The sequence below is a fragment of the Antedon mediterranea genome, chromosome 2 (genome assembly GCF_964355755.1).
Source record: "Antedon mediterranea chromosome 2, ecAntMedi1.1, whole genome shotgun sequence".
Classification (NCBI taxonomy): Eukaryota; Metazoa; Echinodermata; class Crinoidea; order Comatulida; family Antedonidae; genus Antedon; species Antedon mediterranea.
In genome coordinates this window covers 40294169-40582526 of record NC_092671.1, presented here as the reverse complement: position 1 = coordinate 40582526, position 288358 = coordinate 40294169, and the positions used below count along the sequence as shown (strand labels likewise).

Below are 288358 nucleotides of genomic sequence, written 5' to 3'. Positions count from 1 at the left end.
AATTTATCCAAATGGATAAACTATTGAAGGATGGCCATCCCCACAATAGTCGGTGTACAGAAGTGCCCGTTTACACTTCACAAGTTTCTCGAAATCCTGCGATTACTACTCGAAGGTTCAATCCCACCCAACACAAGGTGATGTACCAACATAACACAAGCCATACACATGGCAAACAAGTATGTTAAAAAAACATGATCATACAAAAGATACAGTATACAATAAAGGTAACAAATTAAACTATTGAGATTAAAATTAAAATCAAGTAAAATTGTCTTCTCTCAGACATAATTATATAAAAAAACAAGTTAAGTGTCAAGCAAAATTAATACAGTTTAAACAATCAAACATCTAAACAACCCACATGGAATGTTAGTGCAGGGGTTCCCCAGAGCCACTTAGAAATAAAGCCGTATCGGTCTGGCGGTTTAATTACACGTTTCGAACGTCGGAGACTTAAGGTTGGTTCTGAACGTGTTTCTCCTGAGGAGTTATCATCATCAGTATGATCCATGACGACTGCGACGGGAGTGATATCATGCTCAGTTGAAGGAGAAGTTTCTGACGGTTCCACAGATGCCTGGGCAGAAGCAGGGTTGATAGATGGTGTTTCTTATTGTTCTATGGATATTGTATTAGCAGATTCTGGTACTGCAGCTTCAGGGACGTAAGGTTGAGTAAGATCCACATCTTTCCAAATGGCTGGTTAAAACTCAAGAAAAGACTAATCAGCACTTATCGTAGTCTTTCTTGAGAGTGATCCCTTCCTGGCTGAACAGCAAATCCTGGTCACGGCACCAAATGTAACAGGTTCAGACTACTAGCGTCGTAGCTTTATCGCGTAGTATTTTCAGGAGCTGCAGCACTGGCACAAACACAATAAAATCATCCACAGAGACAGTTCTTGGTTTGGAAAAGTTAAATTCTTTTATTGAAGCTAGTAACCAGTCGGAAGGAGATAGAACAAAAACAGTGTTACTATTTAAGATAACATATCAGTGATCGATCGATCGTATCATTAACGACAGTATAGGCTACTATTGCGTTGTAGTGTCTAGTATAACAATCAACAATCAACTATATTAACTATAGTAAAACAATTCTAAAATTAAGAGAGATAAAAATATAGATGCTTACCTAGTAACCAGTCGGAAGGAGATGAAAACCTTCACTTTGGGCTAGGCACTAGTAAGTGTCATCCATTCCCAGTTGGGTACTATTACAATTTTTAACCGATGGTATATACATTTACCATAACGTTATTTCGTAGTTTACAGACTGTTTGTATTGTAACTTGAGTCATACACATGTAATTATCAATTTAAATTCGGTTATACAAAAAAAGAAACTATTAAAAATGCAAATCAATTAACAAAATCCCTTGTCCATTTATGAACTGACCCATACTGAAACATTATACACTAAATATTCATGACTATTTATAGCATGGTCACTTATCATTCCAGCTTTTACTTTAATGGGTCCCACAAGGTTTCTCAGATTCAAGTCAGATTCAGCAGATAAATCATTCAAGTATTTGGGTATAAGCATACCTGTTACCCTGATACATATATAAACAGATGACTATTTAGAAATAGATAGTGCCATGCATAACTGGAAAAACCCGATAACAATTTCATGGTGACAATCAGCAAAAAATATTGACAAAGATATTACTACATTTGAAAAATCAATCAAATATGCATTTAAAGAGCAATTGATAAAAAATACCTAGTAGGATAGAGAATGGATAATTGAAAAAACCTTAAATAATATAAATTATAACCATGAAAAACAACACATGCTTATTTAAGAAATAAATATATACTAAAAATCTATTAAAACGGGAAAAAAAGACAAAACAAAAAGGAAAAACATAATAAGACTCTTCGACGAAAACGATATTGAAGATTCTGGCTAAATCTCAGAAGAGAAAAAAACAATACATCAAATGAAATTTCATTAATGGAATGGCATCGATATTTTAGTAATTTATAAATTAGATGAAGTTATAAATAAAAGGATAATACCTGGGTATTGATGGTATGATCAGCAACATATTATTGAATGATGTCCTCCTAAATGAACATAAGAAATAGAAGTTAAGCTTCTCTTCAATTAATATTTGTCAGTTGAAATTTTCAATTTTCGTATTTTCGTATTTTCAATTTTCGTATTTTGGCAAAATTCTGGCGTATTTTGGCAGGGTACTCACCAACCTTAATGCAATAGACTGATTCAATGTGGACAGATGGATAACATTGTAGCAAGCCGAGTTTAGGAAAGGATATCGAACACTCGGCAATATATTTATTTTGAAAAAAATATCTTAAAAAAAAAAGCCTTTCAAAACAGCTCCTTTTCCTCGAATACTTCGATCGAACTGTGGCCATTTTAGAATCAGAAAATTGCCGGAAATTTTTTTTTTCATTTCATTTCATTTATTTCAATATCATTATCGCAGCCTTAGCTGAATTACAAAGATATTTACATTTGTTCAATATTAAAATTTGTATAAAAGTATAAAAACCAATGATAAAAAAATATAAAAAGGAGGCAATTTACACAAGAAATACAATACAGGAACATTCAAAAACTTTAGCTTAAAATATTAAAATAGAAAAAAAAAAACACCTAAAAGCATCAATAAGAATCGCAAAGCTGTACTGGGTGATATATACTGATTATTCATTTAGAAGCGAGATAAGGTATGGTATTGCACTTTTTCTATATCTTTCAACTCTGCATTTGGGTTGTTGATACTTTACACGTCTTAGTTTCATGTTACTTACATTCTTCACTGGAAACCATTTTCCAAAATGAATACTTTTTGAACAATTCAGAGCAAACAAAAAATCAATGTATGTTTTATTTTCTGTTATTAGTTTTAAACTTTAACGGAGTACTATACCAAGAAAAATAAATGCAAGTACTCTACATTAGTTTTCTAAACAGGACAAATATTTAAGGTTGTATACTGCACATTTATAGATGTATTTAAAGAGCAGAAACTATCGTACAATTTTACTCGCTACACTCTTTTAGTTTATTATCATTATTACCGACATTAAATAATAATTTATCTATTCATTTATGTTTTTAACTTTTGATAAAGAAGATGAACTGCAAGATTGTATGATTACTCTAGATAAGTACTACGACACCAAACAATTCAGAACAGCAAATAAAAACAAAAATAATTTGAATATCATCAAAAAGAATACAAACATGGGACAAAGAGAATATCTTATGAAGGGCCAAGAATATGCTAAAGGGGTCGTCAAACACGCGGCCAGCCTGTGGTTCTTTTTTGGTCAGCCTGTGGTCCGAGGGCGCTAGACATTTGGCCAGCCTGTGGTCCCGAGGGCGCTAGACATTTCGGTCACTCAGCCAGAGAGCCATAGAGACAGAGAGATGTAATAAGAACACTAGAGGGCGTACTCCAGACTGAAAAGTGATTCCAACAGGAGGCGATTTTTTTTTCCGTACGAGAGTTCCTCCATCGGTTCGTTTCGGACTCAATCGACTCTCTTCGGTATTCGGTAAAGTCAGCTCACTGATGCGTGACAACATAATACAATTTACATTTACAAACACCGCGAGCTAATACTTTCAAATGAATCTACACTAAATACTAATAGTTTACTAGATTTTAAAAAGGCCTTTGATACGGTAAACCATAACATACTATTAAGCAAATTGAGACTTTATGGTTTAAGTAAATATGTTTTAAAATGGTTCGAGAGCTATCTGTCTGAGCGAAAGCAATTCACAAATGTAAATATTAAATACATTGTCTGACTATACACACATTACATCCAATGTGGAGTGCCTCAGGGGTCAATCGTGGGCCCACTTGCTTTCCTCTTATATATAAATGACCTATCGAAAGTTGCAAACAAATGTAAAATAAGTATGTATGCTGACGATACTATAATTTATTGTTCTTCAAAAAATGAAAATGAAATATACCAAAGAATAAATGAAGAACTTATACAAATCTACCTTTTAAAATAATATTATTAAATTAATATTTATATTGTAAGGTAATGGAAATTTTACGTTAAAGGTGTACGTATTAATTATCCCCAATCTTGAAAAATAAAGATTTCAGACTTTTTTAATATAGGCAATTTTGGAGTTTTAATTAAGTTATAGGCCTACAATTGATATTATTGTTTATTATGTGTAGGCCTATATGTAATTTGGAAAATCATAAAAAATACATGCAAAGTAAAAAACATTCAATTACGGTACTGACACGACTGCAATAGTACAAATACATTTAATAAAACACATTTTCCAGGAAGCTTATAATTATATGTGATACTATCATCTTGTCATGAAGATCGGTTTTCTGTATTCCATATTCTTGATTTTATTTTTTTAATTATGGTTTCTGAAATAAAATTTTTTTTTAAATTGTTCATTTTAATTCGAAATTTCCACTGGCCAATATTAAACGCTTTATAAGCAAGCATGTGTTTCTATACATTACAACTTACAAGAATCATGTTACTAATACGTACTAGGCCTATGTATACAATTTTCAAATGTTACACTTAAACCTGAAGAAAATTGTAATTTTCTTGATAAAAACATCTGTTAGTGTTACTTCTGTACATATAATTTCTAACCTACTACTGTACTTCATTTTATTAAAATAAAAAATAGTACTGTAATGGAAATGTACTACATTGAATTTGAAGCACACGTACGTAGGGCTAGGCTAGCTAGGCCTTGCTTGTGACGACCAACAAAGTGCTCTGCTGTATGTGTGTTACTGTTTGTGAATCTGATGGTACATACATTGGTTTGTGGCTGCCTATACAGTATTATATTATTAAAATTCTAGGCCTCTATTATTATTATTACAATGACGTTCAGTACTACTATTAATATTTATTATTATATTTACAGTGAGTATAGTATTAGCCTCTAGTATGTACAGTATAAATCTGTCACTCGTGCAAAAAAGCTGCTCACGTTTTGTCTTGTGGTTGCTGTCACGCATCAGTGAGCATCGGTGGTGGCTTACCGAAGAGTCGATTGAGTCCGAAACGAACCGATGGAGGAACTCTCGTACGGAAAAAAAATCGCCAACAGGAGGGGGAACCAACAAGATGGCGGCCGTAAATGTGTCCAAAAACATTATTTAATTATTTAATATAAAAAATAATAATCTAATATAATACATTAAGACCCATAAATTACAACACATATTCTTGTCAAAGCACAGTGAATTTTTTATAAAATAAAAACAGCTGTAGAGGGCTCACTTTAGAAAAGCATGGAAAAGTTCTAGCGCCCTTGGGACCACAGAGCCATATATAGAGAGTTTCGACATTGAATGGATTAGAAGCCGTGTTTGTGTCCAACTATTCCTATGTAGCGTATGGAGTTGAGACTTTTGTTTTGAAAATGTATAACGTTCAAAAGGCTTTAATTATCGAATTTAATATCAAAACAATCAATTTGTTTAAAGGTAAAATAATAAAAAAATTATAAAGTTACTGCGAACATGATTTTAAACAACAAAAATAGCAATTTCGGAACGGCTCTGGTTGTGCGCTCCATGCACGCTCTACGCGTTTAGTTTGTACAGCGATTCTCTGTAGCAAAGAATATATTCTTTGTCTGTAGTAATGCATTGTTTTTACATTTTGTTGTTTAAAATCACACAAACATGGCCGGCGTGCACACCACGTGACTTTCTAAAATCCGTGAACGCAATGCCGTAACTCTCTCTATTATGGCTCTGGCTGGCCACAGAGCAATATATAGAGAGAGTTACGGCATTGAATGGATTAGAAGCCGTGTTTGTGTCCAACTATTCCTATGTAGCGTATGGAGTTGAGTCTTTTGTTTTTTCTACTTTTTGCGAAGCGAAAACTTCTCAACCAATCACAGAGCTGCTCGAGAAATGAGTTGTCAACAAATCGTCTGGCGGCCCGGCAAATTTCTCAAATTGTTCATACGACTTCGCGCTTTTTTTTTTATTACAGTATACTATCCGATCCGATTCAAGTGATAGGCCTATTTTTTGAGTCATATTAATATGGAGTGTAGCGAAATTCTCATGACAATTGAAGATGGTGCTGTGAAAGATCTAGAAGAGACAGAATTAGGCCTAGGCCAAATACTAATACCAAAGAACTTATAACACAAGAATCTCCTGTTCGTCCGAAGCGCGTAACAATTTCGAAAGGCATTGTGGGATAGAATAGAGCTATGGGTGGCGCCATTGTGAGCCATGGAGTAGGGCGCCCGCATCAAATTAGAAAGTCAAAATCATAAGAGGGGATCTGCTAATGCTCTAGAGGGGATAGAGTAATTGACTGAGGAGTAGGGCGCCCGCATCAAATTAGAAAGTCAAAATCATAGAGGGGATCTGCTAATACTCTAGGGGGGGGGGGGGGGTAGAGTAATTGACTTCCTAGTTTGGAGGGGGCGCTGCTCTATGCTGTGAAATGGCGTCGCCCAGTTTGACCTTTTTAACCCTATACTTCCGATACTGTTCTTACCTTTAGTAATTCTTACCTTTAGTAAAGTTAAGAGGCAATGAGTTTTTAAACTCGTAGGGAGCCTCTTCTCTCATATGTGTGTATGTGTGTGTATTTGTCAAGCTTGTTTTTGAATGAATTTACACTCTTGCTATTGACAACAGATTCGGGCAGCGAGTTCCACTTGTTAATTACTCTAGTGTCAAAAAAATTATTCCGTTTAGTTGAGTTCCATCTAGGTTTCTTTAATTTAAAAGTTGAGCCTCGAGTGATATTTGGACCAACTTCAGATGCTAATTTAAAAAAGGAGTGGCGATCTATATTTTCGTAACCATTCAAAAATTTAAAAACTTCGATGAGGTCTCCGCGTTCCCTTCTTTCCAGTAAAGTTGGTAAACCTAGCTGTATCCTGCGCTCTTCATAGGGCAAGTTTCTGAGTTCTGGTACAAGTTTTGTAGCTCGTTGTTGGATTTTCTCAAGTTTATTGATGTCTTGTTGTAGATATGGTGACCAGGCTTGAACTGCATACTCCATAACCGGACGCACAAGAGAAGTATAAAGCGACATGAACATCTGTTTATCCATATATGTAAAGGATTTCCGTATTCGGCCTACAATTGAATTGGCTTTGGCTGCAACTTTGGAAACTTGTGTCGACACTTTAAAGTCAGACGTTACATAGACTCCGAGGTCTTTCTCAGCAGAGGTTGTATCAAGAACTGTACCATCAATTGAATAAGTGTGTTTTGGATTTCGATTTCCAATGTGCATTACTTTACATTTAGATTTACTAAACTCCAGTAGCCACTTCTTACTCCACTGCTCAAGTTTACTCAAATCATTCTGCAGGGCATCTCGGTCGTTAACTGAATCAATCTTACGATAAATCTTAGCATCGTCTGCAAATAGTTTACCATCTGATTCAATATTATCAAGTAGATCGTTGATGTAGACTAAAAATAAAGCCGGACCAATAACTGTGCCTTGAGGCACGCCACTGAACACAGGTAACCAACTTGAAACCGAACCTTTGATTGAAACACATTGACGTCTATTTTCTAAAAATCCACTTATCCAACTTAGAATATTACCTTGAATGCCATAAGCTCGCAATTTAATTTTCAGCCTAATGTGCGGAACTGTGTCGAAGGCCTTACGGCAGTCCAAGTATATAACATCAACGGGATGTCTGTCGGCGAGAGCATTTTCTACATCGCGGAAAAATTCAAGCAATTGTGTTAAACAAGAACGATTAGTACGAAAACCATGTTGATGTTTGGTGAGTGTATTTTTAGTTTCGAGATGGATCATAATTGTGTTAGTTATGATTTTTTCTAAAATCTTGCAGATAACTGAAGTTAAACTAACAGGGCGGTAATTTAGAGGATCAGACTTGTTGCCATTTTTGAAAATTGGTGTAATGGTTGCGTCTTTCCAGGCAGCTGGTATTTCACCTGTTGCTAACGACTTTCTGAACAGTAATAACAGTGGAGGGGATATATGGTCACAACATTCAATCAACACTTTAGGGTGGATGCCATCAGGTCCAGGGGATGATGAATCACGAAGATTTTTAATATGCATTTTAACGTCATCAAGTGTAAAGTCCACATTGGTCAAAGAATGTCCATGAAAAACAGAAGCCATGTTTGGAATATTACGATTATCTTCTACTGTAAATACTTTTTGGAAGGCCTCGTTCATTAATTCACTTGCTTCCTGATTAGTGGAAGAAAAAGATCCATCCTGTTTTTTTAGTTTGGATACCCCTTCCTTAATTGAAGTTTGACTACGAACATAGCTATAAAATGCCCTCGGATTTCTCTTAGCATTTAGTGCGACATCCTTCTCGAAATTAGCTTTAGCCATTCTTACTGCCGAAGTAGCATCATTTCTGGCTTTACAGTAATATTTATGTCTTTTGTTAGACCTATGACGTCTGTAACGTTGCCATGCATCCTCCTTCATTTGAACTTTATTTAGTGCGAATTTTGTCATCCATTTCTGTTTACTTGGGCGGAGATTTGTGTTTACAATGTTTTTCGGAACACAATCAGAAATCAAAAAGTTAATCTTATTGTGAAAAATGTCCCACATTTCTTGGACAGATTTGGTTTCAAACAAGCTTTCCCAATCAACATCAGCGAGTTGGGCATTCATTGTAGTGAAATCACCTTTAAAAAAATTAAATTTAGTATATTCTTCTGCGCTTTGATCAACAAAACAATCTAATACAAAACGAAAAATTATAACGGCATGGTCGCTTTTCCCGACTGGAGCATCATAACGTAAAATATCAACATCAAGTTCATGTTTACTAAAAATTAAATCAAGTAATGAAGGCTCGTCGTCTCCTCTTACACGTGTAAATTGTGTCACATGTTGCGTCAAGAACGAGTCATTTACTACATCTAAAAGTTTCTGCTGTTCACTCAATTCGCCGCGTCTAGTAGAAAGAGTATCCCAGTCTATATCTTTAATATTGAAATCTCCGCAAATTAAAATCTGGTCAGTTTTGTATGAATTAAATTTCAACAGCGTATCCCTGATCCGCTGGTTGTATTCACCTCGAGAGCTAGGGCTACGGTAGACACAAGCGATAAGAGCAGATTTCTCTCCATATTTCAATAGACAAGTTATCACTTCTATATCAATCCAGACTTCGTCAATTACAATTTCAGAAACAATATCCTTGCGCACCAGGATTAGGACGCCACCACCTCCATCACTTGGAATTCTATCTCTTCTATAAACTAAATAAATATTAGTATCAAAATAAGTAATTGTATCGTGACTCTCTTCCAACTTTGTCTCAGTAACAAAAATAAGATGGGGGTTTTCTTTCACAACCAATGAACTGAAAAGGTTTCTTTTGTTCGATAAACCATCTAAATTTGTATACAGGCATGTAAGATTTTTTAATTCGCTTGGTTTGGTTTTTGCCGTTGGCCTGTCTGTGTTTGACCCTGGTGATTTTCGTCTACTTTGATTTCCTTCAGTAACCCGTTTCTTATTATCCATCGTTTTTCTTTTATCCCGCGACTTTCGAGCTCCCAGTTTTTTTGGTTCCTCATTTCTACGAGTTGTTTTCTAGCCTTTCTCTCCTTAAGGGTTCGATCAGGAAACATTAATACATTATGAAAGTCGGCAGATTTTTGTAATTTATTTCTTGCCTGACCAGACAACAAACTAAGCTTGGTAGCTTCATCAGTAAATACAACTTTAAGTAGTCTCGGTTTAGTAGAATTTGTATTTGGGTTATTATCATGAATCCGAAAAACTGTTTTAATATCAACGTTACCAACACAGGCAACCAAAGCCATCCGTTTAACCATTTCAATATCATCTGCTTTCTTTTCGTCTGATGTTAACTTATTTGATTCTTTAAGACCCTGGATAATGAGGTTCGGCTTCCTCGCTTGTTGAGCATCGATTTCAATTTTAAAATCGTTTAGTTTTTCGTCAACAGCGGAATTAAACTCCTCACTATCTTTAAAATCAGTCTTCTCTTCTAACTGACATACACGCCTCGTTACATCATTAAGGGATAAGTCGATGGATGCAAAGCGCTCTTCTAGTGTATTTAAAATGTGCGAGCCCCTGAACAACTTAGCAATTGAGCCTTCATTTCCTCTACAAGAAATGCAAATAAATGGGGGAGAATCTTCCTCACTGAAAGCGGTATACTGAGCTTTAGAAATCTTTTGGCATTTAATATGATACCATTTTTCACAGGCATCACAAGCAATACTGTTATCCTTTCCTTCAATCAACACCTTCCCACATGGTTGGTTTGCGTTACCTTCACATACAAAAATAGCCTTTCCAAAATTGTCAGCCTCTTCTAGGCCTAGGCCTATCCCACCATAGGCCCCTGCAACACCACCTTTTTCAGCAGAGCACTGCATCACTGATTCACTACTAAGCCCCCGCTGTTGAGGCCTAGCTTTCTCGGCAGTTTTTTTCGGAATATTTCTGTTTGCCATTGAAAGTAAAGTTATGAATATGTAGTGTGAGAGAAGTTAGCAACCCTAGAAAACCAAAATACCTCACTTTACCAGGTAAAACAAATGCAAATTCTTGACTTTTTAAAAGATCTCAGCCAGCATGATACACACACTACTACTACTACTAGGTAATCTGTGTTTTGAATGCAAATTGAAGAACAGGAGATTCTTGTGTTATAAGTTCTTTGCTAATACTAGGCCAAGGCTATTACGAGTGTGATGAGCAGCAGACTAGGCCTAGCCTAGACCTACCGGCACTGGAGCAACAGAAGTAGGCGTCGTAGTCGTCGGGACAGAACCCCAGCCACGGGTAGTAACAAAGTGCGAGGCAGCGAGGCACGCGAGGCAGGGAAGGCATGCGAGGCAAGTCAGAAATTTATGCGAGGCATCGTTTTACCATCATCAAAAAATGCGAGGCATCATTTTATCATTTCTCAAAATTGCAAGGCAGGAAATCACCGAAATTGAAGTAGCCTAGGCCCGCTAGGCTAGTTTCCTTTTGCACCTGCCTTGTATTTTAACCAACTTTATCCTGAATACCACAGCTTAGAATTAGTAGGCCTACTTTAATGAAGAAAAATCACATAAAAGTAACAATAAATCCATTAAATTGGTGATTTTACAGACGATGTTTTTCTCGCATTTCGCACACTCAATGTTCAATATTTTGGTTTCTATGGAACGCCAAAAGAGCAAAATTAATTAGAGGGCTAAAAACTCTGTGGAATCCATTTATATTTAACGCATTATTTGGTGAAAATCAAGTACAATTTCAATAGATTTTGTCACTGTCAGTAAGGAAAAATGTTACTGTTGATAATGTACACGGTTTCGTTAACCTTTTAAAGAATAAAATAGAAAAATTCATCATAATATCCTTAGTAGGATGTCCTAGGTCTAGACTAGGTAGTGTTGTTGATTTAGGATCGATTAGGCCTATTATTCTTTGAAAACAGAACAGTATCAGCAGTAACATATTACAACATTTTTATTGACAAATTAACAAATATATTGAAATAAAACGTGTTTTTCACCAATAAATGCATGAGAAATTGACGCATTCCACTGAGTTTTAGTCCTCTATTATCGTTGCTCTTTTGGCGCTCCATAGAAACAAAAATATTGAACATTGAGTAAGTGAAATTCGCGAACAGTGTGCGAGAAACACGCCTGTAAAATCATTAATTTAAGGAATTATTTGTTACTTTTTATGTGATTCTTTCATTAAAGTACTCATGAGGTATACTTCTAAGGTGTGGTATTCACACGATAAACTTAGTTATCAAATTTGGAGTAAAAATACAAGCGAAGGAAACTAGCGCCAGGTTTATTAGTACGTACATGGACAACAATAAATAAAAATCGTTCGTAATAATAATATACCTAGCTTACTAAAACAGGAATAGTGTATCATTATTAAATATTACACCAATTATTATTTTATCAAAATTGATTAAATTATTTTCTACATAGGCCTCTTATCTAGGTTAGGGCTAAGCATATTAGCTAAAGTTTAATTTTAGGCCTAGTATTACAATTGTCGGACGTAAGTCTTTTTTCACACGCGCTCCAGAATTCTGTCGCAATTTTTTTCTTTGCGGCATGTTATTGGATCGGCATATCAGTTACCTTTTATTCACCGCCAGTTATTGAACTTGTCCTGGCAATCGCTGTTCACCTTATTTGCGAGAGAGGTACGTGTTGTTCCTAGAGAATGGAATGTCAAAAATGTCTTTGGCACGCCGCTCAGAGAGAAGTCTGTGCGTTGCTGCTGAAACCACGTGCTATAGGAGGGGAATGCACCACAATCCTCTGAGCTGAGGGCTGAATCATTCCGCTACCTGCTAAATAGTAAAGAGGGATTTTCCATCTCTCGGGTCTACCGGATCTAGGCGCAGGGGTGTGACAAAATATTATTTTCACTCTGCTATGTTCGAGAGACATGACGTGAGTGAACACGCTCGAAATGCCAACAAACATTGCAGTCATTTGATGAGTGTGTCGCTATAACAATTATTGTTTATCGAAAGTTGAAGACTGTCGTTCAGATTTTTGAACCGTAGTTTGGGCACTTTTGTAAAAGTAAAATTTGACACGATATGACTTGAATGAAAAAACAATCGTTACATAAAAATAAACAACATGATGAGTGTATACACGAATCTATTTAGATACGCTTGTATCGATTGATTATTAGGCCTATAATATAGCATAATAGCACGTTAAGATATGCCTCGCACCTTTTTGAAATTGTAAACTATATGCCCGCATGCCTCGCACTTTTGGAAATGATAAAATGATGCCTCGCACAAATATTTGGCATGCCTCGCGTGCCTCGCACTTTGTCAACACTCCCCAGCCACAGGAGGCATGCAGTCCAACACCAGCAGAGGAGGAAAGCTTAGGCCTAAGCCTAGGTCTGTTTAACAAAGAACTCTTCATAGAAGAAGTCAGAAAACACAAATGTCTGTGGGATGTTAACTCTGAAAAGTATAAAAACCGTGCAATTAAAGTTAACGCCTGGAAAACAATAGGAGAAATTTTCAATAGAGAAGGTAAAAACAAACTCCATAAGAAGCCTACCTACCTGAGTGTTGACAAAGTGCGAGGCAGCGAGGCACGCGAGGCATGCCAAATATTTGTGCGAGGCATCATTTTATCATTTCCAAAAGTGCGAGGCATATAGTTTACAATTTCAAAAAGGTGCGAGGCATATCTTAACGTGCTATTATGCTATATTATAGGCCTAATAATCAATCGATACAAGCGTATCTAAATAGATTCGTGTATACACTCATCATGTTGTTTATTTTTATGTAACGATTGTTTTTTCATTCAAGTCATATCGTGTCAAATTTTACTTTTACAAAAGTGCCCAAACTACGGTTCAAAAATCTGAACGACAGTCTTCAACTTTCGATAAACAATAATTGTTATAGCGACACACTCATCAAATGACTGCAATGTTTGTTGGCATTTCGAGCGTGTTCACTCACATGTCTCTCGAACATAGCAGAGTGAAAATAATATTTTGTCACACCCCTGCGCCTAGATCCGGTAGACCCGAGAGATGGAAAATCCCTCTTTACTATTTAGCAGGTAGCGGAATGATTCAGCCCTCAGCTCAGAGGATTGTGGTGCATTCCCCTCCTATAGCACGTGGTTTCAGCAGCAACGCACAGACTTCTCTCTGAGCGGCGTGCCAAAGACATTTTTGTACGGTGGCCCACAACTGTTACGCACACTATAACACAGAATCACACAATTAAAGAAGGAATTACACAATTAAAGAAGGAATCACACTATTAAAGAAGAAATCGCACAATTAAAAAAGAAATCGCATATAAACAAAAGAAAGCATGAAAATACAAAACGAAATGCACAAATAAAGAAGAAACGCACAATTAAAGAAGAGCTAAGCACAATTAAAGAAGTCCGCAACAAATTCGAAAGCTCCTCGCACAATTAAAGAAGTCTGCAACAAATTTGAAAGCCCCTCGCACAATTAAAGAAGTCCGCAACAAATTCGAAAGCTCCTCGCACAATTAAAGAAGTCCGCAACAAATTCGAAAGTACCTCACACACAATTAAAGTACAGTAGTCCGTATGGAACGCCATTGCTGCCTCCGGCAGGAAACTTTAATTCTATTCGGCTCTTTTACCATTACGTTCGGCTCTTTTAGCATTCGGCGCATTTCTATTTGGCCCATTTACCATTACGTTCGGCTCTTTCAGCATTCGGCTCTTTTTTATTCGGCCCATTTACCATTACGTTCGGCTCTTTCAGCATTCGGCTCTTTTTAATTCGGCCCTTTTTTATTCGGCTCTTTCTGCATTACGTTCGGCTCTTTTTGATTTGGCCCTTTTTTATGCGGCGCAATTAAATTCTAACCTTTTACATGGGGTCAAATGGAAGAAAATCAACGGCTGGAAATGAGTCTATGAAAAGTTTACAAAACATATAGATGCAGCATGTAGAGTGTTTGGTTGGTTGAATTAAATGAATTTGAAGGCTATTTCAATATAACTAAATCATTTTATTGACATGATTAATGTGTTAGTTAGAGAACTTGCAATTGTCCCACCTTATTGACCATTTTGAGAGAGAAAAGGTTTGATTTATGGCCTAGGCTAGCTAGGCCTCGCCTAGTGTCAGCCAAACATTTAATAATAATAATTTACCCTTTCTCTCTCAAAATTTGTTAAAAGATGAATTAATTTAGGTTATTCAACACATCTTTAATCGGTTGGCTACTCATGGTTGGCGTCATGATGATGAAATGTTTGTAAACTTTTCATAGACTCATTTCCAGTCGTTGATTTTCTTCCATTTGACCCCATGTCAAAGGTTAGATTTTAATTGCGCCATATAAAAAAATGCCGATTTAAAAAGAGCCCAACGTAATGCAGAAAGAGCCGAATAAAAAAGGGCCGAATCAAAAAGAGCCGAACGTAATGTTAAATGGGCCGAATAAAAAAGAGCCGAATGCTGAAAGAGCCGAACGTAATGGTAAATTGGCCGAATAAAAAAGAGCCGAAAGCTGAAAGAGCCGAACGTAATGGTAAAAAATGGGCCAAATAGAAATGAGCTGAATGCTGAAAGAGCCGTACGTAATGGTAAAAAGGCCGAATAGAAATGCGCCGAATGGTAAAAGAGCCGAACGTAATGGTAAAAGAGCCGAATAGAATTAAAGTTTGCTGCTGCCGGAGGCAGCGATGGCGTTCCATATGGACTACTGTGCTCTAATTGTGCGAGGTACTTTCGAATTTGTTGCGGACTTCTTTAATTGTGCGAGGTACTTTGGAATTTGTTGCGGACTTCTTTAATTGTGCGAGGAGCTTTTGATTTTGTTGCGAACTTCTTTAATTGTGCGAGGAGCTTTCGAATTTGTGCGGACTTCTTTAATTGTGCTTAGCTCTTCTTTATTTGTGCATTTCTTTTTATATTTTCATGCTTTCTTTTGTTTATATGCGATTCCTTCTTTAATTGTGTGATTTCTTCTTTAATGGTGTGATTCCTTCTTTAATTGTGTGATTTCTTCTTTAATTGTGTGATTCCTTCTTTAATTGTGTGATTCCTTCTTTAATTGTGTGAATATGATTTATATAGTGTGCGTGACAGTTGTGGGCCACCGTATTTTTGACATTCCATTCTCTAAGAACAACACCTGTACCTCTCTCGCAAATAAGGTGAACAGCGATTGCCAGGACAAGTTCAATAACTGGCGGTGAATAAAAGGTAACTGATATGCCGATCCAATAACATGCCGCAAAGAAAAAAATTGCGACAGAATTCTGGAGCGCGTGTGAAAAAAGACTTACGTCCGACAATTGTAATACTAGGCCTAAAATTAAACTTTAGCTAATATGCTTAGCCCTAACCTAGATAAAGGCCTATGTAGAAAATAATTTAATCAATTTTGATAAAATAATAATTGGTGTAATATTTAATAATGATACACTATTCCTGTTTTAGTAAGCTAGGTATATTACGAACGATTTTTATTTATTGTTGTCCATGTACGTACTAATAAACCTGGCGCTAGTTTCCTTCGCTTGTATTTTTACTCCAAATTTGATAACTAACTTTATCGTGTGAATACCACACCTTAGAAGTATACCTCATGAGTACTTTAATGAAAGAATCACATAAAAAGTAACAAATAAATCCTTAAATTAATGATTTTACAGGCGTGTTTCTCGCACACTGTTCGCGAATTTCACTTATTCAATGTTCAATATTTTTGTTTCTATGGAGCGCCAAAAGAGCAACGATAATAGAGGACTAAAACTCAGTGGAATGCGTCAATTTCTCATGCATTTATTGGTGAAAAACACGTTTTATTTCAATATATTTGTTAATTTGTCAATAAAAATGTTGTAATATGTTACTGCTGATACTGTTCTGTTTTCAAAGAATAATAATCGATCCTAAATCAACATCACTACCTAGTCTAGACCTAGGACATCCTACTAAGGATATTATGATGAATTTTTCTATTTTATTCTTTAAAAGGTTAACGAAACCGTGTACATTATCAACAGTAACATTTTTCCTTACTGACAGTGACAAAATCTATTGAAATTGTACTTGATTTTCACCAAATAATGCGTTAAATATAAATGGATTCCACAGAGTTTTTAGCCCTCTAATTAATTTTGCTCTTTTGGCGTTCCATAGAAACCAAAATATTGAACATTGAGTGTGCGAAATGCGAGAAAAACAACGTCTGTAAAATCACCAATTTAATGGATTTATTGTTACTTTTATGTGATTTTTCTTCATTAAAGTATGCCTAATTCTAAGCTGTGGTATTCAGGATAAAGCCTTGGTTAAATTACAAGGCAGGTGCAAAAGGAAACTAGCCTAGCGGGCCTAGGCCTAGGCTACTTCAATTTCGGTGATTTCCTGCCTTGCAATTTTGAGAAATGATAAAATGATGCCTCGCATTTTTTGATGATGGTAAAACGATGCCTCGCATAAATTTCTGACTTGCCTCGCATGCCTTCCCTGCCTCGCGTGCCTCGCTGCCTCGCACTTTGTTACTACCCTACCTACCTAGGCCTAGAGCCGAATTACGATCATCTCGGTCGCGTTTCATTTCGGTCGCGTGTCAATTAAGGTCAATTTTCAACAATATCGATCGTGGTGTATGGCGCGTCAATTATGCATAAAGCATACGAAAATGGATGCTATTGTAGGATTGAGACTTAACTGTCCGATTTAACTCTCTTTCAGCACTCGGTACGTGTAGCAGTTCGAATTTATAAACCTGTTTGCATTTGTAACGATTTTTATCTATATTTTAAGGACACAACAAGTAGCTTACGAAGACGACTCCAATATGTTAATAATTATGAACGAGTAAATTGGGAATATTTGTTTGGTGTCGGTTAAAATCAGTGAGAGACTTTACTGAGCTTTTTTATACACTATATTGTACTGAAAGATATTATTACGATTATGTATGTAATGTAACATTTTTTTAAAGCATAATGCATTGACGTGTCGCATTATGTCTCGTGCTATTGAATTAGAATGAAACCATATTGTCTGTTGACAACGAGGACCAACAACGACCTTGAGGGGTATCACAACACAGAAATGATGGGCAATTATTACAAGAATCTTTAAACAATGCACTGCAGTGGAGTAAAGAATGGATGTTGGCTTTTAATAAAAGCAAATGCATGGTGATGCACTTTGGGCATTCAAATGTTCATTTTAAATACCAAATAGATGAAGTTGAACTGGAAACAGTTGAGAAAATAAAGGACCTAGGAGTACTAATTACTAATGACTGTAAACCAAGCCAACACTGCGCCAAAGTATCTCAGCGGGCCATGAACTGTTTAAGAAGCATCAGAAGGACTTTCGTATATATGGATAAGGATTGTTTTAACGTCATCTACAAGCATTATGTACGCCCACATCTCGAATTTTGTGTTCAAGTATGGAATCCGTATCTTCAAAAGGACATAAATGTAATTGAAAGAGTACAACGTCGTGCGACTAAATTAGTTCCATGTATCCGTTCATATTCATATGAAGATCGTTTAAAGTTTCTTGGCCTAACAACCTTGTATGACAGAAGAATTCGAGGTGACCTGATTGAAGCATATAAAATTGTTAAAGGTTTCGAGGGTGTAGCCAAGGATGACTTTTTCCAAATGAGAAGTAACATTAGCAGAATTACTCGAGGGCATCACCTGAGATTTTTCAAGCCTACTTTCCATAAAGGATTGAACTGTAGAAGACATACCTTCTCGCAACGAGTAATAAACCATTGGAACAGTTTACCAGCCGACGTTGTCAATTCTGAGACCGCTAATACCTTCAAGAATCGCATCGACACAATGTAGTTGATATGGGGTTTAAAAAGGCACATCGCCTAAACTTTCCCATTATAACTAAACTAAACTAAACTAAACTAAACAACAGGTGTCTCGAAAACAGAGACCCGAGACCCAGGGTCTCTGTTTTCGAGAAAACCTCGAAAACAGAGACCCCCACTAAAACGTCTCAATATTACGTAATATAGGGGGGGTCTCTGTTTTCGAGAAAAACTCGAAAACAGAGACCCCCACTAAAACGTCTCAATATTAAGTCAATATTACGTTATATAGGGGGTCTCTGTTTTCGAGAAAAACTCGAAAACAGAGACCCCCAATAAAACGTCTCATTATATTGGGGGTCTCTGTTTTTCGACATTTCCCGAGACCCCCTAATATAATCCCTGTTTATTAAGAGTGTTGCAAATACCCACCAAGCTTGGTCATAAATTATTAACACCCAACTTTTATCGCAAAAACCGTGAATTTATGTTTATTTATTTATCAATTTATTTATTTTTTTTAAATTCATTTCTTTTTTAAGGCTCGCCTTACACTTCGATCTTTAATTAGAGCTTACAGTGTACAGTACTGCATTGAGCGGCGTTCCATAGAAATCGCCGGAAGTTCGATTTACAGGAAGCGCGACCGAAATGAAACGCGACCGAGATGATCCGATACCCCTAGAGCCTACTAGGCTAGACTAGGTTAGACGGGACTAGGCCTACTACTTGCTAGGCTAGCTATGCTAGGCCTAGGCCCCTATATCTTAATATTAAATTAGTATGCCATGCCTAGGTAGGTCTAATCTACTAGCCTAGCTAGCTAGGCTACTCTATCTAGCAAGCCTACTGGCAGGCAGGCCTATTCGAACATTCCATTTTCAATTTTGGATAAATTACTCGCGTGTAGGGCTACAAAAATTAAAGTTAAAGTATTAATTCGGTATAATTTGTTATATTTTTTTAGTTGAATTCCTTCAGCGACAACTCAAAAACTTGAAAGACACACTACTAAAGAAGTGCCTAAACAAGAGAAATTCAATTATACGGTCTGGGGCAGCCGCTACGTCTTTACCGCAATGCAAGTATTTTGAACAGATGAGATTTCTGCATGAAAAAACAGCCAACAAGCCAATTGTCAAGCTACAAGTAGTGGTACTACTGCAAGGCATGCTTCTAATGAAGAGAATATTGATCCCTGTGTGTCGACGATACCACAAGTACCGATAAAACGGAAAAAGCAACATAACGAACTTGATTAAATGCTAATAAACCAACTGGAAACGACATCGGAAGCCATTAATTCTTTGATATCGGGTTCGAATCAACAGGAAGATGAAGTCGCTCTATATTTCAGGAGCCTTATCCCAATTGTTTCAGCATTTGACCGCCGAAGACAACGACTCGCTATGGTCAAAATAAGCCAATTGCTTTTTGATATAGAATTCGAGGAGTAAAACAGACATATTTAACATAAGCACTGTTAATATTTTACCATTTACTAATAACATTTAATGCGTCTTTGCAAATAATTATATACTGTAAACGAAAACTGTTATTTACATTTCAATTGAATCGGATCGGATAGTATACTGTAATTAAAACAAATAATTATTTGTTTAGTGTTATTTATATAGTGCAAATAAGTATTATACTGTATACGTCTACAAAAACCGTTATTTCCATTTTAATTAAATCGGATTGATGTAACAGTATTGATTTCCTTCATATTAAATATTTTCATTTACTTATTTTTAAATTTCGTTATACTGTAAACCGACTGTATTTCTTTAAGTTCGGTTAACTAATCCCCATTGCCATTGTACAGCGCCTTCATTGTAAAATTAATCTTTATAACCATTTCTGACGGCAGCAGCATCCTTGGAATAATTGTTCGAACCTATCCGACGTATCGATTGTAGACCACCGTGCAAATTAATATCGGTATCTTGCCTCCATTCACCTGGCGTTACCCCTGTTGGCCCATCATTGTCAACAAATTGTAATGGGCAATATTTATTACCATTTGATGCATTTTGTTTCATTAGGAAATTGTGAAGAACGACAATAGACTGCGTTATGAGCACAACCTTCCGTACTTTGGCAATAATTGGCCTCCTCAGAATGCGAAATCTGCTTGCAGCTATACCAAAGGTGTTTTCGATGACTCTTCGTGCTCTCGACAGCCTATAGTTAAACACTCGTTGATCAGTTTCTAAATGTGAAGAAGGATAGGGTTTCATCATATGCTTCTTTAATCCAAAAGCATCGTCTCCAACAAACACATAGGGCAATGTTTTGTCTGAATTTGGGAGCATCTCTCGAGCTGGAATGTTGAGCAAGTTATTCTCTATAGCATGTCCCAAATAACTACATCCATATACACTACCATCACTCTGACGTCCACTGTCTCCAATGTCTACTAAAGTAAATTTATAGTTCGCATCATGTGGTAACGGGAACTAGAGTGGGCGTTGAGGGCAGGTGGTTGAAACACGAGGTTGAGAAAGAAAGTAGACAATAAAGTGTTGATTCATAAGACTGTGTTTTCTTGCTCTTATTTAAATTGTGTGGATACTACAATTGGCGACGAGGATGAACTATAATATAGTGAGTAAACCACACCCATTTCTGGAATCTCCAGGCACGCCCGTTGTTCAGTGGAAAACATGGAAAATAATATTTCAAAATTACTTGTCGGCTGCTGACTTGGAGGGAGCGTCAGCGGGCCGCCGCAAAGCTATCCTGATAGCGTCGTTAGGTACTGAAGCTCAACGGATTTATTACACTGTTTTGAACAGTAGGGCTACTTCGGCTGCCATACCAGGTGCACAGCAGGCAGCAGATGATGATAATGATGAATTTACAAGAGCATTACAATTACTTGGTGACTATTTTGAACCTAAAATTAACGTGGTAGCGGAGAGGTACAAGTTTCGTAGCCGATCCCATGAACCAGGTGAGAACGTTCAAACGTTTGTTTTAGCTCTTAAACACTTAGCAAGTACGTGCCAGTTTGCTGGGTTGCATGACGACATGATCCGTGATCAGATTGTAGAAAAAACAAACTCTACAAGAGTACGTGAAAGATTATTAATGGAGAAAGACTTGACCTTGACCAAAGCTATTCAGATTGCAGAGAGGGTCGAAGCAGCTGAGAAGGAACGGAAAGCGATAGAGGGGATAGCGGTAAAGATTCCTGATGAACTCAATGCAGTACCAATGCCAGTGTGTGCACAAACACAGGTGAACAAAAGGAGCTACCGTAACAATGGTCCTAATGGGGAAGGAAAAAGACGATGTTTTCGATGCGGGTCACAACGCCACCTGGCAAATTCTGATGTATGCCGTCAGTGTTCCAGAGTAGGCCACTTTCAGCGCATGTGTCGGGAAGTTGGTAATGCAAATGTTATGCAGTGTTTCGATGGAGAAGCTAATGGTGAGTGCATGAGGAAGACAAATGTTTCAGTGACTTCGTGTGAATAATGTGAACCTACCTTTTGTTGTTGATACAGCGTCAGATGTATCCCTGTTAAGTATGAAACTGTTTCAAAGACATTTTGTGCAGGAAGCACTGTACCCAAGTGGAGTTAATTTGTTAACTTATACAAGACAAACAATTAAAATTGTTGGGGAATTTAATGCATTGGTTAAGTACAAGTCAAAAATGGCTACAGCAAAGTTTTTAGTAGTAGACCAAGGGTGTTCTATTTTGGGAAAAGATTTAATTCAAAGGCTAGCGTTAACAATTGATGGGTCAACTATGTCATGTTTGACAATGAAAGTTGAGAACTGTGAGGGTGAGGATACCAATATGGGTTGGGTAAAAAATAAGTTTCCCCATCTATTTGGTTCTGATCTGGGACACATTAAAGGTTTTGAGCATACAGTTAAGGTTAATTCCCAAGTGCCACCTGTGCAGCAAGCACTGAGAAGACTGCCTCTGGCAGTTCGGGACAAAGTTACTAATGAGTTGAATAGGTTGGAGAAGGAAGGAGTTATTGAAAGGGTTAAGGGGGCAACCGATTGGGTGTCTCCATTAGTAGTTGTTTGGAAGAAAAATGGTGGAATACGACTTTGTGTGGATTTGAGAAAAGTAAATGAATCCATAGTAATTGAAAAACACCCTTTACCAAAAATTGATGAATTATTAGATACCATGTCAGGTGCTAAATTGTTTAGCAAATTAGATTTGAAGTCTGCATATCACCAGTTAAATTTACATGAAAATAGTAGGGACCTTACAACGTTTGTATCCCACAAGGGTTTGTACAGATTTAAAAAGGTGTGCTTTGGGTTGGCTTCTGCTCCTACCGCATTTCAAAAATTAATGTCAATAATACTGCAAGGAATTCCCAATATTGGGTACTTTATTGATGATATTTTTGTTTTTGGCAAGACTAAATCAGACCATGATACAGCTCTAAGGGCAGTACTCAATAGGCTTCAAGAGTATGGAATGCGCCTCAATGACAAATGTGAGTTTGGAGTGACTAGCGTTAAAATTTTGGGCCATGTATTAGATTCAGAGGGGCTTCACCCAAACCCAGAATTAGTTAAAGCAATAAAATGCGCTCCGGTTCCAGAAAATAAAGAGCAGGTGAAATCCTTTCTGGGCTTAGCCGGATACTATTCCAAATTTATCAAGAATTATGCAACCCTTGTACAGCCACTAAGGGATATTCAATTAGGGGAGGAATTTGACTGGAGTGAAAGGGCCAGTGGGGCATTTGCATTGATTAAGCAGAGCATTGTGACATGTCCAGCCCTTGCCTTGTTTGACCCAGAAAGGGAAGTAATTGTGACGACAGATGGGTCGGGGTATGGAATAGGGGCGGTTCTCACCCAGCTAATCGAAGAAAAGGAAGTAACCATAGCTTTCACATCAAGAAAGTTAACATGTGCAGAAAGAAAATATTCCACAGGCAAACGTGAAGCCTTAGCATGTGTGTACTCAATTGAGAAATTTCATACGTACCTATGGGGTAGACATTTTATACTACGAACCGATCACAAAGCACTGACAACACTGTTAGCATCCAGTGGGAATGGCCACAGACCTATGCGTATAGCTAGATGGGGTGCAAGGCTGCTAAATTATAACTACACCGTTGAATACAAACCAGGCTCTGATAATGTTGTGGCAGATGGATTATCTCGTCTGCCATTGGAATATGAAGGGGGGTCCTCGGAACAGAACAATGACATTGCTGCGGTATGTTTAGTAGAGATAGAAGAAGAGTGTTGTATAACCCTAGGACAATTTAAGGCTGAGGTAGATAAAGATGAAACCCAACAGAAAGTGATTAAATACATAGAGTCTGGTTGGCCAGAAAGTAAAGATATGTTGGATAGCAACATACTGCCATATTATAAAGTACGGGAGGAATTAATAGTCAGGCCCGTAGCCAGGGGTTTTTTTTGGGGTTCGGGCGAATCCCCCCTTTTGCGCGAACCCCCCTTTTACCAGCGAACCCCCCTTGAAAAACAAAGGCCCCACTTCCAAAATCGTGCAATTAATTATCAATTATAGCAGATTTTTTGGTCATTTTACTTCTATTGACTATGTTTAAATCGATCGAATATACAGATTGTCCGATGTCAAAGTCACTGCTGAGCGTGAGATCGAGAGATTGTTGAGAGATGATGGTTATAAATATGAAAAAAGGACTGACCAATCGCGTGCTTCGGCCGGGCTTTTCGGAACGCACAAGACCACGTTCAGTTCAATCTTTTTGGGGATTTTTATTTTTTTCCTGGAAATATTTTTCATTAAACCAAAGAATTTCACTGTGTAAACTTGAATAAAAATGGTGCTGAGTTAAATTGGTACGTGTACGTAGGCCTACCGTATATTTCGGTGTATAAGACGCACTTTTGACACGCAAATTTGACCTCTAAATGTTACCCTAATTAATTTAATTACCTACTAATACTTAGATTAATTAAAAATAGTGTACTACTCTGCAATGTAGGCCTAGCTAGTTACTCACTCCTGTCTAACCACAGTGTGGTAACAAGTTTATTGAATTTTTAGTTAAGGTAAATTGTCATCCTCGACTGTATTAATTAATATTACAGTACGCATTAGATATTCTAGCCAGGCCTAGTAATACTCTCTGAACTCGCGGGTGTGTATTCTAGCAGCATGCAGCATCACAGCGCAACACTTTTATGGAAGAGTCCATTAATTACGGTGGTGTCACATTTTAATTACACAATAACTATTTCCCTTGATCACGGTGGTTTATTTTTATTACATCTCTATGTCAACAGTCACATAATTTTATAATCATGTAGGCAATAGTTCGTATGTCAAGCGATATCTAAAAGAGTGTGTTGTTATTGTGTTAAGTAGCTTCCCCTAATCTCATAGTGTATATGGCCAACAGTGCTGATCACAAGGAGCACATGGTTAGTGCTCTCCTCTCCTCATATTGCTGTAATGCATGCATGGAAATAGGAAAGATTTTCATATAGGCCTACCCATCATGATATTCCTGGTTCATTATCAGCCCAAAAAACTGAACATCATTTGGATTGATTTTATAATGGTCATACACACAATAAGAAGGTATATATTTAAATAATATGAAATTAAAGTTACTTAAATAGACATAGGCTAGCCCTACCCACACAGTGCATCGTAACTGAAACAATATGGGGATTTCCCTTTTTTCATTTAACGTTCAGTTGAAGTAGAGACTGTTACGATGTAATAAAGGCAATCAAACAAAATTATATCATTTGATTCTAATAAATATGTCTCAAATATCGTTGTTTTATTATTAAAATACTATTGTTTTGATTGTAAAATGTTTAAATTTCGGCCTAGAAATAAGTGCGTCTTATGCATCGACTACATAAAAAATACTAATATTTCAGTCTCCGTTATGGGTGCGTCTTATACACAGGTGCGACTTGTACACCGAAATATACGGTACTATTTGTTTTTTATGTTTATAGGATAAGAAATTATTTAAGGGCCTAATATAATATACTTTTTTGCAACAATAAAGCTGTATTTCATGATCAGTACTACTAACTTCCATAATACTGTACTATATAATTTATCTGCATAACTCAGATTTTAGTAGGTAAAAAATGTCTCTGTAAGCTTATTAAAACAACCGAAATTGCTCTGAGAGCCAAAGCTTCCAGGGGCCTTCGCCCCCTGGACCTCGACCGGGGGCCCTTGGCGGCCCCCTGGCCCCCAGCCTACAGTTGCTCGCTGCGCTCGCAAAATACTTGGTGTCAAGAAAACCCCCCCTCTGATGCATTCTGGCTTCGGGCCTGATAGTATTAGAAAATAGAGTTTACAGAGGTGATAGGGTGGTGGTACCAGACTCCCTAACAGTTCATTTAATTTACAAGGCACATGAGGCTCACCAAGGGATAATGAGAACTAAGAAAAGATTAAGGCAATTGTATTGGTGGCCAAGAATGGATACCCAGGTAGAAAATATAATTAAACATTGCATTGTGTGTATAGAACATGATAAAACGATAAAGATTTCAAAAGCTCCAATGACACCCATAGAATACCCATCAATGCCCTGGGAAAAGTTGGGACTAGATATAGTGGGTCCCTGCGACTTAGGCCTACTACCAAGCCAGTGCAGATTTGCCATTACTTTAATTGATTACCATTCTAAGTGGCCAGAGGTATGTTTTGTACCAAAAGTTACCACACAAGTCGTAATAGATTTTCTGTCGAGGGTATTTGCTCGGGAGGGCTACCCATTAGAATTGATAACTGATCATGGAGTTCAGTTTGTCAGTTACGAAATGAAACAATTTCTGAAACAAAGGGATATTAGGCATTTGCATTCTGCTATTTATCACCCACAGAGTAATGGGGCAGTAGAAAGATTTAACAAAGTGTTAAAACAAACAATACAAACTGCATTATTAGAAGGGAAAGAAGTTAAACAATATGTACAGTCATTTTTATTTGTATATAGAAACACTCCACACTCAACAACAGAGGTGGAGCCAGCACTGCTGTTACATGGACGAAAATTAAGAAACCAGTTAGATATAAAAGGATTGACACCGCCATCAGATGTGGTGGTTGATAAAACTAAACTTAAAGAACTAGTAAGGGTTAAACAAGAGAAACAAAAGAAATATTTTGATAATCATAACAGTGTAAAATTACCTGTTGTACAGGAAGGAATGCATGTAAAGGTAAAGAAAACTGGATATGTACATAAGGGTAGTAGTTCATTTATGGGGCCATTTCGAGTAGTTAAGAAGGTGGGAAATGCGACTTTTGTGTTGAGTAATAGAAAAACATATAATATTGAAAGGCTGGCTATTGTAAGCCCTGATTGTAAGAAATGGGCGACGCCATTGAATAAGGTATTGATAGATGATTTTGAAAATGAACAACCAGAACATGTAAATGTAGATAGATTCATACAAAGAGATGTAGACCAAGTTCCGTATAGAACTAGGTCAGGTAGAGTAGTAAGGAATCCTAGTAGGTACGTTGAAGAATGTAATTTGTTACAAGGGGGTGTTGCAGCGCCCATGTGGCGGCTCTATATTGCTCTGTGCATAACAACTTCGTATCTGTTTGCAGATGGTTTTTTTCATCAAATAAGTTTTACTGGATGCTGGAATAGCAAATTGAGCACCATATATTCACAAATTTCTTATGTGGAAATAATCGTATCTTGGAGTAAATCGCAGTTGTTTTCTTGTTGTTTCCTGAAGTTCAGCTAGGCCCTGCTTGTGCCTTTATTGTTTTAATTCAAACTCATCACTGCCCAAGAACAATGGTCTGCTAGCATCAGTGGGAAGCTAGCCCTGTACTTTTAATCTGACTGTGCATATTGTTATGTAAATGACCTTGTACACCTCATGCTTGAAGATCTGCTGTTGTCATGCTAATTAGCTATAGCTCTGAGTTTCTTCATGGTTTACAGGGCTGTGTAACCAACAACAATAACAGTTGTGAACTTCCTGAAGAATCTTGCTTAATTATACAATCTTTTAAGTTGAACTCCAGTAGCTGTAGTATCCACCTATTACCAAGGAGGCCAAAAAGAAAAACCAGGCGTGGTACAAGAGCTGGGCGTGACAAACACACTAAAAACAATCTATCATTTCCGGACTTATCATCAAACTCTCTCTTATCTAAAAACAATATTAAATTTTGCAGTATTAATACAAGATCCGTTCGGAACAAAACAACAGAATTTGTGGATTTCGTTATCGAACATAATCTGGATGTTGTTGCCCTTTCGGAAACGTGGCTTAAACCAGAAGACACATCAGTTATAGGAAATATTACACCCAACGGATACTCTCTCAAACATGCTCCCCGTGCTGGTACTAAAAGAGGTGGTGGAGTTGCACTTCTTTACAAGGAAAGCATAGCGGTTAAATGTTATGACACGGGATTATTACCAAAATCATTTGAACTGCTAAATGTGGAAATAGTCAGCAATGCATCCTCAGTTTTCCTCGTAGCAGTATATCGTCCTCAAAGCAAATCAACGGGTTGCAGTCTAAATGTTTTCACTGAAGAATTCTCAACTTTGGTTGATCAATATGTATTGAAGCCGGCTCCCATACTATTCGTTGGAGACTTTAACATCCATGTGGATATGCCAAATGATGCAGATGCAATTCATTTTCGGAATCTACTTGTAGCAAGCAGTCTTCAACAGCATGTGTCTACACCTACACACCGACATGGTCATACATTAGACTTGCTGATCACTCGTTCATCTGATCCTCCTGTTTTCTCAAACCTTAATGTCATTGATGGTATATCAGATCACTATGCCATCACATGTAATCTCCTTATCAAGAAGCCACCCGTAATCACTAAATCCATCGAAACTCGTCATTGGAATGCTATAAATTTTGAGACATTATGTAAAGATATCACACAGTCTGATCTCGGAACTTCACTCTCAAATCTTGATTTATCAAGTAAAGTACGACTATATGTCACCACTTTGAGTGAACTTCTTGACAAACACGCACCACCGAAAAAGAGAACAGTAAAGGTCCGACCAAACACTAGTTGGTATAACAGTGACATCTATGCTGAGAAAAGAACAAAGCGTAAGCTTGAAAAGAAATGGAGAATCTCTCATCTGGAAATAGATCGTCAGGCTTACATTGCACAGAAGAGGAATGTAAATTCCATGGTAAGAAAGGCAAAGGCCAACTACTACATTGGCTTGTGTGAAGAACATGCAGCAGATCAGAAAGGACTTTTTAAAATTGTTAACCAACTCCTTCATCATCGCCAGGTATCACCTATCCCAGATAGTCTTTCTGACTTCGATCTTGCGAACAGGTTCTGTCAGTTTTTCACAGACAAGATCAAGATCATCAGAGACGACTTCAAGATTGATGACATGTCATTTAATGAGCCTGTGACAGCTGTTCATCAGCATCTCACAACATTTACACCAGCATCTCAAGATGAGATCCGCAACATTCTGATGAAATCACCAACAAAATCATGCAGGTTAGATCCAGTTCCTACTTCTATACTGAAGAAGTGTATAGACGCAGTCGTTCCAATAATAACGGAAATCATTAACCATTCTCTTAATACCGGCATAGTGCCAGATGAACTGAAAATTGCTCACGTTCGTCCTTTAATAAAAAAGCAAAACTTGGATCATAACACGCTGAAAAATTACCGCCCGGTGTCGAATCTTTCTTTTCTTGGAAAGACTCTGGAGCGTGTAGTGACATCACGCATTACTCCATATCTTCAAAAGCATAATTTAAATGAGAATTACCAGTCGGCATATCGTGCATGTCATAGCACGGAGAGTTCCTTTTTAAAGGTACAGAATGATTTGTTACAAGGAATGAATGATGGGAAAATAACGCTATTGGTGTTGTTGGATTTGTCAGCAGCGTTTGATACAGTTGATCACCAAAGACTGATAACCCGTCTGAGAAATCGCATTGGCATAAATGGTGTTGCTCTTAACTGGTTCCAGTCATATCTTACAGGAAGACGTCAGCTAGTCTGTATCAATGATGCATTCTCAGATGAAGCTTGCCTGGAATATGGTGTACCACAGGGGTCAGTAATTGGGCCTGGCCAGTTTTCCATTTATACGCTTCCCCTTGGTGACATTATTCGCAAACACAGTCTACATTTCCATTTCTATGCAGATGATACACAGATTTATGTGTCAGTAAATCCAGTGCAAAGGGATGTTGCTGCAGCAATCAGTAAGATGGAAGCCTGTATAGAAGATGTTCGCAATTGGATGACAACAAATTACCTAAAGTTGAATGATGGAAAGACAGAGTTTATTATCGTCGGGTCTAAATGTAACATCTCCAAAATCAACATCACACATATCAGAATCGGAAACTCTAACATCGCTCCCTCATCGGTGGTCCGGAATCTGGGAATCATGCTGGATAGTAATCTCACTATGGAAGCACAAATAACAACTGTATCCAAAGCAGCATGCATATCGATTAGGAACCTTGGTCGTATTCGCGGTAATCTTAACAAGAAAACAGCTGAATTGATTGTACACTCATTTGTCACTTCTAAAATTGACATTGGTAATGCCTTGTTGTTTGGCATACCAAAATCTCAAATACAACGTTTGCAGCGCTTGCAAAATATGGCAGCTAGAATTGTAACTTATACAAAATCAAACGCTCACATAACTCCTGTCCTGATGGATTTGCATTGGTTGCCTGTTCAACAACGTATTAAGTACAAACTTGCGTTGTTTGTATTCAAGATCCTAAATGACAGTGCTCCTGCTTATTTATCTGACCTTGTGGATCGTTACGAATCATCCCGCAGAGGCCTACGATCATTGTCACAAAACCTTCTTCAAGAGCGTAGAGCGAAAAATCAGTGGGGTCAGAGATCTTTTTACGTTGCGGCCGCAAGTGTATGGAACAGCTTACCAGCAACAGTTAAATGCTCAACTAGTCTAAACAGTTTCAAGACCAACCTAAAGACGTCGCTATTCGCTGATGTTCTCGCACGTTGTTAATGCACAAAGCGCCATGAGCGCCACATGGGTGGAGGATACCGGCGCTATATAAGTTTTCATTTATTATTATTATTATTATTATTATTATTGTGGTAACGGGAACTAGAGTGGGCGTTGAGGGCAGGTGGTTGAAACACGAGGTTGAGAAAGAAAGTAGACAATAAAGTGTTGATTCATAAGACTGTGTTTTCTTGCTCTTATTTAAATTGTGTGGATACTACACATCACAAACCGCCATAAGTACAATACTAAAGGTTTTCTTGTAATTAAAATATGATGAGCCTGAATTATTAGGTGCTTGCATCACTACATGCTTCCCATCTATAGACCCAACACAGTTGGGAAAATTCCATGACTCGAAAAATTCATTAGAAATATCTTTCCACTCTTCCTCTGTTGATGGATGTTTGATGAAGCCTTTCTCTTTTAGGACTGTCCATATAGCACCACACGTCTCATCAATTATTCTTCCAACTATGGAACGCCGTTTACGCAACATTTCAATGATATGAATTTTATGATGCGATATGTGAATGAAATGCATCGATAGGAATGGAATGGCGCGATATATGAATGAAATGTTTTGAATTGAATGTTTTGAATAAATTGTTTTGAATGCAATGTTTTGAATGAAATGTTTTGAATTAAATGTTTTAAATGAAATGTTTTGAATGAAATGTTTGAATTGAATTGAAAAGTCAAACTATTGGTGGCGTATGTCATTCTCGCTCGCGATTTTTTTCTCAACCTCTTAGGCCTAAGCGTGGGTACCCTCATCTCCTTTCCACGCTGCCTTTACAGAGAATCCTAACAGACCTGGGTTCGGAAATATGTATTCCAATGTTTCAGGTCTGTTAGGATTCTTTGTAAAGGATCCATATTGATGACAGCGTGGAAAGGAGATGAGGGTACCCAGGCTTAGGCCTAAGAGGTTAAAACAAAATCGCGAGCGGGAATGACATACGCCGCCAATAGTTTGACTTTTCAATTCAATTCAAACATTTCATTCAAAACATTTCATTCAAAACATTTCGTTCAAAACATTTCATTCAAAAGATTTTATTCAAAACATTCAATTCAAAACATTTCATTCAAAACATTTCATTCAAAACATTTCATTCAAAACATTCAATTCAAAGCATTCAATTCAAAACATTTCATTCATACATCGCGACATTCAATTCATATCGATGCATTTCATTCACATATCGCGTCATAAAATTCATATCGTCAAAATGTTGCGTAAACGGCGTTCCATAGATAACACTAGTTGCAATATCACATGATACATATTGGTCTAAATCAATACCCAAATATTTAACTTGCTTAGTACTTTTGATTCTACGGCCCATTAATTCCACAGAAAACTCTTTAACTTTGTTAAGCTTCGCTCTGCTACCAAAGATAATACTTTCGGTTTTGCCAAAATGTAAAGATAAATTTGTTTTCAGTTAGCCAGTCCTGGCACTTAGCTAGGACATTACTTAATTTAAGAGCGATTTTGGTGGCATCGTGATGAGAATACAGAATCGTAGAATCATCAGCATATAGCAATAATTGAACATCAGAATCAATACAAGAAGCAATATCATTTAAATAACATAGAAAAAGAATAGGGCCCAAGATGCTACCTTGCGGTACACCATGAGTAACTATAAGAGGTTCAGAGCAGGTACCATTCACACTGACAACTTGTGTACGGTTAGCGAGATAAGATTGAAACCAGTCAGTACACTTGAAACCCATGCATTTTAGCTTGTTAATTAAAATCACATGATCGACGGTATCGGAAGCTTTTTGTAAGTCAAGAACCATTCCAGTAAGAAGGCCTTTGGAATTATTGTTTTTTAAACCGTCGATGAGATTTATGAGGTTGCTTTCAGTTGAATGGGCCTGCCGAAAACCGGATTGATAGGCATAAAGTATATTATTTTTGGAAAGATACCTTTCAACTTGTATAGCTACAGATTTTTCAAGAATCTTTGATACCGATACCGTAGGCAGAATACTAATCGGCCGATAATTGTCAACACTTGTTCTAGCATTTTTCTTAAATAGCGGGTAACTTTAGCTGTTTTTAGATCATGAGGAAAACAATTAGTTTTAAACGAAAGGTTAATGATATGAGCTATCGGTTCAGCCAAGATTATCGCACCGCCACGTAAAAATCTTGAGGGAATATTATCTAGACCGACGCTTTTGTTTACATTTAGGCTTTCGAGTTGATTTTTAACAAATTCTATAGCTCTAGCTTAAACATTTTACCTTTTAATTTTACATAGTATTTATGAAGATCGTTAGTGGACATGGTAAATACGCCTATGCATGTTGGGAGTTTTTTGACGAGTGTTGACGCAACATTCGTGAAAAACTAATTAAAACGAGAGGCAACGCCTTTTTGACAGAAAGTTTTTTTACCATTGTCATCAAGAACTATTTTAGTGTTTGTTTTACATTTCTTCTCGTATCCGAGCTGTTTGAGGGTTTTCCATAATTTTTTAGGGTTGTCTTTATTTTCATCAATCTTATTGAGAAAATAATTTGATTTAGCTTTTTTGATCAGCCGCTGAGCTTTGTTCCTAGAGGCTGTAATAAATTACCATTCCCTAACATATAGAGTAACATAGTATTTACATGAACATTCTAGAATAAGATGTTTTGATTTAATAAACCATGTATAATTAATAAGAACAATCAAGAACATTCCAGAAGTGCTATTAATAGAAACTGTAATCATGTAATAATGAGAAGTATAAAGAATGATCTAGAAGGATAGGAGCATCTTGTATATAAAGGGTTGTAAACTATTGTAAGGTTGTTGGATTAGAGGTTGGATTAGAGGTTGGATGTTATATCGTAAAGTCATTGTGAAGCTGTTGTTTAAAGTGCTTACTGGATTGTTAAAAGTTGAAGTTGATTGAAATTAAAGCTTTGTTTTTGAGTTATTTTACAACTTTGTCGATTTTGTGTGTATACTTTTATGTCACAAGGGAGTTCCTAAAGTGTTTTCAACTGCTCGGAAACATACGTGAGAGGAGTTCGTGACATAATTTGGTGGCAGCGGTTATTTCGATCTACTGTTCGACTTAACTGTGTATTTATCTACGGTTGTGGTAGCAGTTTGATCTACTGTATTTTGCCATAGATTGGTGGCTATTTTAGGATCAACTGTACTTTATTGATATTTTGTGAAAGCGGTACTTACGATACTGTGATATTTTACGGAAGCCGCGGTGCTACGTTTTGTTTAATCGTAAGTACACAAACATTGTTTTAAGAACAGTACATTTATTTAGAACAGTAGACTTGTGAACGTCTCGGTAACTACGATTAACTAGTAACAAGACCCTCATCCAGATTTAAAATATGGCTGATAAACAATCAACAACAAGATCCGGTAGAGAATACAGCGGCGGCGATGAATCTGATTCTGAGGTAGAATCGGTTCAGTCATTACAACCTGAACAACAGGCAGAAGAGTCTGTACCAACCAGTGGACATAACCCTACAGGGGCTGACTCATCTTCAAAAGATGTTTTGTTGTTGATGCAGCAACAAATGCAACAGCAGAATCTAATGATGCAGCAACAAATGCAACAACAGAATCTTATGATGCAGCAGATGATGGAACAACGCAAAGAAGATATGGAAAAACAAGAACGTTTACGTAGGGACGATATAGAGAAACAGCAAGCATTGGTAATGGCGTTAATGGAAAAACAAAAGGACAGTGAGGAGAAACGATTAAAAGATATAATGAGATTGAAGGAAGTTCAGATTGTAAAACTTTCTGATAGTGATGATATTGAAAATTATCTCACTACGTTTGAACGAATTGCTAACACCTATGAGTGGCGAAAAGAACACTGGGTAGTAAAACTGATACCACATTTGACAGGCAAAGCAAGAGCAGCCTATGCATCACTACCAGCGACAGAAAGTAACCAGTACGACATAGTGAAGAAAGCAATATTACAAAGGTATGACATAACTGAAGAGACATATAGACAAAGGTTTAGGTCAATTAAAAAGAAAAGTGAAGAAAGTTATAGAGAAATGTATGTTAGGTTGAAAGACTTATTTACTAAGTGGGCTAGGCCTGCTGATAAAAGCAAAGATGATTTAGCTGAAACTGTTATTTTAGAGCAATTGATAGATATTATGCCCACAGGGGTACAAATTTGGGTTCAAGAACATAAACCAGATTCTGGATTAAATGCTGCAGAATTAGCAGATAATTATTTTCAAGCTAGAAAAGGTATCGATTTTGAGAAAAAGTTTCAAAATAGAAAACACGAAAATAGAAACAACCAGGAGAAAACAGTGAGAGGCACTCCTGAAGTTGACAGTAAGGGTAATAATAACCGGGCCCCCCTGATAACTTTCATAAATCACAATCTGACGCTAGACAACCTCTCGTTTGTAGACGGTCCAAAAAAGTAGGCCACATAGAACGATTTTGTCGAAGTAAGGATGGCTTTTTGTCGACAAAGACAGATACTGTTTCAAAACCATGTACACCTTACATTTGTAGAGGCCTAGTTGAAGGATGTGAAATTTTGATAGACTCTGGATGTGATATGACACTTGTTCATTCTGATTTAGTAGCGGCTAAGAAAATTAATCTAAAATTAAGCTAAAATTACATGCAGGTGCGTCCATGACCATGTCCAAGCCTATCCCACTGCATTCGTCAATATTAAGGTTAATAACGAAGACCATAATTTGTTGGTTGGCGTTTGCAGCGATTTACCAAGAGATGTAATTCTTGGTAGGGACTTTCCTAAATTTGGAGACTTATTAGGGAAGGGGAATAAGAACCATGATAGGCATAGTTTTGTTGCCACTAGAGATCATGCTAGAAAAGAAAAACTAAGAGAGGAAAACCAATTAAATTCGGAAAAAGCTTCTGGGGTTATTTCACGTCAGTTAGATGATGTGGTTAATTTTCAAAAAGAATTTGGACATTTAGATGGCCAACTACTCAGTGACAACCCTCCCAAGGAAAAAGTTCATAAAACCAGAAGTGAGAAACGAAAAGTTAGGAAAGAGTTTGCAAAAACAAAGGAAGCTCAGGCTCAGTCTAGCCAAGATAGTGAATTAGACATTTTAGATATTGGCAGAGATAAAATTAAGGATTATCAGGTTAAGGATAGAACTTTAATTTCACTTCGAGAACGGATGTTAGTACAGAAAGATGATGAAACTATAAAGATAGTCTGTAAGGATGGAATTTTATTTAGGCAAGTTTTCACTAAACACCAGACAGAACCAATAGAGCAATTAGTAGTTCCATACCCTTGCCGTAATAGTGTATTGAAAGTCTCACATGATATTCCTTTGGCAGGTCATTTAGGTAGGAAAAAGACATTAGATAGGATAAAGCAGAGATTCTTTTGGCCTGGTATTAGAAAGGATGTGACCGAATATTGCAACACTTGTGAAAATTGTCAGAAAACTTCAAAGTATAAAACTAAATTGAAGGCCCCGATGATTCCTATGCCAATAATCAGTGAACCATTCCGCCGAATCGCTATGGACATTGTTGGTCCACTAGCACGGAGTAAGACAGGAAATAAATATGTCTTGGTTATATGTGATTATGCAACTCGATATCCGGAGGCTATCCCACTGAGAAGTATTGAAGCTCCAAAGATAGCGGATGAGTTGATTAAATTATTTTCCAGGGTAGGGGTACCAACAGAAATTTTAACCGATCAAGGCTCTAACTTTACCTCTAAGTTGTTGAGTCAAATTTATAAGTTACTTTCAATTCAGTGTTCTGATGTTGTCCAGTGCCTGGTAGCAATCAAGACTGATTAATTAGGAGGATTTGAGGTAAACTCAGAAAAGTCCATCCCAATTGAAAATCTGCAAAGATAATCATTCTACACATTTTCCACAGTGAATCAGATCCAGCTCAGGATAGCAATGTGGTAAACGGTCAGTTAACTACCCAGGGGCTGTGCTGTCAGTCGCGAGGTTGGAGTTACTTCACCCTTCTTCTCAGCGAGACAAAGAACAGTCTTAGGCTAATCAACAGGTTCATAGGGGACACAGCTTCGTGGATTTGCCCTGCGGCTGGCTAAGGTATAGCACATAGCCCTTGTCGGGTGAGGACACGGAAATCGTTATCCCTTTCCATGCATCGCTGCGTCTCCCCACAGGTAAATCCAATAACCTTTTTACCTTATACGAAATGAGAGTCCATCATCGGACGAGTGTAGGGCGGCTTTATTCAACCAAAAGAATTCCAAACTTGGGCTGGAAGAATTAGCTCCTAAAGTCGGTATCCCAGGCTGAACTGCCGTGACCATGCAACCATCCTGTGAATATACAAGTAATTTAATCCATTTGGGGCCCGGGTTTCTGTAATGGTCCTTAAACCTCCTGGGTCCCAAACAAAACCCTCACTCCCTATCTCGCCACTTGTGTGTCGAATCTGAGCAACTTCTAGAGTGACAATGCAGTGCTCGGATTCCTCCAAACAATACACTGCATTCAGGCTTAAACTTTTCTCCTGAGTGGCAAGAGAAGACAGTCCTGCATCCTTAATGGAGGCGGGATGGGCACACAATGCACCGAGTATGTTGACCAGATGACGGGGTCCTGCCGAAACAGGCACATCATTTCTGGGTACTGAACACACGTCAGCAGCGCTAACCGCACCCCCTTCCATCGGCTTGGTCTCCGTGGCTGTGGCAATGTTCCTGCCCTTCTTCAATGTGATGTACTGATTAGAAGTGTTGACCACACACAGGTGCGACTTCCGTAATCCCTGGTGTGTGGTAACTGGAATTGCCAACGAAGAATTCATCTCTGTACCTATAATGTAATCTGGTAATGGTAAATTGTTAGGTACGAGTTGACATCGGACATGCATTACTGAGTGTGGTGGTATCACTCTACGTTTAGCAACAAGGACACTGGCGATTCTCGGGGATTCGGATTCCCGATTTTCCCTCCCAGATACCGTGCTTGAGCCTATTGTTAATAGCAAACGTCCGCAGTCTATCATGGCCTTGTTTTTCACCATAAAATCCTGACCTAGTAACATTTCATCATGAATCGGTGCTACATAGAAGAATTCAGTGTAGACATCAGATCCCAATCTCAAGTTAACAGGTCCCACTTTGTAACCAGGCATTGATGTACCTCTACCTGCTAGAGTAAAGTTAAGCTCGGCTACAATAGGTGGTTTAGACAATAAACGTGAGTATACATTATCTGAGAGGTATTGTCCGTTCTGCAGCCGTGTCCACAACAGCTGTCACTTCGGTTTGATTCACGTAGACCGTGGTGTATAAGGCACGGTTGGATTGTACTCTGTTGATCATGATGGTTTTTTCAATCTCATCTGCTTTGGTCCCTGCCTCCACGGTTTGAGTTCGGTTTGTCGCACTCGGCTCCAACAGATCGTCGGTCGGAGTAGTGCCTACAAATGAACCTTTGCAACCTGGGAGTAGTGCCAGCGTGTTCTCTGAAAAAGTACTCATAGAAACACTATTATTATTATGGACATTATTATTATCATTGACATTATTCTTTTTATGTATTTCAGCCTTTGAGTCAGAGCCCATAGAAGATGACAGGTTGAGAAGCTGGGCTGTGTTCCCAACCTGCTCTAGTTTGACGTCTGCTTACCTTCTGACCCAAATTGACAAACCTGTTGACCGGGTTCCTGGCCCTCAACGCACACTCGGGGTGGCAATGCTGGGTCCTGTCTAACCGGTGTTGGTGTTGCCTTGGGTTGCCGTTGTAGTGTAGTTAGCAGAATATCAAATTTGGTTGTCAACTGGTTGATTTGGTTCGACAACTCACTTACTAGGCGAGTGCCCCTGTTATCCTGTTGAACTATTTTAGACTCGACGGCTCCATCAGTGGGATCTGGGTTTGGCTGTGAAGGTAACCGGTGATCCTTGGGATCAGGCTTCCTCGTTAGCCTAGGAACGGTAGGGTTTCGCTAGCTCGCCAGGCGAGTCCGACCCTTGCTAGGTTTACTTACCTTCCGAACCTCTACCTCTGCCCCACCATCAAAAGATTCCCCTCTATTCCTGGATGAGGCTGGGTGTTCCAGATGTTTAGGCATGGTGGTAAACCGGACATGCGGCTTCACTGGTTCCTGTTGTCTACTCCTCGTACGAAGGCAGAGTTCTCTCAGCCCAGTGTACTTCTCGTAAGCTGCCATTGCTTCAGTCAGGGTGGTACAGTTCTGGTGAAGCATATACTGCCCAGCGTCAGCGTCAAAACAACCCACACAGAATTTCACAACCGCCCTTTGACAGATCCAACCTTGCGGGAGATCGCTAAAGGCTTTTCTAGTCAGTGTGAGAACTCTGTCGCCCCAATCTTCTATAGATTCTCCTTCATGCTGTACAGCAGCTTCAAATTTCACTTCCAAGACCTCGGGTAACTCTTCGGCCTTAAAGCGTCCGTCAAAAGCTTGTACGATTTGTCTGAAAGAGATATCTACATTCATGTCAGTTAAATTAACAAAATACTCAGCAGCTATGCCGGTAACGCACCAACTGAAAGCATTGCGCATTCCCCTATTGCTGAGGTCATGCTCGTCAGCGTAATTGAGGAAGCGTTCCTTAAAGAGAACCCAATTATCCTTGCCATTAAATACTAGACTTTTGGGAATATCCTTGGGCCTGAAATGCTTCTGCCGCCTAAGGGTTCTACATTCAGTATTCCTCAAGAATTCCCTGAAGTCAGCTAAATACGCATCATGCTCACTTTCACTATCAGAGTCATCCTCCCAGGCCCAACCAACATGTCGTGTCTGAGGTTCACCTCTAGAGGCACGCCTTGTGGAGGGTTGAGATTTCCTATCCCTTAGTTCCCTATGATCATAACGAGGTTCATAAGAGACTGGAGTCTGTTGGGTGTTATAGGAGCTATAAAAATCTTTTCTTTCCCTATCATACATCGTGGGCCTATCTTGTGGTGCTTGGTATGTTGATGTGGCTTGGGTCTGATAATAGACTGGCGTACCACTGGTCTTATAATTAAAATGCGTCCCACAATTATCCTGCCAGGTAGATGTTTCTCGGGTATCCTGTTGGAAAGGTGTTACCCGGGTACCATGGTAGTAGGATATTGGAGTAGTGTCCTGACGTACAAGCGTTGTCCAGGTATCGTGATACGCAATTGGACTGTTGGCGCTTGATTTAGGAACCCTCCCAGAATTGCACGATAAAGTATCTACTGGTGAATCAGACAGTATATCAGAGACTCTTGTATCGTAATTCTGATTTGCCTCTGTCTTAGGATGTAGAGAAGAATATCTTGACTCTATTCCTAACCCAGAATGGTCGGGTGGATAAGCAACCTCAAGTGGTGTGCTGGTATCCCGGAGCTCACGGTAAATCGTTGAGTCTCCGTCTCTCCCTCCCCATCTCGGGTTTGGAGTGAAATCCAACCATTTCATAAACTTGCCTTTTCCTGAGCCTCTTATTATCTTCCCTATGTTATTCGGGGTGATGTTGCCGTAACCCTCCCTCCATTCTATAAGTTTTTGAGCACGTGAGGCACCTATGCCAGGCAAAAGGTTAAGATCTAACATGTCGCAAAAATTAATAGAAACGAATCGGGATTTTGGAGGCATGCTAAATTATCAAATTACTACTAAAACGTATAGAATTGAAGTAGACCCAACAATGCTATACCAATACAATATAAAATCGACTTGTATATAACTGAGGATTGTACTTCTTATATACTACCAGAGAAAAAAATATATATATAATATAATAAAAATAACAACAACTTTCTCTAAAAGGCAATAGTAAAGAAAAACGAGTTACACCTGCTTAATAGAAATCACAGTTGCTTAACGTGATATGCAAATGAAGTCAAAGAAACGTGCGAAGTCCGCCCACAAGTGTCTTAGGAATTCAGAAGATCACACAATGGAGGATACGCTCCGTGATTCAACTTCAGCAATGCAAAAATACAATTGAAATAATTTTATAATAATGACAATAAATGAAGCTCTTTTTGCTCTGTAATAAGTTTAACTTCTCAATGGGTACTACCTGATGAAGTTCCGTTACAAAAGCATTAACGTCTACCATCAATGGCGCCTATAGAGTCGATACAAATATCCTTGCACTTTATTAAATATCAACTAATCGCGGTGAACCCACACCGTGCGGAATTGTTAAAAGTAAAGCGGGAGATTTGATCCGTTATGTCGTCTTCACTAACAAACTAAGTAACTTGGCGTCCCGAATTCACGTTTTTGCTCGCAGCGCCAATGTTGTAAAACGGCCGAGAGTGCGAAGCTACTACAATTATTACACAAGGCGTACTAGCTTACCTTTTAGGCGGGACTGGTCTCTTGCCCCCTGGTGGCCCAGATGAAGTGCGATACACAGAGGAGTACGAACAGTCCACTCCGATGTGTGGCTGCTGGTAGTGATAAACACACAGGCCAGCCTAGGAGGACTAAACGTACCTTAATTCCGTTGCTGTGTATGTGTGTGGCTACCCAGTGAGCAATCCCTCAGTACTTAGCTAGGCTAGTAGGGTTGAGCTTGACCCCTTGTGGCTCGTACCTCGTAATAGTAGCAATGAGGCTTAAACTATACTATAGGCCTATAACCTATTCAATCACAGTGAATACCTGTTGTTCCACCAATATTACCGTAGAACTGGCTTATATACCGCTCAGTCTAGGCTGGGAAGCTTACACAGGAAACCCTGCTGGCTCATATAGGCTAGTGTATATCAAACACCAGGGAACGTGCGTAATGGCCGATACTGATACAGCATAGAAATAGGCTTAGGCCTAGTCACGATTTACGTCCGTTCCGTCTAATGTCATGCGTTCAAAGACCCTATCCCACTGAGAAGTATTGAAGCTCCAAAGATAGCGGATGAGTTGATTAAATTATTTTCCAGGGTAGGGGTACCAACAGAAATTTTAACCGATCAATTCAAGGCTCTAACTTTACCTCTAAGTTGTTGAGTCAAATTTATAAGTTACTTTCAATTAAGGGCTCCCTACCATCCACAAACCGATGGATTAGTGGAAAGATTTAATGGCACCCTCAAGGCTATGATTAGAAAATTTGTTCAGGATGATCCCCGAGAATGGGATAAATTGCTTCCGTACCTATTATTTGCTTATAGGGAGGTACCGCAGGAGTCAACTGGGTTCCCTCCATTTGAATTATTGTATGGTTGGAAGGTACAAGGTCCACTTGATATAATGAAAGAAATGTGGACAGGCACGGTGACAGGTCCTCAAAGTGTGGTTTCACACGTTGTTAAAATGAGAGATAGGTTAACTTCAATGAAAGATCTAGTCCAGGAAAACATTGAACTATCCCAAACAAGGCAAAAACAAAAATATGATCAGAAATCTGTTTGTAGAGAATTTAGTCCAGGTGATGAAGTCCTATTACTCTTACCATCTAGTAACAATGCATTAGAGGCCAAATGGCAAGGTCCTTACAAGGTTTTAAGGAAACTAGGTCCAGTAAACTATGAGGTGGAAACTAATGATAAACGGAAAAAGTCAAAAGTCTACCACATAAATCTTTTAAAACAATTTCATCGTAGAACTATTGAGGTTATGCTGGCTATAAATGATGTAACTGGACAAGACGAGGGTCAGGATAAGGACATTTCTTGGTCAAATATTTCTAGTTCCAATTTAACCTTAGATTCTGGTGAAGGATTAGATGAATCTCAGCTTTCAGATTTAGCGGAGGTGTTTTCTGAATTTGACTCAGTGTTACAGGATAAGCCAGGGAAAACTACTGTAATAAAGCATGATATTGAAATGAACCTAGGGGTACACCCAGTTAGATTAAGAGCTTATCCAATTCCTCAGGCTAAGTTAGGCAAAGTAAAAGAAGAGATAGAATCTATGTTGGAACTTGGGGTAATAGAAGAGTCTCACAGTCCCTGGTCCTCTCCTTATATCATGGTACCAAAGCCGGACGGTACAGCTCGCTTTTGCGTAAATTACAAAAAAGTGAATATCTTGAGCAAGTTTGATGCATATCCAATGCCTCGAATAGATGAAATAATAGGCAGGGTTGGTCCTGCTAAATTTATAACAAAGTTAGATTTATGTAAAGGTTACTGGCAGGTTCCATTAACTGAACGGTCAAAACCATATACTGCTTTTTCAACACCAATGGGTTTGTACCAATTTAAGTATTTACCATTTGGCTTGCATGGGGCTCCTGCAACGTTTCAAAGAATGATGGATCAACTGTTGCGCAAGAAAGAATCTTATGCAGCAGCTTATATGGATGATCTGGTAATATTTAGTCCAGACTGGGAAAGTCATATCCATCATCTTAGGGACATTTTTCGGACCCTCAAGCAAGCTAATCTGACAGTCAAACCTGCAAAATGTAGTTTCGCACATAGTAAAGTGCATTATTTAGGGTATGTAGTTGGAGAGGGAATGATACGTCCTCAAAAGACTAAGGTAGAAGCGGTAGTACAATGGGAAAAACCTAAAACTAAGAAGGATGTTAAATCTTTTCTTGGCCTGACAGGATACTACCGAAAGTTTATTCCTAATTATGCTGACATTGCAGCACCTCTAACTGATCTGACGGGGAAAAAACATCCAGATAAAATCAAATGGACGCCTGAGTGCGAAGATGCACTTGTAAAGTTAAAACAGGCATTATGTTCAGACCCTGTGTTACGAAACCCAGATTTTAATGCAGAGTTTATACTGCAAACAGATGCGTCAGATCGAGGGTTAGGTGCAGTACTTAGTCAACTAGGTCCTGATGGTACTGACCATCCAGTATTGTATCTTAGTCGTAAGATGTTCCCAAGGGAACAGAATTATGCAACTATAGAGAAAGAGTGTTTAGCTATAAAATGGGCTGTCGAAAGTCTGCGATATTATCTACTTGGCAGAAAATTTAAGATAGTTACTGACCATCAACCACTCAAATGGTTGGTTGAAATGAAAGAGACAAACAAAAGACTAACTAGATGGAGTCTTGATTTACAACCTTATTGCTTTACTGTTGTACATAGAAGGGGTATTTCTAATGGTAAAATGGGCTGTCGAAAGTCTGCGATATTATCTACTTGGCAGAAAATTTAACATAGTTACTGACCATCAACCACTCAAATGGTTGGTTGAAATGAAAGAGACAAACAAAAGACTAACTAGATGGAGTCTTGATTTACAACCTTATTGCTTTACTGTTGTACATAGAAGGGGTATTTCTAATGGTAATGCTGACGGATTGTCACGAAAACCATTAACTTAAAGCTAGGGTTACTTTACAAATAGACAAAATAGGTTTTAATGTTTATAAGTTACTTGTTTCTTACATTTTGTTTGTAATGAGAATTTGGTTTTCACGTAATGTAGTTTGAATTTATATTCAACAGGGTTTCTAGGTCGAAAATGTTATATTTTGCCACGTCCGTGTATACTTGCCCCTCAAAACTCCAAGAAAGAGTTTTGAGCTCAGAAAGAGGGGGGAGTGTAATAAATTACCATTCCCTAACATATAGAGTAACATATAGTATTTACATGAACATTCTAGAATAAGATGTTTTGATTTAATAAACCATGTATAATTAATAAGAACAATCAAGAACATTCCAGAAGTGCTATTAATAGAAACTGTAATCATGTAATAATGAGAAGTATAAAGAATGATCTAGAAGGATAGGAGCATCTTGTATATAAAGGGTTGTAAACTATTGTAAGGTTGTTGGATTAGAGGTTGGATTAGAGGTTGGATGTTATATCGTAAAGTCATTGTGAAGCTGTTGTTTAAAGTGCTTACTGGATTGTTAAAAGTTGAAGTTGATTGAAATTAAAGCTTTGTTTTTGAGTTATTTTACAACTTTGTGGATTTTGTGTGTATACTTTTATGTCACAAGGGAGTTCCTAAAGTATTTTCAACCGCTCGGAAACATACGTGAGAGGAGTTCGTGACAGAGGCACAATAAGATTTGTATATATCTAGATTAGATATATCTTTCTTGAATTTTTTTAAAAGTGTCTCTTACTTTGATTTCATTGGCAATTTCGGAGGTAAACCGGGTGCTATGTTTTGTTTGTCTAACTTTTTTTATTGGCGCTATTGAGTCGATAACCTTAATGATGATATCTTTAATAGTTAACCACGCGATATTTACATCGACATTATCAGTGACAACAGACCAATCGATATCGTTAAGTGTTTCAAGATAGTTATTTACATTATAGTTTTTTAAAGATCGTAATTTTGCGGAGTTGTGTTCATTTTTATGAACATGAGACTTAGGTTTCTAGTGCAATAAATAAGAAAATGGTCACTAAGCCAATGTTAATTACTCCAGATTGCTTCACATTTTTTTGTACATTAGTAACAATGTGGTCCAAACATGAGCTTTTTTCTTTTCCTATTCTAGTTATATCCTTAATAACATTACTAAAACCATTTCTTATAAGACAATCATTATATCTTTGCGATACTGGATTAATATTTAAAGTACATTATTATGTTAAAGTCACCAAGAATATAAATGTCACTACTCTCTTTGATTTTTGATACTCTAGTAACTATCGTTTGGATTCTCTCAGCTCTACTAGCTGGGGTTCAAATCTCTACGGATTTCTTTTTTTTAAAATAAATATAAAATGTTTTTTTTTATTTTGAAAGAGAGATATTTAGAGAGTTCAGTTAATTTAGGTTAGGCAGGGGCTGTTCCTGGATACTTATATTTTTTTTTCTTTTGTGAGGGGCAACCCACTTTTATTGCAATGATCAACAATATGATACAGGTTATATTATCTATCTATCTATCAATAAATATATATAAGTGATATTGTACAGTCTGATGTAAAAAGATTATAGAAAATATTTTGATATTGTGTTGAAATCTAAATATGATGAAACAAATATGTATACAGTGAAAATTTATATTACAGAGCTAAAACGATATAAAGATTGATACGGTATTCAGTATTAAAAATTGAGATTAGGTATAAAAATAAAAAAAATGGTATATTGCATAAGATTACATTCATAAAGACATTTTGAACATAATATTTCTTTCATTATTTACATGAATTATAAGAGCTATATTTCCTATACCATCCTGGCTAGTTGAGAATTCTCAAATATTTTATGTTTTTTTCTACCTTTCTGGAAAAAGATATAATCCAAATTGTATTAATACTACCAGTAGTAAACATTTAGAAACACTTGCATACCTTCACTAATTTTAGTTGTTTGTAGTTTAAGACAATCTTAGTGATATTTAAATGAAAACAATACGATAAAAACTATTGTGTCTGTATTTTACAAGACTATGACTTCCGTATAACGTGCATTGTGGGTACTTCAATTTTTATAGAAAAGCTAGGGAATCCTAATTTAGTAGGCAGCATATGGGGGCGGGGCAACCAAACTTACTTATCAAATCAAAGCACAGTAAAGCAAAGGATAAAATTAATGTACGATCCAGTTTAACACTGTTCTCAACTATAGTCATTTTAGTATACTTGAGCACAGTGATAAAGAATACGGTAGGATAAACTTAATAATATACAACAAATAACATTAATGTATGATCCCGTTTAACACTGTTCTCAACTATAGTCATTTTGGTATACTTGAGCACAGTGATAAAGAATAGGATAAACTTAATAATATACAACAAATAACATTAATGTATGATCCTGTTTAACACTGTTCTCAACTATAGTCATTTTGGTATACTTGAGCACAGTGATAAAGAATAGGATAAACTTAACAATATACAACAAATAACATTAATTAAATAGTTTATCCATCCTGTAATTGGCGGGTTACTCGCTGTTGGATGAGTATGAAATAAAATAAAAAATTAAAAAAATAAACAATAGGATAAACTTAACAATATACAACAAATAGCATTAATGTACGATCCCGTTTAACACTGTTCTCAACTATAGTCATTTTGGTATACTTGAGCACAGTGATAAAGAATAGGATAAACTTAATAATATACAACAAATAGCATTAATGTACGATCCCGTTTAACACTGTTCTCAACTATAGTCATTTTGGTATACTTGAGCACAGTGATAAAGAATAGGATAAACTTAATAATATACAACAAATAACATTAATGTACGATCCAGTTTAACACTGTTCTCGACTATAGTCATTTTGGTATACTTGAGCACAGTGATAAAGAATAGGATAAACTTAACAATATACAACAAATAACATTAATGTACGATCCAGTTTAACACTGTTCTCAACTATAGTCATTTTGGTATACTTGAGCACAGTGATAAAGAATAGGATAAACTTAACAATATACAACAAATAACATTAATGTACGATCCAGTTTAACACCGTTCTCAACTATAGTCATTTTGATATACTAGAGCACAGTGATAAAGAATAGGATAAACTTCGAATAAACAGCAAATAACATTAATGTACGATGCCGTTTAATACTGTTTTAAACTATAGTCATTTGAGTATAATTAATCACAGATAAAGAATAAGATCAACTTTAATACTATTTATTAAATAAAAAAAACTAATTCTATATTAACACATATTATTTACATATACTTTCACTGCTGATTTCTAGTATAAACAGAAACATATACATGGCTGCAGTCGCGTGCTCAAATTTGAGTTGGTGTTTACCGACCGACCGACATAGTGAGCTGTAGAGTCGCGTTTGCACGCTACTAAAAAGTTCACAAAAACCGTAGGACGGGCACAGGGGAGTTTGTTCGAAACTCCAAGCCCTCCCCTGGCTATGCGTTTAGATTTTTCATGCCTACTTTACAAACCAAGATTATTAGAATACTATTAGGAGGATCAAACACAATTCTTGTTGCCAGATTTCATTGACATTACAGGTATGAACTCTATTAATATACAGTACCGCTTAATACAATACTTGTTGAGGCCATATCCATCTATACATTTTAGTGTTATTCCACTTTTAAAAAGTCGATTTATATCAATACTCATCAACATACGATATAACGATAGAATTTATTGCAACTTGTCCATGTCGTATTCATCTACAAATAAAGTGTCTATTACCGTACTTTTAAAAATCTATTTATATCAATACCTATCAACGTATGTACGTGTGCATATTATATATACAAAAATATATACATCAACATAAATGTCATATCATCTACAGTCATTAGTGTTATTTCACTTTTAATATTAGTAAATTCAAAGGCAAAATACTGAAATAATAACAATGCTGTGGTCTCAATGGAAATACAAAAAAAGAAGCGAAAAAAGCTAAATCAAAACGATAAAGTAAAACAGCCAGAAAAGTTAGCAGAGTTTTCGGGCAACACTAGCCCTTCATCAGTGCAAGTGAGGGTACTTGTACAAGATATAGTGTTATTTAACGTTTAGTCGATTTATATCAATACACTCATCAACATATGTACGTGCAATTCACGTCTACAATCAATAGTGTTAATTCCACTTTTAAAAGTCGATTTATATCAATATACTCATCAACATATGTACGTGTGCACGTCATATTCATCTATAAATATTAGTGTTATTTCACTTTTAAAAGTCGATTTATCAAGTTACTCATCAATAAATGTACTTGTCCACGTCATATTCATTTACAAATCAGTGTTATTTCACTTTTCGAAGTCAATTATATCAATATAGGCCTACTCATCAACATATGTACGTGCAATTCACGTCATATTCATATATGATCAATAGTGTACAACTAATAGTGTTATTTCACTTTTAAAAGTCGATTTATATCAAAATACTCATCAATAAATGTACTTGTCCACGTCATATTCATCTACAATCAATAGTGTTATTTCACTTTTAAAAGTCGCTTTATATCAATATTACTCATCAACATTATGTACCGTACGTGTCCACGTCATTCATATTCATCTACAAATATTAGTGTTATTTCACTTTTAAAAGTCGATTTATATCAATATACGCATCAACATATATGTAAATCGTGTCCAAGTCATATTCATCTACAAATATTAGTGTTATTTCACTTTTCAAAGTAGATTTATATAAATATACTACTCATCAACATAATGTACGTGCAATTCACGTCATATTTATCTACAATCATTTGTGTTAATTCCACTTTTAAAAGTCAATTTATATCAATTACTTATGAACATATGTATGTGTCCGCGTCATTCATCTACAAATATTATAGTGTTATTATGTTTTTCATATTATCACTGTGCTCAAGTATATGAAAATGACTATAGTTGAGAACAGTGTTAAACAGAATCGTGTACATTAATGTTATTTGTTGTATATTGTTAAGTTTATCCTATTCTTTATCACTGTTCTCAAGTATACCAAAATGACTATAGTCGAGAACAGTGTTAAACGGGATCGTACATTAATGTTTTTTGTTGTATATTGTTAAGTTTATCCTATTCTTTATCACTATGCTCAAGTATACCAAAATGACTATAGTTGAGAACAGTGGTAAACTAGATCGTACATTAATGTTATTTGTTGTATATTATTAAGTTTGTCCTATTCTTTATCACTGCTCAAGTATACCAAAATGACTATAGTTGAGAACAGTGTTAAACTGGATCGTACATTAATGTTATTTGTTGTATATTGTTAAGTTTGTCCTATTCTTTATCACTGCTCAAGTATACCAAAATGACTATAGTTGAGAACAGTGTTAAACGGGATCGTACATTAATGTTTTTTGTTGTATATTGTTAAGTTTATCCTATTCTTTATAACTGTTCTCAAGTATACCAAAATGACTATAGTTGAGAACAGTGTTAAACTGGATCGTCGTACATTAATGTTTTTTTGTTGTATATTGTTAAGTTTATCCTATTCTTTATCACTGTTCTCAAGTATACCAAAATGACTATAGTCGAGAACAGTGTTAAACGGGATCGTACATTAATGTTTTTTGTTGTATATTGTTAAGTTTATCCTATTCTTTATCACTGCTCAAGTATACCAAAATGACTATAGTTGAGAACAGTGTTAAACGGGATCGTACATTAATGTTTTTTGTTGTATATTGTTAAGTTTATCCTATTCTTTATAACTGTTCTCAAGTATACCAAAATGACTATAGTTGAGAACAGTGTTAAACTGGATCGTACATTAATGTTTTTTTGTTGTATATTGTTAAGTTTATCCTATTCTTTATCACTGTGCTCAAGTATACCAAAATGACTATAGTTGAGAACAGTGTTAAACGGGATCGTACATTAATGTTATTTGTTGTATATTATTAAGTTTATCCTATTCTTTATCACTGTGCTCAAGTATACCAAAATGACTATAGTTGAGAACAGTGTTAAACGGGATCGTACATTGATGTTATTTGTTGTATATTGTTAAGTTTATCCTATTCTTTATCACTGTGCTCAAGTATACCAAAATGACTATATTTTATTTTATTTTATTTTATTTTATTCAATCAAAACCAACAGCGATAAATACCGCCACTAACAGGTTTGAAACATAAAACAATACAACATCAAAAACGCTTAACAATAAAATACAGATAAAATATATATATATATATATAAAACATAGATCGGCAAGCCATAAACAATTTCAATTAAAACAGGTTATGCAGGCTGTTCAAGAAGTGAACACATAATCGTCCTCTTAAAATAACCAAGTCTATCATTAAAAATATCGATATGATTGCTATTTAGATTATTAAATGTATAAGGTAGTCTATGAAAAAGTCCCCTCTTAGTACAGTCGACACGGCTGAAAGGAATATGCAATAAATGTCTATTTCGTGTACGACCAGGAACATTTCAACTAAATAGTGAAATTAATGAACAGTCATATTTAGAATTTAAAATATTATATAAAAAAACCATATCAGATATCGTTCGACGATTGCTGACAGAATCAATGGAAAAGGCAAAATTAACACAGTTATTAGACAGGAATCGAACAAACTTATAGTTGAGAACAGTGTTAAACTGGATCGTACATTAATGTTATTTGTTGTATATTGTTAAGTTTATCCTATTCTTTATCACTGTGCTCTAGTATACCAAAATGACTATAGTTGAGAACAGTGTTAAACGGGATCGTACATTGTTGTTGTATATTGTTAAGTTTATCCTATTCTTTATCACTGTGCTCAAGTATACCAAAATGACTATAGTTGAGAACAGTGTTAAATGGAATCGTACCTTAATGTTAGTTGTTGTATATTGTTAAGTTTATCCTATTCTTTATCAATGTGCTCAAGTATACCAAAATGACTATAGTTGAGAACAGTGTTAAACTACATCGTACATTAATGTTATTTGTTGTATATTGTTAAGTGTATTCTTTATTCTTATTAATTGTACTAAATTATTAAAAGAAACAGTAGTAAGCATAACATTTCCCCACTCCTACATTAGCATGGTAGGACATTTTAATGGTTGCAGGTGGCTCAACTTTATTACTGCAATGGGATGGACATGGTCCTACTACCACCTTACCATCCAATAGGATTGCAGTAAATTTCCTTTACTACCAATCATAATTAAATGACCCCTTAAGTTAAGAAGGAAATCAGCCTATCCCATTATACCGGTAGGCTTCGTCGTACAGGCGTACTGTGGTAATAGTTGAGAATTCTCAACTAGCCAATTTGGTATATTTTATATACCTGATTATAATGATAAAATAACAAACTAATAAATATTGCAAAACTAAACCCAAACCGAAGTATGAGGATACGCCCTCGTCACTAGCCAGGTTTATTTTTATAGTTCTAGTTTAAGTCCTGGCTAGCACTAGTTGACTATCTTTGCACTATCTTTGATAAAAAATAAATAAACAAGTGTATGACTGATTATTCTCTCCATAGTCACTTTCTATTGACTATGTTCTCTCTGATTCATTAAAAAATCTATAGCGCGCCACCAGTGATATGTGTACGTGTGCAACGAAGCATGGTCAAGTTTGACCTTTTATGGTACACACAGTGTCACACACGGAGGAGCCGCATCTCTCCACCAACAGCAACAATACACACACAAATCGAAAGCTGTTGTTTTTTTTTTTATTGATTTCAGCTATAGAAAAGGGTAAGGCATTTTGAAGATATATAAGTAAGACGTAATTTTTTAAATGTGTATGCAAATAGTAGACCAATTAAGGCTTAAGCTATCAGTCACAATGTGTGTGTGCTGTAACAATGAATACATATTAAGAAACACCTTACTACAGACTTACTAAATAAATAGCTGGCCTATATATATTTATAGAAGGCTTCTACAGTATACTACCGTATTTATATTACTAACTTCTATAAATAGATTGTTAACTTGACATTTTTTTTAAAGAAGGTAGTTTATTTTTCTTCTTTTAAAAAACAATTATGTGGCAGAATTGTAGATTGAAAATCTACACTATATTTAAGTAATATTGCTTTTATTTTAAAGAAACAATTGAAAATAAAATAATGTTGTTTTTTTTAAATTCAGTAAAGTGTAAATTGTTAAAAAGTCACAATTTTGGGCGCTAATGCAGTTTCGTACCCACCCCTTAAAATTACTCAAAATCACGAGTTGTCTACAACATTCTGCAATCATAAAATTGAAAAAATCGATAATTTTTTATTTAAAACTATTTTTAATCAATTAATACTGAGCACCCTTCGGAAATACATCGCCAGCTTAGCTTCGCGAAAATCATCGCTAGGCCTGCCGATAAAAGTACGGAGGCCTCACAGGACATTAACTCTATTAATAGAGTAAACAGTTTGGTTCTATAGAGGGCGTAGTTACTAACGTTTAAAGCACGCACCAAATAATTATAATTTTCATTATTTCCGACATGCGTTTCGTATTTTTAATAACGAAAAGAAAAACTATACAATTGCTGTATTCATCATTGTGGGTATCATCATAATTATGTTATGTTTTTAATTTGTTCTTTCATTTTACTAGTAGAATTTCACACAGAAAAGAAGATAAATATGGAACTGCTGACTCTTGAAGATATAAGTACTGACCAATTTTCCTCTGTTTTAGTTTATTTTACATTATGGTTTGTAGGTCAAATAAATAAATGAAATGAATAAAAAGAATTACAGTACTTCATTCCTGAGTTACATTGTTAATGTTAACACAATAATCAAGCTATGACGAATTAATTGTTTTAGTATTTGTTATCACTAGCTATACTAGAAACGCTAATGGTTTCCCTGTTTTAAGATTTTATAGAAGTATATTATTATTAATTAACATTTTTATTCACCTATGAAAGACCTCTTCAAAATACATGGAGATAGAAAATGCAACAAAAACAGAAAAATATAATTTATTGAAATGTAATGTACAGTAATACAATAATTATAATAAAAATGTTTTCCATCAATTACTAGAATTTATTTTACTTCTGCTGACACTGAATACATCATTTCATGTCTTTCATTTCTTCTTTTTTATCTTCTTTCCTGTTGTGTTTATTAATAAAATCAAATAAAACATTAAATAATGAAGCAACTATTCATTAATTTATTTCAACAATATTTTATGAGGGTGGTCCATCCAGCCGAAGCTGATCATTAGGGACCCTTACAAAAAATATAATTCGACAAGACAATAACACACAACATTCAAAATAAATAGAATTTCTAAAAATTAACAATATAATTAAACACAAAATATTTCTTTATGAAAAAAACTTAAAATCCGTTTCACAAGGAACATGTAAAAAATATTTTATTATCGCCATAATATGATCATAACAGCGTCCTCTATAGATCGATGCCCTATGAGGCTTCCGTACTTTCATCGGCAGGCCTAGCGATGATTTTCGCGAAGCTAAGCTGGCGATGGATTTCTGAAGGGTGCTCAATTATTAATTGATTAAAAATAGTTATAAATAAGATTATCGATATTTTACCATTTTATGCTTGCTGAATGCTGAAGACAACTCGTGAGTAGGCTAGATGAAGTATTGAAATCATTTTGAGTAATTTTAAGGGGTGGGTACGAAACTGCATTAGCGCCCAATTTTGAAATAGACAGTTTGAGTATGAACTAAAATGTATGTGTTATTAAAAACATTGTATTGTTATCAAAATTTCAGGATAAATCTTCGCCACCATGCCAGGTGCCACAGCGGCTGAGGCCGGTGAGGGTAAGGTTGCTTTATTATAATTGTCATGCCAGTTTTCCTATTGCACTTGCAAATTTATTAACGGTTGAACTTAATTCATAATTTTGAATGGTAAAATTGTTTTAGTAAGTACTTAAGATTCATTCTTATTTGAATAAAATCCAAAAGAATGTATAAATGTTTAAAAAAAAATAGAATTGATTTCTTGTAATTCTGATTAAATTTTCTATTATTTAATAGGTTTATAAAGTACATTAAATATAATGATTGCTGCAACATTTTTATATATAGGATGTTGCCAACATATTTGAAATGAATATGAATCATCTTCCTTTGACCTCGCGACCTTACGACAGCTGTGCGGAGGTTAATGTCTGGCTGAACCTAGCAGGTTACTTTATCAACTGAGACTATGTCTGTATCTAGTGTAGTGCAGTTTACAACATGTGTTTTTAATGTGTAGGAATAAAATTCACTAATTAATACCACTTTTATTAGTTTGAGATGAAAATATATTATTATTATTATGTGAACAATTCGTTGCTGTTTATTCGTTTTGTCTTGTAACCTTATGTTGAAACTGAAGAAAATCAAATCACATCTGTAAATAATCTATAATAATTATAGTATACGCATTATTGTTTTAAATATCAGCAATTAAAATACTGTATGCATATAAAATATTTGAAACAAACAATATACAATATATTACATATTTGTATTGCACACACTTTGTACTATATGATATTGGGAATGACTTCTCACTGGTTGCTGACAAATTTGTTTTGTTTACAATTGCTGATTTTCTATTGTTAAGTAATTATAATTTTTCATAACTCCGTCTATTGAACCCTATGTATGAAATCCATCTAACCATTGAATGATGTGGTTAGCGTTCTACAATTGATCGTCACGTTTTTACGCTTAAATACCCCTCAATTTGTTCAGCCATACAGATAATTGTGATGGAACAACTATCTGTGTTATTCTCTTATCTCTGCTAACTAATCAATATTTTTGTTAATATAAATTTATTTAACAATAATTTCAGTAGAATTATTTATGGCATTTTTTGGAATTTTAAACTAATTAGAGTTCTGCCCTCTATGGTGATGGATAGAAATTATATGTACAATTTTAGGTTGCTATCCTAATGTTTCTATCCTAGTGTTGCTATCCTAATGTTTCTATCCTAATGTTTCTATCCTAGTGTTGCTATCCTAATGTTTCTATCCTAATGTTTCTATCCTAATGTTTCTATCCTACAGTATGATCTAAGCCATAGAATATAAATCATGACATTAGATGGCTTCAATTTGAAACTTTCTTCCAAGTACCTTTATAATTATATAAATACACGACAATTGTCTTGGGTAAACAGTTTCTTTTTATGGATTAGAAAAAAAAAATAGAATAGTTAACAGATAGAAGCAGCAAAAACAACCCTAGAAATTGTCTGTGTAATGAGTTGGTGAATATAACTTACAAATAATACTTACATTGTTTTTAAACTAGGCCTAGTGTGTGTACTACTACAATATTTACAATACTACAAACCCACACTTTAATGCAGAGTTTGTGATTTTAAGGAACAACAATTAAACTTTCAGCCAATAAAAACATTGGTATTATTAGACAACAAGGTCAGCAGTTACACTAAGTCATCTGAGCATGTGCAATAGCACAAGTGCAATATTCATTCAATAGTTCAATCATGGAGGATGGTTCAATGGTGAATATTTAACAATACAATGATTGTTAGCATTTCAGTTTAACTACTTTATTAAATTCACCATTGCCTATTGTGTTAGGAAATAAAAAGTAGTTTTATTGAATAAACAATAATCAGGCTGGTTTTATAAGGACTGTTCCATTAGCTTCTTTGGGAGTTGAATAAATTAGCATTGCAATTTGTTATTATTTCTATTAATCATTTGTTTTGTTGTATTGTTAGTAATGTTACAGGATTATTTTTATGATTCTTACTTTAAAATGTTTTCTGAAAGCAAAAAAATCAATTTTATAAATAATAATAATTACAGTCTTTTATGAGTGAGCTTACCCATTCCTGTCTAATATGCGCTTAGTTTTCCAATTTGAAATCCATTGCATTGAAGCATTAGGAAACGACCGTATGGAAATTGTACTACTGCCAATGATTTATGTTGTCTCTCCTCAAGAATTTTAAGCATTGTAAGCAATTAACGAGTAGTTTGTGGATAAGGTATGGATTTTCTAAGACAATATTATTAATATCATTTAGCTTAGTTAGTAGCATATTTTGTTAGAGAGAATCAATAGTTCTTGCCTTTTTTTCACTGTATGTAGTATTACTGTTATAGTCATGTTGGGACAATGTCTTACAGTACATACATGGATTCATTTTCCTTCCCAAATTGGAGAATTTCTAAGATTGTATTTTTACTCATAAAAATAAATGTCACATATTAATATAAATTATAATACTGTCTATTCAATTCAATGCTAAATAGTGTTCTCATTTTTGAGTAACAGTTACAGTACGTTCTTAATTTAACTTCCATCATAAATTTTAAGCAGCTTTTGTGATCACACCATGTGTAGCCATTTTCTTTTGTGTTTTGTTATAATACCTGGTTCAATATCTCCCAGAGGGCCCAGTCATGATCAGTGGCTGTACTAGTACACCAGAGTAACCACCAACTCGTCTCGAAAGATGTAATAGGTTCACATGAGCTAGACTCGTATACTGGACATACGGTTTATCGTCCTTATCCTACAAGACTCGTTCTACCACCAGTATCAATTTAATTCACTATTTTCTAAGTTACATAAATATTCTTTATTTATCTCAGATTTTTAATTCACGATTATTCTCAATACATGGCTATTATTATCTTGAAGAAAATATATATTTTCCAGCTGTAACTGTAGATGATGTCTTCTTTTAACATGAAGCTGAAGAGGCTGGCTACATGCTCAATATAAATCAATAACCTAAATATTTTGTTGTTCTTATTGATAGGCGAGAAGGCTCTTAGCACAATAATGGATAATCTGGACAGTATGAAAGACACGGTTCAAGCGCAAAACACAGACTTACTGTTTCTTAGGACGATGATGGAGAGCAAAGATATACTTAATTTGGTTAAGGTAATTTAAGACCTTTAATTTCATACTAATCTAGTTAGTTTGAATGTAACATTGGTGATTACCGGTAATGGCAAGTAATACTATACAAACCTTGACGATAAAAACCATTTTTAATAAGAGAAAAAAAGGGGAAATTTAAATCAGAAGATTTGCTATAAAATAATTAAATTGATTATAATTAATATATAATATAATTAACAATGAAAGTCGCTATGTACTCACGTATACAAGTAGATCCTTTAATAAGAAAAATAAAAGATAAATTCAAATCAGAAGATTTGCTATAAAGTAAATTGTTGAATGCGCAGTACTAGTTTTTGTTAACAATTCTTGATATTTGTTGTACTGTTATTTTGTTTGTTTATTAAGACAAGCAATATGATATTTTAACAATGAAAGTTGCTGTGTACTGACATACAAGAGATCCTTGTAAAAGTAGTGATGACCTATGACCTTTGTCTTTCATACATGAATAGATTAATTTTTCATTTGATTTCTAATCAATGATTTCTCTTTCATTCTCTCAAGAGATAATTAAGAATTAGCTATTGATATAGTCATTTTGGCCTATTGTGCCTACACATCTATATATAAATTTACGTAAGGGCAAAATTCGGTAAATCTCGGTTTATTTCTAGAATTTCTACTCGATGGTATATAAAGTTGGTTCATACTTTCGGTACTGATTTTAACCATCTGATGTAACCCTGTTTACTAATTAAATTGAGTTAGGTAATTAGTTATTGACGATTAAAACGAATTTAGGTTCAACGATTTGCCCCAAATAGGGGTGTTTTCCGATCGTGGTATACACTGTCTAATGGATGTCCATCTTGAAAAATACCCGCCACAAAAATACGAGGAGGCTTCGCATTTTCCTATCTCCTCCTACGATAATTGTTTTTAATAGCTGAAAACTGGTTGAACAGCTAGAGTACAGCATCATAATGTTGAAGACAGGCCGATTTTCTTAAAAAAATACTATTTTGATAGATTTAATATACGATTATACAAATGTATTGATTTGCGATAAATGGAACATTCCAATCTCTGTTTCACAAGTGTCTATTCCCTCAGGCGTCGTAAAGGCAAGTACAGTACTGTATACTCGAAATTCGATCCATTTTTGTTTTCAATCTGTGCTGCAGAGGTTGGATATAATTTTTTTTTAAACGGATAATGAGCTAGCGTTTTCACTCGCCGTATATTATGTACAAATCTTTATTATTGCAGTTAAACCACCCACATCATCACCTTTCCCTCACTGGCATGAGTAGCGTTGTAAAACCAGTAGAGAATAGGCCTACGGTGCATCACATGCCCTAAACGCAGAACAACTTTGGTGGGTAGGGTAGGAACCAACTTAAGTATGAATTGGCTCTAAGAAACAATTGAAAACCATTAGGCCTACTAATTAAGTTGAGTTAGATAATTTAATATTTATTGACGATTAAATCGAATTTATGATTTTCCCCGAATAGAGGTGGTTTTCACAAATTGTTTTACATTATATTATAAACATATACACGTCGTAGTGATGTATCGTTACATGTGCTGTACTATTTCAATCGACTAGGACGGTGATAGTTTCAACAAAGTATTACATCGCAATGTTTTACTGTGTTTAGTGGTATATTATTTGTAAAACATGAAAGCAATTAATATTTCGTTACTAAATGGATAAAGAATATATTTTAACATTGTTCCTCTTTGCACCCATCCTCTTCCCCATCACTCAACCCTGTCTATTTATTCGTTCCTGTACACGACATGTAATATTATTGTCCTGCGGTACGTACATTTCAAATCGCCAGTTTTTTAACGCTGAAATTATTATGTATTCGAGAACCATCTGTGGGCATGACCTAGATGGTACGCGAGCGAAGCGAGCGTACCATCTAGTAATTATGAATTAACTATTATGATATAGCCATTTTGGCCTATTGTACTTATATCATTATGAATAAGCTATTAATAAATACTAATTATAAAATTGGCCTAAAAATGTTTTGTGTTAACATCTTTGTATTGAAATTGGTCAATAAATTGCTACAATTTCAAACTTTATCATATTTATTATACCTTAGAAAATTACTTTATTTTAGGTCTAAAAATCTTACGGTTTGAAGGAGACTATTTTGTCGATGATCAATTGAAAGTTAATAAAATGTTGGTATCATTAATACAATAAAGTCAAATTAAATTCTAAAATTAGAAAATCTTAATTTGTAGCATTGAAAGGATAAAAAAAACCAAACAATACAAACATAAATATATAACATTATCATACACAATATTAATACATAATAATGCAGCATTTAAGGAACTGCATCTATTTATATTCAGTGTGTTATTATTCTATGCTTGCTTGCTCTCACAATTTTCACAACTCATATTTTATTAAATTGATAATTATTCAGAATTTAAATTATGACAATTTGGGAATACTTCTTCTTCATTTATTGTATATTTGATCAACAAAAGCAGCTACAGTATATAGTTATGTTAATAACGAACTTTTATCACATTATTTTGCGTTTAAGAATCATGGACCTCAGTAGCCTCCCTGGTAGCATATGGTTGTAATGATGTGTTAGCTGATCTACTTTAAAAATTATAATCCATATTTTAAAAAAACAGTGCAATTCTTTAGTACTACTACTACTACCTTCATTGTCTATATCCACGAATCGTACCAGAATGCAATGCTCTACCTGACTAGACTAGATGTGCACTAACTCTGACTAATTTCAAGACCCAACTAGACGCACTGGACATTGACCGGACCGCTAAGCTTGGCCACATAAAAATGTAATTGCAACTAGCTAGGCCCATATTGGAGCGCTACCTATATTTGATAGCCTACAGTATATGATGGCGTTTGTACAGTACCGTAGCTACCAGATTCAGAATGTATAAATAATCATGATGTAGATATTTATAACTAAGTCACTGTTGCATGTATTAACCTAGCACACTGCTGCCTATATCATGTGTCTCATTCAAAATACCATTCATACTTAATACAAGATATCATTTCATAAATATCTTAGATTTATGTACTTTTATGACGTCAAGTCAAACAGTACTTGTACAAGCAGCTGTAATCATACTGATCAAGTCAAACAGTAATTGTACAAGCAGCTGATCAATTTTAATGCTTTTCTCTGCAACATAATTATCTTAATTTTTTGCCCTACTTTTTGTAACATCTTAAATTCTCAAAATATTTTCATACACATTTTTATTGGATTTTTTTTTTTGGTGAAAACTGATTTGAAACAGAATAGTAGTATACTTATTATAGAAGTATATGAAATTGTGTTGAATTTATTTATTCAGCAGTAGAAATACTGTGGACAACATTATTCCCAGCATTTCCTTCATACTAGTTTATAGAACATTGTGCACTATTGATCAGTCTTCAGCAAGGGGCCATGACCATGGGACTACAGTATCAAGGTGAAACTACACAGTCAGTTTCTTTTACTAATCTATACGTCCCCATAACTATCCAATCAAATTCCTTTTTATTTTAAACTATTGATCCAAATCATTTTCAGCTTTATTTTTAGTCAGAACATTTGGATTGAGACTATTATATGATGCTGTTAACTTGTTCTTTTTAAAAAACTTAAATTTAAAGATGTTGATTGTGATAGCATGTCAATATAATGCATTTGATGAGAAACTACAGGTTAGTTGTTTACTACTAGGGGTTTTTAGCCATTGCCATTTTTGTTCAATATCTAAAAATAGATTTTGAATTTGACATTTACTGACCTTCAGATGAGAATCAATGTTGCATAAAGTGTAATGAAATGTAAAAAAATGCAAAAAAACCTGAGCAGTCATGCATAGCAAATTTATATCATTTATATAAGTTTCTTCAAATTAATTAAAAAAGTTGTTTCATGTTTTTCTTTGTTTAGAAATTTTAATAATTTTTCAATACTGCTTTTTTCCATTCAGTATAATTTAATAATTTAAAATCAAATTTGATGGGTTTAGTAGTATATTATTATTAACACAGTATTTAAATGTTGTTTACTTATTATTATTATTATTACAAATACAACTATTTGACAAGGTGCAGCAACCTGAAGATTGCCATGAGTGCTAAGCACTATCAAATGGTATTATTATTATTACAAATACAACTATTTGACAAGGTGCAGTAACCTGAAGATTGCCATGAGTGCTAAGCACTATCAAAATAATGGTCTCTCTGTGTTCCACTCAAACAAACAATATGAATATATATAAAGCTATATCAAATTATGTTAATAAACCAAACAATAGATTAGAGCAAAATAAACAATAAAGACATTGATATCATTTTGCAATAAATACATTCTTTATTATACTGTAACAGTGTAATAAAATACTCAAAATCGATGTATAAATATTTTGTATTACAAAAAGCTCATCAGTATTGTGTAGTATGCTTGGTTAATGTGAATGAGATATTTTGTGATAATGTAAAAGCAATACTTTAGTTTGTATGGTGATAAATATAATATGTACAACAATTGTTTCTAACAGAAAATTCCAAATAATCAAGTTACTCTACAGTAATTAAGAAATTATGATTTAATGATTTAAATCTATTGTTTATCATGGTTATAACAAAAAGTGCCAAATAATCAAGTTATTAAGAAATTATGATGATTTATAGAAAGTACATTTTAGCAACACTTGATTAATCTATTGTTTGTCATGGTTGTAATGTAAACAACAGGCCTGATTATGATTTTCTCTAAGCATAATATTTATAATGACAATTATGAGATAATTATACAAAGCTCTCATTACCTTAAGAGCATTATTTACATCTTGATAATGTTATTAGTCATTGTTGCCATGGTAATATACTTTGTCTTTTTTGCCATTTTTGGATATTCTAGATTTTATATTATAATTGTAATTTTAATTGTATATTTTTAAAATGAATTATCTTATAAAAGGTTCACTAGAAATCAAACCTCTAAATGTCCACCATCTTTTTTGTACGTCTCTTCATTTATTTCATCCCTTTGATTTATTTAATTTAATTTTAACAGGCTCATGACAGGTTGGAAGATCTTGCGTTGACCCCGGTCCAAACAAAATCAAGAGAATTACTAGGAGAAGTGATGGAAGATATTGAACCCTTGATAGCTTCCAGCAACAACGCTGCAGAATTAGCTGGCATTCTCCAAGACCTTAATTTTCATGTAAGTAACCTGGGAGTGTTTACTTAATCCATTTACTCAATAAGTACAGACCAATTAAAAGAAGTTAAGCCTTTACTGTTAGTAATTGATGCACACTATTGTATAGTACATCCAATCATGCCAATCTCTTTTTCTTGACACACACAATAATGTTTGTATAATAAATTTCAAATTTAACAATTCATTTTAGTCATTGATGGAATCACATGACCTAGTTGCAATAAAAGCATATGATAGAAATTCTTACCCAGCATTAGAAGGAAAGCCATTGTCAGCCTACAACCCGACAGGTCAAGCCATCAGAATGGTTGGTGTCAGGAAAACAGACTCGGAACCCTTGGTAAGTGTAACTACTGTAGGCCTACAACGTCTTGCTTGGGTCACCAAAATGGTTAGGGTAATTAATTTCAGTAACACTAACAGTATTGAGATCCTTGATTTTTTTAGCTCATGCCATCAATATTAGGACTGGTAGAAAACAGAATCATAATGGTATTTAGGTAATCAGTCCATTTAAATGATGTGATGAGGATGGTGGTAGCTTGGTTGGCTGTCAGGCTACTATGATATTTGTTATGTGTTATTTTTTTTACATTTATTTACGATTTATTTCAGGGCATTACCCTTAAGGTGGAAGATGGTGATGTGGTTATTTCTAGAATTTTACAAGGAGGCATGATAGATAAGCAAGGTAAGGTTTTACAAGGAGGCATGATAGATAAGCAAGGTAAGGTTTTACAAGGAGGCATGATAGATAAGCAAGGTAAGGTTTTACAAGGAGGCATGATAGATAAGCAAGGTAAGGTTTTACAAGGAGGCATGATAGATAAGCAAGGTAAGGTTTTACAAGGAGGCATGATAGATAAGCAAGGTAAGGTTTTACAAGGAGGCATGATAGATAGATAAGCAAGGTAAGGTTTTACAAGGAGGCATGATAGATAAGCAAGGTAAGGTTTTACAAGGAGGCATGATAGATAAGCAAGGTAAGGTTTTACAAGGAGGCATGATAGATAAGCAAGGTAAGGTTTTACAAGGAGGCATGATAGATAAGCAAGGTAAGGTTTTACAAGGAGGCATGATAGATAAGCAAGGTAAGGTTTTACAAGGAGGCATGATAGATAAGCAAGGTAAGGTTTTACAAGGAGGCATGATAGATAAGCAAGGTAAGGTTTTACAAGGAGGCATGATAGATAAGCAAGGTAAGGTTTTATTATTGATGATACGTATACAGTACTGTTACATTTATTCTATTACATTTTCCAGTACAATTTTCAATTCAATTCAATTTCTTTATTGCTGCAAATCAGACAACCTAAAGCGTGGTTCCCACTAGCGACGCAACGCAAAGACGTAACGCAGCGCAAGTGAATTGACCAATCACAAGCGATGGCTTATTCGCTTGTGATTGCTAACTGTCTATAACTTCGCTTGTCATTGATTAAAACGCTTGCGTTGCGTTTACGTCCTTGCGTTACGTTCTAGTGGGAATCAAGCTTTATACACAAGGCAAAGGTGCAGCACCCTGAGGATTGTCACGCAAATCAGCTCTCCATGCTACGAAATGATTACATTTTCCGGTACAATTTTCAATCAACATCATTATACACAAGGCAGAGATGCAGCATCTTGAGGATTGCCATAAGTGCTAAGAACTATCAAATCAGCTCTCCATGTTACAAAATAGTTACATTTTCCGGTACATTTTTCAATCAACATCATTATACACAAGGCAGAGGTGCAACACCCTGTGAATTGCCATGCTAAGCACTATCAAATCAGCTCTCCATGCTAAAAAATTGTTAAAACACATCAATTACATATGAGTTATGAATTGTAGATTCTAATTTGTTTTACTTAATTTAGGTTTGTTAAATGTTGGAGATGTTATAAAAGAGATAAATGGGAGAGATGTAACAAATGATCCTGAAGCACTTCAACAAGAGATGAAGAATTCCGCTGGAGGCATCATGTTAAAGATTATTCCAAGTTACCAGGATATTGTTTCACCTGCACCGGTAAGTAGTAGTAAAAAAAGATCTTACAAATTACTAAATTTTCAAATCTGTCGGGCTGTAATAATATAGTTTCCGTTTGATATAGCTTCCTAATGCTTCCGTCCTCTTGAATATAACTGCCTAAAGGCAAGTAGTTTGCATTCCTATAAGGATTAAACCATGAAACATACTGACCAGAAAAAAAACACATTCAGATAATGAAGGATTTTCACCAGAAATAGAAAATAAAAAATTGAAAGCAAAAATGCAATTTTTCTTCACTAATATATTTTATATGCTAATTCATTTTGATTTCTTATCCAGATTTACATTAAAGCTCATTTTAGTTTTGATCCGAGTAAAGATAAATTGATTCCTTGTCGAGAAGCTGGACTGGCATTTAAATCAGGAGATATCTTACAAATTGTAGAAAAAGATGATGCAAATTGGTGGCAGGTATGTAAGGGTTAGAAGATTGGTGTTTGAAGGGGGAGGTTAATGTGTGTTATGACAGGGTAGGAGAAAGGTGTAGGGAGGTAGATTTGCATTTATTCAATATTTGCTTATATTTTTGCTTAAGCTGAAATATTTAAGAAGTAGGATAAGACAAAATTTTTCATCTTAAAGGCCAATTTACACAGACGAGCGGTAACGGTAAGCGGTAATTGTAAGCGAAAAACCGCGTGGCTTTTCCCATTTACACAGCGCGCGGAGTTCGCGAACAGAGTGGTGGAAAGTAGGTGCGTGTAGGCCTCGAGGTTAATGCATGTTACAGTCACTGCTGGCCTGGATGTGACTGACTGTCAGTAGGCCTAGCACACACAGGCCTAAGTTTTAGAGGGAATTGTTGCCTAATAACGTACTAAAATGTATATTTTCTTTTCACTATCCTTATACGAACATTAGTCACGTCGTAGGTGTTTGTATTTCTGAATAAAAAGAAGAAGAAACTATAGGCTAGGCCTACTAACGGCACTCGTATTTATTGTCGTCTTTCACTCGACGGACGCAAAAAAAAATTTGTTGATAGATGACGTCATTTCAATCATGTCGTTGGTTGGCAAGAATCCATAATTACTGCGCGGTATTTTCACAAAATCGAATCTGTTTCGATCCTGAGCGGATTTCCGCTCGTCTGCTCCGCGTTCTGTGTAAATGGTCATAAGAAATAACATAGATTCTATTTTTGCGTTTTCCGCTCAACTTTACCGCTTACCGTTACCGCTCGTCTGTGTAAATTGGCCTTTAGGCAGGGTGTTGTTCGTCTTAGATTTAAGATATAATTAAGCAAATATTTTTGCTTAGATATATTAATAAATCTAAATCAAGGATTTAAGGCAAAGTTAAGACGACTTTTTTGCTAAGCAAGTTTGATAAATCTGGCGCCTGTTATGTTGATGAGCGGCTCATCAATGATATTGTTAGACCAGATATTGCTATTCTCATAGTGGATTGTTGACATTATTCTGTTTCCATACAGTAGATTATAGTACAATCACATTCAATACACATGCATAGTATAGTGAGTCAATATTATTGTCTAACACATACTAACTGTATATCCAAAAGTCATTGATGGATGCAGTATTGATTAATCAATAATTAATGTGGGTCTCTTCAAAGTTCACGTATAAAGCATGCTTTATCATGGTATAAACAAGTTTACTTAGAAAAGATTGCTAGACAAAGAATAGTAGAAAGCAAATTATAGCAGAAAGTGTTATCTGCTACACATATTATGTGTAATGTTTAAGCCTGCTAGTATACAGCATCAAGTGCTACACATATTATGTGTAATGTTTAAGCCTGCTAGTATACAGCATCAAGTGCTACACATATTATGTGTAATGTTTAAGTCTGCTGGTATACAGCATCAAGTGCTACACATATTATGTGTAATGTTTAAGCCTGCTAGTATACAGCATCAAGTGCTACACATATTATGTGTAATGTTTAAGTCTGCTGGTATACAGCATCAAGTGCTACACATATTATGTGTAATGTTTAAGCCTGCTAGTATACAGCATCAAGTGCTACACATATTATGTGTAATGTTTAAGTCTGCTGGTATACAGCATCAAGTGCTACACATATTATGTGTAATGTTTAAGCCTGCTAGTATACACCATCAAGTGCTACACATATTATGTGTAATGTTTAAGTCTGCTGGTATACAGCATCAAGTGCTGCACATATTATGTGTAATGTTTAAGCCTGGTATACAGCATCAAGTGCTACACATATTATGTGTAATGTTTAAGTCTGCTGGTATACAGCATCAAGTGCTACACATATTATGTGTAATGTTTAAGCCTGGTATACAGCATCAAGTGCTACACATATTATGTGTAATGTTTAAGCCTGCTGGTATACAGGAGCATCAAGTGCTACACATATTATGTGTAATGTTTAAGCCTGGTATACAGCATCAAGTGCTGCACATATTATGTGTAATGTTTAAGTCTGCTAGTATACACCATCAAGTGCTACACATATTATGTGTAATGTTTAAGCCTGCTGGTATACAGTATCAAGTGCTACACATATTATGTGTAATGTTTAAGCCTGCTGGTATACAGCATTAAGTGCTACACATACTATGTGTAATGTTTAAGCCTGCTAGTATACAGCATTAAGTGCTACACATATTATGTGTAATGTTTAAGCCTGCTAGTATACAGCATCAAGTGCTACACATATTATGTGTAATGTTTAAGTCTGCTGGTATACAGCATCAAGTGCTACACATATTATGTGTAATGTTTAAGTCTGCTGGTATACAGCATCAAGTGCTACACATATTATGTGTAATGTTTAAGTCTGCTGGTATACAGCATCAAGTGCTACACATATTATGTGTAATGTTTAAGTCTGCTGGTATACAGCATCAAGTGCTACACATATTATGTGTAATGTTTAAGCCTGGTATACAGCATCAAGTGCTACACATATTATGTGTAATGTTTAAGTCTGCTGGTATACAGCATCAAGTGCTACACATATTATGTGTAATGTTTAAGCCTGCTAGTATACACCATCAAGTGCTACACATATTATGTGTAATGTTTAAGTCTGCTGGTATACAGCATCAAGTGCTACACATATTATGTGTAATGTTTAAGCCTGCTAGTATACACCATCAAGTGCTACACATATTATGTGTAATGTTTAAGTCTGCTGGTATACAGCATCAAGTGCTACACATATTATGTGTAATGTTTAAGCCTGGTATACAGCATCAAGTGCTACACATATTATGTGTAATGTTTAAGCCTGCTAGTATACACCATCAAGTGCTACACATATTATGTGTAATGTTTAAGCCTGCTAGTATACACCATCAAGTGCTACACATATTATGTGTAATGTTTAAGTCTGCTGGTATACAGCATCAAGTGCTACACATATTATGTGTAATGTTTAAGCCTGCTAGTATACACCATCAAGTGCTACACATATTATGTGTAATGTTTAAGTCTGCTGGTATACAGCATCAAGTGCTACACATATTATGTGTAATGTTTAAGCCTGCTAGTATACACCATCAAGTGCTACACATATTATGTGTAATGTTTAAGTCTGCTGGTATACAGCATCAAGTGCTACACATATTATGTGTAATGTTTAAGCCTGCTAGTATACACCATCAAGTGCTACACATATTATGTGTAATGTTTAAGTCTGCTGGTATACAGCATCAAGTGCTACACATATTATGTGTAATGTTTAAGCCTGGTATACAGCATCAAGTGCTACACATATTATGTGTAATGTTTAAGCCTGGTATACAGCATCAAGTGCTACACATATGTGTAATGTTTAAGTCTGCTGGTATACAGCATCAAGTGCTACACATATTATGTGTAATGTTTAAGTCTGCTGGTATACAGCATCAAGTGCTACACATATTATGTGTAATGTTTAAGTCTGGTATACAGCATCAAGTGCTACACATATTATGTGTAATGTTTAAGTCTGCTGGTATACAGCATCAAGTGCTACACATATTATGTGTAATGTTTAAGTCTGCTGGTATACAGCATCAAGTGCTACACATATTATGTGTAATGTTTAAGCCTGCTAGTATACAGCATTAAGTGCTGCACATATTATGTGTAATGTTTAAGCCTGGTATACAGCATCAAGTGCTACACATATTATGTGTAATGTTTAAGCCTGGTATACAGCATCAAGTGCTACACATATGTGTAATGTTTAAGCCTCCTGGTATACAGCATCAAGTGCTACACATATTATGTGTAATGTTTAAGCCTGCTAGTATACAGCATCAAGTGCTACACATATTATGTGTAATGTTTAAGTCTGCTGGTATACAGCATCAAGTGCTACACATATTATGTGTAATGTTTAAGCCTGCTGGTATACACCATCAAGTGCTACACATATTATGTGTAATGTTTAAGCCTGCTAGTATACAGCATCAAGTGCTACACATATGTGTAATGTTTAAGTCTGCTGGTATACAGCATCAAGTGCTACACATATTATGTGTAATGTTTAAGCCTGCTAGTATACACCATCAAGTGCTACACATATTATGTGTAATGTTTAAGTCTGCTAGTATACACCATCAAGTGCTACACATATTATGTGTAATGTTTAAGTCTGCTGGTATACAGCATCAAGTGCTACACATATTATGTGTAATGTTTAAGTCTGGTATACAGCATCAAGTGCTACACATATTATGTGTAATGTTTAAGCCTGGTATACAGCATCAAGTGCTACACATATTATGTGTAATGTTTAAGCCTGCTAGTATACAGCATCAAGTGCTACACATATTATGTGTAATGTTTAAGCCTGGTATACAGCATCAAGTGCTACACATATGTGTAATGTTTAAGTCTGCTGGTATACAGCATTAAGTGCTACACATATTATGTGTAATGTTTAAGCCTGCTAGTATACAGCATTAAGTGCTACACATATTATGTGTAATGTTTAAGTCTGCTGGTATACAGGAGCATCAAGTGCTACACATATTATGTGTAATGTTTAAGCCTGCTGGTATACAGCATCAAGTGCTACACATATTATGTGTAATGTTTAAGTCTGCTCGTATACAGCATTAAGTGCTACACATATTATGTGTAATGTTTAAGCCTGCTGGTATACAGCATCAAGTGCTACACATATTATGTGTAATGTTTAAGCCTGCTAGTATACACCATCAAGTGCTACACATATTATGTGTAATGTTTAAGCCTGCTGGTATACAGCATCAAGTGCTACACATATTATGTGTAATGTTTAAGTCTGGTATACACCATCAAGTGCTACACATATTATGTGTAATGTTTAAGCCTCCTGGTATACAGCATCAAGTGCTACACATATTATGTGTAATGTTTAAGCCTGCTGGTATACACCATCAAGTGCTACACATATTATGTGTAATGTTTAAGCCTGCTAGTATACACCATCAAGTGCTACACATATTATGTGTAATGTTTAAGTCTGCTGGTATACAGCATCAAGTGCTACACATATTATGTGTAATGTTTAAGCCTGCTGGTATACAGCATCAAGTGCTACACATATTATGTGTAATGTTTAAGTCTGCTGGTATACAGCATCAAGTGCTACACATATTATGTGTAATGTTTAAGCCTGCTGGTATACACCATCAATTTTCTTCCCATCAACCAGAAATGTTAGTTTTAGGCATAGAGTATAATAGTAAAGAGTTTGTTCATCAAATCATTGATATAACATCAAACATAGTAGTGATCATTATGCAAAACTATAATTTGAACAAATACACCTTCTACATCACGAATCATGAAACTACATAGTGTCTATAACTTTATTCTATTACATTAATAATTCATGTATAATACAAACATTTTATTTATTAGCATAATGGCCTTAGGGATGCTATGTGATGAGCTATTATGTACAATCTTCAAGTTTCTATTTAAGTTGTTATGCTTTTGTGTAATTAGACTCATATTACGATTGTTACATATCTAAATCATAATAATAATGTTTTTGTTTTATTGCAAGGCTGCTGTTGTTGGATCAGAGCATTCTGCAGGGTTAATTCCAAGCCAGGAGCTACAGGAGAGAAGGCGAGCTTTTGTTCCTAAACAAAACAATTCAAAAACTAGTAAAAGTAAGAATTTGTAGCCTGTGAAACTTTGTTCAGATAATTATCATTAAAGATAATTACAGTATAACTAGTCATTAAACATTTTTATAGCAGATAAATAAAATATAAAACATAACTTGGTGGCAGTAGGTGGCAGTTTCTTTGCATGCAATGCTTGCATTATGGCCAATTATAAGTTTCATTTGAGGCTAAAAGCCCTGTCCACACTATCAAACTTTATTAGCTTTAGAGAGTAGAAACAGTGGTGAGTTGCAAACCTCAATTAGGTCAGGATTGAACATTGAACTCTGGGATTGAAAGGCAACCATTAAGTTACAGCTGTATTAGTATGTGAACCATGGAACACATCCTACTAAATATGATATGAATTGAAGAACTTATAACAGTTCCTTTAAATTGTTTTTTTAATAGAAAAAATAACTGATATATTTATGTCAAAGAAAAGGAAATCAAAGATATATTCAACAAAAAAGAATTATGAGTTTGATCAAAATGACATCCCTATATACGAGGAAGTTGAGAGAATGCCACCCTTCCAACGAAGATCGTTAGTGTTAATTGGTGCACAAGGGGTTGGTAGGACAACACTAAAAAACAGACTGTTAAATTCAGGTCATGCATTTGGTGCCGCCATTGCTAGTAAGTATTATGTTATTCAAAATGTAAGTTTCTTTTTATGTCAATATTAATAGCAATTATATTTATCATTGTCAATTTTCCCCCTGTTTTTTTTTTCACTATTTAAAATCATCATGTTCCCCTTTACATCATATGTAGCTACATTGCACGGCATTTATCCCCATGTTTTGCTGAGCAATACATTCATAATTGGACTATATACACGTTATGATATTCATATAGTACTGTTATGAAGTTACCATGCCAGCACGTTGTCAAGCAATCTCAGTGGCATGATGGGATAGCCACTGAGGCTTTACTGAGCATGCTCATTTTTGTTTTCATGCATTTGTTTATTAGCTTCATCCAATCAGAAATATCGCACAAGAAAAAACAGTGAGTAACATACTTTGGAGACGTTTAGCATTTGCATGCTTAAATAACAACATTAAGGGAAAACATTATTGCTTGTTACTGCTTTCTGAATATGAGCTGGATGCCATGGGAGTACAACCAAGGTTCTTTAATGTAACATTTGGTGGAGGCAATGGTTCCTTGTATCTACATATACAGTTAACTCTCCCAATACCGGACACATTTGGACTAACCTAATATGTCCGGTTTTCTGAATAGTCTGGTATGCAGTTTCTAATGGTAATTTGGGACATTTTGGACCTCAGGAAAAGTCTGGTTTTGTTTTTCGGAGAGTCCGGTATTGGGAGAGTAGACTGTACAAGGCAATAAAATTGAATTTGTTCAATATCTAGTGAATATTGTACATTTCGAATATTGTATTTTCATAACAACTTCTTCTACTCCTGACTTTAAATCCATAATTGCATGCATGCATTTCTGGTTATTGGAAACTGACTAAACTTTTTTTAAACATTTTTATAAGCATTTAAATAATTACAATGATAATTCATAACAGCTATGATTAAAAAAGAAACTTGTATATTATTTTCTTTGTTTTAGGTAGATCATGTATTATGTTCCTTCTTTATATAATGTTCTATTTTAAGTTTCTGATCTGAAATGTTCATGGTTACAGAAAACTAATATTATTTACATCATACTAATCAAATGTTAATGTGTTACTAATGTTTTAACTGTTTAAGCTACATTAAAAGCTATATATTACAAAATTAATTCAACATTTACATTTTAGAAATTGATGGTGTTATCAATAAAATGTGTTGCCCTTAAATACCCTATGGCTGTAATTATTCAGACACCAATACACCTGGTTGTTCCTTGTACGTTTGATCCAACAAACAATAACAGAGTAATGATTTCTGTAGCATAAAGAAATAGTTCTCTGCTGTAACTGATTTATTACATAGAAAATCCACACATTTTAAAACAGCTACAGTATCTCAACTTTTAAAGATTGCCTTTTGTGCAAACAATATAATAAACATGTTTTAATGTATTTAATACTAATAGGCATATGTTGTGTCATTGTTTAAACTGTAGTTAATAAAATAAATTATCATTGTGAAAATGATCTAGGCCCATCCCACCCCTAAGTAGGGGATTCCTCAAGTACACACAAGCAGAATACTGTCCTTTGGGATGTGCTTGAGTGTGCCTAAGTAGATGAAGCACTGAATGCTTGCATATGAATGGTGCCTGATGGCCATTCATTGCAAGGAGAAAGTTACCATGAAAACCAGAATACAAATTTGAATCAAAATGTATCATGACATAGGGTCTAGCCTAGGCCAAATATAAATAACTAATTCAAGCTCAAGCTAGTAGCTAGGCTCCTACATAACTCCTACTTTAAGAGGTTAAGTCCAGTTTGTACATGGCATTGATTGATTGAGCTAGCTAGGCTGCCAAATTCACTATATAGGCCTGGCCTAGTCTAGGCCCTAGCCCTGTGTTGATATCCTAGCTTGGCCTAGCCTTATACACATACCTGTGCTCCAAGTGTGGTACTAATTATAACGTCTTGGTAAAGTTTAGACTTTTATTTTTGTAGTCGGGTCATTTAACATGCCATGATTTCCTTCAATTAAATGGTATATATCCAAGTTGTATTGAGCCATTTCATCCTGTCTTTGATTGATTTTTAAAGTTGGATAGTCTGCTGAGCAGCATAATCTCTGTTCTCTGATTGGTTAAATCTTCATAAATCCATAATGTGGTCAGTTGCATTGTGGTCTACAATGTATGAAGTGGGAAATGCATGGTTGTCTAATGAGACATTTTTTAATGTGTTTTCTTTGTTTTGTTTCTATTTAATACCAAAATGCAAAATTCTCTTTTTCACAATAATCACTGCTTTTAGTGATCTTTGTTGGTTTATGTTTACTTTTACATTGATATTTTTTACTTGATGTTTTGTTTTTTTTAGAATAATGTGAATTAGTATTTAGCTTTAATTATATTTTTATAAGCTAAACGAATCAATCATGCATAATTTTTATTTTTTTATTTAAAACATTTATACAGGATAAAAACATATCTGTATCAGGTATAGATATTGCACCTGTTTTACATAATATGGTCTTGTTTTTTTTAGCAATAGATTAAAAAACATTCATAAAAAGACATTAAAAAACTTACAATAAAACTTACACAATACAAAGACAGACAAGTACAATGTTTTAAAAAGAAATGAAAAATAAAAGAGAAACATTTCTTGTACTATATTTGTCTAGGTACATCAAGAACACCACGAGATTCTGAGATTGATGGTGAAGATTATATCTTCTGCGAGCGCTTACAAATGGAAGAAGATATTCACAATAATATGTACTTAGAATACGGAGATTATGAAGGAAATCTTTATGGAACATTGATAGATTCTGTTAAGAGAGTGATTAAAGATAACAAAATGTGTGTGTTAGATGTTAATCCTCAGGTAGGCATCTAGAATTTTCTCTTAAATGTAATAAGCTGTTTTTTAGCTTGTTTTGCTTACATTTATTTTGTTTTGGAACAAATAAATAAATGTATGTATGAATTAATGGTATAATTACATTATTAGACATTTCAGTTTAGTTTGAAATGTGTTATAAACGCACTATGTCTACATTATGCATTATGTAAAAATATATATGGCCATAGGCTTTGTATAGGGCTTATATATGGCCATCATATAGGCTTTGTATAGGGCTTATAATATGGCCATATAGGCTTTGTATAGGGCTTTATATAGGCTTTGTATAGGGCTTATATATGGCCATATAGGCTTTGTATAGGGCTCATATATGGCCATATAGGCTTTGTATAGGGCTTATATGGCCATATAGGCTTTGTATAGGGCCTATATATGGCCATATAGGCTTTGTATAGGGCTTATATATGGCCATATAGGCTTTGTATAGGGCTTATATGGCCATATAGGCTTTGTATAGGGCTTATATATGGCCATATAGGCTTTGTATAGGGCTTATATATGGCCATATAGGCTTTGTATAGGGCTTATATATGGCCATATAGGCTTTGTATAGGGCTTATATATGGCCATATAGGCTTTGTATAGGGCTTATATATGGCCATATAGGCTTTGTATAGGGCTCAAAAGAAGGTTCAAATGAAGGTAATTTCTAAGTAACGGATATGCATCTGTTGCATAACTTTCCACAAATTTTATATTGTATTATTAATGTTTTTAATATACAGAATAACTATGGTCTTTTCTTTTTTTTTTACAGGCAGTAAAAGCCTTGAGGACCAGTGAATTTCTTCCATTTATTGTATTTGTCAAATCTCCTGATTTTAAAACACTTAAAGATATGCACAGAGAGTCCGAGAAAGCAGGCCTGTCATCCAAACAAGTTATGGTAAGTTTAAAATAACAAAAATCCTAATTAGTTTTTGTTACTTTCATTTATCTGTATTGTATATCTCGAAGCAAACATATTTTCTATTATATTTTATATGCAAATGACAATAAATGGAAGTAATTTTCCACAGATGAATGAATGAATTAACGTTTGGACCCAATTTAGTATTCTTGTCAGTAGTATACAGTAACAAAAGATTGACATTTCATACTACATTAATGACATACAGTATGAACCAATACATTGTACTGTATATTAAGTACTATATCATAAGTATATACTTACTTTGCTGTTATATTTGTGCAGAAACAACTTAATAACTGTAACCTTTTCAACCTATTTGTAGGATTCTGATCTCCGGAAAACAGTTGAGGAGAGCGCAAGACTAGAGAACAATTACAGACATACATTTGACTTAATAATAGAAAACAACAACATAGATGAATCGTATAATATGCTTTTGACAGCACTAGAAAACTTAACAAAATACCATCAATGGGTCCCGGTATCGTGGGTTTATGATCAGTACTAAAATATAAGTATTACTTATAAGTCAGAATTATGTATACTTTTAAGAGTTAGCAGGAAATGAATTTATGAAGGCTCTTTTGGAAATAATTTAAATGTTTCACTTAAGAAGCTTACAATTTTTACCGGGTTTATATGGAATTACTATTTATTTATATTTTTTCGTATATAAAAGGGGAATTTAGTTATTGGTTTTGGAATAGACTAACTGTACTGTATTAAGAACATGTTGCAATATTAACAGATAGAGGTTGTTGGCAAGAGAGTATTTATTGAAATGTATTAACAGATAGAGGTTGTTGGCAAGAGAGTATTTATACAAATGTATTTATTTAGATAAATTTATAAAATTATAATGTTTGTGTTTTTCTTTTATTTCACGAATTGTTCTAAAAACTAAGAATTGGAAATGCTTGTACTATAGCATTCAATATATTATCAACTGCCCAAGTTTAAATTTAATAATGAACTTTAAACTATATACTGTATTGTGTTATGGTATCTATGGTGTTTAAGCACATAGTGCATGACTTTATTAACTTAGTACTTGGTTTTTAGGTTTTAATTATTGTACTTAATTTTGTATACTGTTTGTGTTTAACATCAGTTACCATAATATTAAAGTTGAATTAAGTGCTGCTAACTTCTTTCGGGAACTACTGTAGTATATGAATAATTAAATCAGACTTATGGGCCATGTACAGAGATCTGCAGTGTTATAGATATACAGTAAAACATGTTCAAGTTGTATACAAGATTTCTGCACATAGACACCAGAACTTCCAGTATTATGTCATATACCAGAAATTACATGTTAGCAACTGAATATAGTACATGTTAGCAACTGAATATAGTACATGTTAGCAACTGAATATAGTATACAAATAATGAATGTTTATGAGTGCAATGGTACAAATAATGGCACGAGGTGAATGATGAAAGGTTATATCAACGAGGCAAAGCCGAGTTGATATAACCTTTCATCATTCACCAAGTGCCATTATTTGTACCATTACACGAATACAAAACATTCATTATTTGTTTTATATAACATCTAAATAACAAACAAAAATGTTTCAAAAAGTACTATTTAACGATCGTTGAATAGTGCGTACTATTGCACGCCATGTGACCCACATTCGTCCAATCAAATGACAGGAATTTATATAGGTGTTATATAATACATGTTAGCAACTGAATATAGTACATGTTAGCAACTGAATATAGTACATGTTAGCAACTGACCTAAAAGTATTGTGAGCAACAGCCTTTTATATTCTCTAATGTATTACTTTGAATGTAAATAGATTTTGAATACTGTAGTTATTGGCGTTTTTGTAAAAATAACATTTGTAGATAAAGTTATCTTTATTTTGTAATTGAAATTTGACAGATCTATTTACTTCCTATTTTACCTTTGATGATTAAATTGTGCTTTGGCAGCAGTGTTCAACTATTATTCCTTGTCTTCATCTCAATTATTAGAGAGCTTTCGTTTTTGCCGAGTCTTTTGGAGGTACTATTTGCATACACCGAGTTTGCTATCATTGTGGATTTCAACCTTTTCTGGGGTGTATGGTATAGTTGATGTGAAAAATCGATTTTACAGAGCTTGTCTTGAACAAATGTCGCAAATTTAAAGCTCCTATTGTATTACAGTATAACGTTTAATGCGTCACCAAAGATGAGTATGTATGCCTAGTTTCTTTCATATTTACATTCATTCCTGCTTGTCTTTTTTTAAATCCCACAAACAAACAAATACCAAATACAAACTATGTGCAATATATCAAGTTCACTTTGAACTTTTTACGTCATATTTATTCAGAAAATCAGCATAGGAATTTAACTGCCCAGATGTTCCAAAGCTTCTTTATATTTTCTCAATTTATACGCCGTGATGTGGGCACAGGGAATCCACTAATGGTAGATAGGCAGTACATTACTTTGTACAGCCACCAAAAGTCTACACAGTCAGTTTCTTTTACTAATCTATACTTCCCCTTAAGTTACCCACAGCTGCTATAAATAGCATAAACTAATCTCTTTCAATTTTAGAGAGGCAAAATAAATATTTACAGTTAATCATTTTTATACCACCCATATTCTCTACAAATTGAACTCTTTATACCAAGAAAAAACAAGAATTTCTATGCTTGATGTAACTGATGCTGCTGTTAAAGGAGTTACTATTCAGCATACATTAATTTGGCTGGATTACATATGGTACAAGCGCTTCTACAGAAGAATACAAAAAAAGGATAACAAAAATCTTGCTGTAGAATAAAATAGTGAATAAACTGAAATGGTATGGTGTTGGTGTACTTGTGTATCCACTAATCTGCATACACAATATTACAGGATATCACAAAGTTTAAAACCTCTTATTTGAATTCGAATGTTAATTTAAAATCAGATTGTGCATACAGGAATCATAAATAGAATTTGTAACAAGTATGCACTTTTAAACAACCTGTACCACCACGGTAGAGTAATACATATTTAATAATCAAAATTTAGCGAACATATTAATTTGTGTTACTACGAACAAAATTATACTACAGCGATGTTTGTACTGTGTAGTATAAAACATAAAAGTGTTGCAACTCCTAAACAAAAACTTTTTAAACTGACTTTAAGAGGTCACAATGTAAATAATCATTTTGTAAGTCATTTATCACCTGTGTCATTTCAACATGTATTTTATACTAAGAATTATTTTAACATTTAATAACTCTCCTATTAAATTGAGACACCAATTTCATTTTCTTATAAAAAAACTTATTTTCAAGATACAGAACTGAATAAAAACGAAGACAAAGCTATTTAATAAATCTAACCAACAACAGGCTCAACGAATCTGTATCGCCACAACAATTTATACAAAAATGAAGCAATTGTTGACAGTTTACAACCAATCCTGAGCAACCAATCCTGAGCACAAAGTATGTGGACTCTATGTGGATGCAATGGCACAGCCTTTTGGTAGCTGGCCATACATACAGTGAACATGGTTTCTAAATAAATCCAAACTTTAGATAATTGCTGCAAAGTGCATTAAACATTTAAACTTAGATACCATCAACCAATATAAGATTTAATAAATATATATTCTTTATTTCATTGTTCACTGTTTTTAAATTTAATTGTTTAATTTTACTAATAACCAATTTTAAACTCCCAATATTGATATGCAAGTGGTATTAATTATTCATTGGTGGCATATTAAATGTTTTAAACCATTTTCATGGCATGCACCATGAAGTTACAATAGTGGGTTTCATAATTAAACTCATCTATATGGAATATCTAGCGTTTCAAAGTAAGATAAACAATGTTTATTATCAAAAATACTTGCATCTAGTCATCTAGAATTAGAGTAAACAAATCACAGTTTCATTCAAAAGATATAACAATATTCAATTGAGCATACAAATGAGTATAGTGGGTAACATAATAAATAAAGCCATGTATGCTATGTCTCAAGCAGCAGCAACAGTCAGTTAACATTCCATCATGTAATCAACCTCAATGTTACCTCATGTCTTTCTTCTTCTTCAGCGGTATCCATCCTATGTCACATTGTGTGAGAGCAATAGGCTACAACAAGCAGGAATGCTGTACAAACCTAATGGCCATTATACACTAACATTGCTATGACATAAATGCATTTTCACTTTTAAGTCGCTCTAATTCTTTAACTTGTTGCTGTAGAAAATGTAATCTGAAATGCAAATAAAAAGTTTATTAAGTAAAATATTTGTGTAGCATTATACAATAGGTGGTTAATAGAAGATCAGGTGGTTAATAGAAGATCAGGTGGTTAATAGAAGATCAGGTGGTTAATAGAAGATCAGGTGGTTAATACAAGATCAGGTGGTTAATACAAGATCAGGTGGTTAATACAAGATCAGGTGGTTAATACAAGATCAGGCAATATAGCTCTACTACTGACCAGGTGTTATGGATTAAATATTGACCAGGCAATATAGCTCTAGTATTGGCCAGGAAATATAGCTCTACTACTGACCAGGTGTTATGAAGTATTGACCAAGCTTTAAAAAAGAGTATTAAATAAGGTTTGGTTCCCACTAGAACGCAACACATTGACGTAAACGCAACATAAGAAAGTTGACCAATCACAAGCTTTGGATTATTCAAACTTTCGCTTGTCATTGGTCAACACGCTTGAGTGGACAAGTTCCTACCTCTGTTCTTGTAAAGTAACTTGAATCTCTGACGCTCTGACTAATGAACGGGCATACTTTAAATCTACTGAAACTTGAGATGCTGAATCTGCTGCTAATAAATGACTTTCATCATTTATTTTACGAGCCTATTGATAAATAAAAACATTTTTGTTTGAAAAAATAATCTTGGAACCTGCTTTTTCACTTTCTTATATAGAGAAACTTAAAAAGAGATATTGTCCATTTGAATAAAATAACGTTTTTGTTGTTGAATATGCCATAAAAAAAAATTAAATGGATAATAAAATCTGAACAAACATATTATACTGGCACAGAGATTCCAATACAATTGTTCATTACAATTATTAATGTAGACAAAACGTTTTGGTTAAATAAAGTTACAGTCAACTCTCCCAATACCTTTGGGCTGGCCAAATATATCTGGTTTTCAGAATGTGTTTTTAATGGTAAAAATGAATTTGGGGCTGTTTGGAAGAAAAGTTTGGTATTATGGGAGTTTCCGGTTTTCAGAGAGTTTGGTATTGGGACAGTTGACTGTATTATAAATATATAAAAAAAGTACATACTTGTCGCTGTACATGTTCTGCATGCCATCCTGCAACATGTGATAACAAACTATCATCACAATATCTTGCTAAGGAAGGAGTGATTGTAGGAAGGGGTAGAGGCTTGGTCACTATTGGTTCTTCTAGTACTGACTGAGTACTACTGCTGCTGGCTTTATTTAAGTTGTCCAATGGTGGACTCGATTTCCTGAATTAATAAAAAGTTTAAGAATCTTAAATAATCTAACATGTGCAAATGAGGTTGTGAACAGTATACAGTAGGCAGATAATGATGATGTGTACTGTAAACTGATCAATAATAAATATGAAAATCTGCAATTCAAATTTTAATAAAATATGATAAAGAAATGAATAATTTAAATAATCAATTTAAAATCTCTTTGTGGCAAAAAATAATCTATAGTGTAGTACAAAAAGAAATAACAATAATTTATAATACATTTTGATTTTTAAGCACATAATACATATGAATACAAATACAATGAATACAAATATATGAATCTCAACTGATTATTGTGCGTTTACTCGGAGGTGATACTAAAAGCATTTAAAAGCACCTTCGGTGGCAAAGTGAACACTAGAAATCTGTATTATTATTGTATAAAATAGGATAACCTACCTGGATTGAGGACTATAGTTGATTTTGATATCTGTCCTTTTATTGTCAGGTGATACATGTGATGCAACATTAATTGACGTTGATAAAGGTGTTGGCTGCTGTTGCCTTGGTGACAGATGTGTTACTACAGGAGATGTGAGATCAGAAGCTGATGCTGCTGATAACGGTGAAGGATTTGATAGCCCTGTCAAAAGTACAAACTTATTTTAAATTTGGTACTTAAGTACTTAAAGGTGATACAAAAGGAGTGAGTGGCTAAAGAGAGTGGAAACTTAATTATGTAGCCATAACATCGGCAAGGGGTTGAGGCTCACTCGCTCCATGGGTCTGGTGGTAGTAATTTGGTACTTTAGTAAGTACTTAAATGTGATACAAAAAGACTGAGTGAGTGGCCGAGCGGTTAAGACAGTCGAATCGTAATATGTAGTCATAACATCGGCAAGGGTTTGAGGCTCACTCGCTCCATGGATCTGGTGGTAGTAATTTGGTACTTTAGTAAGTACTTAAATGTGATACAAAAAGACTGAATGAGTGGCCGAGCGGTTAAGACAGTGGAACCGTAATATGTACTGTAGACATAACTGCATGGGTTCGAGGCTCACTCACTCCATGGTTCTGGTGGTAAAACGAGTCTTCTCGGATAAGGACTTTAAACCGTAGGTTCAGTGTACACATCTAGCTCATGTGCACTTTAAAGAGCCCAGTACATCTTTTGAGATGAGTAGGGGTGACCCCGGTGTACTAGTACCAGTCACTGGGCCCTCTGGGTCAATTAAATTTAACCATGTGCGACTATACTCAAATGAGGTTCTGCACAGTATACGAAGATGATGATAAACAAAAAATATTAAAAACAAACTTACTATCTTGGCCTCCTTCGTCAGTTTTACTATCTACATTATTTGGTTTATCTACTGAGGGTGAGCAAGAGGAGATTTTTTGTACATTAGTAGTGACAGAATGTTGGCTAGGTAAATTATTACGCTGCTGTGTTGATCCTGGTGAAGGTGTACCTGGTGATCCAGAACTTGAACGTTTAGATTCTGTCAAAAGAAATAACTGTTTTAGTATAATAATGCCCTACTGCTTTAAGCTTTGTCTACACTATCAAAATTGATGTGACAAAAAATGTGCCCATATATAGCAGGGCTGAAAATTAACGGTCGCCCGGTCGCCAATGGCGACCTTTATTTGGTAAGGGCGAGTATTAATTTTGTGATGGTCGACCCGTCTGGCGACTTCCAGAAACTGCATCCACCTACCTTTTATAACCAATCTAGGCCTAGGCTAATAATATATAAGCTAAGTTATAAAGCTACAAGCCTAATGGCAGTCCCTCGGTTTTTAAGGATCGCGATCGCGATCGCACTCAACAACCTTTGAAAAGAAGAGCAATTAATCGTGCTCCATCTCACAGTGCGAGGTACCAACAAAGGGGATTCCCCTGCCTGCATTCAAGGGCGAGTTTACTTCATCGCCTCATAGTGCAACCTGTACGGTGTCATAGAAACACCTCCTTTACAGGAAGCACATGTCCCAACCAATAATTTTTCCTTTTATGCTTACTACATGTTTTTATGGAACGAGTTAATAAAATATATTTAATTTTAAAAGGAAAAATTAATATAGGAGGCCTAAATATAATGTTTATTATTTAAAAAGCTTAGTTGCTTTAATTATGTCATTTTGAAGATGGATTATTTCTTCGAAAGTTCTAACAAATTTTGGTCACTCAAATCCTCCTCAAAACACGTGCATCTTCTAGAAGCTCTCTCTCACAGCCCTCCCCAATATTGTGCGTGCGCCCATGTGTGACACATGTAAACACGAGCAAATATCTTTCTTAATTATTTTAAAATGATACTTTGTAACTTATTATCAATATTTTAATGGCTGTTGCATGTTAGAATTGTATAATTTATGAATTGAAGGTAAATACAGTTTTCTGTCTGATTTCTAGACCAACAAGCTATAGGCTAGAAAAGCTAGGCTAAAGGCATAGTTGGCCAGGACAGGATTCTCCAGGCTCCTGAAACCCAATCTACCCAGGCCATAAAAAAAAAATTGGCTTGAGTTTTTTTACTGTAGAATAATACAATCCCCACGGAAAATATTGTGTGTGAAGGTGGGTGTGGGGGCTTTTAGGGGAGAGGTACAGTATACATTTTTTTTGCCCGGTGGGGATGGGGGGGGGGGTTATCCCCACCCCCGTCGGGCAAAAAAAATGTGTACAAAAAATTAATAAGGGCCGGCCATTTTTAATAAGGGCCAGCCATTTTTAATAAGGGCGACCATCCTTCAACTTTAACTGGCCCTGCTGGCCACTATGGTTTAAAGGTTAATTTTCATCCCTGATATAGACTTGATGTGATATTACTACCATATTTGGACATCACTACCATATTTGGGCACATCACAATTGTCAAACTAGTTTGATAGTATAGACAGTATCATATGCAACAATGTTTAATTAAAACCAGAATACTTGCTTACAGTAGCAGAGAAAAATTACAAACATTGTCAAAAAGTGTATGAATTACACAGCTAACTGGAAATTACCCATACACTACAGTACTGTAGATACAACTGTTTATGGACTCTGAGGAAATCATTGTTATAGCTTTTACACCAGTTCACACCCATTTCACTTATATTCCCAATTCTTTTCAGAACTAAATATACGCATGCATTTTGTTTGTTTGTTCGTAATTACAATTACTGCGCATGTCTATTCATAAAATAAATTCTCCTTAGTCGGCCGCGTGTACACTTACAGATAACGCGATTTACAACTACTCGCCTGTACAATTAATAAGCCTCCTTAACGGAAAACTTGTTTTAATTCGTTCGAGTGGCGCGAAAAAAACGTCATTGATAGCGTAACGCTACATCGCTGCCACGTATTATAGGCTGGCGACGGCGGCGGCGAAGTCGTTGTGGTTTACATAAAACTTTAACATTTGAAGCCTAACTAAGCGGACAAAGTTTGAGTTTTTAAGGAAAAATTATTTTCGCAAGTTTTGCGAATGATATAATTTTTTTTTCGCAAATTGACAACTCCAATCGCAATTTGCGAAAACGCGAATGGGTAGCGTGAGCATAGATATGGTAGAATTACAAACATGTACTGTATGCTTTACAATAGCCCTATGGTTGGAAACTGAAAATATGTTTTTAAGGGAAAGTAGAAAACTAAACCATTATCTTAAGTACTGAAAATGCCAATTGAAACCATCCAGAAAATGTACTGTAATACAGTTTAGGGTAAACATGTACAGTACATGTCGTATGATATAACTATGTTTCCAAAGACACTTGTTTTAGGAAGTCACTCTTTGAATGATTTTGCAACCTGTATACCCTTCAACTGTATAAATTAGAAACCACAGTCTAACCCATACACTTGATAAAGGGATACAAATTATACATGTATTTTATTCAATTTTAAATGTAAATTTGGCGCATTTCAGAATTTTCTGCAATGCCACTTATATTTTATAAACCAAAATTGAATTGAAAAAAAAAAGATATTTAATAGAATTTACTTTACAAAAGTGGATACATGGCTAGAAAACTATTGATAACATTGATTTTCAGATTTAGAACCAAACCTGAAAATGAATGCAGTTACTGTAAAGTGTACAAAATATGTGTTCAGTATCCTCAACATGTATTGACAAGCTTTGAGGAAAGTTATTTGCGGAACATGCACATTTAAGAAGTTACGGTAAACAATATTTTATAGATGTCGATTACCAATATTGATTAAAAAATGGAGTCAGAAAAAAAAAATACCCCTGTCAGCACATTTATCAGTGTATTAATTTGTTCATACTAACTTAATTTATATAAGATACTGAATTACCCTAAAAACATAGTACATTCACAACCCTGTTTTATTTATTTTTTATTTCAACTGTATGTATAGAAGGTAACCCTTCCAGCTGGACAAATTATTGCCAGTTGATATACAGGGGCCCTCTTAAATTCCCATAAACAAAATACATAAAAATGATATTGACAACAAACATAAATGTTTAAAAAACCATCTTCACAAACTAAAAGAACCATAAAACTTACCAATTCGTTCTACTCTAGGTGCATTTGCGACTAAATTCTTTAACCTTCCATGAGCATCAGTAGCCAATGACAAACTAGTGCCTCGTAAAAAGTCCAGACCACTTCGTATTGAGTCCTTTTGAGTAAGTTCACTGGTCTGGTTTTCATTACTCTGTTCACCAGAAGTAAAACGGATTTTAAGGGGGATGACAGGTGTGGAGGCACTCTTTGATTGGCTTGATGAGCTACTGTGCTGCTTCTCCGATGATAATTTTCCATGTATTTTATTAAAATATGAGGATGACGATGACAAGTAATGAGCATCTTTGTTACCATGTGTGCTGCTCTCTGTGGAATGCTTACTCTCCCCACCTGTACAATTTAAAATTAATTTCAACGGTTATTGGTTACGGTTACAGACATTTAATTACAACATTACCTAAGGAAAAAAGTGGTCTTTATAAAAAATCCATATTTTGAGAATGCATGCTCTCTGTGGAATGCTTACTTTCCCCGCCTGTATAATTAAATTCATTTTAAATTATTCAATGGTTACAATTAATATTTAATTATAACATTACCTAAAGCTCTGTCTACACTATCAAACTTTATGTGACAAACAAATGTGGTGTGCCCATATGTGGACATGATGATGTCATTCCATTACCATATTTGGGCATATCACCACCATATTTGGGCACATCACATTAGTTATTAGATAGTGTAGACAGAGCTTAAGGAAAAAATTGGATTACAACAAATAAATATTTTAAGAATGCGAGTAAAAATTGAAATGTAGGTTTTCTCATACACACACAAACATACAGTTGGATAATACAAGTACAGAGCTTTATTGTTTTTGTCATTCTGACAATGTCAAAATATTTAAGTGTAAACTTACTTTTACTGCTGTTATTACTATTAACAGAAACACTTGAACTTGATGTTTGTTTGATTCCAATTTTATGATTGGATTCATTGACCATTTTGTGAAACTTCTCTCTGAAAAATAAATCATCTTTTTTAAAAAAAGCTCTGATGAAAAAATCCTTGTAAAGTGACAAGACAAAAGATTTGAGCCAAAGATGTTGTTATCCACCAAACTACTGTACAGTACCACTTGTAGTTAAAATGACATACTATAGTAATAATAATTGAGTAAATAGGAAAGAACCAAGAAACACTAGAAAGACAACATCAAACCAAACTGACTCACAATAAGACACTAGATGAGAGTTGTTAAAGGGGGATTCTGGGTTTAAAATTGCTTTTAAATATTGTTTATTTATTAAATAAAAAATATTATAACAATATAGACATGTCAGAATGAAGAAGTAATAACGAGAAATTAAACAAATTAAATTTCATATACATTTTAGGGTAAATTCATGGAAAGTCTGTTTTTCAGCAGCTTAGAGAAGCTCATTAATATTCATGAGATATTCACAAAATCACGTCATCAGTGGATTCCAAACTCGCAACGTCAAGCTTGTACGTTGTGTTCTCTCTCCCCTGTCAAACGACGACCACCCGATCATTGTGAAATACATTTTTTGTAGATTTTCTAAGCTAGGCCTAAAGTGTAATAATAACAGTAGTAGCATATATTTATTTGACATTTAATGAAATACAAAATTTAGTACAGATTACGGAGTCATAAATTATACTATTTTTTTACCTCGAATAGTACAGATCGTATATCGGCTTCATGTACTAGGCTAGGCCTGAATAAGCAAGCCTGCGAGCTACTGTACAGCGATTTTAATTGCTTTTGCTTATCCATGCCTCCTTAGATTTTCACCCGTCTTGTTTTTGTTACCTTGTTTTAAATGTATTTCGATTTTAAAGGCTAAATAAAGAATGAATGAATGAATGAAGGCCTAGCCTAAATCATTTTATTCATGGGTGAGAGCAATTTCTGACTAGGGATTCCATGCCACGATGGCTACGTTAAAACATTGGGGCCATCATTCATGGGCCTAGCTAGCCTATTACTAAACGATTGGCCCATAAATAACAAAACTCAGCAGATTCCAAACCCATCCTATAAACCAAACTCCTAAACAATCTAAACCTAAAACGTTCTACAAAAATCGGCTGTAAATATTGAGGCAAAACAAGGTCCGATCGCCGTCCGCACGTATGGTGTCCCGATCGTCTAATAAGTAGGCCTAAAATAGGCCTAGTTTACTCTCCAAAAAAGCGGATACTGCATCAAGCAAGTAGACCGGTAGTAGGAAGGAGACCTAGCCGATCCGGCCCAGTTAAAAATTGAGCTAGCTAGTGTACAGTACAGGACAGAATTATTGCAAAAATCCCAACGCATTCAACACGTTGTCGCAATAAGACACTAGATGAGAGTTGTTAAATCATCTACAGTGCCCCAACAACTCCTAAATGGCAAAGTAAGTAAGGAAGACAACATGGACCAAGAATGGACCAAACTGACTCGCATTAAGACAAGAGGATGGTTAGGACAGGGCCACATAGAGGAGTGTTGTTAAATTATCTACAGTGCCCCAACAACTCCTAAATGACAAAGGGCAAAGTAAGTAATGAAGACAACATGGACTACGAATGGACAAAACTGACTCGCATTAAAACAAGAGGATGGTTAGGACAGGGCCACACAGAGGAGAGTTGTTAAATTATCTACGGTGCCTCAACAGCCCCCAAACAGCTAAGGGTAAAGTAAGTAAGTTATAGTAAACATAAAACAATGCTGAATATTATTGCTTATAATAGCTTTACGAATGACTTACCGTTCAAGCCATTCTTTTGGTTTTTCCCACTGTGATACTTCTGTTTTACAGTTGTAATAGTATTTCTTTCCAGAGGAGCTAATATGTTCTGTCCATTGCTGGGCCTTACCCAGTATCTTTACAAGAAAATATTTAAGCATTGCAGATAAAAAAATATATATAAACTTAAAAAGTAAAATCTGGGAGTTTTTAAGGAAAAATGAAGGGCATAATACCGTAATTTAAACAACAATGCTAGGTTTTCCAGCTTGATGAATTTGTATCTATTTTGATGAATTTATTTTAAGGATTTATATTACCTAAATTGCTCTAAAAAGGTATTTCTTGCTACAGTTTAAAATACAGCAGCAATCGACATGAAGGGACCCTTAGGGGAGTAGAAAGTTGGTGGTATGCCTTCCACACCTGTGCGCAATTCAGCCCAGTAGGCTGTAAGTCGCAGGTTATTCCCCATATACATTTACTTAATACTTCGAACCTCCTTACTTATTGTACTTAAGTACTAAATATCCATGAACAAAAATTGAAGTATGTGTAGCCTACCTCTTTAATTTTCTTCTCATGTGCACTATGCTCTGTACTATTACTTGCAGTATGATGAGCACCAGATAGGTTATTATGAGAATTCTCTGCAGGAGATGAACCAGTTGAAGATACTACAGAAAAATACAATAATTCAAAAATTCAGAGTTCATCTTTGAAAACTCTATCAATATTTTCATCTCTTATCAGTTTATATATTTTCCAAAATATTATTTTAAAAGTATAGCCCTAACAGGGTCTAAATAGTAAGGTTGCTACGCACTGATACCTATGCCATCCACAATGAGATGTGCTGTGTGTTTGTACATATGACTAGAATTTCATGAAAGATTTTACTGAAACCCTATGTACACCAAAATGTTGAGGTGCTGACTATATCTATATTGTTTACTGGTTTAGTTTCTGAATTTGATACAAACTAGATTGACCCATGGAAAAATAAGAGCTCTTAGATCTGTACACAAACGAAAACAAGTTTAATTGCAATCCGAGAGAAAATATGGAACTTTCCAAAAAAATAAAATCAAATACAAAGAGTTTTTTTAATTTTCATCGTCAGTAATTAATAATTGTTACATATTATTTAATATACTGTACTACAGAACATATGTCTGCTCATTGCAAAATATTTATCTTTTTGTGACAAACTAATTTTAGTTTTAAATGTATTTTAAAAACATCGGACATGCCCTATTTCATGAGTTTGAACTTCTCCCACATGGTCTGTTGTGTAAGACAAAACTAAATTCTTTTGTTCCAACTGGTATTAGACTATTAAATAAAAGTTCAAAATAAATGATTTGTTCAATGGGCCAATAGTATTATGAATAAGAATTTTGTAGATTTAAGATGTTGCGTTTAAATGTGATTTGATTTTTTAATTATAATGATTATTACTATGCACTTATTTATATTATTTCATTTAAGTCCTGTTTTGGACGTAGGATGAATGAAAAATTTGACTTGAAAGGAATAATTCTGTACTGAATAAACTACTGCAACTCCACACTCTTCTGCTAGTATTGATTATTAAACACTTATTTCATCAAAGTAACATACAATATGGTTGTTACTTTTGGAAAATCAGAATCAGTATTTCCCATAGCTTTAAGTCTGTAGTCCTGTACAGTACTGTAGTATTACAAAAATAAACAGATGAACTACAGTACAGAAAGAAAATACTGCAACTTTACCTACGAAGTAGCTTCGTAGATAGAACGTAGGCTACGTTGTTGGCTTCGTAGGTTCCATTGTTTGGCTTCGTAACCTCAATAAACAACTTTCAATGAGCTACGTTCTGAACTTCGTAGGGAGTTCGTAACTTAAATAAACAACCCTACGATGTTCTTAAGTAATATTTTTTAATCATAATCTTTTCCTTCGTGCGTGTTTACCTACTCAACGGCGAATATAAATTTCCCACGATGTATAACGTAGAGACACGATCCAACACAGGTGAACCGCAACGAACAGGCCAACTAATAAACATAATATAGCGAACGTCCAGTCCCATCCAGAAACGATGCCGAGAAAAAAAGATCGTAAACAATTCATTCTAAATATAGCATCAGGACGTTCAATCGGTCGCTCAAAAAGACTGCCGACAGAAGACCGTAATTAATACAGACAGTTTTTTTTTGGTCACATGGCATGAAACGCGATACTCTCTGCTTACCGCAATCTCTCATGTGTTTTTTTTACTCAGTACGAGCACGAGAGGGTGGCTACCGTCTGACAACGATAAAACAGTAATTAAGATCGTGTACCTGGATTTTGTGTCACATGACATGAAACATAATACTCTCTCTAAACTGCTCAGCTAACATGTTTTTTCCCCTCCAAATTCTGGTCGGGCCTTTTTCTTTATACATGTCGTAATCATTTTAAAAGGCCTATTATGTATGTTAAATCTTAATATGGAATATATATTTATTTTGCATATATTTTGTTGGTGTCCTAATTTTATAATTCGCTAACCCAACAAGGTAGGAATAAATAATTTATAGTGTAGGCCGCCGAAACAGGCTAGGCCTAGCCTTGAATCTCTCTACGTGAGCTGAGGTCCACCGGCCCGATGTCGTTTCGTCGGCGGATTTCCGTCCAAATTAGGATAACCGATGCGTAGGGCGGCTACAAAAATTGACCTACTGTCTTTAGGTAGGATTTTAATTAGCAAACAATACATTGTTTGTTTGCATTGTCCATGCTTCTACGAACCACCCTACGATCGAGGCGTAGCCTACATCGTAGGCTACGAACAATACATCGTAGGAGAGAACAATACATTGTAGGCTACAAACAATACATCGTAGGAGAGAACAATGACCTACGTTCTACCTAGAAAGCCTACGCGTAGATACGAAGCAGTAATTTCTTTCTGTACTGTAGGTAACACATCTATATTAATAATATTAAATAATCGCAAAACATATTAAACATATCATTGTATGTCCTAAATTAACAAAATTGAAGAAAATGTTAAATATTAATATTAAGTACCTCTTTGACGGTCTCTTTGCTTTTGCATAAACGATGCCTTGTTTTTATATGTACGTGGACTGTTATGATCAGGTCTACAGTTGGTTTTATCTTTTCTTGTTGATATGTCACCATCATTCGTTTGGTCCCTATTAATGGTACCATGTTGACCATTTCCATTCTTCTTTGACAACAGTTTATCTACAGCCTAAAAACAAATTTCATAAAAACAAAGTGTTATCTCCTAATATTTTACAGGCACTAGGTTAAAGCTTTTGTTTGGTTAATTAACAAATTTATTTTGACATTTGATTCCAGCACTCAAGTATTTCCCTATCTTCTCTTGTAGGTCGGCCTATGTCTCATCAACTAAAGTAGGCCATGTATCTTCATGTCCAGATGAACTTAGGACTAGCTACTGTAGGCAACATTTCAACCAGTTAAAACAGGCCTACTGTCCATGATTTCCAGTCAGGTATCCCTAAGCACATATATTAGCTAGGCCTACTTTTTAGTGAATTAGCTACCCTTGCATCCCAGCTGGTTGGATAGAAGAGCCATTGCAGTGGGGTACTCTGCAATTGAAGGGCTGGTAGTACTAGGCCTAGTAGTGTAATAAGAGAGGCTGGTGTTGATTTGGAAGTTTATATTCTAAATATAATAACAAAAAAAGTCATGTATTTTGCATATTTTATAACACTATAAAGGGTAATAACTGAAACATCTAAATAATTATTATTTATGAAAAACAAGCATTATTTCGAGCTAGGCCTAGGCCTATTTTGCTCTGCTGGAGTGAAAGTGGGTGTGTGGCTGGTCCAACGAATTGAATGTTGAGCCAGAAAATAACATCAGATTTCTTCAACACACCTGAAGCGGATGGGTTTCCAATTTTTCGTTATACCTGAAAAGAAAATAGAAATGTTAATCAAACTTATTGTTGGTCACATTGTTAAAGTTTTTATTTTCTAGTAGGAAAAATCAAGTGATTTTCATACGGCAAAAACACAAACATTCAATAATGATGGCCGATTTTCTGGACTTCCTGCACCCAAAAATTTCACACAAATTAATATATTATTACCCATCAGTAAGACGAGGAATTTTCCTTGCATGCATCACCATCAATGCCAGAATCTATGAGGCTTTTCGGCTACGAAGAATCGCCTTAAAGTTTGAACGATATTGGCAATAAATAAACATCTATTTCAACCCATAGCACGTAACACTTTTAGGTGGTTTAGTCGCCATTCTACATACGGGATACTTCGTCTTACTAATCGGCTTTTGTCGGAGGTCAAATTATTTCGGTCGAGATATCGTTAAAAATACTATTTATAACGGTTTTAAATATAAAATTTCAATTAGATTTAATCTATAACAATAATATTGCGTAAAAGTAATTAAAAAAATAAATAAATCAAACAAAATACAAATATTAATCATTTTTGTATGGAAGATTCTATTATTCAATGCGGTTTATAATTGGTAGTGTACGTAAAATAATTTATTCTAATTTATAAGATTTAACTTTTCTTTATTATTTAATTTACATTGAATATTTATATAATGTAAATTTTATAGTTGTAAACCGTTTATAACGAACGAAATATGTAAATATTTTATTAAAAATCGGTATATTTCATTCTATAGTAATAAGATAGTCCAAACTTGAGCCACCAACGATTTTCTCCAACACATGATTATCCCTGGATATTGGTGGCGCTAAAGTGTTTTTTTATTAGATCGATAGAGAATTCGTTGAAAGCATAGGAAATCCCAAGCGTTTCCGTGTTGCCAGTTGAATGAGTAGTCGGTCTGACGTAAATTATAAATGGTTTCATCCACAATATAGAATTTTAAGGTAGGTGTTATCTATCTATTATTTTGTATTGTTTATTATAACATTTTATTGATTGGTATTAGTTATTTGCAGATATAATAAATTTAGTGAAACTATGGATTTACAGTGCGTACTTACTACTACTAGTACCAGTCGGTACTTAGTACTAACTAGCTCACCACACCACCATTTTAGCATTATATATGCCTAGAGCTAGGCTAGCTAGATAGGCTACATCATCAGACATTAGTCTGTCACCAGTCATTCAACATAAAGATAAAAGAGCTAGGCCTACTAGGCCTAGACTATCTATGACTTACATAAATTATGGTCTAGTGTATTATGCCTAAATAATAGTTCTGTTTATTATATAACATGTAAATAAAAAATTCTGTCATTTTATTGGATAATTATTGTGAGTTGCATGGCATGCAATAGTATACAAATAATGAATGTTTATGAGTGCAATGGTACAAATAATGGCACGAGGTGAATGATGAAAGGTTATATCAACGAGGCAAAGCCGAGTTGATATAACCTTTCATCATTCACCAAGTGCCATTATTTGTACCATTACACGAATACAAAACATTCATTATTTGTTTTATATAACATCTAGACGTTTTTTTTTCGTACACAAAAATGTTTCAAAAAGTACTATTTAACGATCGTTGAATAGTGCGTACTATTGCACGCCATGTGACCCACATTCGTCCAATCAAATGACAGGAATTTATATAGGTGTTATATAATACCTACTATTTAACAATCATGTAATAGTACTTTTTTTTAATACTTTTTTCATGTACGAAAACAAAAAAATCTCACGCTCTATTTTGACTTTGTGAATATAGAATTTCATCTTTCACCTCACTCATGAAATTATTTGTACCATCACGCTCATAAACATTAATTATTTATGTGACATTTTATAAACATTTTAAATAGTTATTTAAATTTTCTATTTTGCTTTGTCATATTAATTTTTATTAAAATTGTTTATCCAAATTTGCATTTTTTTTAAAATAATTATTTAAAAAACTTTATGTTATTGTTAATGTTTATTTTGTACTAAAATAGAGGGTAAATAATTTAATATTTCAGTACATGATGCTATACAGTAGTTTGACATGACTTTCCTTTATTTTATCAATTTATAGTTGTATAATAAATAATTACTTTCTTTATGATGTTTTCGTTATAAAAAATAAATGAAGTCAGTTCTTGAATTTTTCCCGACCTTGGCCCTTTATCCAGCATGTGATGAGAAATACTGTGATAATAAGCTGTTGTCTTTAGATACAGTACACTTCATTTAGTTCATTAATGATATTGTAATATCACGGTTGAAACTAACCTCTCCAGGTATACCTTGTTAACACGCGCTATATGCTATTTATCTGATAATTAATATGGCTATCCACCCAGTAGGCAGCATAAGGCCATTTAATGCTACACTAGCTCAAGTTCAAGTTCAAAAAACATTTATTTATTCAACAATGGCATTATACAGTATAATATAATTATAGGTGTGTACATAAATGAAAACATAGTAATAAGCCATCATTTGGGGTCTTCTCTAGAAGAAAACAAGTTTCTTGTCTCGAGAAAGACCCCAGAAACAATACACATACATTTAAACTAATACAATTTACTACATAAAATAATAAATAAAAACAAAAACGATGAAATAAAAATAGATACTTTCAGTGTACTACAATCATAATAATATTAAAATTAGTATAAAGAAATAAGATATTTTTTAAAATTTTTACGAAAAGTATAAAGAGATTTAAAATGCTTTAGTTTATCATCAAGATCATTCCAGATTCGCGGTCCTGAAACAGAAATAAAATATTCGGAAATTTTCAGTCTAAAAGGAGGTACATCAAAATGCTGAAGTGAAATTTATTGTCGATACATAAATTGTACTTGTGTAATGATACCTGAAAATTGCTGGTTTGTTTTGATTAATTTTTCCAAATGTCCAATGTATACAATTTAAGTTATATGCTGTAGGCTTTAGATGCTGTTTTTTTCTGAATGGAAATTGAATTTAGAATTTAAATCTAATTCAATTTAATTTAAATTTAATTTTTGTCCGTACAGTTTTAAATAAATAACATTTAATGATATAAACCGTTTTTATTATCGATTGTAATGATAACATGATGAATGGAATTGTCTTGTGATAAAGTCCAACATGTCATGTCAACAAACAACTTTTATAATTACTCATACACAGCACATAGAGATACAATAATAAATTATATTTTTTTATTATATTGATTACAATATTATCATTGATACAATACATTGCCAAAAACTATTATTACGTAATTGTAAGTCTAAACAATTATTTGTCTACATTATTCAGTAAACACATAGTTCTTACTGTTTAAATTTTGAATCAGAGTTTGCCGTTACTAGTATTTGAACTTTGACTTCTGTGCTTACTGTATAGTACAGATACAAAAGTAAAGATGATCTAGTTAATTAATGCTATTGGTATTGCTCTACACAAATTCACAATTAAAATTTTTTGTTTCTTTAAAACAGTTAATCAAGATTTATCTACCATTACAACTGAGTGTTTATGTATTTTTTTCCACAGTACTATCTTCTGTAAATCCTAGCTGACCTGTAAAAACATAAGTATAGTAAATCCTGTCCATTGTCACTGCTTTCTTTAGCAGAAGAAGCAACAAAAACAGACTGACAAGCAACGCAACAATACCTATTGTCTTCAACAGGGAGCATATCCCTACGATGCATAAACATTTCTGCAAGTATTAAAACTCTGGTATATATGATTGAGACAGCGTTTGTAGAACACACGAGAGCCATGCCTGGTGTGACAATCCCGCCTAAGAAAGATTTAGGTGAGTATTACCACTGCCAGTGTTGTTGGTTTTGTTATTTGTATCTTCTGAATCTTAATTAACACCATAGCACCATATTTATAACTTGTCTGACAAAATTTAGGTTCATCTACAGTACATCAACATTTATGCTAGATACATTTTGGAATGTGTTAATATCAATTAATACTATAATAACTGCAGTCATCAAATATTCACAGTTCTCTCTTTACTAATTTCATAATAATATTGTGTACTTTATTGATATTTGTTTTAACATTGTAGCATTTCTAACATTAAATGTAAGTTTAATAATCATGTAACATTGTTTGAATTCATTCTTGATATCATGCAAAATGAACATAAAACAATATCAATCAAATTAATTAATCCAAGAGAAACATATCAGTACCATCTGTCGTACATTTTCCACTGAATGAATATCAACAAATTAATATTCAAATCATGGAATAGTATCACAATTTACAACAGACATGGTTTTATACTGAACAAATATAGCATATTTAGCTATAGGATTAATATTTATTTTACCAAATTGCAGTTATTGATTTCTAGATAAATACTGAATGATTTCAGGGTTCAAGTTTCTATTCAGTGTTTTGTGATGACACGCCTACAACTTATTTAAATAAATCTAGTTTGATTAAAATTATTTTTATTTATTTGTTTATAAATGATTATTTTGGTATCAATTATTATATTAGCTCATTATCAATAATATATTCAAATTGCTATTTAAATTCTATTGTATGCAGCTGTGCATAGGAATGCTAAAACTTTTCTCTTTATAAAGCTCTGTCTACACTATCAAACTAGTTTGACAAAAAAAGTGTGCCCAAATATGATAGTGATATGCCCAAATATGGTAGTGATATGACATCATCATGTCCATATATGGACACATCACATGTGTTTTTCATATAAAGTTTGGTAGTGTAGACAGAACTTTAAATTTCTACTACTACTACTACTGTATCTTGTCCATCATTAATTTTGCACCTAAATTTGAAATGTTATATCCTTGCCTGCAAGCCTCTCAGGCTTCGAAGTCTATTCAGGCATTTTCATATCTTTAATTACATGCATTGGAATGTATATCATATTTTGTATCTTTACCTATAGGCCTTCAACGATTGTTGACCTCTCTTGACTACATTTGTGGCAGGCTTCAAGGTCGCCCTGATGACATGCAATTCTTGAACCAAGTGTTACATAGCCCTGACTTTCAAGCTCTTTTAAAGGTATAGTAATATTAATCAGTACTGTTCAAAAATTCACATTTTTTCTGTTTAGTGTTCAATGGACAGTTTTATAATAATATTGTACATAAACTAGTCTATTTTCTATATCCAATTTATTTGAGTTTGCTTGTTCTGTTTGTCTGGAGTTGGAGAGACACTCCCTTTGGCGATAGTTGTCTTTGACAGCTCTTGTCTCTTCTGAGTGCTCCCATTTTATGTTTCACTGAACGGAATAAATAAATAAAATGAAAAAATAGAAACATTTATTTGTTTATAAATGTACAGGCATAGATAAACTGGCCAGTGATACACTGAAAGTGATACACTGAAAGTGATACACTGGCCAGTGATACACTGAAAGTTAATTAATGGATATATAGGTTATTATAATGCATTTTATATACTAATCAGAATAATTTGTATTTTATTGTAAGGTTCACTATAAAGTAGAAGAACACGATAAAGATGGTCCGTTACCAGTGTACAATGCTTCTGCTATGTTGGCATATGAGGTAGGTTACAATATTACTATATTTCACCACATAGGTCAAAGTGAATTATGTAATACATAATTTGAGCATTTAACAATGTAGCAAGTTTGAGTTATGTACAGTATTTCATATTGTAAATCCAGGATTTGTAATTGACCTTGAAAAAACTACTAAAAGTAGCAAATAAAGTATTGAAATTAACCTTTGACCTGATATTTCCTCAATGTATTTTTGTAACTTTAATCATTTACAATATTTAACTTTTTACTCATTATATGAAAGCATTTAGCTTTGTAAGGCTTTGAATATCTTTAAAGCTCTGTCTACACTATCAACTTGACAATCCTCAACTAAATAAAGCTCTGTCTACACTATCAAATTTTATGTGACAATAAAATGTGATGTGCCCATATATGGACACGATGATGTCATATTACTATCATATTTAGGCACATCACACTTTTTTTGTAAAACTAGTTTGATAGTGTAGACAGAGCTTTAGGTATGCCATTAATTGTATAACTAGGTAACTGCCTCATTTCCTACATTTATTCTATAAATAGTTCACGTAGTAATAATAGAATATGATGATTTATTCAACAAGAATGTGTTTATTGCTGCTTTGTTTGCAACACTGTATTAAATAGCCAATTCCTGTTTCACTGTTGTTAAGTTGTAATAACCCAATGATATCAAATGGTAATATGCAGCTTACAGAGTTATTGCTGCTTTGTTTGCAACACTGTATTAAATAGCCAATTCCTGTTTCACTGTTGTTAAGTTGTAATAACCCAATGATATCAAATGGTAATATGCAGCTTACAGAGTTATTGCTGCTTTGTTTGCAACACTGTATTAAATAGCCAATTCCTGTTTCACTGTTGTTAAATTGTAATAACCATTGATATCAAATGGTAATATGCAGCTTACAGGGTTATTTTATTGCTGGATTATGTAACTTCTTTTAGCATCATTAATTGAATCTCGTTTATCATTTCTCCTTTAGTTATAGGACTATCATTGATTATATAAAAGAATATTAATGTAGTAAGTCTGCATATAGACTGACTAGTATATGCTGTTTAGGCTTTTGGCAGAATGAGGCAGAAACACAACATTTATATGTGGATATGTGGTTGGAAAAAGAAAGGAATGCTTTCCAAATACAGTATACTAGTAGAGGCTGTTTAGACTTTTGGAAGAATTAAGCCTTACATTCAACACTAAGTACATAGTACAACGGTTCAAACTTTTGCATTAACTTTAATATCAAGAACAACATTTTGATGCAATACAGTGTGTGAAAACTATAATATTCATTGACTATGAACAATTTGTCGTCTCAGAATTGTAAAATGTATTGATTTCTGTAAAGTTATTCTGTGTAATTCAATTTAATATAGTGTGACTTTATTTCATTAAGGAATTTCACCAAGGTTAAGTCAGTATACCTACTTTAGATCGATATTTATAACTTGACAATTTATTACTTATGTAATACTGTACTAGTTATAAATATTGAATTCCCATTTATCATTCAAAATTTCTAAAAACAAAAATAATCTTTTTCAGAACGTTTTTTATTTGAAAAATGTTACAGGTTAACTATTATTACTTTGTTGTTGTTTTGTTAGCTGTTATGTTTAAGGAAGTTAGTTTTAATTAGTGAAATTGAGCAATTAAAAACTGGACCCTTATCAGATCAAAAGGAAGGAACGTAATACGTAACAAATAATTGGTAAAACACATTTTCAATATAAAACCATGGACCTATAAATTAGAGGTCCATGATAAAACAGAAAAATCAAAATATAAAATCCATTCAAATACATTTAATACTATTGAATCTTTGGTTTTCTTTACTGAATTTGTATTGCTAGGAATTTAATTTTTTACTTATAATTTTAATAATGTTTTGTGTTAAATAATTCACACAGATGTAGACAGTGAAGTAATATTTAGAATACATTCTTAGTTGCATTACAAATTTGTCCAATTATCTGTGCTTAACCTGTCTTCAGATCCAGGATTTTGTTCATTAATATTAGTTTTGTATATTTGATTCCCCTTTTGAATTCTTAATCATCTCTCATGTAACTAATGAACAATTATGCTAACAGTAATTTGATTTTTAAGTGCCATTTGAGAAGTGAAACCTCTTTAAAGACTTGGTTGTCATTAAATCAGAGATGAATTTCAGTGTGAAAGTTTGAAATATTGTCATTCAGCTTCAGTGAAGATAACTTAATTAGACTTGAATGCCTTTAAATTAATTTGATCAATGAGGAACCTATAGGGTATAGTTTAATGCCATTGCATTACTGCCATCAATTTGTTCTGACTGTTTTTTTTTTTATTTGCCATAAGTTACTACTGTACAATAAAAAAAAACGTCCATGTGACTTTCACCATGATATACCCGACCACAATGATGGTTGGCATCTTGTAGATTAGAAATTACACTTGGTACATTATAATATTGCTTTAGAATTATATTGTATTCAAATTATCATCTACAATATAACTAAGAACATATTTTATACAAATATGCAAGATCAATAATAGTTGACTTATGGTTCATTTTAGTATTTTATACGGCAATATTGATGAAATGATGATTTTACTTCAATACAGCAGTATCATCTAAGGTCATAGGTCATTATAGTACTCACTGCAGTACATTGTAGTTTAAGTAGAATGTTGTCACTTAGGGCCTGTTTCTGCTGCATAAAGTTGGTGTGAATAAATTAACTCCATTTTCTTGGGAGCAGAAACAGGACAAATTTGTGGTAACCGGTTAAAAGGAAGCGCAAAATCATTGGTTAAAAACACCAAAAGAAATATACCACCGAGGTCTCATTTTATACCTAAATAAAATAACCTATTAAAAATACAGTTTTAAAAGACGGCTATATCGTGGCACTGCATGTGGTATTTTTTCAAGTTGACCATAGTGAATACAATAGCTTATGTTTGCATTGTCATTTTACAATATGCATATTGGCTGTCATTGTTTACAAAATAAATATAGGCTTGTTGATAATACTCAGCATGCAAGTTATTGTTCACAACAACATGTATGATTAATTTTCAAATACTGTACTAAAATAAAAACACAATTTAGTCTTTTGAACAACTGGTTTTGTGCCATAAATTGTACATTACAACTTACAGCTAAATAATAGTAAATCAAATCAAAATCAAATCAAAATAAATATTTATTTCCTTCAAACACAGAAAAGATAGAAACATTATCAATAACAACAATGAAACGTAATAAGGTTTAAAAAAAGCAAAAAATGTAACATACAAATCAAAAATTCCATCAGAAAGTCGAAAAATACAGTTCTAAATAGCATATATACAGTGAACATAACATTAGATAGTTTGTATGAATGATTTTAATTGTTGTTGTAGGTTGCCTAAAATATTACTGAGTACCCACTAGGTCAAGATGCTGAGGAGCTAGGCATGATTTTACAAAGCCCTCTAATACAGATTGTATTTAATGATTTTAATTGTTGTTGTAGGTTGCCCAAGATATTACTGAATACCCACTAGGTCAAGATGCAGAGGAGCTAGGCATGATTTTACAAAGCCCTCTGATGCAGATGGTATTACACGTACATGATAGAATAGCAGCAAAAGAATTCTACCCAAAGTTACAAGAAGTTGAAGCTGACATGAGCGATGGCGATGATTCAATGAAGATTGTTAGATTAGTCAAGAGTAATGAACCTCTTGTAAGTCATCATCTTTGGATATATAAAATAAATTCATAAAAATTCATTTTAAAAACATTGATTATAATAATAATAATAAGTTAATAATAATAAGTTCTTGTATATATCATTTCTCATGGCGCTGATGTTAGATGTTACACTTTTCTCCCTTAAGGGTCACGTCATGTCAGTGCAGCCACTTTAAGGCGCTCTCTCATCTGTCCACGACACAGTGGCTGTGTGTGAACTAGTACACCGGGGTAACCCCCTACTCGTCTCAAAAGATGTACTAGGTTATTTAAAGTGCACATGAGCAATGTGTGTACTAAAAGTTAGTTGTCACAGATTAAGCTACAGTATGCATACGAATTAATTTATGAAAAACATAGATTGGTTCAATAATTTAGCCCGGATGGTTATTAATAAAAGGTTATCATTTTTTCGTAATAATTTGTTGTAATACAATTTCTTTTGATTATTATGAGGACTCCGTGGAAATTAGTTTGCTTTGTTCAACATTTTTGTGTAATCGTCACTTTATTCTATTGTTATTCTATGAAGCATTTTAGGTGAAAACGATGAAAACTAAACTAAATAAAATAAACTAAATAATAGGTGTTTTAATTTGTAGTTATAGTTTCAGTTTTCATATTTACCAAATATTACTTTTTGTTTCATCAGAAATATATTACATTATCTGAATTTCTCTTGAAATTTGTCTAATAACTGTAGAGTACTGTTAAGCCCTGCGGCAATATACGTCAACATCCATATAAGTTGTGACATTCTTGGATAAAAATTGATTTCTTGTCTAAACTAACAGAGCTTTCTCTATAATGCCTTCTCCCATAGGCAAGTCTGTAGCCCATTCTATTGACGACTCTCTATTGATTATCAAGAGAGATATTTTAATTTAAGCTTAATTTATTATGACAGTAAAAGTTGATTTATACATTTTGAAAGGTTTTTTATTGAGATTTAGAAATGCATAATTGAGATCACTAGGGAAACTAAGAATTAACAAATGTATATACTTTCATTTATTTAGTCAGAAACATAACAATACATAACAAAACCCTGTGACAAGATTAAACAGAAACTGAATTGCTGTATCAATTTTCTCAGCTATCGCGATAAATTTTCTCCACAGTCACTATGGTATTTGTTACTACTTATCAAATATTTTATAATCAATTTTGAGTTTATTTTTACTGTAGGGTGCAACTATAAAATGTGATGAAACGACAGGAGCTGTAAGAATTGCCAGAATCATGCATAGTGGTGCAGCAGATAGGAGTGGTTAGTAAATCAACTAACAGTTTTTCTCAACCAAGTTTCAAAAGATAAAATTTTCTTATTTATTTCAGTTCATTCAATTTTATGAACAGACAAAAATTGAAAAAAAAAGAAAAGGTACAAGAAAACAATATTAACTGAATGAACTAAGAATAACCCAAGAAAGTTAAAGAAAAACCTAAAATGAATAATTAGAGAGAGTTCAGCTCAAAATGATTTTGTAATTGTGTACAGGTTTGATACATGTAAATGATGAGGTGGTGGAGGTGGATGGAATCAGAGTTAAAGGAAAGACACCAGACGAGGTTGTTAGTCTTCTAGTAAGTTGCAAATCTCATTTTTAATTCCTAATCAGACATGCTTGTAATCGGTTGTAGCAATTGAACAATGAAAGGAACAGTCTATTTCATACCTAGCTTATCTGGATAAACCGACAATGGTCTCTCAAGCTAGCACTCATAGACTACTACTGTGTAATTGAGTTATTTCATACATAATTGGGCTTCTAAGTTATATAATTTTTGTTTGAGGTGAAGCAATTATATGTCATTCATTCAGGCTTATCGCCTGACTTTATTTACTTTGGGCCTCTGGCCCTAGTAATTAACAAAATAATAATTACATTGAAAAATAAAGCAATTTATGGTCACAAGATAAATGAATTAATTAATTTCGTTCTCTAAGCAAAACATAGATCTTAACTTATAAGCATGATAAATATATTTAGATAGATTATCAATAATTATTATATATAATATATATATAATATAATTATATGTCATGTACATGAAAACATTGCAATGAATGATCGCAATCACCAATTAACATGTTTAAATTTTATAGTACAGTAGGCTTAAAAAGTAATTTTACAAATTTTACAATCAAGATTTAACTAAACTAGAACTAATTTCAAGAAGATTGCTTACCTAATTTCCTTGGGAATATTAAATTAAATAAAGTTTGCTGGTTCAATCTTCTTCTTTGTTTATTTTGGAGAATTGAATACCATAATGTGTGTAGTATACATTTTAAAAATAATAATGTATAATAAAAGTGATAAATAATTTTTTTCTTTTAGTCTTCCATAAATGGAACCATAACGTTTAAGTTGATACCAGCAACTGCTATAAGCAATGGAGGACTAGAAAGTCAAGTAAGTTAACTTAATTTGTCTTTAATACTCCGGTTTAGAAATGTTAAGATAATACACAACGTTTTCTATGAGGTAATATTTTATCATGCTATTCAAAACTGAGTGATGCTAATTTGTATTTGCTAGTGTCGTTTATTAAGGAGCAGTGAGTTTGAAATATACCTCTCAACCAGTAAATCGAAGTCATTTATGCATATCTTGTATATAATATACATACATATAGACATAAGGTTGTGTTGTTTTCTATGCCTATGATTGCATACATTTTGAGAAAGGTTTTTGTTTTGTTTAAATCTTAGCTGGTTGGCAAAGAAAAAAAGGTTTGTAGATTGGAATGTAGTTGAACTCTTGATTTACAATTCAACTAATTAGAATAGTAGTTTTTATTATTACAACATTCAAGTAAGTAAAATATATTGGTGCTAGCTTAATCACCAGATTTTCATTCATTTGCTGGTATTAAAAATTCACATAATTACTCTCAACTAGACTTCTATGGAAACCTTCATAATTAAGAATTAACAAATGTACATACTTTCATTTATTTAGTCAGAAACAATACATAACAAAACCCTGTGACAAGATTAAACAGAAACTGAATTGCTGTATCAATTTTCTCTGCTATCGCGATAAATTTTCTCCAGTCGCTTCAGTATTTGTTACTACTTATCAAATATTTTATAATCAATATTGAGTTTATTTTTACTGTAGGGTGCAACTATAAAATGTATATTACTCTCAACTAAACTTCTATGGAAACCTTCAGAATTATGAATGTATTGAGTGATTCTGTATATTTTAGACACACTAGTGTTTCAGTCACATTCTCCACCAGTCTCTTTCCAAAGGCTTGCATGTCTACACACCACTCATATCACTCCACATCTATTAGTTTGTGCATGATGATTTTAAGTAACACAGATTTGTTGGTTTAATTTTTGTTATTGGTATCATTTTACTTACTTTTTAATTTATATACCTGCTATTGAGTTTTTTATATAATATCTTTTAGTACAGTATTACTTAAAATTTATAAAACAAATGACATATTACAGCCATTTAATTTTGATTATTTTTGAAAACATAATATTAATATTGTTTATTGTCATCATTCCATTTATTATCATCATCAGATCATATATTATCATCATTATTGTCATAATCATTATTGCTATGAAAAGTTAACAATGAAACAGCAGCAATATCTGCATAGAGTAATTTAACTTAAAATGTTGATAAATACTTCACTAAACATTGAATTCTTTGATTATTATATATTTAAAACTGTAATAAAAAGTCTTGTTTTAAAACTGTAATAAAAAGTCTTGTTTTAAAACTGTAATAAAAAGTCTTGTTTTAAAACTGTAATAAAAAGTCTTGTTTTAAAACTGTAATAAAAAGTCTTGTTTTAACGATAACAAAAGAATCCAATATTGAAATCTCAATCAATTTTGTTTAGGTACGTGTGAAAGCATTCTTCAACTTTGACCCTGATGTAGATCGTGGCATACCATGCGTTGAAGCAGGGCTTCCTTTCAAGAAAGGTGACATCTTGCATATAGTAGCCCAGGATGACCCTCAGTGGTGGCAAGCTAGACTTGAGGGTGATACTCAAATGAGAACTGGGCTTATTCCTGGCAAAGTTTTACAAGAAAGGTAAGACATTTACCTGTTTGCAGGTTGTTAAGCTCTGTCTACACTATCAAAATGTATGTGACAACAAAATGTGATGTGCCCATATATGGACTTGATGATGTCATATCACGACCATATTTGGGCATATCACTACCATCTTTAGGCACATCACACTTTTTTTGTCAAACTAGTTTAATAGTGTAGACAGAGATTTAGTGTATGGTTAATACAAATAAGACACCTGTATATTAAATGTTTTGTATTGTGGTCATTATGATAAAGGTTTCCATTTCAATTTTATAGGAGAGAGGCATTAAATAGAACACTTTTACCAACACAATCACCAACACCATCTTTAAAGTCTGTACCAGGAGAACGGTCTTCAATGGCAAACTCAGTACCAAGCTCACCAGACTTGAGTTTTAGAAGAGCACAAAGTAAGTATCTAATAGGCCTTTTGGTACTAAATACACTTGCATACATATTTATTTTGTTCTTGCTATTATAATCTACATTACCATCAAACATTATTCAATTATTTATTATTACATTTGTTTTTAAATGTTGTAAATTATTTAGAACCTTTTTTCATTCATTAAGTTCCAGATCCACCATTGTTTTACAGTAAGTTTACCTTCTGCTCATTTGGTTATTTTGTGCATGGTATTGTAAAGTTATATTTTCTTTCGTTTATTTTTTAACATGCATTTTTTGCTTTATAAGTTTGTTATTCACCGCAACTTTTTCGTTGAAAATAAACTCTGGAAAACAAAGACAATGCTAATATGTTTAAAATGTTTTTTCTGCAACATCCTCTTTCAGCTGGGTTTCATATAATTATCTTTTGACTTCAATGTTGTCAGATTTCTTTCAACTTTGACCCCTTTCAAATAAGACAAGGTGCTACTGTGTATACCAAAATGCTGAACAGTTTCTGCATAATATATGTGCTGAATATGGTTTTGTTGAAGAATAAGAATGTTATGCAATATGTGTTCTCTGTCTACACTATCAAACTAGTTTGACAAAAAAGTGTGATGCACCCAAATATGGTAGTGGTATGCACAAATATGGTAGTGATATGACGTCATCATGTCCATATATGGGCACATTACATTTTCTGTTTGCATTTGTATGCATTAACTTTAGATCTCAACTCAATTTAACAATGATGTTTGATTTAAATCATTACTAAATTTAAGTACATTTTGATTTGAATTTATGAATAGCTATCCAACGAAAATATGGTAACATTGTTTTTTACTAATATTTATTAAATAATAAATAATTATTTTGATTTTATCCTAAAATAAACCAATGTTCTTTATTTTTTAAACAAGTCATATTTTAATGAGAAATTACTTTCAGAATAATAATGTCATTTAATTTGGTTCATTTTAGTTTCTTTATTTTGCTTTGTTTTCAGCAGTTTTATGGTTTTTTCCTAGTAATTAATACAATACTCTTTGAAGTAAAAGCTTATAAATATTTAAGTAAATGCTTATCTCTTTATCTGATTTGGGAATATTGTAAATAAATTAAAAGACAAATGGTATATTTTTTTAAGTATTGGTAAGGGTAAATATTATGATTTTTTTTCTTCTATTTTATCATAATTTTTTATGTTGTATTTTATACCTTTCCTACTAAAATAGAATAAAATGGAACTAAATGAGTTTTGCATTTTTCCAAAGTTTGGTTGTGAATTAAATTGCATTTTACTAACATTTTCAAAAATCATAACACAAATCTGTTTAAACTAGAAAAGTGCAAAGAATTCTAATCACTGATTGGTGTTGTCTTTTAAGGTTTGCGATTGTCAACACGTAGTACTACATCTTTAAGAAGTAATCTCAGTTCAAGAAGTAGTTTACGAATACCAAACAAGAAGAAGACCAAGAAAATAATGTATCAATCTATTCAAAACCACAGTGAGTCAAATCTTAAACAAATTAATATTTAAAACAACTAAAATAAAAAAATATACATAAAATAAAATTTTAAAAAACAAAAGCAAAAAAAAAACAAAACAAAGATCTTCAATTGACTAAGAAATATTTTAACCTTTGACATGTGTGCTCGACCGAATAACCCTAAACTTGGATAATATAGCAACAAAATCCACCAATTTCTAAAACTCATGAGCGCCCTCTACCCAATGTGAAAGACATGAGATCTACCTTTATTTCCTGGTCAATAAATTAAATAATTAATAAAACAAATTATATATCATATTATTTGTATAGATTATGATGTTGATGAAATTCTAACATATGAAGAGGTCACTCTGTTTCGTGCTCCACCCGAGAGACCGCGACCTTTAGTTATAGTTGGTAAGTGTCATTGTACACCTTATTATTGTATAACAGTGTAGATATTAAATTAAAAATTTGAAAAATATTTAACTAATCCTCCAATTGTAAGTGCTTTCTGGTTCTTTTACAAGTACTCTTCTTTTATTTAGGACCACCTGGTGTTGGTAAGAATGAACTTAAGAAAAGACTAATGGCCAGTAAACCATTTCATTTCAAGTCAACTATTCCACGTAAGTGTAGCTGCCTTGTTATTTTCAAATAGACAATTTATTTTTGATTTCGCTTAGTGTTGTATGTTTAAAGGAAAGTAAATCTATATCCATGAAATACCAGCATAATATTTAAGATATTTATATTAACTTGAACACATATGCTAGTTTAGGCTCTGTCTACACTATCAAACTAGTTTGACAAAAAAAGTTTGATGTGCCCAAATATGGTAGTGATATGACATCATCGTGTCTATATATGGGCACATTACATTTTTGTTGTCAAATAAAAGTTTGATAATGTAGACAGAGCTTTATACTGTGTCTAAATTTCTATAAAATACAGTATTGCACTAGAATGCACATGACTTATTATACTGAACAAATATATAATTGTTGTTTTTGACAGATACCTCCCGTACTAAGAAGCTTTTGGAGAACAATGGTAGAGAATACATTTTTATTTCCAAGCAAGAATTTGAAGGCAACATTCGTGGAAATAAGTTTGTAGAATGGGGTGAATACAAGGGCAACTTATATGGCACCAGCCTTGATTCAATACGTGGAGCTATACTAGCTGGAAAGGTGGCCATTCTCATTGTTTGCCCTCCAGTAAGTGAATTGTTTTAATATACTAGAGGAATTTCATAATCCTTATTCCAAAGGTTTCCACAAATAGGAACAAGCTACCAATAACTGTTCAAATCCAAGTTCCTCATTAGTCATGTTATTGGTTGCTAATATAACCAACCAGTAGAATTCAAACACTTTATAATATCAGTAAAGATCTTGTCTATTTATTATTATTTATTCAGGCAAAAGATACATTTTACAAAGTATAGAAATCAACAAATTAAACAAACACGATACAAGGAGAAAATATAAAATCATAGTCACTAACTGGCAGGAAAGAACACAAGCAGCCTAAGCCAATATCACCAATTAGGTGTGTACCCATCATTATTTATGAATATGTCTCTTATTTTTAGGCTTTAAAACTACTGAAGGCCTCAGATGTGAAACCATATGTAATCTTTATTAAACCACCACCATTCCAACGTTTAAAAGCAAGTCGCAAAGCATCTAAAGCAGTGTATACCATGGAAAAGAAACAAACCAAATCATTCACAGTATGTATTCTCCTCACACATTTCTACACATTTAGAGTAAATGTAACATTGCAAAGCTCTGTCTACACTATCAAACTAGTTTGACAAAAAAAGTGTGATGTGCCTAAATATGGTATTGATATACCCAAATATGGTAGTGATATGACATCATCATATCCATATATGGGCAAATCACTTTTTTTCACATAAAGTTTGATAGTGTAGACAGAGCTTAAGACATTTTATGAATTTTGTTTTATTATTGAAGGATGAGGAGTTTATGGATATGATAGAAAGTGGAACAAGAATGGAAGCAAATTATGGACATTATTTTGATTGTACAATTGTAAATGAAGACCTAACCACAGCCTACAATGAGCTTATAGCAACCGCAATGAGAATTGAAAGGGAACCACAGTGGGTGCCTAGCTCATGGATGAGGTAGGGAGACACAGTGGGTGGCTAGCTCATGGAAGAGGTAGGGAGCCACAGTAGGTGGCTAGCTCATGGATGAGGTAGGGAGCCACAGTAGGTGCCTAGCTCATAGATGAGGTAGGGCGCCACAGTGGGTGCCTAGCTTATGGATGAAATAGGGAGCTACAGTGAGTGCCTAGCTCATGGAGAAGGTAGGGAGCCACAGTGGGTGCCTAGCTCATGAATCAGGAAAGAATATTTAATAATTTTAATTAGATTTTTATCTTATTTCTAAGACTAAGAGTGATTTTCATTTCCAAGATCTAGTTCCTTTAGGAAATAACAAATTTGCAACAATAATTTTGTTGGTACATTTGTGGCACATTGTCATCAGGTATTATAATAGCATTAATCAGTGGTTGCTATAATATGTAGGAATTCACATCAATTGATACTTGATAAAATGACTGTAACATTCATGAATAGAGAATGTTATCAGACAATGTGCAAATAACAACTTGAGACCTTGATGGATTAAAAGCTTTTTTGAAAGCTGGTCTAGATGTGTTTAAATAAAACATAACAAGTTAACATGTATAAGTGTCTGATGCTTTAGAAATGATACTTTCACTAAAAAATTACTAAGATGTTTTATGCAAAATTAAATTACATTTAAGTAAATTATTAAGTGACAATATTACTGCACCCTAACACTGAACCTAATGACAATAGTGTTTGTTTCACAGTAGTTTCATAGTACAGTGTATTTTTTAGTTGCAATTTTATTATTTTACTATCCTAAATTTACTGTATATATTAACTCATATAGTTGAATAAGTATTTCTGATTTTATAATGAAGTATGCCATCCGTTTTAAACAGTTATTGTATAGTCATTTTTGTGTGACAATGGAGCACCTGTGTATGCAATGTAAAAATTGTATTTGTAAATGAAGAACCAAATTAAAAATAACATGATTTTACCTCTAACTTGCCTTATAACTTGTGAGTGTAAAATTGTCTTCAATTCTTACTGAATGTATATAAATATGTACAATATTCTGTAAAACTTTGGTGTAACTGTAATTTATACATTTAAACAAAATCATGCTGCCAAGATGATTTAATGATTTTAATGAAGTAATATGAGAACATTATTTTATTTTGTTAATATTAAGTTAATGTGCTTGTAATTTATATGAATTTATAAGAATGAATTTAACAAAAAAAAATTGAATTTAATTTATACAGAAATTGTGAATATATTAATGTTTAATTATTACTGTTTTTTTTATTCTGCGGTGACTGTTTACCTTGAGAGAATGATGACCTTTTAATAGTGTTTATATAAATTTTATTCAACAAATTGTGTTTTGGCTATTATATATACTACATGTACTTGTATATGTTCTGGAATATTTTGTTGGCATATAATATTTTATAAAACTCTACCTATAGTGTGTGAAAACCATTTGATAACATGGATAACGTTGTTTGAATATTGCTAAATAGATATTTCCCCGTGTCAATTTCTATATTGATTTTCAAGTAATTTTGCCATTTGGAAGGATTTATCAACGTTTTCGTGAGAACAGGTGTTAATGTCAGTAAACTATAATTTGCATTTCAAAGTTCAAGTAATGTCAAACACAACGATTCTCACTGTATGTTCATTTCATTTATTTCACTTTACTATTAAGATATATATAAAGTGGAGGAGTCTAAATCCAAGCATAACTTGTAGTGAATAGGCTCCTGTATGTAAGTGGTGTTTAAGGATTGAATTTCTGAAGATTCATCCAATAAAAATGGAACTATTGTCTCAGACGATGGAGATGCAGGTAGAAGACTTCATAGTTGAACATAAAAACACACAGATTTTGATTTTTTTGAACTATTGTTTATAGAATTTAAATTAAGGGAGGGGCGGGGTGTTTCTCTTTCTACTCAGCACCTGCCAAAGATTATACGTTAAACAAATTTCAGGCTTGATACTTGGTATAAATATTTCGAATGATTAGTAATGATATTGTGTACGAATAAAATGTTGATTTTAGAATTTGAACAGGATATGGTTTATGTTACGTAAGAGTATTTTTGTACAAATTAAACATATGTATCCATCATTTTACCAGTAGCCTTTAATCAAACATTAAATTTTACTCGCATATTCTCCATACAATAGCGATAATAATATTACTTATCTACATTATTGAATATCTATCAATTTACGAACGTGTGACGGCATGCTACCTATTTGTGATTGCATTTCAGTATGTCAGGTCACAGGAAGTAATACGTACATTCATTCACGCAGGATTATACAGTAATTATGTCCAATGACTATGAATAAAAGCGAATATATACGTACTTGCTTGCTGTTCTTAGTAAACTAACAATTATTTGGCAAGATTGTGGTATGAGTTCAACAAAGCAAAGCACTTTAGTAAATTCACTTATTCATTTAAAATTGACGGAAATTAGAGCAAAATTTACTTTCATAAAATAAACTTCAGTAGGCCTACAGGATATTCAGTTATCTTATTTACTTCTTTTAACCAAATACTGTGAATTTCACGTGTGTTGACCATATGTCATATTAACCTTTAGAATTACAAATGTATAATATTAAATTAGAAAGCACTAGCAATTATATATTTTATATAAATGTAGTATATGAGATACTTAACATAAATAGTGTACATCATTGCACTGTAATAGATTGCTGTACCGGTAGTGTGGTTAATGTCATGAGTTACAATATTCATATAGAAAGAAAAGATAGCAAGTACCCCAATATTTCAATTAGCTTTTGAAATACGTCGTTTGTGAAAATTAAATAATTGATAATTATAATGGCAGTATATAAAAAAAAAACTAGCACGAAGCACTATGAAGTTATTTTGATGATCTAAAGCTCTGTCTACACTATCAAACTAGTTTGACAAAAAAGTGTGATATGTTCAAATATGGTAGTGATATGATGTCATCATGTCCATATATGGGCACATCACATGTTTTTGTTACGTAAAGTTGATAGTGTAAACAGAGCTTTGGAGACTCCTTTTCAGTAAACATTACAAAGCTGCTGTTTTAAAATGCTGAGTTTCATCAACGCTATCGTCTGCTTCATTTTGTTTATCTTCTTTTACACCAAAACAACACAAGCATTTTCTAATACAAGTACGGCAACGCGATTCTTTTTTCTTAACAATATTAATTTCGTTGTTTTGATTTTTAAGTAGATGTAATTCTTTCTCTCTACTGATAATGTTATCGCAAATACTCATGATTTCATCATACGTGTCTTGTGTAATAATTCCGTTGTCATCTTTCCAATCAATTTGTAACTCAAGCCTAAATAATGAATAATAAAGTTTGTAATTCCTCTAATAATTGTACCTAGTAAAGTATACATTTAAATTATAGGCCTACTGAAATAGATTCAATATCAGGAGCGGTCGCGGGACTATTTTAAGGGGGTTTCCCAAAGTGTCTGTAGACACTGAGTATTTGAGCCGGAAATGGTACTCTCGCATGTAAGATTCATCTATATATAAATTTACGTAAGGGCAAAATTCTGTAAATCGCGCGTTATTTCTAGAATGTGTACTCGATGGTATGTAAAGTTGGTCATAATCTCGGTACTGATTTTAACCACCTGATGTAACCCTGTTTACTAATTAAATTTAGTTAGATAATTAGTTATTGACAATTAAAACGAATTTAGGTTCAACCATTTGCCCCAAATAGGGGTGTTTTCCGATCGTGGTATACACTGTCTAATGGATGTCCTCATGAAAAATACCTGTACACAATAATACGAAGATACTTCGCATTTTCCTATCTCCTCCTACGATAATTGTTTTTAATAGCTGAAAACCGGTTGAACAGCTCGAGTAGAGTATCATAATGTTGAAGACAGGCCGATTTTCTTTAAAAAATACTATTTTGATAGATTTAATATACGTTTATACAAATGTATTGATTTGCGATGAATGGAACATTCCAAATTATTTGGTTTAACCATGCTTGCATACCTCCATGATTTAACACAAGTAGGTCAATTTATGGGCCCTTTGAGAATAAACATAAATAGTATTGTAAACCTATACAATACTGTAAATAGGTATTAACCACTTTTGATAGCCATTTGAATCGCAAATTTCTTATTGTGTGCGTTGGTAGGCCTACTGTTTATTATAATATAAACAAATATACTAATAAACTTTATTACTGTGAGTGTGGGTAGCCCCTACTTTTAGATTATAAACACATAATAATATAATACTTTATTACTGACAGTTGCTTCTCAACGTTTGTATTGATTAATAATTACAAAAAATATAAACGTCGTGGTGGTGTATCGTTACATGTACTTTACTATTTCAATCGACTATGACAGTGACAATTTTAACAGTTATTAAATCGGAAATGTTTTACTCTATTTAGTGTTATGTTATTTATAGGCCTATTAAAAAAAAAACCCAACCCTCAATAATGTTAGATACAAAATACAAATTGGGTTTGTTTAAATGAGTCCAAATGAAACATTTGGACTCATTTTGTGAGAAGTTTCTCTTTTGGAAGTAATTCGCACGGTGCTAATTTTGGTTGACTACATAAATACATAAATAAATGTTTTATAGTCATGCGGTACGTAGGCCTACATTTTGAAATCGCCAGTTTTTTTACGCTGAAATTACTATGTATTCGAGAACCATATGTGGGCACGACCTAGATGGTACGCGAGCGAAGCGAGCGTGCCATCTAGTGATTATAAATTAATCATGAACTCTTTGGGCAACCGACTTAAAATAGTCCTGCGACCGCCCCTGGAGGGCGCGACCGCCCCTGAATATAATTATTGTTAATTATGACATTTCTAATAAGCTGTATGCCATTCATCAATTAATTCGACAATTGCCTATCATTACACACACAAACCATGGTGGTATATAATGTATAACTCCATGCACAAACGTACCTCCAGTGTGAAATAGCATCCATTCCCTCAAGAACTTCCTTTTCCATGTCATCAATTTCAATATTAGTATATTTGCTTCAATTATAAATTAAAATATATGATTTTAAAGTATTACGGTTGGTAATGTATCCCAAATAGTATAGGGCCCACGGTACGTAGTACGTATACGCGTGTGCGTTTATTTACCGAGTTGTTCAAGTACAATTACGTCAAAGTATAACATCTGACCAATGTACGAGTGCCTATATCTTTTATACTGTATTTTAATGATCAGCATACGTACCTTATAGATTTTTTCATCGTCGTGTATTTTTCCCAAGTTTCGTTCCATCTTTCTATTTCTTCCTTTATCTAAAGTACATAGTTTTGAAATTACTCTACTGCACTACTGTAGTAAAATAACAGAAAACGAATCAGTTTACTGATTATAGTAATTACCTTCGTTACTGTTTCGTCTAAATTTTGTTCTTGTGTCTTACGTGTATACTCTTCGTTGACTTCCATAATGCATTTTCCACACGCATCTATTCGTTTCTGCTCCTGTTCCTCTGATAAGTCTGAAAAAAATAACCATTAATTTGAATGCTTGTCTTGTCGGATTCGAAAAGCAACGTTTTAGTAACTGTTTTTATTGTTCGAAGCTGGACCTAATGATAACCATCTCAGAAAACAATTCTATATAGTTTCGATCATTTTCAGAAGCCATCACTCTATGGCCTTTTCTAGATTTGGAGCGTCGTTTTTTTTTATTCTGTAAAAGTCAGTTATTTTAAATCTATTATCATTTTATTATGTATTTCGATTCAAAGTAAAGTTATATCAACATACTGAATATATAATGAGGAATTTCGTTCACACATTCTTTGCAAAACACATTTCCACACAACAAACATCTGAATTTATCAACGGCGTTTTTTTGGTGAAGTTTTCTTTTAAAACCTTGAATCACTCGGTTTTTAAATGTCTTTGAACAATCGGCGCAATTCGTGACATTGGACTTCTTTTCCCATGATGAACGAACTGTCAATTCTGAAATGAATTGAAATGGAAAATGAATGGGGGTAGGCCTATATGATAGATATATGACACAATGATTGATACTGAATAATGACTGAATGAATGAAAAATGACGCGAAATGAATAATAAAAGTCCGATTGCACACGAGACTGGCTTAACTTTAAACTTTAAAATGCATCTAGATCTATTAGTTATTGTCATATTTAACTTAACTATGATAATAAAATTACAAAATTATAAATAAAAATTAAACAAAAGTCTGGGATGTAAATGTTCATGCATTGTCATGAATGTACACACATTCTATCTGCATAATGATCAGGGTGTTTTAATCGCAAGGCATTGTAATGTTGATCGTTGTGTCTGAACACACCTTGGCTTAATTAACGCCACGGATTACTGAACATACCTTACCATGCTTACACTACGATATAAATATATTGATTATATAGATAATGTGAAAGATCACCTTTTATCTTCTTGGGATCATTTTCACTTTCGTAAATAGTTCGTAGTTGATACGCAGCGTCCAGAACCAAATACTCATTCTTCGGCGCTTTATTCTGTAAAAAAAAAATAATTGCTCGTATCTATAGGCTATTACGCGTCCCATAATAGAAGTCATGGATTTTGAAAAGGGCGTAATAGGCTTCATGTACTTAGTTTCAGATTGGACATCCCTACTGAAAATAATCCAATGTCTGAATATATTTATTTATTTATTTATTTTACTTGTTATGTTAAACAAAAAAACTCATAAAAAAAAAATAAGGTAGCATTCGAAAATAGAAATGTGGTCAACACAATAAAAAAAAAAACAATTAACCTATTATCTTTAGTAATTTTAAATATTATTATTATTATTATTATTATTCATTGTGCATTTATTATCCAATCGAGCAACACGTCACAACACATTCGGTTTGTATCATCGACATCATCATCATCCAACTGAAGCGTTCAGTGCATAGTCAATTTTACCTTTTACCTTCGTATGATAATGAGGAAGAGACGACATAATAAATATAAAATGTTGTAAACACTATATAATGGATTATACGGCACAGCATGAATGTATTGTAGGAATATAGAAATACATGTTGTAAATAATACTGTAATTCAATTTAATGAGCTTAAAATGTATTCACATGACATGACGTGTCTACAAATGATTTATGGGGTCACCATATCTAATGTGTATGCCTACTACATACTGTACGTTTACAATATCTCACTATACGCTGTAACATTAGCATCATCATGAAATATGTATCTAAAACCTTTCACCTATATAAGTATTATATTCAAACACCATATTGTAAAATGTTCAGTTTAATAACGCCAAACTGTGATTACGAAAAGGGCGTGTGTATGTTTATTTATTCTTTCTAATCTGTTATTGTGGGGTGTGTCTTAAACTCGTGGATGAGGCCAGGCGGTATGAGGGCAAGACTGATAACAAATAACAATATGGTAATAACTCCCATCTCTAGAACATTGCTACTTACCGGTACCATATCAGCACTGTAGTATTCTAATTATCCCTGCTGTGATGATCCAATGTTTACACAGACTATAAAGGCTCATCTGCCTCGCTCTTCAGGCTCATAATACATGTATTCTATCGAATTTTACAGTTCGTTTCGTCTGCAGTGGTCAATCACGCACGTTTGAATACTATTATTTTTAGCTTCACTGGAAAATCCTGAGACATAAAGAATCACATATTTTGAAATATCTTACGACTATGTATCCGGGACCATCGAACATGATGAATCAAATCTTGGAAATTCATTAGAATTCCCCCTATACGAACCTATACTTCGTACGATTGTGCTTTCACCGCAAATTACCTCGGATAATGCTTTATTGAGAAATCAAGAAATTGGTGTTAGAAGTAGGCCTATATACTATATTCTTAAATCAATTTAAAATAACAATAGTTGATCAGCTAAATATTTATTAGCTTAAATTGGTATCCAACACTTGTAATGTAATGTAAGTGTCATGTGGTGTACGTCACCTCGAGTGGTACGTACGTCCTCCGCCACATTAGGCCTACGTTAGATCTCTGTTCACACACAGATCTACACAGTTGGTATTAGAGACGGGGGTAAAGCGTACTGGTTCCCACTGGAACGCACCGCAGCGACATATTGACGCAAAGTGCTGTATTGCGTAATCACAAGTGGGAACCGACGACGCAATAGTGTTGCAAACATCGCAGGTTTTATTTCACGCAGGGGGCGAGGGAAAACACTATTATTAGAAGGGCATTTTCTTACGTTGCGTAGATTGCATTACGTTGCGTCGCTAGTGGGAACCAAGCTTAACGTCTAATTCGCGTAAAAGGTGTTCAGCTACATGCATATAGTCTTTCACACCTGTTCCAGAACCGTGCCGGAACAGGATGTGAAAGACCTTTATGGTGAATTAGATTCACCATAAAGATTAACTTTCTTTCTGACAAAGGCAACCCATGGACAACACATATATAATTCAATATTGGCCGAATGTGATTAAAAAAAACAGTACATAATTTCCCGATGTTCTTTAAATTTAAGTAATATTTTTATTAATTAAGCCATAAGAACTCCAATTAAGGATTCGTTCATGGAAAGTTTCCCCATAGCACGGCGTGGCGTTGGCGTCATCTGACAAGAGGTGTCACAAGGGAGGGGCTCTTATACTATAACCATAAAGGAATGAATTAAATCTAAATCATTATTTAAATCTAAATCATTATTTAAATCTAAATCATTATTTAAATCTAAATCATTATTTAAATCTAAATAATTCCTCCATGGTATAACCGTGGTCACTAATAATGGTAAAAAGGTGGCGCTATTAATTTGTTGGTGTTTAAACAAAATATCCTACAGTATAATCTATTGTTTAACTTCTTTTGTTAACATTCCTCGGTTCAATGCCTCCTACAATCAAACGAAATAGACATGGAGTTTCAACCTGGAAGTATTCAGCTGAGTGTAAATCACGTCTAAAAACAAGTAAGATGGTTCTTTCAATGTGTTTGTATAAGTTAATGTAGACAAACGGGTTAGTAAGCTTTTAACAGTAAAGCCCCATGTCACATAAGTCCAAATAATTATGTGACGCCACAAAAAGTTCTACCAACTGGTGGTTTGTGGAACCGTATTGTAGTATTGTATGCCTATACAGGCACTGTGAAGCCATATAACAGGTTTTTAATCTGAAAGTATACAGACGTATTATACTTCTATTGCTATTCGTGTTGCGAGTGTTTATATTGTCAATAAAAAGAATATTTGTATTGTGATATTATTTATGCCATAATAATTCCGATTTTAACATTGTTGATTTTAAAGAGCGGAGCAGAACATCGCGGAAGCAATGTGATGAATTCACATTGCCTGGTGAATACATTGAATGATATTCAATTCAGTTTATCGTGGGATGATACGGTACATAGTTAATCCTACTATTTTAAAATATATTGAATTTGACACCATTTTTATGTACCATCGGTTCGTCATTTGTTATCGATTAATAATATTGATTATCGAATCAACCTTTTATCACAGAATTAATATTATAAGCATACGGATGTATCTGCTCAGTGATTGGATTGTTAGACCAGTGCTTTGATAATTTTGTAATTTTTATCGAAGAAATCTCAGTGACGGATCCAGGATTATTGTGAAATTATAAATAGACTACAGTACTATTCAGGACACAGTAACATACAATACAAAGTTATTAAACGAAATACAATAATAGAATAGCAGTGCTTGAGTTATAATACGCCAGATTACGACGTGTGCATTCTGTTATATTATCAGGTCAATTTAATGACACATTCCACTTTTCTGAAGAAGACTGTGATATAATTCTTATTTTTATAATTATTAAAGTATTATTAGTACGCCATTGTATGAGTACACCGAGGATACAAAAATGTATAAAGTAATAGTTAACATTATAAACTGAATCCAATTATCATTGTGATGTGTTTTGTAGGCCTACTGAATATGTAGAGTGCCTACTTTTTTCTCGTTATTTCTTGTTTTAAAACGAGATAAGGCCTGACTAGAGGAAAGGTAAATTTAGAGAGTACCGAAGTAGGCCTAGCATTATGCAATAAAGTAAACCAATAAGTATAGGCCTATGCTTAATGCTTCATCCGAAAGACGTTCTGTAAGTCTACAGCATCGGTGCCGAAAAAAATAGTTTATGGGACTACTATTGAGATGTTAGTTTGTAGCTTCTTGTTTATTTTATGGCTTCACTATCCAACGACAAAAGCAGTGTTAATTTGCACCCTGTGCTGAACAGTCGTGTTAGTCCAATTGTTGTCATGTAATACTGCAGTTACGTGACGAAATAATTGTAACTGGTTTTAATACTCTATTGTGTTGACGTTACTTGCTGGTACTCAGTACCGGTATTAAATAATGATGACGTCAGTGTAATTGTCAATGTTATGTATCATAGCCACAACACCAGAGCATGGAGCTAATCTTAAAACCTCGGGAATATCATATTGTGCCTGCTGCCAGATAAAATACGACACGCAAGCCTCATTAAAAATAATTCATTTATGAATTATGATAATTATTGTATTATATAAATAATAATCCTTTTTTTTTTCAGGAAAAACATCTGGTTAAAAATTGATTCATAAATTGGATATTGTGAGGATGGCAAAGAAGGTAGGTTTACATTATTGACATTCGGATTAAAGAATAGTGAAAAATATAACCAATAAAACTGTCTATTCTGAACATAGAAATAGAATAGAAATATATTTCTGTGTTGAAACCTTTGATTTGTTTGTGTTGTTATTTATATTGGTGATATGGCTGATGACACGTTTGGTTATGGTAACATTGTTTGTGTTGTTATATTGGTGATATGGCTGATGACACGTTTGGTTATGGTAACATTGTTTGTGTTGTTATATTGGTGATATGGCTGATGACACGTTTGGTTATGGTAACATTGTTTGTGTTGTTATATTGGTGATATGGCTGATGACACGTTTGGTTATGGTAACATTGTTTGTGTTGTTATATTGGTGATATGGCTGATGACACGTTTGGTTATGGTAACATTGTTTGTGTTGTTTATATTGGTGATATGGCTGATGACAAGTTTGGTTATGGTAACATTGTTAGTGTTGTTATATTGGTGATATGGCTGATGACACGTTTGGTTATGGTAACATTGTTAGTGTTGTTTATATTGGTGATATGGCTGATGACAAGTTTGGTTATGGTAACATTGTTTGTGTTGTTATATTGGTGATATGGCTGATGACACGTTTGGTTATGGTAACATTGTTTGTGTTGTTATATTGGTGATATGGCTGATGACACGTTTGGTTATGGTAACATTGTTTGTGTTGTTTATATTGGTGATATGGCTGATGACACGTTTGGTTATGGTAACATTGTTTGTGTTGTTATATTGGTGATATGGCTGATGACACGTTTGGTTATGGTAACATTGTTTGTGTTGTTTATATTGGTGATATGGCTAATGACACGTTTGGTTATGGTAACATTGTTTGTGTTGTTTATATTGGTGATATGGCTGATGACACGTTTGGTTATGGTAACATTGTTTGTGTTGTTATATTGGTGATATGGCTGATGACACGTTTGGTTATGGTAACATTGTTTGTATGAAGAGGTATTCACTATGCGTTGGCAGTAGAATAGGGTTATTCTTACGTCATGAAATAACAACAATTGTTGGCTTGTAGAAGAAAACACTTGCACCCCCAAGTTATGGAGAGGTATGTTTCTCCCTTCGTTACGTCATCCCGGAAAGAAAACTGTCGGTGCACATCGTTGAAGCGAAAGACTTAAAGGCAATGGACAAGAGCGGATTATCAGGTAACGTATTATAGAACGGTAACGTAATAGAACTGTAACGTAATAGAACGGTAACGCATAGACGGGTAAAGCTTGGTTCCCACTTGAACGTAACGCAAGGACGTAAACGCAACGCAAGCGTTTTAACCAATGACAAGCGAAGTTATAGACAGTTAGCAATCACAAGCGAATAAGCCATCGCTTGTGATTGGTCAATTCACTTGCGTTGCGTTACGTCCTTGTGTTGCGTCGCTAGTGGGAACCACGCTTTACGCATAACATGGTAACGTATTATAGAACGATAATGTATATAACGAGAACGCATGGAAGAGTTACGCATTATAGAAAGGTAACGCATACAACGGTAAAGCATAAAACGGTAACGTATAGAACGGTAAATACGTCTACAAAGATCAATAATGACGTCATATAAACTCAATAAGACTAATTAAATCAAATACGTTTGCAAAAAAGTGTTTATATATTGATAATTTTACACCTTCAAATTCTTGACAATCAACCTAATATTTTGTTTGTTTCAGATCCATACGTCAAAGTTACTTTGATAGCTTTCCAAAAATCGTTAGCTAAGAAGAAAACGAGGGTGATAAAGGAAACGCTAAACCCTTTCTTTAACAAAACACTCGTATTCGATGTACCATTTGACAAAATCAACGTAAGTTCTGACATACATTCTAATAATGTAATTCATTACGTAAGTAGACGGAAAACAACATTCAAGTATCACTGTCTTGTGTGGGTTCGTCCCACTTTTATTATGATACTCTGTTATGTGTACATTTATATTTATATTTTTAAAACATTTTTTCTCTCATTTGTATGTTACAGTGTTAAAAGTAGTTACAATAAATAAATATATGCTTATACTGATATACATAGATGATCGATTTCATAAACCAAATTTGCCTTCATTTACTTAAAAAATACAAATAATTAAACTAATTAAACTTACGCCTCTTGATCTTTATAGGAGCTAACTATGGTGGTGGCAGTAACAGAGTGGAATAAATTAAAGAATAAACCAATAGGAGAAGTTGTGTTGAATCATGACGTCACAGGGAGTGGACGTGAGCATTGGAAAGACATGTTTGCGCATCCTCAAAAGCCGGTTGTCATGTGGCATAAATTGTCAGCGCCAGATATGAGCAAATCATGATTAACACCAACTCATCATGGGATGGATGTTAATGCAGAGTATAGCTTGGTTCCCAGGACGCAACGCAAGAACGTAAGCGCAACGCAAGCGAGTTGTCCAATCACAACGCGATGGATCATCGAACTGTCGCTTGCCATTGGTGATCATCTCGCTTGCGTTGCGTCTACGTCCTTGCATTGCGTCATAGTGGGAACCAAGCTTAAATCGTTGTTTTAGAATTTAGAATACTTTTCGCGAGCTACCATATTGGATTTTAAAAACTCAAGACGGAGTTGTTGAGTTTTTCTAATGGAAATTCGCATTTTGTAGACTTACATTCATTTTGTTTATTTCTTTAAAAAGTCAACGTTGACAACATTTATAGTTTTGAAAATGAGAATATTAAAATGGATAATAATGATATTTTGATAATAATAGTTTAGCATTTCTACTGTTTTATCGTATTATCTAAAGTTGTGCAATAGTGGCACCACTGAATGTAAATTTGTTCTGAAAGTGTAATCTAATTGTAGTTAAGATTAAATAATATACAAGAAGAGTTTAGAAAATCGATGAGTCGAAATCTATCTATCGATTCTCATGTTACTATGTTAAACATTTATTACAGTTTTATATACAATTATACACATTCTCATTATGACTTAACGAAGTTAATGTAAATATTAGAAGGATGCGGCATTATGTATTGTTATTGATCGAATCTCGTAAATATAGAGAAAAAGAAAAATATTCTGTTCAAATTATTCAGTGTCTAATGTCCAAAAAATAAGCATGTTTCTTTGTATAATCAAGCATTCGAATCAAAGGTGATTCCAACTAAAGCTCTGTCCACACTATCAGTTTGACAAAACAAAGCGTGATGTGAAAGTTATGGTGGCGATATGCCCAAATATGATAGTGATATGACATCATCATGTCCATATATGGGCACATCACATGTTTTTGTCACAAAGTTTGATAGTGGAGACAGAGCTTTATACGGATATCAAAAGACATATTTAAATGTTTATGTGTCCACTGATATAGGATATACGATATTGCCTTTCTTAAAGAATCGTACCACAGAAGTGTAATATTTATTAAACAGACGCTTTACAGTTTTATTTCTGTATGCAATAAGGAAGGGTGCAATGTTAGCTGTCATCAGAGGCATCATTGTAAAGAATGAAACAACCCAAGGAGGTACGTCACCAGGGCCTGAGTAAAATATTAATACATGAATAATGATGAAAAATGGTAACCAGCATGCAACAAACGAGGCACAGAGATATATCAGCAACATTGTACGCTTTCGTCCATCTTCATAATCTATTGAATCATTACTAGATGTCTCTGAACATTGTGTGTAGCGAGCTCTCATATTGGCCAACCTCTTGGCTTTAACGTTTGCAATGTGAATCGTATGAAAATCTAACACGAATATTAAGATTATCGTTGGTAAAATTAAAACATAGAGCCTTGTTAGTGTAAGTGGCTTATTGCGAACCAGCCACGACGGGTAGCAGTTACAATGTGTATCGTATGGTTTTAGTATTGATAGATCACCAATAGGTTCGAATCTTTGACATGGCATCCAGTCTATTGTCGGCAGTGATGTTGCAATGGCACTTAGGATCCAAGATGTTGTAATCAAAGTAAGAAAGCGTTTAGAAGACATTCGTGCTTGGTAAACAAATGGACGAAATATCGCGTGATGTCTGGCAGTAGTGTATGCAAGAGTACTAAACAGAAAACTCGTGAATCCAAAATCGATGGATATCGAAAACAAGTAACAAGTTGTTTCGGAACGAGTGCACCAATTTACCCACATCAGCCAGGCGATAAAAGGTTGCGAAACAACAGAAATAAACATAGCAGGAATGGTTAGATTTACGAGAAAGTAGTAGGCCACATTGTGTAAATCCTCACTTTGTATAACAGCACAAACAACAAATAAATTGCAGAGTAATGTGATAAGACACCAGATTGACATAAGTGTAAGAATACATATGAGAGCAACGTGTTGTACAACGTTCTCATGGTAAGTTTTGAAGTCACCAATACAGCTACCAAAGAAATCCAATGTTGGGTTTATTGATAAATTCATTATTACCGCATAGGTATTTAGTTTAAAATCCTCACTAGAATTAATTTACTCTTCACTTTTTTAAAGCAACTCTTTAACCAATTGTCCCATTTATCACATTCAAACTGTAATTTCACATATAAATTAAAGTATAACATTTAAAACACGTGTCTTGGTGTAGTACGTATATTCAACCGATTTAAAACACGACATGTTGTCTTGATGTAGCATATTCAACTGAACACGCATTAAGCGATGTAAACTTTGTCCCTACGTCGTCGCTGATAATGAGGACTGACGATGTTTGTTTGGTATTAGGGCAATTAAACAGATTGCTGGTCAAAATAGTGTTTGTTTATCCCTCGTAATCTAAAACTGAAAGTGTCGATAATTTCATGAGAATACATCTATCTTAAGTATCAACACTTAGAATATTAATGATTAATATAACTCCTTAATTGTAACTCTATTATCGAGATCAAAGCGCTTAAACTGTTGAACATTTCTAAGTAATTGAGCGGCTTTCTTGGTTTGATGTAGATGATGGGTCGCAAAATGGAACACAGCTGTTACGTTGTCTGTCTTTATTGCATTATAATTGCGACATTTTTTTTTGCTAATTGTTACCGTTGTTATAAACGAAAAAATAAATATATATACGGGAAGATGAATAAGTATATGTACTAATTAATAATCATAAAAATCATTCAAACTGTCAATGGGTGAAAGCTTTAACCTTTGTATTCCACTAGCGTAAAACACCGATTGTATAAATTAAGTCTATCTGAAAGTGCGGATGTTATCATTTGTAAATGTACTCCATCCTTGATCTTCATCTCACGAAGTCGACAAATGCCTACAATTAAGTTGAGAGTGCACAAGATCTACGGTATGATATTAATTTAGAATAAAAAAGCGCGATAAGGTGTAAAAATAATCACACTGTCTGAAAGACATGGGTATTCTTCTGAACTACTACGGAACGCGACGAAATTGTTAAGTAATTGTTACCTCAAATGTCCTCATAGTCTCTATAAACGAAAAATACGTACGTTTGTGTTACCTCCTAGTTACATTTGTAACACGCATGTGTTTGCGACCCTATAAAAAACAACGTATTGAACAATTAATATAAGTTGAAACATTAAATTTAACACAAACATTTTAAAAAGGAAGCCCAGCAGCTCTTTGACGCCGATTCAGCTTAGTACAGTATTCGTAAACAATAAAAACATATTGGCACATATGACGTTTCATACTTTGATCAACCAAAACGCTGGTGGCGCTATGTAAAAAGAAACAAATGATGAATGTTACGTAGGCTACTCCACACGTGTTGGCTATTTTAGTTCAGTATTTATTTAATATTATATTAATTATTATATTACATATTAGGCCTACAAATAGGTAAGTCGATTATTGCTTCAAATAGAGATAAATAAGTGTTGAATACCGTACGTACATATGTTAAATTAAAGGCATCCGTACGTACGTAAGCCTACGCAGTAGAAATAAGACGGATCGCTTTCAATTTCAATCACTTCCCGACACTTGTTGGAGAGTGGGAAGGTCATTTCGCCCTGTTTTTGTATTTATTGTATTAGTAAAGTGATTCAAGTACTTTTAGAATGCTGATGCACAACATAGAAGAAAACTACTAATCAAATTCAGTACTTCTTATTCAATCATATAAGGTTAAAAATCTGTTTTATTTTGTATTAAAGAAAATGGAAGAAGATACACTTAATATTATTAATAAAATATGTTTGTACAAAAAACAATCGATGAAGGAACCAAAAGGAAGACCGAAATCGGGTAGACTTTGGAAGACTGAGCAAACAAAAAGGTAATAAATGATGGAGAATGTTTTATTATGTTAAAGTTTCTCAATAATTATAATTTATATTAATAATTATATTATATTTTAAAAAACATTAATACCTGAAATATGTTGTCTTTAAATTCTTGTTTAAAAAAATCTGTAACGATACCTGTAAAGCACAATTGCAGAAAAACTATATAATAATAGTTGTCACCTGAAAAAAAATGTCATCTTTCAGATTTTCTGGTTTAAAAAATGACAAGCCTTTAAGGAGTTCATGGAGAAGAAAGATGAAAGATAAAGCAGAAAAGCAATCTATAAAGAACTATGAACAAGAGTTGAAACAAGCTAAAAGAGATGCAATTGAGGTAACCACATACATCAACAGGTTAAAATGAAAAATAACAAATTGTGTACTGTACTTCTTATTAAAGTGAAAAAGCTTGATTTTATACAGGAAATATAGAAAAAGAGCCTTAACACATTAAAATGCTATGTGATGGTATTTAACAATATACTACTACTATAGTTTGCTAATTAGGTTCGGTTATTTAATTGACCTGTTATAAATAAATAAGATAACACATCAAAGTACATCTGGAACTCAAATGAGCCATATTTTGTTTTGTTTTTTAAGTTAAAAAAACAAAGGCGGGAAGAGAATTTAAAACGTAAATTGGAAAATGAACGTAAACATGAAGTGGTACAAGTTGTAAGTATTTTGTCATTCCTTTCAAGGCCATGATTTTAGTAGTTCTCATTCAAATTTCAACTAAAGCCATGTTGCTGAATATTAAGCCATGTTGCTGAATATTAAGCCATGTTGCTGAATATTAAGCCATGTTCCTGAATATTAAGCCATGTTCCTGAATATTAAGCCATGTTCCTGAATATTAAGCCATGTTCCTGAATATTAAGCCATGTTCCTGAATATTAAGCCATGTTCCTGAATATTAAATTAAAATTGATATATAATTTACTGCTTTTACTCTTGGTTGCATGTCTACAATCTCTTCCATCTATTCTTCTTTCATAAAGTTATAATAAAACGATAAAACAATACTTCATTGACACTTTTATTTTTTACCTAATTGTTTATCATTAATTTTTTCTTTAGATTACGAAAACAGCAAAAATTAAAAGAATGAAAAAGAAACATCTTCGTAAAATAGAAAAAAGATGAATCAGTCATGCAGCATTTGCAGGATAGCTGTTATTCAACATTTAAAATATCATTTTAAGAAGTCAAAAACTCACTACTAGAATTGTATTTAATAATCATACAGTGAAATACCAAACAACGTTAAACTGGTCCAAAATGTCTTTTTCTGCAACTATTTAAGATCTTTTGTAGAGTTTCTGATAAGCATGATCTCAAAACAACTTTGTACATAGGATAAATATTCTATAAAGATGTAGGAGGATCTCCACTTATGTCGAAAATTTGTTGTATTTTTAATAAAAGGAAATAAAGACAATGAATTAAACAATTTTAATTTAGTATATTAACTTGATTATGATTAATGACTATAAACCAATTGTCTTTAAAATACACCACTTTATTTCAAATGATGATTTACTGATAAAAGTAATATATTTCAATTTTATCATGGGTTTATGTTTAGAAAATGTTTGCTTTGGCTATAACAGGGTCTACTACCGGATTGGGATCTTTCCACTAGCCATATGTTCTTTTTAAAGTGAACCACGAACCATATGAGTATCATGTATGTGATGCGAGTAAATATTATGCGTATTTGGCGTTTCATACCTAATCCCTCTATATTACAAAAACAACCAAAACCTCTTCTTCTTTATTGTATCAAACAATCAACATTACAATCAATACAAATAAAAAGGGAGGTATATTCAGAGCGTCATTTCGACGATTGAGCATTCTCTACTTCTACGGAGCGCCATTTATGCCTTTATTTACTTCCGAATTTAGAAATAGTACTACGGTAACTGCTCCAGTGGACCAAATTTAGCACCGGTGGAGCACAGTGATATAAAATAGAAATAAGTCACTAATTTTAATATCTTTTCGTGTGTTAATACACTGTGCTTAAGTGGACACAATTTGGCGCCAGTGAGGAGCACAGTGATATGAAATAGAAATAAGTCACTGAATTTTAATATCTTTTCGTATGTTAATAACACTGTGCTCAAGTGGGCCCAATTGGGAGCCAGGGGAGCACAGTGATATAAAATAGAAAAAAGTCACTGAATTTTAATATCTTTTCGTATGTTAATACACTGTGCTCAAGTGGACCCAATTTGGAGCCAGTGGAGCACAGTGATATAAAATAGAAAAAAGTCACTGAATTTTAATATCTTTTCGTATGTTAATACACTGTGCTCAAGTGGACCCAATTTGGCGCCAGTAGAGCACAGTAATATGAAATAGAAATAAGTCACTGAATTTTAATATCTTTTCGTATGTTAATACACTGTGCTCAAGTGGAGCCAATTTGGCGCCAGGAGAGCACAGTGATATAAAATAGAAATAAGTCACTGAATGTTAATATATTTTCGTATGTTAATACGTGGACCCAATTTGGCGCGCGTGCCAGTGAGCACATTGATATAAAATAGAAAAAAGTCACTAAATTATAATATCTTTTTGTATGTTAATACATTGTGCTCAAGTGGACCCAATTTGGCACCAATGGGAGCACAGGGAAATAGTCACATACAAAAACATCGAGAAAAAATACTTCTGGAATTTAAAAATATTTCAAACTTGGTATATATTATGTTCAATATCGGTTACTCCATCCGTAAATATACATTTTAAACGAACGAAATTACTAAAATCACTGATATTGAACATATATACCAAGTTTGAAATATTTTTAAAATTCAGAAGTATTTTTTCTCGATGTTTTTGTATGTGACTATTTCCCTGTGCTCCCATTGGTGCCAAATTGGGTCCACTTGAGCACAGTGTATTAACATACGAACATTTCTTTTGTAAAACAAAAATACACCTCGAATTCAATATATATTTCTTGGTGTATTTTTAATTTTAGTTGCTCAATTTACAGGGAAAAATCGAATTCCTTACCGTTTTTTTTTGTGTAAAAATCATTATTAGAGTTTAACATATGCGTCGGAATTGTATGTTTTTTTTATAAGTATTATCTTAAGCAAACGCAAGTTATTAAAATCATTGATGTGCCTTGAAACTATTGTTTCTTTTGGTTTACGGATGGAGTAACCGATATTGAACATATATACCAAGTTTGAAATATTTTTTAAATCCAGAAGTATTTTTTCTCAATGTTTTTGTATGTGACTATTTCCCTGTGCTCCCATTGGTGCCAAATTGGATCAACTGGAGCACAGTGTATTAACATACGAACATTTCTTTTGTAAAACAAAAATACACCTCGAATTCAATATATATTTCTTGGTGTATTTTTAAGTTTAGTTGCTCAATTTACAGGGAAAAAATCGAATTCCTAACCGTTTTTTTTTTGTAAAAATCATTATTAGAGTTTAACATATGCGTCGGAATTGTATGTTTTTTTTATAAGTATTATCTTAAGCAAACGCAAGTTATTAAAATCACTGATGTGCCTTGAAACTATTGTTTCTTTTGGTTTACGGATGGAGTAACCAATATTGAACATATATACCAAGTTTGAAATATTTTTAAATTCCAGATGTATTTTTTCTCGATGTTTTTGTATGTGACTATTTCTCTGCTATCTCCCTGAGCCAAATTAGGTCCACTTGAGCACAGTGTATTAACTTACGAAAAGATATTAAAATTAGTGACTTATTTCTATTTTATAGCACTGTATGCTGGTGCTAAATTTGGTCCACTGAACCAGAGTTACCGTAGTACTATTTCTATTTCGGAAGTAAATAAAGGCATAAATGGCGCTCCGTAGAAGTAGAGAATGCTCGATCGTCGAAATGATGCTCTGAATATACCTCGATATAATATAGCCGGAACGAAACATGGCCGCTGGTTTGTTAAAGTAGGATGTGATTTTATAAGATAACATAGGGCCTTGTATTAAATACTGTATTTTTGCTTGTTACAAACAATTATATATATTCTTGTATTTTAACAAGGCATTAAAGATCAAATATAAATTATACCTTGTATAATGCATCCTAATTTTGTAGCTAGGCCCACGCGGCTAGCCTACTAGTACTAGGCTAGGCCTAGTAACTAGTACTACCTACTAGCCTAGGCCTAGGCCGACCGACGCGCGGAGAGGGGAATGCTTGTGCATGCTTGATCCTGTGCACAGCCAGCCTACCATAGCTTAAGAAGAAATAGTGGGCCCAAATCAAAACTAGAGAAAACAAGGTCTAAGTGTTACCGTATATCAAATTGTATTTATGTAATCTACTAGTACTACTACTAGCTAGGAGGGTAATTTAAATTGCAAATAATAATAAATATACCTAATAAATAGGTTTTAAATTTATTAATTTTTATAAAGACAAACATAAACAAACAACCAAAAAAGTATCTTTCTAGAGTAGCCTTAACTTTGATATATTATTGTTTGTCATATAGGAATGTTGTGAAACTTGGCATAGGAGTAGGAGCCATATACGTCACAGCCGTAGAAGGGGTGTGGTCTCAGTCTGATCAATCATCTCTAGCATTAACAAGGTTGACCAGTTCAATAACTGTAAAAGACAATTACTTTGAGCAGGTACAAACAATCTAACTACATTAAGTACAATCTCAACTTTAACACTGAATATCATTGATGTTTAAATTTGGTTAAAATGATATTGTTTCAAAATGTTCAAGGTATCGAGTTGTAATGTGCTGTTTTTTTACATTTTTTTGTAGGTGCCAGATAAAAACAATGTATCCAATTTGGTGTTAGAAAAATGGAATTCAGGTAAAGTTTAAACAGACCCATGATTTTGAAATAGTGGCCCTGCCTCTGCACCCCTGGATCCGCCCCTTATTCCATCAAAGAGCATACAAATGTCTTATCAATTGAATGGACTTAATTTTGCCACCATTCTTTAAAATAAAATTATATGATAAAAAAGATGGAAACAATTCAGAACCATCATGGCACCATTCTCAAGAACAAATGAATAAAATTAACAAAATACAAAGCACCAAAGGGTGACAGGAAATATTTAGTTTGGTGCTTTGTACTTAGTTAATTTTACTCATTTGTTGTTGAAAATGTTTCTGAATTGTGTCGATCCTTTTTATCATATACATTTTATTTTTAAGTTACATTGCAAACGTCTCTTAATTCGTAAATTCTTTCGTTTCCATTCAAATTCTTGCATTTACTTTTTTTTTTTTTTTATTTATTTATTTATAAACTTATTTTACATGGATGACATTTTCATTAAAAATAATGTTCTTACAAATGGTCCATGATAAAAGAAATGTATGCATAAAAGTGAATATTCATAAGTTAGAAAACATTGTTGTTGTTGTTTTAGATTATAGAAAACATACAATAACAATTACATTTTAAATACATTAAATATTCATATATTCTTTTGATAATATTAACTGTTGTTTATGTTTTAGGAGTGAAATGGTCCTTTGATAGTCTGGCATCATCACCTGATAAAATTGGTCAACTTTCATCAACTGCTGCTAATAGCCTCACTGGCTATTTAAAGTAGAACACTTTTTAAACTATCAGGATAATTTATGTTTTTAACAATGTAATTATATTGTAAAATAAATTTATTTGGCAAAGATACATTGCACAATGCTTTTAAGGATATGTTTTTATGTTGATTTGTAAGTTGGTGTCTTACTGTGTGTATACACGCATGCCTTGTTTAAATATTAAATACTTTTATGTACTAAATAATTTAAGTTCATAGATATTGTTTTTCTTAATTTTCTTTATTACAAAGGTATATAACTTGTTTATAACCTGTTTATTTTTAAATGTCAGTACAAGGATATATCTGCAGAAAGTCCAGTGACATGTAATATTATTATTATGATAAATCATTAATTATGTTTAAATATTATATACCTTTATGTACTAATGTAACATTTAAAGTTCATAAATATTTCCTGTCTTTATTCCCTACAAATGTACATAACTTATAATGTTACAGTTTACAACAAGGATATATTGAAGCTATTGCATCTAATAATAGAAAGTGCAGTGACATTTAATATTATGAATAATTATAATATACAGTATTTTGAACATGCATCATGTCGGATGGTTGAACACACTTCCAGATGAGAAACAGTATTATTCATTACTGTGTCCTCTTACAAGGTACACGTCATGACTATTATCAAGCTAGGAACTTTGTTTAAAAAACAATAAATAGCTATCAAGCTAAGAACTTTGTTTAAAAAACAATAAATAACTAACAAGCTAAGAACTTTGTTTAAAAAACAATAAACAGAACATAACATGAGTTGGATACAGTGTTTGAAGTATTTGTCGTTTTCAAACTGAATATACTAAAAGTTATGATTGACAAAGATTGGACATACTGTACAGGGATATTTACTACCGAAAGTAGGTAATCATATGGAAGGAGAAATACATTTTGGCCCCCACCCCCTCAATTCCAATCAATGCGATAGATCGGATATGAGGTTCGTTCAGCAGTTGAGTAATTTTTGTTGTCTGGTCTCTATCTGAAAAATTAAAACTGATGAGCAGCTTTAACATTTTTTTGATAAACATTTTATATATATTGTATTATTATTATTTTATTTATATCGTCATATTCAAAGAAAAAGACCCGGAAAAAAGCATACGCCCGATACACAAAAGATTTATATGTACTCAGCACATATAATGTGCTCACAAGTGTATTTTGGTTTCATGACGTAATCTCTAACACGAGAAATAAATCGCAACGCGAATTGTGTTTATCATCATTTGTACATCGTTCACCGATCAGAGGCGTGTTTATGATGTAAAATGATTTTTGTTACGTATTTAAGTTATTAATAAGAATGTCTAAGAAGCAAACATGGACCGAAAATCTATGCAGGTAAGAATATCATGGTAAATAGTTCGATATAAGACTGTATTTCTGAGTAATTCATTCCCACATTTTGAGTAATTGTAGGCCTAGCAGTAGTAGAGGTCCGAGAAAAGAACATCGCGAGGCGGCGGGTTGCTTTCCCAGACGCGTGATATGAAGCCCACACCTTAGGCCTAGAGGCTAGTTCCGAAAAGATTGAAAAATACTTATTTATTTAAAACTCATTATAACATGGAGCTAGTTACATGTAAAATACTACGAAACGTTGAATATATGAGATACTTAATAATTAAATTGAATATTTAAAATTTAAAAGAATTCAGTCCAAACAAACAAAAGTTAGTTAGGCCTAGCCTAACTAGTCCTAGGCCTAGTTAATCTTTTCCAGTACTAAATGACTCAGACAGTATAATTTTGTGGCTTATCCTTACTTTCATTTGTAAACTACATAAACATATATATAAAAATACCTGTTTATGTAGTTATAAATATTGTATTGTACACTTGTTTACATTTTATATATATTTTTAAATATATTATTTACATAAATTAAATTGAAAAAACGAAATAGGATTCACGATTTCCTATCCCTTTTAAAGGACACAGCTTTGTCTGCTGAAGTTGAACCATTTGTGCCAGGATCTAACAGTAAACCTGCTGGGATGTCATATCATGGACAAGATTATTACAGCAAGCAGCAATACACAGGAACTACACAAAACCACAATATGTCACAGCCTACACTAACTGAATTACCAAGATACATGACGAGCTGTTTTCCATTTGTTGCTGAAAGGTTTGTTTTTAAGTTGGTTTTTCTGACACTCAGGCCGAACACACAACACCCTCAGCAACCCCTACCTCATTACCAACTTGTGTAGACATCAATACAATATTTATAGTTTACTGTGGTTTACAAACAACAATAAATCAAGTAATTTAAATTTCTTCCAAGTTACTGTGTCTTCAGAATAAATTCCAAAGATTGATGTTAAAATATAAATTATTTTTCATTCAAATGGAAAAAGAGAATCTAAATTAATTTTATGTAATTTTGTTTTCTTTCAGCGCGTCCAATGGATCATCAAATGACCCACGATGGCAAGGTCACCCACCTCACGGTCATGCTCCACCGCACGGTCATGCTCCACAATCATACCATCCAGCATATCCGCAACAAATAAACAACTCCAATGTCTACCAACAGCAGCAGCATCCACCACCAGTGTTTGCCAATACACATCCCCAACACTACCCACCTCAACAACCCCACACCTTCTCAGGCCAGTACCACGACCAGACTTATGGCAGCAAAAGGGATGCCAGAGATATGCCGCCTCAATATAATGCACCAAATTCTTATAATGCTTTTGTAAACCATGGCCCACTATCAAATGCTACCTCTATGCCAAATTATCATACTGGTTATAGCATGAGCTATGGCTCCAAGATGGGTCACTATCCTATGAATAATTACCATTATAATCAGAATACGTACCAGCAACCACATGTACAACGTCAACGCCAAAAGGTATGAATCTAAGTTTTTGTTCAGATTTAGCTAATTTGTTTTAATATGTGCAATGCATTTAGCTTAATTAACTTATTTCGATTTTTATACAAAATTCTTTTGTAGTAAAAAAGGAAAAAATAGAAAAACAATTTTTTTCTTTCACTTGAAATCTTTTTTTTATACAATAAATATTTTTTTTATAGATTTATTTACGGATTTGAAATCATTTTTTTACAAAAATAAACTGCAATGTCGCCTGTTTCTATTTATAGACTTGGCATGGTAATATAAGAAATATGCCAGATTATAAGAAGAATATCCATGTTAAAAGTAGACAGATTCCAGAGACTAAAAAACTAGCAAAGACTTTAATGATGGTAGATGCCTCACATCAGACAGGTATTTTTGTTTTCTATTATTTATTCAACAAAATTCAAGATACCTTTTTCGTTTTAGCAGCTTCCTCTCTCTTGGATTTTGCCCCTCTTAGTTTACCAAAATGATTTTTTTTTATTATTATGAGTTTATAAGAGAAATATAAGTTACTTTTGATTTGATAGAGGCTTTGTTGATTTGATAGAGGCTTTGTTGATTTGATAGAGGCTTTGTTGATTTGATAGAGGCTGTGTTGATTTGATAGAGGCTGTGTTGATTTGATAGAGGCTGTGTTGATTTGATAGAGGCTGTGTTGACGGAGTGCTCTTAACTTGTTACAGTCTGATACTCTTTACTTAAATGTTTATTCATACAAAATGGAAAAATAAAATTCTACCTGGTTTTTATTTATGAAAATGTTTGTATTTTCTATATACAGATTTCTGTCCAGATATAGCAGATAAAACTTTAGCAGAATTACCAAGTCATCTACAAAATGTGCATCTATCAAGTATGAGGAAGTCACAGGGACAACAAACTGGAAATGATGTGACACAAGCAAGCATATCATCTGATATGGACAATGACAGTGGCTACTACAGCCCAAAGCATATGCATGCTAGTACGTCTACTTCAGTTGGAATGGGTGTAGAGAAACCTTCAGTTTTTACACCACCGCAAGAACGAGTATTTTATTCTCCATATCAGCACCACCACCAACAGCAACAGCAGTATCAACATCCGCGACATCAGCAACAACACACTGCTGCACAAGCTGGTGTGATGATGCCTATGCCTTCGCCTTCACCAGCATTTCATAATAATCCAAATCATTATAACATGCCTGTTGCACATGGTATGAGCTACGCTAATGCTCTTGGACATAAACCCCAGCAGCAGAACCCAGTGCTCATCAACCAAATAACTCAGGCCCATAGGCCACCAAATCATTCCCGTTCACAAGGTAACCAAGCCCGATCTAATATCGCTAACCCACATAGATCGCAAAACAAAAAAGTAGAATATCCATCTGCAAAAGACAAAGGATCATATATAAAATCAAGTGATAGTGAGCATGTAGGCTATCATACTGTGAAGCCACCAAAGCTACATGACACAAGTGAATACCCTGGTTTGCCTGGTGGTAAACGTGATACCGCTGACAACCAGGTTACATTGCATTCATACAGTGCTGTTGTCAAGAAAACTTTTAACCATCAGCACCATGATGCAGTAAGTATCAACTTAATTTAACAAAATTTTTCCTAATCTTGATTAACATTTAATAAAATTATCCATATCATCAGAAAAATATTTAGTTTTTCCAACCACGCAAATGATATGGCTAACTGAAGACTGTATAAGATACTGGACACGTTCTCATAGTTTTCTGTAAAGACCAGTTTACACAGACGAGCAGTAATGGTAAGCGGATAACCGTGTAGCTTTTCTCACGTAGAATCTTATCTATCCTGAGAGCGGAAACCACCCGCCTGCTCCGTGTGTAAATGGTCATAAATAATAACATAGATTCTATATTTGTATTACCGTTACCGCTCGTCTGTTTAAATTGGCCTTAAAAGTGGTTCACTGTAGCAGAATCAACATACCTTTTTGTTCATTAGTATATGTTCTATTTCCAGATAGAAAATGAGTCCCGAAACGAAGATGAGTTAATACAGCCAGGTGAAATAATCCAACCTGAAACACTGATGTCCCCTGATGTGGTAGCAAGTGGTATTAAAGACGGCAAGAATGCCAGAAAACGCCGCAAAAAAGCAATACAGGCAGCAAAAGCAGCAGCTAGAGTAAGTATTAAGCTCTGTCTACACTATCAAACTTTATGTGACAATATGATGTGCCCATATATGGACATATACCACTACCATATTTAAGCACATCACGTTAGTTTGATAGTGTAGACAGAGGTTTAAGTTTCTTGAAAGAAAGACACTCAAACTGGTAAACCTCTACTCTTTGTAAACGATGTCATAAGAATTGTTGCATACAAATTGTATTGGGAGAAACTGGTTACTCTGGTCCTATCTTAACCATTCAGTCACTAACATTTTTTGATTGTTATTTTAAATATAGGAATATTCAGAAATTACTCAAGAGCAGAAACAATTACAAGAGAATTTAAAGAAGCCCAACAAACGCACTAAAATGCCGATAGAGTTTGACCTTGGTGATATGCTAGCAGCATTGGAGGTAATTACACTTAATTAAACAGCTTTCTTGACAGTTAATGGTACTTCTTTAGCACTGTGTTCTTAAAGCGTGGTTCCCACTAGCAACGCAACACAAGGACGTAACGCAACGCAAGTGAATTGACCAATCACAAGCGATGGCTTATTCGCTTGTGATTGCTAACTGTCTATAACTTCGCTTTTCATTGGTTAAAACGCTTGCGTTGCGTTTAAGTCCTTGCGTTACGTTCTAGTGGGAACCAAGCTTAAGATAGAACGTATTGGATGCTTGGTCCTATTTTTAGATTTTTTCAATCTTGTTGGCATGATACATGTATTCCTTCACCCAAGACAATTGAATTATTATTTTAATTTCCAGAAACAGCAGCAAGATGTTCGTAACAACCAAGAAGCATTAGCAGCAACAAAGAGCTCTGTCAATTCTCGTCCAAAATCTGAAGAATTCAAGGTATATATTTTTTATAATATTTAGATGTTTTGCTTTTTCACTCTTTGTTTCAACTTCACAGAAACTTATTAAAGTGAAAATCAAGTTGAAAGATAGCCCATGTCTTTTAAGAAGCAGCATGCACGTGGATGGAGGCCAACTCATTGAGCTCTGCTCCCTTAACCGTAAATATAGGTTTAATTGAGTGTAATGTTTTTGTACTCCTAGGCGCTAAACCCCTTGGACACAACAGCACCTAAAAAGCGTGGTAAGGAACGAGAAAATCCTGTTAAGAAGAAGCCAAGCGCATTAAAGAAAGTGATACTGAAAGAAAGAGAGGAGAAGAAGAGACAGCGAGCTTTAAATGAAAATTGTCTTTCTGATGAGTATGTTTATTTATCACGTAATTCATATTATTTATGATTTAGTCCAAAATTTACAGCATATACAATTATAAGTATAAGTAATTCAAATTCATAAATAAATTTATAGTGAATCTTGTTTTTTTAGTGGCCTTGCTAATGAACCCTCTGGAGATATTGAAAACATGAACACAGCCGATACTAGCCTGGGTCTGTCACAAGAAGGTAAGGATTTAAACATGAACACAGCCGATACTAGCCTGGGTCTGTCACAAGAAGGTAAGGATTTAAACATGAACACAGCCGATACTAGCCTGGGTCTGTCACAAGAAGGTAAGGATTTAAACATGAACACAGCCAATACTAGCCTGGGTCTGTCACAAGAAGGTAAGGATTTAAACATGAACACAGCCGATACTAGCCTGGGTCTGTCACAAGAAGGTAAGGATTTAAACATGAACACAGCCGATACTAGCCTGGGTCTGTCACAAGAAGGTAAGGATTTAAACATGAACACAGCCGATACTAGCCTGGGTCTGTCACAAGAAGGTAAGGATTTAAACATGAACACAGTCGATACTAGCCTGGGTCTGTCACAAGAAGGTAAGGATTTAAACATGAACACAGCCAATACTAGCCTGGGTCTGTCACAAGAAGGTAAGGATTTAAACATGAACACAGCCAATACTAGCCTGGGTCTGTCACAAGAAGGTAAGGATTTAAACATGAACACAGCCAATACTAGCCTGGGTCTGTCACAAGAAGGTAAGGATTTAAACATGAACACAGCCGATACTAGCCTGGGTCTGTCACAAGAAGGTAAGGATTTAAACATGAACACAGCCAATACTAGCCTGGGTCTGTCACAAGAAGGTAAGGATTTAAACATGAACACAGCCAATACTAGCCTGGGTCTGTCACAAGAAGGTAAGGATTTAAACATGAACACAGCCGATACTAGCCTGGGTCTGTCACAAGAAGGTAAGGATTTAAACATGAACACAGCCGATACTAGCCTGGGTCTGTCACAAGAAGGTAAGGATTTAAACATGAACACAGCCAATACTAGCCTGGGTCTGTCACAAGAAGGTAAGGATTTAAACATGAACACAGCCGATACTAGCCTGGGTCTGTCACAAGAAGGTAAGGATTTAAACATGAACACAGTCGATACTAGCCTGGGTCTGTCACAAGAAGGTAAGGATTTAAACAAGAACACAGCCAATACTAGCCTGGGTCTGTCACAAGAAGGTAAGGATTTAAACATGAACACAGCCGATACTAGCCTGGGTCTGTCACAAGAAGGTAAGGATTTAAACATGAACACAGCCGATACTAGCCTGGGTCTGTCACAAGAAGGTAAGGATTTAAACATGAACACAGCCAATACTAGCCTGGGTCTATCACAAGAAGGTAAGGATTTAAACATGAACACAGCCGATACTAGCCTGGGTCTGTCACAAGAAGGTAAGGATTTAAACATGAACACAGCCGATACTAGCCTGGGTCTGTCACAAGAAGGTAAGGATTTAAACATGAACACAGCCGATACTAGCCTGGGTCTGTCACAAGAAGGTAAGGATTTAAACATGAACACAGCCGATACTAGCCTGGGTCTGTCACAAGAAGGTAAGGATTTAAACATGAACACAGCCGATACTAGCCTGGGTCTGTCACAAGAAGGTAAGGATTTAAACATGAACACAGTCGATACTAGCCTGGGTCTGTCACAAGAAGGTAAGGATTTTAACATGAACACAGCCGATACTAGCCTGGGTCTGTCACAAGAAGGTAAGGATTTAAACATGAACACAGCCGATACTAGCCTGGGTCTGTCACAAGAAGGTAAGGATTTAAACATGAACACAGCCGATACTAGCCTGGGTCTGTCACAAGAAGGTAAGGATTTAAATATTGCACATTACTTAGTTCCTTTTGTGCCATTTATTTGGATTTGTTTTTCAACATGACATTCAGAAATACAGTATTTAATTTACATCAGCATTTTATTATAATTATTTTTGGTTAATGTACAATATGTTATTTTCACCATTAGTGAGATAAAGATGAATAACATGTTTATAAATAGTAAACATTGTATTGTGTTAGTAAACATTGTATTGTTATCCCACAGCTGTAAGTGAACGAGGGTCAATCATATCCGGCCTGACATGTTCTCAGAGTGACCTATCACCAGTAAGTCAGATGTCACCAATGAGCTTAAGTCCAATGTCTCCTGGATCTCCCCTTAGCTCTGGTCTTTCAAGTCCTGCCACCAGCATGAACATCAATTCACCTTCCAATGTAGCAAGTAAGATACATAGTCGTCGTTTCAGGGAGTAAGTACTTTCTTTGTCTTTGCTAAGTTTTTATTTCCATTATGCTTTGATTTAAAGAAATTTGTTTGTTCAATTTGCCATTTTAATCTCGCGTCTCACTTTGACCAAAAACTGGATAAAATGTAATTTAAAGCAAAAATTGTCTGTCAAACAATGGGTTTTGTACTGTTTCGTTTGTCTTTATATAAGTGAAATTTTTTTTTTTTTTTACAGAAGTAAATAACTTTATTAAAATGGCCTTTTAAAAGTCTGATTTTATTAATCTTCATTTTTTATGTTTTTAGAGCGGGGCACAGTACATCTTTAAATCAACCTTTTTTAGGAACAGATGGATAAAGTAAATGAATGACCTTACTCATCAATGTTTTGTTTTGGTTTTGTTAGATACTGCAATCAAGTTTTAGATAAAGATATTGATGCGTGCTGTACCACATTATTACAAGCTCTTATTAAATTCCAAGATAGGCAGTACCACAAAGACCCAACAAAGGTAGTACAGTCAATAGATTTATAGAAGTAAATTTATCAATAGTGTTATTAATTTATTTGTTTGATATGGACATTGTGATACCATTTTTAAAAAAATCAAATTAATAGTGAACAGTTCCTAAGTGGAACCAATTAGATCAGAACATTAGAACTGCACCAAATATTGCCACTTTTAAAGACCAACTGAACACTATTGACATCGAAAGTAATTCCTCAAAAACACACTTTGCTATAAATTAATATTATTGCACATGACCCTAACCAATAGTACATGATAACCAGTGATGGTATCATGGATACAGACACATGACCCTAACCAATAGTACATGATAACCAGTAATGGTGGTTGTACATCATGGATACAGACACAGTTACAAAATGTATTATTAAGAATAAATGTGTAAATTATAACTTTATTCAAATTTATTTAAGGCCAAGTCTAAACGGAGAATTGTTATGGGCCTCCGAGAAGTTACAAAACATTTGAAATTGAAGAAGATAAAATGTATTATAGTGTCACCAAACTTGGAGAAGATTCAAGCTAAAGGTAATGTGTTACTGTCATTATAATTATACATAGCTAGGGTACTTATTGAGGATTGTAATAATAATACCACATTTCTATAGCACCCATTTCATTAGACTTGCCCCAAGTCTGTATTATGTATTTTTTTTTTATTTATTTTTTTTTATTTCGACCGCGATTTTTGTCTGAAAATACAGACTTGTGAAACACGTATAGAAATCGATTTGCAGACCGCAAACGTCTGATAAAAATGACGTAGTTTATCATACCGTATTTGGCTATATGGGGCGGGCGGTATGTAAATATGGATTTCGAATCAACCAATGATCATTTTGTTTCAAAATGAAAAAGATCGAGTACGTACAGTGCTGAATGTACGATCGAGACTGTTGAAATATAAAATCGTAATGCCAAAGTTGTTTTGTTTAGTCCTTGGCCTAGGCCTCTTTCGTAGGTCCTACTCAATTCGCACGTATGACCTGCCAAATAAAACGCCAATAAAGTAGGCCTACATACCACCACCGGCGGCACACAACAACAGGGCTACACCACCACACAGAACAGGAGGTAATTCGAACAGGACAGGGTCTGGGTGGGAATTAAATCAAAATTATCTCCGCGTAATGAATGATCCATTCAATGTTTGATTTGCGGAGAACTAGCCTATCATATCAAGACGAGTTTTCATGTCCTTGGGAAAAATCCCATCAAATGTTTACCAGACTACTAGGCATATAAAATAATTTCTAGCCTTCAGAAACTTTCATAAATGTACCCAAGTACACATTGTCTAAACGTAACATAGCGCATGCGCATCATCTTAGTTGTTGAGTCTTTGAAATTCTGAAATATGAATATTAAAACGGAGTACGAGTGAGTAGCCAATCGCATGCAGCTGAAACTAGTCAACCGGATAATCGTATGCACCAAGAATTCTTGGTGTCAAACCACGTGACTTGTGCGTGTTTCCCCAGACGGAGTATCCAAAATCAAGTAGTATACGCATGAAACGCCATATGTGCCAAAATATTTATCTTTTTACTAATATTAAGACAAAACTCCGTCTGGAACCCAGACTACCATTTCATGAGTAATTATGCTCAAAGGTGCTTTACATCATTTTTTTTGGATCAAACGTGTATGGAAACATACTCCCATAATGCAGCTAGTAATCAGTGCAAAGTTGTGTCTTGATCTTAAACCAATTTATACACCTGGGTGGAGAGAGGCAAATGTAAGTAAAGTGTCTTGCATAAGGATACAAGCAATGTGGCAATAGTTGGATTCAAACCACAATCTCACGATTGGATAAAAAATAACTGATTGTTGACTTTGTTTTAGGTGGCCTAGACGATGCTCTAGAGAACATTTCTACGTTAGCTCAAGAACAGAGTGTTCCACTGGTGTTTGCTTTAGGGCGCAAAGCCTTAGGCAGTGCTGTCAATAAACTTGTCCCAGTCAGTGTTGTTGGCCTCTTCAACTATGATGGTGCTGAGGTAAGTAAACAATGTTATGGTAACTGTTTAAACCAGTATTCAATTCGTGTTACACCAGTCACAGTTAATTACTTTCAATCCAATGCTCTTAACTTAGGTCCTAAACTTAATTGCAGTTTCCTGGGTTGACTCTGAATCTACTAAATGAGTGTCTTAAGTATTACAGGCTGCACAATTCTATTTTTGAAACAGCAACTAAAACACTATATACTTGACATGTATAATACTAACTCTAAAGCTCTTTCTACACCATCAAACTTTATTTGACAGAAAATGTGATGTGCCCATATATATACATGATGATGTCATATCACTACCATATTTGGGCACATTAGACTATATGTGTGATGTGCCCATATATGGACATGATGACATAATATCACTACCATATTTGGGCACACTATATGTGTGATGTTATAGTGTAGACAGAGCTTTACACTCTGTAATTTATTTTGTCTAGGAAACCTTTCAGCAACTACTACAATTGTCATCAAAAGCTAGAACAGAGTACGATGAAATGATTAAGAAATACCAGCAAGACCTTGAAGCTGCTAACGTGGCGCGCTCAACCAAACGACGCCATTACATGGGTCACAATAGGAACCTATCTGGATGCAGTGGCATCTCATTCAGTAGTGTCATCTCAGAACCAATATCAGAAGACTTCCCTCACCCAGAACCAGAGACTGACAGCAGAGGCAATGTCCTAGCAAACCATGATAACTTTGTGTATTCCAGTAAAACTAATACTTGGGATATGCGTGTTACTGTTGATGCCACTCAGAATAATGATGACACAAAAACAGCAACATCTAAAGCTTCGTCAGAAACATTAGAACCGACAGCCGGTGAGAAAGATGATGTGACTGAAGTGGATGTTGACGAGGACGATGAAGATGACAGAAATGGCCTCTACGAACTTGAAGAGATTGAAGACCGTGATGACCAAGATGTCAATGAGGATGAATCGGAAGAGGAGTCGCAGAAAACCCAAGTGGAAGTTGACGATACGTCCTCTTCTGATAGCAGAGTGGCACATTGGGTTGTTGAAGCTCAGTCATGTTTTAAAGATCTCTCACTGAAGAATTCAGATGATGAAAGCGCAATCACCACTACCATGCCTCAAGAAATGGTGAATAGTTAGAAGATAACTTAAGTTTAAGCCAATAAGTTTGTTTACTCAATTGTAAAATTATGGCTGTGGCTGTGTTAACTGTCATATAAAAGAAGCTATTTTATGTATTTTATATTCGCTAAAGATTTCTTTCATGTTGATGTATTAAGTAATTTTTTTTAATTACTTTTTATAAACTAAAATAATGTTTATACTGTGTATATGTTTATATGATATAAATACAGTAAATTAAATATTCCAAATTTGAAATATAATGATTTAGTATTTAGTGGCTTTAGTTACAAATGTATAGTAGTAACAAAAAGCTGTATAATTTAGTGAACAACTAGAAAAATACAGGAAAGAAGATTTCAAATAGTTTGTTTCCTTATATGGTTAGTACAGTATATATCTGGTTAAGCTAACCATGGAGCTGCTTCCTTCATCATCTAACCATGCAGTTGATATTGTTATATATTGGATTTTTTCCACATTTTTTTACTGTAATAGCTTGTAGTTTTATTTAAAAGGTGCTGCAAGTTGTGGTTAAACACAAAGTAATTGATTAAAAAAAATGGTTGAAAAAAAGGCTGGCGAAGAAAAGGGCTGGTACTAAATGAAATTGTAAACAAAAAGAGGAATGTTGATTTTGTTAAAAAATTTATTTTTTAAGAAGTTTTAATGAGAAATAATTTAAATATGAATCATAGTTTATGCTAGTAAGTGTTTAAAAATGTATAATTCTTTAATAATTATAATATATCTTGCTACAATGGCTGTACACTATTTAATATATTGAATCTGCTTTTATATTTTAACATTGTAATAGGTATTGGTACAACGTTGTACTGTAAATTATAATTTAAAAATTGTAATACTAAATTTGCCAAGACTTACTACTTTACTTAATTTCTTTGTATAAGTGTGTGTATGTGTCTAGCAAGACTATCTAAACTTATTTTGTTGATGGTCATGTTGATTATTACCAATATCTTGATGTGATAAACACTATTATAAACTAGAATAAGAAGACAATTTGAGAATGCTGTTTACAAGGTAGCTACCGTATCTAACCTCAAAGTGTTTAAAAATGTGAAAAAGAAATTGGCCAATATGTTAGCTCATTTATAAAGATTAAGTTAAAAGATATGCTTTCAAGATGTTGTACAAGTTAAAGCAGCATTGTCAAATGAAGATTATGTATAAAAGTATTTCTATATTATTTTACACTATATTAACCTTGTTAACAGAAGTATATGTACAGTAAATGAATATTGTTGCTATTTCCTTTTAACCTGTTATTAGTATTAAGACATGTATATAATAATAATAATATTCAGTATATGAAATATATAATGGTAGATTGTTATCCATATTTTAATGGATATTTAATATCAAGGAGGTCTCTTTTGGTTTACCAATTTTACTGAACATAGCTTTTTTTACGGGCGAGTCTATTTTTTATGACAATGTTCTTATAGAGAACAGTTGATAGGAACAGGCATGCACCGTCCAATATGAAAATAAATTTCTGTACGAGCTATTATAAGAAGTTAAATGGAAACCAGGACCGAGATGTTGCTTATGACATTAAAATTATTAAGACATAAAACTGTTTGTGTTTTTGTAACTCTGTTATCCTTTCAAAATGATTTCTTTCGACAAAAGGTAAATGTAAATATATTTTATTCTCGAAAAATTTCATCTAGTTACAAAATAACGTAGCAAGTGAGGACTTGATAATTGGTTTATCAAATTGTTCATACAATGGTAGTGTTAGTTAGTGTTAGTTAGTGTTAGTTTATAGTTTCCAAACAAAACAAAAATCTACTGAAATAGAAGCAACAAATTGGCGTTTAAATGTCTCGCATGTTTTTTTTTATATAAATCTTTCATATCCTCACCGGCTCATTTTTAAAAGTGTTGCATAAAGAAGTTATAAGCTGAACTATACAACAAAGAAGCATAAACACCATTGAGAATGTTTTGTCATATTTTCATGATTGTAGTAAAAGCAAATCATTTATTAATATTCGTAATATTAACTCAATTGCATTGTCTTACATTTTCATTATTTACACTCATTCACAGGTATAATACCCGTTTAATTTAGACTGAATATGTACAATTTTATGTTTATTTATACCCATTTTAATTTATTGTGAAACACAATCAGTGAGAGAAGTAGTAAAGACAACTAACCTATTTATACTTTCAATCAATTTAGCAATTCCCCAGTGAATACGTAGTGTATAGCATTATTTATTCTGGATCATATTTCATTTTGATTTAAGAAACTTAAACAAATTTGCATTCATTTCAATATTTTATTTATTATAATTGACACATGAAAGAGGCACATTATTGCAAATACAGTATTGCAATCCTTAAAAATATAACAATGAAAATACATTGTATGAAATTAAAACATTATTTCTATGGATATACAGTTATAATAACATATAAATTAATATTATGGTTTTCAAGATTTATCTACTACTATGTGATGTGCCCATATATGGACATGATGATGTCATATCACTACCATGTTTGGGCATATCTCAGTTATAATAGCATAGAAATTAAAATTATGGTTTTCAAGATTTATCTACTACATGTGATGTGCCCATATTATATGGACATGATGTCATATCACTACCATATTTGGGCATATCTCAGTTATAATAACATAGCAATTAAAATTATGGTTTTCAAGATTTATCTACTACTATGTGATGTGCCCATATATGGACATGATGATGTCATATCACTACCATATTTGGGCATATCTCAGTTATAATAGCATAGCAATTAAAATTATGGTTTTCAAGATTTATCTACTACTATGTGATGTGCCCATATATGGACATGATGATGTCATATAACTACCATATTTGGGCATATCTCAGTTATAATAACATAGCAATTAAAATTATGGTTTTCAAGATTTATCTACTACTATGTGATGTGCCCATATATGGACATGATGTCATATCACTACCATATTTGGGAAAAAATTATGGTTCTAAATAAATCATTTCTTTTTCTGCCGCCATATATATTTGATAAACCAGCGGATAACAAAGGGCCAAACACAAATGAGAAATGCATGCACTGCTATCTGCTTTGTAGTCATGTTAACAAAGTATGAAGCTGACACTTTACCTTCCTGTTTAGCCTATTAGTGAAAAAAAAAGATGTGTTAACAAGCAACAATCATAGAAATCTTAAAGGAATGTGATTTATTGAGTTATTTATTTATTCCTTTCAGTAAAACATAAAAAGGGAGCACTGAGGAGACACAAGAGGTGTCAAAGACAACTATCACAAAGGGAGCACTGAGGAGACACAAGAGGTGTCAAAGACAACTATCACAAAGGGAGCACTGAGGAGACACAAGAGGTGTCAAAGACAACTATCACAAAGGGAGCACCGAGGAGACACAAGAGGTGTCAAAGACAACTATCACAAAGGGAGCACTGAGGAGACACAAGAGGTGTCAAAGCAACTGTAGCCAAAGGGTGTGTCTCTCCAAATGATGTTTGTGGGAGATTTTGCAGTCAACATTATTTGAATATATCAGAAAAAGCTAGGAGTATAGTAAACAATTTGAAAACAAAAAGAATAGTATTACCATAAAAGGATTTTACAAATACTTACTGTTAAGTTTCTTTTCAATTGGGTTTCTAATTTTGTTATTTTGGTTATCATTTCATTCATATCTTGTTGAATGTTTTCCAAAACATGTAATAATTGTTGGTTGCTTGCAGTTGTTGTTGATAGCTTGAAATCAGTAACAGCAGCCAATTCTATTGCAGTAAATTATATGTATACTATTTTTACTAGATTTATTATAATAGATGGATTGCATGAAAACAGGTATAAACTTATATTGAGGCAGTTTTAACTTTTTTTTCTATGCCCTGCCTATGCAGCTCTTTGATTTATTTAAATTATTTATATATACTCATGTTATTTATGGATTTATAGTTATATATATATGATGATAGGTGTGGTTTTCTATTTTATATAGGATATGGTAAATTTACATGTGTTATATAGAAAGATCAGTTTTATAGTTAGTGTGTTTTGGGACTGTTACTTTCAATGTATGTTTATAGTAATGAATATTCATATTTTAATTAGCCAATGAGGTTCTAGTAGTGCAGGTGTAAAAGCCCATAGTAATGAATATTCATATTTTAATGAGCCAATGAGGTTCTAGTAGAGCAGGTGTAAAAGCCCATAGTAACGAATATTCATATTTCAATGAGCCAATGAGGTTCTAGTAGTACAGGTGTCAAAGCCTATTGTTAGCAACAATGACCTAATTTACATATCATGAGTGGATCACTTGCAGGCATGGTGTGAGCTGGTAAGGAGCTGCTTGGCTAAGCCTCCTCAGGGATTCTAGTCACCTATCATATTACACTACTACTATAGCTTGTAATTGATCAACTCTGGTTATTCTCACAATGCTTACCCAGTAATATGAATTCAATGTAAGTCACCCATTTAATTTGTATAGCATAGTAATACAATGTAGTAGTAATCATAGTACATAATCATACGCTTGTATAGCAATGGTCATTATTATAATAATTATGTTTAATTTTATGGAAGTCCAGCCCTTTAGACATCATTTATTGGTTTCTGATAACTTTTGTTCTTACCTGTATTATAATCAACAGTTGATGTTTGATATACACTATTACCTTCTTCTTCTTCTGTTATCTTAAAAATAATAGAAGTACTGTATACACAATAAACACCCTGCCTTACTTAGACATGCATTTGTAGTGAAAGCATGTGATCCAGTCTTAAGCTCTCTCTACACTATCAAACATGTGACAAAAAATGTGATGTGCTCCTATATGGACATGGTGTCATATCACTACCATGTTTGGGCATATCACTACCATGTTTGGGCATATCCCTACCATATTTGGGCACATCACAGTTTAACTTACCTCAATTTCATCAAGTGTGTCACAGAAGTCTTCATTTTCACTACTACTTGACAGATTATCTTCATCTGCAACAAAAACAAAGATTTTAAAGGCTTTTTGTTACATGTATGTTTTTTCCCTTATTTCAATCATACTCTATAGTAATAAATTAACAGATTAAGGTGGTGAAAATTAAGCTTGTGAGGGCTTCCTTACAAAATAAATAAATCTTACAAATTGTAAATATATTTTGATTAGTTTTTCTGGCTATCAAACTTACCAAATTTAACAGTTTTATGTTGGACAGGTCTATTGTCACCAGCACCGCCACTCTCATCTCCTATTTCTTCAATTTTATTTAAACGATTACTTATTTCATCACTTTCGCTATCACTTTTTTCATCACTTATCCTGTCATGTTCAACACCACCATTGAGTATATTATCACCTTCTATGCTGTTATCACCATTTATCTTTGGGGATAATGCTTCAAGAAATGGTGTGATTGCTTTTATAAATTGTTCCGATTCTCTTGTTTTGGGCGAATCATTTAGTGTCTGTAATATAAATATTAGGTCTATATTAAATTACAGAAATAACTCATTAGTTATTATCATTAAAACAAAATACATTATACTTCTTTAAATTTAATGTTGGAATTTGCACTTTTTTGGTTAAATATGATAATAATAATAAGGCTTACTACAGTTTGAAACAGATCTGTATTAAACAACCTTTGTAACTAATAAAACTAATATACCTGCCAGTGTATCACAAACTTTATATCAAAATACATAATTAATAATACCTGTGAAAATTGGTAAATGTTGGCTGCATTTGAATTTGAAAGTAAAGCCTGAAAAGAGAAATCTGACATATATTGTGGTTTTGCTATGTTTTTACTTTATCCAATGAAGTTATCATTAATAAGCATTTCACATCATAATATATACAGTAACTGTTGAACGAAAAATGGAACATAGAGATATTTGATTGGAAGAAGGTATTGTTCACATAAGATTCACATAATTATTAAAATTTACCTTAGAAAATGCTTCAATATATTGCAACATTGCTCCCTCCTTAGGTAAGTCTGCCAAAGATGACCATGCTTCCCTGTCAACACAATTTAATATTATTAATAATTATTATCAAGTAAGTTGAGAAGCTGTTGTGTTGGGCTCGTTTCTGACTGTCAACGTGTTTGTGAAACAAATTTCCAACACATCTAAATTTAAAACTGAATTGAAACAATATTACAAAATTAAACATAGATAAATTATTATTGTGCCATTATATCAGATGTTTTGCTTATATGCTTATATATTTATGAACCCCGTCTTATAATGTTTGTTTTGTTAAAATTATAATTACTATCTTTTTAGGGACCACATTGGAATTAAGTTGTTTTACTTTAAACGACTTTATGTGTTTTCCCGTGCATTGTCAGACTTCATTAATCCCGCCATTTTTATTTGCTTTTTTGATGTATTTTAATATTTAAGGTGATTATATATATTATTGATGTATTTTTAATGTTATGTATTGAGATGCCAAATAAATGAAAGAAAGAAAGAAATAGGCCTAGATGTATTTAATATATTTAACATTTTTTTCTAGCACTTAAACTTACCACTTAGCTCTCCCAACTGGATCAAAATAGGAAGGTTTATTCACATTACATGGCCCCACAGTGGCTTGCTTATATAAACCATAAAATGTTTTCATCATACCAACAGAGGGTTTGAAAGGACCTTTGAAAAAGAATAAAGTACATTAGATAGTAGTTAGTAAGTAGATTAGTAGTTAAAACTCAAACAAATGAAATTTAACTCTTTGTCTTTCTTTTGTACAGCAGTAGTAGGCCTAAAATGCTAGTTAGGCAAACTATGTTGATATTAAGAAACTCAGATTTAAAAAACAAGATAAAATACTATTAATTGAAACCCTTTTCCATTATTAAATTTTCAATAATTACATACTTAATACGGGCCGAAACGTCTCGGGCTAAAGCGTCTTTGGGCCGAAACATTCCGTAGTAAGCCTTGTAGGCCTATTGTAATGGGCTGCTAGGCCTAGGTGTGTGGGATTTGTATTCCAAAGCATAACAATAAATATATAGTACACACCTTGCTGAGGCATGTTTTTCACAGCTGCAACAGCAGCTTTAAATATACATTTAGTCCTGTCAAAATCATGTTTTTTGTTCCCTTCCATTTCCGTCAAATCCATTATTTATTCGCCGTGGTTAGGATTCCGGCACCGGAACTCAACTGCCCATCGTTAGGGAATCCGACAGGCTATTGCGCATGCCCAGAGCGAATTAATTATAGCTTTTTGCACTTACCGCGCACCACACCACCGAGAGTCGGAGTGTTTATTATAGGAATTTACTGTAGCCTATTGCCTATAGTTAGTCGTTGCGCGAGCGAGAGAGCGATGGATGAAACTTGGCCTAGCCTAGGCCATATGAATTAATAATTAAAATACCACTACGCCACGCGTTAAAATAATTATTATGATATTGCTAAGAATCAGCCTATCTATCAAAGAATCGTAATGCTGTAATTTTATTAGACAAAGTGAATAGCGCGCGTAGCGACCCCGACTTCCCAAACGGTTCTTTTTTTTTTCACATCATATCCGCGCGGCGGCTGCTGTCAACAAATCAACTTGTATAGGCCTACGCATGTTATTACAATATAATGCGTTATATGAAATCTTTTATTTTGTACTTGAAAAATCATAAAACTAGTCATGAAGCAACCACTTTTTTAATTGCGAAATAAATAGGCCCCTGGTCACATTTTTAGCTGGTAGGCATCTATGCCTAGGCTAGTTCGCCGTGGCGCAGCTATTAATCCATCGCTGTTAGTCTAGTCTGTAGATGGATCGAGTATAGAGAGTCGCCGATTCAGCGTTGCCAGCGATAAAATTTAAATTATGCCGTATCCTGTCTCAAATAATGCCAGATTGGGAAAAATAATGCCAGATCCCCAAAATGTGGCCCTAAACAGCGCCACCAACGGTTGTATGTCTAATAAACGTTTGTAAAACCCCAACTGACACAAAATAGGGCCTAAATTGTATCCCTATGTCGTTCAAAAATTGTATTTTTAGTTTTGTGAGTAATAACTAATAATTCTAAAAATATCTGGGGTGCGAAAATGGTAATTGCAAATGACACAAACACCAATCCACGAACCCTTCTCCCCCCCCCACCCCCCACAAAAAAAAACCTGTTACAGCCATGGAAATTTAGAATTTTTGAGCTGAAATATGAGAGCTGCTCGATCTTTGCACTTAATTTCAAATATGAAAGGATCTTAGCCCACCATAATTAGAAAATGGCAATTATAATTTAAAATAGGAAATAAAAATATATATTAAGTGTCTCCAGGACCTCAGCCCCACCGTGGTTGATAAGAAAATTTTGAAAAATGCTGATGGCCAGAAATGCCACTTAATTTAAAATATGAAATAAAAATATATTTATTAGTGTCTCCAGGATCTTATCCCACCATAGTTCGAAAATGGCAATTATAATTGAAAATAGGAAATCAAAATAATTATATATTAAAAAAGTGTCTCCAGGACCTCAGCCCCACCATGGTTGGGACTGAGGTACAAACATTTGGAAAATAGAGCTGCTCGATGGCCGGAAAATGGCACTTAATTTCAGATATGAAATAAAAATATATTTATTAGTACCTCCAGGATCTTAGCCCACCATAGTTCGAAAATGGCAATTATAATCTAAAATAGGAAATAAAAATATATATAAGTGTCTCCAGGACCTCAGCTCCACCATGGCTGGTGCTGAGGTAAGAAAATTTGGAAAAATAGAGCTGCTCAATGGGCGAAAATGGCACTTAATTTCAAATATGAAATAAAAATATATTTATTAGTACCTCCAGGATCTTAGCCCATCATAGTTTTGAAAATGGCAATTATAATTTAAAATAGGAAATAAAAATATATATAAGTGTCTCCAGGACCTCAGCTCCACCATGGATGGTGCTGAGGTAAGAAAATTTGGAAAAATAGAGCTGCTCAATGGGCGAAAATGGCACTTAATTTCAAATATGAAATAAAAATATATTTATTAGTACCTCCAGGATCTTAGCCCATCATAGTTTTGAAAATGGCAATTATAATTTAAAATAGGAAATAAAAATATATATTAAGTGTCTCCATGACGTAAGCCCCACCATGGTTGGGGCTGAGGTAAAAAAAATTGGAAAAATAGAGCTGCTCGATGGGCGGAAATGGCACTTAATTTTAAATAAAAATTACCTCGCCCACATGGTCACTACTGGGGCTGAGAGGTGAAGAACATTTGGAAAAATAGGGTTGCTACGACGATGCAAATGGAACATAATTTGAAATATGGAAAACAAATTCTCCTAGAAGAAATTCTTTTTAAAATTAGAGCTTATAGTTACTGGAAATTGCCATTTCAAGGGTTGGGGTAGGGGTGCAGCCACTTATTATGAACTGAAACAACAAAACCCCTTTCATAATGTTTTCGTTAAATTGTCTCTATATCTGGGGATCCAATAACCTGCATGGTCTCTGAAATAGAGCAACATAATTGGCCAATAGCTAGCCTCTTCGGATTTGTTGTGCTGCCTATATCGCACACACGGTAGTTTTCGAGCAGCCTTCCTATCCGAAGAGTCTATTTAAGTCCGAAACAAAAGGATGGAAGAACTATTGTACGGAAAACCCGAACAGATCTGTTTTGTACGATATGATATTGTGTAAGGTGATATGTATTAAATTGCAAGATTAAACAAAATATTTTTGTTCTGTGGTATATTATTTTTTTGGTTGTTCAAAAAACACAAAATTATGCCAGATTATGCTAAAAACGGCTAAATAATGCCGCGGCATTATGCCAGATGCCGTGAGCCTCTAAATAATGCCAAAAAGCATAATAATGCCAGAAATGGCAACTATGCGCCGATTACCTCACTCTGGGCATGCGCAATCGCGTGCCGGATTCCCTAACGCTGGGCAGTTGAGTTCCGGTGCCGGAATCCTAACCACGGCGTTATTTATTTATTTGAGGTACATTCTGACGATCGATGGATCATTCTCTACTTCTCTACGGAGCGCCATTTATGCCTTTATTTACTTCCGAAATAGAAATAGTACTACCGTAACTGCTCAAGTGCATCACATTTGGCACCGGTGGAGCACAGTGATGTAGAATAGAAATAAATCACTAAATTAAATATATTTTTGTATGTTAATACACTGTGCTCAAGTGGACCCAATTTTGCGCCAGTGGAGCACACTCAGTGATATAAAATACAAATAAAGTAACTGAATTTTAATATCTTTTTGTATGTTAATACACTGTGCTTAATTGAACCCAATTTGCCGGGGAGCACAGTGGTATATAGACAAAAAGTCACTACATTTTAATAAATTTAAGAAACAACAATATCCTTTGTGTTCCCTTTAGCAGAGTCAATGTTCTTTAAAATATTTAGGCCTACATCAAGATTAAGTTTATCTTATAATAGTTTAGTCCAGGCCCATCCCCATATCGACATTTTAAATTCCAATCTTCATCTGTTTCGTCGTAATTTAAGTATTTCTGAGTTGTTGTAATTGTCTTTATATCTGTTAAACCAAGCTGCTGTTGTTTCTGGTTTAAAAAACTAGAGTCTTAATATTTAATTTCATATTTCAATGAATAGGTGCACTTTCCGGAGACAAGCTCTATTGTCATAATTGTCTATTGTTATAATTTCAAATCATAAAAGTGCCATTTTTTCGGGCGGGAACCTATGCAGCTCTATTTTCAAAATTGTCTTTGCTCTGTATACTGAAGATTCTTATATATGTTGTTAAAAAAAAATAATAAATGTCATTTCCGGGGACATTGCAGCTCTATTTTAAACAGTTTGGTATGCCGTGCGTTGTTATACAAATGAGTTTGTGCACGCCACACTGTTAAATTTGATGTTGTTAATCTTTACATTATAAAATTGTTAATTCAAATCATGTAAATAAATCATTTTCCGGGCGGGAACCTAGTAGCTAATGCTTTTAGTTGGCAAAAGTAATCTCGAAAAGAACTCCATGTGGAAAAGAAGCCCACCCAAGAGTACTAAAAATAAAGGAGCACATGGGCTTCTTTTTGAGGTTTTATGGCAGTTTATATAACACCTATATAAATTCCTGTCATTTGATTGGACGAATGTGGGTCACATGGCGTGCAATAGTACGCACTATTCAACGATCGTTAAATAGTACTTTTTGAAACATTTTTGTTTGTTATTTAGATGTTATATAAAACAAATAATGAATGTTTTGTATTCGTGTAATGGTACAAATAATGGCACTTGGTGAATGATGAAAGGTTATATCAACTCGGCTTTGCCTCGTTGATATAACCTTTCATCATTCACCTCGTGCCATTATTTGTACCATTGCACTCATAAACATTCATTATTTGTATACTATTTAATGGAAAATAATGCTATGCAACTTTGTTTTTTATTTTAAAAAAGGTCCACTTGTTTAGGCCTGACATTTACAACCCTTAAAATATCTCTCTCTCTCAAAATCAAAGAAAAACAATATTTATTTTCAATTCCCAAAAAAAAAAAAAATATCCGTAGAGGTTCGAACCCAATCTACTAGAGCTGAGAGCATTCTAACCTGAGCATTACCCGTTCGGCCACAGAGTAGTACATGACTGAACAGCTGATAATAGTCTATTTATACGTGTATTACGTAATTCACCATTACGTCATAAATATCCTATGAACCTTGTTAAAACCAAAATCGCCAGTTAGCTCAGTCGTCTGAGCGTCGTGTTTTCACAACACGTATGTTGTGGGTTCGATTCCCACGCTGGTCGGTGGAATAGAGTTAAGGCTATGCGAGCCACTGTGTTTGGGGTTCACAGATCATACGTCCCCCTTTCCACCACACATCATGAGGCGACAACATCAATGCATCTGGTGATGTGGTGGAAACGTCCCCAAAAGGATGTGGCAGGGCCTTAGTGCTGAGACAAAGAGGAGCACATTTAACATCTTTTTTTTTTAAATTTTTTTCAACCTGTATTCAATCTCGTAAATGTTATGTTTGCCGCCCTCAATTTTAAATTGAAATTTATTATTTTCATCGCAGGTGTACCAAACGGTTTGGTATGCAATGGTCACGTGCAGGTGTAGTCGGGAAAAATGCTATTGTTAGTCATTCGCGGTCAACACACCACACTGTTAAATTTTGATTTTGTTAATCAAAGATATTGTATTGTAATATGTTATGAATAAACGTTTATGATAGTTTGTGTGTTTGGCCAGAATCCCAGAATAAACATGTTTTAAAACAGATAGTTTGTCTCCGATCGTTTTTGTATGGGTTAATGGAGAGTTTGGTTTACGGATGAAGTAACCGATATTGAACATAATATACCGAGTTTGAAATAGTTTTAAATTCCAGTATTTTTTCTCGATGTTTTTGTATGTGGCTATTTCCCTGTGCTCCCATTGGTGCCAAATTGGGTCCACTTGAGCACAGTGTATTAAAATACGAAAAGATAATTATTATAATTTACTGACTTTTTTCTATTTTATATCACTGTGTTCACTGGCGCGCGCCAAATTGGATCCACGTGAGCACAGTGTATTAACATACGAAAAGATATTAAAATTCAGTGACTTATTTCTATTTTATATCACTCTGTGCTCTCCTGGCTCTTAAATAGGTCCACTTCTTGACCACAGTGTATTAACATACGAAAATATATTAACATTCAGTGACTTATTTCTGTTTTATATCACTCTGGGCTCTCCTGGCTCTAAAATAGGTCCACTTGACCACAGTGTATTAAAATACGAAAAGATATTAAAATTCAGTGACTTATTTCTATTTTATATCACTGTGCTCCTGGCTCCATATTGGGTCCACTTGAGCACAGTGTATTAACATACGAAAAGATATTAAAATTCAGTGACTTTTTTCTATTTTATATCACTGTGCTCCCCTGGCTCCAAATTGGGTCCACTTGAGCACAGTGTATTAACAAACGAAAAGATATTAAAATTCAGTGACTTTTTTCTATTTTATATCACTGTGCTCCCCTGGCTCCATATTGGGTCCACTTGAGCACAGTGTATTAACATACGAAAAGATATTAAAATTCAATGACTTATTTCTATTTTATATCACTGTGCTCCCCTGGCTCCATATTGGGTCCACTTGAGCACAGTGTATTAACATACGAAAAGATATTAAAATTCAGTGACTTTTTTCTATTTTATATCACTGTGCTCCCCTGGCTCCATATTGGGTCCACTTGAGCACAGTGTATTAACAGACGAAAAGATATTAAAATTCAGTGACTTTTTTCTATTTTATATCACTGTGCTCCCCTGGCTCCATATTGGGTCCACTTGAGCACAGTGTATTAACATACGAAAAGATATTAAAATTCAGTGACTTTTTTCTATTTTATATCACTGTGCTCCCCTGGCTCCATATTGGGTCCACTTGAGCACAGTGTTATTAATATACGAAAAGAAATTAGTGACTTATTTCTATTTTATATCACTGTGCTCCCCCGGTGCTAAATTAGGTCCTCACTGGAGCAGTTACCGTAGTACTATTTCTAATTCGGAAGTAAATAAAGGCATAAATGGCGCTCCGTAGAAGTAGAGAATGCTCGATCGTCGAAATGACGCTCTGAATACTAATTTATTTATCATAATTTCTCCCTATCAGTCATACGCCACCAACGTCTATGTTGCCTAAACTTTTTTGTTGTGGGGTGTGGTGGTGGACACGTGTACTACTAATTAGTGTGCGCCTCATGAGGCGCATGAACCACTGGGTCGATCATATTGGTCGACCACCCGGCCCCACGCAGGATGTCCCCTGGTTAATTAATTCAGTTATTATTTGATTCGATGTTGAGACTAATTTACATGAATTAAAATTGGTTGATTTCAGTTTGAAGTCCAATTCGGTTGATCGTTTAAGAAATCTAATTACATTTTTTTGTTTTTGTTTTTTGAGTGATGGGATGGTACCGTACGGTACACAATCGAATAGTCTTTACATAGACGAGTGGTAACGGTAATATACAAGCACGGATGTGCGATACTCGAGGTACAGAAAAAGAAGCTATAATGACGTCATGAGACGGTATGTAACGTCACATACACATCAATAACCTCGCTACCAAATACGGCTATATTCCGAAAAGTTACGTCACATAACCGGAAATGGCGTAATTGCGGTAAATTATGAAATTGCTATTTTGCTATTTCTGGGAGCAGAAGTGACGTCATAATATCATAAATAGGCTTTGCTGTATATATTATATATATTACTATTCTTATTCTCCAAGTCAAGACCTTTGAAATGACACCAAACATGGCTATATTTCGACGAAATCGTTTGGCACCAAGGTATCATCTTCGAGACGTCATATGGCTGCATCCGGTTTGACATTTCTATAGTTTCTTTCTATAGCTTTGTTCACCTATAACCCTAGTATATGCATGCCATGTTTCAGAACCGTCAGAGACGACGCGTAAATAACTAGTTAGGACTTGAAAGTTGGCTCAATAGTGTCCAGATGGAAGAAGAGGAAGAGGAGAAGATGATGAGCGAGTCCTAGACTCCCCGAGTAAAAAATACAGAATCTATGTGATTCCTTATGACGATATTTACAGTACACACAACGCGTAGAGCGGCGGACGGGTGGTTTCGCTCAAGATAGATACAGATTCTACGTGGAACAAGGCACGCGGTTTTCCGCTTACTGTTTTTACCGCTCGTTTGTGTAAATTGGCCTTAACTTTAATATATTGATTTTAGTCCAAGCACACACATCAGTATCATTTTGCTGTTTAAAGTTTGTAATATGGACTAAATTGCAAAGATAAATCACGGAGATGCCATTTTTTTCATCGAGTTTGTATAAAATGAATTCGTAGCAACCAAAGTCTTTCATTTAACGCTCATTGGTTTTTAATGTTTCCAACGAGTCTCTACGGTCGTGTGTACGTTCGGTTTGCTTTATTGCTCAGGTTAGACGTATGGGCGGCCAAGTTGGCAAAACAATGCTACCCGCTGTCATACACGTTGTAAAATACAAACTGTAAAGTTGATGAAAATACGACGACTACGGCGTCCAACACTACTGCGTACAATAATTAGTTTGTCGTTAAGGACTATCCAGCCAGGCGTATCGCGAATTCATCTGGAAATCACTTCGTTCACATCGGTTGGATTAGTTGGAATCGGTAGCAGTAGTCTAGTTCAGGTAAGTATTGTTCAATTAATTCTGTTTTCGTTACTTCGTTATGTTTTACAATATTATTGTAAATAATCTTTCTATTTTAGTTCTAACTCAGACTACACAGTACAAATTAAACATTTATGAATGAAAACATAGGCCTATCTGCCTCCATTTAGTTAAAAGTACTTTGGCAAAGCATATAGTCATTATTCTAATCCATGTGCTGTGTTAATAGGCCTTATAATGTCTCTCTCATTTATAATAATATTGATAGTTATTTACGATCAGTCGATAGCCACAATGTTTTGTCGGGAAGCATTACCATTACTTGCATTTCAAAAGTATTGAATTAGTTACACACGTCCGTGTAATCTCTCATTCGGATACCAAATCATCTGGTTTTGTTGATAAGATTCCATTTATTGGGCTATACCTTCCACCATTCATTTATTTGGTAAAAATCATTGTCAACACATGTACACAAGGCAAAAAGAAAAATACACATAAAATGGATAGAAAACTGCACAATAAAAAGCAGAAAGCGTGAGTTAAAATATTGAAAAATTACAGTCATAAAACTATAGTAAATTACAATGGATATGTTTGGGAACTAATGTTATTGCACCGTCACTAAGTGTTCGTTGTTTAGAGAATTTGCATTTATATGAATGTGTTTTAATGTTAGGCCTACTGATGGCCGGATGACCAACACTCTCTCGGGCGTTTACACATAGATTGATTACGTTCCATAAACAGCCAACTTGTGCTATCAAGTTTATCTTTTCTTATTCATCGTCAGCAGCATATTTTAAATTACTTTTATTTGTTTAACTTTTATAACCTAAAATTCCATTTGTTAAAATTGTTTTATAGTTTATATCTCGTAAATATATCGCTGCTATCCGTATTTCAAGCACCAATCTTTGTATCTATCTTTCCGCATGCAATTTCAGTATTTTAATCTTCACATGATGCGTGCTGTAATTATATAGGTTTTTTACTGGTTTAATACATCGTTCCAGTTTAATTTCACTGGAACTATAAATCACCTACAATATATGTTGATGCCGAGGCAATCTTACCTGCTGATTTACAAATGCTGATGATACAGCTTTCAACGAAGTGACAACACTGATGATGCGCCAACGCCGTAACGCTGATTTGGTGGCTTATATTTATTACACCAATACTCATTTTTTGCGCAGTAATTAGGGTTAGGTTGCACCCACGAGAAGCCCTTTCATATGAATTGATTATAAACCCCGTTTTTCATTAATCTAATAATATTCGCATGAATTGATATATTCTTGAGTTCTGATTTCTTGCATTTTTCATGCCACAAAGGTAAATGAAAATAATATTTTACGGATGTGCAGCGGTCAACGTATTCGATTCCCGCGAATAAGTTCGTCTAGAGTGGAAAAAATAAGAATTCTCATTGTCTTTATTTGCTTATGCAGTCAGTTTCATTAGAAACAGTATTAATTATTTTCTATACGTAACAATACAGCTATTTATAAATGACCGATTGGTTATTCTGCGATATGTTATGCTCTGTTCTGTGATTGGCGTTCACAATAATGCATTTATATTTCCAATTCGTTTTGTATGGTAATTTATCATTTTGACATTGTTTAATTTCGTTCCGCTAAACTTTGATATATTTTTTATTATTAGCATTATGCATGATAGGGTGGAGTAGGTTAGTAGAATAGTCGTTATTAGTGTTGTAAAAGAAAGTTCAACTCAACACATTCAACCCTAGCAAGCTGTGCATCATTAAGTTTCGTAAATTAACACCTAGTGTGATTAACGTCGGTTTCGTCAAGTGAACTGAAGAAAAGGTGGAATTACGATTATGACATATATTACGTATACAAGGTAGTGTGACGATTCAAAATGTAAAATTAATGTTTCAGCGTTGCTTTGAACGCTATTGAAATTGATTACAACCAGTATTAAGGAAGGGGTCTGTATGTCTGTCTCAGTACTATCCATCCATCCATCCATCTCATTCATGTATTCATACATTCATTCATCAATTCATCACATTCATTCATCCATCTCATTCATCAATCCATCTCATTCATCCATCCATCACATTCATTCATTCATCCATCCATCATCTCATCCATCCATCTCATTCATCCATCCATCTCATCCATTTCATCAATCCATCCATCGTGAAAATTACTAATTCTGTAAATAGAAAATAAATGTTATTAAACGTGGTAGAATATTCTGTTCAATATTACGACCAACCGTGAGTCTATATCCAGATCCAAATTCCTTACAGTTGACTCAGATTAGAAACAATTGTATTAATTCCTGTGTCATAAAATTACATATTATCAATTTCGACATTCCAATGTGGGAAATTTATTTTAAGCAATTGTATGTAATTAAACATTATTCTAATGACGGTGATGTGATGACGATTGATGATTGACGAAGATATGAGGGTGATAATGACGAAGGACAATGATTTTATGGTGATAATGATAAATGAATATAATACTATGATACCGTAAATGCATATATCTTCTTAAAAACATGAATCTAATTGCCGTTATATTGGCAAACACGTTCATCTTTCAACATTTCATCGCCTGACATGCTTTACGTTTACAGATATTACTTGTACAGTTCTACTTATTACCGTTGATATTACCTTGATGAAAATACATCAAAGCAGCACCATCTTGAAAACACGTCTGATTATTGCATCGGCATTAAACCAGCTAACATGATCAGTTACACAATTATATTATTATACTGAGATTTCCTCGTAAAAATTGTACAATATTATATTTCTAAAAAAATGGATTATATTGTTGGGCTTTGATTATGATACTAAAGGTTTGATTAGAAGACCTTCATTTTGTTATTATTAATGAAAATAATAATAAAAATGTTCTGTAACTTTTCTTTTTTATAGAAAGATGCAGAAATTACCAGGTCTAAGACTGGGTTCAAAGAAACAGCCATTGCTCACTGTTGGTATGTTGCTGTTTGGAGTTCTCTCAATGTTGCTGCTAATTGGAGGTCTATTTAGTGATTATTGGATTGTAACAACAGAATTGGCCTATGAAAGGGAGTTTGGAAATGCTACACTTCAGGCATGGGTGAAACTACATGCAGGATTATTTAAGGCTTGCCCATATGAAGGTAATGTTTATTATTATTTTATTATTATTTCATACTCATCCAACAGCGAGTAACCCGCCAATTACAGGATGGATAAACTATTTAAAATTTCACAAGACAAACATATACACAAGATGCTCTACATAAACAAAGACTTATTATTAAGTCTTTGGGAGTGGAGTTGTAAATTGTCATGAGAAAAAAACCCTGACATATGACAGGACTTGAACCCAGGACCCTTAGATTGGTAGCCAAGCATCATAACCACCAAGCCACAACTCCACTCTGCATTCATATATTATTAATTTAGTTTGACAAAAATCGTTCCGACAAACACAATGACGTGCACACGAGTCTCTGTCTCCGGGCCGTGGCGAATAAAATGACGCGCACGCGAGTCTGTCTCCGGCGGCCGGCCGTGTGTGACACGAGCCTGTCTCTCCGTGGCGAACAAAATGACGCGCACACGAGTCTGTCTCTCTCCGGCCGGCCGTCGTGGCGAAAAAAAATGACGCGCACTCGAGTCTGTCGTCTCCGTGGTGAACAAAATAGGCAGCTTTCGAAACACACGACGCGGCGATTATCGAGATGCAACAGACCGTGAAATTCTACTACGCATGCGGGAGCAAAGCCAATTCGTTCGGCCTGCTCATCGCGAGACGGGATTCGGCTGATTTGGCATTTCCTGGAAGACGCGATTTGTTATGGCCCCGACAAGTACTTCTGTGAATGTTTTTTTCAGTTTATATATTTATATAATAGTACAGATACCATCTGTACTGATTGTATTTTATTTAGAAAGATATTTAAGAACATCTGTGTGAAATTAGGCCTAGACCTCAGGCCCTAGTACTAGTAGGGACATGCGATCATCGTCATCATGAATCATGATCACGTGACAAGTACACGACCGCGTTGCCATATTATAAAGGGGCATTCACACAATCAAAATTCTACAATATTAACATTTACGGTCACTTAAAGGCATCAATACCCTCGTAAATTTCGTTCAAAATGATAGGCCTAAGTAGTCAAAACATCAGTATAATGTTCTTAGTTAACGTCAAATAACATCATGATAAAACAGCTTTTAAAATATTTGGTAAGTCAAACGACTTGCCGTTCTCTCGTCATAAACACATTAAAACGAACATAACAAAGTAATCCAGATACAACACATAAGGCTATTCACACTCACAAGCCAATGAACTTATAAAAATCACACTTCATTATAAGGCTTACAATAAACCTACAAACCAACAACAATGTTTTAACTTAAGCTTTGTCTAGGCCTATAGGGTCCATAGGGCCTATAGGGCCTACACTATCAAACTTTATGTGACAAAAAATGTGATGTCCATATATATGCCCATGATGATGTCATACCACTACCATATATTGGCATATCACTGCCATATTTAGACACATCACACTTTTTTTTGTCAACCTTTTTAGATAGTGTATACAAAGCTTTAGGCCTACATTGTTTGAAACACATATCTGTAACTCCGTCATTGTCGCGCACTAAACATAAACTCACAACGTCTTTGTGTTCGCTACTTATTTTCTGAGTTGTTATAATTATACACAAAACAATACTTAGGCCTAGTTATTATTGTATCATTTAATTTCACAAAATGTAATATGCATTAACAATACATCACAAGCCGTCGGTGTACTATAGGGAAATGCACAAAGTTAACACATCGCGATGTGTTTTCGTCGGTGTTTCCGATTGTCAGTACTGTACTTTTGAGAGTAATTATTTGTATGGAAATTAACACAATTGTGTTTCTACTTCTCGTGAGGAATGCGATTAATGCATATGCATGGACAAAGATATAAATAAAGCTTTTGTTTCGATAATAATTCGATATAATGCGTTATTTATATTATCAGCAGACATAAAGGCTTCTTTAACATTAAACCAAAAATATCTTAAATAGTTTGAATTAGATCTTATCACAATCAATTATTTCTTTTTATTTTATCTTCATTTTCCAAACATTTGTCATCAATTGTCATCAACGATTAATTTGTCAAAAAACATGCATATTTTACAATGAAATGTTCAGTGATATACGGTAACCATTTCGTGGCCCAACGCTTCACATGCACTTGCAACATTGTCTGTTCTTTATAAGATAGTTGATTTTTTATTGTTTAATAATTTAATTCATCGATTCAGTTTTTATATTATCTTTCAAATAAACCAGAAAGTAATGTTTTCACGATTGAAATGAATATAAATTTATATAGCTAAATCACTTTCTTTCGAATAAACCGATGCTCATTGTCCTGACAACAAATATAGGTTAGTTCTGATAATAAACGGCGTGCCTAGGATTGGTTGTTTTTAGAGTGTTTCATTAATGTATTATATGACCTTATTTGCCCGTAGTCGGTAAAGAAGCCTGGTTTGTCTCTTATGTATGTGTTTATCACATTATTTCTGATGCATCAGTACTAAAAGAAGTCATTTACGTTAGCCCAAACTCGGCAGTAATTGATGTTCTCCTAAGTGATGTCGGAATGAATTAAATATGAAAGTTTTGATAGTCAGTACTCTAAATCATGTTATTTCCCCATTGACTCTAGTGCATTTTATAGCGCAAGATTCTAAGAACATTATTCGTAAGTTGCGTTGAAAAGTAACCCCTTTTACACGCACTGAATATTGATACTACATGATGCTTGTCCTCGTTTTTATATGGGCCTACTTCTTAAAGTTTCATTTAAGCTGTTCCCACTAGACGCAAATAGATGCCACGTTTCATTCATCTTGCTTCTCTCTAACTTGTTTAATTGGCTCACTCGTCAGAATGTGTATACGATATGGCGGAGAAGCCACTTTCAACCCTTTAGCCTATTTACAGAACATTTAGATAATTGAGATTTTCTTCTAACAAAGCATGTCAGTGCATTTATAATTTTCAAGATCATTTTATACGTTTTACCATCAAGACAATCTGGTTGGTTATTTATTATGGGAGTGTGTTTCCAAAAAAATGGATTATGTTCTAATAATAGTTTTTTAACTGCACTTTTGTCTGATATCAACACTAAAAAATAAAAACTCAAAATTAATTACTAAACCTAATCATGACCCGCCTAGTATAATAAATGCTGCTTTATTATTTATTCCTTGAATCTTATCCACTGTTGTCACAATGTGGTCAGAAAGCAGCATTGCATGGTTGCACCTCGGAGGGTAATACACAGCGCATATACATATAATAATAGTTTATGATACAAGATGAGGTGAATATTATCACTATTTCAATAATTATATTCTTTCTTTTTTTGGTAAAGAAGTGATATAATGGGTTCTGCAGACTTAATGTTTAACTGCTAGTAATTGTAATTTGTTTCATCAGTCACTTTTAGACGGGTATTTTTAATTAGTAATGGAGTATGAAGTACATTGAGTTTAGATGATAATTTGTTTTAACGTTTCGATCCTGTAGGAGTTGTTCTCTGTATGGAAGAGAAAAAAAGATTTCATGAAAAATATAGAGTTTCAAGTATATTTTATCTTTGGTCATTTATAATTTTTTTAAATATATGTATATTAGGAGCTGTAATTGCATTTGAGTTTATAGCATTTGAACTATTCCATAGCTTTTCGCCAGAATACGAGAAACTTTTCTTTTTATACTCAGTGTTTGCCTTATGTAAACTTAGAATATCTTTTGATCTAGTATTATATGTTTGTTTGCGTTCATAGAATCTGTTTCTTAAGTAGGATGGTGTCAAGTTATTCATTATTTTATACATTGTGACTGCTTCGTTGTAATATTATTTTTCTTCTAAATTAGGCCAATTTAAATCTTTGAGCGCCTGTGAGCTAGAGTCATACCTAGATGTATGTGTAATTATTTTAGCCGCTCTATTTTGGAGTACTTGGAGTTTATATTTTAGGGTTTGGTTACAACGACCCCATACTACATTGCAGTAGTCAAAATAGTGGGCTATGATAGATGTGTACATTAATGATTGAATATTTTGAGGGAAAATATTGCTGCATTTTTTTAGATAGTACAGACCTGATATTACTTTATTTTTCACCTGATCTATTTGTTTATGCCATTTTAAATTTTCATCGATAATGACACCTAAATGTTTACAGTTATTTACTTTTTCAAGTTTTGTACCGTCTATATTAACATTAATATCCATGTTAATCAATTTATTTAATTTTTGATGTGTTCCTAAAATCATATATTCAGTCTTTTTAATGTTTAGACTTAATTTGTTACTTGGTAACCATAGTTGTACATGTTTTAGATCAGTATTTACTTTGCTTATTATATCGTGTATGTCTTTAGATTAAATGCCAGTGTGCAAACAAAAATGGCCGCTGGTCCGCTGCCGGTCCTTGATGTACAAATTAAAATGGCCGCTGGCCCGCTGACGGTCCTTGCGGTGCGCTATCGTCCTTGTGTGCTGCGTCCAAGCATTGTGACGTGTGGCGCATGGTGTTGGACGTTAAACTACTGATCGTGAGACCGAGGTTCGAATCCAACTCTCGCCGCATTGCTTGCAACCTTAGGCAAGATACTTTACTTACGTTTGCCGCTCTCCACCCAGGTGTATAAATAGGTACCCGCTTAGACCAAGACACAACTTTGCGCTGATTACTAGCTGCATTATGGGAGTATGTTTCCATACGTGTTTGATCAAAAAAAATTACTGGGGTAATAATGTTAGGCGCTTAAAGAAGCTTGCTTGTAGAGCGCTATATAAGAATGAACTATTATTATTATTATTATTATTATTATTATTGACGATGGCGACCACTACGGTATTGGTTGGTGGCCACGCGCGTATGCGCAATGCAAATGAGTTTACCACCACACAAAAAAGCGATGACAGATTTGGAATGATGATCCACACACGTTGTGATTAGTCAATTACGGTGCGCGCTACACTTGTGCTGCGTCCAAGCGAGCATTGTGACGACGATAACTTGGCGACGACACTACGGTATTCAGTGACGCAGACGAAATAAGTTACTTGCTATTTTGATTTTTTTTAGTCGAAATCATTTGGATTCCGAGTAATCTGTGGAAAGGGCCGGATCGTGATAGTGAAACTATACCGCCATATTTCGCACCAAATGGCAAAAATGGTAAGAACTGCGTATCTGTTTAATATGTAATAACGACATACTGATGTTTAGGTATTAAAATAATGTGTTAAAAGCATTCTGTGTTTGTTTATGTTACATTCGTTGTAATAAACCTGATCAAGTCATCAAAATTTCCTTTTTAAAGTGCATGTGATCTTTCTCATAACATTACTTAAACATAACCTCATATTGACGGAGGTAATGATATAGGCCTATCATTACATAATACTATTACAACAATATAAGAAGTAAAACATTTAAGAATTAGCTTGAATTCTTATTCCAGATACTACAGCAATTGATGAGTGTGGAAAAATACCGTATATGTCGACAAACTTATCTCAACCACCTCCGAACATAAATGTTGCTCTCTTACGTAAGTTTCAAATTTAGCATAAACGTTAGACCTAAAGCGTGGTTCCCACTAGAACGTAACGCAAGGACGTAAACGCAACGCAAGCGTTTTAACCAATGACAAGCGAAGTTAGCAATCACAAGCGAATAAGCCATCGCTTGTGATTGGTCAATTCACTTGCGTTGCGTTACGTCATGTCCTTGTGTTGCGTCGCTAGTGGGAACCACGCTTAACTTAGTGGTAGGCCTAGATTGATTAGTGGCGGTTTCAGACAATTAGAACCATTGGAGGGACACTCAGCTAGGTATTATTCGTTTTATACAATGACCCATGTTCACATTGAGCCGGCGTGTGTAGATGGAGAGGGGTATACGCCTCCGACTGAATGGGACTGCTGGCAGTAGTTGTTAGTAGGCCTTTAAAGGCCGCTTACACAGACACGAGCGGTAACGGTACGCGGAAAACCGCGTAGCTTGTCCAACGTAGAATCTATATCTATCCTGACCGGAAACCACCCGTCCGTTCCGCGTTGTGTAAATGGTAATAAGAAATAAACATAGATTCGATATGTTTATTCTGTGTAAATTGGCCTTTATCCGTGTTGTACACACCGACTGGATCCGAATGAGGCTCAACATTCAGTATAACTTTGCTATAATATATCTTTCCTCGACATCCACTATCTGCACAATTGGTTTTGTACAATGCAATCAAAACACGCTATATATCTCGTTATTTCCACCCGTTTTAAATCTAACCAGATATAATAAATCCACCAATTCCCAGTGGGTTGCATTATACATTTGATTATAACAAGCGCTGCAGACGTGAAGTAATTTATACTATGAATATTCATGAGCGTGAAATGAGTTTACGCGATATAAAGTGTATGTATACGTACCAACATTCAACAAATGATTTGACTTTCTCCTTTATTTATTGAGGTGATTGATAATTGTAGTGATTGCAGTTTGGCTTTTCAATCTGTTGGGAATAAGTTTGTATCGTTATTGATTTAAGAAGTATAGGCTGATTTAAGTACGAGCTTAATTTCCACCCTAAATCACGAAAATTAAAAAGAAAACGACGATGAAGACTGTATTATATATATTATAGCAAAACACAAGATGGTTTTTAGTATGTTTCATCATACATGGCTTTCTGTAAGACCTGCTGTAATAAAAATAATTATGAGCGTGCTCATCTTTGATGCCGCGTCTGTCACACCTCATTGGTTTCAGCCAAATGTCTCTGTGAAAAGTAAAATAAATATAGTAAAATCATTAGAAAAGGACAACATTTCTTCTCTCGTGAGACAAACGTGCGAATTAACTCCATAAAATATTTCTCTATACAAACAAAATACTTGTATTATAATACAACTATATACAGTGTCACTTGAGATGGCCCGGTGACCATTTCCATAATTGGAATATCCAGTTGTAAATAAATTAAGTATACTATCTTATCAGTTTCATTTTATCTGTACCGCACAACAATTCTCATGTGGGATCTATTTAAAACTCTGTCTACAACAAACTTTATGTGACAAAAAAATGTGATGTGCCCATATATGGACATGATGATGTCATATCACTACCATATTGGGCATATCACTACCAAATTTGGGCACATCACACTTTTTGTCAAACTTTAGTTTGATAGTGTAAACGAACTTTCAAACTTTGTGACAAAAATATGTGATTTGCCCAAATATGGTAGTGATATGCTTAAATATGTATGTGATATGACATCATCATGTCCATGGGCACATCACATGTTTTTGTCACATGAAGTTTTGATAGAGCACTTTTTTATTTGTTTACTTATTTATTGTTTTTGTTTTGTTTTGTAAAGGAGGAATATGGAAAACAACAATTCTGCTTTTTATCAGCTTGTTTTTAACCATACTTGGTTGTGGAATGGCAACTTATGGATTGACCGATAGCTTCTCCACTGCACGTCGACACTGGGTGTTTATAGCTGGAAAGACATTTATATTATCAGGTTTTTTTAAAGATTTTGTTATTTCAACAACATTTTACGAGGGTGGTCCATCCAGCCGAAGCTGCTCATTAGGGTCCCTAACAAAAATACATCATGACGAGACATATAAACATATAACAATAACAATTAAATTAAAATAAATATAATTTATATAGAAAAATAAAGCACAACAAATTTAGAATAAAAAGTTTAATTGGCTATCTCATAAGAAAAAATAGGAAAAATGAAGCAACATTTATGTACTCTCTAAGTTAAGTCTGTACTTTATTCATAAAGTACAGACTTAACTTAGAGAGTACATAAATGTTTACCCCCTAAAATATCATCCGTCCGTAAGGAAAGAATGTAATGTCACTCTGTGAAAGTTAAATCATCTCCCACATAGGCCTATCGGATTTTATGTGACAACAAAAATATGTGATGTGCCCAAATATGGTAGTGATAATGCTTAAATATTGATGTGATGATCATCGGATTATTTTTTATCTTTCAGGGTTGTTCATTATGTTAGGTTTACTGTTGTTTTTCTTTTGCATTGATCAAGTAATGATGGAGAAGATGCCTCGATCAAATAAGAAAGTGTTCACATACGGCTTTTCCGTATCATTTGCTGTAATATCTTGTGCGTTACCCGCTGGTGAGATTTCGGGAGTTTCGGCCGTATATCTTTACACTAACTCTACCGTTTCGTCACATCAGTCGACTCGATCAAGACCTCCGCGACCAATTCGAAGCCTAACTGCTCATTCTATGTTAACGCCTAGGCCTTCGATTGAGCCGCCAATGTTAACGATCACAGAAATCAATCGATTTAGTGAATAGTGCAATTTGTTGTAATCTATTGATGAATTAACGATAATTGAATCATTAATGAACATAGACGTGTAGGCGAGTATGCTGAAACAACCACCACCACGACAAATAATTTCTGTGAAATATCGTGACTGAGAACGTGTCAATTTATACTGGAACAATTTGAATAAACACAAGTATTAACTGACTGTTTTGTGTCGCTAGTTGCCTTAATTTAGGCCTACAAATCAAATCAGGTGCCAATAAAAATTAGAAAAAATGTTGGCTGAATGTCTCCTCTATAATAAGACAAAATGTTGGCTGAATGTCTCCTCTATAATAAGACAAAATGTTGGCTGAATGTTTCCTCTATAATAAGACAAAATGTTGGCTGAATGTTTCCTCTATAATAAGACAAAATGTTGGCTGAATGTCTCCTCTATAATAAGACAAAATATTGGCTGAATGTCTCCTCTATAATAAGACAAAATATTGGCTGAATGTCTCCTCTATAATAAGACAAAATGTTGGCTGAATGTCTCCTCTATAATAAGACAAAATGTTGGCTGAATGTCTCCTCTATAATAAGACAAATGTTGGCTGAATGTCTCCTCTATAATAAGACAAAATATTGGCGGAATGTCTCCTCTATAATTTTAGTGAATCAATCAATTTATCAAAAAGTTACACAAAAAGTCGTGCATCGAATAGGTATTGGCAAGTCTCCAACATGAAGGATAGTGCTATACGGATTTCACAAGAAATGTAATAATTTCAGGATTTGTATGTACAGTTATACTGATTTGTTACGTTACTGATTTATACATTTTTCGTTATTTGTACGTATCTTATTTAATTGTAGTTGCTCTACATTCAAAATGTTTGTATTTTTATGAAGACATACAGTAGTATTTTATCTTGATGAGAACGCGTTAACATGTGTAAGTTTACATTACGTTATTTCCAGACTCTGGAAGCCATTAATTCACTAACACCAGTGATTTAGGAAAATGTTGAAATAGAATGAATTTAAAGTTTGCTAGTCACATCTGCGTTTGAGAAAACCGAATAATACAGAATTGAGTATGAGATGCTCGGTTGGATAATTGTTATACAGAGAGGAAAATGAACCAGTAATAATAACACTAATCAAACACACAACGGGACTTGATTTCAAGAGTATCCGCCGATAACGCACCTGGGCAAAACTTTCTTCAGCAAACAGAAAAAGGACATAAGTGCTACGGACAGCGCGTGAGTAGTGTAGGCGTATTTAGGGGGATAGGTTGTATGTATTCAAACTAGATTTGTATTTGAAGATATAATGAGACGGTTTATAAATATAAAAATAGAAGATTAGTTCATTGTATAATATTATTGAATTAAATTGAAGCCTCCACACGGAATTGTGGTTTTACACTGTCAACTCTAAAACGCAGGATTTAAGTGCTATAATAAGCAATAATTATTAAGTTTATTAGTGTACAGAGTAGACATATTGTAATAAATTATAATTGTATAATAATGTATTGTCATTCCGGATGACAGTTTGTTTACGATATCCGTAATTAGTGTTTAGTTAACTGTGGCTACTCTGATTTGATGAAAATGTTTTGATATGTAGAATAATATATTAGGCAATTTTAAATGTTAATGTTTGAATATGTGTTGATTAATTTATTCACTTATTTATTTTGATTAAGCCTTGGCGGCCTTATGATGGTTCAGAAAGTGTACCACTCGAAAATGTATAGCGCCTCATACCGTCACAATCTTTTTTTCTTCTTTTTTTCGGCCGGCTTTCGGAAATCTTTATAGCCCCCTCAATGTTCACACTATGGCGGACTTCTTGAAATGTGTTTTTCCAAAAAGCCCAAAAATTGATAGATTTATTGAAATACCACATTCAATTAATCAAAAAGACAATATTAGCATTTCTAATGTTATTACTTGCGATCGATGTCTTTTAGTTGGTAGTCCTGGAAGGTAAGTTTGGATATAATTGATTGTAAGGGCCTAGGTTCTAGCTACCCTACCGAGCTTGATGAGGCCCTGGTGGTGGCCTAAGCCTAGGCTAGGGCTAGTAGGCTTGAGTTATAAATAAGTAAGGCTAGGCCTAGCCTAGGCCTAGTAGTATAGTAGGCCTACTACTAGCTAGGCTAGCCTAACCTCTAGGCCTATCCTAACTCTCTAGTAGGTAGGTAGGCTAGGCCTAAGCTAGATGGGCCAGGCTATACTAATAAAAGGCTGGCTACGTAGGCAATGGCACATTAGGGCCTAGCCTATAGCTAACTAAGTGAGTGAGTGGCCGAGCGGTTAAGACAGTGGAACCGTAATTACGTAGCCATAACATCGGCAGGGGTTCGAGGCTCACTCACTCCATGGTTCTGGTGGTAGAACGAGTCTTCTCGGATAAGGACTATAAACCGTAGGTCCAGTGTACACATCTAGCTTGTGTGTGTTATGCGCGATTTGAACGATTTGCGCAATTTGAAATTGCGCAAAAAAAATCCTTGCGCAATTTGAATTGAAACATGTGTTTCAAATTGTGCAAGCAACGTATTAAATTGCGCAAGTAATCTGCAAATTGCGCAAGGTTTTTCGACAGATTGTGAAATCATGCACACCCATATTTTATAGTAATTTCTAAGAATGATTCAAAATTAAACATAAATATCGCATTTCCTTATTTTAGTAGTGCAAATATTGTTATAAGTTAGCATACCGTCGAAGAACCGACGAAGGAAAACGAAGCGGTGGTGTTCCACCAGGCGGGCGCGGCGCGGGCGGCCGGCTATACTACTCTAGCCTAGCTAGGGTCTGGACTACTGATACTGACTAAGTTACATGGCCTAGCTTAAACTAATATTAAAAACTTAAAAAGTGAGTATTAAACATTATCTTCATTGAAATGGTCTTATTTATATAATAAAATACTAAATTTTAAACTCCTCTGCCTAGGCCTAGCCTAGCCATGTATGGGAAAATTTACAGTTCGTTTTCAAATTGCGCAAAGGTGTCATATTGCGCAAGAACTATCTTGCGCAATTTACAAATTGTGCAGCGCAATTTAAAATTGCGCAAAGATTTTCTTGCGCAATTTGAAATTGCGCAAGTTGATTGCGCAATTTCAAATTGCGCAAAAAAATCCTTGCGCAATTTTAAATTGCGCAAGAATTCTTTGCGCAATTTCAAATTGCGCAAGGATTTTTTTGCGCAATTTCAAATTGCGCAAATCGTTCAAATCGCGCATAACATGTGCACTTTAAAGAACCTAGTACATCTTTCGAGACGAGTAGGGGGTTACCCCGGTGTATTAGTACATCACAGCCACTGATCACCAACTGGGGCCTCTGGGAGACCAGTCTTTGACTGAAGAGGTTACCCAGTATAAATATATACTTCAATTCAATTCAAAGCCCTAAGTTGAGGGCGATTTTCGCCTGTTACCAACCGCCGGAAAAAAGGAAATGGGGCGCCCAATATTTTGACTAACTTTTTATTTTAATAAACTGATATGGGACCATGGTGGACCTCTAGGCCTATTTTATTATAATATTATATTATAATTATATTATAATTCTAATCTGTACAGTACTTGCAATAAAAAAGTTAGTTAACAAATTTAGAGTTGAAATAGGCCTTTTAATTATTAAAGGGTCTTACGACGACTAACAGACAATTACATGTAGTAATTACTAGTCTCCGTAAAATCTCTGTAATAATGTAAATAGTTAACTTATATTGCTGAATAAATTTGAATTGAAAGAAATTATAAAATCCAGATATCAAATGAATATAGTAGTAGTTTACAGTATCAATTTACAGTTTGTATCTTTAAATTTAAATATTTCAACCTTTTTTCAGTGGCAAGACTTCATTGCTGTTTCAGTGTGCGTTGAGTTGTTCAATGGAAGGATCAAATGTCACACTCATTACACCATACAAGTTAAAAACAATGCCATTGCTGATAGAGGGCGCTAAACAGCCTGATCATAATGTCATGAAACGTGTGCATATCATGTAAGCTCTGTTAAATACAATTAATTATTAATTTCTATATTATTTGTATTAATTAGTCACTCATTGGAGGTACACACCTAATTGGTGACAGTGGCTTAGGCTTCTTTCCAGCTAGTGACTATGATTTTATGTTTTCTCCTTGCGTCATGTTTGTTTAATTTGTTGATTGTATTATATTTTATGAAATGTATTTTTTGCCTGATTAAATAATAATAATTGGGCTGCTCCAATTGTATAGCAATTTGATTTTGTACACATTATTAATAGTAAATTATTAGTGTGTTGTGCTTGCAGTGTGCATGTACAGAAGTAATTTTTTATTTAGCTAAAAATACATTCTTGCACATAATCTGGTGATTGTAGCTTGAATGTTATATTCTCACAGGAAAACAAACTGACCTGTTGACTGGGAAAATATGTCTTTCAAATTATCGATGTTGTTGACTGCAAAAACAGAAAACAATTTGTAGTTATAATAATAAAAAAAATAATTTAGGCACAATGCCAAAGAATGCAGATGTATTTGAAATTTCATAAATGTTCGGTGTATCATCTTGTTTAAATTATTGATCATTATTTTTTTTTTAGGTACCTACAAGACCGAACATCTTTGTTAAGATATCTGTCATCCCTTCACACTAAGTCACCGTTATCTCATGTTATTCTGATCAACAAATTGGATTACTATACAAATCAAGAACAGGTACAATCATCATCAGTTATTACAACTGGTATATTACACTCAATTGTGCATTAAGTTGGTGTGTTGACCCCCCGTAGGACCAAAATCATTCACCTGAAATACCCCTTTTCCAACACTTCTACTACTACTACTTCTCCAAATTTGAAGTTGATTGATTGATAAAAGATCTTTAAAAAAACAGTTTGATTATTGTTAATATTATATTGTAATTGTTGTATGTCTTGATAGTGATTTAGTTTACTTGCCATTTCTCTGTTACTTTATTGTTGTACCCTTATTGTCCTTTTTTTTTTTAGACGAATAAATGAAATGAAATGACCTCAGGGGGAAAATCTCTCTGCCACCAACATCTTTCCATTTTGCAAACCCAAATTATAATATGCCTAATTCATGGACATTTTTAATGATATTTTGTTTACATTTTTTAACTGTTTTTAGGTTACTGACAGAACTGCAGTCACTTCCGAGATATGTGCTTACCTTTTAGATGCTATTTGTTTTCTTCAGTCTAAATTGTAAGTACAGTAATTACTTATTTCTGTAAAAGACCACTTCGGGACCAGAGTTTTAAATTATATGCAATTATTTATTCAAATACTTTAAATTAATTAATGGTTTTGTGCAGAAAAAATAACCTGAACCAGGGACGATGATCTTGACATTCTTTCTAATAAATCATTTTTATTTATTAGAATACAGCGATAAATACAGGAACAGTTGTTTTACTGACAGATTTTACATTTTCCTTAAACCTTTGGTGTCTCTTGTTACCTTAAGGCCAACCTTCTTCAATTTCATGTTTTTATTCCCTTTAATTTTTTTTTCATTGTTTCTAAAATTAATTTTGGTGGGAATATGCTTGTTAATTATAGAAATGCTTTGAGCATGCCAACTAGCACCAGTATCAAGTGTTTGTTAGCTGCGTCAGTTTCTACCTTGGGGTCAACAGACTCACCTATTCTGGATATTTACCAACAATTCATACCTACAGTTTTTCATATATCCGGTAAATTTATTACACTTTATATTTTATATACTCTTGTTTTACAGTAGTTTATTTTTTGTATTTCAGAAAATAATATAAAATCACAATGTTAGAAAATACACTAACTATAAGAAAAAAACTAAATCTCCTAAATAAGATATACCAGAGGTGCATATCCAATTTGATTAATAATTTAGAGTGAATACATTGTTTAAAACATGTGTTAACTGATTTTAGTTATAAAAGTCAAGGTCAATTCCAAGATAGGAATATAGGTCAATATCAACAAAGGTCATATTGATGGTGATATTAATATTATCCAATCAGAATAGAATACTGTATGATGCATTCATTAAATTAATCCAGAGATCTAGTGTGGCTTTGATCTAGCATATGATGCAATAGCTGTCTACATAAAATAATTTTAAAACACATTTTGTATGACCTAAACAAAACGATAATATACTGTTACTTTTATAATTCAAAAGTAGAAACATTCAATACTTAAATTGTAATGTGTTTTTTTTTCTTTGTACTTTGTTTGGCAAAATAAATGATATGATATAATAAAATTCATCAAATTGTTGTATTGACATTAGCCTGAAGAAATTTAATAATAATCTCACAAAGTTGACCTAATTTGTCCTGGTGATAAATTCTAATCTAGTCTCAATAATGTTTGACTTTTCTTTATATAGAAAGTCACAGTTCTTTAGACTATATTTTGTTATCATATACGGTAATAATAGTACATTATTTTAAGTAAATTTTCTTTTGGATGAAATTTACTTAAAATACTATACAGTGATCCAGATGAACCTTTTTACTAATAGTACATTATTTTATTATTATATAATAAATTATTAAAGTAGTACCTAAAAACATATTCAAACTTTAGTTACCATATGGACATTTCTATTAGTACACATGGTATTCAAGCTGCTTTCAATATTGACAAAAATCAAGCAAAATTTAAAAAAAATGTCTTGAACAAGATTGTATTGATGACAGGATCAGGAAGGATTAGTGATGATGCTATGGCTAAATTGATAAGTTGATTCAGCCAATCAGATTGCCCCATATGAAATAATAATGCAATTTAATAATTTCCTGGAACAGCATCCCGCTGCAAAGATACCAATCTAGCAATTTAAAAGAAATCTATCAAAATTTATTCAATGATACAAAGTACCGGAATTGCTTTGTTATATCTGTAATCGACCCGGTCTGTGGATAGGAAGAGGCGGTTGTGAGGGTTGTAGTTGATGTATATTTACAGTTTTTAATGTTATTTCTGTTATTTGTAAATAATTAACCATTATTTTAAATTGGATTCCTTTTGATGGTACAAGAACGTAAAAGAATTTAGGATCAGGGGCGGATCCAGTATAGATAGGAGCTAATGATAAAAATGATCCGTCTGGTTGCAGATTATTTTGCAGATATATTATTTTATTTTAAAAGGATGTTAAATGTGTAACATGTAACACGCATGAGGATTATGTACTAATAGCAGCATGTTATGCTATTAAGCCTTAATGTGCTTAAAGTCCCATTCCCTACGTTTTTAGATCTAATTTAAGGTCACAAACTACATTTTATATAAAAATAAATACTATATTGCAATAGCTTTTTTCATTTTTAAACAAGTTAAAAGTGTATAAAAAAGAGTTGATTATGATAATTTAACCAGCCCACTATAAATCCCAACATTTGCGCGATGATTTATATTTTTGTTTTCTGGCCATTCACCAACTTTCGATCAATCATAAAGGCCAAAAAAAATGGAAGAATCTTAACTTTTTGGGGAAATCCCCAGGTTTTTCCCAATTTGTATTAAGGAAGGAATTAGTAAATGCTATAATGAATAATCAATTGTATGTTATGCCATTGGGAGGCTGTTATGTATAATAACATACCACACATTTCCTAATACCAAGGGTTGCAATACAATGGCTGCCAATTTTGAAACCTGGACAAATACTTTTTTTTGAGAACACACTAAATTTGAGAAATTGTTCTGATCAAAGTTGAATATGAATGTATTGAATTCTTGCATTATTTGCATGATAATATTTAAATAACATTTTTTTGTAAACAATTTCTGTAAATTTTGCTTTGTAGGTTTTTCGAATGAGAAGCATGTTTTTGAGTTAACCACTGCAAAAGGTGATGAAAAAAGATGTCTTGTACTAAGATATATGATTGGTAAAGACAGCATCAAAGTCTGTGAAGATGTGAGTCTATCAACATTAAACACAACATGAGGCAATGTATTTGACAGCATCAAAGTCTGTGAAGAAGTAAGTCTAAGTACTGAAGACTGCATCAAAGTCTGTGAAGAAGTAAGTCTAAGTACTGAAGACCGCATTAAAGACTGTGAAGAAGCAAGTCAAGTACTGAAGACCGCATTAAAGACTGTGAAGAAGTAAGTCTAAGTACTGAAGACCGCATTAAAGACTGTGAAGAAGCAAGTCTAAGTACTGAAGACCGCATCAAAGTCTGTGAATAAGCATGTCTAAGTACTGATGACCGCATCAAAGTCTGTGAATAAGCAAGTCTAAGTACTGAACATCAAACACAACATGATGCCTAGGTATCATGTATTTGACCATATAAAAGTCTGTGAAGAAGCAAGTGTATGTACTGAAGACCGCAGCAAGGTCTGTGAAGAAGCAAGTCTAAATACTAAAACCCGCATCAAAGTATGACCAGCACAAACAGATGATTTTAAAGATGCTGGTATAATATAAGTATTTGAAATGCATGTGACAACATACATGGTTAGAGAATCCAAATGTTGAAAAGAACAACAAAATATGTTTTTTAAGGCACTACTGTTTAGGGCACTTGATTGTATTTCAACCACAACTGAGCTAAGCTGTTCCGTATCACACACCCCTGGATGTACACGTTCAACACCTGGATAGCTTTTTACAACCCTGGGCTACATCCGATATCAAATTATAATTTTAAAAACTATTATTTAATAATAGTTGATACCATACATCTCAGTGTGTTAATTCAATAACAATTTAATGATAATGTTTAATAAAACAACTTGGGACTAATTAATGCAATTTCATAAACTATTTGTAATGTTGTTTAACTTCACCCAAGTGAACCAATATTGGCTGCTGAGAGTGTTATTTATCACAGCATCAACGTAATGGAATTATACTTCCAACTTTTTTTGGTGGGCAGCTCATAGATTTTCTCATGTGATTTGGTTAAATAAGAATACTACACTTAATAATTTGATTAGTATTTTAACTAACACATATCCTTGTGTATGATCCCACTACTTCTGGTCTAATCCCACCTCCTACTTTATGTCTGATTTCACAAACCGGCGTATCCCTGGTTATAGTCCCTGAAATTAACTTTTGGTCTGGATGTAGGCCTCTCTAGCCAGTTCAGATGAGTTTTTACAAGAAACGCCTACCAATCATTTTTTTGTTCCTGAATCAGGGTTTTCCCAGGTAAAGTCACAAATAAGTCTCACCCCTAAAGTTTGCTCAATTTCGTGTTCTAGGGGGTGGTATTATACCAGAGGATATACGCTATATCTGATCACCTTTTGTCAATGTATAATTTTGTTCTTGTAGACAAAGTTGAAAGTTGAAATTTAGATTCATATTACTTGTAAGTAACTACAAGCAGGTGTAGGAGTACGTACTTAGACTGGCCTGGGACACTCTTGTACCCTGCACATTGCAAAGTGAACCAGCATTAAGTGCAATGAATAGTACTAGTATATATTATATAACATAAGACAACATTCTCTAAGATCAACGTGAATCTTGATTTGCTGGAGGCAAGGTACCACTTGCATTGAACACATTAGTATCTAAATTTAATCATACCTGAAGGCATATAAACACTACTTTTAAGATGCATAACCTATTTTCATTACCCCATAAATTGATTATGTCAAAAAAGTTCACAAGATAAAATGGTAATGTTTGCACTCACCGTGAGTGATATGTTATTCAGCAACGTTGAAATACTGTGCTATTATTAATACACGTGTTTAGTACACCCATGTTTTCTTTAGTTCTCAATTGTAACAGTATGGTTTTTTTTGCAAAATTTGTCTCTGACACCCATACACAATTCCAGTATAGCTTTGTTTGAACTTCCATTAGCATAATATGATGTATATTGTATCTCCTAAATTCAGACATTTGTCCTTATTGGCCTTCCATACCTATCACCCTTGAAGTGATATTTACACCACATACATAGTACAGGTATATTTTCTATTACAGTTAGCTGTAGTTAAACTCTACATTGACACTGACTGACCATGAAATAATATACTGGTTCTATTTTGATTCAGGATTCAAGGAAACCAAATTAAAGAGTTGCGAATAATTATTGCAGTAAATACTAGTGTAATACACATTGTACAGATGGATGTACACACATTGTACAGATGGATGTAATTCATTTGAATGTTTGTTAATTATTTTTAGAACTATAAAAGCCGGCCAAGTTGGAATTTCCTAATTCAAACGATGGAGGAAATATGTATCCATATTTCCTTCATGTTCAAACAAAACCATAAATTCCAATGGAATTTCCAAACCGAATTCAAGTTTTTTTATGCTTTGGTTCCTTAATTCATTAAAAAAAAAAATCTATTTATGCACAGACTTTTTTCCTTACGTTGTTTTCACTTTGAATTTTAAAACTTGAACATCTGTTTGCCATTTTGAATTGAATTTCGAATCTAATACTAAGCTGGCTGCTTACTGGTTTGAATATTTTACACTAGAACGATTAACGATAAATATGCATTTTTATAAATGGTTATCCTAAAGCAGTTCTAGGATGAAACCTTTTTCGATTTTGTTTGTAAAGAATACAGAAATTTATTGGTCCAAAAGGAAATTCATTCAAAAAAAATTCGTTCAGAAAATGTATGTTTACTGTATACTATCATTAATTTTTATTGTTTGTATTATAGCATGATTTTACTGCAAGTAGTCTAATCCCACTTTAATATTAAATATCATTTATCATTATTATTTTTTTTAATTTATTCAATTTCTGCCATATACATAACAAAGAAGACAAAACAATTATAAAAGGAGGCACGGAAAGACCAAACAGGTGCTAGTTGGTCAACCCAGAACAGAGAAAAATAAATAAATTACGTTCTACAATAAAAGCATCGACATTATTATTTTGTATCTTAATATCTTCACCTCAATATTATTAATTCATAGGTGGATTCAGGGATTTTACAATCCTGGATCCTCCACTGATATTTGTAACTGTTGAAAATGGAAATAATCATTATTACCAAATAAAATTATGAATTTATAATTGATTCATATGGAATTTTGAAAATAATGATAAAGTACATTGTCATTGCAACAGCACAACAATAACATATGCCAGATCTGGGTTATTGTTTGGTATCTGTTTCACTTTCAGGTTTTGTTAATGTTGAATGAAAGACTCCCCAAGCATCAAATTTCGCGCGAAATTGTAATCCGTGATGCATTTCGCGGTTTTTGTGCATCTGCCAGCTTTGTTTTCTTAAAATTGGCGCTCTTTGTTTGGAGGTGTGTCCTTATACTGGTTTATGATTGGTTGGTTTCTGATTGCGCCTTTTTCATTCATAAAAAAAATCGCCGCCTGCCTCCTCCTACACAATAGACCCGCCGCCACAACACGACACACCAATACAACAGCAGCAGTGAAACTGCGATACAACAACACACGGCGTGGAGTTCGTATTTCTTTACATATTTCTCGTATTTACATCAGATAACGATGGATACATCTTACGTACAAGGTAGTCCAGATTCGGGAAATTTTTCAATTCACATCCATGATGGAAAATCTCCTCAGAAAAAGGCAGTTAGAGCTCTGGTGAGTGAGTCTATTTCTTTCCTCTAGCTAGGCTATGTGTGTGTGGTAAAACTAAGCTAGCCTAGGCCAAGCTTACATATGGTACAGTAGTTAGATGGCCTTTTGTCTCCTCCGGAGTGATTTTGTGGTTTTCGGCTAAGCACGTGGTTGTAACAGTCGTACTATTTTATGTTATTCGTTTGTCTTATTGTCATCACATTTTGGTGAATTTTGTAGTTATTTTATATAGCCTAGCTAGGCTAGGCCTACTATGTAAATATAATATAAGTTTATTCTAAAGTAAAGTTTGAAATACTCATTTAAATTTAACATGCCAAAAAAAGATGTTTTTCTACAGTACTGTAGTACCTCTCTACATTGTCATTTACTTTACAATAATTAAAGACACCTTCCCTACAATTTGTGACATTTATTTGTAAAAATAATACATATATATTACTTTAAAAACATTAAACCAGGTCATTCCTTGTCTTAAATGTACGTTTTATGGTAAATTATGGTAAAAAGTGAGAAACAATGCACTACCTAAGTAGCTCACGGCGACTGACCTCTCGTGGACGGTCTTTATAGGCCTAGCCTAACTATTAAATATAGTTTGTGATCTTAAAATAGATCTAAAAAACGTAGGGAAGGTGTCTTTAATATAAATAATAATTATCAATTTTTTTTTATGTATTTTATTCATCAGTTGAAAATTATTTGTTTTTATTTATTGTCATTTTGCATATAAAATATACATGATGTACTTGGTACTTGGTTTGTTTCCTCCTGAATCTTCCATGAGGGAAATTAACTAGGAGGTCTCAGTGAATTGGTGATAATACCATACAATGAATAGGACAAAAGTACAATAGGACAAAAGTACAATAGGACAAAAGTACAATAGGCCAGAAGTACAATAGGCCAGAGACTGGAACAAAGTACAATACAAAAAAATATGTTTAAAAAAAATGTTATACTAGGCCTATATTCACATTTCCTACCTACTTCACATCATCCGATACTACTGTATCAAGCAGTGATACTGTACGACCAGTTCTCGAATATGCCTGTGCTGTTTGGTCCCCGAGTTTATCCAAAGCACAATCTGACCAAATCGAACATGTCCAAAGAAGAGCGTGTAACACAATATGCCCTGATGGTACCTCGTATGCTGATACCCGCAGATACCTTAACATCATCACTCTATCTGAACGCCGCGAGAAGTTGTCAAGAAAATTCTTTGATAAAATGAAAAAAGAAGATGATAGATTACACTTAGGCTCTCTCTTACCTAAACCTCCCACACACAACCATCAGCTCCGACGCGTTAGATCGTTCACCCTCCCCAAAGTCAGGACACAACGCACAAAAAACTTCATTACTTTCCACGGAGTTTTCAATGATTGGTGAATGATCAGAAACTGAGTTATGATAAGCAAATTGTGAACTCCTTTTGGTTTGTGTTACTGGATGTACTATGATGGCCATTGAAAGACTGATTTGTGGAATATGATATATTTAGTAACTTGTTTGGTCTGTGTTATACTATGTTTTTTTTTATATATATATTTATTATTATATTTATGTCAACTTCATCACTGTTTACTTGATGCAATAAAGGAAATAAATAAATAAAATCATCTTGGAGAGTTGCATGACTGTAACTAATATAATTAACAGTGTGTAAATGGTGACTAAACCTATAATAAATTATTCTTATGTGGGTGGTGCATAACAATTTAGTAAAGCTCCTCTAAAAAATTAAAATCCTGGGCGTGAAACAAATTATTTGGCCCATGACTAAACAATTTGGAGCCATTTCAATATAAAAATGAATTGTCTGTGATATTTATATAATATGCATAAAACATCACATCACAGGCAATATATATCGTTTTGATTTAGCTTTTTGCTTATTTTATTTTGTATCTCCATTGAAATTCCCTGATACCCATAGCATTGTCATTATTTTCAGTAATTTGCCTTTGGATTTATATATATTATGTATACAGTACACACACTAAAATAAATACTTTACAGTCAGTATATTGAAAGCATGTGTGCACATCATTAAACAGTTGTCGTCACAAGCCTCCTTTTGTCCCATCTGTTGTTTGTGTGGGTGTGTCTCTCTATGATACCTGATTGGTTGGAATATAGCCAATTGGTTATTGAATTTTAATTAAATAATGCAGCATTTTTTTACTAAATAAATTACTTTGAATTGTTATATTTAGGTGGGTTAGATTTTTTTGCATACCTGTAGTGTTGATTTGGTACCTGGAACAGTTGCATACTGTATATTAACAGTTTTACAGTACTGCCATATAAATATATGCAATCACAACACACTGCAGTTACTGCAGTACGTTATTTGAGTGACATTAGATAGTCCTTCATTGTACAGTTGTCAAATGATGATTGTATACTTTGCGAAGATGGGACATTTCAATGCTGGCTCTTAGTTTCTAATACTGTAACATTCATACAGTATCCCTTGTCTCCCCCTCTTTGTATAGATTTATCATTCATACAGTATCCCTTGTCTCCCCCTCTTTGTATAGATTTAACATTAATACAGTATCCCTTGTCTCTCCCTCTTTGTATAGATTTAACATTCATACAGTATCCCTTGTCTCCCCCTCTTTGTATAGATTTAACATTCATACAGTATCCCTTGTCTCCCCCTCTTTATATAGATTTATTACTGTACTGTAATGTATACAATACAAGTGTGAAAAACTGTACAACAACTTTCACACTATTTACAACAAATAACTTCTATCAATACCAGGTACAGTGTAATTTCATGACCACTATATTTATTTCTTATACCTGCAATATTTGTTTATGTTAGAAGATAAAAATATTCTACAATTTTTTATAGTATTTTTTTTATATAATAAATATTGGTTGAATGTAGACTTAGTTAGATCAGTTAGTAACTTGGTTATTCCATGGTAACTGCTCATATAAATCTACAAAGATATATTAATTACATACTGTACATACAGTATACAGATATCATTACCTCAACTTCATCTTAAAAATGATGTCTTGTCATTTCATCTTAAATTTTAAAACCCCATCATACTAATTACCACCCCTAATATTAATTATTATCCTGTATTAAAATGCCTATTTATTGTAAGATGATGTAATCCATCTCCTTCTTTTGTTAACTGACCCATGAGGGATGAATAAAGATGATACTGATTCTTGTGTCTTGTGACTCATAGTCTTGTGTTGCATCATCCTCATCAGTTTCTGTGTAGTTATTGTCATACATATTGTTGCCATGGTAAGTAACCCATTGACAGGCCTCGTCTTTTGAAAATTATAGATTTGCTACAAATTGCACTCTTAGGTCGTGTTTATACAACACCCTAAATTTGAACACGGCTTTAATTTTTAGCGTGTTGTTCGGACCGAGGTCAACCCACCTTAACGTTTGCTGTTATACTAGAAATCACGATACCGTGTTATACCGGAAGTTTCATCAACACGCAGTGCATGCTAGGATAAAAGGTCAAATCGTTGATCGCTTGAATTGGCTGGGTTGTCAACAATCATCGTCGCCTCCGCGCTGTCCGATGTATTCGCGCGGTTTTTATCATTTTCATTATTGTATTCGTTCACGTTTGCATTGTTGTTTATTTTGTTCTCGGTTCATTTAAATTAATAAAAGTTATTTTAAGGGTTTCATTGTTTCATCTATACACTATGGAAGAAGATGCCATTTTTGCGATGTTATTTTTTATTCTGTTTGGAATGGGAAACGATAGAGGCCTACTACCACTACGAGTTGGCCCCACTATGCTACAGTAACTAGGCGTAAAGCTTGGTTCCCACTAGAACGTTACTAACGCAAGGACGTAAACGCAACGCAAGCGTTTTAACCAATGACAAGCGAAGTTATAGACAGTTAGCAATCACAAGCGAATAAAGCATCGATTGTGATTGGTGGTCAATTCACTTGCGTTGCGTTACGTCCTTGTGTTGCGTCGCTAGTGCGTGGGAACCACGCTTAAGACGTGGTAGGATGATGATTGCTGGCAGCGAAGCAGCAATAAATGGGCCCAATCTTGTTAGCAACGTCGCATGACATGATTGACATTACGACCTGTTTTAACGAGAAGTCAAAATATACCCTGAGGACACTTCCAACACGGTAACGGCGACCGGGAATCCACCAAATTTTAGGATTCAGCCAAGTAGCCTTTTTTGCAATTAAAATCTCATTACACGGAATCTCTTTGTTGTTATACAACACACTTCTCGTAGGCGTGTAAAATATGCGTGTAATAGCGTGTTGTATAAACGCGCCCTTAGGGGTGTTGTGCCACAGTAGTGACTTCACCGATTTTAGGGTTATGACCTCTTGACCTTTTCTGCCCATAAGGGACACATGTCCTAGACATAATTGTCCAGACAGCAGCATGATGTACAGCATTTAAACAGTTAGTTTCATATTTAATAATATGCATAACCTTTAATTTAATTTGTTGGTATTTTGTTGAGACTCATGAGTGTTAACTGTATCTGTAGAAATATTTATTTATTTTCCGTCACAGTCAACAGCGGGAAATCTGCAGCCACTAATAAATGGATTAAAAATATTTAAAACAGTACAAGATGTATTAAAACATAATAGAACCTGTAAATATTTCACATATATTTTTACAAAAAACATTGATAACTATCAAAAAAGGGTCAATAGAATTATCTTTTTCAACACAATTATTAAAAAGTAAACTGATACGAGAAATAAATCCATTTTTTGGTAACATTGACACATAAAAAATGAACAGATAAAAAATTACATTTATAATTACGAGTATACAGCAGTATATTGTGTATTATACATTGTATTTAAACAAGGCCATATAGATGGCTGCAGTCACGTGCTCATTAGTGTTTTCCGACTAACCTACCAACTGACCGAAATTACTGAACATGTTTAAAAATGTTGAAATGTTTAAAAACATTTATATTTTTTTAATTTACACGTGCGTAGCCTGTCACTTTTGACGTGCTCGTATAACGTAATTTCGAGTTGAAAAGTAAGTCAAGAAAACAGAAATCGGGCAAAAAGAGTGCGCAACAACATTTAACGCGCAGTGCGCACGCATGGCAATTTTGTAAACGCTTAAAATTGCCTGAAACGTACTCTTATTTCATCGAAAATAATTTTTTTAAATTTTAAGCGCGCGTACGCATGCGCTACGCACGTAATTGTATTGCCATATGATGATTTATGCCCTGAAATTTATGAGTACCAAATTTTATTTAATTGTGATTCATGGTTGTGAAGATATAATTACAAACGTGATTTCGTTAAATCGTGCGTAGACCGCATAATTTTTTATTGTGCACCGTGAAAACATAACCACATCGATTCCTGGCCATAAGGAATATACTGTGAAAAATTGACTTAGCTAGATTAAACTGATATCAAGATAAGGTCAGAAAGCGATAAAACGCATAGTGATAGTGATACCGGACCGACAGACAGACCGACCGACATAGTGAACTATAGAGTTGCGTCCACGCGACTAAAAAGAAATACATTTGTTTTGAATACAGTATTGTTTATATTTTGTGACTAATTAGTGATGTTGAGAAACAGCTGATATTTTTTGAACCCAATTGGCCCAGTGCCCTAATATCTGTTAAATTGTTTTGACTGTTTTCATTTCCTATAATAAATCAATCAAAATACACCTGTTAGAAAGACTATATAAAATCAATTAAATCTAGTTGACTTTGGTAAATGTATATTGGAGCAAATTGATTGATATATGACGTTGCAAAGAGTACAATAAGCATAAATTCTAAATAAATACCTATCCAACAAGAATATAGATCAACACTGTTGTCTATTGTAAAGTTGAAAAAAAAAAACAATTTAAAAATTTTCAAATTGAGCTAGTTTCTACATTTTTAGTTACACTTAGTTTAGTTAGGAATGGTGGAATACAGAAATGGTTAGAATATTTTTATTTAAAATTTTACCTCTACTTATATAATCCAGGATTTGATCATCTTTTATTTTATGAGCAATGGCTTTACTATAGATTAACTGTAACAATACCAGCATAAGATAATAGTTTAGAATTCTAGTCGTTGGAGTCCTTGCTTGATCTTGAAATTATAATGGAAATGATTCAATTTTTTAAAACAAACTCTGACCATTTATAAAGAAATACTTACAGGTATTTACTTTTTACAAAGTATATGCTGCTTCAAAGTTTGATTAAGGGGAAGGCATGAAAAACTGTTCCATTTCGTTATTTATTTGGTTCTTTTCAACATTTTAAATATTTTTCAATGAATTTGTAAGAGACCAAGGTCAAGTTGAATCACTACCATTGTACAATACTGTAGATACTCAATCCTCCTTATTTGCACATTTTTCATTTAATGAATTACTGTAGTGGGTATATACAGTAGTTCATGTAATGAATTACTGTAGTGGGTATATACAGTAGTTCATTTAATGAATTACTGTAGTGGGTATATATAGTATTTCATGTAATGCCAGAAGCCCAAGATTCAGATAAAAGCATAATCAAACTTGGCAGTTTTCAATGTATTCCTATAGATAATGGCACGTTTTATAAATACCTCATTGGTTCCAGCTTTTTCTATAGTACCTGTACATGTATCCGGAGCATAGTACATTTGCTACTGATACAGCAAAGCTCCAAGAGAGACTGCTTACAGCTTACTTGGAATTGTTTCATCCCCAGGCTACTGTAGAACTTGTTTGAACTTTATATCATTTTGATCAAGATATTCAATTAAACAATGTTTATTTTGGTTCCAAAATCTATATCGGGTAAAATAAGATAGTGATAAATTTAGGGAAAAAAAGGAAAATTCAAGAAACTTTTTATTTTAGGAGTTTAGGAAAAAGTGGATGATAATATTTTAGGAAATTATAGCCTAGAGGTTTAAATGTTACACATTTGATCATACCCAAACGTGCCTTTCTGGACTTAAGATACAATAATGTCATATCTACAGTAACCCATATACCTACATATTACATTCTTACAGACCTACATTATGGCATCTTTGAATAGGAGCACAAGTAACACTTTTATTTATCTACACATCAAATGTATTTATACAGTAGTACAATACTGTACAAAGTCAGTAATAATACTAGTGTCTTACTATGCACTATACAAAGTTATCTGAGTCAGTAATAATACTAGTGTCTTGCTATGGACTATACAAAGTTATCTGTTGTTACTATATCTGTTTACTCTTCATTTACCATTTTATGTGAACCAAAAGTTTTTTAACTTAAAAGTTAATTAAATGAAACTTTGATCATTTAAAAAATATTGTAACAGTGCTTTGGGCTTGAAACTGTAAACCAAAATTATTTTCATTAGATTAGAAATTAAATTATCAGCAAGTTACCTACTGTAATTTAGCTTCAGGCTCAATGCAGTCGTTGGAGAGAATGCCAGTAGATATTGATCGGTCCTTTTGGCCATCAGGTGTGGGTTGGTATCACCTTATTGAACCTAGGAGTGCTGATTTGATTTAAAATAAACAGTTTATCAAGTTAAAGCTTGGTTCCCACTAGGACGCAATGTACGTACATGCAGCTAAAAAAATTTGACTATATAAATCGCAAGAGACGGATCATCTGAACTTTGGCTTGCATTGTATTCTGAAACATAATTTCCCATAAATTAAAAATAATAATGCTCTTAAATGGAAATGATGTTAAAAACTCATTGTATTGTACTGTGAAATGATATTGATATAAATGCACAGTACCATTTCCATAACAATCTTTTTTAATAGCAAGCAAGATTTATACTTTAAGGTTTAATGTTTTTAGCTATTCTCAAAGGAATGGAAGTACTTTTTATGATTGTTTTGGATGTGTTCACCTGTTGCGAACTTTAAGTATTGTTTCTGACCTGAAGTTCACCAATAATAATTTATAGTTTCTTGCTAAAGGCATGTTGTATGTACCTGTAGAGATGGAATCTGCCCTCAAACCAATGTATTGATACTTACCTCTTGGGAATAATACTCCAAGTATATAAACTTAACTTGATTGGTTGTTGGTTTAGTTTGGTAGAAAACTTTGAAAGGACCGTATCACTCCGCTTTGGGTATATTTGTTGTACAACACTATTGTTTGTTGTCAGTTTTAGTTTTTCAAGATGAGTTATGAAGATCTTTCCAATAAACAGGTGACTTTTACGTCTTCAAAATCGTAGATTGATCTTAGTGTGATATTCATTGTGTTGAATGGTTCTTCTAGTTTTATTTTCATTATTGTACAGAAATTATAAATTCTGATCAAGATTTTTAGATTATTTTTAAGTACTAACGTATTGTTTTGATGCAATTTATTATGCAAAGTGTAGTGCAAATATTTGTAACAATAACGCGCTCCATCTTGATGCACAGCCTGTAAGTATTCTAGATATAATGTTTTATTGTACTCTTTTTCATTTTTACAGGAAAATACATACGAGATGGATGAACAAGGAGAGGTGTACAAATTTGATCAACCAAATGGAAATGGCAGTTTAAAGAAGGGGTACAATGGACCAACAGACGTCACTCCTCCAGAGGAAGTCCAACTAAAGAAAATGGAAGAAGGAGAAGTACAGACTGTACCACCTAAGTCATGTATTCCTTGGTCTGTAAGTATTCTCTCATTTATTACCAACTTCACCAATTTGCAGGCAAACATGTTTTGATTTCAAAGAGTTAAGGCCAATTTACACAGACAAGCGGAAAGCAGCATTGCTTGTCCCACATCGAATCTGTATCTACTGTATCCTGAGCGGAACTTGCCCGTCCGCTCTGCGTTGTGTGTAAATGGTCATAAGGGATTTTTAAACATAGATGCTATATTTGTATTACTGTTACCGCTCGTTTGTGTAAATTTGCCTGTATAGAACTAGAGAATTAATTTGTGATGAATATAACGACACATGTTGTGCATATAGATTACAGTCAATAGGTCAAGAGCAGACTCAGGACATCCTGGTACTGTCTGTTTATTATTAATAACACATGAAACATTGTTAATTTACCAAAGTTGAGTGCTATTTTAATAAGTTTACTATAGTTCTAGCCTTATTGCACTACCTAACTGTTAAGCTCTGTCTACACTATCAAACTAATCTGACAAAAAAAGTGTGTTGTGCCCATACATGATAGTGATATGCCCAAATATGATAGTGATATGACATCATCATCATGTCCATATAAGGGCACATCACATTTTTGTTGTCACAATGCAGTACACGCATTTAGACGCACAATCACTATACAAAATGCAGGTGATGACGTCATGGTTCGAATGAGTAGTTATTTATACATTTGATCATGTAATGTTCAATAAATATAAAAAAATCAATCTTTCAAAGTTTGAAAAATTATTTCCTGTCTTGCAGGCATTGGATGAGATATGTGAGGGGGCAAAGGAGGTTTATGGAGAACACCATGAGATCATAATGCGTGGGGTGAAGGTGTTGGTTGCGATTGGTTGGATTGTGTATCTTGTTTTCTCCTGGCTACATGATCCAGAAGGTGCTAGATTGTTAGTGTATCTTACTGTTTTAGTCATTGCAGCCGTTATCTATTGTTTTCTTCGAGATCATTATGGAGAAACAATATGCAAAGCAGTAAAACCGTTCACTGATTTAATCACACACAACTGGTATATCCTGAAATGGTTAGTGAATACATTACTTATACAATGTTTTTTATTATCAGTTTTAATTTTGTGTTAGATATTCTAGTGTAGCTTGGTGGTTAAAATGCTTGCCTTCCAATCCCAAGGTCCGGGGTTCAATCCTGACGTAGTGCAGGGTTGTAACTCACGACTCTTCCAACTCCACTCCCTAAGCCTCAAATGAGAATTAGTTTATAAGCATGATATAAAATAAATTAGTTTATCAACCCTGTAATTGGCGAGTAATACTCACTGTTGGATGTGTATGAGAAAAGAAAAACATTCTTGCATAAATGTTTGTTGGAGGTTACTGTGTTGAGATAGTCGAATAATGACCACTTTTGAACATAAACTGCCTTTTTATTGTCTATGTTTTGTATACAAACATGTCAAACTATATACAAAGTATTCCTACATCCTGTTTGTATGTTAAATGTCATTCCTCATTTATTTAGGTGTTTATATTCAATGTATGCTCATCAACGACTTTGTTTTTATTTTTTTTACAACAGTGTAACTTCTGCGTTGGCCCATGGTTTCCTCTTGGGCTATTTGCCAAATTTGTAATAAATAAAGTTAGATAAATAAGCTATAGTTTTATTAGATTTATTAAATCCAACCTTTTTTTTTTTACAGGCCATTTTTCCTCTGTCTCATTGTGTTGTTTGTTACCTACGTTGGCATGTCAACCAAGGACAACCCACAACATCTTGTTTCTGGACTAGGACCAATATGCATCATCCTCTTTTGTTTTGTCTTCTCAAAACATCCCAGACAAGTAAGTCATCTTCCTCTTTCTTAAAAACTTATTTAAAATACATTTATCTGTATAAGTAAAAGTTGACTAACAGTACATAGTTCTGGTAATCATTGTTTAATACACTTTTATTACACTGATTTGATACATGCCAGATGCTGTAAAGTCAGGAGAAGCAACAACGTTGCATTCTCATCATTTATAATTCGCTCCAGAGGGCGCTGTGCTTATTTCTTTAGTATTATAATATTAAATTGTAACCTTTAAAAATAAGATTGCCTTTTTTGACTTTTTTTTTGGTGCCTGTTTCTTTTTGTTTTCTTTTAAGATTTTTACCTTTTTGCTGCTGTCTCAATTCTTGCACTTTGCCATTTGGCCACAAGATGTAAATTGTTCAGTATTTTGGGAAATAAAGAGAACATATTATAAATCTTTTAATATTCAGGTAAATTGGAGACCAGTTGTGTGTGGCCTTACTATTCAGTTTCTACTTGGATTGTTTGTGTTGCGATCAACGGTTGGCTACGAATCCTTCAATTGGCTTGGAGGCCTTGTCAAGATTTTCTTAAGCTATTCTGATGCTGGTGCTAAGTTTGTCTTTGGTGACTCCTTTGTTAACCACTTTTTTGCTTTTAAGGTGAGGCATTCATTTTAAAAACATATTTAAAATGATTGATGATAAAAAAAGAACTCTCATGTATTGTTATTGCATAATGTATCTTATGAAAATAAAATTGAATTGAAATTTCAAATTGTAAATATTTATTTATATAAATTTATATAAACTTGAAAATACAAATTAATATTGCATTATTGAATGAAAGATTGACATTGTTATTGATTAATATTTCTATATTTATATTATCTACATAGTAATTTTCTATCTATAAATAATATAACTAGATGTCAATTATGTATGAATAAAATTGAATAAAATTCCCATGATGTCCTGCATACAGTGCAAACTTAACTAAAGTGTGCCCTCTATCTTTTAGTTGTTGCCAGTTGTTATATACTTCAGTAGTGTAATTTCCATTCTGTACTATCTTGGAGTGATGCAAGTTGTGATTGGTAAGATTGCTTGGGTGATGTCATCTACCATGAATACGTCTGCTTGTGAGTCATTGAATGCAGCTGGTAACATCTTTATTGGACAGGTAACGATTTATTTATTATTATTTATCATTTAATGATAAGGTACTTGGTAAGGAAACATACCAACTTAGTGCAGCAGAGGTCCTCTACTCTAAAGCTCTGTCTATACTATCAAACTTTATGTGACAAAAATGTAATGTGCCCATATATGGACATGATGATGTCGTATCACTACCATATTTGGGCACACTTTTTTTGTCAAACTAGTTCGATAGTGTAGACAAGGCTTTACAATTCATTCATTCTAGGTAGTATATTTCTACCTTAGAAAAAAATGTCCTAAATGATATTTATAACCATGAATTAAGAACGTTAAATTTAACTGATATGATATGAGTGCAATGTGGAAAGGTGTGCAGTGTAAATAATGAACTAATTTGTATTTTCTTTTCAGACGGAAGCGCCACTTTTAATCCAACCATTCTTAAACAAAATGACAAGGTCTGAGTTACATGCAGTGATGTCTTGTGGGTTTGCAACGATTGCTGGAACGGTTCTAGGAGCGTACATCGGATACGGTGTCAGCGCAACTCATTTAATCAGCGCATCTGTAATGGCCGCTCCTGCGGCTCTAGCTCTTTCTAAGCTTTTCTACCCAGAGGTCGATAAATCTGAAAGTTTAACTGTTGAGCAAGTCACTCTTCCAAAAGGGTAAACTTAATATTTATGTTTTGTTCATAAGTTTCACAGAGGTCCCTCCCATTTGGAAAGGTTAAATATCTGAAGAATTTACATTGAAACTAGAGAGGGCAGTATACAAATTTGAAAAAAAATATATATCCTAGGCAAACAATGTATCTGATGCATTGCAGTGTGATGAAAGGTTCGAAATGTGTTGGGGAAACACATTTTTCTGGCCTAAAGCTCTGTCTACACTACTACTACACAAAAAAAAATGTGATATGCCCATATATGGACTTGATAATGTTATATCACTACCATATTTTGGCACACCACACCTTTTTTTTTCAAATTAGTTTGATAGTGTAGACAGAGCTTAACAGTAAAGCTTAATAAATGTATACATATTCCATATCAAAGGTAATGAGAGAGATTTTCCCAAGGCGTGATGATGCCTCAACAGTTTTTGACGAGATAACAATTTAAACAAACAATTATATGCTGGTTTTGGGATGTGACATTGTTTATCAAACCTAATTTTATATGAATTTTTTATCTTTTAGTAAAGAAAGGAACATCATTGAAGCAGCATCGACTGGTGCATCAAATGCAGTTGGACTGGTCGCCAACATTGCTGTCAATCTTATTGCCTTCTTGGCCCTACTAGCATTCCTTAATGCTTTACTTGGTTATCTAGGAACAAGAGTAGGAATTGAAAACCTTACATTTGAAGTAAGTCTACAATTATGCTATTATTCTACTAGAGGATATATCATCTTTCAGATAAGATGTTAAGTTGTCGGTCATTTGAACATATATGGCAGATGTGTACTAACTGTTCAATTCAATTTTCAATTCAATTATTTTATTCCATCAAGCACTGTGGCTTGAAAATTGTCTTGCTTCTCATATATATAAAACATTAAAATATGATAAAATGGTTAAAATAGAAACAGTACGACACTAAGTGGTAAAATAAAAAAGAAACAAACATTACATAACAAGGTTAAAACATGGCAGATTAGTATATTAAAATATGCACTAAACATTTATCAAATTTATCATTTTCTCTTACAGATGATCTGCTCATATTTATTTATGCCTTTGGCATTTGTGATGGGCGTTGAATGGAAGGACTGTGGAATAGTCGCTGAGTTGATTGGAACTAAAACATTTGTTAATGAATTTATTGCATATGAACGTCTATCGTATTACATAGACAGCGGTTCTTTATCGGTATGATATTTATTTTAGATTTATTATAAATAGCAACAGGCTTTCAAAATTGAATATGCCATGTTAATGTCACAAATGGCTATTCACTTTGACAAAATATTGAATCGAGAAAAAGCAAATTGTTGCTGAAAAACAGTAATTTAAAGGGGAAAAATACCACCAATATTTGGTTAAATTGATAAATCATTGGTGTGTTTTTTTTATCTTGTATTCTATATTAATAAATAATATTAAAGTTATACAAATATTTTACAGGCACGCTCTCAAGTTATTGTTACTTATGCTTTGTGTGGCTTTGCCAATATTGGCTCAGTTGGGATTCAAATTGGAGGGTTGTCATCACTTGCCCCGGGAAAGAAGAGTGAACTTGCTTCAGTTGCTATCCGTGCCCTCATCACCGGTACTCTTACCTCCTTCATGACTGCTTCAGTTGCTGGTAAGAAAGTTTACTTTTTATTTATTTAAACCTAATTCTGTTTTGTCTTTTTTTAACATTTTTGAAAATGTGAAAAAAATGCAAATGTGCCAAAACATTCAGTAAACAAAGATAATTGTTATTTTAGTGTTACACACTCAAGCAGATTCAGTTGATACCACAGGCTGGACCAGCAGATCCTGCTGTGCATTTAAAGGAATTGAAAGCACTCGCCAAGCTTATAAATACTCTCATTAGCTAATCTCTGTCTACACTGTCAAACTTTATGTGACAAAAAAATTTTTTTATTTTTCATTTAAAGTAAAAAAGAATATCTAATATTATTAATTCTTGTCTGTTTTGATAATTATAAAGTTGATGTTTTCTTGTAGGTTTGTTATATGTGCCTGCTGTTGAGTCAGGACTCTTAGCTGATGCTGTAGCAAACTTAACAACAGCTTCCACAGAATACATGACAACAGTGCTGTAATTACTTTCATCAATAACAATGCATGCCTAGTAGAAAATGTAAGATAATTTTATGTGTGTAAGTTGTAAATAAGTTATGTGTGGGAGAATGGTAGGGTTCTTATGTGTGTATTTTTACTGTTTCAAGTAATAATAGATGCATATGTTACATGTTAATAATAGATGCATATGTTACATGTTAATAATAGATGCATATGTTACATGTTAATAATAGATGCATATAGCATTTCTTTTTAGTATAAACCCCTATAGTTCTATCCATGACTGATGGGGAAAATGTGCATGCATATTTTTAAATACTTCTTTACTTTAAGTATGCTGTGTTTTTTAACAAATATTCACATTCTTTAAAGTGATATTATAGAGGGTGCTTAAAATATATTTACTTTCTGACTTAATGAACTGTTAACACATACCACATTAAAGTGTTTTTGTTATTATAATGTACATTGTTTACTAAAAATGTTTATTAACCAACCAAAGAGTTAATACTACAACATGCGAAAAATGTTTTTATTATAATTATTATATCCCCATTTTCTTTTCATCATTCACAAGAACCAGGCAATATAAAATGGAAGGTTCTTGTTATATTCTTTGTGTTTCTTGTTATATTCTTTGTGTTTCTTGTTATATTCTTTGTGTTTCTTGTTATATTCTTTGTGTTTCTTGTTATATTCTTTGTGTTTCTTGTTATATTCTTTGTGTTGCTTGTTATATTCTTTGTGTTTCTTGTTATATTCTTTGTGTTTCTTGTTATATTCTTTGTGTTTCTTGTTATATTCTTTGTGTTTCTTGTTATATTCTTTGTGTTTCTTGTTATATTCTTTGTGTTTCTTGTTATATTCTTTGTGTTTCTTGTTATATTCTTTGTGTTTCTTGTTATATTCTTTGTGTTTCTTGTTATATTCTTTGTGTTTCTTGTTATATTCTTTGTGTTTCTTGTTATATTCTTTGTGTTTCTTGTTATATTCTTTGTGTTTCTTGTTATATTCTTTGTGTTTCTTGTTATATTCTTTGTGTTTCTTGTTATATTCTTTGTGTTTCTTGTTATATTCTTTGTGTTTCTTGTTATATTCTTTGTGTTTCTTGTTATATTCTTTGTGTTTCTTGTTATATTCTTTGTGTTTCTTGTTATATTCTTTGTGTTTGTTGGATATGTGTTTATTGTACTCAGTACAGCTGTATCTGTAATCCCACAACTTGTTAAAAAAAAACAAATTGTGAAAACTTGACAGGGTATACCGTGCTCCTTCCATGTCTTCCTTTACTGACTGTCAGTGCTTAAAATAACACTATATTCAGTGTAGCCGCACAAAATGTTAACAATGAGGTATTTATATCCTGTCAATATAATCTAAACATGAGGTTCTTCACACTAGATGTTAACATGAGGTTCTTCACACTAGATGTTAACATGAGGTTCTTCACACTAGATGTTAACATGAGGTTCTTCACACTAGATGTTAACATGAGGTTCTTCACACTAGATGTTTAAAACAAACATTTTAACTGAATTTTACTATCTATTTATGGTTCTATTTATTTTGAAATCAAACAAATTGTGTTTTAAAAAATAACAAAACAAATTAGTATATTGTATTTTTAAACTATTTATTTTTTGATGGTCAATGTCTTACCAATGGGAAGGTGCTACATTATAAGGACAATGTATTTATATACCTGAATACAGTACTAAGCAATTCATAAACTAACCTACTTATATGAAAGAATACATCATTCATTATGGTTAATACATCATTCATTATGGTGAATACATCATTCATTATGGTGAATACATCATTCATTATGGTGAATACATCATTCATTATGGTGAATACATCATTCATTATGGTTAAGAATACATCATTCATTATGGTTAAGTAACTCTACAGTCATATCCTACTGTATGAATTTAGATTTTTTTAAACACTATGGAACGCTAATAGTGCATTTTAATTGAAATCTACTGTAAATATACTGATAATTGTAGATTAATATATGCTTTAATATTGCACAAAAATCAGTGTAAATTAAGTAATGTTTAAGTTATCAAAAAATGTAGTGATTCCAAGAAAGATAATTTTAAAGGGTTTATGTGGCACCAAAAAGTGATGCTTTATTAGTCCAGTATGATGAAATAAATATCAATTTTTAAACAGAATGTTGTTTTTGTGTTATTAGGATTAAAATAACTGGAAACGTTTAGATAATGTTAAAGTAACTAAGAATTGGTAATAATTTAATTTTAATAGATTGCTGTATAATAGGTGGCAATTGGTTATAATTTATTGTATAATTAAAATATAATGGTTATTGCTTTATTTTTATTTATTTGTCTTAAATACTCATCTTGTAAGATGTATATAAAAGTGCCGGTTTTACTGCATTTCCACGACCTGTACATACAACACTGTAAACCTGAATCCAGAAGAAGAAGAAGTTTGCTTGCGGTCTTTGTGTGAACGCATCTTAAGTCATAACATTTACTTATTGTATAGGGTCACACAGATACATTTTGTAGATTTTTAACATAATAGCCAGCAGAAAATACTACTGTTAAATGATGTATTGGCCACAATTATGAAGAATAGAGATGTCAAACTTTGAATAGCCCATTTTGTAGTTTTAATCAAGTTTTTCACTTTTGCCAAACAAAATGTACAAAACTAAGGATTTCATTTATAAAAAGGACAGAATAAAATGTTACTTTTGTCTTTAAATTACAGTTTTAATTTTGTTAAATCATTCTTTTCAATCCGGTTTTAATTTCATCCGTGGCTTATGTGATATTTAAAATGACCTATTAAAAAAAAATATTTATACTGTAATTTTATTTTCAAGGCGACAATATATCTTATGTATTCGCCATACCCAATAGTAACAACATGGACCTATAAATTAGATCCATGCTAACAGTACCCAGTATTTTACCAATGTTAGCTTCCGTTTTCAAATAATATTCAGATTTTACTTGTTTGTTCGTACGTGTGTATCATACGGTATTTGTAAATAATATTAAAATTAAACTTCGCAGTTTTCACGATTCCGCTGCTGTGGAAAGGTATACCAAACTTGTTTAAGTAACTTCTTAAGCCGTCAGTGCTCGAAGGTTAGCTGGTATAAGTTTGTATTTTAATTCCATATATGCGAGTCAATGCAATTATGAAATAAAAAGTTTTATAAAATAAATATTAGTTTCTTTCATTGTGTGCATTTTACCTTTTGTCCCCTTTTGAAACTACTGTACAGACCAGTAACAAAATGGAGAATTTTTGTCGCCTTTGTGGATAACAAATAGCTTTTGTGACAAAAGTAGTAGTAGGCCTACTCAATAAGTAGTTGCCAATGTAGGCCTACTCAATAAGTAGTTGCCAATGTAGGCCTACTCAATAAGTAGTTGCCAATGTAGGCCTAATGAACAGTACAATAGATCATTCAAGCTAATGCTTTCTCATTTCTGCTCGAATGATCATTGTTAGGTCTTTTAGTTTGATTATTTGGTATTATGCACTATAGGCCTATCCATAACGGTGGGTTTTCCCAGGGAAGAGTAAATTTTACTTTGCCATGAACATTTTTAAGTTATCACAAGTGGAGGAATCACTCCCTGATCTGAGATCTAAATGGCGGTTAAATGAGTTCCATGCTCTAACCAAACTAATGCCTCTAAAGTACCAATATAATTATGTTAATACAATCTGTATTTAAAGGCAAGAAGACTATTATTATTGACAAATATAGTGTTAAAATCTATAAACCATTCATTGTTAATTATAGAGAACGCTCCATTAGCGATACATTGAATTTTCCTTTGTTAAACTTTCTATAGGAAATACATAACAAACGTATTCGTGGTATCTGAAGGTTTGGGAATTTTTCAAAACTGTCAAGATTCAGACAGCAGACATCTGTACAGGTAAGAATTATTCAGAAAGTATTTCAATGGATGATAACATATGTTTGATTGTGAGGTTCATCAGGAGATTGAGCAAAAACAGTTTTTAGAGAAACGAATTAGATTCTGTATAATCGATCGATGTGCACATGAATGTGTTTACTATAGATTAATACACAAGCTGCTCAATTTCGTGCTCCTGACATGGCTACAGTACTTACGTATAAACTACGAAAATAATGTACTACAGTACTAAAAAAAACGTACACATTGAGACTAATCTTCTTGTTTATTCCATTGGTTAAAAAAACGTATACATTGAGACTAATCTTCTTGTTTATTCCATTGGTTTAACGAATGTTATTCAACAATTCTTTAATTAGCTGTTTTGTTAATTCTGTTAGTGTTTCGAATTCGCACAGAATGAACAACAGCTATAGTAATGTATTTTCACTGTTTTTAGTTTCTATGGCAACTCAATTTGCACTTCAAATGTGTTGCCTACTTTAAGATTGAATGTGCCACAAATTTCGAATGTAAACATTACTGCTAATGTTTTAATAGTATTTTGTTATTCATATATAATAGGATAAACGACAAACTGAAGATTTCTGAGCCTATAGGATGAATACATCTGTAAGTGGATAACATATTATTACTTAAGCTCTGTCTACACTATCAAACTAGTTTGGAAAAAAATGTTGATGTGCCCAAATATGGCAGTGATATGCCCCAAGATGGTAGAGATATGACATCATCATGTCTATATGGGCATATCACATTTTTTGTTACATAAAGTTTGATAGTGTAGGCAAGGGTTTAGAGTATAGGCTTCAACGAGGAGAACACAACATTCAGTTCTTATTTGTTCTCTACGATGGGTTGTTACATCAGACTCGGTATGTTCATAACCAGTCATTAGTCATTTTCTACTGTTGGCCAATATCTAAAATCAAAATCTTTTATTACAGGGGAATATTGAACTGACAAATGTAAATAGAAATGTCGTATCTCATGTGAACAAAGGGTATGATGATGAAGAAGTTGAGCCTACCAAACAACCAAGGCGTGTATCGTCTCAGCCTAATGTAGATGACGTCATTATTGAAACATTATCAACAGTAGACAAAGTTGAGCCACCACAGAAAACAGGATTTTGGACGGTAAGTTTTTTATTTGAATTGTATGTGCTTCTCGTTTCCTTGTGTCCCAAAGTTTTAGTACCAGTCTTTATCGAAGATTTAATTTACCGTGGTCAGACTATCTCATAAAACGACTAGTTCCTATCCTGATTTAATAGGCCTACTGGTAGAAAGATGAAAATATGTGTTTATGTTTTGTTGAAATCAATATTATATATATTTGAGTCTTTATAAGTCATCATCCTCATCCAACAACTTATTATACTGAAGAGGTGAAGAGTAAAGAGAGAAAAACTGTACTAATATATTTCTCTCTTTTCTAGTCTGTTGATAAAGCTAAGGTGACAGCAAGTGACTTTTACAATGACAACAAGAAGTTAACACATTGGATCATCGCCATCATCTTAACATTACTTTACATCGCCTACTTTGCCTACGCATTGTGGTATGATTATGACGAAGCTGAGATTCTCATTGTGTTCACTTGTATAGCTGTTTTTATTTTTATTTACGCGGTTATTCGCGATAATGCTGGAAGTCAAATTGAGGAGAGCTTAATCAAACCGACTTCACATAAACTTAATAATAATTGGAGCCATATAAAATGGTAGGTTTTAAAGTCCACGTGTTATCAGGTTTTATTGAACGATAAATAGCCTAATGAAATAATAGTACAGTAATAGTATTATTTGCATGGATTTTTCCCCTATACCATTTGTCACTGGTTTGTGGAATGGAATAGGTCCATAACTTATGGCCTGTCCTTATTGCGTGTTTTACAGTATTATAATTACTAGAAAATGTTCTAAAGCATTCAAGCGAAGAGGAATGGCCAGATTTTGTATTTTATTTTGCAACATGAGAAGAAACCAAAACGGTGACGCAAACTTGATTGGGGTCCTTCTAAGAGTTGCATCATATTGCCTACGTAATATTAATTGTTATGAAAATATAATTATTTGTTTTATTACAGGCCATTGTATATCTTGCTTATGGTAGCATTCATCATCATTTTGGTGTTTTTAGTCAAAGACTCTCCCGAACAGCTCATTTCTTTTGGTGGTTTAGTTATTTTTGTCCTGTTTACATACATCTTCTCAAAACATCCAACACAGGTAATAATTAGAATACTCGGGTGGTCGTGGGTTCGAGTCCCACCCGAGAATCATTTCGATTTTGTCTCAAGTGTTCTCAATATTATGTACCTAGTATAAAGTACAATGTCGGTAGAGTGAGTAAACATTTGACCAATTAATAAGAATACTGTTGTAATTTTCGGCAATTGAGATAATATATAGTTTGACAAATAATTAACTTGTTCTCCCAGGTAATATGGCGTCCGGTATTGTGGGGTCTAACGTTACAGTTCCTCCTTGGATTGTTTGTACTGCGAACTGATATTGGATTTAAACTATTCGACTGGCTCGGAGACAGAGTTACAACTTTCCTTGATTTTTCCGATGCTGGAGCTGAATTTATTTTTGGAGAACTTTACACTAACCATTTTTTTGCATTTAAGGTAGGATGTACAGCAAATAAATAAAATAATTCTTTCTTATTTCGAAAAACACAGTTCATGATAAATCATGAATGATTCCATTGAACTTTCGAATTAAAATAACTATTCATTAAATGCCTCATTATAGTTATTTTAATAGTTCATGATATTTTTGATAGCAAGTTCTGAAGATGTTTCCTTTTTCCTCCAGGTTCTTCCAGGTGTGATCTATTTCAGTAGTGTCATCAGTGTATTATACTACATTGGTGCCATGCAGTTCGTTATCGAGAAAATTGCCTGGCTAATGCAGTATACAATGAAAACATCAGCAGGAGAATCACTCAGTGCTGCCGGAAACATATTTATTGGACAGGTAAGTTCTTTTATTTCCGCAACTTTTTTTTAGACTACTATGCCATTGTAATTGTCAAATATACCATGTTATTCAACTATTATGTCATTGTATTCGTCAACTATGCCATTTATTCGTCAACTACACCATTTTATTCGTCAACTATACCATTTTATTCGTCAACTATACCATTTTATTCGTCAACTATACCATTTTATTCGTCAATTATACCATTTTATTCGTCAACACCATTTTATTCGTCAACTATACCATTTGATTCAGAAACTATACCATTTGATTCAGCAATTATACAATTTCATTCGTCAACTATACCACTTTATCCGTCAACACAATACAATATGTATGCCTAAAATGTATTTTTTAATTTCACCCTTCAGACCGAAGCACCACTTCTGGTTCGGCCATTTTTAAAAGACATGACCCTTTCGGAGATCCATTCCATTATGACAGGAGGGTTCGCTACAATTGCAGGAAGTGTTCTCGGTGCTTACATTTCATTTGGTGTCGATGCATCGCATTTAATCAGTGCATCAGTCATGTCAGCACCAGCTGCTTTGGCTATTGCTAAATTATTCTGGCCAGAAACAGAAGAATCCAAAATGGTGACTGTAGAGCAAGTTAAGATACCAAAAGGGTAGGTCAGTTTTATTTACATGTCTTTAACATTGTCGTGTCTTAGGCCTAGTGTGTCTATCTTGGCTTAAATGAAGTATGCATTGAAAACGTTGAGAAGATTTTCAATGTCTCTCTGGTTCCGAGGATGGGTCATTTTGCATTGTTTTCAAGATTCAATAGATGTTCCATTTTTTAATTTAAATAATATTTTAAACCGACAAAAAATTGTATTTTTATTTTTAATGTTTTTTGTAACTTATATTGAAAGCAGGCCTGCTCAAAATAAGAAAGTAATAAGTGAAATAGATAACTTTTTCTTTTTTTTCACAGTGAAGAACGAAATATTATTGAAGCAGCATCAGTAGGCGCTTCCACAGCCGTCTCACTTGTTGCAAATATTGCAGCTAATCTGATTGCATTCTTAGCCATCTTGGCGTTTCTTAATGCCATGCTTACTTGGCTTGGTGGACTTGTAGGAATTGAGGATCTTACTTTTGAGGTATTCAGAAATATTCATTATTATTGTTTGTACCCGATACATCTACCCCATTATTCTCTAAAACGCAGCTCAAACCATGGAGTTTTCCTCCATGATATTCGCGCGAATCGAAAGCGTTAGCTTATACGCATGTGTATTCATTTTTCCATCTTCCAAATCCCTCTCTACGCATGCGTATAAGCTGACGCTTTCGATTTGCGGGAATAAATTCGCCTAGTGAAAAATAGGCTTTAAGGCCCATTTACACTAGGACGATAACGATAATATAATAATAGCAGGATTTTTATAGCGCACATACCACTCAAGAGTGCTCAAGGCGCATTAAAAAAAATAAAAACAAATCATACAAATGCCTGACAAATAAAACGCAATTTCTTTGGAGGGTCCCCATCGGTCGACGATAAATAGATAAACATACATTTTTCATACATGAAACAAAATAAATCTAAAAGGTTTTTATCCTAGAACTGGTAAATAAGGATAACCATTTATGCTGCCTTTGATGAAAATAATATTTTCACACGTCCAATCAAATGACGTCATGATTAGTAAGAGCAATAATATCGTGACAATACAACGATTTTATTGTGTTTATTTTTTAAAATATTAATTTTATCAAAGACAGCATAGATGATTATCCTATAGTGTTAGAACGAAAACTTTTCTAATTTCTTTTTGTTTTATGTAAGCATGGCCTACATGATATCACGATTTTTTTACACGTATGCTATCATCATCTTGTTCTGCTATTGTTTAGTTGATCTGTTCATATGTGTTCATGCCGCTTGCCTTTATAATGGGTGTAGAATGGGAAGATTGCCGTGAAGTTGCCGAGTTGATTGGAATTAAGGCATTTCTTAATGAATTTGTTGCTTACCTCAAACTTGCGGAATTCATAGAAGCTGGTAGTATATCAGTGGGTACAATTATGTTTTGCAATATCATATTTATTGTTTAGTTTTCTGTTAGTTGGTTTTTTGCTAGTAGGACCTACCCTTCTTCTTCCAATTTAGTGCAAACTTCAGACTTAAAGGCTATAAAAAATTTAATTAAATTCTCAATTTTGTTTTCTAATGATAATAAATTAAATAGAAGCGGTCCGAAGTTATCGCCACATATGCTCTATGTGGATTTGCTAGTATTGGCTCAATTGGAGTTCAACTTGGAGGGCTTAGTCCAATGGCTCCGTCTCGGAAAGCTGCATTTGCTACTGTCGCAGTTCGAGCTCTCATCGCTGGATCGATTGCTTGTTTTATGACCGCTTGTATTGCAGGTTTGTATAGAACTGAAAGTAGCCTAGCATACACCAGTACAATTTACTGTAGTTTGCAAATTCGAGCAAATAAAACTTCGAGTTTGGTAAGAAAAGTGTAGACCTCCTGTCAATTGATCAACTTCTGCAAACTGCAGAAAACTAGTTTGTTTGTTTGATTGATTAAAGCCCTGTCTACACAGCGAACTTGCAACCTCGCAGTCTTTGCAAACACGAGCAAAAGTTGTCAACTGGTCTACAAACTCCCAGTTTGCTTATTTTGTACACTTTTAAGTTTACGTGTGTAGACAGGCTTAAAGCCACTTGGTTTAAATAATAACCCACTACCATCTATCTCTCTCCTCCCGTCGTGTCTTGTGAAAGATCAAAAACACTTTTTTAAATATAGACTCTACTAATTCCCGACACAAGTTTTTCAATTGGATTTTTCCAATTGATCATTAGGCCTACTTCCTGTTTTTTTTTTTTTTGCCTCTTACCATATTATTGGCCTACATTATGATTTATTAATATTTCTCTGAAACAAAAAGAAAATCTCGTAAGTAATAATGTGCTAGCTTTAATTTTAAATTAAAAATATAAATGTTTATTTGATTGACTGACTGAAATACTTTTTCAGGAATTTTATACGAGGAAAATATTGAAATGGTAATGAATGGGACAGCGATTGCACCAGTTACATAGTCTTGAAACATAAAGTTGGAGAAGCATTATGGATGAAGATCTGAAATGAAAGTGAATGAATGAATGAATATTCGTGGTATAAGGCGATTCTGAATCCCCTCTGTAAACTTGGTATGAACATGGAAGAGTGAAATTACACACTTCCTTAGTGAAATTATTATTGACATTTGATATTATAAACATGTATATATTTCATTTTAACAGCAATAATATAGTAGTATTATAATGTAAACATACCGTGTTTAAATAAAACCTTTTTAAATCTATTTTCATGATGGAGAAGTGATAATTTTAAATTAAATATTGTATCACATTAACATTTTTTTTATGTACCAAAAAATCCGGGCAATTTCCGCTGAACAGCGAGAAAAACAGCTATTTTAGGGAGGTTTTTTCAATGTAACTCTGTTATTATTTAACCGATTATGGCTGTTTCGGCATTGTTATGCCCACGGAGAATGCTCCATGTTATGCCTAATTAATGACCTACAATGGCATGTTATTTTTAATTCTTAATTTTTAGAAACATCATCGGCATTGATTTTTAACAAGTAAACTTAAATTGCATTTTCTCTAGAACTACTCGCCCAATTTTTGTACGAGAGGCAAGGGTTATAATTTGTGATTTATAATATAAAAATATAATTTGATTTAATGTACAGAATATTTGATACGAGTAGTTTAAAAAACCCATTTTTTGTTTCAGATTCACTCGATTGTCTGTGGCGTTTTGACAGGCGCGTTCATTATAGGGAACATTACTTTTGAAACAGCGGCACACGTTTATAAAACGGTGCGTTACAAAAATAAGTTACAAAAAAAGAAAATTACTTAATAAGCAAGTAGATTTAAATAAATAAAATAGAATTACAGCCAATGCTTAACTCAAAGTGGAGAATTTTGTAAGACTATCGGGTATTAAAACTATTTGAAAAAGTATATACAAATGTAGATAAAACTAAAATAAACAAATAATTTAGTTATTAATTTACGTGGTGGGCGGTAAATCTTAAAGTCTTTCTATACCTCCATGCAGCTGAAACTGTGACTGTGCATTAAAATGTATAATTCATAATGAAACTGACGGATATTGATACTGTTATACACTGGATCATCCATTTCCCGGTCACTTTATTTTTTTCCAAACGAGAATTTCCAATGAATGATATTCACACAAATTAATCGTATTTAGTTGTTTTTCTGGTCAACATTTTTACTGCGCAGTTTCTTTTTTCTTTACCAATTTAATCCCTCTAGTAATCCAAATTATATCGTGGTCAACCACAACAGTAACATCAGATAAATAGGATCCTATTCAAATTTAATGCATAATATTTTATACAATGGTTATACTCCTATAATTATTAGATGACAAATTTCGTTTTTGTAAAAGCTACAAGTTAACGGAGTACTTACTCGGACGTTTCGATCTCTATCAGAGATCATTCTCAACTGACTGCGGAGTGTTAATGCAGCTTGGTCATGCTTGACACGTCATCTGTTGATGACGTCGTACGCCTCCGGTTGTAGGTTGGAGGTTGTGCGGGGCTCGGCCAGGTGATGTGTCTATCAAATCATTGTACAAATGCGAGAGTTCGTGGGCTCCAGTATCCCGGTGCATGGTCTTCTCCTTATTTCTCCTTATATGTAATGATTCTCTAATCTGTCTGTCTTTGCGTTTAGGCTCTTTGGTTAAGATGGTAGCCTCCCAGTTCGGTACATGATTGTGTTTTATGACATGTTCTGTAATGGCAGATTTGTGTATGATCGATGATGTGGATGTTCTGGAAGCCCTAGTCATTACTCTCCCGTGTTTGTTGTAACATCTTTTTTGTGATCATTAATTCGTGTTTGTAATGCCCTCCCTGAGTCCCTGTTTCCCGGTCCCCAATGTAAACTTGTGGACAGTTGCGGCAGGTGACTTCGTAGATTACTCCACATGTATCCATCTTCTCGATTTTATCTTTTGGGTGGACGAGACTATTCTTGATTTTATTTTGGGGTAAGAAATAGGTTCCGACATTGTGATAGGAGAGAGTGCGTCGTATTCTTTCTGCCATTCCTTTTACATAGGGGATTCCTATGCTACCTCTCATCTTGATCTTTAGCTTCTGTGGTTCGTGTCCTTTGTTTTTTTTTCTTTTTCGATTTTCCATAACTCTCTGGAAGGACCACTCTGGATACTGGCAGTTGTGTAACGCTTTCTTAATGTTATCCATCTCAACTTTCCTCAAATCCATATCTCTCACTACCTTCTCAGCTCTGTCCACAAGCGTGTTTATAAGCCCCAGTTTGTGTTCGAGTGGATGATGTGAATTGGAATGTAAATATTGGTCTGTGTGAGTGGGCTTCCGATAGACTGAGGTGGTAACTGTTCCGTTGTCATTGAGTGTGATGAGCATGTCTAGGAAAGGTATTGTGTTGTTTGTCATGGATTCTGTGGTGAATTTGATGTTGTCAGTTATATCGATGTTGTTAAGATGTGTGTTAATGTACCTGTGGGGATGATAGCTAATACATCGTCAACGTATCGTTTCCAATACACAGGCTTGATGTTAATGGGTGCCATGTTTATGGCTTGATGTTCGAGCCACTCTAGGTAAAAGTTCGCCAATATAGGACTTATTGGGCTTCCCATAGCAATACCTTGTATTTGCCTATAAATGTTACCATTGAACGAGAAATAGGTTTTGTTCACAATTAATCCGAGGAGCTCCATTATGTCTGTCACGTGTAGTTTAGTTCTATCCGAAGTGTCGGATCTGTTGTTAGGCGATTTTCGACAACTTTGAGGGCCTCTTCTACTGGTGTTATTTCTTTTAGTTCACTCGCCAACTCTCCTGAGTAAGTAAGTCCAACCTACAACCGGAGGCGTACGACGTCATCAACAGATGACGTCAAGCATGACCAAGCTGCATTAACACTCCGCAGTCAGTTGAGAATGATCTCTGATAGAGATCGAAACGTCCGAGTACTCCGTTAACTTGTAGCTTTTACAAAAACGAAATTTGTCATCTATACAAAATCGAAGCTAAATGAACATTTTTTCAAAACCTATAATTATTGTTCTAATATTTCGTTGAAATTGATAGACCTTTATACATATATTACTTATATTATATATTACTTATATTATATATTACTTATATTATATTACTTATAATATGCCCATAAAGATAGTTACACGGAACATTAGGCCTATTTGTTCTATGCACAGAACAGGTGATGACACCTGATTTAACATTTGATTTGTGGTTGTAGCATGGAGGTCGTTGTAGCAAGTAAGCCTAACCAAACAAAAAAGCAATTGAACTTTTAAAATCTAGCGTCAAACTCGGAGAACGTATTCATCAAATTGAGAACGGTTCATTGGACTTGGTATTTTACTTATTCTTACCATGCTAGATAGCAGAAAATACCATGTTACAAAAGATGTATTATGAAGAATAAAGTTGTGTAAAGTCAAACTTTGAATAGCCCATTTTGTAGTTTTAATCAAGTTTTTCACTTTTGTAAAAAAAATGCACAAAAATAAGGATTTCGTTTATAAATATAAATAAAATGTTACTTTTGTCTTTAAATTACGGTTTTAATTTGTTAAATAATTATTTTCGATCCGATTTTAATTCAAGAGATATTTAAAATGGCCTATTCAAAAATATATATATTTTTTTGCAGGGCGACAATATATCTTATGTATTCGCCATACCCAATAGTAACAGTAGGCCTACCCAGTATTTCACCAATGTTAGCTTCCGTTTTCAAATAATATTCAGATTTTACTTGTTTGTTCGTGTGTATCATACGGTATTTGTAAATAATATTAAAATTAAACTTTGCAGTTTTCACGATTCCGCTGCTATGGAAAGGTATACCAAACTTGTTTAAGTAACTTCTTAAGCCGTCAGTGGTCGAAGGTTAGCTGGTATAAGTTTGTATTTTAATTCCATATATGCGAGTCAATGCAATTATGAAATCAAAAGTTTTATAAAATAAATATTCTTTTATTTGTTGCATTTTACATTATGTTCACTTTGTAAACTACTGTACTACTGACCAGTAACACATTGGATAACGTGTACTGACCAGTAACACATTGGATAACGTGACAGACCAGTAACACATTGGATAACGTGTACAGACAGACCAGTAACACATTGGATAACGTGTACAGACCAGTAACACATTGGATAACGTGTACAGACCAGTAACACATTGGATAACGTGTACTGACCAGTAACACATTGGATAACGTGTACTGACCAGTAACACGTTGGATAACGTGTACAGACCAGTAACACTGGATAACGTGTACAGACCAGTAACACATTGGATAACGTTTCATTCATTCATCAGTGCAATTTATTTACATTTATTGTCATTTGCATATAAAATATACATAGAATTTTGTCGATAATAATTTGGTATTCATATTCATAACGTTAGATTTTCCCAGGAAAGAGTAAATTTATCATGAACATTTATAAATTATCACAAATGGGGGAACCACTCTCTGATCTGAGATATGAATGACGATTAAATGATTTCCATGGTCTAACCTTAACTAACTAAGTACCAATAAAATTATATCGTTATTAATAACAGTCTGTACTCAAGGCAAGACTATATTGGCAAATACTGTGGAAATATAGCGTTAAAACCTACAAAACAGTCATTGTTGTATTATAGAGAACGCTTCGTTGGCGATGTATTGAATTTTCTTTTGTTAAACTTTCTATAGCACATACAATAGATGCGTCATTTCAAACGTATACGCGGAATTTTAAAGGTTAGGAATTTTTCAAAACTGAAGAGTCAGACATTGATACAGGTAAGAATTATTCAGAAATGATTTCAATCGACATATTGATTGTTAAGTATTAGAAGGTTGAGCAAAAACAGTTTATAGATCTAGAACGAATGAGATTCCGTATTATAGCCGCTGGTACGGTGGTGTGAAGTGCACATGAATGTGCACATTTAACCCTGTGTAACAGTTGTGTTATAGAATATTATACACAACAAGCTGCCCAAATTAGGCTCATGACATGGCTACAGTACTTACGTATAAGCTACCATGTATGTAGGCCTATGTACTACTAAAAAAACGTACACTTTGTACATCTTGTATATTCCAGTGGTTTAATGAATATTCAACAATTCTTCAATTAGTTGTTTTGTTGATTCTGTTTCGAATTCGCACAGAATGAACAACAGCTACTGTACTGGTTTACTTTTAGCTACTGTGGCAACTTAACACTTTGCACTTCAATTGTGTTGGCTTAAGATTGAATGTGCCACAATTATTTTCAAGGGTAAAATGCTAATGTTTTAATAGTGTTTTGTTATTCATAGAATAAACGACAAGCTGAACATTTCTGAGCCTGTAGGATGAATGCATCTGTCAACGTAAGTGGATAACATATTATTTCTTAAGCTCTGTCTACACTATCAAACTAGTTTGACAAAAAAGTGATATGCCCAAATAATGGTAGTGATATTATGGCATGTCTAATATTATGTCATATCCCATTTTGTTGTCACATAAAGTTTGATAGTGTAGACAGAGCTTAACAGTACAACGAGGAGAGCATAGCATTCAGTTCTGATTTGTTTTCTCTACGATGGGCTATTATATCATATAGGCCTATTATATATTCATATTCGGATGTAGTAACCTCGGTATGTTCATAACCAGTCATTAGTCATTTTCTACTGTTAAGATAATATTTAAAAACATATCTTTTATGACAGGGGAATATTGAATTAACAAGTGTCAATGAAGATGTCGGATCTGTGAACAAGGGATATGATGATGAAGAAGTTGAGCGGCCTACCAAACACCATAGGCCTGTATCGTCTCGGCCTAATCTAGATGACGTCATCATTGCAACATTACCAAAAATAGACAAAGTTGAACCACCACAGAAAACTGGATTTTGGACGGTAAATTTTATTCTGATTATGTGTGTTTTTCTTACACACGACGTTTCATTGTGTCCCAACGTATTAGTACCAGTCTTTATTGAATGTTTCATTTTCCATGGTCAATGACGATCTCATTGAAACGAAACAACTACCGTAATTCATTTAAATACTGTAAGCTCATTTAGAATGCATATGAACATATTTATCTAGTTATCCAACCAATGACTACTAAATATTATGCGCATTGTACATTTTAATTCATTTTATGCGTTTTATGTGTTGTGTTAATGGTACCGTTATGTTCTCTTCTCTTCTTCTTTATTTTGGGGGTCATTGTGAGACAATTTTAACTTCTAATTTTGATCCCTAAAATGGTCTTGTATACATTGTTGATTATTGTTTATTGATATAATATTGTTTGTAAAGAAAAAAAATGACCATTTTAAAATAAATTTTTATTGAACTTGACTTGACCTGATTGATTGATGCTGGTAGCAAGATGGAAATAAAATTGTGTTTATATATAATTATGATATGTGAGCCTCTATAAGTCATCATCCTAAAAAAATGTGTTATTCCTAACTTGAAAGTGAAGCGAGAAATACTGTACTAACATTTTCTCCTCTTATAGTCTGTTGATGAAGCTAAGAAGACAGCAAGTGACTTTTACAATGACAACAAGAAGTTAACACATTGGATCATCGCCATCATCTTAACATTACTTTACATCGCCTACTTTGCCTACGCATTGTGGTATGATTATGACGAAGCTGAGATTCTTCTTATTTTCACATGTATAGCTGTTTTTATTTTTATTTACGTGGTTATTCGCGATAATGCTGGAAGTCAGATCGAGGAGAGCTTAATCAAACCGGCTTTACATAAAGTTAATAATAGTTGGAGCCATATAAAATGGTAGGTTTTAAAGTCCACGCGTTATCAGGTTTATTGAACGATAAATAGCCTAATTAATAATTATAGTACAGTAATAGTATTATTTGTATGGATCCTATCCGTATGCCATATTTCACTGTGGTTTGTCGAAATGGCATTAGGTACGTAACTTATGACCTGTACTTAGAAAAACATTATTCATGTTTTACAGTATTATAATTACCACAAAATGTTCTAAGCATTCAAGCGAAGAGGAGCAGACGCCTAGATCTTGTTTTCATTTCTTTTATTGCAAGATGAGAAGAAATCAAAACGGTGACGTAAACATTATAAGGGCACGTCATCTAAGAGATGTTTGCCTACTGTTTAATAATAATTGTTATACATAACAACTATAACTAATATAATGATTATTATCTTGTTTTATTGCAGGCCTTTGTATATCTTGCTTGTTGTAGCATTCGTCATCATTTTGGTGTTTTTAGTCAAAGATTCTCCTGAACAGCTCATTTCTTTTGGTGGTTTGGTTATTTTTGTGCTGTTTACCTACATCTTCTCAAAACATCCCACTCAGGTAATATTAGAATACTCGGGTGGTCGTAGGTCCGAGTCCCACCTGACAATTATCAAGTGTTTTGTTTATGTACCTAGCAGTATAAGTATTACTACTTACTCGTTAGAGTAGCGTAAACATCTGACCAATTAATAAGAATACTGTTATAATTAAGTAAAAAGATTATGTAATTTGGTTAGATAAATAACTTGTTCTCCCAGGTAATATGGCGTCCGGTATTGTGGGGTCTAACGTTACAGTTCCTCCTTGGATTGTTTGTACTGCGAACTGATATTGGATTTAAAATATTCGACTGGCTCGGAGAGAGAGTTACAACATTCCTTGATTTTGCCGATGCTGGATCTGAATTTCTTTTTGGAGAACTTTACACTAACCATTTTTTCGCATTTAAGGTAAGCTGTGCAGTAAATAAATATAGGATAATTGTGTCTTTCTTCTATCGAATACAGCATGATATTCTTTTATTTGATAGCTTTACCCAAGTTCTGAAGATTTTTCCTTTTTCCTCCAGGTTCTTCCAGTTGTGATCTATTTCAGTAGTGTCATCAGTGTACTATACTACCTTGGTGCCATGCAGTTCGTTATCGAGAAAATTGCCTGGCTAATGCAGTATACAATGAAAACATCAGCAGCAGAATCACTCAATGCTGCCGGAAACATATTCATTGGCCAGGTACAGGTTGAACAATATTTCAATTATATCTATATTTTTTGTGAAATAAATGAATTATTGTCCCACACTCTTTGGGTGAACTCATTTCAATGCAACTGCATCAATAATAATAATGAAATGTCTTAATTAAAGACTTAAACACGATATGTTTATTCGTTTTCCAGACCGAAGCACCATTAATGGTTCGGCCATTTCTGAAAGACATGACCCTTTCTGAGATCCATGCCATAATGACAGGAGGGTTCTCTACAATAGCAGGAAGCGTTCTCGGTGCTTACATTTCATTTGGTGTCGATGCATCGCATTTAATCAGTGCATCAGTCATGTCAGCACCAGCTGCTCTAGCTATTTCTAAATTATTCTGGCCAGAAACAGAAGAATCCAAAATGGTGACTGTAGAGCAGGTTAAGATACCAAAAGGGTAAGTGTCTTTTAACATTGTCACGGCTTGGCCCAGCGTGTCTATCGTTCACACATAAACGAAGTATGCATTGAAATGTTGAGACTGACGGAGTTGTCTCTCAGCTTCCGAGGATGGGTTATATTGCATTGTTTTGAAAATTCAACAGATTTTCCATTCTTTTATTTAAATAATATTTTTAACCGACGAGGAATTGTACTTTATTTGGTATTTTGCAAAAGTTTTTGTCACTTGTATTGAAAGTAGGCCTAAGAAATAAGAAAGCAATAAGTAAAATTGATAACTTTTCTGATAGAAAACCGTTCTTTTTTTTCACAGTGAAGAACGAAATATTATTGAAGCAGCATCAGTAGGCGCTTCCACAGCCGTCTCACTTGTTGCAAATATCGCAGCTAATCTGATTGCATTCTTAGCCATCTTGGCGTTTTTTAATGCTATACTTACTTGGTTTGGTGGGCTTGTAGGAATTGAAGGTCTTACTTTTGAGGTATTTATTAATATTCATTATTATTTGTACCCGATATAGATACCCAAATGTTCTCTAAAACTCAGTTTAAACGATTGTCGTCTTTCTGTATTTTCATTGTGATATATTCCAAATCTTCAGTGGCGCGAGGTGGAAAAAGTTGTACAAAACTGTTTTACACGTATGCTATCATCATCTTGTTCTGCTATTGTTTAGTTGATCTGTTCATATGTGTTCATGCCGGTTGCCTTTATAATGGGTGTAGAATGGGAAGATTGTCGTGAAGTTGCCGAGTTGATTGGAATTAAGGCATTTCTTAACGAATTTGTTGGATATCTCAGACTTACAGAGTTCATAGAAGCTGGTAGTATATCAGTAAGTATAATTATTTTAGCAATATCAATAGTGTATAGTTTTCTGCGTTTTGCTAGTACAGTTACATTTATTTTAAAATTAAGCCTGTTTTCCTGTCGACGTTATTCGACGCTATCGTTAACAATAATCAGCGATCTTCTACGTAAACATTGAAATGGTAACGATTTACAGGAAAAGGTACTCGCTATCGTTATCATTTCAACTTGATCGTTTTCAAACGATGGTCGTTGAACGAACGATAGCGTCGACTAACGTCGACAGGAAAACAGGCTTTAAGGGTGCCACAGATCAAAATATTTTGCTTGCTTGTGATAACCTGCTTACGTTTTATTGTACTTTTTGACTTCTAAATTATTATAATATATAATTTTGTGTAAAAAATAAAAAAGAAAACATTACTAGGCTTGGGAAATGGTGATACATTGAATTATCACTTTTTTATAATGATAATATTAATAGAAGCGGTCAGAGGTCATCGCTACATACGCTTTGTGTGGATTTGCTAGTATAGGCTCCATTGGAATTCAACTTGGAGGGCTTACTCCAATGGCTCCGACTCGGAAAGCTGCATTTGCTACTGTTGCAGTTCGAGCTCTAATAGCTGGAACGATTGCTTCCTTTATGACCGCTTGTATTGCAGGTATGTATAGAAATGAAAGTATCTAGCACAATTCAGTTTGCAATTCGAGTTTGGTAAAAAAAGTTTTCATGTGTAGACCGGTAAGTTGATAAACTTCTAAAACATGCACACCTGACCAAACTCTTTCTTGTTAAACCCATAGTTGACAACACAAGCTTACAAAGATGTCAACTGGTCTACACACCTGACAAACTTGTGTTCCATAAATATAGGTTTAAGAGTGAGTTTGTTCAGGTGTGTAGATCAGTTGACAACGTTGTAAACTTTAGTCGCCAACTATGGATTTAACAAGAGTTACTGACCAAACTCACAAACAAAAGTTTACAAAGTTGTAAACTGGTCTACACACCTTACAAAATTCGATCTTGTTAAACTCATAGCTTACAAAGTTGTAAACTGGTCTACACACCTTACAACATTCGCTCTTGTTAAACTCATAGTTTTAAACGAAAGAAATAAATGTTTATTTGATTTGATTGGAATACCTTTTTCAGGAATTTTGTACGAGGAAAATCTTGAAAGGGTAATAATGAACGGGACAGCGATTGTACCAGTTACATAATCTAATTTGAGACTTGAAACATAAAGTTGGAGAAGCATTATGGATGAAGATTTCTAAAAGTAAATAAACTAAATGAATAAATTATCTAAGAAATAATATGCGAATGTGAATCCGCTCTGACAGAATATTGACAAAATACATTTGATAAACATTTATATATTTTATATCCTTAGATTTTACCAACAGTAATAATATAGTGTATTTTAATTAGCGTGTTTGAGTAAAACATTTTTTAAAATTAAGAATTTTAAATTTAATGCTGTATCATCAGTATTAACTTAAATGCAATAAAGTTGAAATGTCATTAGGCCTATGTCGTTGTCGTTTTTTCTGATTCTCGAATAATGTAATATGAAACTCAATACTACAGGTAGCTATATCTTCACAGTTTAATTTATTTATAGTAGAACAGTATTCAATAATACTAGTAGCTATATCTTCACATTTTAATTTATTTATAGTAGAACAGTATTCAAAATATATTGTTGTGACTATCATCCCTCTTACATAACAACTGTGGGAAAGGCTATGAAAGGTCATTTAAAGAGATAAAGTGACTCCAATTAATTGTAACAAAAGAAAACATCGACTAACTAATAATTGAATACATTGTACTAGATAAATCACACCAATGTTTATTTATACTTATTTAAATTAAGTGTAACTCAGCCCCATTTAAGTGAATGTGCATTTAAATGAGAAGTTTGACGGATATTGATACTGTTATAGGCTAGATCATTCATTTCCCGATCACTGTATTTATGTTTTTCCAAAAGAGAACTTCCAAAACGAATGCAAACAATAATCAGACTCATTGGCTTTGGATATATTCACAAAGATTAATGATTTATTTGGTTTTCTGGTCAATATTTTCAAAAAAAATTAACCGCACAGTTTCTTTTTATTAAATAATTTAACCGCTCTAGTGATCCAATAGTATGTTATCGGCCTTTGTATCAACCACAACAATAAATGAGATGTACTAGGGATCGTATTCAAATTAGAATTAACTTTATATTTTATATGATATGCTCCTATAATAACAATAATTAAAAAAAATTTTATTTCGACCTTTATACCTCATTTATTGTACTAATTAATAGATTACATGGAAGCTCTTTGTTCTATGCACAGGTGATACACCTGTAACATTTGCTTGGTAGTGGTGGCGCGCGTTGAGGTATGGAGGAATTTCTTCCATGGCTGTTCAAGTAACCAACTAAAAAGCAATTGAACTTTAAAAATCCAACTTTGTATTAAGTTATAAAAGATCAAGCGTCAAACTCGGAGAACGTATTCATCAAATTGACAACGCTTCGTTGGACTGTTATTTTACTTACAAAGGGTTTTTATTGTTTCGACATAAGAATTGGACAATAGGTCCGATTGTGACAAACAAACGTACGATAGGGTAGGTGTAGAGCTTAGTCTAGTATCCTTCCAAGACCGCACAGATTCCCATACTTTTACAGGTAAGAAAAGATGAATTCAATATTTAGGCCTAATTTGATGAGTTACATTATATTTAGTGTTTTGTTATATTCGTGGGTCAGTCAGAACAGAAATTGACAGTTTGCAAGTGATATTGTGTTGGTGAAAAGCTTCTTCCAGCTTCTCTTCTGACCCTTTTCCCCGCGACATTACTTGCTTTTAGCCGAGGCTTTACAAACAAAACATAGGCCTACGTTTTTGTATTTTTAGTTAGTTGTAGTAAATTAAACTGCAGAATTTTATGATGTATTTTATTGTAATTAGTGATTACTGGTGCTTTATGATACGTTTATGCTAGATGTTGTCGCTATCTTTTTTTAATTGGGTGATTATTGTTCTCATTTTTTAAACTAGTTTTATCAAGTTTTATCAAATGTTGAGGCCTATACACTATATGCAAATTTCAATATTGAGATTTTAATATCCAATGGTAGTCACATAAATATTTATAAATATACGGTGACATTAAAATAGAAGAATACACAGTATAATATGTGAGGGATATCTTCCAGATCAATCAAAATGTTCCCTAAATAGGGTTTCGTCGTTCGTTTCACTGTTCCCTTAATAAAGAAGTTTCCTGAATCGGAGTGTTATTCCTTAAAAGTTTCTCCTGAATAGGGGTGTCATCCCCTAATACAAGTGTCCTCTGAATAGGGATGTCTTAAAGGAGGGATTAAGGCCTATACCATAGAACTATACCTGCATGGTTCTACTGTGGGAGAATAAACATAGCGTGTTTATGTTTAAACAACGAAAAATGGTAAAATATTGTATCCAATGAAAAAGATTTAATTTCCACCAAAATGACCCCGAATTTCAGAACTGGTCTACAAATACACCACAATTAACGAGTATTTTCGAAAACTTTTAAATTAGCATTTTGTTCAGGACGAACCGTGGGGTCAATAATAGAATGTGTACTATTTTGGTAGCTCTTAAGAGTTGACCTGTTTTCAACGTTATCATTCAAATTAAAAGTTTTTGTTAGATCTCATTGTAATTTTACACACTCCAGTAAAGATAGTACTTAACCAACGTGCAGTTTATTTCGTCACGACAAAGTATTATATCTGCTCAGTGACATCTATCAAAAGTACAAATAAATTAAAAGAAACACCATTAAATTAATCACAGTATAATCCGACATAATAAAAAAATCAATAAAATGTAGGCCCTCTCTTTTATTCTATTTCTTATAGTTTAACTTTATTTAACTTTACTTTGAGCATTGTTTTTAATATAGATTGATGATAGATAGAAATTATTAAGATACAAATGCAACAATGAAAATAAACCGGTTACTTTATTCATGTAGCGTTCCACTTACGGTTCTGGCAAACAATATGCTTCCTAAGCATACATTTACCCAGACAACAAGCTAGTTATAATTTGTGGAAATATTTTAATCTGTAGGCATACTCAGTAGTTGTTTTTTTCTCGGAAACCATTCTGAAGTAGATGATTAACATAATCAAATGGCAGAACATGAACCGGAGTTTCCTGAAAGCTGACGTGCTAACCCTGTAATACTTATTGTAATAATCCTGTTGATCCTTCCTAGGTCGATTATTCTAATTGACCAATGAGAAGAAACTTATAAAACTTATTTAATCTTATCACAATCCTTATATCCAAGGAAAACTAAAATCTCACTCAATTATAAAAGTAAAAGATAGCGGCCTACCGTGACTTTATACAAAAGATAGTGACCTAAAGTGACTATATACAAGTTAGCGACCTACACAATAACTTTATATAAAAGTTTGATAAAGGATTACACCATACGTTCTTTTGAATAGAATAGGAGTTTCATTGTAAATGGTAAGATTCGTCAACATGTGGTTCTTTATTGTAATATCTTGTTGATATAATTTTTATCTAATTATTACTGTGACTTCCACATTAGTCTATTTGCTTGAACACCTACAGTAATGTTTGACATTATTCTATGTATTCTGTTGAATCCTATATGAATAGCTCAATGCTAACTTTCAAAATATAATACAAGTATACAGTAGCAGCCACTTAACGTACTTACAACATGCTGTGTAGCCCTACTATCTAGTGCAAACAATAACACTGTGTATACACAATATATTATTGTGTTTGTGGGTGGTTTTATTGCACTTAATTCAAGATACTAGAAAAACAGCAATGAAGCGAATAACAATATGGACGACTTATTTGAATTTAAATTACTAAAGGGTGAGCTCGCTTCGCTCGCTCCCTATCTGGGAAGTGTATACGATGGTTCTCAGCGGAATGATAATGACTCGGGTAAAAAGTTTTAGAAGATTTTAAATTATGCTCCCATTACATTGAGCAACTGTACCAATTGTCACCATCAAATCAATATTTGAACAGACCATGGAGTTATAATGAATAGACAAATCTTTTATATACCAATACCTATATAACAGAATAGTGACGTACTATATCCTAACAGCATGTTTAGCATTGCCGTACAATATATTGTTGAACAAGATTAGTATTATACTTTATAATAATAATTAAAACAAAGTTATATAAGCTTATTTAAAAGAAAGCTTATACTAGTACAAAATACAAAAGTATATATAGATATGTTTACCAAATATGAATATCAGTAACTTGTATTGTATTTATTATCCATAATTCTCATCGGAATTATTTTATTTTTTCAAAAATATGTGACGTCATTACAGAACGTAGCACGGATTCAATAGTGTTCTACTTCGATCAGGTTAAAAATAAAATCGTACATAAACTGGAATAGACCTATAATAACACTTCGTGGTTATTATAGTGACCCTGTCTAATATTACACTTCTGTTGTATATGTACAATGTATTTTATGCTACTGTGTTTTTTGTTTTTTTTTTCAATTTAGGTTTAAAACGAAATACTGGTTGAGAAAGGAGAGACAGCAAACACAAGAATAATCATGTCTTTTAACGTAAGTAAGCCAAATTTTTTCCAAAAAATTAAATTGTTGTTGGAACTTTGACATTAGCTTATCATTAAATGTCCAAACCCAATTTTTCCCCACATTGATCGATAATAATGGTAACCCTGAAGTACTTAAATGAACTCGGTGTACAAACCATTGAGGGCGGAAAGGTAGAGATTAAAGTTGTTGTGACGTCAGGCTCCGTCAATTTGTCATACCGGTATCAATCACATTTAACACGTCACGTTCTACAAGGGCTATATGCGGCTAAAAATGTGTATAATTCATGTGTTTATCCTACAACCCCCATTACCCCATGATCCCATCACTTAAACAGGTCAAAGGTGCGCGAACATTAAAGGTTCATAATGAATATATTCTAAATTAATGGGATTTTAATTATCATTCATTTATACTTAGCAGTATATTCATGCCCGCATAAATACAGTATTACGGGAATACTAATTTAGCCTTAGATTTAATAGAACTGTTGTTGTTTGCGATCAAGTGCTTGTTATGAGATGTCTGATAATGCCACTAAAAGGTTATACAAGCCTTATAGTAAGTACGATAGCTTTGGCTATTCGAGACTAAATGGATCACCAGATGACGTAAGTGTTTCTGTTAATTTGTCGGGTATAGACGTCGACAAAGTTTTGTGAACGATGTGTCATACATTATTTTTCATAACTTTTATATTTTGTTACAGGACATTGAGTTGACAAAGTACAATACGAGTGGAAATGGATCTCATGTAAATGACGGGTACGAAAAGGGTGGTGAGCCTCATCTTCAACAACATACGTCGTCTCAGGCTAAACTAGATGATGTGGCCATCGACACAGTACCAAAAACAGACAAAGAGGAACCACAGCAATCAACAGGATTTTGGGCGGTAGGATTTTGACAAGATACTTTCTCAAAATTATTGTGGGAAAATCTGGTATTCAGAAATATATGCATGTATTACCGCAGTACTATAGCTAAGAAGGTTTTAAGATTTTAAAATTTTTGTGGTTTTAAGATAGTTTCATATACCAGTAACAATTATATACAACGTTTATTAGCCCTTGACACACATTTCACAGACTACGAATTACCTCTTAAATAATAATGTAATATTCTATAATATTATAATATAATCGTTATATATATAAAGGCCATAGGAAACCGCCTGGTGATATTCTAGTACGAAAAAGCCCGTTCATATAATCTCTGTTGCGCATACGTACAATTGAGAACTAATGTTGTTCCGCCATACCACACCGAGGGTCGAAATTGAACCACCTATAATAATCCAAGTGGTCTAATGGTTAGGACGTCAATTTAAGCAGAAGGTTCCGGGTCTGAATATCGGTTGGGCGACATTTTCTCGTTCTCACAGATAATAATATATTACGGATCGGTTTAGTTTCCTGCAAATTCATATATGTTATGACCACTCAAATAAGTTTTAAATTTTAGATTGAAGATCTAATTAAAGTGGCTATTTGAAGCAATAATTGTGAAATGTCGTTCTTTTCTAGTCTGTTGATGAAGCTAAGGTGGCAGCAAGTGACTTTTACAATGAAAACAAGAAGTTAACACATTGGATCATCGCCATCTTTTTAACATTACTTTACATCGCCTACTTTGCCTACGCATTGTGGTATGATTATGACGAAGCTGAGATTCTTCTTATTTTCACGTGTATAGCTGTTTTTATTTTTATTTATGCGGTTATTCGCGATAATGCTGGAAGTCAGATTGAGAGGAGCTTGATCAAACCGGCTTCACATAAAGTTGACAATAATTGGAGCCATATAAAGTGGTCAGTTTAAACATTATAAATAACAGATTCTATATTTGTATTACCGTTACCGCTCGTCTGTGTAAATTGGCTTTTATTCGACTACCATGTTGGTCCATATTTATTCGGTTTCTATACTAATCTTTAATTTTTGAACCTCACATTTGTCACATTTATAAAAGTACAAAGAGAAGAAGATATTGTTTTATTGCAGTTTCATACCTTTTAAAACTCCATTTTGTGTGTATTTTCTTGTCTTTTGTACATATTATGTTGACAATGATTTAGACCAAATAAATGAATGAATGAATTGTATCATTTATGTCTAGTATTAGCAATAATTATAATGATTATTTGTTTTATTGCAGGCCTTTGTATATCTTGCTTGTGGTAGCATTCATCATCATTTTGGTGTTTTTAGTCAAAGATTCTCCTGAACAGCTCATTTCTTTTGGTGGTTTGGTTATTTTTGTCCTGTTTACCTACATCTTCTCAAAACATCCGGGTCAGGTAGGAAAATTGCTCATTATCAGATCAATACATTAGACTGATTATTCAAAATGAAAGATTGTGATTTTTGGGGAAAACAAATTTGAGTTTGATGGATACAATATATTGAGAAACAAAATTCTACTTCACACTTAGGAGGAACCGGTTATACTTATTTGTGTTACAGTATAAAATTGTATTAATTAGTTAAAATCGTCTTTATTCTCTCAGGTAATATGGCGTCCCGTGTTGTGGGGTTTAGCTTTACAGTTTCTCCTTGGATTGTTTGTACTGCGAACTGACATTGGATTTGAAATCTTCGATTGGCTTGGTGACAAAGTTACCATTTTCCTTGATTTTACAGACGCTGGATCTGAATTTCTTTTTGGAGAACTTTACACTAACCATTTCTTTGCATTTAAGGTGAGTTTGTTTGTTTGTTTTATCTTTATACTGGGTGACTTCTTCAGTCAAAGACTGATCTCCCAGAGGGCCCAGTTGGTGATCAGTGGCTGTGATGTACTAATACACCGGGGTAACTCCCTACTCGTCTCGAAAGATGTACTAGGTTCTTTAAAGTGCACACGAGCAAGTTGTGTACACTGGACTACGGTTTATAGTCCTTATCCGAGAAGACTTGTTCTACCACCAGAACCATGGAGTGAGTGAGCCTCGAACCCCTGCCGATGTTTGGCTACGTGATTACGGTTCCACTGTCTTAACCACTCGGCCACTCACTCACAAGGTGAGAATCTATTATATCCCCCAAACGTCAGTCAGAAAAAAAGATAACTTGCAAATCTTTTCAATGACCCATCATCATCAGGCAAGTAATCAAGCAAGTAAATAAATAAGATAATTGTGTCTTCTTCTATCGAGTAAGCCCATGATTTATATGATAGCGTCACATGCAAGTTATAAAGATTTGTCCTTTTTCCTCCAGGTTCTTCCAGTTGTGATATATTTCAGTAGTGTCATCAGTGTATTATACTACCTTGGTGCCATGCAGTTCGTTATCGAGAAAATTGCCTGGCTAATGCAGTATACAATGAAAACATCCGCAGGAGAATCTCTCAATGCTGCCGGAAACATATTCATTGGACAGGTCAGTTCAAGACTCTCACCATTTGAAATGTCGGTAACAATTGTTTTTCGGCAGCTATTCCATTTTATTCAGCAGCTATACCATTTTATTCAGCAATTATACCATTTTATTCAGCAGCTATACCATTTTATTCAGCATGAGCTACTGGTATACCATTTTATTCAGCAACTATACCATTTTAATCAGCAGCTATACCATTTTTCTAAGCAACTATACCATTTTGTTCGGCAACTACAACATTTCATTCAGCAACTATACCATTTTTTTCGGCAACTACACCATTTTATTTAGCAACTACACCATTTTATTCAGCAACTATACCATTTGATTCGGCAACTACACCATTTTATTTAGCAACTATACCAGTTTATTCGGCAGCTACACCATTTTATTTAGCAACTATACCAGTTAATTCGGCAACTACGCCATTTTATTTAGCAACTACACCATTTTATTTAGCAACTATACCAGTTAATTCGGCAACTACACCATTTTATTCAGCAACTATACCAGTTGATTCGGCAACTACACCATTTTATTCAGCAACTATACCAGTTGATTCGGCAACTACACCATTTTATTTAGCAACTACACCATTTTATTTAGCAACTACACCATTTTATTTAGCAACTATACCAGTTGATTCGGCAATTACACCATTTTATTCAGCAACTATACCAGTTGATTCGGCAACTACACCATTTTATTTAGCAACTACACCATTTTATTCAGCATCTATACCAGTTGATTCGGCAACTACACCATTTTATTTAGCAACTATACCAGTTAATTCGGGAACTACACCATTTTATTTAGCAACTATACCAGTTAATTCGGCAACTACACAATTTTATTTAGCAACTATATTATAGATTTGACTACTGTGCCATTTTATTCGTCACCATTTGGCTAGTTTTTCAACAATATTGTCAATACAATACAATATGTATGCCTAAAATGTATATTTTACTTTCAACCTTCAGACTGAAGCACCGCTTCTGGTTCGGCCATTTCTAAAAGACATGACGCTTTCTGAGATCCATGCCATTATGACAGGAGGGTTCGCTACAATAGCAGGAAGTGTTCTCGGTGCTTACATTTCATTTGGTGTCGATGCATCGCATTTAATCAGTGCATCAGTCATGTCAGCACCAGCTGCTCTGGCTATTGCTAAATTATTCTGGCCAGAAACAGAAGAATCCAAAATGGTGACTGTAGAGCAAGTTAAGATACCAAAAGGGTAAGTGAATACTTTACTTTAATTTTCATTTTGCTTCATCGTTCTTTGAAATGTCAATGTTCTGGAAGATCCTGCTGAAAAGGAAATAAGCATCGTTTCACACACATTGTGTTGATTCATCCGAATTTAATGTTTTATATTATTGTTCACTTTACGTTTGGTGTCTATTCCTATTAAAGGTATTTCTGAGAGCAAACTTTTAGTTTATTTTTTTTTCACAACGAAGAACGAAATATTATTGAAGCAGCATCAGTAGTTTTTTTATAACTTATATTAAAAGTAGGCCTAAAATGCAATAAGTGAAATTGATAACTTTCTTTACATTAAACTTTTTCTTTTATTTTTAATGTTTACAGTGAAGAACGAAACATTGTCGAGGCAGCATCTGTAGGCGCTTCTACAGCCGTCTCACTTGTTGCAAATATTGCAGCTAATCTGATTGCATTCTTAGCCATCTTGGCGTTTTTTAATGCCATGCTTACTTGGCTTGGTGGGCTTGTAGGAATTGAAGATCTTACTTTTGAGGTACGTTTTTTTAATCTGTAAGCCTAAATGAAACTTTTTAGTCACTGAGTAGCATTGAGACAGTAATACATTTCAATATCCTTTTATTTTAAATCGTCCTTTTAGTTGATCTGTTCATATGTGTTCATGCCGCTTGCCTTTATAATGGGTGTAGAATGGGAAGATTGCCGTGAAGTTGCCGAGTTGATTGGACTTAAGACATTTCTTAATGAATTTGTTGCTTACCTCAAACTTGCGGAATTCATAGAAGCTGGTAGAATATCGGTAGGTATAGAGTACTACCTTTATTTCTCAACGAATTACATTTTGTATGCGCGTCCGATATTACGATTTTTTTTTATAAATTAATGCGTGCGCACCAACTCTACTATTGTTTATACTCAAGTAAATTTTACTCAATACATTAATACTATTAATTTTGTATATAGAAACGGTCCGAAGTCATCGCCACATATTGTCTGTGTGGATTTGCTAACATAGGCTCCATTGGAGTTCAACTTGGAGGACTTACTCCAATGGCTCCGTCTCGGAAAGCCGACTTTGCCACTGTTGCTATTCGAGCTCTCATCGCTGGAACGATTGCTTGTTTTATGACCGCTTGTATTGCAGGTATGTATTTACAAACATTTTTTGTCGATTAGAGAGAACACAAAATTAATAAATAATGGTTAATGGTTTTAAATTTATATAGCGCAAAATACAAATAGTCTCTATGCGCTGTTTAGCACAAGTGTGAAAATGAAAAACCACGAAATACCACCAACTTGGCTCACACTTTCCGAGATTTTTATGAAAATACTATAATTATTAAATGTGCAAACATATACGTAGGCCTACAATTAGTGGATAGCAGTTGTAGCATCCCATTTCCTTCAACATTGCTTACTAACTGTGTGGTTCCTTTCAGGTATTTTATACGAAGAGAACCTTGAAGAGATGACGATGATGATGAATGCTACGACGATTGCGCCAGTTACGTAATTCAGCCGATTAATACATCAACATCTGGAGATATTGATGATGATGAATGCTACGACGATTACGCCAGTTACGTAATTCAGCCGATTAATACATCAACATCTGGAGATATTTTTTACATGTAAAATATGCAGTGTATTACTGTGTGTAATACCATAATTTAATTAATGAATTAGTATTACTGTATATAGAAAACATTTTTAACTAACAGATATTTTTTATTTCGTTCTTTCATATCATTTTTTAACCCGTCTATATTTTACAACTAACATCTAATTTTTAATTATCAATGTTACTTCGACAAGTTTGTTTCTTGTTTGATACGAAGTATAGTAACGGTTGTGGAACTCATTTTATACTGCATATAGCCTAGATATTATAATAAAGTTGAGTACTTAGACGATTATAGTTTCATGATGTTTCTTCCTGACGAAATGGGTGTTAAAGTAAAACTTGATTTGATCAGAAAAAAAATAAAGTTTTACCAAATTTCTGGTACGGTACCACATACCACCGGTATTCACATTGTTAGTTTTTCTGGTAGTATATCCGTCGTGGAACCTTCATGGGTGAAGTGTGACGACAACAGTATATATTTACCTAAGGTAGTAATATAGGTCTACGGTCAGAGTACACAATACACGAATAACTACAATACCTTCCATTAACGTACATGGAGAATATAGCTGGGACTAAACTAACTACTAACTACTAACTACTAGTGCCTGTGAAGTTCATCATGGAACAGGTAAGGAGAATTAGAAGACAGTAGGCCTAATTCAATAAACTTTAGTTTAGTTATCGAATTTTATTATCGCAGACAAGATTATTAGTTATATTTTGAAAGTTCATTTCTACTTGGTTCACTCTAGCTAGCTAGCACTCTTTCTCTGCACGAAACCGCAACTTTGTGGCGAATTTGGTTTTACCAGCTATGTGAGGTTGTACATCAATACAAGTTAGATTGGTTGCGAAGTCTATTTGAAGTTAAAAATAAAACAAAGCGTTTATTCATATTTCTACTACGGTAATTGTTGGAAATAATTCATACATGCATACGCAATCTATCATAGCTTTTACAGATTAGTTTGGAATAACCATATTTTGGTATTGTCTTATTAAATGTTTTTAAGATATGTATACGTGTTCCTTTGTAGCGAATTGAATTGAAAATGGACAAGAGCTTTGATAATAATATTATTTCCAACATGTTTTCATTTTACATAACCTAGATAAAATAAATTCATGTTTATGCCAAGATAACATTATCGTTCATTTACCTCATTGTTGAGTGCTAATGTTCAAGTAGCAAATAGAATTTGCAGGTCAGCTTTAGTTTTATTTGTAAGCATACTTAAATATAAACATTTGCTTTAAAGGTTATACACACGTAGGCCTAATAAATGAAATGAAATGCAGTTCAATCTGTCATAAATTAACCTATTAAGATTTAATACTCTTTATATAACTCCAGTCATTTATCAATATTATTAGTTGATAATCAAAGTCAACCTTCTCCTATCATGATTGATAATCATAATAGATAAATTTGTCTTCATCTTTCATTGCTTTATAGCTATCATTGATTCTACAATGATATTCCAATTTCTGTTCTTATCAGTGTACATCCTTGCACTTTAAACTACTGTGTTTAAATTCTATTGATGGTATAAGCAAGGAAAATGGAAAATGATAATTAAAATCTTTCTTTCTATGTGTCGATTTTAGTAATTAAAATAGATATCATATTTAGACATTTATTGTAATTATGGATATGACCCCGAGTTCTGACTATGCTTCTCCGAATTCTAACTATTTGTCTCCGAGTTCTGACTATGCTTCTTCTACCTCTGACAATTTGTCCTCAAGTTGTGACTATTCGTATTCGAATTCCGAGTATTCGTTCTAATAAGCATGGGTATGGTTATTCGTCCTAGAGTATGACTATGCAAGGATAAGTTCGTTTAGAGTTTGTCTATAAGATTATTTGATTAATGTAAATATTTGCATGAATCTGTCTTTCTTGTGCCAGCGATAAATATATTTACTTTATTGTGATTTAGCACACCTCTCTATCAAACATATCGTGTGGCCTGTTTTTGTAATTTCAATGTTCACTATTAATATTCAAAATAATATTATCTTTATACGGAGACTTTTTTTGTATGACAATGTAGATGTAATACACGTTTATCTAAATACTAACAATTAAATTATTTAGAGAGGCTACTGTGAATCAGAGATTTTGTATTTTATACAATGTCCTGTGAAATACTTGGAATGTCTCATAGAAACACTGTCTATTTTGTTTTAAAAGTACACGCTATAGTTTCATATTCAATGCTCTGGATTTAAATTATTGTATGTAACGTCAATTAAGGTAATTTAGAAATTACTCTGTTTTGTTAGAATGCTGTGGAGTTGAAAAACTATAAGGAACCCAGTGGAATAGACAACAGTGGATTTGAATATGAAAATATCACAGTAGATCACGACACAAATGAAGCAGATGACGTCAAAGGTGAAGCAGATGACGTCACAAATGAAGCAGATGACGTCAGTCACACAAAAACTTCACCATCTGATCGATGTTGGGCAGTAATTATATATTTTATATTATTTAACTCAGTTTCAATTATAAATATTTATGCCTAATAATCGGCAATACGCAACCAGTTTGTTGTTGTGAAAACTACAGTAGGCAACTCAAGAATATTTGATTTAATTTATTTGCATCTCATTAAAAACATACAAAATTTATGATACAAGATATATGAATATACAATTTCAATTTAAAAGACAAATTAGATACAGAATAGCACATGAAAGTACCGATGTGGGACTTATATCAAATGGGGTCCTCAGGACGTAGAAGAACAAATTTTGAAAAAAAACACAAAAATACATTAAACATACTTAAGAATACTGATACATGAGTTTCAATATTACTTGATTCACTATCAGCCCTTGAAATATCATTTTTCGTTAAATTTCAACAATAAACTGTTACTACTACATTATCTTTCAGGTTGTAGATTCCTGTGGTGCATCGTTTTCAACATTTTACAACAAACACAAAACCATCATCATAGGTGTAACCAAAATAGTCTTCCTCTTGGCGTACATTGCCTACTTTAGTTACGCATGTTACTACGACTGGGAGAGTGCACAGATTTTGGCAATTTGGACGGGAATCGTTGCGTTTGCGTTAATATACGGTGCAATACGTGATAGTTTTGGGGAAGCCATCAACACAAAATGCTGGAAACCAGTATGGGAGAAGATAATGGAGAAATGGGAGTATATCAAATGGTAATTTTGAATCACTAAAATCAGATTATAGACAATCATTTAGGTGTTTGCTCCCACCGACTATGCGGTTATATTTTCAAGAGAGCCAACAACAAACTACAAACCGTAAGTGATCCACTCCCCACGCAATACTGCGACAAGCTAATAATAAAGGCGTTTCATGTATATATTTGTATTTATCTTCTTTTAGGCCAGTGTATATCATCATTATTGCAGGCCATGTTATTGCAATAGTTTTTATAACAAGACAAAGTCCAGAACAACTTGTTTCAGCAGCAGGGCTGTTGATATTCGTGTTCCTAACTTACGTTTTCTCTAAACACCCTAGACAGGTAGGTCTACTGAACATTACATAACCATTGTAAATAAAACCATTTTTGTTTATATTTTCAACAAAAGAGCACTGAATAGAAATATAGCAGAGCTAAAATATAAAAAGAGATATAAATACTAATTAAATGATTTACAACAAATACTATATTGAGGGCAGTATAATGCTCGAGCGGATACTTTAAAAATGTTGAAAATAATGATGCCGAACGTAAACATTTGCTGATTAATATAGGTTACGTTTCGGTAAGTATAGTTGTTAATATACTAGGATGACCTGTATAGCATGTCTGTACCATAATGTTCAGATAAACTTACATTTGAGACATCGTCCGAAGTAGCAAATTATTAGCCTGTTCTACACGGCGCCAATGCAATCAACTGTTACCTTATTAAACAGCTGACTACATGGACCTCTGCTTGAACGTTTCAAGATCACCAGTGTTGTTATTTGTTGATTAGGTTTGATTTCGATAAAATTAATTAAATTTATATATTATTATATTATCGATTCCGAGCAGAAATAAACATTACGAATTGTATTTGAATTTTCCCTCATACTGACTTATCATTTTTAGATTAAATGGCGGCCAGTGATTTGGGGTTTAGTACTTCAGTTTCTGCTTGGATTATTTGTCCTTCGCACCGATATCGGACTGACAATATTCGATTGGCTCGGAGACATCGTAACGATATTCCTTGGCTTTGCAAACGTTGGAGCAGAATTTGTGTTTGGTGAAAATTATCTGGATCATTACTTTGCATTTTCAGTAAGCAAAACAAATTGTAAAATTTGGTAAGCCTATGTTTGCTAAGCTCTGTCTACACTATCAAACTAGTTTTTACAAAAAAAGTATGATAGTGATATTCCAAAATGTTGTAGTAATATGACATCATCATGTCCATATATGAGCACATCACATTTTTTTGACACATATAATTTAATAGTATAGACATTCTTAAGTTTGCTTGTTTGCGCGACCATTTTACCCATTTCCTCCAAAACCATGGCAGTTGTTTTTTTTTAATCGATATATGAAGGGACAAATGAGCTAAGTTCTCAAGTCCTAATCTTAAGCTAAAATTCAAAATAATATCAAAGTCTGTCTGATTTGTTTCTGCCAGGTTCTGCCAGTGGTTATCTATTTCAGTAGTGTCATCTCAGTATTATACTATCTGGGAGTAATGCAAGTTATCATTAGTAAAGTAGCCTGGCTAATGCAAAACACGATGAAGACATCAGCCAGTGAATCGCTTAATGCTGCTGGTAATATATTCGTTGGCATGGTAAGTTTATAGTTTTAAAGATGGTAAAAATAATAAGAAATAACTAAGAACAGTAGGCCTATAGGAACACACCTACCATTTTAGACATTGTAGACCATTAAGAAATAACTAAGAACAGTAAAGGAACACACCTACCATTTTAGACATTGTAGACCATTAAGAAATAACTAAGAACAATAAATGAACACATCTACCATTTTAGACATTGTAGACCATTAAGAAGTAACTAAGAACAGTAAAGGAACACACCTACCATTTTAGACATTGTAGACCATTAAGAAATAACTAAGAACAATAAATGAACACATCTACCATTTTAGACATTGTAGACCATTAAGAAGTAACTAAGAACAGTAAATGAACACACCTACCATTTTAGACATTGTAGACCATTAAGAAGTAACTAAGAACAGTAAATGAACACACCTACCATTTTAGACATTGTAGACCATTAAGAAGTAACTAAGAACAGTAAATGAACACATCTACCATTTTAGACATTGTAGACCATTAAGAAGTAACTAAGAACAGTAAATGAACACACCTACCATTTTAGACATTGTAGACCATTAAGAAGTAACTAAGAACAGTAAATGAACACATCTACCATTTTAGACATTGTAGACCATTAAGAAGTAACTAAGAACAGTAAATGAACACACCTACCATTTAGACATTGTAGACCATTAAGAAGTAACTAAGAACAGTAAATGAACACACCTACCATTTTAGACATTGTAGACCATTAAGAAGTAACTAAGAACAGTAAATGAACACATCTACCAATTTAGACATTGTAGACCATTAAGAAGTAACTAAGAACAGTAAATGAACACATCTACCATTTTAGACATTGTAGACCATTAAGAAGTAACTAAGAACAGTAAATGAACACATCTACCATTTTAGACATTGTAGACCATTAAGAAATAACTAAGAACAGTAAATGAACACATCTACCAATTTAGACATTGTAGACCATTAAGAAGTAACTAAGAACAGTAAATGAACACATCTACCATTTTAGACATTGTAGACCATTAAGAAGTAACTAAGAACAGTAAATGAACACATCTACCATTTTAGACATTGTAGACCATTAAGAAGTAACTAAGAACAGTAAAGGAACACATCTACCATTTTAGACATTGTAGACCATTAAGAAATAACTAAGAACAGTAAATGAACACACCTACCATTTTAGACATTGTAGACCATTAAGAAGTAACTAAGAACAGTAAATGAACACACCTACCATTTTAGACATTGTAGACCATTAAGAAATAACTAAGAACAGTAAAGGAACACACCTACCATTTTAGACATTGTAGACCATTAAGAAGTAACTAAGAACAGTAAATGAACACATCTACCATTTTAGACATTGTAGACCATTAAGAAGTAACTAAGAACAGTAAAGGAACACATCTACCATTTTAGACATTGTAGACCATTAAGAAATAACTAAGAACAGTAAATGAACACATCTACCAATTTAGACATTGTAGACCATTAAGAAGTAACTAAGAACAGTAAATGAACACACCTACCATTTTAGACATTGTAGACCATTAAGAAATAACTAAGAACAGTAAATGAACACACCTACCATTTTAGACATTGTAGACCATTAAGAAATAACTAAGAACAGTAAATGAACACATCTACCAATTTAGACATTGTAGACCATTAAGAAGTAACTAAGAACAGTAAATGAACACATCTACCATTTTAGACATTGTAGACCATTAAGAAATAACTAAGAACAGTAAATGAACACATCTACCATTTTAGACATTGTAGACCATTAAGAAGTAACTAAGAACAGTAAATGAACACATCTACCATTTTAGACATTGTAGACCATTAAGAAATAACTAAGAACAGTAAATGAACACACCTACCATTTTAGACATTGTAGACCATTAAGAAGTAACTAAGAACAGTAAAGGAACACATCTACCATTTTAGACATTGTAGACCATTAAGAAGTAACTAAGAACAGTAAATGAACACATCTACCATTTTAGACATTGTAGACCATTAAGAAATAACTAAGAACAGTAAATGAACACACCTACCATTTTAGACATTGTAGACCATTAAGAAGTAACTAAGAACAGTAAAGGAACACATCTACCATTTTAGACATTGTAGACCATTAAGAAGTAACTAAGAACAGTAAAGGAACACATCTACCATTTTAGACATTGCAGACCATTAAGAAATAACTAAGAACAGTAAATGAACACACCTACCATTTTAGACATTGTAGACCATTAAGAAGTAACTAAGAACAGTAAAGGAACACATCTACCATTTTAGACATTGTAGACCATTAAGAAGTAACTAAGAACAGTAAAGGAACACACCTATCATTTTAGACATTGTAGACCATTAAGAAATAACTAAAACAGTAAATGGACACACCTACCATTTTAGACATTGTAGACCATTAAGAAGTAACTAAGAACAGTAAATGAACACACCTACCATTTTAGACATTGTAGACCATTAAGAAGTAACTAAGAACAGTAAATGAACACACCTACCATTTAGACATTGTAGACCATTAAGAAATAACTAAAACAGTACAGGAACACATCTACCAATTTAGACATTGTAGACCATTAAGAAATAACTAAGAACAGTAAATGAACACACCTACCATTTAGACATTGTAGACCATTAAGAAATAACTAAAACAGTACAGGAACACATCTACCATTTTAGACATTGTAGACCATTAAGAAATAACTAAGAACAGTAAATGAACACATCTACCATTTTAGACATTGTAGACCATTAAGAAGTAACTAAGAACAGTAAATGAACACACCTACCAATTTAGACATTGTAGACCATTAAGAAGTAACTAAGAACAGTATAGGACGACAATAACCATTATTTCTTGTTGTTAAGAAGTAACTATGAACAGTACAGGAACACATCTACCATTTTAGTCCTTGCAACATGAACCTGCAATAACATTCCTTGATTTATTCAGTATTACCGCTATATTTTATAGACAGAAGCTCCACTATTGATCCGTCCATTTATAAAAGAAATGACACTGTCCGAACTGCATGCGATAATGACAGGAGGGTTCGCCACAATCGCCGGCAGCGTTCTTGGAGCGTATATCTCATTTGGTATTGATGCAACACACCTTATAAGTGCTTCAGTCATGTCAGCTCCAGCTGCCTTGGCTATGGCTAAACTATTTTGGCCAGAAACAGAAGAATCCAAAACAGCAAATGCAGATCAGGTTGACATACCAAAAGGGTAAATAGAAGTATCTTAAATTTAGCAGCAAGCAGAACGTAGACTTCTTAAACATAAAGTCTAATTTTGTCAAGAGTTTTTCCAAATTGCCAAACTTTTTACAAATGGTAAAAAGAAAGCATCTTAAAAAGTATATATAACAGCAAGCAGAACATAGGCTTCTTAAACATAAAGTCTACTTTTGGCAATGGTTTTCCAAATTGCCAATTGCTAGCAATCTTCAAAGTGTTATAGTATACCAATACTAACCATTCAATGTATACCAATACTAATCATTCAATGTATACCAATACTAATCATTCAATGTATACCAATACTAATCATTCAATGTATACCAATACTAATCATTCAATGTATACCAATACTAATCATTCAATGTATACCAATACTAATCATTCAATGTATACCAATACTAATCATTCAATGTATACCAATACTAATCATTCAATGTATACCAATACTAATCATTCAATGTATACCAATACTAATCATTCAATGTATACCAATACTAATCATTCAATGTATACCAATACTAATCATTCAATGTATACCAATACTAATCATTCAATGTATACCAATACTAATCATTCAATGTATACCAATACTAATCATTCAATGTATACCAATACTAATCATTCAATGTATACCAATACTAATCATTCAATGTATACCAATACTAATCATTCAATGTATACCAATACTAATCATTCAATGTATACCAATACTAATCATTCAATGTATACCAATACTAATCATTCAATGTATACCAATACTAATCATTCAATGTATACCAATACTAATCATTCAATGTATACCAATACTAATCATTCAATGTATACCAATACTAATCATTCAATGTATACCAATACTAATCATTCAATGTATACCAATACTAATCATTCAATGTATACCAATACTAATCATTCAATGTATACCAATACTAATCATTCAATGTATACCAATACTAATCATTCAATGTATACCAATACTAATCATTCAATGTATACCAATACTAATCATTCAATGTATACCAATACTAATCATTCAATGTATACCAATACTAATCATTCAATGTATACCAATACTAATCATTCAATGTATACCAATACTAATCATTCAATGTATACCAATACTAATCATTCAATGTATACCAATACTAATCATTCAATGTATACGAATACTAATCATTCAATGTATACCAATACTAATCATTCAATGTATACCAATACTAATCATTCAATGTATACGAATACTAATCATTCAATGTATACCAATACTAATCATTCAATGTATACGAATACTAATCATTCAATGTATACCAATACTAATCATTCAATATGTATATATCAAACAGATTGTTTCACTTCATTATGATCATTAACCTTAAAAAAATAAACATTTGAAAAAATTAAACACACATACTGTAAGGGTCTTTCACACTTGTTCCGGCACGGTTCCCGTCCGGCGAAACGAAAGCCAATGTTTCGCTTTCACGACGTTCTGCGCGGCTATGCGCCAATCGATACGCGCGTAGCCGCGTAAAAACGAAAGATTGACGTTTGATTGTATTTTCCGGTGCCGGGCCGGAATCTTGCCGGAACAGGTGTGAAAGACCCTTAAGTTATGTTATATTATCAGCTTTTTATCTTTTCTATCTATTCAGTGAAGAAAGAAACATGATAGAAGCCGCGTCATTTGGCGCCGCAACGGCCGTATCACTAGTAGCAAACATCGCTGCTAATCTCATTGCGTTCCTTGCCATCCTAGCGTGTTGTAATGCTATTCTTACGTGGTTTGGTGGACTTGTTGGAATTGAGGACCCACCCCTTACCTTCGAGGTAATTGCCATTATTTTGTAAACAGATTTAAACACTATTAGATAACAATAGATGCACGCCAGCTGAATTATTTTCACACATATAAACTCTTTACATAGTTTTATTTTGTTGACGATAAAAGCTATTGTTAAAACGTAGCACGTTAACTCGCTAATCATCGTGCTTATAAACTAAGTGTTATTTGCCAATCCTGACAGTATGTCAGATTGAACCCTGGACCTTGAGATCGCAAGGCAAGCCAAGCTGAAGCTCCACTCCGCTTTAAAGTAATGCAAATTTCTCTTCTTTATTCGTATCATAATTTGATTATTCGTTGTCAATGCACAAACCGTTAAATGGACAAAACTGCGTAAAAGAAACGTTGTTTGTACGGTAACTCTGCTTTTTGTTACAGCTGATCTGTTCATACGTGTTTATGCCTGTAGCATTCATCATGGGTGTTGAATGGAATGATTGCAGGCTGGTTGCCGAATTGATTGGTATCAAGACATTTATTAATGAATTCGTGGCATATGAACGTCTGGGAGAAATCATTGAAGCTGGAACTATTTCGGTAGGTATTAGGCCGTAAGCGTGGTTTCCACTAGAGACGCAACGCATAGACGTACGCGCAACGCAAGCGAGTTGACCAATGACAAACCACCGTTCGAATAATCCATCATCGTTGCCTTACGTCATTGCGTTGCATCTCTAGTGGGAACCAAGCATTACCACTGATATCCATTGTTAATTGATTAGCTTTTTTACTGTAGGCTTATGTCTTTATTGTCAACTCAATTATTGTGATGACGATTAAAGATTATTGTCCACCTGAAAAATTTTTGTTTAGCTTTTTTTGGATCGAGAAAAAAAAAATATTTACCTAAAAAATAGTCAACAGGTTTTTGTTTTTAACCGTTTGATTTGTCTTTTTAAAATTAAAAACATTATTTTTTCCGTTTTTCTTTTCTACGGAACTGATTAACTTGATTAAGGGCGTGTGGCGCAGTGTGTTGGACGTTGGACTACCGATCGTCAGACCTAGGTTCGAATCCAACTCTCGCCGCATTGCTTGTACCCGTAGGCAAGATACTTTACTTACGTTGCCTCTCTCCACCCAGGTGTATAAATGGGTACCCAGTTAGATCTAGACACAACTTTGCGCTGGTTACCGGCTGCATTATGGAAGTATGTTTCCATACGTGTTTGATCCCAAAAAATACTGGGGTAATAATGCTTGTAAAGCGCCTTTGAGCATGATTACTCATGAAAAGGGCGCTATATAAATGTGGTATTATTATTATTATATATTAAAACTACAGACGAAATCTGATTTTATTAATCTTCATTTTCATATTTTTGAAGGAAACGTTGATGTCTTATACATTTTTATAATTTAATGTTTTTTGTTTGTTATGGTTGTGACTTAATTATTGACCTACTGCATAAGGTTTATTGCAAATAGCGTGCGCGACGCATGATAGGAAGGGTTTGTGAGCAAACGTCATGACACGTACGTACGTGATTTTTCCGTACGCGTCGTGACATTCCCAAACACTTCCCATCATGCATTGTAAAATGACGTTCCCCTCTCGAATTCAAGCAATTTGCGATAGGCCTAAACCTTATTCAAATAATATTATAAGATAATATGATATCATGTTGCTTTAAATGATATAACATAATTTGGTAATTTCAGAAACGCTCAGAGGTTATTGCAACGTACGCACTTTGTGGGTTTGCAAATATCAGCTCAATAGGAATCCAACTAGGAGGACTTACGCCAATGGCACCAGAAAGGAAGAGTGACCTGGCACAAGTTGCAATTCGCGCCCTCATCGCTGGAACCACTGCTTGCTTTATGACCGCTTGCATTGCAGGTAAATTTACAATTTGTCTTTAAATATAATTTTTTTAAATGTATTCATGGCGTAAATAAAGATACTAATGTCCAATTATATACAACATCATCTGCTATATAGCTGTATTTTCACATATGTCCTTTTTACATGTGGCATCGTCTCCCTTAGTAAGATATGAAATAACTGCGACTTGAGTATTGTATATGCTAGGGAATTGATATAAACGTGTCTATTCAATGATATACCAGAATTACAAAAATATTATTAACACATCTTTTCTGATTTTTTAAAATATAAATTAGAAAAATAATATTAATTGAATGTAAGCGTATTATTTTGAAGATACTAATAATGTCAATCATTAAATAGATTATAAATGTATATTGGTTATGTTGTAGGCATACTATACGAAGTAGACGAGGTAACATCACCGACGACAAATATGATGACAGATATGATGACTATTACATAGAGTCTTCTATTCATATACTTATCACAATTTACATAATTCTTTAAACAATATAATATGCCCCGTCTTTACAGATAATTTCAAAGAATCGGAATGTAAATACAAGTAATTTTATTACGTTTTAAATCATGTAGATACTAATTGATTTTAGAATGTAAATGATTGCGATAACCCAGAGATATAACATCGAGAACCAGAGTCACACGATTGGAAACAGTGATACAAAAGAACGCCGCCAAAAGTTTTAATTTGCACATACAGTACTAACATTTCTGAGGTGTGTACCGGTAGGCCTAGCACGCCGCGTGTGTCGTGATACTCAATAGATTGCAATGTGCGTCAATACAATAAATACAAATTACAAAAGGCTTTTACAAAGTTCCACGATTACAAAGTGACCGCCGTGACCCTTCTTCATAATGGCTCTGTGGTGAACTTTATAGTAAATGTCAAACGTTTATATAAGGGTCAATCTAATGCGTGTTATTGTTGGTTGCAATATTAAGAATTGATTAAATGAAACTAATAATATAATAATATTCAATAATTAGTTTTAATATTGAAAAGGATTTGTGTTTTTAAAGTGCATACTGTACAATACCCGAATTCCTGATTTATTAGTTATCCGCTTGGTATACCAAGCGGATAACTCCTTGTTATTGTATGAGATCAACATTTTTTTTCTGTATTATTCTTCTTTCCTTCCTTCCTTTTTTGTGAGTCGCGTTTCTCTAAAATGTGTAAACATAACATTTCATAACTTTGACAACATATGGGCATTTACGTGAAGTTGTGCACCTCCTATTTTTTAATGACGTCATAGTTGCGCAACGTGACTTACGCGCAATTTTATGAATTTCAATGATTGATCATAGATTAAAAACCAAAAGTCATTTAGTATTGACACTTTGACAAAATTTAAGTCATATCAGGGGCAAACTTTCTACGGATTAAAAATGGCATGTTTCACAAGAAGTTACGCGCACACGCGCATTTAAAATTTCAAAATGCGCAAAATTAATTTCTACTCAATTTCTTTTTACGCGTTTCATGTCATTTTGAGCATGTCAAAAATTCCCACGGGCGCGCATTTTTTTACGCACGCGGTGCGCACGTAGCGATAAAAACATATTTTTTTCTCTTGAATTATATTTTTCAAGCCTTTCCTAGTAATTTTGAAAACAATTTAGACCTTTTCCAGTTTAAATAACGCCATACGAACACGTTGAATTAGACAATTTGTGCGCGTTTTTTATGAAAAAGCTTAAAAAATCATCAAAATAATGTCTTTTTTTAAACAGTCATAGTTTCTAAAGTAAACCGTGAACCGTTTATTTTTATTACAAAATCTAGAAGTTGATGAGTTGCAGATATCGGATCATGCATCGATAAGGCTAAAAAAACATTGTGACGTAATCGTATGGCCACACGAATGTAAAATATAGGATTTTTGTCTGTTTCGTTATTGCTCATCACATTCAATGGAGCGCATCACGCTTATCTGTATTCCTTTTTCTCCTATATTTATATATTGTCTAGGTCAATCAACTTTCTTTAGCATGAGATAAAAATATTTTAATTTTTATAACGTCATCATGCCTAAAAATTTTAATTACGTGGGTCATTAATTTCATATTTACAGTAAATTTTAATCTGTAATAGCTCGTAAGAATAAAATGTGATAATCACGATTAAAACGTTTTCTGGAAGCTATAGGATTGTAGATACGAATTCATGTAAACATTTTGCCAATCGGATGTTGTGACGTCATCATATTGCCAGTTGAATAAAAAAAGTCGTATTTTCATATTTTGCGTAATAGTTCATCACATTTAAAAGGGTGCGCATCTATATTTTACGTATTCAAATTTCTTCTACACGTTAATATGTTGTTCCTGAGATAATTTCCTTCTGAAATTGTTAATTAAGTGTTTCATTTTGATACCGTCGCCATGTTAAAAATTGGAATAAATGGCGGGTCCCGTAATTTCACCTATTCTACACTGTATGTAATATGTATACAGATTATACTGTTTGCATGTATATACTATATGACACAAAATTGACAGAATTCAGCACTAACAGCATATCATATTCTTCAGTTCTTGTCATAATGCCATAATCTTTATCTGTGTGCAATATTCCAACATATGACGTGCACGTGGCGTTTGTCGTTGTGCGGATAACTAACTCGTCAAAGTGACGAGTTTCATGTCTAGTTATTTATTCTGCTTGACAAAGATTAACATCAATAAAGTATGAATAAATTCAATTAAAACAGATTTACAATTAGGCTATAAAAAGTATTTACAAATACAAAATCGATATAATAATTGTCACGAACTCCTCTCACGTATGTTTCCGAGCGGTTGAAAATACTTTAGGAACTCCCTTGTGACATAAAAGTATACACACAAAATCCACAAAGTTGTAAAATAACTCAAAAACAAAGCTTTAATTTCAATCAACTTCAACTTTCAACAATCCAGTAAGCACTTTAAACAACAGCTTCACAATGACTTTACAATATAACATCCAACCTCTATTCCAACAACCTTACAATAGTTTACATCCCTTTATATACAAGATGCTCCTATCCTTCTAGATCATTCTTTATACTTCTCATTATTACATGATTACAGTTTCTATTAATAGCACTTCTGGAATGTTCTTGATTGTTCTTATTAATTATACATGGTTTATTAAATCAAAACATCTTATTCTAGAATGTTCATGTAAATACTATGTTACTCTATATGTTAGGGAATGGTAATTTATTACACTCCCCCCTCTTTCTGAGCTCAAAACTCATTCTTGGAGTTTTGAGGGGCAAGTATACACGGACGTGGCAAAATATAACATTTTCGACCTAGAAACCCTGTTTAATATATGAATATAAATTCAAACTACATTACGTGAAAACCAAATTCTCATTACAAACAAAATGTAAGAAACAAGTAACTTATAAACATTAAAACCTATTTTGTCTATTTTATAAAGTAACCCTTGCTTTAAGTTAATGGTTTTCGTGACAATCCGTCAGCATTACCATTAGAAATACCCCTTCTATGTACAACAGTAAAGCAATAAGGTTGTAAATCAAGACTCCATCTAGTTAGTCTTTTGTTTGTCTCTTTCATTTCAACCAACCATTTGAGTGGTTGATGGTCAGTAACTATCTTAAATTTTCTGCCTAGTAGATAATATCGCAGACTTTCGACAGCCCATTTTATAGCTAAACACTCTTTCTCTATAGTTGCATAATTCTGTTCTCTTGGGAACATCTTACGACTAAGATACAATACTGGATGGTCAGTACCATCAGGACCTAGTTGACTAAGTACTGCACCTAACCCTCGATCTGACGCATCTGTTTGCAGTATAAACTCTGCATTAAAATCTGGGTTTCGTAACACAGGGTCTGAACATAACGCCTGTTTTAACTTTACAAGTGCATCTTCGCACTCAGGCGTCCATTTGATTTTATCTGGATGTTTTTTCCCCGTCAGATCAGTTAGAGGTGCTGCAATGTCAGCATAATTAGGAATAAACTTTCGGTAGTATCCTGTCAGGCCAAGAAAAGATTTAACATCCTTCTTAGTTTTAGGTTTTTCCCATTGTACTACCGCTTCTACCTTAGTCTTTTGAGGACGTATCATTCCCTCTCCAACTACATACCCTAAATAATGCACTTTACTATGTGCGAAACTACATTTTGCAGGTTTGACTGTCAGATTAGCTTGCTTGAGGGTCTGAAAAATGTCCCTAAGATGATGGATATGACTTTCCCAGTCTGGACTAAATATTACCAGATCATCCATATAAGCTGCTGCATAAGATTCTTTCTTGCGCAACAGTTGATCCATCATTCTTTGAAACGTTGCAGGAGCCCCATGCAAGCCAAATGGTAAATACTTAAATTGATACAAACCCATTGGTGTTGAAAAAGCTGTATATGGTTTTGACCGTTCAGTTAATGGAACCTGCCAGTAACCTTTACATAAATCTAACTTCGTTATAAATTTAGCAGGACCAACCCTGCCTATTATTTCATCTATTCGAGGCATTGGATATGCATCAAACTTGCTCAAGCTATTCACTTTTTTGTAATTTACGCAAAAGCGAGCTGTACCGTCCGGCTTTGGTACCATGATATAAGGAGAGGACCAGGGACTGTGAGACTCTTCTATTACCCCAAGTTCCAACATAGATTCTATCTCTTCTTTTACTTTGCCTAACTTAGCCTGAGGAATTGGATAAGCTCTTAATCTAACTGGGTGTACCCCTAGGTTCATTTCAATATCATGCTTTATTACAGTAGTTTTCCCTGGCTTGTCCTGTAACACTGAGTCAAATTCAGAAAACACCTCCGCTAAATCTGAAAGCTGAGATTCATCTAATCCTTCACCAGAATCTAAGGTTAAATTGGAACTAGAAATATTTGACCAAGAAATGTCCTTATCCTGACCCTCGTCTTGTCCAGTTACATCATTTATAGCCAGCATAACCTCAATAGTTCTACGATGAAATTGTTTTAAAAGATTTATGTGGTAGACTTTTGACTTTTTCCGTTTATCATTAGTTTCCACCTCATAGTTTACTGGACCTAGTTTCCTTAAAACCTTGTAAGGACCTTGCCATTTTGCCTCTAATGCATCGTTACTAGATGGTAAGAGTAATAGGACTTCATCACCTGGACTAAATTCTCTACAAACAGATTTCTTATCATATTTTTGTTTTTGCCTTGTTTGGGATAGTTCAATGTTTTCCTGGACTAGATCTTTCATTGAAGTTAACCTATCTCTCATTTTAACAACGTGTGAAACCACACTTTGAGGACCTGTCACCGTGCCTGTCCACATTTCTTTCATTATATCAAGTGGACCTCGTACCTTCCAACCATACAATAATTCAAATGGAGAGAACCCAGTTGACTCCTGCGGTACCTCCCTATAAGCAAATAATAGGTATGGAAGCAATTTATCCCATTCTCGGGGATCATCCTGAACAAATTTTCTAATCATAGCCTTGAGGGTGCCATTAAATCTTTCCACTAATCCATCGGTTTGTGGATGGTAGGGAGAAGTAGTCAAGCCCTTAATTGAAAGTAACTTATAAATTTGACTCAACAACTTAGAGGTAAAGTTAGAGCCTTGATCGGTTAAAATTTCTGTTGGTACCCCTACCCTGGAAAATAATTTAATCAACTCATCCGCTATCTTTGGAGCTTCAATACTTCTCAGTGGGATAGCCTCCGGATATCGAGTTGCATAATCACATATAACCAAGACATATTTATTTCCTGTCTTACTCCGTGCTAGTGGACCAACAATGTCCATAGCGATTCGGCGGAATGGTTCACTGATTATTGGCATAGGAATCATCGGGGCCTTCAATTTAGTTTTATACTTTGAAGTTTTCTGACAATTTTCACAAGTGTTACAATATTCGGTCACATCCTTTCTAATACCAGGCCAAAAGAATCTCTGCTTTATCCTATCTAATGTCTTTTTCCTACCTAAATGACCTGCCAAAGGAATATCATGTGAGACTTTCAATACACTATTACGGCAAGGGTATGGAACCACTAATTGCTCTATTGGTTCTGTCTGGTGTTTAGTGAAAACCAGCCTAAATAAAATTCCATCCTTACAGACTATCTTTATAGTGTCATCATCTTTCTGTACTAACATCTGTTCTCGAAGTGAAATTAAAGTTCTATCCTTAACCTGATAATCCTTAATTTTATCTCTGCCAATATCTAAAATGTCTAATTCCCTATCTTGGCTAGATTGAGCTTCCTTTGTTTTTGCAAACTCTTTCCTAACTTTTCGTTTCTCACTTCTGGTTTTATGAACTTTTTCCTTGGGAGGGTTGTTACTGAGTAGTTGGCCATCTAAATGTCCAAATTCTTCTTGAAAATTAACCACATCATCTAGCTGATGTGAAATAACCCCAGAAGCTTTTTCCGACTTTAATTCGTTTTCCTCTCTTAGTTTTTCTTTTCTAGCATGATCTCTAGTGGCAACAAAACTATGCCTATCATGATTCTTATCCCCCTTCCCTAATAAGTCTCCAAATTTAGGAAAGTCCCTACCAAGAATTACATCTCTTGGTAAATCGCTGCAAACGCCAACCAACAAATTATGGTCTTCGTTATTAATCTTAATATTGACGAATGCAGTAGGATAGGCTTGGACATGGTCATGGACGCACCTGCATGTAATTTTAGCTTGCTCCGCGCGATTAATTTTCTTAGCCGCTACTAAATCAGAATGAACAAGTGTCATATCACATCCAGAGTCTATCAAAATTTCACAATCACATCCTTCAACTAGGCCTCTACAAATGTAAGGTGTACATGGTTTTGAAACAGTATCTGTCTTTGTCGACAAAAAGCCATCCTTACTTCGACAAAATCGTTCTATGTGGCCTACTTTTTTGCACCGTCTACAAACGAGAGGTTGTCTAGCGTCAGATTGTGATTTATGAAAGTTATCAGGGGGATTATTATTACCCTTACTGTCAACTTCAGGAGTGCCTTTCACTGTTTTCTCCTGGTTGTTTCTATTTTCGTGTTTTCTATTTTGAAACTTTTTCTCAAAATCGATACCTTTTCTAGCTTGAAAATAATTATCTGCTAATTCTGCAGCATTTAATCCAGAATCTGGTTTATGTTCTTTAACCCAAATTTGTACCCCTGTGGGCATAATATCTATTAATTGCTCTAAAATAACAATTTCAGCTAAATCATCTTTGCTTTTATCAGCAGGCCTAGCCCACTTAGTAAATAAATCTTTTAACCTAACATACATTTCTCTATAACTTTCTTCACTTTTCTTTTTAATTGACCTAAACCTTTGCCTATATGTCTCTTCAGTTATGTCATACCTTTGTAATATTGCTTTCTTCACTATGTCGTACTGGTTACTTTCTGTCACTGGTAGTGATGCATAGGCCGCTCTTGCTTTGCCTGTCAAATGAGGTATTAGTTTTACTACCCAGTGTTCTTTTCGCCACTCATAGGTGTTAGCAATTCGTTCAAACGTAGTGAGATAATTTTCAATATCATCACTATCAGAAAGTTTTGCAATCTGAACTTCTTTCAATCTCATCATGTCTTTTAATCGTTTCTCCTCACTGTCCTTTTGCTTATCCATTAACGCCATTACTAACGCTTGCTGTTTCTCCATATCTTCCCTACGTAAACGTTCTTGTCTTTCCATATCTTCTTTGCGTAAACGTTCTTGTTTTTCCATATCTTCTTTGCGTAAACGTTCTTGTTGTTCCATCATCTGCTGCATCATAAGATTCTGTTGTTGCATTTGCTGCTGCATTTGCTGCTGCATTTGCTGCTGCATTTGCTGCTGCATTTGCTGCTGCATCAACAACAAAACATCTTTTGAAGATGAGTCAGCCCCTGTAGGGTTATGTCCACTGGTTGGTCCAGACTCTTCTGCCTGTTGTTCAGGTTGTATTGACTGAACCGATTCTACCTCAGAATCAGATTCATCGCCGCCGCTGTATTCTCTACCGGATCTTGTTGTTGATTGTTTATCAGCCATATTTTAAATCTGGATTAGGGTCTTGTTACTAGTTAATCGTAGTTACCGAGACGTTCACAAGTCTACTGTTCCAAATAAAATAATCTACTGTTCTTTAAACAATGTTTGTGTACTTACGATTAAACAAAACGTAGCACCACGGCTTCCGTAAAATATCACAGTATCGTAAGTACCGCTTCCTCAAAATATCAATAAAGTACACTTGATCCTAAAACAGCCACCAATCTATGGCAAAATACAGTAGATCAAACTGCTACCACAAAATATCACAACAGTAGATAAATACACAGTTAAGTCGAACAGTAGATCGAAATAACCGCTGCCACCAAATTATGTCACGAACTCCTCTCACGTATGTTTCCGAGCGGTTGAAAATACTTTAGGAACTCCCTTGTGACATAAAAGTATACACACAAAATCCACAAAGTTGTAAAATAACTCAAAAACAAAGCTTTAATTTCAATCAACTTCAACTTTCAACAATCCAGTAAGCACTTTAAACAACAGCTTCACAATGACTTTACAATATAACATCCAACCTCTATTCCAACAACCTTACAATAGTTTACATCCCTTTATATACAAGATGCTCCTATCCTTCTAGATCATTCTTTATACTTCTCATTATTACATGATTACAGTTTCTATTAATAGCACTTCTGGAATGTTCTTGATTGTTCTTATTAATTATACATGGTTTATTAAATCAAAACATCTTATTCTAGAATGTTCATGTAAATACTATGTTACTCTATATGTTAGGGAATGGTAATTTATTACAATAATAAAGGTAAACAAATTTAAACCTATAAAAAAATGATTTACAATTTCAAAATAGCAAAATAACAACGGCATCATAATTGTAAATTACCATTATGATAATGTTACTGAATATAACAGGTAAGTTTTGGAGTTCAGGAGGGGGTGGTCTAGGGGTCTATCATTAAGGATTGATCTAGGCGGTTTTGGTAGAGTGGGTAGCTGTATCAATTAGGGGTCTATCTAAAGTGGTTGAGTTAAGCGGTTTCGGTATGGCTAGAATATTTATTATATTTACCCCGATAATTAGCATCTCCTGATTTTAACGGTCATACCACTCATAGAAGGTGATCAAGACTAAACTTTAGAGCATGTCACATCACATCACATCAAGAGTAACTTCTACAACTCCGGGAAGACAGCAATTAAAGATAAGTGAAGCGGTACAGCATTAATCATTTACAAATATTCCTTTACAAGTTTTATGGGTAAGTCACCAGAATAACCAGACTTCTTCGACTTAATAATAATACTATTAATAATGATAATAATAATAATGATAATAATAACACTACTAATACTAATAATAATAACAATAATAATAATAATATAATAATTTAGGTATTTGTATAGCGCCAGAACCGAAGTAAAAATCAAAGGCGCTTATATTGGATTTTAAAAAGATGCGTTTTAAGTTCTTTTTTAAAAATAGCAATAGAAGTTGAATGAGTAAAATGACGAGGGAGAGAATTCCAAAGAGAAGCAGCAGAGAACATAAAAGACCTTTGTCCATAAGATTTGGTGTTAATTCTAGGAACAAGTAGTAGGTTTTGATCAGCCAAACGAATACAAGCAAGAGGGGTGTAGATGGGAAGAAGATCAAGGATATAAGTAGTATATAAGTAACTTCAGTTTTTTGTGTGCGGAGCCGTGTGTTACGCAGTGTAAATACGCAGAGCATTGTGCAGTTATAGTCCATGGGATTTAGCTTAAAAAAGACCCTTTTCTCACACAAATTGCAAGAAAATGTGTTCTTTAGACCCTACTGAAGACATTTATCAACGTTAGGACATTTTTCGACAACGGGAAGTAGCCTAATTTGCATAATTAAAAATGGCGGCCATTCCTTTTCAAATATAGTTCAAATATTAATAACCATACAATAGGCCATTATTGGACAAAATGTGTCATTGGACTCTATAGAAACATGTATGTTCTGAACAATTTGACACTAAAAATAATTTCATATGTACAATATTTTCAAAGTTATGCGATTTTATGTAGTGTAAAGTTCAAAGGTCAATAATGTTAGAATCGGCCATTTTTTGCAAAAACGTTTTATTTTATTTTATTTTATTTTATTTTATTCAGTCAAAACCAACAGCGATAAATACCGCCACTAACAGGTTTGAAACATAAAACAATACAACATCAAAAACGGTTAACAATAAAATACAGATACAATATATATATATATATATATATATATATATATATATATATATATATATATATATATATATATATATATATATAACATAGATCGGCATGCCATAAACAATTTCAATTAATCAAACAGGTTATGCAGGCTGTTCAAGAAGTGAACACATAATCGTCCTCTTAAAATAACCAAGTCTATCATTAAAAATATCGATATGATTGCTATTTAGATTATTAAATGTATAAGGTAGTCTATGAAAAAGTCCCCTCTTAGTACAGTCGACACGGCTAAAAGGAATATGCAATAAATGTCTGTTTCGTGTACGACCAGGAACATTTAAACTAAATAGTGAAATTAGAATTTAAAATATTATATAGAAAAACCATATCAGATATCGTTCGACGATTGCTGACAGAATCAATGGAAAAGGCAAAATTGCCATTAGACTAAATATAAATATTTGTGTCTCTCCTATTAGTGGTTGCTAAGATATGATAACTCAAGGTCAAAGGTCAATAATGTTAGAATCCGCCATTTTTTGCAAAAACATGCCATTAGACTGGATATAAATGTGTAGTTTTTGAACAATCTAAGCCCTAATTTGTATATCTCCGATTAGTGGTTGCTGAGATATGAGAATTCAAGGTCAAAGGTCAATAATGTTAGAAATAGCACTTCGATTCATTTTTGGACAAACTTTTTCATTAAAGTGAATATAAATACATATATTCTAACGATTTTAACACCATAATTAAGTATCTGTGACTAGCGGTTTCCAAGATACATAGTACGTTATTAAAAATGGCCGCCATTTTTAATTATGCAAATTAGGCTACTTCCCGTTGTCGAAAAATGTCCTAACGTTGATAAATGTCTTCAGTAGGGTCTAAAGAACACATTTCATCAAAAAAACATTTTCTTGCAATTTGTGTGAGTTAAAAGTCTAAATCCCATGGACTATTACTATGTCAGAGCGCTGTTGACTCCACTAATGCGCAGTCATTGGTATCATTTGTCGACACAGATAATTTAGAGAATGTCTAGCTTTGCCCGGATTTTGAAGTCTCACACTTTCCCTCGTATCGGTTTGTCATTGAACATTTCCAATCGGAATCGATATCCTCGTTTATGCATTGAATATCTTAATTGCATCAACACAGCTCCAATACGAACAACAACAACAACGACCTACCGACAACAGAATCTAAACTAGAAAAAGAATTATAAGTTGAGTGCACTGTCGTCAAAACAAGTAATGCATTGTAATCGTCTGTCATGACGTGATTAGTTCAAAGATCTTTTTTCCTTGAATCAATTAGCTTCAGTCACATTATTACGATAGAAATTAGTATAAAGTAATTACCTATTTACCAGTAATGAAGATACTTAATTACTCTCATAATTAATTATACACCAGATTTCTTTTGTTGTAATTATCAAGGTGTTAAACCTACCATGTGTCTAGTAAACAACATAATGACGTCACTTTCCCATTATTTGGTATAAATTAAGATTTAATTTAAGATTTAGCCAGTTGTTAAATGTATACATTAACTAAACCATCTAAGACCACAGTAACATACTGTCTTACTATCATCATGAGTCTTAAGTGTAGACTTAGTCGAAGTAATGTCATCGACTTAGCAGAACTAGATGATCTGCATTCTAAGGTAGGTACGTTAACAGAAAAACATTTTGTACGATGAGTCCAGTCAAATAAATGTAGGCCTATATGAAACTGTTAAGTTGTCTTTCGTATTCTTGTTGGTACCAACTTGTAGAATGTATACATAAACCTAAGTTCTTATCTGCTTTTTACATTTGAAGCTGAAAACGATCCTATGATATTCTTATTTTAGTATTACATAAACTCACATTGTTTTTTGTGAATCTTAGACTTTTGTAGTTTTTGTCATCACAACTATAACAAAAGAAATCGTAATTCTATTGGTAAAAACCTTGTAATAATTGTAAATAAAAGTGTGACCTGTTGTAAGTGACATTGAATAAATGTTTATGATATTCTTAAGTCATTAAAATAATTTCTTTTTTTTTTTTAATTTTTTTAATTTAGAAAAATGTGCCATCAGTAAATGTACGAAAGTCGCGGTTAATGCGGCGACTGTCTTCAAAGTCTTCTTTTGACACCTTTACAACAAGTCCAATTGTATTTTCATTAAAGAGAGAAATGGACGAACTTCTAAATGTATTAAAAACCTTTAAAGTAAGTATATTGCACACATTTTACCGCCTCATAAGGGATGGAGTTGGTTAACCGAGTGGCTAGGCCACTTGACTGTCATACAGAGAGATCCGGATTCAATTCCAGACAAGTTCAAGTCCACTCAGCTGTAAATGAGTACTTGGTTGAAAATACTAGCTGAGGCTTAGTACAATTAGTTCATTACCTTGTTCAAAATGAACACGGGACTCACCTTTACTTTACTTTACTGTACATAAGAGTTGTGTGGATCAACTTTTGTTTTAAAAACTGCATGGAAAGAACGAAATGAAACCTTATAATATTATTACATGACACAACTTGTTATTATTATTTCTCCTTACTTACAATTTCATAACTTGTTAACTATTATTTTATGTGTATGTTTTTAAACCTCTTGTAGGTAAATATTATGCCTCTGCTGAAAAAGAGAAAACATAAATTACTATTACTATTAGTGGCTTTTCTTAGATGTACACGGAAGAAAAATAAATTATAAACCAAGACAAAATGTAGATTATGTTTTTTGTTAATGTTTTATTTGTAGGATAATGATGTAAACATAACTCATATCGAGTCACGTCGTTCAGAAACTAAACCTAACGTCGACATTTACGTAGATTGTGAGGGTAAAAAGGGACGACTAAGAGAGGCAGTAAAGGAACTCCAACATATTGTTGGAACAGTTCAGCTACTAGAGATTATTGAGGATTCCATAGAAGGTATGATCAATAGTTATTTTGATAGATATCAAAGATTATTAGGAATAGAAGGCAGATTGTTCTGATGTTTTTAAGATGAAGAGGAGGAGCTGATACTAAATATTATTATATTATGTGAACCGAGCTTTAAGATTCAAGTTTCAAGAAATGTTACTGGTCCGCTTAAAATGGAAAATTCATTTTGCTTGGCATAATTAAGACAATGAAACTAAAAAATACATCAACTTGCACAAACGCTATAGGCCAATGATAAGATACGGTTAATAGGCCAATATTAAAATACTATTAAAACGATTAAAAATGATTAAAATTCAAAACAAAATTTACAATATAGAGTTGTCGTCGAACTTTTAAATTTTGTATAAATGTTATTTATAACAAGGTTCTACATGGATTGACTTTTAATGGTCGTAGTCTAGTGCCAGATCTATTAAAATTGTAACATGTAATGTAACGGGTTTGGTCTTTTATAATATAGAGATAAGTAGGCCTATCAATGTAAGAATTGACAAATAGGACAGTTTATGGGATGTTGACGTAATAACTATAAATAAAGTGTCCTTACGATTATCAGTTTTTATACATCAATAATAATATAATATATTCAATGTAAAATAAATGTGGGTATACAATTCATCATAATAATATAATTTTATAGCCAATATGTTATCAAGCTTTGTATCTCGTGTCTTACAAACTACAATGTTTATAATAGTTTTATACAATTACATTTCCATTAATTGATATCTTGTCATGGAGATGATTTAAGTGAATATATACTCATAGTATTTCGAAAGAAATTTGGGACAAGAAATTTAATAAGACTGCAGTCGCGTGCTCAAATTTGAGTTAGTGTTTACCGACCGACCATCCGACCAACCGACCGACACAGTGAGCTGTAGAGTTGCGTTGCATGCACGCGACTAAAAATGATAAAAACGCAAACGATCTTTTTTCAATGAATACAAAAAGGGAACACACTACCGAAGAGGTACACCTATCTGAAACACCATATTTAGACTGACAAGGATAAATGCAAGTCATTAATATTGCCTCATTTATAGGTTTATAATTATATAAACATTTTCTGCTCAGTATACTGAAATTGTACCCGCATTAAAACACAATTAGAAATGATTATATTATTATTGCTTAACCCTAACCCAAGAATGAATGGACATCTGTATTTTAACTCTCATGACGCTACTTTTTATTGTAAAATTATAATTGTATTAACTAATTATTAACAAACTAAGTAAAGACTGATTTAGATTAGTAAGCACATGACTATTTGAACTCAATTTCTTTTTGACTTGTCGTTTTTTATAAGGTAAAAGGCCACCCTTCTGTTCGTTTAATAGAATAAAAGTTTTATTTGAGCAAATATAAAATTAATAAATTTGTGTGACAACCGGTAGCCCCAATACCATAATATGATTACAGTAATTACCGTCCTATATGAGTGCTACCGATTTTGAACACCTTACAATCGAACATACAATTATCTACAGAAAACAAATTGTTTGGACTTTTAACAAGAGAGGTAACTTGCTATTTCATTGACCTCTCGAACGACTTTTTGATACAATTATTATTAAATACTTATTTAATCCGTGGCCTCCTTATATGTATTTATTCAAGCTTACCTTTCCAACCGTAAGCAATACAATAAATCTAAACACACCATTTCTGATTTTCTTTGTGGGGTCCCTCAAGGTTCTTTGCTTGGGGCCTCTTTTCAAAAATACCACTAAATAAGCCTACTATGTACTTACAAATTACAAAAAAAATATCAAATAATACAAATTGATGACAAAACCAAATTTCTTGGTGTGTATCTGGACAGCAATTAGATTACTCGAAGTCGAAAACAAAATATCCAAAAGTTCTGGTCATCATCTCCTAAACATACTCCGCATCCTTTACTGTTCATTAATCCCCCTTCCCCTTACTGTTCATTAATCCCCCTTCCACTTACTGTTCATTAATCCCCCTTCCCCTTACTTCAATTACATTTTATTTAGAGTAATACAAACCCTTCCTACATAGATAAATGTTCCTCCCATTTTAATCCTTTAGTTTCTTCATTTAGTCTGCTATAACAATTTAGGATATAAACCATTTTAAATAATGTTTTTTTGTTTTTTCTTAGTCGAACTCGCTCCTTCCATCTCAATTTGATGATTTATTTAGTTTCAATCATAATTTCCCAAATCACATAACTCGGAGATCTAACGTATTCCTTGTTAAAAACTACTTCTTTTTTTAAAAAGTATGTATTTGATCCAAACTCTGGATAACGTTCCTATCAAAAGTTCTTAGTAAATGAAGAGATTTCCTTAAGAAACGATACCTGTTATCAAGTTTTTATATATTTTAATTCAAAGTCTTCATTACAGTTTTTTTCCTGTTCCCGGTTTCCGTATTGTCTTGTGTTCTTTTTCAGTTTTACGGGCTGCCTCTCACAATATTTGCTTTTTTTTTAGTTTGCCCTCTTAGTTGAATCAAATTAGTGTAATTTACTATTATTAACTTTTAAGTTAAAAAGGAGAAATAGATGTTAATTTTGAATTGGAATTGATTTAAAAATTAAAAACAAACAGCTATCTTGATAAAATACCTGTGTTTAATATTAGACAGCTACGGTTCTGAAAAACATGCTTTATCTATATAGATTATTATAAGTACCACTCTAGGAAGTGTTACTAAATTTCAAATAAAATGACTATAAATCCATTCACTCAGTGGTATTTATTTAATTCCATAAAAAGATATATGATAATGCAGCCTGAAGAATGAAATGCGAAATATATTACAAACAAAAATACCACATTATAACAAAGAATGATAAAATTGAGCCTACAAAAATGTTTAAGAAAGCCGAGTATGGAAAGACAAGAGGACACTCGTACAAACTGAAAAAAGAAAAACCAAATCTGGACAGTAGGAAATTCTTCTACAGCCAGCGTGTAGTGAATGTCTGGAACAACTTACCACAAAGTGCAATATCTGCTCTAAACCTACTCTGCTTCAAGAGAGAGATAAATAAACACATGGGTTTATAATGGGCCAAAAAGCCCCCTTAACCCTGCCACACTCTATCGAAAGAAGATGGACTGTGGCGATTCAAGGTAAATTCAAGGTAAATACAATTATTTAGTTAAAAAACTTTGTTTTAAATATAATAATAATAGATAGATTTATACAGTGCAAATAAACGATGTCTCTATGCACTCGACAATAGAGAGAAAAATTGGAAAACAAAAGGAAGAGAACAAAATAAAAAAACACCAAGCTAGCACCCACACCGGAGTATGGGGATACACCATCACCGCTAAATGGGGATCCGTTTGTAAGTACCCCAGTTAGGGTTAAGTCTTGATCTTTTCAGGGATCCGGTGCCTCCTAGTCTAGTCACAAAACAAGAAGGTGAACAATTTCAATCGGTATTTCATTTTTACGATTGTAACAAATAATTCCGTCTACTTAGCATTCCATTCGCCATTATATGAAAGTGAATCTTATTACCTAGACCTAAAGCTTTTCAGAACTCTGTGCAGTGGATTGGATAGATTGAATACCGGGCTCAATTAGTCAACACAAAACGTACGCACCTTTTACTTTTATTATCTGTTTTTTTTATATTTAAATTTGAATGGACTTTCAAACTATTATCAAGTAATAACGAGGTACCCGGATTAAGCTACTTCAATCATTTGCAGACTTTTGACAGTAACAGTTTAAAATGGCAACAACAAACAAGTTCGAAATATTAAATATCGAGAAGGCTAGTGTTAATGGTGTTGTAAAAGAATCAAGAAGTCAGACGGTTACCGATACTATAAAGTTCACCAAAACCCCTCCTGGGTCTAGTAAGGATGTACAACCTAAACTAGACGGAGTGATCATAGAAGATATTGTGGCCCAAGCAGTTGCAGCTCTACAGCCAATATTGACAACAGTAATCGTTGCTGCTGTTGGCGCTTCGACTAAAGAAGAACAACTCAAAAAAATTAGAATCTAGCGGAAGTAGAAAAGAAAATGGTTTGCCAGAGTTTGACGATGAGAATACTAATGGGATAGTTGAAGACCGTACGCATGGCGCTGAAGTAAAACATGAAGACATCAGCGAAAGTCACAGCCTTCCAGCTCCATTTCAGGGTAAGAAAAATACTTGCTAAATGTGTGTGAAAGGTGAAATCAAAACTAATATCATGAAAAATAAAAGTAAGCTTAAGCAACTAGAGTATAAGAGGCGTGTTCGCTGATGATTCAACAACTCTGCTGGCGAAACCCGTCAAAACATTGATAATATCTAATAAACGATCAAACTAAAAATAACCATTAACACAATTTGTCAATTTTATATATCTTAAATATTTTTATTTTGTTTTACTTATGTGTAGCATGGAGAGCCCTTATGGCAATCCGCAGGTTTAATGTTGTTGTTTGTTTTTAAAAAACTTCAATGAATTAATTAAAGAGATAACATGTAAGCCATCGTTTTTGCATTCCTATAGTCGCTGTTTCCAGTCAACGTGTTCATTTTATGTTATATCTTTGGACATATCTGTCCAAAGAAAACAAAACCGCTCTCCTGTTAGAATATTTCAAATATATCTGAAGATAATGATTATCAAACTCTTTATTAGTTTTTCCTTCCAGACATGGAATTATTGAGTGGAATCCACTCAATAATTCAACGTCTCCCCAGAATTACTGCTTCATTACTGGAAACCATAATTACAAACAACAACCCAATTTATAACGGCATATTTTCAACATTTCTTATTTTGAAAACTCCTGCCCTCATTCATCATCATCATTAGTATCATTCACATTTATCCACATATATAATATATATATACAGTACCGTATAATATGTGAAAAGGAGCCAAAACAGCTTTTGATAAAGTTTGACTCTTGTCACAAAAATAAATAGGGTTACCTTTTATTTACTGTATATGGAGAAATCTGAAATAAAGTTTAATAATAATAATAATAATAATAATAATATAAATATAAAAAAATCATAAAAACATCAACAGACAGGATAATGAAAAAAAAACATTTCAAAAGCATACAGGCAAAAGAGAAACCCCTATAATAAAAAAATCTACTTAAACTTGGTAAAATAACCTCAATATTTAAATCAGGTGAAAAATAAATTTTAATTTTTTTTCAAATTTTTGGAAACCATTATAATATACGACAACATATTTCATCTCGCAGTTAAACGTCACTTAACAACATAATCCACATGTATTTTAAGAGGCACTATATGTCAAAAAATAATTATTAGTCCTCTCTCCATGACGGTTGTCACATAATGCTTTGTATTATTTTGTATTGTATTTATATGTTTCATTTGGACAGTTTGTCTGAAATAAAGTTGAATTGAATTGAATTGAATACAATAGAAAAGTAAAAAGTAAAATGCAATTAAAACGAAAGATACAACAATATCACTCTGTATCTCCTTTTGTCTTTTGAACTAGTTTAGCATATTAATTATTGTAGTGATGGGTGAATTTGTATTCGTTCGGTTTTTATTTAATCCAATTTGAACCGATAGTCAAACAGAAATGGCAGCGACGTTTAGTTATTAATTAAGTCCTTTTGAAATTGTTTTGAAAAGTTATATTTTTTATTGACATTCAGGGGGAATGGCACTATTGAACACACATTCTCCTATTCAAATTACAATACTATGGCATTGTTCGTAGAGTTGCATTTGACCTATTTTTGGCGACAGTGCGTTCTCTGTCTATGATCCGCAGCAGCCCTTTGGATATTCGACAAGCTCCTAATTCTCGTCTTTTTAAGAAACAACTCAAAACTTATTTGTTCCATAAGTAGCATGTTTATGTACTTATTTTGTTGTATGTTTTTTTTCTGTTAATTTTCTGTGATTTATAGATAATGAATAATAACAATTTAAAAGTTACTTCTCAAAACGATCACATGTACTTAATATATAGCAACACATTTTCCACTTGTTATTTCTTGATATATTTGCGTATTTTATGCGATTAACATGTTGCGAGTAGGCCCTATGTGTGTTTAATTTAGCTGAATAAGAGAAAAGTTTAATTATTATTTTTGTTACATGAAGTAAAACTAACTTAGAAATATTCTTTGCTTGTTCTTGTATTCCCACAATATACATTTCTTGGGGGTGGGGGGGGGGGGAGTTCCTAAACTTGGTCTGTTTTAGCAGATTAATATTTCTCTTGAGTTTGATTAAATGGTACACGCCAACAATTTTAGAAATTAATTTTATGCAATAACAATATTGAGTTTTAAACAGTTTGTGATATCAATGGTGATGGTAATCTTGAAAGATCGCATTTTGTAATTGTTTTTTTTTTTTTGCAAACGGAACATCTGGATTATTTTTCCTAAGGGGGCTAGAAAAAAAAGCTGTGTACTTAGAAATGTGGCAATAGGAACGAAGTCTCAATTTGGCAATGTATCAATTAAGTAGGCATAAAAGTATTATCATGGCTATTTTTATATATCAATAAATGTTAATCATTGTTCAATAAAACAAATGTGGGTACATAATTCATCATACTTGTTATAAATACAAGATGTTCCTGAACTAAGTAGTTGTGATTTGTAACTCGTGTCTGTACCAACCAACAACAATGTTTAACAACGATGGTAACTTGATTTCTGTTGGTAGTTTCAGATCGAACGCACTATGCAATGAAATGCAATGCTAAGCAGGCGCTCAGTCAGCATCTAACATTGCATGTTTTAATGAGAGTGGGAGCTTTCTTAGTTGTTTGCTATATTTTATTTATTTATTTTCTTGAAACATATATATTTTAAAGCAAGCCAAGTGGAGATTAAATTCCATTCAGTGATGATGAAGAAGGCCAATGTATAATGTTTAATGTTATTTGTTGTTGTAGATCCCTTAAAAAATGCGCCTTGGTTTCCTCAAACGATTGCTGAATTAGATAATACAGCAAACATGGTGTTGATGTATGGAACCGATTTCGATGGGGACCATCCGGTAAGTCATTCAATGATTATTTTGTTTACCCGGTAGGCCTAAGTCATTCAATAATTGTTCTATTTACAGGGTAAGTCAGTCAATAATTGTTCTATTTACCCGGTAAGTCATTCAATAGTTGCTTTATTTACACGGTAAGTCAGTCAGTAGTTGCTTTATTTACCCGGTATAAGTCATTCAATAGTTGCTTTATTTACCCGGTATAAGTCATTCAATAGTTGCTTTATTTACCCGGTATAAGTCATTCAATAGTTGTTTTATTTACCGGGTAAGTCATACAATAATTGTTCTATTTACCCTGTATGTCATTCAATAGTTGCTTTATTTACCCGGTAAAAAGGCATTCACAAATGGTTCTATTTACCGTGTAAGTCATTAAATAGTTGTTCTATTTACCGGGAAGTCATTCAATAATTGTTTTATTTACCGGGTAAGTCATACAATAATTGTTTTATTTACCGGGTATGTCATTCAATAGTTGTTCTATTTACCGGTTAAGTCATTCAATAATTGTTCTATTTACCGGGTAAGTCATTCAATAATTGTTCTATTTACCCGCTAAGCCAATAGCCGGTTATATTTCTTTACATACCTGACTTTCTATGTTATATTGCACTGTAGGGATTCAAAGATAATGAATACCAAGAAAGAAGAAGGTTATTTGCTGATATTGCTTATAACTACAGACAGTAAGAAACACATAATCCAATAATTATAAGTATATTGTTAATAGTAGTTATACAAGTGGCCAAGCGGTTAACAGTGGAATCGTAATACCTTGCCATATTAACATCGGCAAGGGTTCGAGCATAACTCGCTTTGTGGTTCTGGTGGTAGAACAAGTCTTCACGGAAACCGTAGGTCCAGTGTACAAATCTGGCTCAGGTGCACTTTAAAGAACCTAGTACATCGTTCGAGATGAGTAGGGGGTTACCCCGGTGTAGTATACACACAGCCACTGTCACACACAGACACTTCATCATAACTCATCAAGAGGGCCCTTGATTGCCAGCATACGCTGTTTAAGGTCACCCTCTATAAATAAGGTGGTATGCACATAGCCACTGTCACACTCATCAAGAGGGCCCCTTGATTGTCTTCCAATTTAAAACAATGGAGAAAAAACTTATTTACGTTCTTCAAAAGCTGAATTATATACGGTAGTATATAGTTCTTACTTAGTGGTTTACAAAATGTATAGAGCCCGGTCTAAAGGCCATGAATACAGGGTCAACTGTAAATATTGTAAAATATTTATTAATTAATATTTTTTTTATATTAATATAATGTGTTTTTTTTTAGTGGACAAACAATTCCAAGGATTGAATACACAAAAGAAGAAATCGAAACATGGTACGTAAAACTTTATTAAAATGAGAAAAACAAAAATCAAACATCTTAGATCATCTTAAATACCGGTAATATTAATTCTGATCTTTACCGTTAGTTCAACCGTATTCAACAATACAGGTCAATTTACGTGCGCCAAGTGTGTAATCAAGAGTTCTTTAAAAAAGAATTTAAAGATTATTTTTCTCTTTTGTGGCGTAAACACTACTTTTATTCACATTCATATTAGCTTTCACATAAAATCATATTATTTATCACATTTTTGTTAATTTAAAGATGTTTAATGACTTGTTATTCATATTATTTTTAAGGGGCCGTGTGTTTTCAGAACTGGAGTCTCTTTATCCGACACATGCCTGTCAGGAGTTCCTTCACAACTTCAAAGAACTTTGCGAAGGAGATATATACAAGTAAGCTACGTATAACTTAGGAATACAAAAATCGCTTAGTATATTTTGCGAGTGAGATATATACAAAGGCTACGTGTAGGGACAATAGTATATTTTGCGAGTGAGATATATACAAAGGCTACGTGTAGGGACAATAGTATATTTTGCGAGTGAGATATATACAAAGGCTACGTGTAGGGAAAATAGTATATTTTGCAAAGTTATAGACAAAAAATTGATTAGTATATTTTGCGAGATACAAGTAAGTTACGTAGATTAGGAACAATAATAGCTTATAGTATACCGTACACTTTGCGAGGGAGATACAAGTTACGTATAACGTAGAGATAAGTAAGTACAAGTATAGCCTATTATACTTTGCGAGGGAGATAATGACTAATAGTAACGTGTTATTACTTTAGTGTATTGTTTTCTATCTTTCGTCAAACATAAAACAAAATGATGTACACATGATCAATTCCAGACCCATATGTTTGGATTTGTTGCCCATTGAGAAATATGAATCTTAAAGTATACTCTCGCATAAAGATTATATAATTTCTAGTCAACTGCATTACTTTCTATTCGTCTTTCAGGATAGATAGCATACCACAGCTTGAAGATGTTTCGCAATTTCTAAAAGGTAAATAGATGATTAATTGTTTTCATATATAAATATGAATATTTAAACTATAGAATAAACAGCATGTAACTGAAAGTGTAAGCATCTTCTAAATATGTCATTGGCAAGGAAGCTCAAGTGCTTTTCAATAAAATGTAGAACCATTTTATCGCATCTATTGTACCAACTACTTGAAGATTTTAGGTATTATGGGCGACGACCAAACTACGTCATGTTAATTCATTGTGCGCATGCGAAGATATTTGCATGTGCTTCCTCGCTTGACACTTCGACGCGGTTTTGATGGTTTCTAGGTCAAGGCGACGCCCGACAACAATCAATTGACCTGACCTAGGTTGGCATTTACAAATTGAAAGACAAGTTATCATTTTTATTAAAATAATTAATCTCTGTGTTGTATAGAACAAAGTGGATTTCAACTGCGACCTGTGGCTGGTTATTTGTCGCCACGTAATTTCTTAGCGGGTTTAGCGTTCCGTGTTTTTCATTGTACCCAGTATGTACGTCATCGGTCAAGTCCATTATATACACCGGAACCGTAAGTAATCCTACAAATTAACAGCATATTTTGACAATTCAGGCCTACTCCTGTATGCGATAATGCTTTGTTTGTGCTAATGCTTACCCAATTTAAAAATATTCACCCGCTGCGCTGATGGTAAGTGACCGTGAAGTCTTATGCCCAGTTTTAGGTGCGAAAGTGCAGTAGCTCCGGAAATAGTGTATTTTGTATAAAAGAAACGTTCAAAATGTGTTATCAACATTATTTTTTAGTGACTGTTGTCATGAGCTCCTTGGTCACGTGCCGATGTTGGCGAACAAATCATTCGCAAGTTTTTCACAGGTTTGTTGAATTCAATGATGTTTGAATATAAATCAAGATACATCATCTATATTTCTATTTATTCTATTATTTCCATTAATTTATATTTTCAAAAGTTTCTTATTATGAATTTTCTATTTAAGTGTTCTCATATTATTATTATTATTATTATTTTATTTATATAGCGCTTTTCCAAATTAGTATAAAATGATCAAAGCGCTTTACATCAGCACACCCAACAATGAGTCACTTCTTAGGAAATAGATGTGTTTTGAAGGCTTTTTTAAATTTTAAAACCGTGGTTTGTTCCCGGATCACAGACGGGAGTTCATTCCACATCACCGGTCCAAATTTTGAGAAAGTATTATTTCCAGAGGTCCGCTTTTCGGGACAATGATCCAATCTAGTGTGATCTATCTCGGACCTCAGGCCTCTCTTAGCACATCTATACACCCGTAAGAGATTGCTCAGATAACAGGGCGCATTAATATTTATACAATTGTAGACATGAAGTAACACTTTAAAAGTGATTCTACTTTCAACAGGTAGCCAATGCAATTCATAAAGCAGAGGTCTAGAACTAACAAACATAGGTACTTGGTAAATTAACCTGGCAGCCCGGTTCTGAAGCTTTTGTAATCTCGAAACGTTATATCAATTTATTTACTCTTAATTGTTTTGATCCTTTTTCAATCTAGGAAATCGGTTTGGCATCTTTGGGAGCATCAGAGGCTGAGATTAAGAAATTAGCAACGGTATGTATTTGAAATTTTTTAGTTATTAATAATAAAACCACAACATGGCGTTTGGTACGCGTGTTGAAATGCTGACATTAAATTGTAGTCAAGTATGTTTTCATGGCGTCACGTCACTAACGGAATAGACACTGGACTATGGAACGCGGGGAGTGCCACTTTCGGCTTTCCATACATGAGTATGATGAATGTGCAAATAAAGTTGTTTTAGGTTAACAAACCTATCTATTGATGATACGAAATGTTGGTTCATTTTCAGTTGTATTTCTTTACGGTTGAATTCGGACTGTGCAAGCAAAACGGAAAAACGCGCGTGTATGGAGCAGGTTTGCTGTCATCTATAGGCGAACTTAAGGTATTGCATGTCAACAATTATCAATAAATATATATTAGATAAATAAATGCTTCTTTGTATTCAACAACACGATTTCATAGTCTTGACACTTATTTTGCCTGGCTTACAATGCGATATTTACTTATCAGAAAGCGATTCTTCCATAAGGCCCTAAAAAGATATTTTTAAAAAGTTATTTTTTAAAATATTTTTAAAGCGTTCATGAATTAGTGTTCATTAATATACCGGTAGTTAAATACTTTAAAAATCTATTTTTTTTTTTAAAGCGAGGGAGGGGGATCATGGGAGGGGGATAAGCGAGGGAGGGGGATAATCGAGGGAGGGGGATAATCGAGGGAGGGGGTAATCGAGGGAGGGGATAAGCGAGGGGAGGGATAATCGAGGGAGGAGGATAAGTAAGGGGAGGGGGATAAGCGAGGGAGGGGATAATAATTAAGACAGTAATTTCTGACGAAACTTTGAAACGAAATATGCAAACATTGTAATATATACTATCGCAAGCATAATATTAATTATATAACATTATTATGAAAATAATTTGTTTGCCATTAAGTATGCCCTTACACGTGAAGCTGAGGTATCAGGGTTCGATATGGCGTTGATAATGAAGCAAGAATGCCGGATAACTACATACCAAGACTGCTACTTCATCTCTCAGTCATTTCAGCAAGCTACCTCTGATATTAGGTGAGCTATCCACAATTACAGATATAGTTAGTATAGTGGAGCGGAGTGGAGCTGTGGCTTGGTGGTTATGATGCTTGGCTACCAATCTAAGGGTCCTGGGTTCAAGTCCTGTCATATGTCAGGGTTTTTTTCTCATGACAATTTACAACTCCACTCCCAAAGACTTAATAATAAGTCTTTGTTTATGTAGAGCATCTTGTGTATATGTTTGTCTGATATGTTCTAGTGCAGTATATGGAGAGCCATCTCGATAGATGGCAATCCTCAGGGTGCTGCACCGCTGTGTTGTCATGTATTGTTGTGCCTGAAAATTGAATAAAATAAAATAAAATTAAAAAAATAATAAAATAAAAAATAGCCTGCACAGTTACACTATATCGACGAAAAATGTATAAGCACGCACCTTTTTTACATAAAATTAGAAAGGTTTTCGTTCTAGAACTATAGGATAATCATTTATGCTGTCTTCCTATCAAATTACGTCATGATAAATAAAAACAATAAAATCGTTGTATTGTCACAATATGTTTGCTCTTACTAATCATGACGTCATTTGATTGGACGTGTTCATATCATTTTCATCAAAGGAAGCATAGATGGTTATTCTATATAGTTCTAGAATGAAAAGTTTTCATATTTTATGTATGAAAAATGCATATTTGTCTATTTATCGTCGATCGTTATCGTCCTAGTGTAAATGGGCGTTTAAGGCCAATTTATAAAGACGAGCTCAAGTAGTTTACTTATGAAACGCCATACGTGCCAAAATATTTATCTTTTTACTAATATTCAAGTTAAAACTCCGTCTGGAAACCAGACTAGATGTCATATGGGAGTGTGCGTCTAGGATAAAATATTACATTATAAGCGTTTATCTTCTTTTCTTTTCAGAAAGTACGCGTGTACTATACAAAGACCATTTACTGTTCGATATGATCCCTACACGCAGAGTATAGACGTACTGACGAATGCTTTACAAGTTGCTAGCTTTATCGATGACTTAAAGGATGATCTACATGCTTTGTGTAAATCTCTTAAGAAATTTGAAAAACGAAGCCAGTGCGAAAATATTTAACAAAATATAGCAACGTAGTAATTCCGCGCATGATCGAATCGAAAATATTAACAAAAGTACACGTTTAGATGGTCTTTCTGTGATCTATTGATATTGTACGAAATCTTTATTATATATTTATTATTTATATAGATATAATTATATATGTTTTTCAACAAAATACTACTTTAACGTATTAACCACTAACATAACAAGCAATAACAATAACTCATCAAAAATTTATTTAATAACAACTTACTAACGTAACAAACTATGTTTACCATTTAGGTAATCAATCGTAATGTTAACATATTTCTGTATTTTCTTAGTGGAAAAAAATTCTTGAAAGTTAGAAATATTTGTTTGTTTAATCCTGTCTGTCAGTTATCCCATACGTTTTAGATAAAAGCTTGACGCTTCTATAATAATAATAATAATAATAATATTAATAATAATAATAATAATAATATTTATTCGGCAAAAGTTCATAAACTACATTTTACAATTCATCTTGCCAGGAGCAAGTAATAGACATGAGCCCAAACAGAAAACTGCTCTTACTCCATCATTACTTATAAAATACAAAAATAACAAAACTAAATAGCACAAATTAAGTCAAAATAAAACAAAACAAAACAAAGTTATAATGAGATACACCAATTAAAAATAAGCTGCATTGAATAAACAATATAAACAATTACAACTTAATATTTTGAGATCAAATGTTTGATGAGTTGGGGGCTTTAAAGTCTGAAATTGTAGCACATTGTTTAATTTCATTGGGAAGTTGCTCCCATAATCTAGGGAAAATACAAACGATGAATTTAAAAATGTATTGGTCTTTGCCTTCCAATGTATTAACCGCCCTTCACACCTCTCACTTGATCTCACAAACTCATTAAAGGATGATGGACAGAGGCCATGCATTATTTTAAAACCTAATGTGAGTCTATACACTTTAAATATATCTTCAATACTTAAAATATTTAGGGTCTTTAACCTATATAAATATGAAGTGTCCCAATTTCCTTCTTTTCTGTACATAATTATAAAGACCGGTCGCCATATATGCACATAATTATATAGCAATATTATGGCATAATAATTGAATTTTAAAAAGTGGATATTTTGGTAAACAATTTCTGTACTACAAAACAAGGATTTTTGTCTAAAAATGGCCAAAATATCCACTTTTTAAAATTCAATTATTATGCCGTAATATTGCTATATGTGCGTATATTGCGTTATCATCATCTTTTTTGGAGTGTTTATAACCAGGTATTTTAAAAAAGAAATAGGTCGAAATTTGGTCATTTTTTGAAAAAATCCCTTGTTTTGTAGTACAGAATTTTTTTAAAAGATTGCCAAAATATCCACTTTTTAAAATTCAATTATTATGCTATAGTAACCATTTATGTCAAAAGTGGTTACTATAGCACAATTGTCATGCGCAGAACCCATTATTCGACTCTGCGCATGTTTATTATGCTATAGTAACCATTTATGTCAAAACTGGTTACTATAGCACAATTGACATGCGCAGAACCCATTATTCGACTCTGCGCATGTCTATTATGCTATAGTAACCATTTATGTCAAAAGTGGTTACTATAGCACAATTGACATGCGCAGAACCCATTATTCGACTCTGCGCATGTCTATTATGCTATAGTAACCATTTATGTCAAAAGTGGTTACTATAGCACAATTGACATGCGCAGAACCCATTATTCGACTCTGCGCATGTCTATTATGCTATAGTAACCATTTATGTCAAAAGTGGTTACTATAGCACAATTGACATGCGCAGAACCCATTATTCGACTCTACGCATGTCTATTATGCTATAGTAACCATTTATGTAAAAAATATAAAAGGGTCGAAAATCGGCAATTTTTCGGAAATTTTCCTGTACTATAGTACTGAATCTAAAAGTCTTCATTACTGTTTTTGTCCTGTTTCCGGTTCCCGTGTTGTCCTGTTTTTTTTTTTTTCATTTTCTATGGGCTGCCTTATACAAGCTTTGCTTTTTAGGAATGTTGCCCCTCTTATTTTAATCATTTTTACTGTTAATTTTTATTTTCTATGAAAGACAAGAGAAATAAATGTTACTTTGATTGATTGATAGTACAGGGATTTTTTCAAAAAAATTGCCAATTTTCGACCTCTTTATTTTTCGATAAAGCTGGTTACTATAGCACAATTAACATGCGCAGAACCCATTAGTCGACTCTGCGCATGTTTATTATGCTATAGTAACCATTTATGTCAAAAGTGGTTACTGTAGCACAATTGACATGCGCAGAACCCATTATTTGACTCTGCGCATGTCTATTATGCTATAGTAACCATTTATGTAAAAAAATAAAAGGGTCGAAAATCGGCCATTTTTCGGAAATTTTCCTGCACTATAGTACAGGGATTTTTTCAAAAAAATTGCCAATTTTCGACCTTTTTATTTTTTGATAAAACTGGTTACTATAGCACAATTAACATGCGCAGAACCCATTATTCGACTCTGCGCATGTTTATTATGCTATAGTAACCATTTATGTCAAAAGTGGTTACTGTAGCACAATTGACATGCGCAGAACCCATTATTCGACTCTGCGCATGTTTATTATGCTATAGTAACCATTTATGTCAAAGGTGGTTACTATAGCACAATTGACATGCGCAGAACCCATTATTCGACTCTGCGCATGTTTATTATGCTATAGTAACCATTTATGTCAAAACTGGTTACTATAGCACAATTGACTTGCGCAGAACCCATTATTCGACTCTGCGCATGTCTATTATGCTATAGTAACCATTTATTTCAAAAGTGGTTACTATAGCACAATTGACATGCGCAGAATCCATTATTCGACTCTGCCCATGTCTATTATGCTATAGTAACCATTTATGTAAAAAAATAAAAGGGTCGAGAATCGGCCATTTTTCGGAAATTTTTCTGTACTATTAGTACAGGGATTTTTTAAAAAAAATTGCCAATTTTCGACCTTTTTATTTATCGATAAAACTGGTTACTATAGCACAATTAACATGCGCAGAACCCATTATTCGACTCTACGCATGTTTTTCATGCTATAGTAACCATTTATGTCAAAAGTGGTTACTATAGCACAATTGACATGCGCAGAACCCATTATTCGACTCTGCGCATGTTTATTATGCAATAGTAACCATTTATGTCAAAAAAATAAAAGGGTCGAAATTCGGCCATTTTTCGGAAATTTCCCTGTACAGGGTTTTTTTTTTTTTAAATGGCAAATTTTCGACCTTTTTATTTTTCAATAAAACTGGTTACTATAGCACAATTATGCGTCTGCGCATCATAATCTAAAATGCGCAGACGCGCATGTTACCTCAAAACATTGATTGAATATTGCATTATTTAAAATACAAATATTAGAACAACTTCTTTGTATGATTGTGTTCAGTTTATATATTTACTGTTTTTCTTCTAATTTCGCGTATTTATCGACCGGATTTGTTTCGCGTTTTTTGCTGAAAGAGGAACTTAACTAGATGGTTAATGAAAGAATCGAACCCACGTACCTTTATTACTCTGTGACTCCGTGTGTGTTGCAGACGTTTTACTCGTTGAGCCGTTGAACCCGGGTGATTTTCTATATCTTTAGAAAGGTGATGTTTTTTGTAACGCTCTAGAGGGCTCCCTTCAACTTTTCTGGTTGATCATGTCCAACATTTGAAACTGCATTTATCAATTGTTTTCTTCGGTTTTTACACCTGATTATAAAGGAATAAGTTTTTATGGTAATATTTAAACACACTTATTGAATCTTTTTCAAACGCTTTTGTTGACAAAAATGTTTAGTATCTATTAAAAAAATTAGTATATAGGCCTAGTAATATCTGATTGTCTTTTGTTTTATTGAATAAAAATGGTTTAAATTTGTTTCAATAAATTAATAAATGTTATAGTATATTCTTTATTCTTAACATATATCATATCATATATCATATCATATCATATATCATAGAGTAAAATATCTATTTCGATCTACCCCTACGTTTGAGAATAATAATCAATAGAAACATAACAAACATTTAGTATTGAAATGATATATTGCAGGTACATTTACATTAACATTACTATTACATTACTCATTACTCATTCATAAAAAAGGTCTACAATTCGTTTATGAAATGTTCATAAAGCATCTCATTACGTAATAATAGTTACATTTGTGTTATAACGCAAACTTGATTAAGGCTTCCACAAGAAGTGTACTTATCCATTAAGTTGTGTTCCGTCTTAATTATTATAACATCATCCGAAATAACAAAATTCATAATACTGTATATTAATTTTTCTTTAAATAAATTATTAGTAAAAAATAATGATATCCGATATTATTCCACACATATTTTAAATTTAAATATTACTGTCGTAAAGAGCACATAGTCATATTCTATTTATTTATTTGTGTACGTTGACATTTTATCAATGCATTTATTTATGCATGTATTATGTTGTGGTATTATAATACAATTTGATTTGAAGATATTCCTCTCCTAATCTTTGATTAGAGAATCACAATTTCATCAATAAAAAATTCGGGAGCCCAATTAACTTAGGTTTTAAAATAAATAAATCGTGTATAATAGTATCAAATATCTAACCATTGCTCACTAAATACAATGTGGTAACTTCCAATATGCTATATTCATATTATATTTCACTAATCCTCTTCATATTCATCTACGGTAGGATATGTTGACCTATAAATACATCATAATTCCTACTCACTATAATAATAATATATTAACTAATTAAAAAAATAAATTTTATCTGTGTTCAAAGTTTTGTTATTAAACCTTCGTGATTAAACTAAAACCGATTAAAATTTAAAAACTAAACATAATTTGTTTGCCAGCGACAATGGATAACAGATTCATGTCAGAGAAACCAACAAGAAACGAACCGTACACATCATACAAATAAATACCTCTATAATAGACTATAAATAATAGATTATAAATAATAGATTAAATATAATCTGGTTTTAGTTTCAGATTCAAAGATAAATTATCATTTTGTTCCTTATATCGAAACATACGATTTGTTACGCTAGTCTTTCACATACAGACATCAACGTATCCAACTCATTTTTGACGTCTTTAAGGAGCCTACCAACTGTAGAAATATTCTCCAGAACTTCTATGGACTGTGTGAATGGATTGTAACGTAACTGTACAGGTCTGTTCATATTGCTTACAAATTGCCTGTAGAAAATTATACGGAAATGTTATTAATTGCTTTACTATCTTGTCATTGATTTTAATTGTTTACTTTCAGCAAAATATATCATCGTTGTCATCATAATCATCATTATTATCATCATCATCGTTATCATCATCATCATTATCATCATAACCATCATTATCAACATCATCATCATCATCATTAGCATCATCATCATCATTAGCATCATCATCATCATTATCATCCTCATCATTATCATCATAATCATTATTATTATATTTTAAACGTCATCATGTTTATCACGCACTCTGTGATGTCATCATATTGAATAAACACTACTAACCTCATCTGTGCTTTGGCTTTTTCGAAAGATTGTGTGACGTAGTAGATGGGTTGATATGTCTGGTCTTGGTATTCTTGTACAGCAACTACTGACGGCTCAAACATTCGTTGCTCGGGTTCATCTGATAACGCAAACTGTCAATTAAAACAAAAATAGAGATATAAATTAAATATTCCCCAACAATTGCTTCACTCAAAGCTAGATATCGATCTCATTTTTTTTCACAAAACGAAACATTTTTTTCCCTGATTTTTTTAAAGACAGGACCACGATGCTAAAAAGGTTTTCTTTTACCTGATTGTGTAATCCTGTATATTGTTAAATAGTAATAATAATAAATAAATTATAATAATATCAATAATAACAGGAGGAATTATAAGAATTGTATCGGGACCCATTCACAATTAAATAATGTAGGCCCTAATGAATTAAAGCTTGGGTTCCCATTTGGTCGCAAACGCGCGATTTGTCACAATGCGCTTACGACCTAGTGTTGCGCGTGTTAACACTGGTAGTAGAATCTTGGGGGACAGGAAAGGAATAACCAGTTAATGTGAATCACCTTTAGTTCTCCATAAGCTGAGAGTAGACCAGCTCCATAAGCCTTAGTACTGGCGCCCTCTTTACACAGACCAAACTCTACTGTAAACCAATAAACCTAGATAATACAAATAATAAATATAAATACGTCATAAAATAAATAAATAAATAAATAAAAAGACAATGTTAACCGAGAATGTGTCCTTTTGTTTATCTACAATGCTTTAACTTACCGTAGATAATTTTGTAATATCTTCATCTGAAACACCAAGCGAAGCAATACCGATTTCCTAAATAAAATAAAAACACATCATCTTCAAAATTGCAATTGTGAGTAAAAAGAGAACATTTAATAATAATTTATGAAATAAATACCATACAACACTTATGGCCTTATTTACTGATGAATCAAAATAAATGGTTCTTACTTGTGAAAATTGAGCAAATTCTGGATCAGCTAGCATAGGCACGTGACCAAGTAGTTCATGGCAACAATCCCTGAAAATTGTAAAAAGTATTACGTAATAAATAAAGATTTTAATGATAAATCGAAATTGACATTCAACTTCACTCACAACAGGTCACTGTGCTACTTTGGATGCAAATACTACATTGCTGTAATTAATAGTAGGCCTACGTATACGGTACAGCGATTTGGGTATCTATATATAAATTTACGTAAGGGCAAAATTCGGTAAATTGCGCGTTACTTCTAGAATGTTTACTCGATGGTATATAAAGTTGGTTCGTACTTTCGGTACTGATTTTAACCACGTGATGTAACCCTGTTTACCAATTAAATTGAGTTAGATAATTAGTTATTGACAATTAAAACGAATTTAGGTTCAACGATTTGCCCCCAAAATAAGGGTGTTTTCCGATCGTGGTATACACTGTCTAATAATAATAATAAATAATAATAAGATTTTTATAGCGCACATACCACTCCAGAGTGCTCAAGGCGCATTTAAAAATAAAAAAGAAATAAATCATACAAATTCCTGGCAAATAAAATGCAATTTCTTTGGAGGGTCCCCATCCGTTGTCATTCTGTCGCGGTCCCGGACCCCTACCTAGGTGACCAAACAAAGGAGCAGGATACACATTTGCCTTGCCACAGACGACCGGGTGCTCAGAGACAACAACCAAGACAGAGGCACCCCAAAGAGAATGCTGGCCAGGAAAAGGTATACAAAACAATTCTAAGTCTAAACAACTTTAAGAACTTTTAAGAAACCTCATGATTTCCATATGCCTTAATGAATAAATGTGTTTTTAATAATTTTTTAAAAGTATCAACAGTTTTGCAAAATCTTATAGAGCTCGGTAGAGCATTCCACAGACGAGGAGCAGTAACGGAGAATGCTCTGTCACCCCATGAGTGGTGAGACTTAGGCTGATGTAGAAGCAGCGAGTCACTAGAGCGCAGATTACGTCCGGGAACATACAGCCTAAGCATGTCAGAAATATATTCAGGAGCCATGCCATTTATAGACTTAAAAACAAAGAGTAATATTTTAAAAGCAATGCGGTACCTAACAGGGAGCCAATGCAATATTTCCAAAGTATTTGATATGTGTCCATATCTTGGTAATTTTTTAACAACTCGTGCCGCTGTATTTTGAATCAGTTGGAGCCTGTGGAGTTGTTTTTGTGGTAGCCCGTATAGCAAAGAGTTTCCCATATCTAGTCGTGAAGTGACAAAAGCATGAACAAGTTGTTTAGCTGCTGTCTCATTTATAAACTTACGAATCCTTCGAATGTTTCGCAAGTGAAAAGACGACGCAGAAATAGTTTTTGAGATATGAGAAATCATAGTCATACCCACATCCATTTCAACCCCAAGATTTCTAACCTGCCTAGCCGGGTCAATTTGGGTTTCACCAATGTGAATAAAGCTTGGTGGCAGTTTTCCAACTGCTGTTTTGATCCAAAGAGAACAAATTCTGTTTTTTCATCATTTAATTTAAGAAAGTTGTTTTTCATCCAGACACGCAATTCATAGATACAATGTTGGAGCAATTCCAAAGAAATGTCACTGTGTTTCATAGTAGGTTTAAAAGAAATATAAATCTGAGTATCATCAGCATAAACATGATAGCACAGATCATATTTACTTATGATATCCCGTATCGGGTGTAAATAAATAGTAAACCATTGCGGCCCAAGAACAGATCCTTGTGGTACCGAAAAGTTTAGAAAAGAAGCTTTTGAAATAGCATCACCAATACATACGTGTTGAGGTCGTTTTTCCAAATATGACCGACACCAATCAAGTGCATTTCCTTCAATACCAATATAAGTACTGAGTCTATTTAGCAACACAGAATGATCAACCGTATCAAATGCTGCACTTAAATCTAATAATACTAGAGCAGTTAGCTTTCCATCATCCATCCCACGTAGGATGTCATTATTTACACGAAGTAATGCCGTTTCAGTACTGTGATGCGCTTTGTAGGCAGATTGATACGGATCAAGTAGGCCATGTTTTTGTACATGCGACAAAATCCGTTTAGAAACAACCTTCTCAATTATTTTTCCTAAAAAACTAAGATTCGAGATAGGTCTGTAGTTTTTCAGAATCTCGGGATCTAGACCTTTTTTTTCAATGTGGGTCGAACATGGGTGACTTTTAGAGACTCTGGGAAAGAACCACTTTCAAGAGACTTATTAACAATATGTGTGATTAATGGAATAAATGCAGAAGTACATTTCTTAATCAGTGAAGTTGGTACCGGGTCAAGTGCACATGATTTAGAGGGAGAATTTTTGACAATTTTTAAAATTTCCTCATCACTTGCAGGTTCGAACTGAGAAAACCGTATAGACCTAGTTAAACCATAAGATATATTACATTTATCAGAAGCAGTTATAACTTCGCCAGTATTTTCATTTTCTAGTGAATCACGAATTGATTTAATTTTATTTACAAAAAACACAGAAAATCTTTCAGCAAGAGCTTCATCGGAGACAGACGAAGGATGCATGTCCATCGTGAAAAATACCCGCATACAATAATACGAGGATGCTTCGCATTTTCCTATCTCCTCCTACGATAATTGCTTTTAATGTCTGAAAACTGGTTGAACAGCTCGAGTACAGTATCATAATGTTGAAGACAGGCCGATTTTCTTTAAAAAATACTATTTTGATAGATTTAATATACGTTTATACAAATGTATTGATTTGCAATGAATGGAACATTCCAAATTATTTGGTATAACCATGCTTAAAATTGTTCCTCTTTGTATCCATCCTCATCCCCCAACCCTCAACCCTAATGTCAGATACAAAACACAAATTGGGTTTGTTTAAATGAGTCCAAATCAAACATTTTGACTCATTTTGTGACAAGTTTCTCTTTTGGAAGTAATTCGCAGGGTGCTAATTTTGGTTGACTGCATAAATCATTGTGTCTATTTATTTGTTTCTGTAAACGACAATGTTTTATAGTCATGCGGTACGTACATTTGAAATCGCCAGTTTTTTTACGATGAGTACTATGTATTCGAGAACCATCTAGTAATTATAATTATATATGTAGTACAATTAAAAACATCAGAAAAAATAAAAAGAAATATGAGTAAAGGAAAACTTACGGTTCTGGTGTGTGCATGGGCGAAGTACAGTGACGTACATATTGTGTGCATTGAAAAACACGGAACGCTAAACTCGCCAAAAAGTCACGAGCACTTAGAAGTCCACCTGCAGGTCGAAGTTGGAAACCTGATTGATCTACAAAACAAATTCACATAATATAATAAGGTATGTATGACTTTCAAAGGGGAAACATGAGCACTTTCTGCTGGGGAAGAGTCCTCAGACTCCCACGATCCGCACCTAATAATGGAACATAAGATAAAATAATAGCAACTTACGTTTGAGAAAGTTTGACACATCTTCCAACTGTGGGATTTTGTCTGGGCTGCAGAAAAGAAGAAATGTATTAATTTACAAGTTTTTCGAAATAGAGGATGCTATTTAGATATTGTTTTATGAAATGTTTTGACAATCAACAACAGTAATGCATTACCTATATAAACCCTCTTTCTCCAGAATTTTGAACACGTTGATGTGCTCTTTACAGGCATGAGTTGGAAATAAATCTTTCAATGTAGTATATACATGTTTCCTACAATGAAATATAATAAATAATTATTCATTATTACGTTATTAACTAAGTATAAAATGATTGTATTAAATGTATCAAATGTATTAATTCTTTTTCTGAGAGTGTACATACCAAGTTTTTGTTTCTTCCTCAGTATATTCAACTCGTGGAATCTGATGTCCACTAAAATAGAAAAAAACACATTAATATAGTCTCACTTTTCTAAACTAACATCTTAAACGTTCGGTGTTATAAAGATTTTAATCGTCCGGAATATTTCAAATTTAGATATTATGTAAAGGGACCTCTCTGCTAAATACAGAACCACAATGCATTGCAGCATATTAGTGGATAGTATTATTTTTGTCAAATGAATTGTAGAGGGTGCTGTTGAAGAATCCGGTTTCAAGAATTACAGAATTAAGCTCTGTCTACACTATCAAACTTTATGTGACAACAAATTATTATATGCCCATATATGGACATGATGATGTCATATCACTACCATATTTGGGTATATCACTACTATATTTGGGCACATCACACTTTTTTGTCAAACTAGTTTAATAGTGTAGACTGAATAAGAAGAAAGACATCCATGATGGGATAGAGAAACTCACTGTCTAAATTTGAAGGCAATTTCTGCTATATTCTTCCTCCGGTCCCTGTATTCCTTATCAGAATATCCCTGTAAAACAACAAAATAACATTCCTTAGTGTGAATATAGATTACATTTGGAAACATAAAGCTCTGTCTACACTATAACACTTTATGTGCCAAAAAAAGTGCCCATATATGGACACGATGATGTCATATGATATCACTACCATATTTGGACATATCATTACAATATTTGTGTACATCACACTTTTTTTTCAAACTAGTTTGATAGTGTAGACAGAGCTTTAGTTTGTTACTAATTTCAGAATTAATTTCTTCATTTGTACCTGACGGTCGACTGTCTTAATATCAAAACGTAAATATAGTGTTATAATCAAATCCACTTCAATTATTTATTCATCCTTGAAAGAGGAACGCCCCTATCCACAACAATGCGTTAAATTAATCATAATCAATGTATATTATTGAACACATTGAATATTATTTATTAAAGCTAAATACGTAATTAATATCCTGTATTATTACAATCACGTACGGAGCTATGACTTAATAAAGAGTAAGGTTACTATACATTATCTAGATGACATCTTGTACAGCATTACAAAAACTAAATAATTGTCAACTTTCAACAACAACAAACCTGGTATACGAACTTGTATAATATCACTTCTATAGGTTTACGCTTATTAAAGCTTGGTTCCCACTAGGACGCAACGCAAGCTCAGCGTAAGTGATTTGACCAATCACAAGCGATGGATTATTCGAACTTGTATCTTAACTGTTTTTGTATATCTCATAGCAAACATAATTTCTATGTATATTTTATATGCAAATGATAATAAATGGAAGTAATTTTCCACCGATAAATGCTAAGCTATAGAAATTTCCCAGAATACTGAACAATACAAACAAACTGAAATCAATCCATCGTTTAATTATGAATATATGTTGGACAATGGTTTAACAATCTCTGAAGATTTATCGTTAATTATTTGATGTCATAATCATAATTGTCATTAGTTTAAGATTTAAAACTTTAAATAGCCAAATCGTATTTCAGTTCGCATCAAACTACGGTATTATTGAGTTGGATTTATACTATTAAAGCGTATCAAAACTCAATACGTAACGCATGACCTACAGAGCAGTTTAGGGGAGAAGGTTATTGTATCAGAACCCCCATTGCACCAACAGTGTTAAGAACCCAGAAAAATAAAAATTAAGTTAAGAGCAAACAACGCGCGCACAAGAAGCGCAGCTTGGACCGACGCAACGCAAGGACCAATCGGCACGATGTGTGATTGGTTGTTTCCAATAGAAACCAAGCTTTAAGCATTGCGCCACGCCTTGAATTGCATTGTGGGAACTAACTTCAGTTACGTATGTTTGACCTTTCGCTTACTTGTTCATAATTAAGCTGACTACATGAATGTCAATTTTTTTAGTAGGTTATTTATTTAAATCATTTTTAACGTCATATATATTCCGGTAACTCTATAGATAGATTGACATGTTTATATTTCCATACAAACCAGTCAGTTTATCATTGCTGGTATCATCAACTTTAATGCATTTTTTTCCAAAATAGTTGAGTAATAATAATAAAAAAAAATATATTGAACAATTAGGATGGTAGCACAAGTCACCATTTCATATCCTAGCAAAACTCATAAATTATATAATTTTTAAAAACACTCCATATCAAGTTGACAGTTCCTGACCCTGAAGAAGTTAGAATTTCTTTTATATAAGTATTAAAATGAAACTTACCGGATGGTCTTGATCTAGATCAGGCTCAAAATGTGACATCAAGTGGTTACATTTATCAAGATCTGTGATTTTACGCGGGAACCATGGAACTGAAATTATGACAGACGACATTTTAAAAATTGCGCTATTAATTAATTAAAGTGTTGGGAATGGTGATGATAAATAACAGGAGCAAATTTCAGAAGAGAAATTATCGATACAATGCTAGTATGTATAAAATAAACACAAAGCTAAATCAAAACGATAAAGTAAAACAGCCAGAAAAGTTAGCAGAGCTTTTGGGCAACACCAGCCATTCATCAGTGCAAGTGAAGGTCCTTGGACAAAGATAGATAGATATATATATCGGTCAAGCGCTGCCTGAGTGGACAGGAATAAAAGAAATAAAACAAAATAGTCACAGGCTGGTGAATAGAGGGTGGAAACAGTAAGGGTAGAATGTTGAATAGAGGGTAGAGACAGTAAGGGTAGAAGGCTGGTGAATAGAGGGTGGAGACAGTAAGGGTAGAAGGCTGGTGAATAGAGGGTGGAGACAGTAAGGGTAGAAGGCTGGTGAATAGAGGGTGGAGAAAGTAAGGGTAGAACGCTGGTGAATAGAGGGTGGAGACAGTAAGGGCATATGAATTCCTTTTAGCGAAAAAGGACAATTCAGAAAACAGCTATTTTGGCACTCGTCACAGATCAGTGCACACAGCCACAAATATTCTGCTGAGCAGTGTACTGTTTAGACTATTCCATTCTCAAAATAGGTAAATTGTTTATAAGGTCAATTGAATTGATTTAAGATTCAAGAAATTTCAACCTCGGTTTCTTAAATAGTTATTACATTATGTTCAACTGCGGTTTTACGAAAATCTATTATCATCTCTTTGGTTTTAGTAATATTAAGTATTAAGTTCATATTCTCACACCAATTAACAAATGAACAAATTGCAAATAAACAGGTAGGCCAGTTTCAATTCAAACTTTATAGAAACCACCACATAATATATATGTATAAAAAGGTCATATATATAGTCCAAATCACTGTTAAATAGTCCCTTAGATATATTAATTCTAACTTTACTAAGAAGAAACATAATTATTGCCTACTTATGTTCATTATATTTCCCTTTGATAAAATGGAATAACCCGCTACCAATCCAGCCTAGCCCATAGTTGCCATTTCTGGCATTATTATGCTTTTTGGCATTATTTAGAGGCTCACGGCATCTGGCATAATGCCGCGGCATTATTTAGCCGTTTTTAGCATAATCTGGCATAATTTTGTGTTTTTTGAACAACCAAAAAAATAATATACCACAGAACAAAAATATTTTGTTTAATCTTGCAATTTAATACATATCACCTTACACAATATCATATCGTACAAAACAGATCTGTTCGGGTTTTCCGTACAATAGTTCTTCCATCCTTTTGTTTCGGACTTAAATAGACTCTTCGGATAGGAAGGCTGCTCGAAAACTACCGTGTGTGCGATATAGGCAGCACAACAAATCCGAAGAGGCTAGCTATTGGCCAATTATGTTGCTCTATTTCAGAGACCATGCAGGTTATTGGATCCCCAGATATAGAGACAATTTAACGAAAACATTATGAAAGGGGTTTTGTTGTTTCAGTTCATAATAAGTGGCTGCACCCCTACCCCAACCCTTGAAATGGCAATTTCCAGTAACTATAAGCTCTAATTTTAAAAAGAATTTCTTCTAGGAGAATTTGTTTTCCATATTTCAAATTATGTTCCATTTGCATCGTCGTAGCAACCCTATTTTTCCAAATGTTCTTCACCTCTCAGCCCCAGTAGTGACCATGTGGGCGAGGTAATTTTTATTTAAAATTAAGTGCCATTTCCGCCCATCGAGCAGCTCTATTTTTCCAATTTTTTTTACCTCAGCCCCAACCATGGTGGGGCTTACGTCATGGAGACACTTAATATATATTTTTATTTCCTATTTTAAATTATAATTGCCATTTTCAAAACTATGATGGGCTAAGATCCTGGAGGTACTAATAAATATATTTTTATTTCATATTTGAAATTAAGTGCCATTTTCGCCCATTGAGCAGCTCTATTTTTCCAAATTTTCTTACCTCAGCACCATCCATGGTGGAGCTGAGGTCCTGGAGACACTTATATATATTTTTATTTCCTATTTTAAATTATAATTGCCATTTTCAAAACTATGATGGGCTAAGATCCTGGAGGTACTAATAAATATATTTTTATTTCATATTTGAAATTAAGTGCCATTTTCGCCCATTGAGCAGCTCTATTTTTCCAAATTTTCTTACCTCAGCACCAGCCATGGTGGAGCTGAGGTCCTGGAGACACTTATATATATTTTTATTTCCTATTTTAGATTATAATTGCCATTTTCGAACTATGGTGGGCTAAGATCCTGGAGGTACTAATAAATATATTTTTATTTCATATCTGAAATTAAGTGCCATTTTCCGGCCATCGAGCAGCTCTATTTTCCAAATGTTTGTACCTCAGTCCCAACCATGGTGGGGCTGAGGTCCTGGAGACACTTTTTTAATATATAATTATTTTGATTTCCTATTTTCAATTATAATTGCCATTTTCGAACTATGGTGGGATAAGATCCTGGAGACACTAATAAATATATTTTTATTTCATATTTTAAATTAAGTGGCATTTCTGGCCATCAGCATTTTTCAAAATTTTCTTATCAACCACGGTGGGGCTGAGGTCCTGGAGACACTTAATATATATTTTTATTTCCTATTTTAAATTATAATTGCCATTTTCTAATTATGGTGGGCTAAGATCCTTTCATATTTGAAATTAAGTGCAAAGATCGAGCAGCTCTCATATTTCAGCTCAAAAATTCTAAATTTCCATGGCTGTAACAGGTTTTTTTTTGTGGGGGGTGGGGGGGGGAGAAGGGTTCGTGGATTGGTGTTTGTGTCATTTGCAATTACCATTTTCGCACCCCAGATATTTTTAGAATTATTAGTTATTACTCACAAAACTAAAAATACAATTTTTGAACGACATAGGGATACAATTTAGGCCCTATTTTGTGTCAGTTGGGGTTTTACAAACGTTTATTAGACATACAACCGTTGGTGGCGCTGTTTAGGGCCACATTTTGGGGATCTGGCATTATTTTTCCCAATCTGGCATTATTTGAGACAGGATACGGCATAATTTAAATTTTATCGCTGGCAACGCTGGCCTAGCCTAGCCTATGTTAGACAATGGCCGATGCGAAATTTGTTGTATACACTTAAAAGGGCTAGTAGCTTATAGACTATTTAGGTGGTATTATTGCGTATTTTCTCTAAAAAAATTACACAGAATTATTTTATATGACTTTAACTACAATATTGATTAACAAATTGTAATGAAAATAAGCAGAATATACTCACATTTGGGTATCAAACACAGGCCAATAGTACACATAAGAGAATTTCGCGCGGAATTTCCCAAAAATATGCTGTTTAGTAATCAAATTTTCGCGGGTCTCACCATAATCCAATCAAAAAAAATATTACATGGTTAGAAAGCCACTGTATAGGAGACTACGATGTTAAAAGAACTAAGTTTTAAGAGGACGCTGTTCAAAGTTGTGGCAATTTCAAAACTATACATCAGCGAAAAACGCGAATTTCACACAGGAATCGGCTGTTTTTTGGCCGGGACAGGGTATGTTTAATGTAAATTCGCGATTTCCAGCTATCAAAAATTTATTTTTTAAATACATAGTCAGAAAGTACAATACCTTAGCTTCAACATAGTATGAGAACTAATGTATACTATGCGAGATAAAGATTTTACAAGTATAAATGTGAAAAAAAGTAGTTTCCTCCATGCACTTAGAATAGGAACAATATCGTGCGGAAGACGTTTTTGGATTAGTGCACCAAAGGAATCCATATGTAGAAGGCTGGTGAATAGAGGGTGGAGACAGTAAGGGTAGAAGGCTGGTGAATAGAGGCTGGAGACAGTAAGGGTAGAAGGCTGGTGAATAGAGGGTGGAGACAGTAAGGGTAGAAGGCTGGTGAATAGAGGGTGGAGACAGTAAGGGTAGAAGGCTGGTGAATAGAGGGTGGAGACAGTAAGGGGGCTGGTGAATAGAGGGTGGAGACAGTAAGGGTAGAAGGCTGGTGAATAGAGGGTGGAGACAGTAAGGGTAGAAGGCTGGTGAATAGAGGGTAGAGACAGTAAGGGTAGAAGGCTGGTGAATAGAGGGTGGAGACAGTAAGGGTAGAAGGCTGGTGAATAGAGGGTAGAGACAGTAAGGGTAGAAGGCTGGTGAATAGAGGGCGGAGACAGTAAGGGTGGTGGAGACAGTAAGGGTAGAAAACAAAGAAGGTAAATATAGAACTATAACCCCGGAGTCACAATTTAAGTAAAGAAGAATGAACAAAATGAAAGATAATTAAAAATACGCGTAGAATCTAAATTCTAAATTAAATGACTTAATGTTAATATACTACTGACGTCATCAGTGGCAATGAGCAGTACATGTTTTAATGTATTGTTTATTTGTTTGTATACCCACTTGATATTTGAATAAAATACTAAATTTAATTAATGTATTGTAATGAATAGCGTGGGAGTGTGTAGGTGTGTAGATACTTGATCGTGTTTACCAATAACCACGTGGTATTGTTTTAAATACATTATTGAGTGGTTACGAATAAGCGTTTAGGAAATAGGGTATCGTGTTACGACAAATTTAATATCACCAAATATCACAGACTGAAAATCAGGAAAATAAACAACCAAATTCAAAACATGATTACCAAGATAGTTGATGAAATTTGTCTTTTTATAAATGATGTTACAAATAAGTAAACAAACTCACTTCGTTGAATTGCGTCTTTGCGATGTATAGTGACGTTATTTACAACTTGTTTGAGGTTTTTAGGAAGAACTTTGTACCACCCACTTCGTGTTTCACACTCAACAAGAAATTCAACATTATTGTTGCGACTTCTACTTTCAACGTGAGTCACTTTCATTTGGCATTTCTGAAACAAAACAAAAATATATATCAGTCAACAACAACAAAATTAAATTAAAAAAAAAACATTCATTTACTTCTTTTTAAGATTGAAACAATAATGGAATAAATAAAACATAATATATACAAATTACAATAAATCTGGGAGAAAAGGAAGAAGGCAGGATCCCAGTAAGATACATGATCTCCAGTTAAAGCCATTTGTTTAGGCAGTGTTGGCCTCATAAAAGACGTTTGTGTTAGTTTTATTTCTCCATGGTTTGGGTTAAGTGTGATTCCCACTAGAGACGCAACGCAAGGACGTACGGGCAAGGCAAGCGAGTTGACCAATGACAAGCCATTGTTTGAATGATCCATCGCTTGTGATTGGTCAAATCACTTTGCGTTACGTTTTTGCGTTGCGTCGCTAGTGAGACGTACGTATGTACAGTAGTTATTTGTAGATAACCAGTACAATAAATACGATGTTATTATTGTGTTTATGAAGACGAGACATTGATTGATAATGTTGATAATGCCGGCCACAGCAATCATCGCAATCAAATTAATGTTTACAAATGTGTTATTATTATTATATATTAAAAAAAAAACTTGCTGACGTCAACATTCAGATTAAAAACTACATGGTTTTAATGAATAGAAACTTGAATTGGAAATTGTCCAACAAGTTCGTTTTATGATCACCTACATTGCAATTACACTTTGCAAAGACTTCTTTATCATCAGCGTCTTTTACATATTTGAATTTCAGGCAAGTGATCAAACCCCGTGCTTTGACGTAAAAATCGATCAATTATTTGCTTTGAATTAGTATGTCTACTTGGCGTATAGTTCCGGTTGTTTTTATTATTATCAACTATTCAGTAATTATACCTTGATTTCGAATATTGTTATATGAGTGTTTAGTTAACACGTGTGCATTGTAATGCAGTTTAATCCAACATTAGGTGAATAGATTGTATTAGTAGGAGGTACCACATAAGTGTTCTTACCAAATTACAATATCATTGTGTGTTTAAAAACCCTGCACGTATTGTTATTAAACTTAAAGCGCCAGCGTATGTATTTAATGTAATTAATAAAAAAGTTGGAAATAATTGATATTTCATGGTAACAGCAGTTGTTTAGATAGCACAGTTGTATACATCTTAAGTATAACTATAAGCAATGATCCTCTTCACTGCCGTGCATACTGAAAATAAAAAATGGCAGCATCATCGTTCTTACATAACGCATAAACGGTAAATGAAAAGCATAAACGGTAAATGGAACGCGTAAACAGTATTCATGTCATATTGAAATAAAAATAACTGTTGACAAAAAAACTAAACCAAAAATAGAAACGCATAAACGATGAATGAAACGCGTAAAGGTAAATAAAACGCGTAAACGGTAAATGAAACGCGTAAACGGTAAATGAAGCGCATAAAAACAGACGTGTAAATTATGTATGTATAATTTATATAATAACTCGTAAAGCATATGAAACAAGCCAGGAAGTTTAACATGGTATTTGAAAATGCGAATTAAAGTTTATTAACCAAAAAGTAGTGGTAGGTTCAGTTTAAAATTAGCAGCGACATTTTTAGAAGGAAAAATTCATAAACAATTTTTAAATTATCTTTATTTATTATACGCATACATTCATTTAATTTTATCTATAAGTGGATTCAATGGTAATTTCATATGAGCAACGCCATATTTTACCCATATGTAGATTTAAAGACTAAACACGTATATGCCCAAACCTTATCGTATACATTGGGGCCCGTCAGTAAAATATTGACAGATCTACACATGGGTTACTCTGAAAGAACCATATGAGGGATTACTTAACTAAAGGCCTAGGCTAGTATAATACAAATGGTTGCCTAATAATAGACCTAATATCCAGTATATTACTGACGAAACATTTATAAAATGAACCTTATATTTAAAAAAAGGCGTACCTCCACAATGTATATATTTTATATTTAAGGCCAGCTGTACACTCGATTCTCGTACGTAGTTTATACATCCTGACAGTATACTGAATGAATGAATGAATGAACTTTTTAACTCAAATTATCTCTTATTTGTAAAATTCAGAATTATTAAATGTAGGCCTACGTGAATGCTATTGCAACATTCCCAACGAGAATGTACTATTGTATATTTTGTCCTGTCTACATCAACTAGATCAAGAACGAAACAAAACCTAAACAAATATTTGTAATTAACTTTTCTAGAAAAACTACAGGTACCAGCCTTTTTAGTTAATATCGTAACTTAGTACACTTCCTTATAAGGGACCCATATGGGGATTTTAGGCGCAAAACCAGACAACCAATAATGACCATGGGCCACTTTGGGCCCCTTGGAACTCTGGTGCAAAGAATGGTGGTGTCTAGCTCCAGATGCATCGTATTGAAGATCTAAAGATGGCGTGGCGATGACAACACTACGACGTATAAAGTAATGTTGACGACAGGCGCTACAAAAAATACACATCAGCGTTTACACGCACGTACGACAAGTGCTTCTATGGGGTACAGTGTTTGTGAGTGGGGACAGTCTCACCAAATTTAGAGAAACGTCAAGTTGTTGGTGTGTGTACAATCGCTTTTTAAAAAAAACAAGTGTATGTTGCTACTGGTGGGGTAGGGACGGTTAGGTAGTGTCACCAAATGTAAGAACACGTCAAGTGGCGGTGACGTGTGCGTGCAAAAAGAATCGGCAATTTTGCGTGAACACAATATTTCTGACTGCGTAAAAGGCAAATAGGCCTAAGGTTATAGATGATCAGTGTTTTTAATTCAAGATAAGACACAGCCAGATAGCGACGTCAGGTTGCTCATTGACGGCGTAACTAGTCTAATTCTCTGCACGTTTCTCGAATCATAATTAAAATATAACGATTTCTCATTTATATATAATCGAGAAATGTATTTTGAAATGAAAAGAAGAAATGATTAAGATTGCAATCAATTCGAAATCTCCATTGATTGTTTCAGACGATATATTTTGCATTTCTCTAGTCCCTATTTTGAGCATAAACGAACCTTGTCGATAAAGAAATTAGTTTTTGATGGGTAACATTGTACATGACGTAATTGCTGTCATACACAAGTCAAATATTTTCTATACAAGCTCAGACCTAAATAAAACTGTTTTTAATCAGAAATACAGCATCATAATCGTTTCTCTGTCTTTACCCTTGGGTCGTACTTCCCTGAAGTGTAGTTAAGAACTTTAATTAAAATATTGATTAATTTCTAAATAGGCCTACTGTTCATCCTTTCCGAAAACATGTTTTTCATAAGACAGTGCACGCATAATATCACCCGGTGGCATCATCCCAACTTGAATATTATATGTCCTATATAGAAACAAGGGTAACATGATTTATAGACACAGACAATAATTGTAAAGCTATGATGCGAGTTGACATACGGACACAAAACGGTGTTTGGAGGCATGAAGAAGTGACATCATCAACCAAATCCAGGGCAACTACTACCTGGACAACTACCACCCGAACCACTACCACCAGGAAAACTTAACTACCCCTAACCCAATTACCACTAGGACAACTGAAAAGAGGTCCGAGAAGAGAGCCTTGAAATGGGTCGAAATCAGAGATTAGTACATCGGGTCAAGGTTGGAAATATAGTATTTAAAAAGATTATGCCAAGGTCCTCCACAATTTCATAGTCGGTTAATTTGTTATTTTAAAAAGAAGAACGCAATAGTCAAGATATTAAAAGTATAATTGGACAAAGAAGAGCGGTGGTCAAGATATTAAAAGCTTTGGAAAGATCAATAAAAATGCCAATAGATAAGTTTCGGTTCGGTCAAATGCATTGATAATTCCGATCATGAACCTATAAATAGGTGCTTAATCAGATCAACGAGAGCTGAGCTATTGTATCCTTTTGTTAAGGTAATTAAGTAAATCGTGACGTTCTAATCTACTAAATAAAAAGACGTATTGCAATAATAATAATAATATTTTTCATTTATCCGTGTGTCATTAAGCCCTGTCTACACTATTTCACTTTATGTGACAAAAAAATGTGATGTACCCATATATGGACATATTTGAGCATATCACTATACCATATTTGGGTAGGCACGGACCACTACCACTACGACAACTACCACCCGGTAAACTTAACTACTCCTAACCCAACTACCACCGGACAACTTAACTACCCCTAACCCAACTACCACCGGACAACTTAACTACCCCTAACCCAACTACCACCGTAAAACTTATAACTACCACCGGACAACTTAACTACCACCCGGACAACTTAACTACCACCCGGACAACTTAACTACCCCTAACCCAATTACCCCTTAAGGCAAATTTCCTCTCCTACTAGAACAACATTAACATTGTAGAATGAATAATAAACGTAATCCATTGGCATTAACCCGTCCATACAATGTGTATAAAACGACGAGAAATTTACCTTCCAGTCATGAATTAACCCTCGCCTAATTTTCTTAGCGTAATTAATATTGCACGAGTTCTGTTTTGCAATATCCGGACTAGTGTCCGTCTCATTGAAGGCTGACATCATTACGCGTAGACCATACTAGTTAAAACACAAAATGCCTCTGACAAGATATTAACTTACTAATGCATACACTTGTGCATCGGGTTTTCCTAATTTTTAGTGGCTCATGTAAATATTTCTTCTCACTTGTGTAAATTTGGGGTAATCACAATCCACATTTTGATTAAAGTAGCATGGGGATACATAATGAAGTCACACTGTTTTGAGAGCATCGCAAACTAACATTGCAAGCAATTATATTGAACATAATTACTATATAGATTGTTATGTACATTTAAATGTTATTAAACATTTCCTTTCAATCTTTGAATAAAAATAATAAATTTAAAAAGAGCTTAATCTCTGAAAAAACCCCAATATAAATTAATTAATTAATAAGTAAATATAATCAAAATAAAGAGTATAACAGTGAAAAGAGAGAAAGGGCGAAAAAAAAATCAGAAAGTGAAAGAATTGTGGAAGCAAATACAAATCGTTGACATAAAAAAGAGGTCCGAGAAGAGAGCCCTGGAATGGATCGAAATCGGAGTTAGTACATTGGTCACGGTTGGAAATTTACCTTTTAAAAAGATTATGCCCAGGTTTTCGACAATTCCATAGTCGGTTAATTTGTTCTTTTAAAAAGAAATACGTCAAGCTATTAAAAGTATAGTCGGACAAAGAAGGACGCTGTTCAAGATATTAAAAGCTTTGGAAAGATCAATAAACATGGCAATAGATAATAGATGAGCTATTGTAAGATATTTAAGTAAAAAAAGTAAATCGTGACGTTCTGGTCTATTTAAAATGTAATAATATTAATTCATCCATGTGTCATTAAATAAAAATTACCTCAAATATTCTCAATGCGTGGGTGAGAGAAGCAAACCCTAGGTCATCCTTGGCCGTAAACGTCACACACTGCTTCTTTTTTTCTGCATCCACGTTGTTTTCCCCCTCATACTCGTCCGGAAACACGTCATCACTTTCGCATGATGGGAGGGAGGTAAGATCTACAGAGCCATTGCTGACTACAGAATCTCGATGCGAATCTTCAATCAGGCTCTGTTTTCGTGTCGGATACAGGTTCGTCTATAAGTTCCAAAATAAACAAGTTATAGCAATTGATAGAAATTAGTTTGCTTGTTTGTTGAAATACT

At 33.7% G+C, this 288358-nt stretch overlaps 23 protein-coding genes and 1 long non-coding RNA gene across 32 annotated transcripts in view; 17 read left to right on the top strand and 7 right to left on the bottom strand.

The window, feature by feature from the left end:
- Positions 1–6569: 6569 nt before the first annotated feature.
- LOC140039472 (uncharacterized) lies at positions 6570–10489 on the bottom strand. The gene is made up of 2 exons (XM_072085075.1): positions 9694–10489; positions 6570–9256 (listed from the first exon to the last, which is right to left on the bottom strand). The coding sequence occupies exons 1-2, from the start codon at positions 10487–10489 to the stop codon at positions 6570–6572; spliced, it is 3483 nt and encodes a 1160-aa protein (XP_071941176.1).
- Positions 10490–20940: 10451 nt separating this feature from the next.
- LOC140039471 (uncharacterized) lies at positions 20941–21831 on the top strand. Its single transcript, XM_072085074.1, has one exon. The coding sequence runs from the start codon at positions 20941–20943 to the stop codon at positions 21829–21831; it is 891 nt and encodes a 296-aa protein (XP_071941175.1).
- An 11891-nt stretch (positions 21832–33722) lies between these two features.
- LOC140039470 (uncharacterized) lies at positions 33723–36179 on the top strand. The gene is made up of 2 exons (XM_072085073.1): positions 33723–34795; positions 35009–36179. Exons 1-2 carry the CDS (start codon positions 33723–33725, stop codon positions 36177–36179), a joined length of 2244 nt encoding a protein of 747 aa, XP_071941174.1.
- Positions 36180–51327: 15148 nt separating this feature from the next.
- LOC140041133 (protein PALS2-like) lies at positions 51328–76318 on the top strand. Of its 3 annotated transcripts, XM_072087548.1 has the most exons (14): positions 51328–51414; positions 53426–53476; positions 56460–56587; positions 61651–61803; positions 61994–62143; positions 62419–62494; positions 63667–63818; positions 64122–64253; positions 69828–69936; positions 70345–70572; positions 70912–70947; positions 73221–73423; positions 74220–74348; positions 74698–76318. In XM_072087548.1, exons 2-14 carry the CDS (start codon positions 53443–53445, stop codon positions 74881–74883), a joined length of 1716 nt encoding a protein of 571 aa, XP_071943649.1. In that variant the 5' UTR covers positions 51328–51414; positions 53426–53442; the 3' UTR covers positions 74884–76318. The 3 variants fall into 3 exon arrangements, with proteins under 3 accessions (XP_071943649.1, XP_071943650.1, XP_071943651.1); XM_072087549.1 differs by lacking the exon at positions 70912–70947; XM_072087550.1 differs by lacking the exons at positions 51328–51414; positions 53426–53476; positions 56460–56587; ... (1 more) ...; positions 61994–62143; positions 62419–62494 and adding an exon at positions 62707–63002.
- A 341-nt stretch (positions 76319–76659) lies between these two features.
- LOC140041132 (WW domain-containing adapter protein with coiled-coil-like) lies at positions 76660–91374 on the bottom strand. The gene is made up of 12 exons (XM_072087547.1): positions 91202–91374; positions 90988–91021; positions 90139–90325; positions 87640–87752; positions 87097–87212; positions 85236–85336; positions 84356–84706; positions 81139–81318; positions 80276–80459; positions 79657–79843; positions 79088–79215; positions 76660–78603 (listed from the first exon to the last, which is right to left on the bottom strand). The coding sequence occupies exons 1-12, from the start codon at positions 91240–91242 to the stop codon at positions 78534–78536; spliced, it is 1692 nt and encodes a 563-aa protein (XP_071943648.1). The 5' UTR covers positions 91243–91374; the 3' UTR covers positions 76660–78533.
- A 530-nt stretch (positions 91375–91904) lies between these two features.
- On the top strand, positions 91905–110464 carry LOC140041130 (MAGUK p55 subfamily member 7-like). 3 transcript variants are annotated; one of them, XM_072087542.1, is made up of 18 exons: positions 91905–91981; positions 94575–94842; positions 95965–96083; positions 96518–96595; positions 100105–100317; positions 101514–101595; positions 101827–101912; positions 102671–102745; positions 103045–103065; positions 104205–104401; positions 104684–104817; positions 104981–105004; positions 106189–106311; positions 106627–106713; positions 106845–106925; positions 107314–107516; positions 107894–108034; positions 108282–110464. In XM_072087542.1, exons 2-18 carry the CDS (start codon positions 94770–94772, stop codon positions 108456–108458), a joined length of 1914 nt encoding a protein of 637 aa, XP_071943643.1. In that variant the 5' UTR covers positions 91905–91981; positions 94575–94769; the 3' UTR covers positions 108459–110464. The 3 variants fall into 3 exon arrangements, with proteins under 3 accessions (XP_071943643.1, XP_071943645.1, XP_071943646.1); XM_072087544.1 differs by lacking the exon at positions 103045–103065; XM_072087545.1 differs by lacking the exon at positions 104981–105004.
- An 81-nt stretch (positions 110465–110545) lies between these two features.
- LOC140041131 (uncharacterized) lies at positions 110546–116185 on the bottom strand. The gene is made up of 7 exons (XM_072087546.1): positions 115940–116185; positions 114901–114994; positions 114242–114442; positions 113852–113970; positions 113697–113764; positions 113414–113488; positions 110546–111783 (listed from the first exon to the last, which is right to left on the bottom strand). The coding sequence occupies exons 1-7, from the start codon at positions 115946–115948 to the stop codon at positions 111504–111506; spliced, it is 846 nt and encodes a 281-aa protein (XP_071943647.1). The 5' UTR covers positions 115949–116185; the 3' UTR covers positions 110546–111503.
- Positions 116186–117350: 1165 nt separating this feature from the next.
- On the top strand, positions 117351–122185 carry LOC140041129 (synaptotagmin-5-like). Its single transcript, XM_072087541.1, has 5 exons — positions 117351–117439; positions 119064–119122; positions 120178–120310; positions 120832–120965; positions 121281–122185. Exons 2-5 carry the CDS (start codon positions 119111–119113, stop codon positions 121464–121466), a joined length of 465 nt encoding a protein of 154 aa, XP_071943642.1. The 5' UTR covers positions 117351–117439; positions 119064–119110; the 3' UTR covers positions 121467–122185.
- A 2635-nt stretch (positions 122186–124820) lies between these two features.
- On the top strand, positions 124821–126849 carry LOC140039938 (coiled-coil domain-containing protein 86-like). Its single transcript, XM_072085533.1, has 5 exons — positions 124821–124938; positions 125256–125377; positions 125592–125721; positions 125991–126065; positions 126471–126849. The coding sequence occupies exons 2-5, from the start codon at positions 125259–125261 to the stop codon at positions 126534–126536; spliced, it is 390 nt and encodes a 129-aa protein (XP_071941634.1). The 5' UTR covers positions 124821–124938; positions 125256–125258; the 3' UTR covers positions 126537–126849.
- Positions 126850–129244: 2395 nt separating this feature from the next.
- Positions 129245–131752, top strand: LOC140039937 (uncharacterized). The gene is made up of 4 exons (XM_072085532.1): positions 129245–129342; positions 129894–130035; positions 130179–130230; positions 130890–131752. The coding sequence occupies exons 1-4, from the start codon at positions 129323–129325 to the stop codon at positions 130985–130987; spliced, it is 312 nt and encodes a 103-aa protein (XP_071941633.1). The 5' UTR covers positions 129245–129322; the 3' UTR covers positions 130988–131752.
- Positions 131753–132214: 462 nt separating this feature from the next.
- LOC140041126 (uncharacterized) lies at positions 132215–144698 on the top strand. Its single transcript, XM_072087538.1, has 15 exons — positions 132215–132340; positions 132934–133130; positions 133403–133865; positions 134120–134246; positions 134662–135455; positions 135866–136030; positions 136317–136433; positions 136791–136880; positions 137088–137245; positions 137370–137446; positions 139356–139560; positions 139945–140050; positions 140482–140596; positions 141917–142071; positions 142532–144698. The coding sequence occupies exons 1-15, from the start codon at positions 132320–132322 to the stop codon at positions 143213–143215; spliced, it is 3474 nt and encodes a 1157-aa protein (XP_071943639.1). The 5' UTR covers positions 132215–132319; the 3' UTR covers positions 143216–144698.
- Positions 144699–145081: 383 nt separating this feature from the next.
- Positions 145082–150507, bottom strand: LOC140041127 (uncharacterized). 3 transcript variants are annotated; one of them, XM_072087539.1, is made up of 9 exons: positions 150264–150507; positions 149768–149888; positions 149178–149250; positions 148943–148990; positions 148415–148691; positions 148156–148220; positions 147859–147919; positions 146846–146994; positions 145082–146363 (listed from the first exon to the last, which is right to left on the bottom strand). In XM_072087539.1, exons 1-9 carry the CDS (start codon positions 150364–150366, stop codon positions 146220–146222), a joined length of 1041 nt encoding a protein of 346 aa, XP_071943640.1. In that variant the 5' UTR covers positions 150367–150507; the 3' UTR covers positions 145082–146219. The 3 variants fall into 3 exon arrangements, 2 of the variants coding, with proteins under 2 accessions (XP_071943640.1, XP_071943641.1); XM_072087540.1 differs by having other exon boundaries at positions 148505–148691; XR_011842817.1 differs by having other exon boundaries at positions 146228–146363; positions 147859–147912.
- Positions 150508–158255: 7748 nt separating this feature from the next.
- Positions 158256–171475, top strand: LOC140039935 (voltage-dependent calcium channel gamma-7 subunit-like). 2 transcript variants are annotated; one of them, XM_072085530.1, is made up of 7 exons: positions 158256–158434; positions 159755–159836; positions 161350–161578; positions 166596–166688; positions 166975–167064; positions 168901–169050; positions 169544–171475. In XM_072085530.1, exons 3-7 carry the CDS (start codon positions 161353–161355, stop codon positions 169870–169872), a joined length of 888 nt encoding a protein of 295 aa, XP_071941631.1. In that variant the 5' UTR covers positions 158256–158434; positions 159755–159836; positions 161350–161352; the 3' UTR covers positions 169873–171475. The 2 variants fall into 2 exon arrangements, with proteins under 2 accessions (XP_071941631.1, XP_071941632.1); XM_072085531.1 differs by lacking the exon at positions 159755–159836 and having other exon boundaries at positions 158257–158434; positions 161349–161578.
- A 124-nt stretch (positions 171476–171599) lies between these two features.
- LOC140039469 (ATPase SWSAP1-like) lies at positions 171600–177994 on the top strand. The gene is made up of 6 exons (XM_072085071.1): positions 171600–171828; positions 173710–173865; positions 174454–174568; positions 175007–175083; positions 175441–175574; positions 177678–177994. The coding sequence occupies exons 1-6, from the start codon at positions 171680–171682 to the stop codon at positions 177818–177820; spliced, it is 774 nt and encodes a 257-aa protein (XP_071941172.1). The 5' UTR covers positions 171600–171679; the 3' UTR covers positions 177821–177994.
- A 3248-nt stretch (positions 177995–181242) lies between these two features.
- Positions 181243–196631, top strand: LOC140039934 (solute carrier family 28 member 3-like). 2 transcript variants are annotated; one of them, XM_072085528.1, is made up of 11 exons: positions 181243–181439; positions 189920–190105; positions 190865–191145; positions 191782–191923; positions 192348–192539; positions 192898–193059; positions 193452–193708; positions 194242–194410; positions 194756–194914; positions 195170–195350; positions 195722–196631. In XM_072085528.1, the coding sequence occupies exons 1-11, from the start codon at positions 181341–181343 to the stop codon at positions 195817–195819; spliced, it is 1926 nt and encodes a 641-aa protein (XP_071941629.1). In that variant the 5' UTR covers positions 181243–181340; the 3' UTR covers positions 195820–196631. The 2 variants fall into 2 exon arrangements, with proteins under 2 accessions (XP_071941629.1, XP_071941630.1); XM_072085529.1 differs by lacking the exon at positions 181243–181439 and adding an exon at positions 189543–189646.
- Positions 196632–199716: 3085 nt separating this feature from the next.
- On the top strand, positions 199717–200848 carry LOC140039933 (uncharacterized). Its single transcript, XR_011842666.1, has 3 exons — positions 199717–199737; positions 200305–200352; positions 200688–200848. It is a non-coding gene; the product is annotated as an uncharacterized lncRNA (long non-coding RNA).
- A 53-nt stretch (positions 200849–200901) lies between these two features.
- Positions 200902–205879, top strand: LOC140039467 (solute carrier family 28 member 3-like). The gene is made up of 10 exons (XM_072085070.1): positions 200902–200922; positions 201182–201465; positions 201832–201973; positions 202186–202377; positions 202568–202729; positions 203107–203363; positions 203675–203843; positions 204601–204759; positions 204936–205116; positions 205736–205879. The coding sequence occupies exons 1-10, from the start codon at positions 200902–200904 to the stop codon at positions 205798–205800; spliced, it is 1632 nt and encodes a 543-aa protein (XP_071941171.1). The 3' UTR covers positions 205801–205879.
- A 1714-nt stretch (positions 205880–207593) lies between these two features.
- On the bottom strand, positions 207594–208369 carry LOC140039466 (uncharacterized). The gene is made up of 2 exons (XM_072085069.1): positions 208297–208369; positions 207594–208204 (listed from the first exon to the last, which is right to left on the bottom strand). The coding sequence occupies exons 1-2, from the start codon at positions 208367–208369 to the stop codon at positions 207594–207596; spliced, it is 684 nt and encodes a 227-aa protein (XP_071941170.1).
- Positions 208370–210493: 2124 nt separating this feature from the next.
- Positions 210494–216548, top strand: LOC140041124 (solute carrier family 28 member 3-like). The gene is made up of 12 exons (XM_072087536.1): positions 210494–210631; positions 211156–211209; positions 211555–211746; positions 212360–212643; positions 213055–213196; positions 213397–213588; positions 213708–213869; positions 214034–214290; positions 214609–214777; positions 214973–215131; positions 215591–215771; positions 216266–216548. Exons 2-12 carry the CDS (start codon positions 211192–211194, stop codon positions 216331–216333), a joined length of 1824 nt encoding a protein of 607 aa, XP_071943637.1. The 5' UTR covers positions 210494–210631; positions 211156–211191; the 3' UTR covers positions 216334–216548.
- A 1166-nt stretch (positions 216549–217714) lies between these two features.
- On the top strand, positions 217715–227779 carry LOC140041125 (solute carrier family 28 member 3-like). Its single transcript, XM_072087537.1, has 12 exons — positions 217715–217805; positions 220697–220762; positions 221466–221651; positions 222283–222566; positions 222914–223055; positions 223266–223457; positions 223978–224139; positions 225123–225379; positions 225736–225904; positions 226010–226168; positions 226333–226513; positions 226812–227779. Exons 2-12 carry the CDS (start codon positions 220751–220753, stop codon positions 226883–226885), a joined length of 1818 nt encoding a protein of 605 aa, XP_071943638.1. The 5' UTR covers positions 217715–217805; positions 220697–220750; the 3' UTR covers positions 226886–227779.
- A 2370-nt stretch (positions 227780–230149) lies between these two features.
- On the top strand, positions 230150–239607 carry LOC140039932 (solute carrier family 28 member 3-like). Its single transcript, XM_072085527.1, has 9 exons — positions 230150–230194; positions 230385–230526; positions 231103–231294; positions 231650–231811; positions 234840–235096; positions 236760–236934; positions 237329–237487; positions 238613–238793; positions 239174–239607. Exons 1-9 carry the CDS (start codon positions 230169–230171, stop codon positions 239245–239247), a joined length of 1368 nt encoding a protein of 455 aa, XP_071941628.1. The 5' UTR covers positions 230150–230168; the 3' UTR covers positions 239248–239607.
- A 2648-nt stretch (positions 239608–242255) lies between these two features.
- LOC140039465 (uncharacterized) lies at positions 242256–246809 on the bottom strand. The gene is made up of 2 exons (XM_072085068.1): positions 246136–246809; positions 242256–246048 (listed from the first exon to the last, which is right to left on the bottom strand). Exons 1-2 carry the CDS (start codon positions 246807–246809, stop codon positions 242256–242258), a joined length of 4467 nt encoding a protein of 1488 aa, XP_071941169.1.
- An 11740-nt stretch (positions 246810–258549) lies between these two features.
- Positions 258550–265280, top strand: LOC140039931 (tryptophan 5-hydroxylase 1-like). Its single transcript, XM_072085526.1, has 12 exons — positions 258550–258618; positions 258873–258976; positions 259598–259665; positions 260279–260329; positions 260638–260736; positions 261312–261358; positions 261761–261896; positions 262133–262202; positions 262880–262936; positions 263196–263291; positions 263845–263978; positions 264870–265280. The coding sequence occupies exons 1-12, from the start codon at positions 258603–258605 to the stop codon at positions 265051–265053; spliced, it is 1062 nt and encodes a 353-aa protein (XP_071941627.1). The 5' UTR covers positions 258550–258602; the 3' UTR covers positions 265054–265280.
- A 3653-nt stretch (positions 265281–268933) lies between these two features.
- The window catches only part of LOC140041122 (tyrosine 3-monooxygenase-like), a 22273-nt gene continuing 2848 nt past the window's right edge, over positions 268934–288358 (bottom strand). Inside the window, exons 2-14 of the mRNA XM_072087533.1 lie at positions 288051–288290; positions 282496–282661; positions 277658–277746; positions 275886–275953; positions 275398–275448; positions 275188–275286; positions 275033–275079; positions 274754–274889; positions 271580–271649; positions 271385–271441; positions 271174–271269; positions 270612–270745; positions 268934–270288 (exon numbers count right to left, since the gene is read on the bottom strand). Coding sequence (XP_071943634.1) covers positions 270129–270288; positions 270612–270745; positions 271174–271269; positions 271385–271441; positions 271580–271649; positions 274754–274889; positions 275033–275079; positions 275188–275286; positions 275398–275448; positions 275886–275953; positions 277658–277746; positions 282496–282661; positions 288051–288290 — 1413 coding nt within the window. The 3' untranslated portion in view covers positions 268934–270128. The remainder of the gene's footprint in view (positions 270289–270611; positions 270746–271173; positions 271270–271384; positions 271442–271579; positions 271650–274753; positions 274890–275032; positions 275080–275187; positions 275287–275397; positions 275449–275885; positions 275954–277657; positions 277747–282495; positions 282662–288050; positions 288291–288358) is intronic.

Coding starts and splice junctions, on each gene's coding strand:
- LOC140039472 (XM_072085075.1), bottom strand. CDS start 10,489: ATGGCAAACAGAAATATTCCGAAAAAAACTGCCGAGAAAGCTAGGCCT. Junction 9,257..9,693: donor TGATGAAGCTACCAAGCTTA/GTTTGTTGTCTG, acceptor ATATTTATTTAG/TTTATAGAAGAGATAGAATT.
- LOC140041127 (XM_072087539.1), bottom strand. CDS start 150,366: ATGGATTTGACGGAAATGGAAGGGAACAAAAAACATGATTTTGACAGG. Junction 146,995..147,858: donor AACTGTTGATTATAATACAG/GTAAGAACAAAA, acceptor TTACTGCAATAG/AATTGGCTGCTGTTACTGAT. Junction 146,364..146,845: donor AATTGAAAAGAAACTTAACA/GTAAGTATTTGT, acceptor TTTCACTAATAG/GCTAAACAGGAAGGTAAAGT.
- LOC140039931 (XM_072085526.1), top strand. Junction 261,359..261,760: donor TGTTTCGCAATTTCTAAAAG/GTAAATAGATGA, acceptor TGTGTTGTATAG/AACAAAGTGGATTTCAACTG. Junction 263,292..263,844: donor CATCTATAGGCGAACTTAAG/GTATTGCATGTC, acceptor TTTGCCATTAAG/TATGCCCTTACACGTGAAGC.
- LOC140039470 (XM_072085073.1), top strand. CDS start 33,723: ATGGCTGATAAACAATCAACAACAAGATCCGGTAGAGAATACAGCGGC. Junction 34,796..35,008: donor TTTGTAGACGGTCCAAAAAA/GTAGGCCACATA, acceptor AATTACATGCAG/GTGCGTCCATGACCATGTCC.
- LOC140041132 (XM_072087547.1), bottom strand. CDS start 91,242: ATGGTGATGCATGCAAGGAAAATTCCTCGTCTTACTGATGG. Junction 90,326..90,987: donor TGGAAACCCATCCGCTTCAG/GTGTGTTGAAGA, acceptor ATTTGTTTTTAG/GCTGTAGATAAACTGTTGTC. Junction 78,604..79,087: donor GTTACTTTACAAGAACAGAG/GTAGGAACTTGT, acceptor TTTGCATTTCAG/ATTACATTTTCTACAGCAAC.
- LOC140039935 (XM_072085530.1), top strand. CDS start 161,353: ATGCAGAAATTACCAGGTCTAAGACTGGGTTCAAAGAAACAGCCATTG. Junction 161,579..166,595: donor TAAGGCTTGCCCATATGAAG/GTAATGTTTATT, acceptor GATTTTTTTTAG/TCGAAATCATTTGGATTCCG. Junction 167,065..168,900: donor CATAAATGTTGCTCTCTTAC/GTAAGTTTCAAA, acceptor TGTTTTGTAAAG/GAGGAATATGGAAAACAACA.
- LOC140039466 (XM_072085069.1), bottom strand. CDS start 208,369: ATGGCACCCATTAACATCAAGCCTGTGTATTGGAAACGATACGTTGAC. Junction 208,205..208,296: donor ATTAGCTATCATCCCCACAG/GTACATTAACAC, acceptor TACCTTTCCTAG/ACATGCTCATCACACTCAAT.
- LOC140041126 (XM_072087538.1), top strand. CDS start 132,320: ATGGACCGAAAATCTATGCAG. Junction 133,131..133,402: donor TTTCCATTTGTTGCTGAAAG/GTTTGTTTTTAA, acceptor GTTTTCTTTCAG/CGCGTCCAATGGATCATCAA. Junction 142,072..142,531: donor TCAACTATGATGGTGCTGAG/GTAAGTAAACAA, acceptor TATTTTGTCTAG/GAAACCTTTCAGCAACTACT.
- LOC140041129 (XM_072087541.1), top strand. Junction 120,311..120,831: donor GGACAAGAGCGGATTATCAG/GTAACGTATTAT, acceptor TGTTTGTTTCAG/ATCCATACGTCAAAGTTACT. Junction 120,966..121,280: donor TACCATTTGACAAAATCAAC/GTAAGTTCTGAC, acceptor TGATCTTTATAG/GAGCTAACTATGGTGGTGGC.
- LOC140039932 (XM_072085527.1), top strand. CDS start 230,169: ATGGAGAAATGGGAGTATATCAAATG. Junction 235,097..236,759: donor CAGGTTGACATACCAAAAGG/GTAAATAGAAGT, acceptor CTATCTATTCAG/TGAAGAAAGAAACATGATAG. Junction 236,935..237,328: donor ACCCACCCCTTACCTTCGAG/GTAATTGCCATT, acceptor TTTTTGTTACAG/CTGATCTGTTCATACGTGTT.
- LOC140041130 (XM_072087542.1), top strand. CDS start 94,770: ATGATTGAGACAGCGTTTGTAGAACACACGAGAGCCATGCCTGGTGTG. Junction 106,926..107,313: donor TTTCAAGTCAACTATTCCAC/GTAAGTGTAGCT, acceptor TGTTTTTGACAG/ATACCTCCCGTACTAAGAAG. Junction 108,035..108,281: donor AACAAACCAAATCATTCACA/GTATGTATTCTC, acceptor TTATTATTGAAG/GATGAGGAGTTTATGGATAT.
- LOC140041131 (XM_072087546.1), bottom strand. Junction 113,971..114,241: donor AATTCCTCATTATATATTCA/GTATGTTGATAT, acceptor TATTTTTTTCAG/ACTTATCAGAGGAACAGGAG. Junction 113,765..113,851: donor TAGACGAAACAGTAACGAAG/GTAATTACTATA, acceptor TATGTACTTTAG/ATAAAGGAAGAAATAGAAAG.
- LOC140041133 (XM_072087548.1), top strand. CDS start 53,443: ATGCCAGGTGCCACAGCGGCTGAGGCCGGTGAGG. Junction 56,588..61,650: donor ATATACTTAATTTGGTTAAG/GTAATTTAAGAC, acceptor TAATTTTAACAG/GCTCATGACAGGTTGGAAGA. Junction 69,937..70,344: donor CAATTCAAAAACTAGTAAAA/GTAAGAATTTGT, acceptor TTTTTTTAATAG/AAAAAATAACTGATATATTT.
- LOC140041124 (XM_072087536.1), top strand. Junction 213,197..213,396: donor TCTCAAAACATCCCACTCAG/GTAATATTAGAA, acceptor TTGTTCTCCCAG/GTAATATGGCGTCCGGTATT. Junction 215,772..216,265: donor TATGACCGCTTGTATTGCAG/GTATGTATAGAA, acceptor TACCTTTTTCAG/GAATTTTGTACGAGGAAAAT.
- LOC140039471 (XM_072085074.1), top strand. CDS start 20,941: ATGAACTATAATATAGTGAGTAAACCACACCCATTTCTGGAATCTCCA.
- LOC140039467 (XM_072085070.1), top strand. CDS start 200,902: ATGTGCTTCTCGTTTCCTTGT. Junction 200,923..201,181: donor TGTGCTTCTCGTTTCCTTGT/GTCCCAAAGTTT, acceptor TCTCTTTTCTAG/TCTGTTGATAAAGCTAAGGT. Junction 203,364..203,674: donor CAAGTTAAGATACCAAAAGG/GTAGGTCAGTTT, acceptor TTTTTTTCACAG/TGAAGAACGAAATATTATTG.
- LOC140041125 (XM_072087537.1), top strand. Junction 221,652..222,282: donor AATCAACAGGATTTTGGGCG/GTAGGATTTTGA, acceptor GTTCTTTTCTAG/TCTGTTGATGAAGCTAAGGT. Junction 223,458..223,977: donor ACCATTTCTTTGCATTTAAG/GTGAGTTTGTTT, acceptor TTTTTCCTCCAG/GTTCTTCCAGTTGTGATATA.
- LOC140039937 (XM_072085532.1), top strand. CDS start 129,323: ATGGCCGCTGGTTTGTTAAA. Junction 129,343..129,893: donor ATGGCCGCTGGTTTGTTAAA/GTAGGATGTGAT, acceptor TTTGTCATATAG/GAATGTTGTGAAACTTGGCA. Junction 130,036..130,178: donor AAGACAATTACTTTGAGCAG/GTACAAACAATC, acceptor ATTTTTTTGTAG/GTGCCAGATAAAAACAATGT.
- LOC140039938 (XM_072085533.1), top strand. CDS start 125,259: ATGGAAGAAGATACACTTAATATTATTAATAAAATATGTTTGTACAAA. Junction 125,722..125,990: donor CTAAAAGAGATGCAATTGAG/GTAACCACATAC, acceptor TTGTTTTTTAAG/TTAAAAAAACAAAGGCGGGA. Junction 126,066..126,470: donor AACATGAAGTGGTACAAGTT/GTAAGTATTTTG, acceptor TTTTTTCTTTAG/ATTACGAAAACAGCAAAAAT.
- LOC140039465 (XM_072085068.1), bottom strand. CDS start 246,809: ATGGCTGATAAACAATCAACAACAAGATCCGGTAGAGAATACAGCGGC. Junction 246,049..246,135: donor AAGAAAGCAATATTACAAAG/GTATGACATAAC, acceptor AATGTATGTTAG/GTTAAAAGATTTATTTACTA.
- LOC140039934 (XM_072085528.1), top strand. CDS start 181,341: ATGGATACATCTTACGTACAAGGTAGTCCAGATTCGGGAAATTTTTCA. Junction 191,146..191,781: donor AACTGGTATATCCTGAAATG/GTTAGTGAATAC, acceptor TTTTTTTTACAG/GCCATTTTTCCTCTGTCTCA. Junction 192,540..192,897: donor ACCACTTTTTTGCTTTTAAG/GTGAGGCATTCA, acceptor TCTATCTTTTAG/TTGTTGCCAGTTGTTATATA.
- LOC140039469 (XM_072085071.1), top strand. CDS start 171,680: ATGGCGGACTTCTTGAAATGTGTTTTTCCAAAAAGCCCAAAAATTGAT. Junction 171,829..173,709: donor TTAGTTGGTAGTCCTGGAAG/GTAAGTTTGGAT, acceptor ACCTTTTTTCAG/TGGCAAGACTTCATTGCTGT. Junction 173,866..174,453: donor ATGAAACGTGTGCATATCAT/GTAAGCTCTGTT, acceptor TTTTTTTTTTAG/GTACCTACAAGACCGAACAT.